General features: G+C 39.0%; 15 protein-coding genes across 24 annotated transcripts; 10 read left to right on the top strand and 5 right to left on the bottom strand.

Annotated features, from left to right (window-relative positions):
- The first annotated feature begins 26595 nt into the window (after positions 1-26595).
- On the top strand, positions 26596-33859 carry LOC121951302 (phosphatidylinositol 3-kinase regulatory subunit gamma-like). Its single transcript, XM_042497569.2, has 10 exons — positions 26596-26939; positions 28864-28975; positions 29070-29168; positions 29281-29461; positions 29590-29706; positions 29812-29954; positions 30057-30233; positions 30336-30410; positions 30507-30677; positions 30787-33859. The coding sequence occupies exons 1-10, from the start codon at positions 26885-26887 to the stop codon at positions 31058-31060; spliced, it is 1404 nt and encodes a 467-aa protein (XP_042353503.1). The 5' UTR covers positions 26596-26884; the 3' UTR covers positions 31061-33859.
- A 9478-nt stretch (positions 33860-43337) lies between these two features.
- ipp (intracisternal A particle-promoted polypeptide) lies at positions 43338-52058 on the top strand. Of its 3 annotated transcripts, XM_042497973.2 has the most exons (10): positions 43338-43468; positions 44796-45205; positions 45294-45505; positions 46104-46323; positions 46420-46575; positions 46685-46852; positions 46951-47088; positions 47659-47781; positions 49935-50155; positions 50233-52058. In XM_042497973.2, the coding sequence occupies exons 2-10, from the start codon at positions 44869-44871 to the stop codon at positions 50455-50457; spliced, it is 1800 nt and encodes a 599-aa protein (XP_042353907.1). In that variant the 5' UTR covers positions 43338-43468; positions 44796-44868; the 3' UTR covers positions 50458-52058. The 3 variants fall into 3 exon arrangements, with proteins under 3 accessions (XP_042353907.1, XP_042353908.2, XP_087941307.1); XM_042497974.2 differs by lacking the exon at positions 43338-43468 and having other exon boundaries at positions 43482-45205; positions 46429-46575; XM_088085181.1 differs by lacking the exon at positions 43338-43468 and having other exon boundaries at positions 43483-45205.
- A 1534-nt stretch (positions 52059-53592) lies between these two features.
- gpbp1l1 (GC-rich promoter binding protein 1-like 1) lies at positions 53593-70959 on the bottom strand. Of its 3 annotated transcripts, none has more exons than XM_042497268.2 (12): positions 70765-70959; positions 66513-67884; positions 65854-65968; positions 64046-64175; positions 59911-60239; positions 59388-59463; positions 58166-58362; positions 57460-57603; positions 56754-56909; positions 56361-56485; positions 55202-55304; positions 53593-54224 (listed from the first exon to the last, which is right to left on the bottom strand). In XM_042497268.2, the coding sequence occupies exons 3-12, from the start codon at positions 65911-65913 to the stop codon at positions 54054-54056; spliced, it is 1491 nt and encodes a 496-aa protein (XP_042353202.2). In that variant the 5' UTR covers positions 65914-65968; positions 66513-67884; positions 70765-70959; the 3' UTR covers positions 53593-54053. The 3 variants fall into 3 exon arrangements, with proteins under 3 accessions (XP_042353202.2, XP_042353200.2, XP_087941311.1); XM_042497266.2 differs by having other exon boundaries at positions 70704-70800; XM_088085185.1 differs by lacking the exon at positions 70765-70959 and adding an exon at positions 70507-70642.
- On the top strand, positions 68824-73072 carry LOC121951073 (transmembrane protein 69-like). Of its 2 annotated transcripts, XM_088085186.1 has the most exons (5): positions 68824-69050; positions 69528-69597; positions 69750-69777; positions 71438-71483; positions 72314-73072. In XM_088085186.1, the coding sequence occupies exons 4-5, from the start codon at positions 71445-71447 to the stop codon at positions 73019-73021; spliced, it is 747 nt and encodes a 248-aa protein (XP_087941312.1). In that variant the 5' UTR covers positions 68824-69050; positions 69528-69597; positions 69750-69777; positions 71438-71444; the 3' UTR covers positions 73022-73072. The 2 variants fall into 2 exon arrangements, with proteins under 2 accessions (XP_087941312.1, XP_042353203.2); XM_042497269.2 differs by lacking the exons at positions 68824-69050; positions 69528-69597; positions 69750-69777 and adding an exon at positions 71089-71269.
- Positions 73073-73332: 260 nt separating this feature from the next.
- Positions 73333-81358, bottom strand: LOC121951071 (nuclear autoantigenic sperm protein-like). Of its 2 annotated transcripts, XM_088085183.1 has the most exons (15): positions 81226-81358; positions 80982-81092; positions 79803-79883; positions 78558-78664; positions 78316-78359; positions 78024-78273; positions 77842-77930; positions 77674-77756; positions 77488-77561; positions 76369-76557; positions 76069-76241; positions 75202-75273; positions 74932-75024; positions 74694-74824; positions 73333-73515 (listed from the first exon to the last, which is right to left on the bottom strand). In XM_088085183.1, exons 2-15 carry the CDS (start codon positions 81080-81082, stop codon positions 73509-73511), a joined length of 1494 nt encoding a protein of 497 aa, XP_087941309.1. In that variant the 5' UTR covers positions 81083-81092; positions 81226-81358; the 3' UTR covers positions 73333-73508. The 2 variants fall into 2 exon arrangements, with proteins under 2 accessions (XP_087941309.1, XP_042353199.2); XM_042497265.2 differs by having other exon boundaries at positions 78024-78359; positions 81226-81356.
- A 5010-nt stretch (positions 81359-86368) lies between these two features.
- prdx1 (peroxiredoxin 1) lies at positions 86369-90966 on the top strand. The gene is made up of 6 exons (XM_042497990.2): positions 86369-86468; positions 87753-87865; positions 88060-88213; positions 88296-88418; positions 88623-88753; positions 90450-90966. Exons 2-6 carry the CDS (start codon positions 87760-87762, stop codon positions 90530-90532), a joined length of 597 nt encoding a protein of 198 aa, XP_042353924.2. The 5' UTR covers positions 86369-86468; positions 87753-87759; the 3' UTR covers positions 90533-90966.
- Positions 90967-92568: 1602 nt separating this feature from the next.
- zte38 (zebrafish testis-expressed 38) lies at positions 92569-96965 on the top strand. Its single transcript, XM_042497987.2, has 12 exons — positions 92569-92849; positions 93074-93218; positions 94227-94290; positions 94457-94493; positions 94590-94610; positions 94710-94736; positions 94847-94914; positions 94999-95147; positions 95240-95472; positions 96344-96392; positions 96471-96511; positions 96609-96965. The coding sequence occupies exons 1-12, from the start codon at positions 92799-92801 to the stop codon at positions 96654-96656; spliced, it is 933 nt and encodes a 310-aa protein (XP_042353921.2). The 5' UTR covers positions 92569-92798; the 3' UTR covers positions 96657-96965.
- aldh9a1b (aldehyde dehydrogenase 9 family, member A1b) lies at positions 96684-106147 on the bottom strand. 4 transcript variants are annotated; one of them, XM_042497983.2, is made up of 12 exons: positions 105917-106147; positions 104149-104364; positions 102725-102870; positions 101763-101892; positions 101007-101141; positions 100388-100584; positions 100013-100153; positions 99721-99909; positions 99548-99635; positions 99256-99397; positions 98817-98929; positions 96684-97493 (listed from the first exon to the last, which is right to left on the bottom strand). In XM_042497983.2, the coding sequence occupies exons 2-12, from the start codon at positions 104324-104326 to the stop codon at positions 97399-97401; spliced, it is 1554 nt and encodes a 517-aa protein (XP_042353917.1). In that variant the 5' UTR covers positions 104327-104364; positions 105917-106147; the 3' UTR covers positions 96684-97398. The 4 variants fall into 4 exon arrangements, with proteins under 4 accessions (XP_042353917.1, XP_042353918.1, XP_042353919.1 ...); XM_042497984.2 differs by lacking the exon at positions 105917-106147 and adding an exon at positions 104575-104711; XM_042497985.2 differs by lacking the exon at positions 105917-106147 and adding an exon at positions 104579-104687.
- uck2b (uridine-cytidine kinase 2b) lies at positions 104923-111551 on the top strand. The gene is made up of 7 exons (XM_042497988.2): positions 104923-105082; positions 107238-107397; positions 108136-108232; positions 108434-108576; positions 108711-108808; positions 109032-109080; positions 110029-111551. The coding sequence occupies exons 1-7, from the start codon at positions 104978-104980 to the stop codon at positions 110163-110165; spliced, it is 789 nt and encodes a 262-aa protein (XP_042353922.1). The 5' UTR covers positions 104923-104977; the 3' UTR covers positions 110166-111551.
- Positions 111552-112949: 1398 nt separating this feature from the next.
- On the top strand, positions 112950-117561 carry czib (CXXC motif containing zinc binding protein). Its single transcript, XM_042498187.2, has 8 exons — positions 112950-113046; positions 113139-113222; positions 114163-114219; positions 114318-114399; positions 114494-114525; positions 115297-115374; positions 116868-116933; positions 117257-117561. Exons 1-8 carry the CDS (start codon positions 113041-113043, stop codon positions 117332-117334), a joined length of 483 nt encoding a protein of 160 aa, XP_042354121.2. The 5' UTR covers positions 112950-113040; the 3' UTR covers positions 117335-117561.
- Positions 117562-118893: 1332 nt separating this feature from the next.
- scp2a (sterol carrier protein 2a) lies at positions 118894-141429 on the top strand. The gene is made up of 16 exons (XM_042497599.2): positions 118894-119053; positions 120404-120461; positions 120583-120654; positions 122068-122199; positions 122429-122493; positions 122715-122841; positions 123178-123241; positions 123345-123431; positions 123655-123805; positions 125192-125339; positions 126423-126530; positions 129561-129714; positions 131107-131203; positions 134342-134471; positions 138595-138674; positions 140906-141429. The coding sequence occupies exons 1-16, from the start codon at positions 119000-119002 to the stop codon at positions 140999-141001; spliced, it is 1623 nt and encodes a 540-aa protein (XP_042353533.1). The 5' UTR covers positions 118894-118999; the 3' UTR covers positions 141002-141429.
- Positions 141430-144016: 2587 nt separating this feature from the next.
- slc1a7a (solute carrier family 1 member 7a) lies at positions 144017-190505 on the bottom strand. Its single transcript, XM_042497804.2, has 11 exons — positions 189948-190505; positions 178610-178689; positions 161151-161366; positions 156687-156729; positions 154790-155021; positions 154393-154492; positions 152890-153123; positions 151354-151548; positions 148100-148234; positions 147729-147828; positions 144017-145722 (listed from the first exon to the last, which is right to left on the bottom strand). Exons 1-11 carry the CDS (start codon positions 190086-190088, stop codon positions 145456-145458), a joined length of 1743 nt encoding a protein of 580 aa, XP_042353738.1. The 5' UTR covers positions 190089-190505; the 3' UTR covers positions 144017-145455.
- A 20734-nt stretch (positions 190506-211239) lies between these two features.
- LOC121950928 (protein shisa-like-2B) lies at positions 211240-214099 on the top strand. Its single transcript, XM_042497060.2, has 3 exons — positions 211240-211551; positions 212845-212981; positions 213175-214099. Exons 1-3 carry the CDS (start codon positions 211370-211372, stop codon positions 213414-213416), a joined length of 561 nt encoding a protein of 186 aa, XP_042352994.2. The 5' UTR covers positions 211240-211369; the 3' UTR covers positions 213417-214099.
- A 7089-nt stretch (positions 214100-221188) lies between these two features.
- Positions 221189-226227, top strand: LOC121950957 (uncharacterized). Its single transcript, XM_042497100.2, has 3 exons — positions 221189-221322; positions 223655-223838; positions 224008-226227. Exons 1-3 carry the CDS (start codon positions 221212-221214, stop codon positions 224403-224405), a joined length of 693 nt encoding a protein of 230 aa, XP_042353034.2. The 5' UTR covers positions 221189-221211; the 3' UTR covers positions 224406-226227.
- tmem125b (transmembrane protein 125b) lies at positions 226157-228151 on the bottom strand. The gene is made up of 2 exons (XM_042497053.2): positions 227331-228151; positions 226157-227213 (listed from the first exon to the last, which is right to left on the bottom strand). Exon 2 carries the CDS (start codon positions 227176-227178, stop codon positions 226474-226476), a length of 705 nt encoding a protein of 234 aa, XP_042352987.1. The 5' UTR covers positions 227179-227213; positions 227331-228151; the 3' UTR covers positions 226157-226473.
- Between the last annotated feature and the right edge of the window lie 3497 nt (positions 228152-231648).

Genomic DNA, 231648 nt, shown 5'->3' with positions numbered 1-231648 from the left:
GAAGATATGCACAAACTAATTTTGGTGGAAAGGGGTGTATGTTTATTATAACTTTAACAATATACTGTAACATAAATCCTATGCTTGTGGAACCCATCCACCACACTTCCCTCTGCCCAACTCTGATTTTCTCACTCTTCTTTCTCCCCTACTTCAAACTAACCACAACATTTCCAACATGCACTGCGCAACTGTTTTTCCAGCTCATCATTGGAAAGAAATGGAAAATGATGAGACTTCCTCTGTTGCTGAAAAAGGTGGAAATGGACTAAAAGGGTGCTTAGCCACTGATCAAACTCCCATACTAGACGCCGTGGAAATTATAATGAGCTGGCTGTTGCTAATGTTGCCAGGCTACTCTAAATCAAATTGGATCAAACGTAACCCTAACTGGGAAATAATAATTAAGGGTGATTTTTTAACTGTTGTTCACTTGGTCATAAATATTTGGTGTCAAAGAGAAATACTTGAGATTTGAAACCAAGTTTTCAGGGGCTTGAAAGAGAGATTAAATTAAATGTCACAACATACTAATGGGTTGAGACACACATTTGAGTGATTCGGCCAAATAGGGCAAATAAATGGAGAAGAGGAACGGACCGACAGTCGAGCCTCAGGGTTGCCTACAGGATATGGAAACTGAGGATGAGCAAGAATTCCCAGTGGAACAGCAAAGTTTTGTATTAGATAAATATGAGGAAAAAACAGTCCAAAGAGAGACACTCGAGCTTTAGCTGATGGATCAAAATAATGTCTGCACAGTCAAAGGCTCCAGCTCAAACTAAGAACAAGAGGATGCCAGGAGAGGATCATTTGTCCAATTTTAGGAGGATGAATTTAGTTCTGATGGAAAACTGAAGACAGATGGGATTTTTTTTAAAAAAAAAGACGCAGTTGGACAAAACAACTTTCTCTAGCACCCTGCAAACAAGAGAGCAATATATATCAGCTGCACACAACTGCAAGATTGTTTCTATTGTTTGTCACACTGGAGGACGACAGCGTATCTACCACCGCAGAGTACACACTGTCAGCTGTAATCATGACACATGCTCACTGGAAGGAGGGACTTCACATTTTAGCCTGAAAGAAAGAGAAAGTAGAGCAGAGGACAAACTGTACTGAATATCACAACGCTCTTGTGTTAGTAGAAAAAATGATATGCTTTAGTGTAAGCATTGGTGTGATTATTCAGAGGCTTTAATGGCTGCGTACTGGACTATTGGAGCACTGTGACTCACCCTCACTGATAGGGAAAGGACAGATGAGGGAAGGCAGTTAGAGGATAGTGTTGTCGTGTGTGTGTGTTTGGGGTAGAGAGGTTTCTGCTGTGGAGGTCATGTAATTTTAAAAGATGAACATTCGGAGAAAAAAAGCCCACTGATGCGATGTGTTTTCTCTCCCTCTGCTGTCTTTTTACTATTCTATGTCAGTGAGGTGGGTGAAATGTCAGAATGTAATTGGATGCAGACACACAAACCCTGTAGGCAACTTTATACTGTTTAATGTACAGCGAGTGTACGGTTCAGTGCTCTAGAGCCAATTTTATCATGTCCCAAACTCGGAATCTAAGAGTATTTAGAAAACCGTAAACAGAGTGTGACACCTTCATCTCGTGTCATCACTTCTTTGGTTCACTATTTCTACTACTGCAGTTATTTGTAGCTGTTGTCAGGCGTCCTGGAGTAACTGTTAATAAGCTTACCTATCCTGGCGCAACACAACATGTGCTGCTCCCGTGTGCTTTCTTTAACCAGCTCCTTACATAAGATATCATCAAGGGGTCAGAGGTCACGACAAACTGGGATTAGCGAAGGAGAGCTGAGCAGAGCAAAACACATGGCCAGAGAGCTGTGAGCCGAGTGACAAATTACTGTTCGTGTTTGGGACTGCACTGTCAGATACACAGGGGTAAGTCAAAACTGTGAAAACATCACCGATATGTCTGAGAGAATAAACAATAAAATGCACTTTAAACGAGCACTGTGTAGAATTAAGTGGCATCTCAAACAAATCACCAGAATAAATGTTAACATTTTATGTTTCTGCAAACCACTGTTGTGGCAAATATGTGAATACTTTACATTTCAGTTTTTAAAAATGTTCTCACAGCGCTGTGGTTAACATGTGGTATGGTTTAAGCACAAAAAACACAACATGGCTGGAAATGTGCCGCAATGTCTTTAAAAAAAAAACCCTGCTTTTGCTGAAAAAAATGCATCATTAAATTTGTTGCTCACCTCTTATATTGCTTTGTCTTTGTTTTATTGATGCTTCTTGTTTTGCAATATCCCCTTGGTGTCTGTAACAATGCTTATTGTCCCTACTGTGGGACAAATAAAGGACTATCTTATTTTTAAAAAAACAAAACCCTATAAGGTTGCAAAAACCACATTTGGAAATTTGTAGATTTGTCGTGAAAAGATACATTGTTTTTATTGCCACAAACACGACTAGAACTGTGTTATTACAAAATACCCATATTTGTTGCAACAAACAGGGCTGCAAATTTGTCACTAACACACACCTGGTTAGGTTGCCAAAATCACAGCTAGAAACGTCCTGAAGTGTCGTTTAAAATAACACCCTGTTACTTCGCAGCAATCATGGCTCGAAAAGTGTCATTAAAAATACCTGATTTGTTTACTACAAACACAGCCGGAAATGCCCCAACATACCCTGTATTGCAGCACAAACACCATCTTTGTTGTCAGATGGTCTCAAAGAGTAGTCTCTTATCTGCTGCTTGGAAGCTGGTGTCAGGTCATCCACCAGCCTCTGCTCATGATGAGAAACGCAGGGTTATATACATGCTATCCCAACTATGTCACTTTCAACATGTTGTATGATACATATGAAATGTACAAATATAAATATATCTGTGGTTTGCAGAAAGTCACAATGCTAACATTTTATTCTGGTAACTGGGCTGAGCATCTAGTGGTGAGATTAAAACCAAACCCTGTCCAAGGGTGTTGGAAACCACGGTGGCCTCAGGTAACAAGAAATGCTGAAGACCCTCTCTATAGCGAGTGTTTGGTTTGTCTGCTCCGGGCTACTGTAGAAACATGGCAGTGCAACAAGATAACAACATAACAATTCTTAGTTTTAGGTGACTATACACAAATGAAAACATTAGTTGGCTGCATTATGCTCTACAAAATCTGTGTTAGAATCATATAGATTAAAATTCATAATAATAATAAAAACCATAGATGATATGATGGTTTTCACAGAGGCCAACCTACAGGAGTCAGTGACAGGACTACTATGATTTAATGTCCTTTCATTCTGTGTGGCCCAATACTGCCACCTACTGAAGGAAGCTGATGTAAGCTCCATTTTTCTTGCAGTCAATTAAGCTATCATCATTACATGTATGTGCTGTTTTTCTTGACATCTTTTTGCCTTTTTGCTGACACTTTTGTGCTAGTAAATATCCATATCATTACATCTCATTGGGTTACCCCCACTACAGGATGGTAGTGAAAGTTACTGTAAAGGGACGGTCACCCCAAAATCAAAAAATACACACTATTTGTCTTACTTGTGGTGTTTTTTTTATCAATCTAGATTGTTTTGGTAAGCGTCACTTTCAGAGATATAGACCGCAGAGATGTCTGCCTTCTCTCCAATATAAGAGAACTAGATGGCACTCAGCTTGAAGTGTTCAAAGCGCCAAAAAATACAGTGTGTTTCTGAATAAAAAAAGGATCTTATTGTTAAATAAAAAGGTCTTACTCTGAAGGGATCCTCACCCTAATGTTGTCAGACACCAACAGTAGAATTTTCAGCCAGTAATGTAGTATGTCAGTGGCACAAAACAAGTACTTTCAGTGAATGGACATTGAGGGCCAAACTGCCCTAAGTGGTTACACTGCAGCCTGTTTAACAGTTATAAAAGTCCATACATAACTTAGACAAATATAAGGCCCAGGTGGGAAAATACAGAAATTATTCATTAAGTGTCTTTGATCTTTTGTCTGTATTGATAAGAAAGAAAATATTCTAAACTCTGTTTACAATAAAGTATACAACAAGGTTTATGGTTGTCAGTCAGTGCCACAGACTGTATATAAAGATCTTTACATACAGTCTATGGTCTCTACAAACAGAATCATGCTCAGGTCAACTACACTGAAATACAACATACTATATATATTTTGTTTTATTTGTTTGGGGGTTTTTTTGCATGGAACTGGACATTTACATTGCTACATTTTTGTATCATAACACAAAGCAAAACCTTTACAGTGAACTAATAAACTATTACAATTCAACATTGTTCCTCATAAAGAATAACATGCTAGAGTAAAAGAGATATTTTGTTTGTCTGCTACTTTTGGACGTATGTTTGAGCTGAAAGCCAGATTTAAAGCCACAAAGCATTTCCTGTTACTGCAAAGACAGCTGAAGCCTTCCTGAACTCTCCGTGTACCTCCCAGCAGGAGGATCAGCTGAGGGATACGTTATAGTCAGACAGCGAGGATCCAATGATATTAGCAGTGGCTTTGTGAATACACTGTGAGGGTAACAAGGCCATGTCGAAAAGGGAAATGCAAGCAGAAATTCAATCAGTTCTACAAAGAAATCCTTTCACTTCACCTTTTATTGAGTAGCAAGAGACCGTTTTAATTCTATCATTCAGTATAGAAGTACTTCAAGTGAAAATCAGGACACTGAGTGTGCAAGAAAAATATCGTCAGACCAAAAGTGTGATTATCACAGAAGTTTCATGCATTCACTTGACTCCAATGAGATAATAGTCTTGTTTTTTTTTTTTACGAAATAATAATCTTGCTAATTCAGAAAACAAGAATTTCCGAGGTTATTGTCTCTTTAAATCAGTAAAAACACAGCAGTTTTTTCTCAAGTGATTGCATTATGCCACCATACTACATTACTATAAATTCACTTTTTATTTGCTCCTTAACTCTAGGTGGACATTTCAATACAGGTTCAAAACATGCTAACATTCTTTTGTAAACAACATATGAATACTGATGGCAGATAAAAAGATATTAAATAAAATTATTTTATGTCTATTATTTATAGACAAAGAGTTAAAAAAGAGCATTAAAAACAGACTTGAGATGCATGATTTGAAGGTCTGTCGAGGCTACAACACGATACCTATCAAAACATATCTATTGTGTTTAATTTTTTTTCACTGCTATATTTCTTACAATCAAACCCTAGATAAAATGTGAACAGCTGCCTTGTCCCACACAAGCAGCAACCTCCTGGGCTGAACAATGAAACTAACACCAAAGTGCCAAAATCTGCAGTTCTTTGAATGGCCACTTGAGGCTGGCTCCAGAAGCGAGTCAGTCCCCATAGACCCCCATATTAAAACGCCTAACTTTACAGCAGAAGTAAACATGTTTACAGCCTTTGGTCTCTATGGCTAATTTCCCTGTTCATGACAACTGCACAGGGATGAATGTTTATGTATCTCACCTGTTTACATTTTGATAAGGCTTTAAGTTGCACATATGAGACGGGCCGCTTGAGTGGCATGCATTTCTACCATTGATGCGTGAGATCCAACCCTCGCTCCTTAACAAAAAAAAAAACAAGATGAAGATTACCAAAATGCCAAAACTCGAGGCTTCAAAATGAGATTTGTTGCACCAATAGGTGACGTCACGGCAACTACGTCCATTATTTGTATAGTCTATGGTTCCACACTGTGCCAGCAACACAAAAATACAAAGTATGCGTGCCTTAATAAGAGAATTGAAGCAGATTATCATAAGCAATGCAAAAGTTACTTTCTCTCAAAACTACTACTTTTATATGCAATAATAGTAAAGTAATTTAATAATCTTTTAGTAACCAATTACTTATTTTCAGTAAATTGTACAACACTGGCTGTGACTGACCAAATTGAATATTTTGTGGAATATAAATCGGGGTAAAAACCAGATGATCCAAGTCTACTTTCATCTTTGAATCTCTTACCGGTTTTATTATCCTTTTTTTTCCCCCCAAGAAAAGGTGAATATAAACACAGTGGGTTTATAAAGTTAAATATACTGATGTCAATTTTGAGACTCATCTGAGTTCCAGTAATAATGTAACAACCTGTGCAAATGCACAGTAAGACAAACAAATAAGGAAAAATAACACAGACAACCTTAGTCCTCCTTATAAAAAAAATTGGTTTACCCGAACAAAATCTCTCTGTGCCGAAAAATCTTTCCCTCCAGCACCAGCTTTTTATGGAGCAGATAACAAAAAGGCATTAATGGAAGCTGTGCAGTGGTGTTATGACCGTCTCTTAAAGTCACAGACTCGTGGATGTCAGCTGAGACGGTCGGCAACAAAAACAACCACTGAAATACCACACACTACTTCAGTAAATTTCATAAAACATAATCCAAAAGATGCATTGGAAATCAATAGATTCAAATATGCGAATGGCGCACACTAAGAATGTCTCTGTTCATGGATCTTCGTTCTTGCATTCTGCCACAGGATGGCACCACAGCACTATCAACACACACACACACACACACACACACACACACACACACACACACACACACACAGTATCCAGTCACCTCACATTGGAATAATGATGAACATACATCACTTAAATCTGTTGTACATGTTCTTACCACTAATGAAAATTTCACTGAACATTATGTGATTAAAAAAACATAGTCAGCACAGTGATGCCATTCGATTCTAAAGACTGTGATTTTCACATTGAGATATAATGTATGATGTCAAATATCATGACAAACTTAAGATGCCACCAAAAGGTGTGCTGGCCTCACAGATGGCAGTGGTATTGTGGATCAGGAGGTGGCAGTGTTATACACCAGAGAATTAACCAATTGTCTCTGGGCAGAAAAGGCCGAACACTGAGAAATGTGGTGAGGATGAAAAAAAAAAAACAGAAGCAAAGAGGATGATGTAATCCTTTAAAGGGACATTCACAAAAAAATAATATGGGAACAACAGATGCAAGGCCACAGTTGGGATGAAATGAAGATGATATTTACAAATGTTTAAATGAGTGATTATTATTATAATACTTAGAAATGACCTGCACAATCCCTCAGACTCCAAAGTGACGTCTGCTTATTGCGTGTTTTGTCAGACCTGCCATTTTAAACATTAAATTTAGAATCAGGTGAAACAGAAAAACAGTAAATCCCCACATTTGAGAAGCTGGAACCAGCTAATGTTTGGCATTTTTGTTGGATAAATGACTTAAAGGGTAACTCATGTCTTAAAATAGTTGCTGATGGATTTAAAGTCTTTGACTTGTTGAGTAGTCAGAGTGTCTTAGAGTATAGAAAGAGTTATTTCACCCCTACAAAAATGTGGTGAAGGGTTTCTGTGTGTAGCAATGTTATTATAGTTTTGTATTTTTATTTTTATTTTGTTTTTTTCAATTTTTGTTTTCATTTCAGATTAGTTTCTGTTTCAGAGTGGGTTTTCTCCTTTCAGGTTAGTTTTTATTGTTAAAAATGATTCATTTTAGTTTTGTATTATGGTTTTGTTGCACCCCAGTTACCAGAGGAAAGATTTGGTACTGTACATTTCTGCAAACCACAAATATGTAACATTTGCATCTTGTGGTAAATCATATGAACATTTCTAATGTGATGCAGTACATGAGCTGACTTAAGGTGGAGGGGATGGAGGATGGTGTGATACCTTGGTAAAGCGTCGACCAAGCAACATTGTATTTTTATATTATATTATTGGTCTCAACTGGTGGAGACCAACAAACAACAAAACCTGTTGTTTCAAGTACAATTCATTGCTGCTTTTCTAGCAGTTTTTTAGTCTCACAAAATGTACATGTTTTTTAGGGACCCTCTACAGTTTGTTTGTTTTTTAAATTGCAGCTGGGACAGTGCCACAAGTACCACACTTTTTTCCGAGACATCACTGCAGTTCCACCAGAGATAATGCCCCAACAGTGGGTATTTTATGCTAAAACATGATCTTTTCTTACTCAGATACAACTACAGCTACATAATAACATGCAATGTAATGTATCTGTGGGTTGCAGAAATGTAAACTGTCAAAATGTATTCTGGGGATTGGGTTGCAGGTATTTGTCAGAGGCAAGATTTTAGTTCAGAATAAAAATACAAACACACTTTGTGACGGCTATTGACTCAGTCGCTATAAACGTATGCACCAGTGGCCCCTCATGCTTGTTGTGTTGACAAAATTGACCAAATTGACAAAGGACTAAAACTAAGGACATTTCCTGTATGTTGCATTTTAATTTACTTTGTTTTATATGAGCACAATATCATCTCAGTTATGTTTCTTTCTATTTTATTAGTGTTTTTTCTTGCTTTTTGTTTCAGATAACTAACATCATATTAACCTTGGTGTGTATATACTAAAGAAAGTAGCTTTGACTGCATTAATTTAGAACATGTAGCTGCCAGCGGGAGTGTGCTGCAGATGTTAAAAAAAAATAATTAAAGGGAACAGGTGAACTATTAATAAAAATTCTAACATTCAAAAGAAGAACAGATGGCCATGCTATATGTAAATGAGTTATGTGGCATCAGTCCTAAATTTAGTGGCTCACTGCTTTTACAGTTATTGTAGGGTAAAGCTAGATATAGAAGGACACATTAATGCTATGTAGTGTATGGCTTTCCAGTCAAACAAAACATTAAGTGAGTTTATTGGAGTCTATAGAGTGGTTACTAAAAATACATTTGAGTTATATGACAAAAACCTGTGAGCATATTTGGACACAAATATCTTGCATGAACATGTGGTGCAAAACTTTGGCTGGCAAACAAGATACCCTTAGGGAAAACAGTATTACATGATAAGTTATTACTTTTTACAAAATAATAATAATAATAATAATAAGGCAGCCTGTTTCACATAAAGAAAATTAAGGGTGTGGCACAAACGTCTGACTTTTTAAAATGGGTAAAACATTAAAATGTTTAACAGACTTTAATTATAGAGCCTCGGGTAGCCAGTTAATAACACATTTTATAAGGTGTTGTTTAGTATGTGTAAGATAAATATGCAAATATCATGTCTCTATGATTTCATGAACCTGATCAAATACATGAAGGCGAACATTTTGCACTACGTAAAAGCCAAGGCCTTGGATCTGCCTTGTTTGCATATGACCTCAGCTCCAACGCCTTAGGCTAAACAGAAACACCATCCATTATGAGGAGTGGTTAACCAGCTCTCTCCCAAATTACAGTGACTCTGGGCTCCCATTTTACTGATTTAGCGGTTGCGTGGTTCCCCATCTCATGTTACTGACTGTTATAGTGGGATGTACTCACGCAGGCTATCCTCCCCTTATAAAATGTCAGCGAAGCATTTGTTGGCCGTTTAACAGGCACCAAGTTAAACACAATTAAAGATCTGTGACAAGACATTGTTTGCTTATTCTGCAAAAGCGCATTTTCTCCTTTAAAATCATACTGGAGCTTAACTGTACTGATCTCAAACGACAAGTGTTGCGCTGTTGCTCCACAAATGCAGCCCCAGGCCTCTCGGCTGAGATTTAACCACATCCTCCAACAAATGCAGGAGGAACATTTTACCACCCTGACCAAGAGGCCGTTGCACAAGGTTTTCAAGAGAGCTGGAACATTTCCTGAGCATGTATGACTGCAACGACTAACACCGCCATCCAATCCCCATTTAAAGCTGCAAGCAACAGGTCATCGGTCTCGCTGCGGTATGACTGTGATTGGCAGCTGTGGAAAGGAATCCAGATAACACCCCTGGTTATATAGTTGACCCTGCTTTAAACCTACTAGCACACCTCCTGTCTTCACCCCACTCCCCCACACAATCCTGACAACATTTACCCAGCGCTTCCTCCACGCCAGCCTCCTCAGAGACATGTGCCCTTTTTAATACTGATCTTTGACCTCTCAGGCTAAAGATAAGTCAACCACTACTGCTGTGAGCTAACAACATTCACCCAATCCCAACACACCCCTTGCACCCACCATTTAGCCCTTACCCCTCTGTTTTGCACGTTAACGCCAAAGAGTAGGGCGTCCTGATTCTTGTCGGGATAGAGGGTGAAATGAGTGAAATGAGTGTTCTGACAAATCATGATCAAGATGGCAGCACAAGCAACAAAAAAAAGCCACAAATATATTTTCTTCCTCAATAGAGATTAAGATAAAAAAAAAGCGATAACTATCGTATTATCTTAGTTCAATGTCTTTTCAATGTATTATGTAATGCTGACCAGAAGCTTTGATGAACTTCCAAATCAGCATTTTAATGCTACCTTTATAAAGATATTATTGCTATTCATTCTCAAACCAGGACATTTGATGATAGTTTTGTCAATCTGACTCGATCTCACTTAAGGTCAGTCTCTAGCAGTCCAACACTACTGAGAGTGGGACAGCTTGACTACACAGGACATGCTTACATACAGATATGCTAGCAAGATGTCAAAAAAGTCAAGGGTCTGAAATAATTTCAAAATTTACGAAGATGACCCCCAAAAGCGGAGTGTCAGAGATGCCACTGGAAACTGGCAGAGCACAAATCTACAAGTTAGCAAATCACCTGAAAACTGTAAGTAACAGCTAAGCCATCTTGCAAAGTATTCTTTTATTCCAGCCATTATGGCTAATGTTACAGAGACCCGCGTGCTAAAAAAAAAAGCCGACTTGTGTCCTTGTCTTGCATTACCTCCCCTCTCCTGTTAAATCTTCAATTAATCACAGGTATGTTTCACTGAATCTCCAATGTCCAAAAACTAGAATCCAGGACATTCGTAGTATTATTGTCATTTTTTTCAAAAACATAGCAAAAGAAATCGCTGGCATTTTGATGTCGCTAAAGCTAACCAGCTATCAAGCTAGATGACGTTACATCATTATTGCCGATTTGTGCATGAGAGTTCCACATTTTGATATATTTTTCATGTTGCATTCCCCCACTTTGATGGCACACGACACCTGAAATTTCACCAAAGTCCAGCAGCAGAATCTTTTTACTGCTCCTTATATATCAGTGCAGACTGGCAGGACAGGAGCATGGGTTGCTAACATTAGCCTACAGAGCTACGTTATTTGCCAAATAATAAAGCAGTGCTCTGGCCTTGGCAAGAAAAAATGCCACAGCAGAAAGCCAGCATACGCAATGTCATCACGCCTGTTTTCGTTAAAGCCAGCATTGATGACTACCTATCAGAGCCTTGAGAGGTTGTCCCAATATATAGGGGTAGATTTCACCCACTACTCCATGTAACTTTGTTCAGATGGGCAAGGTGGCACACGAATACAGGGGACAGGAATAAAAATATGAAGTGGGATTCTCGTGACACTGTTTTGTTAGCGCACATGTAACTGCCTGAGGAAATCCGAATGTGTTTTCGCTTACTAAACAGTTTAGTTTCCCAGTAAAATAACATTAGGACTTGAAGAGAAATTCTTATGAAAGGAACAAGCTTATTCTGAAGTGTGAATGGCTGCAGCACTCTTTTCCTCTCTCACCCACCCTCCTGCCAGCACCAGTCAAGGGATTTTCCTTCCCACCATCTCCGGCTGGAACACTATTTCCGGATTGTGTCGTTCATTTACTTAGTTCGCAGAGCACTCGGGAATGAGAGGCCATGGAAAACTGAGTGTGGCAATGTGGCTAGAGCAGTAGGAAGGGAAAGACAGAGGAAGGGAGAGGTGTGTGTGTGTGTGTGTGTTGTGTGTGTGTGTGTGTGTGTGTGTGTGTGTGTGAGAGTGTGAGTGTGAGAGAGAGAGAGAGAGAGATGAGGAGAGTGCAAGACAGAGTTGGATCGTCAGAGACAAGCCCAAGCAACGGTCTTTTACCAAAATAGCACTGGCAAGAATCTCTGTGGGTAACATAAATTTGAACATGATGAGTGTAATCAAACTGCGAAGGGGTCAGACATGCGACATAAACTATCTTCATGACCATGTGATCTTGATGATTCCTTTGTCACAACTGTGTGTTTGCCTCCCTGTCTGCCTGCCGCTCTGTTTGTTTATCCTCCTGTCACTCCATCTCCCAGCACATCCTATTACACTACAACTACATCGCTGCAATTAAAGCCCAGGTATAGGCTGTAAGTGACCTGTTTACCTGCTGACATTTCCTGTGTTGATAAAAGCTAACCCTCTCTGACAGGCGTAATTGTCAAAGAAAGGTGGTCAAACAAGCTTAAGGGGCCTTTAACCTTCAAGAAGCGAGCTCTGTCCTCGTCACTTGACCACACGGGATTGAATGCATTTACTAAGCTCATCTTTGTCTCGACTCCAGGGGGCTTTACAGAGAGGGTAATAAGACCAAGTCGCATTTGAGCTAATAAACACATGGCAGCTATGTCAACATACTTGGCTAATATTGTGGGTGCTGAAAAAAAAGTTGCGTTCATGGAATTTTAAATTGCTAATGTGTTTGTTTAGCGTTTTCAAGTGATATGTTGGAAAGACAACCGGATCATTTTTCCCAGGGCTGAGAAACTACCACAGTTCCCACAGTTACTTTGGTTGTAGCTACCAATAGCCACAAGAGAAAACAAAAGTGCTATCCTTTCCCTGTTTGGTTCTACAATAGCTGACACACTTCCACCGTGCCATAAATGGAGCCTATATTTGGGGGATCGAAGTCGCTGGCAGACAGAATTGCATTGGCAAAGCGAGGCTTATAGCTAAATGCTGGTTAGATAGGGTCATTATTCTGTAGTCATTACATTGTGCAATCAACATTTACTTCATAATAAGTTAAAGCAATTTCACAATTTCATTCCACTTTAAAGGGCAAATCCACCAATTTTATACAAGAAGTTGAGTTAACTTGTTAAGGGATTACTTCTCAGCCTGTAAAAACAGATGTATCATGTCTTCTCTCACACATCACCATCATAGGGTCAAATTTGTCTTATGACCAAATACCTGCAGAATTAATAACATTCCCATCAGTACATTGCTTCAGTACTCAGCCCTGTTTTCATTTTTTTCCAGTGGCTACTCGCAGTATTGCTGCAAAAAATTTCCCTGGAGCCCTAAAAGCATTTTGTTACCATGCTACCATTATAAAAAAAAACATTAAATAACATTTAGATCGAACATCAAAACTGTTGACAGGACAGCTCAGTCTGCAAGGGTCAATTATGACTCTTTCTATTATGAATTTTTGATCCATGGAGGTTTTATATTTGTAAAACTTTCCTTGAGCTGAGAAAAACGATTTAAAAATGTGTGACATCATCAACAAAAATTTTAAGTCTATGAGCCAAGCGGGAACTTGTGGGTGAGGCCAGCAGGAAAAATGCTACTGTGCACAGTAGGGCACATATTATGTGAAAGTAAACACTGAAGCTAGAAAGTTTTTTCGCGTGCCATCTTTGGTTTGGTATCTAGGTATTATTATGAATATATCCTTATACCTGCTTTGCATCAGCATGTTAGCATTGTGAGCATGTTAGCATGCTGATGTTAGCTTTTAGCTCAAAGCCATATATTGCTGCGTTATGAGTTGTCTTAATTCAGATACTTCCGTCTGTACGCTTCAGAACGGTACACTGTGTAATGTGTACACTATGTACTTAGTTTTATAGTGCGTGAATTTTGGCAGGGTAGTGGCATCTTAAATAAAAGACCGCTGTTGTGCAGAACCTCCCTTGCCGCCATTTTTACAACTTTGATGGTCCCTCCCCTTCCTCCACGTGGCCAGATGGCAACCATTGAGGGTGAGAAGAAGCTTTACAACCTCAGCTTTTTTAACATTATGAGTGCACCATCCAGGTACTGTCATAATTGTCAGTGTGAATGCATTTAAAATAGCAAGTACAGTACAGAATTTGTCTCTTGTTGTGGCTCCCCCAGTTTTATGCGAGTGTGATATTATGAGTACCCTTTTCATAACTACTTTGTGGATCTATTCAAATCATTCACTCTATGGGGGAGCATGCTGTGCTCACGTGACTAAGTCTACACTGAGATGTCACCACAACATTCTGGTGTCCCACATGTGCACCGCAGACCGTTGTGGTGGGACATAAAATCACAAAGCAGGCTGTTAGAACGGGTGAGAAAATTGGACTTTCTTACCCGGCTTCCTCTAATTACTTGCATTAAAATGTGCCAGACTCTAATAAAAAAGAAATACAGCACCTCTCTTTTGATTTCTGCTGTGGTTCTCACCATTACAACAATCACATCCAAATGTTAAATTACAATCATCAAGATCATAGATTATATCAAGTGGTGAAAAGTAAATAAGTATGTTTACTCAAGTACAGCACTTAAGTACTATTCTGAAGAGCTTATATTTTACCTGCGTATTTCCATATTCTGCTACATTTTCATTCCAGTCCACTACATCTAAGAGGTAAATATTGTACTTTATACTCCACTACATTTATTTGATCATTCTAAATACTAGTTACATATTAAAAAATGACAAATTAAGTATGATGTGTTATGATAGGTTAAGATAAACTTTATTGATCTCTAGGAGAAATTCACAAGCTACCCAGCAGCATCTAATATTATGAGATATATTACAAGAAAACGGGCCATTCTGCATAATTAGTATTTTTACTAGATTAATTATATCTTAACTGTAATACTTTTGTACTTTTCTTTGTAAAAAGTTGGACTTTGGGTTTTGCTATTTATACTTAAGTAGAAGATCTGATCTTCAACCACTGACCTCTGACTTACATTATTCTATTTTTTTATGAACTGTCAGGTTGGTTGGTCTTTTGTTTGAATATATGAAGTTGTGGAGTTTAGTTATGTCATTTTCCAACCCCTTTTGAAGCAAGGGCTCATAACTTTTTTTTTTTAATTCATTAATCATCTCATTTTAAATATATTTTAAACATTTTCATTTCCTTTTTCAAAACTGTTTCACAAATTAGCTCCTTTGACTGTGATACATCTTTGTTTAGCATTTGTTCTCATCTTTTGTTTTTGTAAACATAGTTCACACTGCCTCACTCTAATGGCAGCTGAATACAGTCTGGATTGTGCAGTTTTAAAGTCTAACAAATCTCTACATTTGAGAACATGTGCATTTAGAAATAATTTTTTGGTTGATTAAATGTAGTGATAGAGTTAGTGTGTATAGTTGTGTAATGCATGTAGCTACACTGGTCCAAAAAATTAATGGCCATACTTCGTACTGAGGTTCTCTAACGATTTATCTGCTCTCCTCTTTGTTTCCTCACCGTCAGACACCTTCATACACCATGAAAACTACAACAAAAACAAAAGACATAAAATTCTAAAAAACCCACTTTCAATCTAGTGTCCATCATTAAGCAGTCCACTAGCACAATAGAAGTGTGCTGAAATAAAACAAAATGACCAAAAAAGCACCACCAATGTCCATGTAAGGCACATTAACATTATACATAAATATAAAATAAAGAACAATTACCATGTGGGCCTCTAGGATCATGTGTAGAATATTGTTACTCTCGTATGTCGTATGTTAATCGTCTGCAGCCATGTAGCTCTTACACACAATGCGACTGACCTATGACCTCACCACACGACATCACATTTCCCACAATGCCATCAACTACTCTCTGCACTTAGCAAGGACGTTACATTAAAGGCAATACATTTTTAAGCAACATTTTGAAAGTACCTTTGAGACACATTTTTATCATACCCTTTACTCTTTTTAACACCTTATTTTCACATTTTAATGAAATTTTACTGGCTTCATGAACTTAAACGGTAATGAATTTATAACTGAAACACACACACAAAAAAAACAAACACTTTAATAAAACTGTCTGTGAGACAGTTACAATTTTTAAACCATTTGTCTTTTTCTTCTTACATCCAGACTTATCTAACTGACATTATAAAATTGGTATGACCAGAGAAAACTGGAATGACCTGTTTTGGAAACACTATGAACTATAGACAAGACAGTAAATCTAAGTCAAATCTAACTTTAATTCTGCAGGAGAAGAAAGAAAACAAACCAAAAAAAAAAAGAAACAAAGAAGCCTTTAGCGTAATTTTCTTGGGTCACCATGACAATTTCAGCCTGTGCAGTCAGCAGTTTTACAGAGCAGTTGTCTCTCATATGGAGATTGACTGTGTGGTGAAAAGGCAAGTGAAGTGGAAAGATGACAGTAATTTGCGTAAAATGTTATGGCAACAACTGTAATCAGTATTTTGGAACACAAAGCATTGGTACGAGTTGTATTAATAAAGTAAATTAGTGGTGTGTGAAAGGGTTTATGTGCCGTAAATCATGTATTCGGCATTTGGGGTATGTATCAGAGTGACCCCTGATAATTTCTATCACATTTAGTTTGTTCTTTAATGTCAGAGAATCTTTTGTTCTTCTGACACGTTTTTCCAAACTCAGTGAACTATTTTGACTAGACCGAGGAGAGAAAAAAAGGATCACATAGTAGAATTTGATACAGTTTGATTCACCTACACAAGGGTATAAAAATTGAACATAATAGTTTCATAAAGTTAAAAACACTTACTTTAGTTTACATCTGATATATAAATACTTTATCTTTTCAAAAACAGTGTAATGCTATTAACACAGAATATTAGGGCACAAAGCTAAGTCAAACAGATGATGACATTCTTAACCTTACATCCCAATCTATGGCTTTAAAGCACCAAGGTAAATCCCAAAGCATGACGCAGAAAATGAGTTTACTTGCCCCCCCAGCTCAAGGTTGTCTCATTTGCACAGGTCATCGATGCTGCCATTGTCTGTGCAGGAGTTGTGTAATCCTAGATTCTTTTGTCCTATCCTCTTATTGTTATGGCTCCTGACCGAGTGCTTAACACATGCTGAAATAACTTCCTTAAGACCTATGTAAGCAAATACCACTTAAAGTATTTGTATGCCCCTACATGAGCGCATACACACGTGTGTGCAGGAGAATTGGGAAGGGGGCTACTTGCATGTGGGACAGGGGTGGTTTGTTTTGTCAGCAAAATGTCAATCTGTCTTTGCAAGGTTATCCCATATGATCTCCCTAAATACACAGGGCTTGGTTGTCCATCTGGTTGGCAGTTGAGAGCTCACACCACCCCCCCGCCCCCTCCATTTAACACCCACCACTGCAAGCCCAGGTCTGGAGGTCTTGCCTTTCTACCTCCCACTGAGAGGATATGAAAAGGCCGACAAAGCTTTCCATTCTCTTCTTTTACTGTCAGATTTTTGGATCAGTGTAATCCTCAAATGGCTGCAACACGTGTACAGCGGTTTGGTTGCTCCCTAACAACTAACTTGACAACGAAACAATGCAACGGTTTCTTACAAAAAAAAGGGCCACTCAGAAGAATTTTGCACGTCCAGAAGAGATCCGGACTCTCATACATGCGCACACACACTCACACAGCCAGGCAACCACCCAACATCCCCTAAAAAGTCCAAAAAGCTAGATCCGTCCCCAGTCCAAACTGCCTCGGGCTCCCCTAAGCTATTCAGCGTGTGCAAATGAAAGATGTGTCTTGGAACAGTGCGAGCCTCTAGGCAGAGCAGAAACTAGCCTCGATATACACAGCAGCCCTCTGGACAAGTTTGGCACCCACACCAGTGACTGTGGGCCAAAACTCATGTTGCGTGCTAACTCTCTCCCTCCCCCATCCCCTCATGCTATCCCGCTCTGCAATTATATGCTACGCTCCCACCCAAACATGCAAGAATAGGCCTTCTCAGTCAACAGACAAACCGAGTCATTCTGTCCTCAAACCATGACATCATGACCATTTGACTTCAGCGTGAAATTCAAGCTTAATTTAACTTTGTCAGGGAAAGAAAAAAAAAGTGGTGTGTGTTACACTGGCACAGCGCTGCACTGGTGTGAACAGTAACTTCATGCAATTCTGGGAAGGCACAGCTAATTTATTCTCAAGAACATCAAACTCATGAGGAATAAGTGACTCATGACAATCTCACACATTAAGTATTTCCTTTAAGAAATGGTTCGATTAGTAAGAGAATAGAGCAGGACAATATTGTCAAGTACAGCCAAATTTTGACTCTCTGTATCAGCACCAATGATATTTTGTGTATTGATGATTTTATATAACATTTAAGAAATTCTTTTTTTTTTTTTTTTTAAATCAGCAATTTGGGTATTAGGGAGAGTTGGGTAACAAACTTGCTACTTAAGGTTACCAAGCGAATCACTTCAAACCTACAGAGTACCAATTCACATTAAATTGATTGGTGCCAAATTTCGATATGTGAAAGTGCAGATGCATAAGAGCGGCAGGTTTAGAAAAGAGGAGGAACTACAGAGAAACACCTCAAATCTTCAATGCCAACCACGCAGCTCTGAGGCCAGAAACGGAGCTTCGTAAAGCTGCTGGGTTCAACTTCAGGCAGGAGATAGTGCCTAAAGGTGAGAAGTTGACCATGGACCTCCGCGGCCACTCCATGGGCTTCCAAATGAGGCAAAACGCTGCAGTGTCGATCTGCCCCAATAGTTTGGGCATCTGGTCTATTTTCTTTTCTATATTATTTTACTAATAGCTTCACTGCTATGAGCAGAATTATTCTTTAGTCTACTATGTTGTCCCTGCAGCTTGTTCAAAAATTACATTTTCGCTGTTATAGGAAAAGTTAGGGATTGACAAAAGGTACCACTGAGTACCAGTACCAAATTACAAGTATCACTTTCAGTTAATATCTAAACAGTTCCCAACCCAAATGCCACACAGAGGCACTTGCAGTCACTTAAAATTAAATGGATATATAATAGTAACAAAGTAAAAAACACCAAAATCCTGGGTGACATCTTGACTTGCATTCCAATATGGACATTATACCAACATATCTGCCAGCTTTAGCTCTGAATAATGTCAATGGCCTCCAGTTTCTGGAAGTTTCGTGAGGGTTAGATGCCTGAGAGGCATCTATCAAACTGCTGACAGCTATTGTGTGAAGCACACCTCATTTTCCAAATCTGCCTCGCAACAGAGTCCTCTCCTCTGTCCTTGCAGCCTCTGGGAGGGGTTCTTAATGGTGTGTGAGCGTTTGCTTGTGAGCGTGCACGTGCATGTATATATGACAGAGCCGAACCAATGACAGGCACCTCAGCCCAACCCAGCCCTCGCAACAAAGAGGGCTGGTGGGTTTCACTGCAGCCCCTCTCGCTCTCCCACACACTCATAAATAACCATACAGAGTCTCTGCTCTGGCCAGGGGGAGAAAAGGAGAGAAAAGAGCCATTTAGGCAGCTCCTCTCCTCTCATGCCTTCCAACTGACCTTTTCTAAGGGTCAATCAGTCCAACCACAACTCTGTACCGCGACCCCCCCCTCCCTCCCTTCTCTTCCTCTCTCTCCTTGCTGACACTAACCTGAATCATCCCAACATTGGTGCTGTGGAGAGAAGCCACTTAGTAGTCTTGGGTCATTGTAGAGGAGCATTTAAGACCTGGAAGGCATAAAGCCTCACAAGCTCTCAGTCCCCGAGCATGTGAGATGGCAGCTGGGGTTAAAGGTGAAGGTCACAATATGGGAGGAGGGGAATAAATCCTGTAGCATGGACGACAATGGCTGCAATCCCCACTGACAATGATGCCATTGTGGGCTGTGGGTTGCTTAGTGTGTCCTGGAGCTGTGCCTAATAGAGTTATAGTGCTGATGTGATGGCTGTGTAGACGAGGAGAGCAGTGTCCTTTTATATAAAGGGGGCAACTGCCGAGAAGCTTGAAAGAGTCCTCTGCTTCTCAATTTTGCTTTGCATGAAAGCCTGGGATTGTGTGTGTGCATATGTGTTTATGTGTGTGTGTGTGTGTGTGTGTGTGTGTGAGAGTGAGAGAGAGTGAGAGAGAGTGAGAGAGAGTGAGAGAGAGAGAGAGGGTTAGGTTACTAGCTTAACTTTACTGAGCTTCCAGCCATGAATCCTTAGCTCAGTGACACACATGACATCCTCTGTGCAAAGAGGACTCATAGATGAGTCACAGCTGAAGATACATGGCAGACCTGTGCAGGCTGGCAGACTGAATCAGAAATAATGCAGTTTTTGTTTTGAGAATGACTGCAAATTTCATAATTTATTTATGACTGGTCCTGGAGAGATACATCTGAATAATCTGTCATTTATCAAGCAAATTTACAGGTTCATATTATTACAATTTAAACATCACTCGGCTTTGGTCGGACAAAACAGGCAATGTGAGGATGCCTGGAAAACTGTGATAGGCATTTTTCAATATTTTTGACATTTAAAAGTAGAAAACATAATTTTCTGCCCCTAGGGGACTCTCAATCAAAACAATAACGAAAGACAGAGCAATGCCATAATTGCAGTCAGTTTCTCCCTGTTAGGATTCCCCTAGTGTTCAAAGTTCAGGAGGTTTTTTACCAGGAGTTCAGTGTCCTCAGAGGTCTCTTCTTCTCAACTGACTAAAAATACTGAATAAAGCACTTCCACGATGCAAATCGGTGTTTCTCCGAAGCTGTTTGGTTCATTGTAGAGGGGCTACTAGCCCAGCTCCTGCTAATGTCTGCTCACCTTTTTCTTCAACACCTAAAGATCCAGACATTTAGGAGGTTTTACCCAGGAGACAAATTAACTGCAGAGGTCTCCTCCAATGGAAAACAAACTATTCCTCTGATTTAAACCTGTTTAAACATTCAGTATTCCCTTTTACACTGTCCATTCAGGCAGAAATGACGCACCGTTATTCCGCCTTGCCATTTTGTATGAATGGCACAATCACTGGGGGTTAGAGTTGTCGTACCTTTAAGCCAGCATCGGAGGTAACAGCAGAACCAAAAGCATGCACGGGTGTGACAACATGGCATATGTGCAACATGCAACCCACTGCAGGGAGATTTAAACAGCAGGTAGCAGCTAACATAAAAAGAAGAACAGCAAATAAAAATGTCTGCCATCTAGGGAGACAATGAGGCCCACTCTGAGCAGAGAACAAGATAAACCACTATATTAAGTGACAGTAAATGATAGTTATTGTCATGTTATGCCTTTGTTATTGCTTATACAGCTGCCATTGCTGTTATATATTAAACTAAATGCTGATGTTACTGTGTCACACATCATGCTCGTCACGCCTCTTTTGCCACTGGAAAGCCCGCAATTATGGTTACCTATGCTGGTGTTATCTGGTTATATATATATATATTGTTTATTTTTTTAAAGTAGAAAAGTCACATATTATATCTTAAAAAAACGACCAACAGGTTATTCGACTATGAAAATAATCTTATGACCTGATTTGAACCATACCTAATGATGCAAGCCCAGAGAAACTGGCAGCATTGGATTTGTTCAACCAACACTCTTCACGGTCAGGCCTTGATTTGGTGTGCCACTTGCGCAGAGAGATCGGGAAGGCCTCCGGAGAGACCACTGATACCACAGGATCATCATCCTAGGCATAACTCAGACACTCAGCCGGTAAATGTTATGTAGTGGCATGCCATGAGTACCTCAGTTGTCACCTCTGTTAGTAAGATTAGGCTCTGGCAGAATGGAGTGACAGATGATGGGTGTATTTGGTATGACCACTGGGTGCTAATGCAGAGAACGGAGAGGGTCGGACTTGACAAACGGAGAGGCAGACAGACACCGGAGTGTTTGGAAAAATGGTATGTCAGTTTTGCTGATGTCTATAGTAACAGTAGCCTCAAATTTGACATCCACCAAACATTGGTTTTCTGTTTTTTGTTTTGTTTTTTTTTTTACCTCTTTTTGGCTTCTCTTTGACCTCCTTAAAAGAACAAGCTATGTTTCCCAGGGCCCAGCTATTTGAAGCTCATAGTTTTGGTCATCCAAAGTTTTTCTGTTCCAACTCAAGCCGTTCAGACACTGTCCCCACTTACATTTCCACAATGGCAGGGTCCTGGGGGCCAGACCATAGCCGCCCTACACTCTGCCCACAGTTGAGTTGCCTCTGGCAGGACTACTGCGTGCTTTGTGTGCTGGTTCTGGCGGCCGATCAGGGAAACCCCACAGTCTCTCCATGGTGAATGTCGAACGCCCTGCCAAGACCATTATGCATCCCTTCAATGGCCGTGAATAGCAGCACACTACAGTACAGAAGATTTGAGAGATGTGCAATTCACCCAGGGCGACAATGCAAGACCATGACACAGATACAGACACTGGTGAATTGAACTAATTCCTGACATGGTTTCTCCATGTTGTGTCTTTGAGTTGTTTTCTTTTTCCGACTACAAACAAAACAAATCCTGATAAAATATGTCCTACATTGCGCTGCACAGGAAATATGAAAACAGAATAATATTCCTTGACACAGTTAGTGAGTAGAGTCTAAACAAGCATTAGTCTAAAAAGCCAGGAGATTATTCCAGTGATTCTGGTTGTTGTGACTTAGTGTGGCTGAGTGAATGACAGCAGGAGGCCTATCATGTACACATTTAACACTCTTAAATATGGGGATAAAAGCTTTTTCCATAATTTCACCACAGAGTTCATGGACAACATGCTGTACCACACTGACCTAATAACTTCAAAGACTCAAAAAAACATTTCCCATGAATTCTTACAATTTCTTCCTGCTTTTCTGATCAGAAAAATGACCAAACAACATCTGTAACACCTACTCTTCTTAAAATGTACTGCCTATAATAGTCTATCTGTAGTCATTCAAAGTTGCTTGTCAGAGCAGTGTCAAAAATGTAAATCTAACAGAATTAGAGTTGAACTGTTATCTGCATTTAGCACAGAGGAACATCTGTCTATTAATTTAAAACTCATGCAGCGTTTCCCAGCACTCCCACAGTCCAGTGGCATATTGCGGTAGTGGATATCAAGATGAGTCACATCAGCCAGCAGGCAGCTGGCAGGCTTGCAGTATCAGCCTATCCCGTTAATCTTACGATTAGCCTTCACTGATCCCATCAGGACTGCCTGGATCTGGGGTGCAAAGCCTAAAGGTTTATCCTGCAAGTCAGCCCTTACTCACCCTGGTCACTACACGCACATGACACAAATGGGGCGCAGATACACAGCAACCCCCTAAATATTTCAGATCCCAATACAAATCATAGAGGCAACATATTGCAAACAAGAAGCCCAGAGACTGGAACTTGTCATGCCTGTGCCTCACTGACCCCCACTTACATGTCTGGAGCCCCAACGCTGTCATGTTTTAAGAGGATGCTGGTAGTGAAATGTGTCACGGAGGTCAGACCCAGAAGTTAAGGGGGCAAATTCTGTGCTCTCATGACACCGGGGCGGGGGGGCTGGGCAGCAGCCAAGTGACATGCTGTGACAGGCCTCAAGGCTTCTTAAAGTAGGAGCACATGGAAAGCACACAAGCAAACACTCATACTTTGCACCCACAAATGCACACAGACACACACCCACGCAATTACATACCTGTCAAATGGTGTATCTAATTTCTAAAAGAAACCTGCCAACATCCCACAGCTACCATTTTGGCAAGCTAAAAAGAATTTGCATATAACATGCAAATGATACATTCGTTTTTTTGTTTTACTTTTTTTTTTTTTTTAATGCTGATAACCTGTATTTGTCTGACATGCTTGCCCACACACAAGCATGTTTTTACGCAGGTCTGTGAGAACAACATGCAACATGGATGGATTACTGAACGGGCCTACCAGGCCCAGATGCCAAAAGTGTCCCTTGCCTTCACCTGCAAAATGCCATACAAATTAACATGTACCGAACAGGAAGAGACTCAAACGGACCAAAAAAGAAACAAAAACACGAGATGCAAAGAAAATGAAGAGACTAAAAATGGGCAAAACAACCACAAAGAGACTCAAAACAACTACACAGAGACAAAAAAACCCACAAGGAGATGTAAGTAGACTGCAAAGCAACACAAAATGACCAAAAAGACACAAAAATTCCTCAATAAGACAAAATTATTTCAGAGAGACCCAAAACAACCACAAGGAGATACAAAATGACTACAAAGACACACAATATAACTAAAACAGACACAAATTGCCTCAAAGAGACAACAACTACCACAAAGAGACAGAAAATGACCACAGAGCCATAAAAAGAGATGCAAAAAACCTGAAGAGAGACATGAAATAACTACAAAAATGGGCAGACAACCACAGAGACACAAAAAAAACAACAAAGATACAAAAAACAACCACAAGGAAACATAAAATGACTATAAAGCAACAAAAAATACACAAAATTACCTCAGTAAGATACAAAACTCAGACAGAAATGACTACAAAGAGACACAAAACAACCACAAGGAGGTACAAAATGAATAAAAAGAGAAGCACAACCACCACAGAGTCTTTGTGTCTTGCTTCTATGCAGGAGAGTTGGTGGGGCCCTTTGAAAATCTGTGCCCAGGGGTCCACTGTCTCATAATACGCCCGTAATCGAGTGGTGAAGTAATGAGTCCTAAAACACAGTCCGTTAGCCTCTTAGCACTCCCTGTTTCTTTGTCCAAAAGTCTATGGGTTTTTTGAATGGGATTTCAGTAAAATGCCTTAAATAAGGCCTATGGTTAACACAGGCTAAAGATATTTAGATGTTTTGTTCTGCAACATAAAATATGTCTGCTTTAACCCAATTTTTTTTTAATTTTTAAGGTTTTACTCGTCTTAAAAAAGGCGGTTGCTAACAAGTGGCTAAATGGGACTACAGTGTTTGTCAGGGACATTAGACGTCATCACAGCGGACACAGAAACTCATTTAACCAACTTTTCCGCCGTTACAGCTTTACAGACTCACACTCGAACTTGTACATTTATCTGTTTATAATATTTTTCGATTGTGTTTTTAACAGTGTTTGTAGTGATGACGTTTAATACATGTGACCACAATGTAGTTCGTGTATAGCCTAACAATAGCTTTTTGCTTCTGGTGATTTAATTTCCGCTTCAAAACACACAAAAGTGGTGTTCATCTGTGAAGATTATCATGCTGAACAAAACGAGTAAGTCTCATAAATTTGTGTCCATCCTAGAGCTTATTTTTGGTGACAACCGAAAATCCCATTCAAAAATCCCACAAGGTTTTTGACGAGGGAACCAGTGCGATGCTTACTTCCTGGTTGGCCTACAATAATACGTCATCCCTTCATCACTCTATATGATCCATCATGGCAGTTAGTTTAGGACGTTTCATGGGCACTGATTGGAAACAGGAAAGAATCGTCTTACTGATGGGAAAAAGGAATGCTGGAGGCAATTACCTCCCTGACTCTGTGTCCTCAGGTCAAAAGGGGACTGGCCATAAACGCCTGGACACCAACAGAGACAGACCTCTGACCATGCAGGCCTTGTTTCTCTCTCCCTGCAGCCACTAATGTCAGCTGGTGGAAGAGGCCTTGGTTGTTTAAATTTATAGCATGTCCTTCTGTGTCACGAACAAACAACAATGCATGTATTCATCCAACATGAACGCACAAGGAGAAAGTAATCCCGATACTTTCCAGCATATGATGGAAACAGCAGAATGTCTAATGATAAAAAATAATAATAATAATTCTTTCCCATTCTTTATTTTCAAGTCAATGATGTGTGCAGGTCTTAAGGAGAAACACCACCTAAATGAATTCAAATACGTTATTTAAAAGGACTAAGAAAGTTCAATCAATGTTTGCGAACATGAGCAACTCTCTCAAAGCCAGAAACCAGAGAGGTAAGTCAAGGACTTGTGATGTCATTAAGTATAAAGTCTGGAGCTGCTCCATAGGCATAAATGAGAGAAATTTACCCATTGTACCCATATACACTCCCCTGGGTGCACTCATATTTTCCAATTCACTGTCTGTGTAGCAGCTCCAGACTTTGTATCCTATGATATCACAAATTTGAGTTTTCCAGTTTTTGGATTTGGGAGAAAGTTGTTCGTATTTACCAGTACTTTTAGACTGTCCTAGACAATAGGAATCACACATATGAGTTTGCAAAACGGGTGTAGTTCTCCTCTAACACACCTGCTATTACCTATCGTGTCTTCAACAAGACGATGTCACAGCAACAATAATTATGTTCCATTTTTTGCCGCTGAACGTGTTTGACGAGCTCAACAAGAATATAATACACACTTGCCAAATAGGCAGGCAACTCTGTCACCTCTCAGACAAAAGGGTTTAAAGCCTGGATGCCAAACAGCTGAAGACACTTTAATTATCATAAAACCTATTGTATGATGTCATTCTATAGCAACCTATTCCCTCGCCAGAAAATTAGAGCAAGGCTAACCTGGCAGAAAATGCTTCAGTTCCTAGTTGTTTAAAGTGTTAAAACATATATAGGTTGGATTGTGTTCTTGTGAAATGATTCAAGCTAATAAACAAGGTTTTTCTTTTCCATTCATGCCCTGCGAGGCATTTTTCAGCTGTTACAGTGCAGCTGAGGAGAGCTGAATGAAACGGTCTGGAATGTACCATAGCAATACAGGGGTTTACTAATGTGGCATACACTAAGCATCTGTGAGCGGTGTTAAAAAATAAAACAATATTCTTCTGCAAAGCATACGTTTAAATACAAGTTTTTATTTCACTAATAGTTGCTTACTTGATTGGGGGTGATTTACTTGACAATGAATCCTGCAGGAAAAAATAACCCCCCCCTCCTGTAGCGGCAGGTTGGACCGTGCCAAGATGATGTTACGAACAGCCTTTTAAAGTCGCTCCACTTCCGAGGTGAAGTAAAGTAGAGCTCCGCCGCACAGAAAGGAGGCAAGGTCTGACAATCTGTGTGTCTAAAATTAATAAGCCTAGTTCGACAGGACATGTTGAGAACATACAGTCGGACTTTGGGATGTTTTATGGTCTCGGAAACGAAGGAATTTTCTTTTTGTCCACCTCTATGTAGGACGTGGCGACTGCACTGAAGTAAAATTGCCGCAAAAAACGTGCATTTTTCATTACTATTACGCGCAACAACAACAACACCAACCTGGACTACTCCTTTGAAACAGGAATGGTTTATCCTCCCGAAGGGTTATTCTACATCGAGATGGATCAAGCACCACCAGGTAAGTTAGGGTTAAAGGCAGCCATTGTTTGATCTGCGGGGGGTCAGTTTAATTCTGATTTCTCCTTTTGCTGCCATCATCCTTCATAATGTCTATAATAAAGCTGACATGCGACAAATGCCGTGCAGGTGTTGGTAAAAACGTTATAATGGTCAGGTCCTCGGTGCTGCGCTCCCCCAGTGGCATTGCCCAGGCATGCATAGCGCAATTCACTTGCCAATTACGTAATACCTTTCGGTGGACCAGGCGCAGTGGCTTTTCTTTTGTCCCAGCGCATATGACAAACTTGGACACAAATGCACGGCGGTTTTTGCATCTAAACCGCGGACTAAAAAGACGTTCAAAGGGCGTATGACAGTATAAAAGAATGCATTTTAAAGGGGATATAATTGAGGATGCGTTAATGAGCGCCGCATGAAACGACCGCTTTGTTCTCCTCTGCAGCCAGCCGTGCTTGATTTGTGTGCTAGCTCTGAAAGTAGGCTAGAGGCAAGCAGACTAGACAGCTCGTCTCATGACTTAACTCCGGCAACTCACAAACACTTCGTTTTTTATTTGCATTAGTCATTTGACCGCCGCGTTATTACATTGCCGTAACAGTGCCTAACACTTTTATTGCGGCCCTATTATTCTGCATAACTGCCAAGCTTATTAAATTTGACTTCAGCTAATTAAAATTGCACAATAATTTTAAACCCGCGTGCTCTAATTATTTTAACAGTATTATTATTAACTACAATTGGAAAAAAAATACGAGTTTCCTTAACGTGACACGCCATGAGAAAAATACATATGCTATTGTTCCTATAATGTGAGTGGTAATTCCTGTTTTTTGTCATTAAGACTTTTCACAGCGCAAAAACCATGCCATCGCGTGACAGATTTGATATATTTTTATTATCTAACGCTTAAATTACCTGCTTCTTGTCTGTACTGGTGTGCGCGTGTGGGTTTTGGAAGCCAGCAGAGTTTCTTGGCACGAGACAGAAAAAAAAGGAAGGTGTGCAGATTTAATTTTGCTGAGTTCAGGAGCCGCAGCTTTGCATTTTGTGCCTTGCCACTGTGCTGCTGCACCTGCCTTTTGTTTATTTTAAGGTCAGAAAAAGAGGAGAGCGGATGGTGGGAGAAAACCCACATTTTCTCCTCTCTGAGGGTGCTCTTGTATTCTCCCTAACTGCCTCATGAAAGGCACTTTTGTCCTGCAGTGAAATATATCGCCCTTCACCTCCTCTTGATGCGGTTTGCCCTCCTTTTTTTTTTTATTTTTTCAGGGGGAAAACGCTTAGTCCTTCAGCCAGACTCACGTATTTTATTCCTTTAAAGTTGACGGAAAACTTAAGAGGATCTGTAAGCGTGCAATCATTATAAAATGGGAGAGATGGTCCAAGAGGCTCAGAATTCTTGATTTATGGTTTATTTATTGCCTTTCATATGCGCCGGGACTGTGCCAGAGCCTGCTCTAAACTTTAGAAGTGACTTTTCAAAAGTTGCAGGCAGCTGAATGCCTGATAATTTCTGGTATAATAAAAGGAAACATATTTCATATTGGTTGACTGGCAGCGCTCAGAAGTGAAGACTTAACTGCCACATTTTCCTTTGACCACACTTGTTAATGATTTGGTGTGTTATATCTCTTGGAAACATGCCTGGGCTTGTCCCCAGATCTTGACAGGCTCCATCAAGCAAGGGTGTGACAGACTGTGTGTGTGTGTGTGTGTGTGTGTGTGTGGGGGGTGGGGGATTTCCTAAACACACACACATCCTTAACTGCAAGACTCATAATATTGCAGGAGTCATGTTCTCAGCACTTCACTTCACTTCACACAACAAATCAATGCGTTACAATTTCTGACAGATCTCTTTCTAGGAACTGTTATCCTGATCCTTTGCATGTCATTTTCTTATCTGTCTTCCTCTTCCATAGCTCTCCCTCCCAGGTCAACAAAGCCAGTGTCCTCCACAATGAACAACAACTGCCTTGCACCACCTACGTATATGCTACAGGACGCTGAATGGTACTGGGGGGACATAACCAGGTAAAACACAAAAAAACATCATTCATTCTCATCATGCGACTGTATAACATATCGGTATGTTAGATCCGGTAACGGTTAACTGATTTTCCCTCAGGGATGAGGTGAACGACAAACTCCGAGACACACCTGACGGCTCCTTTCTGGTACGTGACGCATCCACAAAGCTGCAAGGAGACTTTACGCTGACATTAAGGTAAGCAGAGGAAAAAGAGAATCTAATCAGAGCCGCAATGATGCAAATATCATCGTTTTTTTTTGGGTTTTTTTTTACTTAAATAATTGAATTTGCCATTTCACTTTCTCAGGAAAGACGGGCACAACAAGCTCATCAAGATTTACCACCGTGACGGGAAGTACGGGTTCTCGGACCCCCTCACATTCACTTCAGTGGTGGAGCTAATATGGCACTATCAGCACCATCCGTTGGTGGAATACAACGCCACACTGGACCTGATGCTCACACATCCTGTGTCCCGCTTCCAGCAGGTCAGTGAGCACCGTTATTTTATGTTTGGGGTTTAAAAAAAATGTCGGACAGAATGCAGATAACGCAATGTTTCTAAAACGCGATTTTTTTGTTAAATACGGAGGATTAAGATTGTCCTTTACTTCAGGTGAAAGAGGACAGTGTTGATGTCGCTGGAAGAAAGCTCAAAGAAGTTCACTGTCAGTATCAGGAGAAGTCGAAGGAGTTTGATCGTCTCTATGAAGCGTTCACAAAGACATCACAGGTAAAATTATTAAATAAACTCTAATTTTCTCTAATGTAAACAATGAAATTCATACTCATCAGTCTCTTGAGTATTTTCTTAGTGGATCTATTCTTTGTGACGCAGGAGATCCAGATGAAACGAACAGCAATTGAGGCCTTTAATGAGACGATGCTGATCTTCGAGGAGCAGTGTCGTGAGCAGGAGCGTTATGGAGAGGAGTTTGAAATGAACAATCAGTCCGAAGGAGTCGACAAAGACCTGGAGAGGTACTTAATTACATCATGGTCCAAAAAGATATCCCTAAATGCAGTTTAATTTTTGTAAAAAAGGTAAAATTGTACTGAATTGTATTCCTTTCCTTGTGTTAGCTTTCTGATAAATTATGAGAAGCTGAAGTGTCGTCTCGGGGAGATCTACGACAGCAAAATCCACCTGGAAGAAGACTTGAGAACGCAGGTGGAGGACTACAGAGAGACAGACAGGAAGATAAACAGCTTGCGGCCGGACCTCATCCAGCTACGCAATATCAGAGACCTGTACCTCAAGTACGTGTGTTGTCAGAATATTGTTTGTGGTATCTGTGGAAAAAAAAATCTGTAGGTGCTCTGTGAAGTGTGACTAAACTTTCTTTACACTTTACCTCGCAGCTGGCTTAATCACAAAGGCGTACGGCAGAAACGCATAAATGACTGGCTGGGGATACTGAGTGACAGCCTCGACGAGTAAGTTTCAACAAAGTCTTTCTGGAAACGACATTTAAGAATGTAACTTCTAAATAAGAGAGGATTGGTGTTACAGCACGACTTTTGTTTTTTTAGCACATATGTGTTAAAGGGTGATGAGAAGAATTTGCCACATCAGGATGAGACAAACTGGTTTGTTGGTGAACTGAGCCGGACGCAGGCCGAGGAGATGCTTCAAGGCAAAGCTCCTGGAACATTCCTGATCCGCGAGAGCAGCAAACAGGGATGCTACGCCTGCTCTGTTGTGTGAGTAAAACACTGTGGAGCAATACCTGCAGAACGGATTCATTTTTAGAGGAATATGGTGCAATTTCGTTTCACTAATTGATGTGATTTTCGTCTTAATTTATTCTAGTGTCAATGAAGAAGTGAAGCATTGTATGATCTACAGCACACCACACGGATACGGCTTTGCTGAGCCATATGACGCCCACTGCTCACTCAAAGACCTTGTCCTGCACTATCGCCTGCACTCCTTAGCGCAACACAATGACGCCCTGGATGTTCGGCTGTCGCATCCAGTACACGCCAAAGCCGCAGCCACGCCTTCTCAACACGCAGAGGAACACAAACTCTTACAGACTCCAAAACACACAGCGGGGCTCCCGCCAGCCGCTCCAGAAATGTAACCCAACGGAAAGAGACAAAAGGACATGTTTACTGTATCCTGCAAGAACGACTGCATCAAGGTGCATTGTGTAAAGTTTTGCACTACAGTGATTCCATCGGTATTTGTGAATGGGATTTCACAGATTGAAGCGGGACTGGAACTTGAATGTCAGCTTTTTTTTTTTTTTTTCAAAGAGACTGTTTAAGATTTTATTATTTTTTTGTACTTCATTTATTTCCGTTTGTTTAATGGACACCTTTTTGGTGGGGATGTTGACAACCAGAGAATTGCTCACTGGCATCATCAGATGCTGCACCTTTGTTTGGCTTCGACTTTTACAACCAGAGTTGATGTTATAAGCGATGTCCATTTCCCCAAGTTAAAATGTATTGCGTTCTGAAAATTTGACCAATAGTTTAGAAATGTATTTGGTTTCTATGGAGTTATTTTTGTGCCTCATTCATGAGTGTGTGATGGCACACTTTGAACACAATTTTTAAAATTTTTTTTGCAAGCACATAAATTATATTTAGTAGAGAAATTATTCATCATGCAAAGTAAATTTTAATTTGAGCTTGAAAAAAATCCTTTTGTCCTCAATAAATTCATTAACTATCCACATAATCACACAACAATAACCTTTTTACTCAGATTTCATATATGCCCTCTCAATGTATAAAATTAAATCAATCCAACATGGTTGTGTTGGGCAGAGGGTACAAAGTCTCATTTTATAAGAATGTTATGAGACTTTGTTTTTAATAACAAGTCCATTATGTCAGCTAGTGTTAAAAATATTAGAGTCAATTCAGGGCTCTACGCTTACAATGCCACGGCCGTAAAGTTGACAATCCCCAAGGAAGCCATTATGGATGTATATAGAGAACTGGATACAGCGTCCGAGGAAAGGCTCCGTTCATTCCCATGAAAGCTGCTCAGTGTCGCATATAGCCGAAACAGTTCGACTTCCAGGGTATAAAATACCTGCATCTTGCGCATCATGAAGTTAATAGTGTAAGCACACTAGAGAACTAAAGAGCTGAGCCGCTAACTTTAGGGTTAGCCCTCCAATAACGTGAATGGTGAAAAAATTATTTTATTGTGCGGCTCTTAAAGAGTTTCGAAAATGCAGTCAGACTGAATAAATCAAATTCTGATAGCACAAACAAGTAATTTTTATTTTTGAAAAAAAGTGTACCCAATGATTCACAGACACGTCTTTCATTATGTATGTCTGTGGGAAGAAGTCTTTTTGAGCCCAATGGCATCATGTGACCGACTCGGATATTGAAATTCAACCATCCACCTATGAAAATTGGCTTCAAATCTAACAAGACAGCTAGGCTGCAAGATAATTAAGTATATACTAACTAATTAAGGTTAATAAAACCAGGCATGTCATCAAAACTGTAATGACTACTTTTATGGGGCTGCGGAGCTGCTTATCATTGTTTGAGTGCTTCCCCACACTCCTAGTATTCCATAATACTACTAACAGTCAGATTGGCTCAATAGCCAATCAAAAAAATATGTATACCAGTTTTCAGATTGGCACCCTGTCAAGTTGAGTGCACAGACAAACCCTTGAGCGCAGAAAACAGAGATGTTGACAGTAAGAAAAAAAATTAAACTAGTTCAATCACAAAGAGCACTGACCGGTAAATGACTAAAACTGAGGTGCACTTTTGTGGATAACAGGAAAAATTATGGAACATTAAATAGATTTTTTTTTCACTCAAACTACATATATATTTGTTGCATGATATTAATTTCTCTAAAATTTATTTTTTATGTGATTGTAAAATAATTTTTCTTCTGTGCTCAAAATGTGCGTGCCATGCTTAGGAATGAAATGAAAGAAATACTTTGCTACTACTTAGTGCATTTGCGAGGGGGAAAATGGTGCTGTAAACAGGCTCTTTCCGTCATACTGGTTTGGTGGACCAAACCATTTTTTTGGGTAAATGCCACGTGTGAATATGTGAAAAGTCGTGGTGCATCTTGACAATTTGCCCCTTTCTTAACAGACATTCATATACAGTGGATAATTATGTAGCATTAACATCCTGTAGAATACCATTGTAAGAGCATACTCAATGTTATACCCATTGACCAAAGCACTTAATAGTGAGCAAAACCACATCCCTGTTACGTCCGGTAATTGCATTTGGGCAAGGGGAGGGCAATTTATGTACACCTGCTGATGTGCTGATCAAAACATAATCTGAAGTACTGTATGTTATATTCTGTTACTCAAAGAAGTATAAGCTTTTTGTATTCTATATATATTTTTTCTATAAACATGCCACAAGATGAAAGCTTGAAGAAAGTGCAATCCAACAGTATTTCTATTGTTGCAATGTATGACGATGATGATGGCGGTGAAGGTAATGCTGTTATGAGAGGTTGACATTTGCCACAAAAATGCACTCTCTTTGGTGGTGTCGGTATGATGTGGCCTCCGATGTTTGTGTGAACTGCCAGAGGTCCGGAAGTATCCTGCCTCCATTACTTGAACTGTGGCATTGCTCGAGCTATGAATGTTTTTCATGACATGCAGCCTACATAGCTTAAGAGGAAAGGAATCCATGTTGAACTTGGCACATTTTTCAAGTTTGAGGACAATAGATACTCTGTACAGAGAAACTGTAAAATGTATTTCTGAGGTTGGTTTATGGAAGGAGGGTGATTCAGCCTCTTATAAAAATATAACTCCTCTGGGGGATTGAGAAAACTCCTCGGGTGAAGCTAAGCAATGTGAGATCCTGACCTTTTTCTTGCTGAAAGACAATAAACTGATGAGGGTTTTGTCAACTTACGTAATTGTTTTTTTTTTTTTTTTTTTTTTACAGTCTGCTGTGGATACTGCGCAAGTAACGCACAGTCACTTTTATAATAATTTAAGGTACATTTTTTTATGACATTAATTTATGACGTTTTTAACCAGCTTTTTATAACAACAATGTGGCTAGTATGTAGCCATATTTTAGTGCACTATTTAGCTGTAATGTGAGAGTTTGTGAACAGTTTTATGTCACCATTTCCAGGATTGTAAAAAGGAGGCTGAGAAAACTGAGAACAAACTCTAAAACTAGGCAGTAATGATAAAATATAAACCAAGATTCTGTTATAGTATTGCCTACTTTTCACCTCAAATGTTTTTTAGAAACATATTTTATTGCACTGTGTAGCTGTATAAGATATTCTGAGAATGGGAAGTGGGTGCTGTACGGTTTCCTATATTGTGTAAAGGGAGGCTGAAAAAAAAAACCCAGATCATACTGTAAAATTAAGCAGCGTGGATCAGATATGAATCAGGATTTTGTAACTGAGTTGCCTGTTATGTTTTCAGAAACATATTTTAGCATACTGTTTAACTGTAATACGAGATCATTTGTTACCAGCAAGCTGCCAAATTGGTTTCAAACAGACAACTCGCATTGCATCACCCAGCACTGCAATTATTGGTCCAGTGCCAGAGCATTCTGGTAGTTGTATGTTTTCTACCTCTTGAACAAAAGTTTATGCCATAGCCCTTTTTATCTGTTTTCTGTGGTCACATAGCACCAGTTTCAAAAGTATTTGCATCTTTCTACCGCATAGCCCACTTTAGTGGAAAAGACAATCTTCCCAGCATTGAAATACTTCTTGAGATAACTAATTATCTAAAATTTACCGTTGGTCTCTCGTGGAGCCATTGTCGTGCGATGAGCTTATCCTTGGGTCAGCAGAGATAGGAGGCGGCGGGGGCACTGGAGGACACTCTGTGGACAGATGGAAGAGAAAGGAAGCGATAAGACAATGGCAGGATATGTGCAGGCCCTTTCCCTACTCAGCCTGGCCGCTGTTGAGTCACTAGAAAACAATCTATCAAACCTACTACACAGAATGTGCTGTATTGTTAAACACAGCTTTTCTGAAGCTCCCGTGAAAGGAATGCAGCTCAACTGTAAACATTTAGTACCAGCCAGCTCGAGAGATTTGTCTCTAATCGCGCAGTCAACACAATTATCTCTGAATATTTTTATTCTGGTCTTATTAACTTTATCACCACCTACAAAGAAACACCAGGATAAAGCCACAATGGTGATGATGACCGTGGGTGACATCACCGTTGGCTCTCCGTGACCAGAGTAACAGGTGGCCTATTTCAACCATCACATAAGGTCTGTGTTAGGTAGGGATTAATGAGGTGCAGAGGGCAGGGATGTACTGGTGGTGAACGTCAGTTCCAGGCCACGGATTACTCCCTCTTACCTGTGTCAGCACAGAGACCTGGTGAACAGGCAGGCATGCGTGCTCTGCTCGGATGGACCAGATGCAGGGGAGATAGATGGATAGATAGATAGATGGATAGGACAGACTGTACCAGCGCTGAGTCACACACAGGCTGCGTGAGTGTCCGAAAGACAGGGAAAGAGTGGGAAGAGAAGCTGTGTGGAGGAGACAGACCGGGAAAGAGGAGGGACAGGAAAGAGAGCATTTTTCCTTTGAACACTGATTTAACATCAACATTCTGCTGGTGAAAAAAAAAACTGACAATGATGAAGTTTTGTATTCATATGATGATTTTAAAGAGAGGTATAGTATTCCTATCTTCCAACATGAGCATACTGTACTAAATGCACTGCCAACTGGCATTATATACTTATCACGCTATAACTCAAATATATATATCACTAAAGCCTGCGTTGAGACATGGAGTACAGTATTTACACTTCTTTACAACTATTTGCTGTCCAACAAAATCAAAGAGTTGCTTTTTAAAATGTACACACATACTTTACAGTTAATTCTGTTATTTCTAGATACATTCCTAACATGAATGACAAATGTACCCTATGTAACAATATGGCAGAAACACTACATCACTTTTTTTTCCCAATGTGTAGGCTACATGTGACAACCTTCTGGACTGATTTTTGGTTGGATCTCCAAAGACATTTTGCAAAGAACATTTCAATCAAAGAATCTGATTTATTACTAAGATTCAAAAGTCCACATTTCTCCAAGAATTAAAAGTATATAATTAATTTGCTCATTATTTTAGCAAAATTTTATATGCCTAAAATATTTTTTTAAAAGAAACTGCACTCATATACAACATTCAAAAGACCAGTTTTATATATCGTAAAGCAATGTCTAACTAACATGTGTAATAGAAAATTAACTAAAATTGTTTCTATACATTTAATTAGTTATTTATAGTTTGTACCTACATGTCATAATTCATTTTTAAACGGTTTGTAGTGACAAGCGAATGTTTTGTTTTTAAAACTGTTCATAAAGTTGGCTTTTTGTTTAAGAGTGCATTTTTCTAACTCCTGCACATGATGGTCTGAAAAATAAGGCTGGAGAGGTCAAGTTAGGCCTTTGCTATATTTCCTTTGACCTGAAACACACTCCCACCTGGCTACACCCCAGAGGTATTTGCTTTCGCAGCATTTTAGCTCACACTGCCCGGTCCTATTTTCCTTAGCTCCCTGAATCTGAGTTTAATCTATGTAAAAACCCAGCCCCCACATCTTACATGCACACCACTTTTCTCCCTTTCTCTCTCTTTCCTTGTCGGTACACCTCCAGTCGCATAACTCGCTCGTTTAAATTCATAGTCATTTTGCTTTATAGTTCTCAATTTAAATAAGTCCCGGCTGGGGGGGGCACCAGGACGAATTACCTTTGGAGTCACGCCTAAAATACACACACCATCAACTCTCTCGCAGGCTCTCATAAAAAGAGGTTTTCGCTTTCAGTTTGGCCGCAGCCAATCGCGTCTCTCCTCCCCTCTGTCTCCGTCCGATTCCACAGTTTTCACGCTACCCGCTCAACCAATGGGAGGCCGAGAATGTGCCGCGAGCAGGCCAATCAGCGACCAGTTGCTATGTTGGAGGCAGAATCGATAAGAGAGGGATTTTTTTTCCCCTTTCTTTTTTACTAGCTCACATTATAGCTGGCTTATAGGCTGAAGGCAAGAGCTCCTGTTGCCTGCCAAGCAGCATGTAGGCTACGGGCTGAACCATTAAACATACCAGCTCCACATTTTCTTTGAAACATCTCTAATACCAACACAAATAAAACCTAAATAATTTGTCTGTACAGTGTGTATGAATGTTACTATTTATTAAAGAATTTAGGTTCCTTATTCAGTTGTTGAGGTCATGGAAAAGCTAGAAAATTGTTGTTGTTGCTTCCAAGCCTGGGGGAATTATGGTAAATGATGCATATCAAACAAGTTTCAGAACAAAAAACATTGTGAAAATGTGAACATCGGGCACTTTTTTGTTTCTAATATATTGGCTTTCCTTTTACAGAACAACTTAATTATAAACATGTCTGTAACTTACAGTAAGGGACTGTTCAGTATTTATGGGGGGGTGGTGCAAAACAGAGAGACATGTCAAATATTTTTTTAAGCATTGAGGAAAGATTTGTGTTGTTTACTTTAGATTAGGGGAGGGATATACAACTTGAAATTGTTGTGTGTGTGTGTTTTTTCTTTAAATATCATCTGAACCCCAAAACCTGCCAGTGGGTAGGAAATGTATTTTTCCAGAAAATGGTGAGAATCGCACCATTTTTCATTGCCAGAAACTGCAAAAACTGAAATTATCATTGCTTTTTGTTTTGGTAAGTCTTATTCTCATGCTGTTTGTTTATTACATTAGCTTCAATAACATTTGGTGTGAATATAAAAACATATGGTTAGGAGCTATCTATGGAGTAGGGAGAGATAACAATCAACAAAACAAACATAAAAAAATACAGATCATGCAACCACAGAGTCTCTTCTAAATAAATAAATAAAATAAAATAAAAATACTTATATATGTCAAAAATATATCAAATCAGTACAGCACCTAATCACCTTGGTAGTTTTGCTGGGGGGTTTTCCCACTGAGCACACTTTCAGTAACCTGTCTTGCCAATGATGTAACAGTAGTTTAGCAAAGATAAAGTTACTTTTTTCACCAAAAAAAGGACAAGCAGCAAGTTTCCTTTTTCCATAGCTCCTATAATAATATTAATCAAGCTGGCTAAAACAAAAGCAGTTAAGAAGATGTACAATTCCCTGCTAATTTGTCACATCACCTTGCACTAGTGCACTGGTTTGTTTATTGGCCATCTGGGTGACCTCTGGTGACTGACTGAGTGAGGGGCTCAGATCACTCTGGGATGAGAGGTGACACTGAGCCGGCTCGTATAAGGGGATAACATTATACTGCTTGCTGACAAACCATTCAGGAGAAATGCCAATCTAGATCCACAACTAAATACGATTTGCAGATACCAGCTTTGGCACGAATAGAAGACGATCCCAACTTCATGAAACAGGTAGAGCAGGACTCAACTCTAAAATAATAACTTGACTTTTTGGATGAAGGCTCACCAGTTTGCACAAACATATTACATTGTACTTCTGTTTCTCAAGGAGAAAAAAAAAACCTCACTAATGATTTCAGCTGTAATAAATGAAGGACCTCAGCGTCCCTCGAGCTCTCAGGACAATCTCATTGCGGGAGTTCAGCTCTCAAATAGATTAAAAAAAGAAGCAGCAGGCATACGGCCAGCAAACCAATGTGGCACAGGACTGACAGACAGCAGATGACGGAGAGGCTTTAGAGTTCAAATCAGAAACCAGCTTGGTCTGAAAACACTTGTATGTACATTGTAGGTGGCGAACACAGCCAAGATAAAAAAGGGTTACACAGTTCACAAGTCCTGTCAGGTGAGAAAAGACGCCTTGTCTGGCATTATTAGAACAAACATGTAGACAAGATAAAGTGTGCAACTATAAGAAGGAAATTCCACACAAAATAAAATCATACAACAGGGATTTTTACAGGTTAAGTTACGGGCAATATTATGGAAATAATATTAAAAACTCCACACACACCGCAGGGCACTGTTATTACTCATTTTGCGTTATCTGGTTCAACTTAAAGCCAATCATAAGCAAACGCTGAACTCTACCTACTCCCATAAGAGCCCTCAAGCTGTCGGTTTCATGATGTTTTTCTTTCCTGGTGAAAGCGACGTCTAGCCAGAAGTCAGACATACCCTGCACTTATAACAGAGCAGTAATTACAGTGACCGCTTTCCATAGGATGACCCTCACACTATTTACTTTTTCTCCCACTACATGGGAGATTCTGAGAAAGGGAAACATGCTGCTTCCCATTGCCACAATGGAGAGGCACGATGATTGGTGAAAATAATCATCATGACAAGCAAAAACATTGCCTATAGGAGAGGAAAAATTAGACTGGAGCCGTGCCTCACCCAAAAAATACTGTAACAGAAAAACTTTCAACCAAAGAAGTCTATGTCACTGCATTCAAATTCATCTTAGCACCTCACCTACTTATTAAAACCTGTTTTACAAGAGACACCTGCCCAGGCAGCAGGCTCAAGAACAAAAGGCAAAGAAAAGAAACACGTTCATATTACAAATGAAACACATAACGTCTGAACACCAGGGACGATTCATGGAAACTCAAGTCATTGAGGTTGATTTAAATCCTGGGTCTTCAATGGGGAGGGGGCGGGGGGCAGTTATTGCATGGGGTTTGCCAAATTTGTGTTTGATAACTGAATTTTAATCTAAGTTTATTATTATTATTATTATTTTTATTAAAATTAGTCTGAAAATAGACATTAACACAAATCCAACACATTGTTCGAAAAATAAATTGGTCCATTTGTTAAAAAAAAAAACAACACACACACAATGGGTTATCCTGAATCCTTGTGCAATCACATTAACCCTTTGAAACCTGGCCAAATAGGCTTGCTTTCTTTGAAAAACATTAGAGGAAGGCAGTGAGCAATGAAAGAAGACATGGCTAAAATATTAACAGGCATTTACTAAAAAAAATTAGTAAAAAATTAGTTTAAAAAGTAAAAATGAAAAATCAACAAACAATGACCTGGAAAAAATGCTTAAAATTACAATAATTCTGTAACATAATTTAAAATATGTAATTATGATAATTATGACCCCCCCCCCATATTTCTTTTTTTCCTAGATATTTTCCCCTAGTTTTAAAAAATTGGATTGATTTTTAACTTTTCAAGCAAGAGACTCGGACACACTGCCCACCTATGAAACAAGCAAAATGTATAAATATATAAATCTGCCAATAATTATTAGGCTTATTATATCAGCTTAGTATGCAAGTAAAGTCACCCTACATGTTATCGTTGTCCCAGTTTAATGTCCAACTCAGTTTCATACAATATATGTAGTAGGGGTGTCCCTACCCTGGCTCTCTTTCAGCTAAGGGGTTTGTGGCCTGAAAAATGTCAAAGACCACTGATTTAAAGGATTTCGCAGTGGCCTGTTCTCTGCCTCTGGTAATGAAATCAGCAGCTCCAAACAACTAAAAACAAATGTCTCTGATGGACACATTATCATGCTGGACGTGTAGAGAACATGTATGTCCCTCACTCACCCACTGATTGAAAGAAGGCTGTTGTCAAACTTCAATGAGACACCAAATGAGGCTCTTGAATTGCAAAACAGCGCAGATCACTTCATGACTGCTAAAAATACGTAACGTGATTAACACAACTCAGGCTTGTGAGGAGAGTGACGGTGCTCGCGTCACCATTGAAAGAAAAAAAAAACCAATTTCATTTGATGATGAAGGATTCATGCTCTCTCCAAATGCTCATATTTTTGGGTTCTGTGATAAACATGTTACCAAATCACGTTTGTTTGATCAGCATTTAAACGGGATGATTTTTAAAAAGATATCAGATTACTGGTTAAAACACTCAGTAGTTTTGTCCAGGAGGAGGATCAGCGTTTAAAGTTAGAAAGTAGAAAGTTGAAAACATGACAGAACATAAAATACATATTTTAATACTTGATGATGATTGATATATTAATTTGTCATAGATTGACATCGCTGATCATTTGGCTTACCAGTTATGCTTTTCATGTTCACAAACCTCACTGTGTTCTCACAGCATTTCAAGTCTGTAATTTTTTTTTATATTCTTACCATGATATGCTGCAAGGGGGGGAGACTGAAGTGACAGGAAGTGTGTCTGTTTTCTTCCAAGCTCTTTCAGTTCAGAAGGCCAGCTTTGCCTTATATTGGCTTACTAAGAGTCCATTTAAGCTGTATCCAATAAGCTAATTGTTCAGCAGAGATAATGGTCATGGTGGATGTCCTTTATGGAAACAGGACACACTTGAAATCATCCATACAGGGTAACAGGAAGGAAATACTAACTAAAAGTAAGTGCAAAACACGGCCAGGTTGGCAGAGGGCTCATTCCTATGTTCCCCCTTTTGTCTCTTGATATAAACTGAGGAAATTGGTAAGTGCTAGCTTTGCAGTTGAAATTGTTAAGGAACAAAGGGATGCGGAGGTTTCAAATGCAAAAGTTCAGCAAAAACTGGCAAAAAAATTGGTTCAGCCACTGAGGAGATATCACGTGTAAAGTCAAGAAAATTGTCTTGCCTGCAAATTTGAAGGCGTGGGTTCCATCAGTGGGCTATGCGCAGTTGAAGATAAGTGATTTCAACAAACTGACCCAGCAAAATATATGACCTGGGGAAAAAAACATTATTGAGAACATAAAACTTTCTGAGAGGAATCTATAAAGGGGAACACCTTCTAAATTAAGACTTCTAATATGTAATTTCTATGGCCTAGAGTAATTTAATCAGTACTTGATAATATGAGCTAGTCTCTGACAAAGCCAGAATCCACAGAAGTCTCAAACTTGTGATGTCATAGGGTATAAAGTCTGGAGCTGCTCTATAGAAAATGAATGGGAACCTGATTTTGTTGTCCCACAAAATGTTTGTTTTCTTTTTTTTTTTTTTTTTAAATTCAAAAACGAAATGAGCTTTATTTTGTTTTAGTGTTCTCAAGTGTGAAACTAAAAAAAACCCATACACCCAGAACATAGCCCTTTAAACACAGAGACTGCAGTGAAGAGCCACTACGACGACCCTTCTTTATGCCTCCTTTGAAATTCTACACAAAACATGACAATGGCGGCAGCATTATGCTCCAGCATGTGAATATAGAGCATGTGCCGGCATTGCGGAATCAAAAGAGGTATGACAGGCGTGACGTAACACAACAGCGTCAGCAGTGAGGCAGCATAATAGCTCAATATTCCTGCCTTGAACATGAAGCATAAAAGGGGATAACTTCATCTATAACTTCTTTTACCATTCACTGTCTTTTACCCTTTTCCCACCAAAATTTGTGTGTGCAGGCTGTTTTTTTTCTTTTTCAAAAATGGGTATACCCGCTAAAAATAGGCTATAGACTGCTTTTCCATTATCTGGAAAGCACAGCTGTATACATGGCTCTGCGGCAAACGACAGACCAGCAAACAGGGAAAGAGTACAGAGCAACGTGGAAAGAGGTCTGTGAAAACTTTACAGTGGTTCCTTCTCTTTATATGTATCTCTTACTAATTCAGTCGCTTTGTCAAACTAATATTAATAATATTTTTGGATGATCTTAAACAACAGGAATACAACATGTATTTTTTGAAAGTGAAGTTCCCCTTTAATGAGTCATATAAAGATGATATTGGGCTGGGGGACATAGGGCCCGCTGAAACATAGCTTATGCTCCTGTTGACACATATTCACCTTTGAGTTTTATGTAAGCTATATATCACCACATATTCTTTTTTAGCCCCACCGCTGGCAGTTATATTGTGGGTGACACATTGAAATAGCAGGAAATACAAGTCAAGTGACGGTTATGGGACTTTTTCCTGTAACTGTCACTGGCGCTTTTCACCTCAGCTCAGTGCACCACACAGGTCTAATGGGCCCACAGCAGTGCTAGAGTCCTGTATGTAATAACTGGTTTCCAACACAGTGTTTAAACCAATTTGATGTCAAGCTACTGATTAAAACAAACTGGACTGCCCGTTGTGACTGGGTAAGAGTAGGCTAGCTCGTAGGCTTGGTCAAGCCTCCAGTGGAGGATGGCTTCATCTAAAATTACCATTATGCTGGGGGCTGACATGCTAAGAATACTATGATAATTTACATGGTAGGTTTCTGTGGCTTGTTGTCAAGGACTTAAGTTTATCCCCTAGTTAAAGGGGGACACTGCCACCTGGTGTTGTAAATTATAACAAACCCAGTGAGAATTCATCGGTTAAATGACCAAAACTATGCAAAATTATACTAGAAAAACTATTGAAACAAACACAAAAATAAGACATACTTTCGTGTAATTTAAAGCTGTGTCGCCCGAGAGAGAAAACGACGGCCAATGGCGAAGAAATGATACAGATATCAGAAAATGGCACATTCTCAGGGATCGGCTAGCTGCGACTGGTGAGTCGACTGCCAGGCCAGAGCAATCGATCTAGAGAGCTGTGTTGACAGTCTGCAGGGTGACGGAAGTTGACAGCATCCCCATCAGTAAACTTATGAGTAAGTCGCTGTTTAAACAAGCTTAATTGACATTTTTAGCCATAGAAGTCCGTCGTTCTCTGAGAGTTTCCACTCTCTAAGCAGGGATTAGTCGAGCTGCAAAGTTGACTCATTTGATATTTTGCAGAGGATGATTGAATCCACAGTAGCGATCTGTCTGTTGGCTAGCATGCCCGGCTAACGGCGGTGGTGTGTGATTTTTTGCGTGCAAATATAGCAATAAAGTGATGGACGATAGCTTATCTATGACTGCATCAGTGTGTTTTACTGTGACATCATCCAGAAAATCCGTTTCTGTACGTTTATCGGTTATTACATCGCAGACGTTGCCACCGTTTTGTGTTGTTATACAATATTAAAGGGGAAAACACCTAAATTTAGAATTCCAGGGTTATTTCCATGCGAGAGTTCAATCACTATTTGTGATCATAAGCTACTCTCTATCTCACAAAGCCAGAAACCAGGGAAATCAGTCTCACACTCATGATTTCATTAAGTATGAAGCCTGACGCTTCTCCACAGACTATGAATGGAAGTCTGATTTTGTGGACCCACATACTGTTTGTTTTCTTCTTTTTTATACCCAAATGAGGTTTATAATATTGCAGTGTTTTCAGTTCTGAAACTAAATATATACACATATACTCAGAACATCCCGTTGGGTTCTCTCAGGGTCATTTAAATATCTTTCACGATTCATTGTCTATGGAACAACTCCAGACCTAATACGCTATGACATCACATTAGCACACTAGCTTTTGTTTTTGGGAGATCATAGTTCATTCCTGCTTCTACTGTCTTTACCCTTTGAAGCCTGGACATCAGTTTTATTGTGCTACTTTCAGATGGCTTTCACAGGCTGTTTGACCCTTTGAAACCTGAGCAAATTGGTTTGATTTCTTTTGAAGACAACTATTCCAGAAATTGCAAGAAAATTAGTAAAGGGTAACAAGAAAATTTCCTTAAACTTAAATAGGGAAAATGTCCAAAAAACTACATTTATGTTACTGAAAAAATGTATAATAAATTGTATAACATAAAGACATATACTTTTTAAGATCATTTTATTGTTAGTTTTTGTCTTTTTGCTTTATTTTCAGGTAATTTTCACTTGATTTTACCATTTTTAAATTTTTTTTTTTTTAGCCGTGTTTTGCTAAGTTGCTTCTTGCCTTCTCCCCATGATTTAGAAAATCAAACCAATTTGCTCAGGTTTGAAAGAGTTAAACTACGGAAACAACGTATGCATTTCAAAACCCGGTATAGTTAGTGTCAGTGACTTTCTGTGTATTTTGGTGTTGATGCCTTCAGCTCATGTGTCTTTCAGGTGTGTTATATCCTTACACTCACTAGGGAGGACGGTTTGTCCTCCATGTTCACACACTCCTGTCCGAGCTGCTATGTCCTCCACCTCCGTGTCAACATCAACTGGTTGTGGCGGTGGTGATGCTGCAGCTGCCATGCAGGCGTCCGAGCAGGCTCTGCTGGCCTCAGACCGCTATGCCAGACTCATCCTGGCCCAGATGAACAAGATGCGGCTCCGCACTGATTTCTGTGATGTGGGGCTGAAGGTCGGCAACCGGGTCTTCAGGGTCCACAGGCTGGTGCTTGCTGCTAGCAGCCCTTACTTCTCCGCTCTGTTCTCCGGCGGGATGAGGGAGGCAGATAAAGAGGAGGTGCAGATCCTTGGAGTGGAGACTGAAGTCTTCGAGGTGCTGCTGGAGTTCATATACACAGGTCCGCATTCATACTGATATTTCCACCATCGTGTTGAAGATCTGTGTATAATTTTGCACCATTTTCTTAATGTACCGTTTTCTATCAGGCGTGATCAGTGTGACAGTGGAGAACGTCCAGGAGCTGATGGTGGCAGCAGACATGCTGCAGCTCAACGAGGTAGTGTCTGTCTGTGGAGAGTTTCTCAAGGGCCACATGGACCCGTCCAACTGTGTGGGCATCTTTCAGTTCCTGGAGCAGATTGCCTGCATGGAGATGCTGGAGTTCACTGAGAACTACATCCATGTTCACTTTCTGGAGGTATGAAACAATAAGAGGCACTGCATGTCACTTCATCTCTCTGCCAATATGGTGTTAGTGTAAAGCTCTGTTTTGTGTTTACCTGGTAAAGTAAAGCTACATGTAGTGTTGTCAGAAATACTGATACATATCAATTCTGAATATTTCAAATGGTTTCAAAACTAATTCCAGCTGTGCTTTCTTGCTCTCACTGATGGTTCATGTTTACTGCAGTCATTCTGCTGTTTCCTTCTGCTAACCAAAAAAAGAGAAAAAGAAATGTCATTGTCATGTTACAGCCTTGTTATATTTATCTTTTTACCCCCCCAAAAAATTAAATGCTGTCAATATTGTTTTTTTTCCATTGAAAATTGTATTGAATATTGATAGTTTTCCAGGTATTGTATCAAAGCTGGAAATTCCAGTATCATGACAACACTACTGAGATGCACATTAAATGTGTTCCTATACTGTCCTTATTCAAAACAAGCCCAGTCAAACACCATCAGCATTTTATCAAAATGGTAGATTTATTTTGCGAAAAGCATTTCAACTTGCGCTGAATTTTCAAGTTTGATGCTTACAAGATTTCCTTTTTTCCCTTTTTTCCCTTTTTTAGGTGTGTGTCACTGATGAGTTCAGGGACCTGTCAAAGGATCAGCTGGTGAGGCTGCTCAGAAGTGAAGAATTGAGAATTGAGGATGAGTACCAGGTATTCACTGCAGCCATGGACTGGGTTCTCCAAGATGTGGCGAAGAGGAAAAAACATGTCGTAGAGGTGCTGGAGCCGGTCCGCTTCCCACTGCTTTCTCCACAGAGACTGTTTAAGTACATTGAAGGTGAGGAAACACCCCCCTTCCCTTTATATTTCACATACTTTGTAAAACATTGTAAACAACATCTTAAAATGTTTGCCATGTTAATGTTCATTAAAGGTATTTCAGACTTCAGCCTGCGGGTGGCACTGCAGACTCTACTGAAGGAATACACTGAAGTCACAAAGTCTCCCAAAGAAAATAAGATGTACAGTCAGCTACAACCAGCCAAGATGAGACCCAGAAGAAAAGCCAGGAAATACCTCTATGCCATAGGTTCTGCTTTAAGTCATCTTTTTGAACATAGAAAAATAACCTGATGTTTTAAATCTGAAATATCGGAAATGGCATTTAACCTTGGACCTTTGTTTTTAACTCGTGGCAGGAGGCTACACTCGGCTGCAGGGCGGCCGCTGGAGTGACAGCCGGGCATTGAGTTGTGTGGAGCGCTTCGACACCTTTAACCAGTACTGGACCACTGTGTCGTCCCTGCACCAGGCCCGCAGTGGCTTAGGGGTGGCGGTACTGGAGGGCATGATCTATGTGGTGGGAGGTGAGAGAGCTGAGGCTGTCTTGTTTTTGTGTTCAAGGCCCAAAACAAAAGAATCTCAATAACAATGAGTGTGACAAGGAACAATTCTTATCCACCAGGGGAGAAAGACTCGATGATTTTTGACTGCACTGAGAGATACGACCCAGTGACCAAGCAGTGGGCCGCTGTGGCGTCTCTGAACTTTCCGCGCTGTGGGGTTGGCGTCTGCCCCTGCCACGGAGCTCTGTATGCACTTGGTAATATCACAGTAGCACCATTTTTAACTAAAATACATGTAACACAAACAGGTGGTTCAGATATAAAGGGGCACAAATCATAGTGCTACTCAGCATGTGAAAACTGTAGTGTAATGTTAAAGGTTTTGTCTCTGGAGGAGCTTTGTTAAGTCTAAGAAAATGACTCAAGTGACATCATTAGTGAGCCTGTTTACAACCAGTATTTTTTTGTGATTAAATTTTTATTAATGTTTTAACTGAAAAAGAAGTGGAAGGGAACATTATATTATCCAAAAAGCATATAACAGTGGAGATAAATCAGCAGTACAACCAGTATAAACATGTTTCTTTGATTATCCAATTACAAGTGGACAGCTCTAAATCGGTCTCTTCACACCTAGCATTAGATTTCGCCTCCACATGCATCTCAAATGACCACTTTTGATCACTTCCCTGCTCTATATGAAAATAAGCACATACATAGTTTCCATAAATATCGAATATTTACTAAGTGCAGTTCAATAAATAATCAGCATCTTAAGAAATGCCACACAAAAACCATAAGCTGATGACTGTACTGTGCCTCTGTAGGTGGCTGGATTGGTTCTGAGATTGGGAAGACCATGGAGCGATATGACCCCGAGGAGAACAAGTGGGAGGTCATCGGCAGCATGGCAGTTCCTCGTTACTACTTTGGCTGCTGTGAGCTACAAGGTGTGTTCCTCCCCGTTTTTTGCACGCAATCTAGTGCATCTTGCAAGTTTAGTTTTGTTGTCAGTGTTCAGACACAATTTCACACACACTTTGAAATTCTTTTCTTCTCTGTTGACTTGGATACTTAGTGAAGTAGCTCTAAGCTAAATGCTGTTGTCAGGGATGTATAAATTACAGAGGGGACACACTTTTTTTAGAAGGCAGCATTGGAACCCTCCCCTTTTTACAGAAGGAAAACTCATATTTAAAAACAACAACAAAAACAGGAGAAATTGCACTCACTAGGTAATAAAAGAAGATTTGATCCATGAAAAAACAAGTTGTAGCAAATTTAAATTTCCCATTATAGTATGGATAAGTGTGTGTGATTCTGAAGGCACGGGAGTTGAAATGGTGTTTGTATCTTATAAATCGTTATATATTACAAAGAAAGTATGGAAATGTATGGAAATTAGAATAACTTGAAAAATTAGAAGAATTTCCTTTTTTTTTAAAGAGTGAGTGTCGACGAGAGAATTATAGCCGTGATGAAATACAGTATAACAGCACGACCTCGAGAGAAATGGCCTATTACTTTTATACAAGCATAGTTTATTAGTTAACAGTAATACAGGACAACAGATTATGGTTTGTTTGTTCATCCAATGATTTTTTTGGCTCCTCCGACACAAATACTTCCGCAACCACTGCAAGTGATAGCTGTTGCCTAGCAACACAAAACTTTTTCCTGCAAACTAGCATGTTACTTTGTGTTAGTAATGTCTACATGTTATGCGCATGGCAGCTGCTTAGTATCATGTTTAATTATCTGTGTTTCCAGTTAAATAAGTTGTGTGTCTCTCTTGACTTGCCGAAGCGAGTAGGAAGAATCCTTACCGTCTCATAACTGCAGTCTCTGCCGCCTCCAGCTGCCTCACTTCGCTGAAGAAACTCTGGCTCCCGTCGCCAGTGAAGACAGACGAGAGGTCAACCTTTAGAGTCCCTGCCGGGCAAACGACTGTCAAACATCCCGGCTTTAAAACGCTCCTCCTCTCCGCGCCACAAGTTCGTAGTAGCGCACAGTCTTATAGCACCAGGCGGGGTTAGCCAGCTAGCTATACTGAGGCAGCTAAGCTAAAAACAACAGCGCGGTAATGGCTCCATACCTCCACAGAAAAGCCTTCACAGCGGCTTGTTGAATAACTCCGCTGCCACCAATGTAACAAAGCGTCCCGGGTTCGCCTAACTGGATAACTAATAAAACAATAAACCGGAGGACGGTGTGACAGCTCCCAACAGCAACGGCTGCCTTTTTATTTTCAGTTGCCAAAACTTTCACACAGGTATGAGCGCTGAAAAGAGTGGAAGTTCCCCCCATTACCCATTTTCCCTGCTACCGGGCAGCTCCAGAGGGACACACAGTAGGCCTCCAAAACAGTCCGTTACACTACAGCCTGCAGTAAGGTTAGATAACTACCGACGGTTAATGTAGACCTAATTCACGATTTAGAACAGCCTTGAAGCGGAGTGATACACGAAGAGTTAAAAGTCCCAGCGCCGTTGTAGCCTACTTCATATCAGCGCTCGTGGAATGCCTCTGGACCAATCAAATTGCTTGGTCGGAACTAACTGCTGTATAAAAACTATTTTAGTGGACCTCCCAGTGTCAACTTTGTAATAGCAGACACATTTCAAATTTCTAGCTTTGTGGGGTTTAAAGTAGTTCAATTTTTATTTTTGATATATCTCTAAACGTGTAAAAGAGATGAAAAATGTTTCATTTTTGCATACTTTGTTAAATATTATCATTCATAGAAATACTCCACCTAACACATTTTACATTATTGCTACACCCTCATTGTTACTGGTCTTTCAAAAAGGTGTCTGTGCAAAATTTGTTTGTGACAATTTTGTATTTTTAAAGTGTTTTTGCTCAATTTTTTATACTGAACAAATAGTTTGATATTCCTTTTGGTTTTACACGTAGGGCAGATATAAGGGCACTATTAGTGCAAATTTGAACTTAATCCAATCGATTGGTGTAAAAAATTTTGCCCCTGGGGTGAATCAGTCTAGCGATCAATTTTTAAAATCACTTTGTGCTGTATATTTTGTTAAACACATCCATTTTCTGAAAACATATCAAAATTCTGCCCCTGGTTAACTCTTTCCAGGATTTATTTATGTAATTGGAGGAATCAGTGACGAAGGAATGGAGCTGCGTTCAGCCGAGGTGTATGACCCCATCTCCCGCCGATGGAGCGCCTTGCCAGTCATGGTCACACGTCGAGCCTATGTGGGCGTCGCCTGCCTCAATAACTGCATTTATGCAGTGGGTGGCTGGAATGAGGCACTGGGTGCACTGGAGACAGTGGAGAAGTACTGTCCAGAAGAGGTAAAGTGGGACAATTTAATATTTAATCAGTTTTCTGTGTGTCATAACTCCTTACCTCTGTACTTGTCTTTCTACAGGAGAAATGGGTTGAGGTGGCCTCTATGTCTACTGCTCGTGCAGGTGTGTCAGTGTCAGCAGTTAATGGGCTGCTGTACGCCGTCGGTGGCAGGGCCGCCAGCAGAGATTTCTCTGCCCCGGTGACAGTGGACTCTGTGGAAATCTATGACCCTCACCTGGACACCTGGACTGAAGTCGGAAACATGATCACCAGCCGCTGTGACGGCGGGCTGGCTGTGCTGTAATAGCCAAACTGTGAACGTCCATATCATCCCAACACTGCAAACGTTGAAGAAAAGCTGCACCTTAAGAAACACAAAATTGTTTCTGTCTCAAATAGGCTTTCACATGATCATACTCTATGTGTTACAGATGTGTATTTCTTTTTTATTTGTCCATAACATTTGACATTCATTGAACATTTGACAGTAGATCTGAAACTGGAAAACTGCCAAAACTGCTTACACTGTTACACGTCTCGTCGTCACTAAATGCTTTTACAAGAATATCCGTGGAAACACACTTGTGTTCCTCTCGTGTATTTGAAGACAAACGATCCTTGTGATAAGGATATTTTTCACAGCGGAGGGGGTCTTTTTTAAATGGACCAGAGTTTTTAGTCTCGAGTGTAAGTGTCCTTTGGGGTATACTGCGAACAGTTCTTGGATAAGATGTGAAAGCACTGTTTTTTAAATTAGTTTTCTCTTTATGTTTTTTAAAGGGACACTTCACTAAAAAATCAAAAATACAAACTCTTCCTGTTCATGCTGTACAGCTATTTAGATTGTTCTGGTTTGAGTTGCTGAGTGTTGGAGATATCGGCCGTAGAGATGTCTGCCTTTGCTCCAATACAATGTTTCTTTTCAGATATCGAGACGTGGTTACTCAAGATAATCCACAGACCATGTTGTGTTTAGTTTCATGTAGGAACGGATGTAGGAAAAGGATCTTTTTGCTTCCAGACTACATTTGCCTACAGTATCTCCGTGAAGGAGGAAGCATGCATCTACTGCTAGCACCACTGAGCGAGCTAATGTTACTGCTCAGACAAGAAGGACGCCATTAATGTTTACATCTCGTACTGTCATGAGCCTCTTGTGCATAAAAAGATGCACGCTTTGAGCACCACAAGCCAAGTGGCATCTGGTTCCATTATATTGGAGAGAAGGCAGACATCTTTACGGGTGATATCTCAAACACTCTGCAACTCACACCAAAACAATCAATAAATAGCACTACAGGTAAAAGGAAAAATAAGTATTTTGATTTGGGGGTGAATTGTCCCTTTAAAGAAATGTTTGGGGTGAGTGCATTGCTACTTAGAAGATTTATCAAACCACTTGAGGCTATTTAATAATGGAACCAAAGTTCCACGGTATGTGATTCCTGTAAATAAGTATAAACTTGAACAGCACACCAGTGCAGTTATCACTCAGTAAATCTCACTGGATTATTTTTGTATATACAATACTGTAAATATTCGTGCCTCATAGCCGCTATTACACTCAAATCCAAACAAATGAAAAGTGTTTTGTCATTTCACTCATCAGTGCCGCCTGACATGACCAGAATTTACATTTCAACTTCCTGATGTTGACATACACAACATAGTTTTTTGACAATGCACATATATAGAAATGTTGTTGGTTTTTTTTACCTTCTTTATGGTACGTTATCTTGTTTCATATTTGGATATTAAAGCTCATTACATCTGCAAGCTGAGTGGAGACATTGCACAGTAACAGTATTTCCTGTTATCATTTTGACATCAGCAGACTATTGTTTCAACAGTAATCTTTCATCTTTCATTGGTTGCTTTTCAGAATTAAATAAAATTCATAAAGGAGTTATGTGTGTGCAGGGTTTTAAGGGTTGGCTCAACTCCATCAAAGTCACAATAACACTAACTAACCGATTGAGGCAGCGTTAGACCAGCAGCTCCCATGCTCTGCAACATAAAATTACTGTTTTTGTCAATGGAGTCTAGTGGCTTTGAAGAGAGTGATTTAATGGCTTGAGTTCTCTGTCAGAATTTGCTGATAGCAAGGTACAGCAATGAAATTATTCTACATATAGCGTACAATTTAACTGGTAGATTTTTTTCCAGGCCTCCACAAATGCGCCTGACTTCGAAGCCAATTTGACATGTGACATCTGTAAATCAGTGTATACATTTTTTTGAGCATCACAATTCATGTAAAATGAACTATCTGGAATTTATCCACTCAATCCAATAACATTTCAAAGTCTAGAGGAGACAGACAGTTAAATCATTTTGTCAACATTCATGTTAGCATAGGGTTAAACCAGAAGTTTGCCTGTTTTACGGGTTCAACAATGCAGAATGTAATTTTACCCCCAGAAGTTGTACTTTATGGCTTCATTCACCACTTTTCAACTTTCTTAGGAATGAATGGGGACTTGCCTCTAACTCTGTATCGAGTTCTCTTAATACATCCATAATAATTTTTAGGAGGGCCTTTTTTTGGATGGCTAAACTACATTTTACTGCTGCCTCCCTCCACAGCAGTACATCACTTAGCTTCTGTGTCAGTACTCCTGCCTGCTTCTCCAAACTGGGGGCATGATAACCATCCTTTACTGTAGGTAATACACTGACTATGCACCTCATACAACCCCATTTAAAAAAAAAAAGGACTATCCCTTCACAGGGTTCCCACACATTATCATGGAAAAAAATTCTAAACTTTTCCATGACTTTTTAGGACCCAAAATGTTTTTTTCTTCCAAACTCGCCTGGCAGAATTCAAACATAATATAAGCTAGTTAGAGTACATGAAGGGAGAGACAGAGCATGGGGAGAAAATGAAAAAAAAAGTACATGATGGTAAACAAAACGTCACATATTAACGCATTTAGAGCTACATTATGTTGAAAGCTACAGAAATTAAATTTGCCGTCATGTTACATTAAGTGGAAGGTTATTCACGTAAGTTTACTATAATTTCATATAGATGAAAAAATTCCACTTTTCCAAAACTTTTCAATGATTTTTTTTTTTTTTTTTTACAAATTTCATGACCAGGCCTGGAAAATATTATTGTGAAATTCTATAATGTTACAGGTTTTCTATGACCATGGGAATCCTGCCCTTCAAAGCTACAATCCCTCTTTGAGTAGGTCAATATAGGCACCAATTATATTCAAAACAAGGAAAACGTTTAAGTGGGAAATGCTCCATTTGTTGCTCTTTTCAGGGAACTTTACATCTTTACAAAGTGCAGCATTTTAGTGATCAAACTCATTATGTTGTAAGAGTCAAGAGTTTCCCTACAGGGCTGTGTGGGAACAATGTGGGATTTTACAAGTGACCTACAAAAAGTGAACTCTGTGTGGACTCAAGCACCACAGTAGGCAGATTCATATTGAAACATATCAGCTTGTCAGGAACCAATTTTTATTAATATCATTAATAATGTGTCATCAGCATCATCAATGAAATGAGTTAGTCTGTTTAAAGCAGAATCAAGTGTGCATTCATTGCCCTTCTTTTCTTGATGAACACGTCAGTTCCACAAAGCGAGGAAGAAAAAGGAAGAGGGGGAGGGGGGAGGGGATGGGGGGATTCAAAGAGGGCTAGGACTGCAGTGAAGGAGGAAACGCAGGGAAAACGACGTCTGGCGGAGCAGGAATCTCCCCCTTCACTGGGATATGATTGGTTTTTCCCTTGTGCAAGAATGACAACAAAAAAATCAAAACAAAAGAAATTCAAAATGGTGCTCTAAAAACAAAGATGAGAGGAAGAGGGGGATTGCTTGCTGGGATGTTGTGTTGGCTGTTGTGTTGTTGTTGTTGGTTTTTTTTGTTCCGTAAAGCCACGTTAGGATTTGATGCAGTCGTCGTCATCAGAGGTCTGGCTGCTGCTACTGGTTTCGGACTCGGAGCCCTCCTCGACGTTCGCCTCCGCCACACTCCTCCAGGGGGTGAAGTGGAGGGTCACACCCCGCGCCCTCGGGAGAGCCCCATTCCTCTGCATGCCGTTCCTCTTCAGCTGGTCAAAGGACACAGACAATTAGTGTGTGTGTGTATTTATCACATATAATAAAGGACACCTCATGTGCTTTTCCTTGTTTTCTGCCACATAAATACAATGTCGGATGTTCATATTACATGTGGCCAAAGTTTCAAAAGTAATGTCTGTGAGCAAAAACCCTCAGGCTTAAGATCATTCTGAATACCGTTCCAAACTGTTCTTTCTTTACATGTGCAGCTGCTCCAGGCTCGCTACTGCAAGTGTTCATTCTGCTAATAATACAGGTGTTCCAGAAAGACATTTTGAGGAAAATTAAGTGTTTTTGAACACAAAGCCAAACTGCGTGACTATGAATATAAGTCCATTAGATTTAAGTCCTTGCCAAACAAGTTCACACATACTGGAGTTTTTTGTCGGGTGTCTGTAATGACTTTACAGCACAGGCTCCCCGGAAGTGATGTTTTTATGTCAACCACCCAAAGCAAAGTTGGGAAGAGATTAATTGATTTATGTTCAAATATGCTTTGATTTTGTTGTCTTTTTCTGTTTGGCACTAAATTTTGTTTTGTTTTTTCAACGCTCCATCTGTATGTGTGTGATTCTGATGATGTCTTCTGATACCATGTCTGTTGTCAGTTTAAAATCAAGATTTTTATGGAAAACAGAAGAAACTAGTCCTTCGGAGGAAGGATTAAATAAATAAATAATAAAAGCACCTCTAGCAGTGAATGAAACGCAGTAGGCTCACCTGCAGGCATAAATTATAAGCCTACCTCAACAGTGTTGAGGTAGGCTTATAATACGTCAAATTCTACCACTCTAATTTCCAGAAGGAAGGGGGGCGGTTCTGCACACCAACTTTATAACGTGAACTTGCTCTATTAGAAACCCCATATCAAAGTCTGATCCTGAATATGACCATAACAGGTTCCCTTTAAGTAGGGTTACAGACACAAGGCCCTTCAGTGACTCAAGACGTTTTTCTGATTGCTCACCTGTTCGGTTTTAGTCTGAAACTCTCTCAGCTCGTCCTCTGTCAGAGGCAGGAAGTTGTCATCATTTTCTGGGTACTCCTGCCAGCCCATGGCCTTCAGCAACCTAAGAAGGCACAGCCATTTTCTGCTTAGTTGATTGTTGTGTGAGAGAGAGAGAGAGAGAGAGACTGACAGACAGAGAGCGAGTGTGTGTACAAGGTCAGTGAGTGTTGTCCTAGTCTATCTCACACGATGTAGCCATACCTACTTCAGACGGAGTTATGTAAGATTTAGCCAAGGTTCACCTCCCTGCGTGTGAACAAGGACACAGCTGCTTCATCCTGACATTAAACCTCCAACAAACGGTGAGATTTTAGCATTCTAGTACGCTGTAAGTTTAGTGCAAGCTACACGGTGTGACATGGATCTTTTAAACTTGCATGTCTGCAGACATCAAGCTTGATTCATGCAGATTGTATGATGACAACGCCTACTGAACAGCAGGCTATCATGTACATCTATTCATGTCATCCATCTATGCCGCTGTAGTAGTAAGAGAAAACATACATGAAGCGAGCCTTCGCTATTGTGGCATTAATATGTGCCAAAAAAAGTCTGAAGAAGAGGAGGAGGATGTGGACGCGGTTGTGCCTGGGGAAAAGAGTCCAACCTGGCAAGCCAATTTTGCAACAAGAGCTCCAAGTAATTCTGAGCATCTATTAGCATTTAGCGCCAGCGTTGCGCTGATCAGTGCATCATTTCATGCCGCATTTCTGTTGGTTGGTTAGGAGACGGAGGTCGTAACAGCAGTCACAGTGAGACGGTCATCCCAAATTTCTGACTGTCAGATATTTTATCCCAGGCTTTCTTTGATCACAAGACTGTGACAACAGCCATTGTTGACCCTGTCTCACTGTGCGACACAGGACCACCGCTTAGAGCCACGACCAAAGATATTGCCATGTTTCTTTCATGTTGGTCATCTTTTATCTGGAACAGCCCAAAATCGCACAGTGTAAACTGGACTTTAGCAGCGCCCAAGGCGATTTAAAGAAAACAAATATTTTTTTCCCTAAGTGCAGAATTAGGATGGGTTCAGCCAGACTCGAGCGCTGGCACAGCACTAATGGAGCTGTGGAGATACAGTGGTTTTTCCTGTGCGAGGTGAGCAGTGTCCTACCTGTGCTCTGCCTCCAGGGAGCTGGACAGGTGTTCGGTGTCTGAGTCACTGAGGGAGTAGGACAGACCGTTCTCATGGCAGACTTCCTCACTGTAAGCTTTGGGCTCTGGGGTGCTGCTTTCACCCTGAGAATATTCACACAACAACACATTAATGAAAAAGGCAAAAATGTGTATTTCCTTTGGATGTTTTGCAACATTTAGTTGCTAAATTTAGCAATTTTTCAGACTTGAATGTACTAGCTGTTCTTTATGTGCAGACAAAACTTGTAATAAGTCTGTCGCACAAAAGCTCTCTTCAATGGAGCATTTTCGTTACTCTGTCATGACCTGTAACTACTATGCTGTTCTGTGTGATGCGGATTCTGAAAATGAAGCCAAACTGCTGCCCTACCTCCCCTGATGTTCCCGGACTGCTGCTCGTCGTCAGCTCTCCAGTGCCCTCGTCCTTCAGAGCTCGCAAGAACTCACTCTTGCGGTCCGGACCACGCCGCATCAGCTTCAGCCTCGACGGGGCAATGTCTATGGGAGGAGTCGTGCTGGAAGGGTGCTGCAGGTGTGACAGTGTGACAGGAAGAAAGACAGAGACCGGAAGAAGAAAAAAAAAGCAAGTTAACATAATTATTTTTTCCACTGAGACACCATTTATCAGCTTTAAAATTTATTTGGCAAGTAAAATTTATAAGAAGCAGAGCCAAATGTATGCCGTCTTAAAACATTTTGCACCAAAAATGTAGTTGCAGACATGCTGTTCAGTGTTTTTGAACATTACAGTTTATGATAACATTTTACAACCGAAGACAGAGCACATACACTGCTGCAAAGGAAAACTTCACGTGCATTTGTGAGTAAGCATCTCAGTCACAAACCACACTAACACATAATTACTATGGTTAGACAAAACCTGTGATTTACTCACACAGTCATGCACGCAGTCATAAGGACTGAGAGTTCAACACAGACTGTTACGCTGGAGTTTCACGTGTCCGCTCGCTCCGCAGTTTTACATGTCAGTAAGGAGTCTGAGTAGACTGCATCGTATTGGGGTTGGAAAATCCCTGAATGAAGTTATATATTTGTCTTTTTCCAACTGTCCTCACCTCTTTCGGGGTGTTGTGCTGTGGTGCACTGACTGGGGTGCTGGGTTTGGCTGCAGAGACGGGGCTGGTGAAGACTGAATCTCGGCCCGGCATGTGAAGGCCAGACTTAGTGATCTCTCTACCACCGGATTTCCACTGGGTGCTCTAAAAGAGAGTACATGTAGTGTGTGTTTGTCACAGACAGAAAGATGGCTTACATAACAGCATGGCTCCTGTGTAACTGGTACTGACATACAATGTGCAAAGCCTGGTATTTACTAAAAGGGAAACTTTATTATTTTTCAACCTGGACCCAATTTCCCCATATTTTTGTGCCTGGGTAACTAATGGAGCCAATTTTTAAAAATTGATTCCGTACTGAGCAGAAGGGCTACACCCGTGAGTTGAATTGTTACAAGACGACAACAATGAACTGCATAAAAGGTTAAGAAAAACGTTTTACATCTCTGTAGGGATCCTTTCTATTATGTTGTAAAATGCTTGTAATACAAATGTGAGCCAATCAGAGAAGGAAACAACCACTTTTAGTGGACATAAATAAACGGTGTGAAGACATTGCAGCCTCTTTTGTGGTCTCTTACTCAGTAATGGAACCAAAATTGTTGTTTCCATTAGTCACTAATACAGAAAAAAAATGGGAAAATAGGATCCAGGATGAAACGTTCTTAAGTTTTCCCTTAATGCAAATGTGCACAGTAAGTCGTACTTTGGTGGGGGCCACAGCAGGCTTTGGGACCAGGTTCTTGTAGACGCTGGAGCCTGCAATGGGAGCTTTGCTGCCGTTGGTGGGCAAGGCGCCAGCAGTGGCAAACCCCGCAGAGAAGGCTGTGCTGGGGTCCTCCTTGGAAACTTTCTTGATAACAAGCATCTTGGACACCATCTGTTTGCCACTCGGGGGGTTTTCTGGAACGTGATCAGTCATGCAATGTTACAATGCAGTTTTCATCCTGTCAAATTTTGACAACAAGTATCAGCTGATGTTCTATTATACCATGAATAAATAATTTCTAATGACAATGTAAATGAAAAAATATTGACACAAAAACTGCGGTGAAATTACGAAGTAGTTGGCTCTGATCTTACTTAGGGTGACCTAAGTAAGATCACAGGAGCCGCCTCTTTCTAACCAGATGCATCAGTGTTTAGTTTGAGATATTGTAAAGATATTGTTAAATTGAACAGCGCTGAGTTAGCTTAAAGTAAACATCTACTCCTTCTTAATGATGATTTATGATCTCTTATTACTCACAAACAGACACTAACTAATAAGGCAAACATTGAACATAATTCTGCATTAAGATCAGCTCAATGTTAAGTGAATAAACTTGATGTTTATTTATAGTTTTACTGAGTGAAACAGACATCAAATTTAATAGAAGACCTCATAATATCAGTATTATAAAGCAGTATTAACACAAATAACTTATGGCATAATTTCTATAGGATATGAAAAAAGTTTGAATGCCCCTTAAAGGCAGAGATTCGAGTCATCAATCAGAGACCCCTCAGTTGAGTGAGATACCTTCAAGTCGAGCAGTTGTTTTTTGTTTTTTTTTGTTTTTTTTTTCCTAGTAAACATGCTGTGCAGTGTGCTTCTGGGGGACGTTTTGGTCTCCAGATTTTGCTGCAGAGTGAACTGAACAAATTATGACTGAAACACTGACATAAATTAGACTCATTATAAAGCCTAAATTTTGACACAAGAAACAAGACGCAAACGACTAAAAAAGACTTTGAAACAAGACGCAAAAGACTAAAATGTGACTTTAAACCAACTTCTAAAGACTAAAAGTAAAACTGATCATTTTGTCAAAATCATCACTCTTACAAAGTTAAGGATTAGAACCTGTCAGACAGAACATTAAACCTTTTTGACTGTCTCTTGTTGATTCAAGAATTTAAATTCAATCTGGACCGTGAGCTCTTACCCCAAACTCCAGCATGGGGAGCCACTGCTCGCATCTGAGTCCCAGGCTTTCCAGTTGTTTCAGGGTTGAGAGAAGGCTGAAAAGACAAAACACCTGCATTAACTACTGAGCATTCAAATGTTTTATTACAAAGTTATGTCAGCATCTGAGAATCTGAGCATGTTGTTGCCGACAAGATTAAGCCTGATGAGTCAGCGACGGGAAAGTCTTGTGATGCATAATACTTGTGGAATTTGCAGTTTTTGTCACAGTGTAAGTATGGGGAGAAAATGTGAAATGGAAAGTGAAAATGTTTCTGACATAAGCTCTGATTATTTCAGGTAAGGTGCAGAGAGAACAATAACTGTTTTCCTAAAACTACAGTCTGTATTCACAGCGGACTTCACGCTGAGCCCTTTTTATGAAATGATCTAAAAAGCTTCATCACTGACTCAACGAATCTTTCAACAGAGCTTTGTCATTGAAGAACTGTGTTAAGGTCATCAGCACGCTTTAGAAAACCCAGTGAAGGTTATCTACTCACAAAGTCCTCTTCCACAAATTTCAGCTTGTCGTCCTTGCCGTCTTTGCGTTCCTCGTTGGGGAACTTGTCCTGGTACGAGGTGCCCTTGCGGGGATGAAAGTTGCCATTGCGCTGCCGGTGCCCCGCCTGCCTGTCCCTGTCGCCTCCTACCCGTTTGGGGTGGCGTCCCTGGTGGTGGTGGCCGTCCTGGGGACCCCGCGACGCTCCATGCCAGCTGGGTGTGTCCTTCCAACAGGAGCCCCCTGCCAGCCCACCATGCCCTCCTTTGGCCACCCCCGAGTCCACAGAGTCATGCCTCAGAAGCAGAGAAGGCTGCTGCCATCCGTCACCTTATGAGAGAGAACAGATGTACAAGAGTGATGTCATTATGCTTCAGTAAGCGCTGAGTACCAGCGACATGTGGCTTTGACAGACCAGTAAGGTTTATCTGAACAACTTAAGTCTTTTTTCAGTGCTGAACAGTGTTCACTAATTTAGAGCACAAACTAATGAAACCAAAACAGATCAATAATTCTGTTGTAAGAAAGTTTATTGAATGGCCTTCACCAGCAGAAGTGGTAAGCATTAAAACATCTGCTTCCCTGCTAGCTGGATGGGCAACTAGCAAAATGTCAGCTGAGACTCAGTGTTATTTCCAATATGAGAAACATTGGACAGGACAACATTTTTAGAATTGAGACTCTGAATCCACGCACAAGATATTTGTATTGTTCTGTGCATAACAAACTGAAAACACTAAGGCAGACAATGTTGACGATGTGGATACAGAAAATACTGGAAATCCTCATGAGTCAAATTCATAAAGAGGTCGATTCTGATGTTTTAAGTCCATCTGTTAATGTTTTTGGTTAAAAGGCAAAGTTAGTAAGGCTGAGTTTACACTACATGACTTCAGCCCTGAATTTTCCACTTGCTGAGAGATTTTGAAGGTTCCTGACAAATGCCCCAGATCTCAGCTCTCGAGCACTACACGTCAACAAAGACACGAGCTGAGAGGCTAACCGATGCATCACGGGCGCACTCCAGATTTCCAGAATGCTTCATATCTGAACTCCCACGAAATTTGTCACTGACTTACAGTCAATGAGAGCACAAGTAGAGGGTCGGGAACAGAGACAAAGACCGAGTGCTGCGGCATTTTCCATGGTGTGTGTGAATGTGTGTGTTTGAAATGAAAAGAGAGAAAGCGACAGAGAGAGGAGAAAAGAAGGTGACAGGTGGACTATTACACACAATGTTTCTGTGAGTTATTAGCCTAATAACTAACACTTCACCATTAACTTTCTACACACCGGCTGTTTGTGTCTGACTGGCACTTCACACAAAAAGCAAGTAGAGACACATAAAGCTGCCTTTCTGCTTTTGGAAGCTGAGAATCAAAAAAGAAAAGGCAAAGAAAAGTGAGGGTCAATGGTGAAAAATCCCCGAGACTGTAAGGACAACTCGGTGAAGAACCTGTCAAACACGAAGCTTAACTTACTCTAGATTACTGCTTGGACACGGGATTGAAATTTTGCCACTGAACCTGAATGCATGCTGATGTTACAGCTGATCATCATATCAAAACCATTCATCCAGAAAAACAACTCTATAGAAACAGAAACAAAACACACTGAATGGAAAAGTGAGATTTCACCAAAATACAGCAGCTTGGTGGATCTTCAGCATTCGTTTCACTCAGGAGGAGATGAGCAACAATGAACTGCCATTTTAAAACTGGAACCACATTAATGCAAGTCTACGTTCGCACACCGAACCACAGGCATCAGCAGAGCAATGCCGTCTACATGCAGAGTACAGAAACTGATCTGTACTTTTGATAAAATCAGATAATATCAAGAGAAAGGACAGATGGTGAGAATGAGTGTGAGTACAAGAGGCGATATGTCATGTAAAAGGAAGCCTCAAAGGGAGATAGGACTCCAACGCCACCTGTCTGCTGCCTGCAAGGCTGCTACAACACCACTGACTTCTGAGCAGGTGGCCTCAATTATGTCCTTTTCCACGACAGGGACCTCAATTATATCCTCTTTCAGCAGAGCTTTGCTGCTCGCCATCATCTTCAACTTTGCACACTGAAAGTCCAACACAATGACTTAACTAGAACTTGTCATGACTGATGAAATGTTTGAAACATAGCCAGCATTATCTCTATCAGGAAAGCTTGATAAAAAAATGGTTCTTCTCATAGATAAAAGTAGCGAGCTTTCAATTATAATCCAAATTCTACTTGTGTAACCATCACTCATAACAAGCTTCAACAAAAGCTCAGTGTTCAATTTCAGCATCTGTCTTTATAATGAATCACCTCAGGAGCTGGTTTGAGACTCATTCTAACCCAGGGGTGTCGTGGGCCACATACAGCCCAATTTGATCTCAAGTGGGCTGGACCAGTAAAACCCATTGCATAATAACCTATAAATAACAACACCTCCGAATCTTTCCCTTTCTGAAAACGTTCATCCATTTACACAACAGACGATGAAATGCCTTGGATGTCTTAATTTCAATCATTTGTATGTATTTCCATTCAGTCAGTCTGCTGTCTTTACATGAGTGTTTTTCCATACATTTCCACTGCTGTGGAGTAATGCTGGCATCATCATGCCAAATAAAAGTGGAAGCTTTTGAGGAGGCAGGTTAGGTTATCCCCTGCCTCACAAACAATTTATAAACTAGTGCCTTAGGAACTGACACAGATTATTTTGCTCTGAAGCTGCTGATTGATGATACTTTGCATAATGTTCATTATCTTTAAATATGACCACAATATGTATTTATTGTTTGGTCTGGGCGGAAAACCCCTGAAGCAGCATATTTCATGAAACACACCGTTTAGCTTGCTCCTGAAATCTGACACCTCTTTCATGATTCCTAACTGCATTTGATGCGAATGAGCGAACATTAGATTGTTTCAGTTATTCCCAATAAAGATGTCCTGACCTGCCTCATGCGTCAGCGAACACGCTAAGCTATGTGCTGCCTGCTTGAAAAACTGCTCACCTTGGCTCAGTTTTCTCAAATCTCTGTGCCTCCAACCTATATTCATAGCAAAAGCAGATCGATCCTCAGACTTGATCAGGGTTCAATAGGCTCCCTGAATGTTTCTGTCACTCATAGTATATCTGACAAAACATTCAGGCTCCATCCGCTATGGGGATCCGCAGTTTGCTCATCTGCTGTTTGTTAGTAAGACTTGTTACGCCGCATTCACAAGGGATGCCAAAGCGCCCCAATATGTTGTGTCCCGCAGCCACCCATCAGCGGTCATCTGGCTGTTCTCAGCGTATTTCTCTGCGCTGGTCTGCAGCAATTCTCCTTCTCTGCTCCTCTCTTATCACACAGAGAGCTCTGTCCCTGCTTGCCTGTGTGTCTCTGGCTGTGTAACCGTGTCTGTGAGTGCATGTGTGTGTGTATTTTGTGTGCTTTTCTGCCAGATTTGCTTGCAGAAATAATAGACCAGACGCCGAAACTATCGCTGCAGACTGTGAGCTTGCCACGGCGCTCGGGGGGCCGCAACGCATCCAGTGTGAACTGTCTGACTGCTTAAAATGGCCAGTGAAAGCAAGCGGCCTGAACGCCAGAGAAATTGGCGTGCTTTGCAACAGTTCCGCCTCAAGTGTGAACTAGGCGTTAGCCTTCACAAGTGCTTCATATCTGGTGCACAAAGTCATTCAGTGGGTCGGGTTGAACCCTTTGTCAGGCACATTCTAGCCCGCAGACCATATGTTTGAAACCCCTGTTCTTGCCAGGTGTTGAAAAGGTGTAAAAGCATTCTTTTCAAGATGAGCAGTCTGTGGTAATAATAACCATTCACTGTCTGATTTTCTCATCCGCAGTCTGTCTCCTCTGTCCTTACGATGACAGCAGCTGAATTTTGCCATTTCTTCTCTGGCTCAGTAAAGTAAAAAAAAAAAGAAAACAGCTCCAGCTACTTCTTCACTTATGATGTAATACAAGGTGCATCGAGCAGAGTCTCTGATCCCTGCTCAGTTCAACCACTGAATGATCTTTGTGAGTGACAGAACTAGTTAGTTAGTCTCTGAGGACGATTAAACCTCTGTCTAGTTCACAGTTAGCTCTGTAATAAAACAACAAGGTCAACAACAAGAGGGCATTTGTCCTGAACAGTTACCTGCTGGAGCGCGCAACGAGCCGTTGTTAAAGAAGCCATCAGAGGAGTTGTGGCGGCGGCGGCTTACAGCGGTTCTGCCGTCTCTGTGGTGGTGGGGCTCACCTTGTTTCTCAAGGTTGGCAGCAGGGGACTGGAGAACACAAAGGGGACAAGGTCAGTCAAAGTGGGGCTCTACATTGACATGGTGGACAATAAACCATGTGCAACTGACGACACAAAAGACCAGAAAACTACAGAAACAGAAATTACCATTTTTTAGGACATTTTTCCCTCTACTTTATCTTTGTCCTTGTGAAGAACTTAGATTGGCATAATCCTGAGTTCATCTCTTACTCCCTCAAAGAACTTAAATAACTCTAAGTGAAACTGTCAATGTAGGGATCTATTTTTAGGGGTAAAAATAGACATCATAGGAACTGAAAACAATCTTTGAATGCTTTATCATTAGAAATGTGTAGCTATGGAAGCCAATAAGATCTTAAAGTCATTGCACTGACACAGCTGTGTGTTTCATAATGCCAACTGCAAATGCTCTTATTCATCTGAATCATATCTTTGTCGTCAGCTGAGGTTCAAAGATCAAGTAAGACTGTTCTTCAGCCCATCCCTGCAAGCATCATCTCAAGGAATTTTTATCACTTCTACAGATGACAGACAGCACTTTGATGTACAGAAAACCTACGGCAGGAGAATAAACTGCAGCTCCAACCCTGGCATGCGTATCCAGACTAATCCCTGAAGACAAATGACATTGAGGTGAAGTCATGTGTCAGCAGGACAGTGACTGTGCACTTGTTTCTCTGTCTTGAGTCTTGATTTCACAGACAGGACACTTAGCTGGTCAATCTCCTCGCTCACAGATTACACTGAGATTCAGACACATTCACAGTCTCAAGTGGACAGTCAGACCAGTCAATACTTTCCCAAATGAAGGACACAATCAATCCAACCATTTCTCTCCATTTGCAATCCCGCCTCCCCAATTCTACTCTTAAGAGGCAATATTTCTGGCTTACTATTTTGTACAATATTCAATCTAAACTAAATGTGGCTGATACAGTTTGGTTCCAGACCCCTAAATTGCAGCCACGTCCCAATTTATGCCAGGCAGTAAAAATAACTCTGGTGTTGCCTCTGTGAATTGCGCTTTCTCCTGTCGGAGTCAATCTGAGCCTTTGTGAGTGAGAATAAGATTCAGGCAGTCTGAAACAACTTAAACACACTGTAGCTCAGCTGGTCAGTGCAGTCAACAGTCTTATCAATGTTCATGATTATTTAGTTAAATTAGTTAAACATTCTCATGAGAAACCACTAAAAACATGAGAAAAAACAAAGCTCGCTTACAAATGATATTCAGCAGCTCTTGCTTGTCTATTACCAAAAAAAATATTAAAATTAAATTAAATCTCAAAAGCTGTCCATTAAAAAAAAAAACATCCCCGTGTATGGTTAATTGTCATTTGATGTTATTAAAATTGTTTTTTTTCTTCCGTCATCAGTCTGTTTCATGAAGATACAAAACAAATAGGTGACCCTCTGCTGAACCATGTGCTGACTGCACTGTCAGTCCCTGAGGGTGACTCGTCGCTGACACACACACACACACACACACACACACACACACACACACACACACACACACACACACACACACAGGTGTACAGGCACACAATCACATCAGGTGCTAGAGCAATGTCACTGACAAGTTACAATTTCAAGCTCTGTCTGTTTTATTTCCCTTTTTTTCCCCCTGTAATCAACTGGCACATGCTCAAACACACACAGTGTACACACACATACACACACACCTTGGCAGGCTGGGGCGTGGAGAAGTTAAGCCAGGCAGGGACAAAGTCATGCTGCGCCATTTAGGTCCAGTGTTTCCGGTCAGTGGATCGAGGCATCAAACCTCATGGCCAGGATCTGACAAAAGAAACGTACAGCAGGAATGACATCTTTTTTTTTTTTTAAATCCAGATTTAGCTATTTCAAGCTCAGAAACACTAATCAGATTTTCTTACATCCCTCCATCTTTGATTTCATGTCATGTCTTTCAAGTGTTTGGTCTACCTGCAGTTATTTAGAAATTCGTAGTGTAAAGGTCTCCCTCAAGAGCCACAAAGAGTCTATTCTTAGCAGAAAACAACAAATCTCAAACTTGCTGCAGCTGTGCCTGTGAAGCTGATAACTGGATGACAGCCTGGATGGAAAATATTTTGTGCAGCATAATACAAGTATGATTTTGCAACGTGTGGATGTGATCGATTTGTATGGCTCGTCATGCTTAATTCTGCCTAACTTTCACATTTTTCTTGAAAACCATTATGTGTACAAGGTGGAAAATGAACGCTTGCTATGTACAAAATGTTGACTTGTAGGGGACCAAATGACAGCAGTTTATTTTAAAGCTATTTAGTGCATGCATGTTTACAGGAGCCAAGTCAGTGAGGTGAAACTTTATCATTACCCCAGAGTCTGTGGCTCTGAAGTCCTCTGCCTCCTCTCTCGGTCCGGCTGGGCTCGGTTCCTCAGGCCTGTTGGCACTGATCACAGAGTGTGTGCACTGACAGACGGGGAGTGGCGCACCGACAACCCCCTCTCCACCACCTCCAGGACAGCACAGCCCCTTGCCCCAGAGGCAGCTCCCTTCGTCCAGGGTGAAACACTTGGAGATGGGTCAAAAGGTCGCAGGAATGATCTGGAATGGCGATCCAGAGAACTGACCGAGCAGGAAGTAGATTTCAAAGTAGAAGCGCAGAGGGCTGTGACAGAGTCTCCTTTCTTGAACCAGATTCCCACACAGCTCCTGTGGAGGTCACGTCTCTGATGAATTCCGAATGCTACTGTTTCCAGTCCAGGTGATTTTTTTTCAAAGCAGATTGAATCCTTTACCAATTCATTTGAGCCATTTGCCCTTATTGACAACAGAAAGACTGATTGGACTTGATGCTGAATGGCAAAATGAATTGATTTGACGAGCGATGTGTCTGTGAAGATGAGCCAGGTTGTCTTATTGTTAATACAAGGAAGCAGTCTGTGAAAGATGTCTGCCCTCTAACATGGACAGCAGTTTGTTTAGCAGTTCCACTTTGACACCAGATGAGGGGAGACGGACAGGTGTTGTCCTGCCACACTGCGTGCCAGTATGTGTTTACGTCGACTCACCTTTTACCGAATCATTTTAAGATCTACTGAAACGCATGCAGAAAAGAAAAATGAGTTCAGAGACAGTCTTTTATTGGCAATGGAGGTCACTGCTCACCTCATTAAACTGATGAAAAAGACTGTCTGAGTTTGAAGAAAATAATGCGCAAAGGTTCAAAGTCACATGACAATGAAGGAAGTAAAACCCTATGTTACATTGCCGTCATTTTCAGTTTTGGTTAGTGAAATAGAGATGATGCTAGATGATGCATTCTAGTGCTGCTTTTGTCTTTGTGTGTTTTAATATCACATTTGTAAGGCGCCCATTTAATTATCTGCAGATTTCTGATTGAAGCAGATTTGGGGTGTAACTCTGATTTCATAGATATGCAAGCTCAGGAGATAAACAAAAAATCTTCCACAGAGTCAAAAGGTCCTCGTGTCATGTGATGCACAAGAGTCCATCAAGAGCAATCAAACTCATCTAAAAAGAAATCCTCAAGAAAGCTCAATCAACTTCTTTTTCTCAGTTGGAAAAAAAAGAAGATGAAAATAGCATGCATCCAAAATTTTGTGAATCCGGTCTTTCCTTCCGTTCTTTAATAAGTTTTTTGCTCAAACGTGAGGTTTCAGCACTGCAGTGTCTCGTTTTCTTGCTGAGGGTTCACTGGTATCTGCACAGGAACACACCGGACCTGCATTACACAAAAACAGCCTTCGTTTAGAAAACATATCTCAAAGTTCAGTCAGTGCACTTATCTTAACTAATAGAAATTAATACACAAGTCCTGGAAATAGAATCCTACATTATGACTTAATATCTAAAGTAATCATTCTGATTTTTTAAAACTGTTCAGTGTTCATTAAGCTACATCAATGGTAGACAACCTGCGACTCCTTAGCTCATCTCCAGTGGCTCAATGTCGCTTTGACAAAAAAAAACCAAACACACACAAAAAAAAAAAAAGGAAATCATAAACGTTTTCATCCATCGTTGTTGCGGGCCTTAGGTGATTTTTACATTTGACAATTGTATAAATGTGTAGCCTGTGCACTGAATAAAAAATGTTAATTCCTCAACTAAAATGTGCGTCATATACGTCTTTTCCCTTCATTTTTCCCGAGCCTCAATGGCAGTGGCTAGTCTTGATTCTCCTTGGCTAGCTAGCTTTAGCTTCCAAGTTTAAAGAAGGAAACATCTCAGAGAAAAACATAGAATAGTGCATGGTAAGACTTGTTTGCTATCACTGCCAACACTACAACATTTAAGTACCAAAGAATCATAAATGGACCACTGAAGAGTACATATCTTGTGGTAAAATGTGTTACCTTCAATATAACACTCAAAGGTATTGCATCTCCAGTGTGTGTGTTTGTGTGTGTGTTTGTTGTGTTTTACAGGATATTTTTTTAAATCCAGCTTAAGATGGTGGGATACTTTGCCTCCAAAGACTTAACAATTTTTGTGGAAAATTTTTGTTTTCATTCAGGTTTATCTGGTTCTCCGACAGTTCAGTCACAAAAGTCAGCACATTTGTTTGCGCCGTTGATAGGTTGGTTGCGCTTTTCACCCTAGAGTCAATTAACATAATTAGCTTCTCCATTGTCTCTAAAACAGATGGCTACACGCACACAAGTAAACACACCAACACCTGTGCAGCATTGTCTGGTTTCAGTTCTGACTGAATATTTCATTATCACTAATGCAACAAATCCTAAAAGGTATTTTAAGTTTCTATCCTTAGTTTTTCTATGTTAAAAAAGTGGTTGCCACTGATGGCAACTAAAGGCCAAGAATTGATTCCAGTTTCAACAAAAAGCAACCTGGCAACTCTACCTGGACTGTCGAGCCCTGCCAAAGGTAAGCAGCGCAATCACACACATCTTCTGGATGAATTTCACTGATATCAATTTCATTTCGGCCAGGCTGAGAAAACATGCTAACATTTCAGCATGATGGCTTTTATCAGAGCAGCTTTGGGTATTCAATGTTGGAACTATATGAACTTTGGTTTGGCAAAACAAACAAAATCTGGGAAGGCGCATCCTCTGAAAGAAGCCCTAACCTCCATTATGAATCAACATAATGTTAAGGCACTACAAACTACAACTTCCAATATAATCCTTAAGTTGAATCGACACCTGTCTGTAACAGATTTATTGCAAGAGTGTTGTATTAGATTTCGTTTGCCTTGTAAATGGCAACTAAGTAAACTGATTAATTAAGCAAAAATTAACATTTCCCTTGAGATCTCTATAGCTGTGTGCACATAACTAAACATTATGCAAGATGCTCCTGCTTTACTGAATAACTTGATCAATAAAATCTTCAAAACAGCTTCCAATGCAAGAGACAAGACCATGCTTTACAACAAACTGCTTTCGACACTTCAGATACATTATGAGAGGTATGAGAGAAAAAATCATGACTCAGTGATCTCAGAGGCATTTCATGCAGAAAGCTGGCTCTTTTATAAAATTGTGACGGCTTTGGTAAATGAAATATTTATAACTGTGTAAAAATAACTCGAACACTTTCTTCCTCGGTACTTCTCCCCAGACTGCTGCGCATCCAAACAGGCCTGACGGTGAGTGCATGAAACTGAGGTTTACAGTCGATCCTCCAGCCCTTGTTCAACCATGCGATATGATTACATCTCCATCACCTAAACAAAATTAACCCCTACATGCACAAACACGCTGTTACCATGTTACCAACGTATTCCCACTGAACTATTACGTAACAGCTCAACATCAATGAGTTTGCCACGGACCCGAGCTACTATGTGCAGCACAGACATTTAGCGCTGCTTCCCTGTGAAACAATACTCAAACGAATGACAGCAACGCAATACTTTTTTCGGAAAGTACCCAGAGTATTATTATTACACACTGTGTCAAACCCACATGTCCACAAACACTGCAGTAATTCACCACAAAGTAACGTAACATGCACGTTTCACCAAGCTAAATAGCTGAGTAATGTTATGGATTAAAGTGCATCGAAATAAATTAAGACGCAAGGCGATGTTTGCGTAACAGTCAATCACTAACTTAACAAGGTTATCAGATCTGCCCTAACTCTGCTGCTAGCTAACTCTGCTTAGTTAACTAGGGTTAACGTTAGCATTTGTTAGCTAGTAGCTGGCGTTAACCAGCCTGTTAAGTAACGTTAGCCAACGAATACTGCTAGGTAGTTGAAATGAAATGATGTTGTTAGGGGGCTTAGCAAAGTAAAAACGTATTCAATATGCTCACGGTGGCTGAAACAGTCTATTTAAACAGCTGTCACGTAAATACAATAGAGGTAAACAGACCTGGCTTCGTTGGAACAACACAGTTTCAAAATGGCTACCTTAGCAGCGGCAGCACACATTTATCAGCTTGCTAAGTGCTAGCGAGCTAACTTGCAGTGTTTCATGACGATACCGTGTACCTCCTCCGAAGCATCGTCGCTTCCGATACAGAATGATTAAAGTATACATAGAATATGGATACATGAACGAGATTGTACCTCTTTGCAATGGTAAACTCCGTAAGTAATACGCTATTGATGTTTGTTTGGGTTTTCTTACCACTGGCGCTGCCACTGAGGGATTCGAACAGCCTCAACGATGATGCGTTCAAGATCTGTCACGATTATGCAACTCAACGAGGTCCCGCAGTGTTTTTAAAGTCGGAAAAGCTTAAAAGTCCACTTATGTACATTATTTTACATTCAGAAAAAACAACGTGTCCACACATGACATTATGACATTATATTTTTCAAATATTTCTCAAATTATTGCTTGAACACGATGTAGATAGCGCGTATAGCGGGATATTACCATCTTGAACATAACTTAATGCCTCCCCCGCCACTGACAGCCAAACCAGTCGATATCAGAGCCAGTGTCATCATTCAGTTTGAGCACATTAGTAGACAGGCATTTAATCGAGCATCGATAAAATGGCAGCTTGCAAACGACCTTTAGTTTAGCCAGTAATCGCTAACTTTTATAACAACCACCTCCGTGTAATTGTGTCTGGAGTGGCCGTGGCAAACCATTTAATGACAAAAAATTAAAGGGTAACGTTTAGGTAACAGAAACTTCCGTGTGTTATTGGTTGTTACAGTATGATACCTCTGTATTGCATCAGGTTGATAGCTGCTAGCTGGCTAATAGCTAGCCTGTAGTACTTATATCATGGATAAAATATCCATATGAGCAGTGTTTTGTTACTAATTAATAACGTGCCTCGTTTCAGATTGAAAATGAGTAGATTTGCATCTGGAAGACGCATCATTTCTGGGGTAAGTCAGAATTTGACCATTGATCAATTCCATCTGCCTTATGAATATTGTATTTTATGAATAGAATATATCTTAATATTTCTTAGCATTTAGTATTTTGATTTGTGTGGTATGATCTTTATAATGTATATTCTATTTAGGAGCAGTGCCTCTATAACCAGCTGCCATTATATACACACACACACACACACACACACATATATATATATATATATATATTCCCAAATTTGGATCAATAAAGTCTGTCTGTCAATCTGTCTATCTAAATACAGAGATACTTCACATGCTGGCAGGATTTATAAATAAGAATACAGATATCTTACTAGAGAATGACTTATGAAGAGTCTAAAGTCATCTGTTAGAATAATACTTGACTAAAAGTCTTAAAGAGTCGGATATTTGATGTATCTAAGTATCAGACCTGTTTTTTTTTTTAATTATACTGAATGTAATTAAGTATTGAAAATAAAAGTAAATGCTGTTAATAAAAAGCAAGCGGTCAGAAATTTTGAATTATGTTTACTTCTTCGTAACATGTACACCACCTTAAGAATGAAGCCTACATTACACTTGAAGAAAAGCAAGGCTGTTTTTACAACATTAAGGATTTTACGAACAAAATCCAGTTTTTCCTTTCCTCCCGTTCCAACATTTGTCCAAAGTATACATTTTATTTAAGAAAAGTAGTGGATAAAAAGTAAAAGTTGACAGAAATAAAAAAAAACTCAAGTAATGAATAGATACTCCCAAAAAATACTTAAATAACAATTTATTATTAATTTGGTAATTACACCACTGTTACATACTCTTTAATGTTTATATATTCTCAGGTTCCAGTATGGAGATGTCTTCAGCAGATAACCAGAGCACCAAACTACACAACAAAAGCTCAGCCACTGTTTGGCCCTCAAACCTCCTCGGTGGTAATGCCATGTAGACTACCTCCTACCAACAGGTTGTTGAGTATCAGGCCTGTGAGCTGGTCTGCCTCACGCCTCTGCCACGGGAATTCACGAGGCACCACAGAGAGCAACAACAGCAAAGAGGGTTTCAGTTTGAGGGCCCTCACCCAGGCTCCCAAACCAGCTCTCTACCTCGGTGTCTCTGGGCTCATCCCGTTCGTGTCTGCCCCTCTCCTGATGGCTGCCACACAGTCCTTCTACCCTGAACTTGCGTATGCTCAAGTGGTCTACGGAGCCTCCATAGTCTCCTTCCTTGGAGGTGCCCGCTGGGGGTTTGCCATCCCTGCTGGAAGTCCTGCTCAGCCTGACTGGATGAACTTGGGCAACAGTGTGGTGCCTTCACTTCTGGCCTGGCTGGCACTGCTCTGCAGGGACAATATTACAGAGGGAGCCCTGGTAGTTATCATGGGACTGGGTCTCTCTCTGCACTATGACCTGACCCTGCTGCCTGGCTACCCCTCCTGGTTCAAAGCCATGCGCACCCTCCTCACTCTGGTCGCCACCTTCTCACTGGTGGCTACTTTGACAATTAAAAAATACTGCACAGAGAAGAAGATCAAAGAGATTCAGACCTGACTGATGAGGACAGTTTGTACTTTGAGCCACTTAATAAAAATGTAAAATTCAGTGCAGATGTGCAGACATCTTTCATTTTCTAGATATATCTTTTTCACAGCTGATATTCTGATTCATCATTTAAAGGAAAACTGACATAAGGAACATAAATATTGAATGAAAAAGTAGCATCTAGCTAACTAAATACTATACTACCTATATGAAGTTTTGGGCAGTTTCTCTGCAAATGACAAATTGTTTCTCTGTCTAACTAGTGTATCCTCACTGTTCAAATCAGCTACTGTGAGCAATTCATTCAGGATCAAACCAGATTTATCAACCAATACTTTATTGAACTTGATAGGTTACACATGTGAACAAACACAAACACAATAGGCACTGAAAAACACATATTTACAACCAGCAAACAAGTGCGGGGGCAGTAAGAGCTCGGCGTGTTGGTGAATCTCTGCAAGAGATGGAGGCAAAAACCTGGAGGAGTTCAGCTTCACTGACTGCAAGAGAAGAGGAGTTTGAGTTCGACTAAACAGCAGAAAACAAACATTATAAGCTGAAATGTATTCAGCTCTGAAATTTTGGTAATCTGCTTTTTTTATCACTTGTTCTGAGCTATAAAAGGGTTTTGGGCTGCAACTAAGAACTGCCAATAAAATGTCAGAAAATAGTGCAACATGCCCTGTGTAATTTCCCAGAGTCCAAGGTGACGTCTTTAAATGGGTCTGATTTAAACAGCCCAAATAATCCAAAGCTATTCAGTTTATCATCATGTATGACAAAAAGGCAACGAATTCTCACATTTAAAAAGCAAGAACCAGCAAATGGTTGACTTTTTGGCTTAAAATGTTTTACCCATACGATTATTTGTTGATTAATTAATTGTTATTTACGGCACTATTAACACGTCTGTCTGTCTGTCTGTCTGTCCAGCAGGAGAGATCCCTCTTCAGTCGCTCTTCCTGAGGTTTCTAACATTTTTTTTTTCCACCATTACAGAGTTTTTTTGGTGAGTTTTTCCATAGTCGATGTGAGGGTCTAAGGACAGAGGGATGTCATATACTTTAAGGCCCTCTGAGGCATACTGTGTTTTGTGATAATGGGCTTTACAAATAAAATGTATTAAATTGACACTAAAAATAATTCAGTGGACCAATGCCAAATTGAATGTGTGGTTCCAGGATAAAAAAAATCTTTGAAGTTGCAAACATAATTTTGATGAGTTGTACTGACATAATAATGTCGATAAATCCATCAACTAACTACTGCGTGCAATTTAAACTCAAATTTATGTGTAAATTGATTTAAAACTAAATTTTAAGTTGTAGGAAGGTAATGAAATCGCTTGATAACTGGACTTTTCTCCACCTTCATTCAAATATCTGGACACATTCAGACAGTTCAGACTGTGTTGGGGAGCTGCAGGCCAAACAACTGCAACACAAAGGACATTAAAACTTGTGTTTTACTATCAGTTATTAAGTAAGGGCTACTCAGAAATGCCTTTGATTGTAGATGAGCTTATTCCCTGAACTCAGTGTAGTGCCTTGTTGTCATACCTCAAACAGATGGATGCCAACCGTTGCGTTTATTGTTTTGCTGTTGAGCCACAGTTTGTTTTCAGAGTGGATAGTATTATGGCCTTGTTGATGACCTCAGCAAACACTGTCTCGCTTACCTCTTGACTTCCGTACTCTTAGCGTGTCCGTTAGTGTCTCCGTTGGCTTCGTGAACGCCGTTAGGTTGACCATCATTCTGCTTCACCTTCTTGACCACGCCCTCCTTCACCGGACTCTCCTCAGGCTTCCTCTGAGATACAGACGGGTTCATTTCAATGAGTCTAACTGCTGTGAAACTACAAATCTGTGCAGTTTATTTTCAGATTCCATTAAAACCCAAACATGTGGCTCCCTGACCTTCTTCCTGACGAGGTGGGAGATGTCAGAGACTGGAGCCGTGGACGCGTGTCCGTTGGTAGAGCTGACTCCGTTGGCTGATGTGCCGTTTATCTGGTTAGAGGACAAAACCACAGTCACGCATCAGGAATCAGCAAGAGAGAAAAAATAACACTGATCAAATCATTTCAGTGTAGGCCATACAACAAGTACGTAAACACACACACAGAGGTCCATCACCAGCAGGTTTTCTCAAATCATTGTAGTACTTCATGGTATTTAGAGTCACACCTTTGAGCTGCATGAGGAGTCTCCGTTCTGCGCCGTGGAGCCGGGAAATCCAGAGGAAGTGGAGCCTCCATCCTGACAGGTACATTGAATTAGGTTAGAATCAACTGTATACAGCTCTTCTTGTTGATTTACACATGCGACAAATCTCAAACAGGATGAAAAATGTATTAATAGAATACAAAATCATATGGGGATCATCTATAGAAGAAGGGACAGCAATTAAAAAGAGACAAATGAAAACGAAAAACGACTCATCTCTTCAAATGTAAATTCAATAACATTTCCTTCATTTCCCTTCTTTGGGCTGATGCGTGTTGATGCTAAAAGAGACAGTTCACCCCTAAATCAACACATTTTTCCTCTCACCTGTTGTCTTAATTATTAATCTAGATTGTTTTCGTGAGTTTGAAGAGTGTTGGAGATATCAGCCGCAGAGATGTGCGCTCTCTCTCCAGCATCATGGAACTAGATGGCACTTGGCTTGTGGTGCTTAAAGCATCAAACTTACATTTAAAAAAAAATGTGGCAAGCTTTAAAAAAAAAAAATGTTCTGTGCGATTTAAAAAAAAAAAAAAAAACTGTCCAAAAAAATACTGACGTGCAAATAAATTGCACTGAGGGAAAAAAAAAGCCCTGGTGTGTAAATCTGATGACAGCTCAAGTATTTTACACAAGAAATGATATCTTCAGCTCCCACTGTACAATTCTGTATATTTGACACATGTGAACACTACATCTATCAGTACTGATGTGTAAAATGATTATTATGAAAATATTAATGTACTTCTCACTAGTGAGTGATATGTAGGGACATCACAAACTATGCCTGTTTGTATTTTACCGTTAAACAATCCATCCCTAACTCACCAGTGCAGCCTTTGCCGTTTCCGCAGCAGCGTTCATCATTTTCAGACTTTCTGCGGCGTCCTCCACCTTTTCCTGGATGTCTGGCAGCAGAGCCTTCAGCTCCTCCATCTCCTTCCTCTCAGCTGGCAGAGCCTCCGGACCCTCGGCCTGGTCGATCAGCCCCTGCAGTTTGTCTGCAGGTCGCAGCGGGAATGTTAGCATCATACGAACAAACGCGGTTGACCTGATGCCACTTTGAAAACATGGCTGATAAAGAAATAAACATGTAAAACATAAAAGATGTTTTTTTTTCCTGCTCACCCAGCCTGCTCTTTATGACAGAGATGGAGCTCTTCAGCGCCTCGATGGCCTCGCTGTATTGGAGGTTTAAGCTGTAGGTCACACCAAGCTGGTAGTGAGTCTCAGCCAGCAGGCGGCTGTCTGAGTCCAGGTGCTTCACCTGCAGCTTCAGACACTCCTGGAAGTCCTCCAACGCCTGAGTGTAGTTTCCTAGAGGAGAGAGGCGACGATAGATGACGCGTTTCTCGACAAAGAAATAAACTCCAGTCTTTGAGGCATGTCTGTTTTGTTAAAAAAAAGTTAATGTACAGTCAGAAGAAAACCTGCAACATAAAGCGCCTATAAAATTTCAGAAAATAGTGACAATTCCCATCACACAAGGTGCTGCCTACAAAAACGTTTGTGTTTCCAACGATTATTGAAATTCATATTTAACACACAAAAGCAGCAAATCCTCACGTCATCATGTTGGAAACAGCAAATGTTAGCCATTTTGCTTCAACGCATTACTTTAATGATCAAAACTGTCAATCAACTAATCATTTTATCCTTAGAAAAACAAGTATATCCATCTCATACTGCCCACCCCACCCCCCCTCAGATCTGTACTATTATGGATGCTGGAAGGTGCCAAAATCAAATATAAAATATGACTTACATATATGACTTGACAAATAAATTAATATGCCATTAAATGTACCAACAACATTATAAATTTACCAATATGAAATTATTATTATATTTCTTCTGTATTTACCTTTGTATTAATTCCCATATTTATTACTTTCTCATTTAATTTCCTCTGGTATTTTTTCAATTTGTTTTCATTTTAAAATGTAATTATTAAATCATTATTTTAAATTTAATTTTGAATGTGTTAATTCATTTTATGGCTTTTTTTGTTATAATTTGAGGTTTTAGTTTTATACTTTAACATGAGGCTCAGGTGCTCACTTTATCTTCTAGGATTTCTTTTTGGTGTATTGCACGTTACCCTCGTGAAGCACCGTGACTTGTCTGTGAAAATCGCCATAGAAATAAATTTTACTTCTTGAGTCATTTATTTTTGATTTTGGCAGCTTCTGTCCTCTATATGTAGGGGTCACAAGAACAATAAAATGCAGAACTGAAGATCAGTACCTGATTCTGAGGAAACCTCTCCCAGTTTTAAGTGCGTCTGGGCAGCCATGAGTTGATCCTCTTTGGTCTCTTTCCTGGTTAAAAAAAACAAACAAAAATCATCAGTTAACAGTGACGCTGTGGCTCAGTGACCATCAAATCCAGATCTTCACAATCCGGGCTCAGTGCAGCGCCGGTGTTCATCACCTTCTGTAGATGACTTTAGCTACTTCCAGCATCTCCCAGGCCAGCTGCAGGTTCCCCACCTCCTCTTCATCATCATCACTGTCCTGAAACACACAGGAGTTTTAGGATCCAACACTTAAAATCACACCATCAGCCGAGTCATTCTGATGTGGCCGATTGGTCGAGTACCTTCTCAGCAGCTCCGTCTCCTTGTTCTTCTGCATCACACTCCATTTCTGCATCATCACCGTCCTCCCCCTCCTCCTCTTCCTCACCATCTGAAACACCAACGACATGTGTTCAGGTAAATTGTGCCGACAATCAAAAGTCCATTTGCAATGAAGGTCTGTAGCTCTAGAAGAGAAATTCACCTTCTGCTTCCTCTTCCTTATCTCCCGATTCTTTCTCGGCTTCTTTGTCATTTTCGGTCTTCTCTTCACTTTTATCAGATTTGCCTCCGTTTGCCACGCTGTGCTTTTGCTCCTCTTTCTCTGCAGCTTTCTGTGGCTCATCACCAGGTTTTTCTACGTCACCGTTCTTCTCTTTATCGTCGCTAGGCTTCTCTTTAACCTTCTCTGCGTCTTCACTTTTCTTCTCTGCGTCTTCACTTTTCTTCTCCGCGTCTTCACTTTTCTTCTCCGCGTCTTCACTTTTCTTCTCCGCCATGGCGTCATACACCTGAACCCTCAGCTCATCTCTGGTTTTCTCTGTTAAATTCGGAGAGGACAGTTAGGATGAGCAGTGTAAAAAGCTTCCTTTACTCTATATTTTAAAAGATAAAATCATCCAAACCAAAACAAATCAGGCCCTTAGTCCTCCAACCTTTAAGCTATGGATCCAGGATCATATTCACCATCTGACTCAAGTGTTTGTTTGTTTTTTTAAATGTTATGTTATTCTCTCACCATCAATGTTTTCTGTGCTGTCAACATTGGAGTCTTTGGGTTTTTCTTCATCCTCCTCCTCCTCTGGTACTCCCTCCAGAGCGTTACCCAGGACTGAGTTCTCCATCCTACAACAACAGTGTCTGTCAGCTCTGCATTTTCACAAGTTTGACCAAAATGACCAACACAGCCTAGCACAATCCTAAACTGGGCCACAGTGATACCAAAGCTCCAAAATCTTTTTTTTTAATCCTGTAAAGCGCACTATTTCAATACATTGTGTCAGAGACTGTGTCATATTAGGAATACCATGTGACTGATGTAAGCTTCAAACGTCAGAGTGTGTTTACATGCACATCATTTTCCATTTTTCCCTCATTCTAAAAAGGATATTATTTCTATTAAGGTGTGTCCATGGATAATAAAAATGAATATTCAGATAATATTGTTGTTTACATGCAGCCATGAAAATGGGATTTTCCTTCATTTTTCCAGCAGTGGCGGACCTGTTGTGCCATACACAAACAATCTTCTTGCAAAGGTTGGTGTTACGATATCCTTAAACCTGTTGAGATCCAAGTCTGTGTTATCCCTTTTGACCAGAATTTTTTTTACATATATTGTCATAATGTGAAATGATAATGGAATATTATTGTGTATGTTAATGTAGCCACTGGTGCTTCAGAGAGCGCATCACTTTGTTACTATGCTAATGAGAAAAAGTGAGAAATATGGTGACCTACATTAGAAAGACAACCGTAAGTATGAGGACATTCCTACCTGATACCAAGTAATGAGGTAATAAATTAATATGCTAATTTAATGAATGTCATTCTCCATTCCCTTCATACTACGATTCATATGAAATGTTACAGAAATACACAAGTTAAAACATGTGAGCCCACAGTGACACAGAGTCTAAACTTCACCAATAAAGTACATTCAAGATTTGTGTCAACAAAATACTTCAAATGCTTGCTGTTTGGATAATGCATTCAATATTTGATGTAACATGTTACACAATACAATCTACATTTGATGCAGCACAGCGTGTTTAACTTTTACTGCAAACATGAGACTGAAATGATTGAAATCAGAGATGCGTTGTGGTGCTTCAGCTTGCTGTGTGTTTTGCAGACCACCAGATGTCACTGCCCCAAAATTCATTTGCCCATCTCTACTATTCCTTTAGCAATTTAATAACTCCAGACAGACGGGTGGTGGTGGGTAAAAATCAGATCAGATGAATGTATGTTTTGAGTTTACCGTGCTAAATCCAGCAGCGCTTTGCCGCACCAGTAGAAAGCCTCTCCACACTCGTCTGCGGTGTCTCCATACTTTTTAGCTCTGAAATAAAAGAAAAATTAAATGGTAACGTCAGATTATAAGCAGTATGAAAGCACACCCGCAAACTACTCCTCTGTGGTCACTGCATGTGATGACTTTATGCTTTTATTTGTTATACGTGACAATTAGCTAAATAGTTTTGAATCTTTGGCCTGATTAAACACCATGTGAAGATTTCATCTTGGGCTGTGGGAAATTACACAGAGCAGGTTTCACTATTTTCAAGTAGTTTGTTGAAAAAAAAACAATCAAGTAAATAATGGTCAGATAAACTGATTGAAAATTATCTTTAGCTGCAGCCCTACTGCACATATGGAGGAAAATCAAACATCTTTTTGCTTAATACAGTATTTTTGGACTTAATCCTCTTAATATATATAAAGCTCTGATAAATTCTATGAGCATAATCAAAGAAGTGAAAGAGAAAAAAATTAGTATATATATAGTTTCCTTTAATGGACTAATTAATTTTAGTGTTATTTTTTTCACTCACAATAATCGTTTTTAGATTCCCTCATGTAGCCCTGAATTAAGTTTGTCTCCAGAGCTAAATGTTTGTAAACTCTTTGAAACCTGAGCAAACTGGCTTTATTTCTCTCAAAAACACCGGAAGAAGGCAATGAGCAACGAAAAAGAAATGACCCAAAAAAAAAGCAATAATAATAAGTAATTACTAAAAAGTATTATAAAATTACCTGAAAATAGATTTTAAAAATAGTATTTATTTTTTGAAAAAAATGAAGAAAAATAAAATAAGTGAAGAAAAAAAGTTCAAAAAGCAACAAGGAAAAGACCCAGAAAAGGTGCTTAATAAATATGAATAATTTTGTAACCATTGTAAATACGTCAGTCTGATCATCTTTTTCACCCCTAGACATTTTCCCCTGCCTTCAAATAATATTTTTGCTAAATCTACTTATTTCTTGCAATTTGTGGAACATCTTTTATTGCCTTTTTTTTCACATGACCATGAACACAAGAAAAGTGGTGTCGCACCAGGTTTTAAATGGTTAAAAGCGCGTTAGCTGTTGCCGTCTGATTTATTAACTTGACAGCATTTTGTGTTAAGCATTTTCTGTCGTGTGGTATTTGACTCACAGCATGCCGCAGGCCTCCTGCAGGGCGCTCACCGCCTCCACCGCCTTCCCCATCACCAGGTGCCTCTTGCCCGTGCCGATTAGCTTGTTGGCCTCCTCCATGTTCGCTAAACTGCACATAAAGAAAATTAATTATCAGCTCCACTTCATTAAGTTAAAAGCCAAACCCATGGACAGGTCAAATATTGTTAAATGTTAACTTCCTTTGTGGAAATAAAAGAGTCTAAGATTGACAACTCGCTTACCTGGACCGAGAAATGCCAAGTGAAAGGTTAAAATGTGTGCCTGCTGGAGTCCCTGCTGCTGCTGTTCAGACCGACTGCTCCGTTGTTTCAATTTGGCGCGAAATATCCCTGCCCTTTCCGGTTGATTTCCGGATTCATAAACCAGCGCGGGAGAATTCTTAAAGGCACGGAGCACACTACTACTACTACTACTACTACTACTACTACTACTACTACGACGACTACTACTACTACTGCTGCTGCTGCTACTACTACTACTACTACTGCTACTACTACTACCGGATAACTGCAAGTGCAGCTACTGCTACTACAACTTCTACTACAAGTAAGATAAGCAGTATTCAGATCTTTTACTTACGAAAAAGTAGCACTACTACACCGTAAAAAAACAAAACAAACTCCGTTATAGGTTAAAGTCAGACAACATCGTACTCAAGTAAAGGCACAAAAGTATTAGCATTAAAATATACATAAAGTATTAGTAGTTCATGTAGTCATTATGCAGAATGGACCATGCTATAGGATACTGCTGTGTAGTTAACCTATAATATAAAATCCAAATTTATTAGTTTGTTTATTTTTTCTATTTATGATATAAATCTACAAAATAAATAGTAATTGAAATTATCAAATAAATGTAGTGGAGTAAGAAGTAGCCTACAATATGTAAGTAGGGTGTATGCACCTAAAAACTGTTTTAACTGTATACTGTAACTGTTTACTTGACTAAATAGGGTGTTCAATATTAAATAAAGATGAAATTATGGTATAATAATTTAAATTAATAAAGACATAAATACACTATAAAGCAACAAAAAAGTGAAATAATAAATAAATGTTCGATAGCCCAGCCCATTATAATTAAAAATTCTGATTCTTTTCATGATAACAGAGTTTATTGCAGATTATTTCTACTTCACTCCAGCTGTTTGTTTGTTTTTTGTTTGTTTGTTTGTTTGTTTTGTCTCAATGTCTTTTTTTCAGAAGAAGAGAAGAAGGCATAGCCATATAAATGATAATTGCTATGGACCTGAAATAATCCCTGTTATTGTGAAAAAAGTGAGAATGGAATAACTTTTCATACCTATGCTAAGGTGTAGATGATGCATGACAACCACCTCTCCACCCGGCTGAGTCTTGGCAAAGTGCTGGAGTCATCAATAGTTAGTGTTTCACTTCCTATGTGCTAAAGTTGTAAAAATGTATAGTCTTGGTTACATTTCATAATCTCTGATTTATTCTTCAATTTATTTGATACTGAGCATTTGGGGTATCCACCTGAATATAGCAACTTTATCAAAGTATAAAATAGCTGATAAAAAGAAGTGGTGGCACTGTATATTTGTGTGTTTTCTGTGCACCCACAGATGAGTGTTGCTGTCATGTCCTGCTGTGAGGGACAGGGATTACCCAGGTTCCCTCTGTGCTTCTCCTGCTGCTTTCACTGGGTCGCTGCCTCATCGAGACAAGTCTGGACCTGGCATCCAATCAACCACACACTGAGACAATCCCACTCAACCCGTCTCACACTGTCTTCATAAAAGACAATGGCTATAATTTCCCAGTAAAATCAACCAACACAACACACTGCAGCTCGTTAAACTCGCATTTCTTGGACAATCAGTTTAAGTGGGAATACTCTCGGGGGATTTTTTTTAAGTAAATGCCAATTTTGCAGAAGATTGAAGGCTTTGTAAATTCTTTTTCATAGTTTGCCATAGTGTACGATCACCCTGCCTTGTAACACAATCACTTTTCATTAACTGGAAAGACATATACATATTTGTATCTTCAGTAGTTTGACATTTTGAGTCATTCATTTTTTGCTTTTTTGCAGAGAGTTAATTAACAAGATTGATACCACTCTTTGTTTGTCCCTTAAAGTGACCTCTCACCCCAAAATCAAAAACGCATATTTTTATTCTTATCTGTAGTGCTGTTACTTAATCTCGATTTTTTTTGGTGTGAGTTTATTGCCAAACGTTAACCCATAGCCATTATGCAGAAAAAAATGTCACATAGACCAATACAATGGCATTTTGTTGAGTGCTGCTCAAATGAGACTCTTTGAACAGATATAAGTTTTGCAATCAAAGAAAGAAATCAAACAAATCAATCCAATTTGATCAGGTTCCAAAGGGTTAATTTCATGTCATGGCAACGGGACAACATAAGTACATATCACTGTAAAAACATTTTGAATTGGCCCGAATTTTCTTTTCTTGTTAAAATTTGCAAAACACTGAAATAGCTGATATGCTGAAAGCTTCACAGAGCAGTGATGCACTACTTGCAGCACAGCACCATTAATCCATCCTCCATATGTGGGGTCTTAATACATATTGTTCGCCCTCACATTAATGCAGTTGAAGTATTACTCAAAGAGAACATGGAACTGCGTCAATTTACCAACATTACATCAAAAGCACCATTACTTTGCAGCACTTTTTCATCCATTTAAAAGAACTGTTCTGATCATTTGCTGAAAGTGAGCAGGATGATGGACACACGAGTACCCTTTAAACATCCTGTTGCTTTAGAACCAGCAGCGCAGCAGATGCACTAATTACGAGCACATTGTGAAACAGGAGATGAACACAGGGCAGCATTTGATTACTCGCCCACTGCGGTGCCTCTAACAGGAGGTTATTGTGTGTCCCCCTCTTATCTGGCCCTTGATGCGGTGCCCATGGCAACCGCATGCAAAGACATTGGTTGGTGACAGCAAAAAAAAAAGGAGGCATGGTGGAGAGGCTGTGTGAGCAGATAACAGCCTCTGTCTGTCTGGGTTATATAGACTCAGATGAACTAATATTCTCTGGTAAACAAGCAGGTTTTACTTATCTACAAGTGATGGCTTGAAAACATACAGGATATATTGAGCTTCATTTCCTGAAATTATTTGTCAGCATGTATTCATGGACAGAATGTGAGACTATGGGCCCCTGGGCACAGATATGCAAGTGGCCCCATTACTTCTCCTATATAGGCGCAAGACACAGACTATGTGCTGGTTTTGCATCTCTTTGTTGTCACTTTATGTCTCCTTGTGGGTGTTTTGAATCTTCTCGTAGATGTTTAGGTCCATTTAAGGTCATTTTGAGGTTGTATTCAAAGTTGTATTGAGATAATTTTGTCTTTGGTGCTTATTTGTGTAATTTTGTGTCGCTTTGTAGTCAGTGTGTTTCTCCTTGTGGTTGTTTTGCAGGCCACTCAATCTGTGCACATTAATCTGAGTGGCTTTCCGCAGGTGAAGGCCAGGAGGGGGCCTGTCTATGGTCACCAGGGTCCATTTGCCAAGCAGCCCATTCGGTGATTCGTCCATGCATGCATAGTTAGGAATTTTGGCATTAGAGTTACAATCAGCTAGTTTGACATAAAACTCCACGACAAAAAAACCCAGCAAAACAATACAATGTGACATACAGCATATGGCTCTATGAAACCAGCTTCAGTTCCCTCTCATTGTGTTTTCACTTCTTGGAGTGTAGTTATTTTCACACATCAGGCTTGTTGTACAGGATAGTATGCTTGGGTTTTGGTTAAACATCGAAAATATGTCTGGATTTTAGCAAATATTCCGTCCAACGAAAGAATTAGTACAGATAGTAAAGTAAAATAAGGGTTGTGTCACCCTCCTATGTTTTAAAAACAGCCCCCTGGAGTCATTAAAGAGGAGTGGTCCAGCCTTTATAACATAACTAACCACCCAGGATACTACCTCCCAGCCATTATGGTATGTCAACAGGAGTTATGTAATATTTGTAAAACTAGCATTTTATGATTGATTAGATTTTATGAATCACTTACAGACAGACACACCAAACAAAACAAAAAGTATTTTTTTGGTACTCAAAATATTCTTAAACATGCACAGTCTAAAGTTTAAATCTATAACAGACTCTCTTTACAGTGAAATGCCAATTTAAATTCCTTTTTCATGATAGAAACTGCTTCCAGTGCTGCATAGACAAAGGCTGCTGCTACTCAACCTCGTCATTAAGTAAATATAGCAGTGGTGAGGAGGAAATGAGAATAAAAAAATTCCTTTTGCAGCCTGCAGGAGAAGTACAAAATGTTGCAACAGTGCACCGCCCCGTGCAGTACGCCGCACTGAAAATAGCTTGGTAGTAAGTGACAAGGAAACATGCAGGAAGAAACTGGCTAGCACATGCAATAGTTTTTCTGAGTTTATAATAAAATAAAGAATATATTAAATGTCCAGTGATCTCTGTATATAATTAATGGAAATTAAGTGTGCTGAATTTGTCCTGGCTAAAAAACAAAAAAACAAAAAAACAAAAAAAAAAAACAAAACAAAGTGTGTACTGGTGCTCTTTTTTGACCTGATTTGGGAACTGCTGTTTGAATATTTTTGCATGGAAAATGAGTTTGTCCTGAAATGCACCCAATAATGACAGTTCCCTATTACAATGCAAACAAACACTTTAATGTGGGCATGTTTGTCTTCTTCTGAGGATCTCCAGTTGGCTACATGCACACACACACACACACACACACACACACACACACACACACACACACACACACACACACACACACACACACACACACACACACACACTGACGTCTTCAGTCTGTTTGAAACATAGCCGTTAATCCAGGCAAAAAAGACTAAATAAGAATTGGTGGTTGTGGGGGTGGGGTAGTGACTAAATATCTGATTGGGAAAGTTAATCAGTAAATGGTTGATAAGGCCTTAAGATGCTGCAACAGAGTCAAGGTTGTAGCTGCAGTGTGAATGTGGTGTTTTATGTCTGTTCATGATGACTATGTATTTGGCTCTGTCCTAAAAGAGGTTGAGTCATGTGATAAAACCTCCGTGACCCCTGCGGGTCTGGATGAGGGAACTTCAAACCATTAAACCTGCTCTTTTTGTTTCAGATTAATGTGTTATACACAACTGGCTGTAGAGCTACTCTACTGATTTAAGGTTGACCTGTACTAGTGATGATAATTGAAATAAGAGTGAAAAATATTTCCTTGAGGCTTCTTGTGATTTCACAAGAGCAGTAACCTTCCCCAGAAAAATCATGAGGAAAACTGCAAAGTCATGCTGTGTAGTGGGAGACTAGAGGGTTTGACTGGAAATGGGCTGTAATCACGTTCTGAAACGTCTTATCGCGAGAAGTGAGCCCTGGTATAAATTCCTCACTCGAGTCTGTCGCATCCAGCTCGTGCACTCTCGTCTCCCGTGCTAGTGTGGTGTGATCAAAGCCGAGGTATGTGTTATACAATACATTTAATTATGTCCTTTTAAATAATGTTTTGCTCTCCAATGTGTTTTTTTCTCTGTCTATGTGCAAAAATTACGAGTTTTTTTTGTTATGTAGCTTTGGCTGAATTCACATTCAACAAGTGTTTTTTCACAAAATGCTAATCTAATTCAGTCTAATAAAACGACACGGTTTTTTCAAAGTAAGTCAGATATCAGAAAAGCAAGGGAAAGGTTAATTTATATTATTTGATGGTTCGTTTTTGCTAACTGAAAAGTTTCCATTTGACAAGACAGTCATTCAGTTAACTCAAGTCTCCAGAGAAAATCTCGACATTTTTGGTGCTTAAGTAGATGCTAAATTATCTCAAGTGAAGTGCGTTTCCATAATGCACTTGGGTGGAATATTTTTAATCTTGTCCGTTACACTCAAAGGGCAAATATCTAAAAATACAACAGGAATATCAAGAAAATAAATAAACAAATGATATCGTTGAGAAATGGTCGTTGATGTCAGTACTATACATTAAATGCGGAAACTCCTGTGGATTTAAACAGAGGAGAAGTGGAAATGTTTCGTAGGTTTCGGTTTTTGTTCAAGCACCGAGTTAAAGTGTTTAAATAACAGTGGTCTGAGCTGAAGTTTGGGTGCAGAATGAGCCTTAATTAAACATTTACTGTATTATCAGATCTTCGGTTTTGAGTTTATTTAAATAAAAAAATTTCCTTCTCTGTTTTCCTAATAATTACTATGTTACAGTGTATTATACGCAGTATTACAGATTTTGCCACTTATTTGCATATAAGTATGGTTTCAAAAAACCTTTATTTATTTTCATAATTAGTCGATTATTTTTTTCTTTATTATGCTAGAAAATAGTTAGAATTTCCATCAAAATTTCCCTAAGTCCAAGGTGATGTCAACAGATATTTTGTCTAATCAAGAGTTTCAATTTACTATCATATAAGACAAAAAAGCAAATTTTACAGTGTTCACTAGCACTAAATTGGATGATTAAATTCAACACTGACATTCTCAACTATTTGATCATAGATTGATTTTTTCGTTGTTGTTGTTGCAAAAGTTGAAAACATTTTTTGGCACCAGCATTTCAAATATGAGGATTTGCTGCTCTTCTTTATGTTATATGATAGCTAGCACAATATGTTTGGATTATTGACTGATGGTCAGATAAAACCAATAACATCAGTATGTCACCATGGGCTCTTGAAATGTCTAATGTGCATTTTGTAATATAAAAACTGTTTAATTCTTCTGTGATCGTGTTAGACTGAAGATGGCTGCAGGCAAGGCACAAATTGGAAAGCTGGCCCCAGACTTCACAGCCAAGGCGGTGATGCCCGATGGACAGTTCCACGACCTGAAGCTGTCAGACTACAGAGGTAAACCATCCTCTGTTGAGTGGAGGACATGCTTTGATAACGCTCTCCTCTGGAGTGTGATTCACCGCTCCCACAATATATTGAATAGACATTAATTTACACTACTGAAGACTTGAATAAATCAGCCTGTAATTAAGCGCATTGTCGCATGACACATGCAGTAGCCTCATTTGTTTTCATTTTCTTTGATGCAGGGAAATATGTTGTCTTTTTCTTCTATCCATTGGACTTCACCTTTGTGTGTCCAACCGAGATCATTGCTTTCAGTGATGCTGCTGAGGACTTCAGGAAGATCGGCTGTGAGGTCATCGGCGCCTCTGTTGACTCCCACTTTTCTCACTTTGCATGGTAGTTACAAGCTTTGTATTTTACACAGAAATTGTGTGGACTGCAAACTCCTCAATTTACTTTGTGGCTTATGTGCTCAAAGGACCAACACACCACGAAAGCAGGGCGGTCTTGGTGCTATGAAGATCCCCCTGGTGTCTGACACACGGCGCACCATCTCCACAGATTATGGTGTCCTGAAGGAGGATGAAGGCATTGCCTACAGGTGGGTTTAACAATGTTAAGGTAGGCTGTTTCAGTATTCTTCAAATAAAAATTTGCTTCCCGAGTGAGATGGTACACTTTTCTTAACATATCATATAATGCACCACCTTAAAGATGTTTCAGGCAAGAAGAAAACTGACTTTACTGTTGGAATTTAAGTGCTCTTTTCTGAGATTAACAAACTTCCCCTTCTCTGTTTTTTTAGAGGTCTGTTCATCATTGATGACAAGGGCGTCCTGAGACAGATCACCATCAACGACCTCCCAGTTGGACGCTCTGTTGAGGAGACCATGCGTTTGGTCCAAGCCTTTCAGTTCACTGACAAGCACGGAGAAGGTGAGTTAACTTACTGCGAATATTTCTAATCTTAAAGGTATACTGTGCAGTAGGGATGTCAGACTCTGTTAATTTTGCTTTGGTAAGCCCGACACCCATTAACTGATAATTAACTGATTAACATTTAACAAAACAAGTGCAAAATGACATGAAATACAAGAGGTATCTACTTTTAGCCTGCCACTCCAATGACTCAATGAGCTTTAGCAAAGCGCTATCCATTTAGAGGTGGTGAATTTTAATGTTTTGTGATGTAAATATCTTGCCTTTTGCTTTATTTTCTGTTGGCTATGCTGAAAGACTGCTGGCTAGCTGTGTTTACATGTAGGAACATAGTACCCACTGCCCACCCTCCTGTCTCCATTAGCTAGTTAGCCTCGGCGCTACACACTACCCAGGGTTGGGTGGGTGCTAGCCAGCGGTGGCGCTCATTTAGCGATTGTCAGTTGGATAGGCTTGCTGTGGAACATGGTAGCCTTTTGTCTACACCCAGGTCACCTCGGCGGGCAAGCGGCTTCATTTTGAGCCGCATTACATTGTTCACCATGTTAGCACTGCTAGCCGTGCTGACATTGCTAACAGTGCTAACAGAGCTAACATTAATAACATGATAAACAATTCTAAAAGCGCTCATCATTACAGTGGTAACAGATGGTGTGCAGTGCGGTAAACTGAAGACCAGCCAATAAAATTAACCTATAGACCAACAAGCATAACCGATCAAAAATATTTTCAGCGGTTAACTGTTGACATTCCTACTTTGCAAGAGTTTGTCAGTTACTGTTGCTTTCACTTTCAAAATTGAAAGTAAAAGCAAATCCCAGAATCACTCTCGTGCTGTTTCCTTTGTTTACTGTAGTTGAGATTATTTAGCTTCCTCTTGGGTGTGTGCAGTTTACAGTCTGGTCCGTGGTCGCTACCTATTTAAAAGGTCCTGACCTCACCTACAAACAAAGAATGTCCTCAACGTAGAAAATAAGATAAAAATAAGAAAATACCAGCAGAAGGCAGCATCTTTGCAGATAAATACACTGCCATGTCTTATGTGTGTATGCATTGTTTTTTAGGAAAACCCTGCAAAATGCATCTTTAATTTAAGTTATGTATTTGACTTTTTCCTGTAGCGTATGGCTTTAGTGAATATAATTATTCAGTTTCTACAAGATTTCAAGATTACTTGAAATTTGATTTTCTGTGATATAATTGCTCTCACCTCTCTCTCCACGACCCACATTTGCTGATATTAGCAACTGACTTGTTCTTTTAACCATATTACATTATTTGAATCCAAAGTTGCCCGTTTGGATAGAATTTGCAACATGTCAGATGGGGAAGACCTTAAAGGTGATATGCAACATAACGTTTGATGCATTTCCCTGCTGTTAACCCAAAGACTACTATATGTTACGTTACGTTACGTTACGTTACGTTACGTTACGGTACGGTACGGTACGGTACGTTACGTTACGGTACGTTACGGTATGTTAGGTTACGGTACACTTTATTGTCCCTGCAGGGGAAATTTGTCTCGGACTCAGTGCTGCATAATGTCTCCACACTTACAACAAAAACAATTTTCACACCATGACATTAAAAACACAGCCAATATGATTCACTGTTTATGTGAATCATATTGGCACAAGTCTTAACTGTCTCGTCTATTGGGCCAGAACTCATTACAGGCTTATCTTTTCAGTCTGCCCAGCCGGCTGGAAACCAGGAAGTGACACCATCAAACCTGATGTCCAGAAGAGCAAAGACTTCTTCTCCAAGCAGTAATAAGCCCCGAGTCTGCAGCCTGCTGTAGGAGATTTCATTTAGAGATTACATTTACAGAGAACAATATTTAAGTGAGCCGCTGTGCCTGTGGAGGAGTGGTGTTTAGGAGACGGTTTTTGTAGTCAACATGTGTGTGTTATGTTGTCTGTAGAGTGAGTAGTGCACTTATGACCAAAGTATATACTTATATAATTATATTGTGGTAATGTATGCTATTTTCACTGTTGGACTGAGCTAAATGTCTGTTTGTTTTTACACATCATTCATGAGCATTGTTAGATTCAAAGGTCCATAGAAAGATTTTTACTGTAATGAAGCCACAAGCACCTCCCTTAATTATGTTCTATTACGTTTGACTTTTTTTACTGTAAGAAAAACTGATATGTAATCTGAATAAAGAATATAGTTTATAACATGTTTACTTCAAACATAAAGGGGAAGTCTGATCATTATACAGAAAATATTATTTAGTAGCAGTCATAATAGTCATATACATGTTGGATTTTTTTTTTTGTGTGCGTGTTCACGTGCAATATCTTAAGCACTTTCACAATGACACAGCAGTATATTGAGATGCTATAATTTCCTTATCACATCTGTGACCCCAGTGGACTTTTACAAGACATAGTCAAACATAAAAAGAAAGGTGGAAGATAGACACCAATCTAGCATACCTAAAATAAGAGGAAAGCTGAATTATGTCTATGTATAAAGCCATTAAGGAATGTGTGAAGTTAAAAGAAACGTGCTTCCTAACATATTATATTTAAGTTTACTAAATGTGCCTGCACACTGCCACAAAGAGCTGTTTTTTAACTTAATTTTTCTGATTAGCCCTCCTTTCATTAGGTGTCAGCTGAACAGTTTTAATTTACCTGTTACTTTTATTACCTTGACTTTATGTGACCTCTGCTCAGATACACCCAAAATTATAAGTGAGATAAGCCTCATAATCCAAAGTATATGAATATACACCTGTAAACTGGGCCTGTAATTTTATTCTATAACTTCACAGTAGGCTTTTTTGTCTTAGGATGAAAAGTAATAATCATATAAATCATGAATGTGTTCCATTTGTGGCCCTAAACCAAACAGGGTCATCATCAATACTATTAATTACACCTGTGTTTTTGCTGCTGTAACAATTAAACAAGGTACCTCTGGTTGGCAATGCCAGTCAGTTAACATTCTGTCAATGTATTTGATTTGAATTAACACCTTAACTATACAGTAATAGATAGCAACTACGTTTACTCAAGTACTGTACTTAAGTACAATTTTGAGGTACTTGCACTTAGTTTTAGTATTTCCACTTTCTGCTACATTATACTGCCACTCCACTACATTTCAGAGGTAAATATCGTATTTTACATTCATTTGACAACTTTAGTTACTTTATATATTCAGATTATTAATACAAAATCTATTATAATATAATAATAATATAAAATATAAAAACAAAATTATGTATTATTTATGGATCAAGATACACAACAATATACAAGCTCTGTAAAATTTCCCTCACATTCATCAGCAGCTGTACCTTGATCTAAGAATATCTGTAATCCAATAATAAAATGTATTATTCTAATGATATGCCAATCTGCACAATGAGTAATTTTGCTTTTTTTTGTACTTTAGGTACATTGTTATGTTAATGCTTTTGTACTTTTACTTAAGTAACATAATATTTATACTTTTATTTTTTCCTTACCATTTTCATATATACAGTTTAGCGGATTCCAAGTTTACAACTCATGACAAAGACTTTGCGGTATATTTCAAACTAAACAAAGAGAACAACTGGAAAGAAAATAAAACTATTAAAATAATAATAAATTGAGAAAAAGGGGATAATGTACACTTTTTATATAACACTTTTAATGCATATAGACATATATAGCATATAAAGATTAAATGTATTATTATTTGAATTTAAAATGTATTTCTTTTGTATAAACTATTAATTCTAATGTATTGAAATTGTATACAGTCTATGGTACTGTACTCTCTTTGTTGACATACTTTCGGCGGGAAGGTGAAGCTATAATCTCCTGTTGGAGTAATCTGAGTAATGTTAGAGATTGGGTAACTTTAGCTTAACCTTTAAGCTTTTTAAGACTTTATGGTGCACAGACACTGAGATAATTCAGTGAGTAATTGTGCCGCTACTATAATTTGGTTAATATTTGTGTGTACCGTTTTCATTAGCTTGATTAATTAATCGTTTGCATCTGCCATACTTCAGTAACGGAAAAGGGAGAAAATGGCGGCGAGGAAGATGTGCATCAGAAAGACCAAGGAAGAAACTGCTGAGGTTTGACCACACCGCATAGTAAACAATAAAAATATCATTTAAGTTGACCAGTTTACTCATATGTAAGGCGATAAAGCACCATTTTTTAAAAAGTCTGCCCTGAGGACACTTGACGTAGACAACTGCGCCATCGCGTGGCCTTCGGGTTATAAGACAAATTTACCTCCAGTTGTTTTCTCCTTTTTAATCAACGTGTTTATCTGTCTGAAATGTTTCTTTGTAAGTGGACAGGATTATTCCTGAGCGACTTGAAAACAGAGCAAGAGTCGCTTGTCTTTGTGAAGAGGATGATGGCAGTGGCAGTGTCCTCCATCACCTACCTCAGAGGGATCTTCCCAGAGGACGCCTACAGATCCAGATATCTGGAGGGTAACACGTGTGGCCATAAATAGCTCAGCATTTTGGGGAAATCAGGAAATTTAACGCGTGTACTTAGTAAGAATAGGCATTACATTATATAGCAGAACTTGTCTCGTCAGAAAAGGCAGTGTTTTAAATGTGTTTTATACATAGCAATAACAGTTGTATTGGAAACCCATTTTAAACAGGAAAAAAAATATCATTTTTGACCAAGATTGTCAGACTTATTGTAATCATGAGCCACATATAGGCCAGTGTGAACTCAAGTGGGCTGGACCAGTAAAACCATTGCAACACAACCTATAAATAACAATACCTCCCAATTTCCCCCCTTTCCCCAATGAAAGGGGGAAACGTTCATCAGTTTACATGGTAGATGATGAGATGTAAAAAATAAATGCAGTTTCAGCCGTATTTATCCACATTCAGTCAGGTTACCTCTCACTGTCGTTACATGTGTATATGTGTTTTTACATGTTTCCTCTCCTGTGTAGTAATGTAGGCTTCACAACATCAAACTAAAGTGAAAGCTATTTAGGAGGCAGATTAAGTTATCCCCTGACGTATAAACTGTTTATAAATCATGAAACTGGGGTTTTGATTCTTCCTTTCTTAATTTTTTTTACATTGATTTTGCCTTTTCTGATTTAATATATGGCAAAAATGCCTTTAGTTAAAATAAAAGTTATTTTCTACTTCTTATGTTGTGCACATATTCTTCATACTGAGGGCGACGTTGCCCCTGTGAAATGCATGCCTATGCTGACTCATGAAACCTGGCACCACTTCACAGATGCATCAGTATTGGGTGTGCAAAGTCAACAAGTGGGCCTGATTGGCCTCGCGAGTCTGGTTCTGGCCCCTGGCTGTATGTTTGACATGCCTGTTATAGACCTTTAGCATATGCAGAAAGTAGCAGACAACATATTAAAAAGACACAGCACTTAACAGGGTCATGGTTGTCATCATTGCTCTTTGTTATAAAATAATACATGCTGTTTTTGGCCTTTTCATCAGATTTGTGCATCAAAGTTTTGCGTGAAGACTGCAGCACCCCTGGTGCCAGCAAAGTTGTGAAATGGTAATTATAAAATTCCTGCCTTAATGTTTCCAGAATATACAGTGCTTTAGTCTGCCAGCCACAGCAGCTGGCTCCGCACCAGGAAGCCTGCAGTGACATTTAGTGGTTGGAGGTAATTTCCTGTCCTAATTAATGTTTTCACTCTGTTCAATTTGCGGTGTTGTAGGATGATGGGCTGCTTTGATGCATTAGAGAAGCACTATGTAAGTTAATTCATCCATGAATACTCTGAATTGGTGACGTTTCATCTGGTCTGCAACTGTAATTAATACTGTGGCTATCTGTACTGGTTTTAACAGCTGGAGATTGTATTCATTGGGGTAAGTAAATGAAGTCTGTAAAGCAACATTTTCAGTTGACACATTGCTTATGTTGAGAAAAAAAATCACAATAACTATGCACATCTCGCTGCAATTTAGGTGTACACCAATCCAGATGAACCCAATGTAAGTTCTCATAAAATGCTAAAAATATGTGTATAAAGACATGAACAAAAAAACAACACTGTTGGTTATTTTGTCAAATCTTAATTCCAGTTTCTTTTTCTCTTTTGCAGTGCATCATTGAGTCATACCAGTTCAAGTTCAAATACACTGAGAAGGGGCCAAAGATGGACATAATCAGGTTTGGATGGATTAAATCAATGCATTGATGATAAAGCCTCCACGTGTTTGAAGTGATGATGATATATCCTCTATGAAACCACAGCAACAAAGGTGTGGAGATGCAGGTGACAGTGGAGGACACCAAGAGAGCCTCGGTGCTGCTCATCAGGAAACTCTTCCTGCTGATGCAGAACCTGGACGCCCTCCCCAGCAACGTGTACCTCACCATGAAGCTCTACTATTACGATGACAGTAAGACGCATTGACGTCTCTGCCGAAGAAATTAATTCAGAATCTCGTGTGTTGCATAGTGAAAACATCTCCTCCTGCTCTCCTTTCTAAAGTCACCCCTGATGACTACCAGCCACCAGGTTTCCGGGAGGGTGAATGCGACAGCCTCTGGTTTGAGGGCATGGCAGTGCACTTCAAGGTAGGCGAGGTGCAGACGGCGTTCCACACCTTGAGAGTGCGCGTGTTGGCAGAACAAAGCCGACTGGAGAAGCTCCACGAGGGGAACCACCTGAAAGAGACCAAGCAGATTTCTCAGAGCAATCCTCCAGAAAGGGAAATGATGGAGGTGGGTCCAGAATGAGGATTATTAGAGGGACACGTGCTATATAGGGTACTTATCCATGATCAGTGTATTACATACGGTAGATGTCTGTTGGCACACCCCTACTTTGGAGAGGCGTTAGGAGGGCAGACACAGAAGCTAAGCAATATTTGCATGTATTATTACATGCTATCATAAATTACATGTATTCAGTTTTATGTTTATTACTATTGTTATTATTATTGTTCCTATGCATCTATTTCACATCTGTCCATCCTGGAGGAGGGATCCCTCCTCTGTCGCTCTTCCTGAGGTTTCTACCATTTTTCCCCCCATTATAGGGTTTTTTGGGAAGTTTTTCCTTAGTCGCAGTAAGGGGCCGAGGACAGAGGGATATCCTATGCTGTAAAGCCTTCAGGCAAATTGTGATTTGTGATAATGGGCTGTATACAATGAAATCGACTTGACATTGTACAGCTGTGCAGGGGGGCAGCAGCAAAGCATGTTTTAGCCACCTAACAAAGTGGAAATCTCTGTCTGACAGTCAGGTAAAGTGGTGAAATTTTCCGAAATGTAGTGCACACTTAGACTGATTTGATTATGTGGCTAAACTACGTTTTGCTGCTGCCCTGTCCACAGCAGTACATTGCTTAACTTCGGCCTCAGACTCCATCCTGCTTCTGCAAACTGGGGGCGCGCCAGCTGACATATATTGCATGTAATACACTGACTATGGATAAGTAGCACATACAACCGCACTTAAAAATCCAAACAATCCCTTTAAAATGTAAGTTTTTCAGTTTTACATGTCAGTTTGCTCATGTAACAAGGTTTTTTTTAGGTGGTGCAACAAGCTGTGAGCTTCTTATAATTGTCTGTAAACGTCTGGTTACAGGATCCTCATAAGACAACAAATGATGAAGAGGATCCACCCTCTGAAGACGGTAAGTCTATGTGCTGCTACGGTTACAAAACTGTAAAATGTATCAAAAGGTTTACACTTTTGACTTTTGTTTAAACAGAGTCTGCTCAGTTCAAGAAACCTACAAGACCCACAGCAAAGGTATAGTTTTACCGGAGGCATAATGTGTGCAGAAAATGACATATTTAAAAAAAAAAAAGCAAACTTGACAGGTAATTATCTTTTGTGTCTATCTTAGAGAACTGCAGCTTCCAAAAACCCGTTGAGGAAAAGAAGAAGAATTTAGCCACAACATTACACAACACAAAAGCTCTGTCAGCAATGTGAAGAAATGAAGCCTTTCTTCATTTTATTGCAAAGTTAAACATTGTTTAATCTTATGTTACAATTTATTACAAATGAAAATGTGTTGGACAGGTTCCTTTCATGATTATCTCCACCCAAAGGGCAACATGCTACCATCAGTTCTTATTTAAACACTGTACAAAAAGCCTATACGAGATGTACATTGTAAATGATTTAAATCTAAATTTTGTTCAAGGTGCTTGATTTCTTAGTATTTTGTGCACATAAAAATATATTGATGTGTACTGTTTAAGAAATAAAGCTAGTCTTGTAACATTTTTGTTCTTAAGTACAACTCTGTAAAATTGTTATTCTGCACATGGATTACAGAATACATGAAGCAATCAAACAAATCATGTATATCACAATATGTGAGTCATAGTGATGCTCTAAGTTTGGTAAACACTGACAACAATCTGATCCATTCAGCACAGATGACAATGATAATTCAAATGTGTTTCAGAATCAAATGTCACATTTCCTTGGCTATATGCCTCTGATTTAAATGAATTTACCTCAAATTCAGAGAGTATTGAAATGGCTCATTTTCAGGACTTATTGAAGAGTGTTCCTCCACACTTTAACATCTGATGACGTTTCCCTAAAGTGTTGTTCAGGTCCACAACATCTGTTTCAGTCTCTGGGTCACTGTTACAGCTCCACCTCCTCTTCATGAGCGTGTCCTAGAAGAGACTGTCCACGTCTCCCATCTCCACAAACACAGTCTTCAGCTGAGAGTAGTATTCAAGTGTCACCTGACCGTTTTCCCGCCCGATGCCTGGTGAACAGAAAGATTACAAGTTTGCTTCTGCTGACGTGACTGAGGAGTAGAGGTTTTTAAATGAGGAAGTACTCCCCACAATGATCAGATTAGTTAGTGATTTTGATTTTTTGTTGGTGTTGTATCAGAACAAAAAAAACAAATAATGCCCGGATAGTGCTTCAAGCAAATTGAAATGATTTTAATAAAAGTTGAAAATGGCCAGAGATGTTTGGCTCCTGCAGTCTGTGCTATGAAGCAGGATTTGGGGTGAGCAAGACAGCTAGGTGTTAACTCTGGTTTATCAGTAATAAGCTGGTTCACTTTTTAATCATGATAAATCACTGCAGCGAATTATGCTGAAGAGCTAACCTGCTCTGGAGCAAGCTAACTTTAGAGGATCGGCTCACAACAGCCCAACCACTGACTGATCGGATCACTAGAAGAAAAAATATTCCGACAAGGACAAAAGCCTGGCACAAAAGGTTAAAAGAGTTTATATTTATATAGATCATTAGAATCATTTTAATGAACCAGGCTTTCTATGTTCACTCTAGTTTCAAAGCAGAGCTTCTAGCAGAGAGATAATTTATGAAATTAAACATATGCTGTCGATTTTAGCTGCATTTTAATTGTGCAAAGTTTTTTTTTTTTTATCCCTAGAGTGATATCTGACAGTGTGCCTGATTTTACTCTCTGATTCCATCCCTGCAGCTCTGAATAACATGGGACACCTGAGTGAGGAGAGCTGGAAATACATTTCAGTCAGATAGACCTCATTGTTCTGCTTTTCCATGCAGAAACAGTCTGGCATCACTTTTAAGTGTTTTTATGGGACATATTCAGAGTAGTTTCCTCAACATTCAACTTATTGGAAACTGACTCTATACTTAAGCCATCTATAATAATACATACAGGTTATTTAGAGTTTTGGCCTACATTTAACATTGAAAACTATTTTTAGTGTTTCTACATCTTATTCTGTTGTAAGATTATCGGCAGTTATTTACATTTGAGTATGAAACTTTGCTGTCTCTAAAACAACATTCCTGTAGGTCATTAATATCTCATATCGTATCTCATCATATTAAATACTTGAGTTGGGGTTCTGACGATGTTGCTCATAATTAACATCGCTGCCTCTTTCAATTGAATACACCCATGGCTGATATTAAAACCCAGACTCGACTGAACTAGTTGATAACCATCTTTGTGCCGCCATTATCTAAATGGCCAAAGTTCAGGTTAATGAAGCCAGATAACCAAAAGACATCCTGGATATGTTGAATCTGCTTCATCGAACAGGCCGCTCTGCTCTGCATGCAAACAACAAATCTGTACCTGACATCTTGAACCCTCCGAAAGGCACCTCCACAGGAGTGATGTTGTAGTTGTTAATGAAACAGGAACCAGCCTTGAGGTTTTCAACAACACGATGGGCTCGCCTCACATCCCTACAGATACAAAAAAACATTTCCTCATTGAGTTATGGGTTAATTTAATAATATTAAAATGATTACATGTTGCCCCCAAATACATAAATGCTAATACCAGGTGCACATGCCTTTACTGACCTATCACTCAGAATCTGCTTTATTGCCAAGTAAGTTCATATAAATGAGACAAATACTATTAAAAAATAGTTTTTTTCCTTAAATTACTGGTTATTTTGCAGTTTTCACCTTATATCTTGATTCTACAAAAAGGTTTCAGACAGTCTAGGTTCAAAAATCACATTTCATAACCTGAGGTTGCCCTGGATGTCCCTCCACAAACCCACCTGGTGAAAACTCCTGCAGCCAGACCCATGGTAGTGTCGTTGGCTCTTAGCAGCACCTCCTCTTCTGTTTCAAAAGACAACACAGACATGACAGGACCGAAGATCTCCTCCTTCACACACGTCATCTCATCTGTGCAGTCACCTGTGCGAGGGGGAAAAAAAAGGACAAACCTCAAAGTCAGCTATTCAATATAAACAATATACAAACAGTTATAACAAACAATATAACAAACAGTTAAAAAAAAGCTGTGTATCATCCAAATGCACTTGGAAAAATGTACGGAAGTCTTACCCAATACACACGGAGTCATGTAGTATCCACCTTTGAGTTTGGGATCTGATGGGACAAAACGTTCGCCTCCACACAACACTGTAGCTCCCTGGAAACAGTACATTTTACATTTTAAATTACTGCACACAAGCCTGCTGTTGGTAGGCTGTTTTATTAAAAAAAAGATGAAGTACCTCTTTCTTTGCCTGATCAACAAAAGACAGGACTTTTTCCAGGTGTGGCTGGCTGACCAGTGCTCCCATTCGGGTGCTCTCCAGTAGTGGGTCTCCTATCTCGATCGCCTGTGTCCTCCTCACCACCTCCTCCACAAACTCGGGCAGAATATCCTTCTGAACAAACACCCTTGTACCGTTGCTGCAGACCTGTGATGCATTTAATCAAATGAAAAAGGATGCTTCCATGTGTAGACTAAACACAAGTTGTGTCAGCATATTAAGTACAACATAAGCAGAACACACTATCTACCTGGCCTTGGGACAGGAAGTTGGCCATGAGTGCTCCCCTCACAGCGTTCTCTAGATCGCTGTCCTGAAAGATGAGCAGAGGAGATTTCCCCCCAAGCTCCAGAGTCACAGGTTTCACCCCCTTGGATGCCATCTCCATAATCTGTGGGTCACAATCACGTGGAGGAATATCCGCTAATTATTCTGGCCACATCACAGATTAGAACAGAAAAAAAAAACGACCTAAACATACAGTATATCTCCAAATCCTATATACTTACAATTCTCAATCATCAGAGGTACATAGCTTAAGGTGTTTTATGACTAAGTGGAGTTTTTTATTTAATGACAAAACAAGTGTGAATTTTTTTAGTTTTGCTATGTAAATAACACTAACCTTCTTGCCTGTGGGCACGCTGCCAGTGAAGGACACTTTAGCGACGTCGGGATGGTGGCAGAGTAAGCTGCCGGTCTCCTGGCCGCCCTGCACCACATTAACCAGCCCGTCCGGAGCTCCAGCTTCGGCATAGATCTCTGCCAGCATGACCGCTGTCACAGGCGTCACCGGTGATGGCTTGAACACCATGGAGTTTCCTATTTTAGATGACAGACAAAAACACAGGTTGTATTACTCTTATAATCAACTACAAAGCACTCAGAGTCAAGTCTGCAAAGTCCTTTAAATTACATACATTTCTTTATCACATACACACTGTGATAAGACTACACAGCAGCTGTGATTTTGGGACAATACTTAAAGTGTGAAGGTCAGGGCTTACTAAATCAAAACATTGTGTGATTTGTGTCAAAAGACAACCCTCACAATCACTGAGATGTGACCGTTTAAACTTATTTTGTTGCTTTAGTGCCATCTATAGGTAACAGTATGTGAGTCAGCTCCACACACTCATGTAAGCATGGTCACTTCTGGCTCCAAAAAACAACACAGCGACAGCTAAAATGTTGCACTCAAGGCTTCAAAACGGGGCACTGAAAACTTAACAAGTCTCCCATACCACAGGCCAGGGCTGGGGCGGACTTCCACGCGGCTATCTGGAAAGGATAATTCCAGGCACCGATGCCGACACAAACTCCCAGAGGCTCTCTGCGGGTGTAAGCAAAGGACCCCCCGGGCAACTGGATATGCTGGCCTTGATTAAAGGAAAGCAGAAGTGTTTTATTTAAATAAAAATAAAAATTTAAATGTGGCATTTTAACAATTTTGGTTTAAAAAGTGCAAAAGCAAAATCTGAATAATGTATTGCATAAAGTCTTTTCTTCAACCAACACATGATAGCATACTTGCACTGTTTGAGGCAGATGATGTTAATTTGATCTATAATAAAGTCTATTAAATCATAATACTAATACTAATACTGCACCATGACATGGTTGACTTTCCCACTAAAGATTTGCTGTCTTGAAATTTAATTTTGTAATAGAGGGCTATTACATAACTTGTCATAGTTACGGACAAACACCCCCATCTTGGCTTTAAAAGAAAACAATGTGGGCAGAAAGGCATGCTTAAAAGTTGTTTAAACACATGTTTTGTAAAATTACACATGTATGCCTATTTGTTCCCATGGTTTTGACTCTCACAGACAATAACTTTCATTTCATTTTAAGCCTCTGTCTCACAGTTTATTCTTTCCCATCTGGCAACGCTATGCCTGTATCAAATGTTTTTAGTTGTTTTTTTTTTTTTTACCACCATCCACCAGATACTTTGAGGATGGGAAACTAATGAGCGAGAATTGTGTTTTACCAACCTGCCAGAGTGCTGGCCAGCCCTGCATAGTACTCTATACACAGTCTGGCAGAGTCCACGTCCAGACGAGCTTCTGTGATGGACTTCCCATTGTTTACCACCTCCATTTCAGCTATCTCCTCTCTCCTGCTCTGTGAATGAAAGCCAGGGGAAGTGTAAACATTTTATTAGTGTTACACAATATCTCAGATCCATCAGTGGATTGAAGAAACTGGACATACTTTTCATTAAGTACGGTGGATTTAAGTAGAGCCTATTGTGCTCTATTTATTTTATCATAAAAAGTCTGCTAATCACTTGGAAGAGATGTAAATAATAATTAATGCTTAATGCTGAAATCAAAAAACATATTTTTCCTCTTACGTATAGTGCTATATATCAAATTAGGCTGTTTTGGTATGAGTTGCAAAGTGCTGGAGATATTGGCCATAGAGATGTCTGCCCGCTCTACAATATAATGGAACTAGATTGCACTCCACTTGTAGAGCTCAAAGACGCCAAAAAATACATTTGAAAAACTTATCAGCATCGCCTAGGTTCCAGGAATCCTGATCCTGTTACTCAAGATAGTCCACAGACTGGTTGTGAGCAGTTTCGTGTAGGAACTATGTTTTCTTTCTACTGAACTACACCCACAAACCGTATCATCACCCAGAAGGAACAAAACCACCCATTTAAACATTCAGCCGAGTTGGTCTTTATACTACAAGTGTTGCTGGAGTTTTTACCTTTTCAAATGTTCAGCTTAGACAACAAAAATGTGCATTGTGAGAAACAGGTACAGTATCATGAAAAATGTCTATTTTTTAAATTTGTTTGCATTAAATGTGGACAGTTTATAGTGATTCCCACTCTACACAGCACTGTAATGCACAGTGTAAAAAGACCTCCATCAAATTAGAGCTACACTGAATGCAGTTAAGGAACCAGGAGTAGCACACAACTGAACAAAACAAAAAATACCTCAATGATATGGGCAGCTTCGATCATGATCCTTGCCCTCTCCATCCCAGACATTTTGCCCCAATGGCCAAAGGCCGACTTGGCTGCCTTCACAGCCTGATCGACCTCCACAGCACCACACGGCTCCAAATGGCACAAGACTCTTCCTTCAAAATAAAAAGGGGGAAGGTGACAACAGTTAAATACACAGGTTAAATATAAAATAAATTGTTACAGAATTTCTGTTAGGAAAGACAATATCATTTCACCTGTTCATTTAGCTTGTTCAAAGTGAGTCATCCTTAAAAAAAGAAGGAAATGAAGTCTAAGCCTAGAGGCTGCAGGCTGTACCACACTGACTGTAGCGTGGCATTTACACTCCATCTTTTCCAACGATGGGATTAGTGATAAGATGGGGAGCTTCATTCTGCCAGAAGAGTGGGCTGCACACAGAGTGTGGTGGAATGGTGCTCAAATGGAGAACTGGATTAAAACTAGGAATCAAGCCACACAGTGCCTTAAAAATATCATCATTTTGAGGACACAGCAGTGTTGAAATGTTGGTTTGCTTGCACGACTAAAGGCTACAAATCAGTCTGTCTGTTCCAGTCCTTTTATTTGCTGCCCTGAGATGCACCTGATTCAGCTGCATGCTGCTAAAAGATGCACTGATGCATTTTGTTCCACCTACCATCACACTGGTGAACAAGCTGTAGGAAGATACAATTGCACAAAATTGCACATTGCACAAGATCATTTTGGAGCCTGTATTTATGATTTACTCATTTGTCGTTTTAGGACGGTTCATGTAAGGTTTGGTTTTGTAGTTGAGTGTTTTTATGGGTATGTATTACATATTTAACATTTTGATAAGCACTGGGGCACTTTAATTGTTTTATCTTTTATCCTCTTTTCATGTTTTATCTTATATGTTTTCTGTCATGTCTGACAACTGTGTTAAAATGGATGCCTTGTACTTTAAACTGCAAACCAAATGTACCTACGAGTACAAATAAAGTAAGCTGAAACTGTTTCAACAAGTCTTTAAATCAACTAGACTAAAAAAGCTGCTCATCAAGGACGCTATAATAGCGTGTATGTTGTGGAATATCTTGTTTATAAGTTGCTCAGGGAGTATTTAACTGGTTTCACAATGGAGTGGCCTAAAGTGACTAAATGGATAGGCGTGCAGAGGAGTGTGTTGCTGCACGTGCAAGGTTGACTTTGCTTAGAGGAGTAGATGTCAAACGTAGAAAATGTAGAATGACAGCTAGAAAGTGTTCAAAAAGTCAAGATGACACTTAAAAATACACAATATTGTTTTCCTGGGCTAGAGATCACCAGACAGATATTTCACACAGCACGGACCAAAGTCCAACCAGGAGTGTCAATAATGTCATAAGACAAACAGTATTTATGTATATTGGTGGTATTGCGTGGCTTACCTGTTGCAGGTTCGTAAACATTTTCCATGTTGCCTTTTTCTTGGCTCCTCCATCTCTTTCCAGCCCAGAAGTTTAGCGGGGCCGTTATGTCCACCGAGCCGGAGGAGACGCACCGTACAGCCGCCGCGAGGGGAACAGCAGCGGGCCGCCGCAGGGAGGCTGCGAGCCTCGGGAGCATACTCAAAATGGCTCTGTTGCTCCAAGTTTAGCAGATAACTGTTAAAACACACGTGCACCAAGTTAAAACCAAGCAATACTGCCCCTTCATTAAAGCTAAACCGGCATTATAAAACTTCAAATTGAGTTAAACTCAACTGACGTGAGTCAACAGTTGGCTACAGAAAGTGTACAAAACTGATATACGCAGGCTACTTTTTCCTCAGGTTTGTATGTACCACCATAGTCAAGTGTCTTTGGCAAACTTACTTACAGACTTCTTCACACTTACAGCGTACTGTTTTAAGTTTATGAATCTCAATAACCTTTCATATTGTTCGGTTAATGTTACATTTTGCTCAGGCTTAACCAGGAGGCGGGGCACGTAACTTACGTACGACCGTTTCTGCGACAGCGTGACAAACGGAGCAGTCGATTGGTTCTTTTGCCTGTCAATCACTAACAAACTAACAAGAAAAATATATATGTTTACCAATTAATAATTGAATCGAAAACAAACTTCACTTGTATCGCAATCTGACTTAAAAAGACGCGTAAATGAATTTATATAAATGGATAAAATTGCGAGTGCATAAAATTAACGGTGGTGTTGTGGGCGGAGCTCCGCCTCAATGATCTTCCAGCACAGCAGCTTAGACAGCACACTGCAAGCATGGCCGGGGACAGTGAGACACATCTAAGGGACCGTGGCGAGAACACCAGCATTATTCGACAACCTTTTCTCATCGGTGTCTCCGGAGGCACTGCCAGCGGCAAGGTTGGCACCCTAGCTAGCTCATTTGACGGTTTTCGCGAATTGTCATGGTCTTTTTTTGTTAAATCACGGCAGAGGGTTAGTCGGGAGCCGGGTGCTCATTGACCGCGTGGCTTCAGCGACGCAACGTTGAGTTTTGATTGACAGCTATATTATCTGTTTAGCCGCCCGGCTCTTGTCTAACACCGGTATACTGGGCACGCTTGTCCACCGCGTGTTGTAGTGGATTTTGTGTCGGTTCTGCCACATTTTCTCTGTCGTACAGGATGGCAGGCGTTAGCACGACACGGCCACCTTTTAGACTACGTGGAGAGCATTGGTGTTAGCTTATAGCTACCTAGCTAAATTCCATCACATTCTAGCAAAGCCGGTTGTGCTAGACAATAGCTAGCGTTAGCTTGCCTCTAGCTCATCCGCACTGTGTTTGTAAACAATGTAAACTACATTTCGTACCGGTCTGGAAAATCTTTTATTTTAAATTTGCTTATTATAATAAGACAACCACCCGTCATGTAACGGTAAATGTATTTTTATTCTGACTGACCTGGGATAACCGCTGCCGTTAAATGACGTTAACCTAGATGTTTATGCAATGAATCACAACAGACGCGCCAGCGGGAAATGGCTCATAAGATTTAATCGCACCCACGTTTTTTCCTGTAAACAAAACGGCAATAGAATAAAGTGGATACATTTTTCCTCAAACGATGTAGTTTTGTAATGTAATAAACGGAGTTAATCTTGTCAGAAATCGATCTTGTTTTTAATAATACGCATGTTATATTATATATACAGATTTGCCTTTTACCGTGATTTACAGGGCGGCGCTAAACTCACCGGCTCTGAACTCCTTGTTCCAGTAAATACACATACGTGGATATTGTCGAAGACGTCATTAGATGTCGTTGTTATGAAGCGGGTGTAGCGTATTTTGCGACCTGCCAGTGGTGCCAAAAACCACACCTCGAGGCAACGGAAGACTGGAGCTGGTGACACCCACAGTCAGTCTAACAGCCTCCACAAGAAATATGAATATCTTGACTTTTAATGGCTGCAATTGGTTTGACTTGCCGTGTTGTCATATTACAGAATTAGATCTGAGGGCGAAGACTCGCCTCTCTTCCGCCTACTTTTCCTCAGTTTGCCCCTCCTCCCAACTTTGTCCTAGATATCCCAGCGGCTCAGAGCCAGTGTTTTGCTTCCTGAAAGCCCCTCACAGGGCACGGGACGAAGGGTTGTCTGTAGTGTTTTGACGCCGGACTAACGGTACACCAATCTTAATAAATCAGGTGACTGTATACCGATCGGATGATGCAATTTTCGCATCCTGCTTTGAAAGCAGCCAACAGCAGAGTGTGACAACAGTGCAGATTTTCGTATTTCCATCTGCCTCACCGATCACCTTTTCTTTGTCAACACAGATAATCTTTGTTTTATCAGTAATGAAAACAAACAGATTCAGTTGCTAAATTTCACCGTCGATTTACCAATCAGTCAGTATTTTAACCTGTGTTGGAGGGTAACTAGTTACATGCAACTATGTACAGTAGTTAGATTACAAATTAAATGTAATTTAAATAGAAAAAAACATATACTAAGAAATAATATGAGCTCTATTAAATGTCAGTGGGAATTAGATCTCTGATTGGTTCAAAGGTAGGTCCTCTAAAATTGCTGCCTTTGAGTGTGCTGACAAAACTTCCCAGCAATCGAATGGGGGCGTCCAAATTCATTGTACTACAATTTCATTGACACAAAAGCAGCAGAGCCTCGGGCAGCTGGAGAACGCCCAGTCAGCACTGGGTATGAGATTCATTTATTTGGGAAAGGTCATTGGGGACAAACGCGATGGGTCACTGGGCATTTCACCTTTGATTGTGTTAGCTGACCCCATGCAAGGTGGGAAATTACCCAACCACCTTATTTCAGGGTAGATGTGACTGGGTTTAACATGAAACTGTTAATGCTGTTCTGTGTAGACTGAACACTCATTTTTGGGGTGATGGTTATGGAAAAACTCTGCTTGTTGCTGCAGATTTTTTAAATTGTGCAGCTATGAACAATTTTAACCTCCACATGTGTGGACTGGTAATGCAAACTCACCCCATTTTCCCAACCAGTGACCCACTATTTGTCTTAATTGTGTCTGTTTCCACAGTCGTCAGTATGTGAGAAGATCATGGAGCTGCTGGGCCAGAACAAGATTGACCACCACCAGCGGCAGGTGGCGATCCTCAGCCAGGACAGCTTCTACAAGGTGCTAACTCCAGAGCAGAAGGCGAAGGCACTTAAGGGACAGTTCAACTTTGATCACCCAGGTATGCACACAATGAGTAGTTCGTCGGTGGCACAGTTAATGCCCAGTATGGTGTATATCGCCTCTGCTGGCCTGCAGCAGGCACATGTTTGCTATTCATGTCACACATTTCGGTCACCTCATTAAATATATTTCAACGATTTGAGGCCAGATTCTTGAGTGTAGTTTCACCGTGGGTGTGTAGCTTTGAATTTGAACTGGGTGAACGCGCTAGACTTAGACCACATTTTTATTGTATGGAAATGGATGCAGTAATATGTGGAATTAGTGACAGCTGAGGCTGCTTTAGTGAGCGCTACACTGATTTAAAACGAAAGCTTAAATGACAATACCCTGCAAATTTAAACAAGCAATTTGATGATGAAGGTAATATAGAATATTTAAACTAAGCCTGTGTTCAGCCACATGCTTCACTGCCACATTGATAACTGTCTCTAATGTGTTTTTGGCAGAGGCATTGACTCCATTTTTGGTGTCTGACTTTGCACCCTCATGCTCCTGCTTCCTTTCTCAGCCGATTTTAAATCCCCACGGTCAGCAGGCGTTTCTCAGAGGCAGCTGCTCTAAGACTCTGAGGCTGAACCCAACACCTGTTACACGAATGGGGCTCCTAGGTTACAAACGTGCGTTGTGGGGCACCACGTGTCCACGTGGACACACTATGCTAGTGCAACTGGGGCTGTGCAATATGACATCTCAGCAAGATCCCAACTGAGCATTTGTCCCTTCTTGTCCTCAGATGCCTTCGACAATGAGCTGGTATTGCAAACGCTCAGGGAGATCCTGCAGGGGAAGACGGTCCAGATCCCAGTTTACGACTTTGTCACTCATTCCAGGTGAGCTCCTCCGTCGTTGCACATCACAGATGCAGTTTGACCAGCACCTGTAATTGTGTTCCAGCAGAAAAACAGTGCTTGCTATAGAATTACAAGGCATGTTAAATCGGTTCCTGACTTGATTGAGCAGTCAAATTTGATTTGCATGTCTGAATTTAGCTGCTGACAGAGAGGAGGGAATCTCTCTGTGTGTTGTTCCAGGAAAGAGGAGTTTGTAACGGTGTATCCGGCTGATGTGGTCCTGTTCGAGGGCATCCTCATGTTCTACTCACAGGAAATCAGAGATCTGTTCCAGATGAAGCTTTTTGTTGACACAGATCCAGACACACGGCTCTCACGCCGAGGTGTGTAGCAAGAATTGGGTTACTACACAAAACAGATGTAATGGCTGTAGAGCAGTGCACCTCCTGACTTTTGACATTTTGTCAAGCGGCTTGCCTTTATATGGTCCACGTTTTTGTGTTTCTTTCTGTTTCAGTTCTAAGAGACATCAGTGAGCGTGGCAGAGAGCTGGAGCAGGTGCTGGCTCAATACATCACTTTTGTGAAACCAGCCTTTGAGGAGTTCTGTTTACCAGTAAGTGATGTTTCTATATAAACACGTGGCTGTAGATGTGCGTAGAGCCCGACTGATACACTGGTACGGCCAACATTATCACCCAGTTTTACTGAAACTATTGGTCCTCATGTTTCTTCAAAGTATCAGCCTGCCTCTACTGTACAGTAAACAATTGATCATCATAATTATTTCTTGTTTTGTCCGTAACTTGAGCATTGATCTTATCTTCATTTCTCCCTAGACAAAGAAGTATGCAGATGTGATTATTCCACGAGGAGCAGATAACCTTGGTATGGGCAAATATTCTACAGTATGCAGCAGACACTGCATGTCTTCCTCAGGCTGTGAATAGCTTCACAGATTTTACACATCAAAGTCTGGGAGCGCCATCACATGTGGAGAAAAATCGCTAAAATTCTAATATCTAAATAGCTTAATTAAAAATAATAAATACAGTTTAGGCACGATGAATCTGTAATTCAGCATCCAATTTATGTTGCCCATTTCTGGACAACTAAATATACACAAGTAAATACCTCGATACATGAAGAGATAGTAACAGTGATGCTAAAAATTATGTTGGAAAATTAAATTTTTTATATATATATATATATATATATATATATATATATATATATATATATATATATTAACATTAAAATAGAGATGTAATGGTGATACAAATACAAGTAAATATTAATTAATTATTTCATTAATTAGAAATAAATAAAAATACAACTGAGGTACTGTGATCAGTAGTTCACTGTCCAGTTTTTATTGCCCTTTAAAAAAATATACACAGGTAAATACCTTGATACATGGAAAGATGAGAAAGATTGTAATGGTGATAGTAGAAATAATGTAATAAAATGATAATAATAAAATACATCAAAATTGAAAATAAATTAAAAAAAATAATGTAAATAAAAAAGAAAAATATAAAAATTAATATTGAAATCACAAATAGAAGTATGACAAATTAGAGATGATAAAAGTAATACAAAGAAATCTTCAGTAAAAAATATGAATTAAAAAAAAACACATATATGTTCCAGGTTTTTACAAGAAGGAAGGTTGTGTGGAATTAAAGACAATGTCTTTGGTTCTGTAGATTTTGATATTCTTTTTTTTTTTTTTTTACCCCAAACGATGTGAGTGAGGCATTTTTTAGTATAATGGTTCATCTTTGGAGCACACTTTTAATTCCTCTAATCATCTCTCTTCCTTGTTTTCTGCAGTTGCCATCAACTTGATAGTACAGCACATCCAAGACATTCTGAACGGCGGACTAAGCAAGCGCCACAACGGCTGCACGAACGGCCACAGTACTCCACGTCAGCGGCGGACCTCCGAGTCCAGCAGCAGGCCTCATTGACCTCGTCACACCTCTCTTCACAGGCCGGAGAGGGGTGTGGGGGTTGCGCTGTAAATAATGCCTCTTGGCATCACTGTATTTAAGAGAAAGGAAAAAAAAAAGAGATGCAAAAAGAATTGAAATGCCTTTTATTATTATGACTACTCTTGTTATTAGTTACTTTTATCGTAATTGTTGAAGTTGGGATTTCGATTTATTTTTTTGTCAGGAGGGTAAAAGAGATGCTCTTGTTATTCTTGTGATGAGACCATGGGTTAAAACTGACCCCATGCATTTTCCTCCCAGATTGCATTTTGTTTTTTTTTTATGTATCCCCTGCTGCTCCATGAAAAATCATACCGCTAATGAATAAAAGAGGGGAACCCTTTTTTCCTTTTTTTTTTGTAATGTCTGATAAAACTTGAACCCCTAATGGCCGGGGGAGTCTGATAAATGTTTGGGTGGGTTCCCGACAACAAGGATGTGCATTAGAAGAAACCAGGATTGCACTCTGTGTTTGTACTGACAATCTTGGGAGTGTTTCCCGCCTTTTTTTCAGTGTTGAAGTTCCATCATTGTATTGTTTAGTGTAATGTGTTACACTATAGAGCTCTGTTTACTACAAAGAGTCCACCACACTGACTCTGTATAATGTCACCTGCAGCAGTAACACACTACATGATTTTTCAGTACAGATTATCAGGTGCAGAAAAATGCGGCATTTGACCAATGAAGCCAAAGGCTGCAAGGTTAAGCTGACTACTGTATTAAATACCCAGGTTAGTGTTGTAGGTGTTGTTACACTTTTGGGATGCATTTTCCCTCCAATCACAATACTGATGGTATAATGAGTATCCCAATCAGACCTCATTAATATAAAACACTCCTCTTGTGAATGAGTATGACTTAATTACCCATAAAATGGTTATTTAAAGTTGGATATATGATTCACTTATATTCCCCTTTATAGTTAGTTTATCTAGCATTCACGTGGCAGATTCAGCCCTGTTAACTAAGACAAAGATATGTCAGGTAAACTCTCAGGTTGGTGATAACAGTCTGGATTAAAATGCTAGAAAAAAGGTGTGATAAAGAGTGTTCAATGCCACAGCAATATTAGTTTTCCCAGGTATGTGGCCATTAACCACCAAGACCCACCACATTGCCTCTGCAAAGTTGCCTCAGGTTAACGTGTACAGTTAAATATCCGCAGTCGAAGCAGGTTTCCATTCTTTAACTTAAAGTTATAATGAATAAAAAACAAACAATTGCGTCGATTTTGTATTCCACGTGCTGTATTTGTTGTGTATAGTGCAATTGAATTACTGATTTGTACCATGAGATTTGTACTGTATGGCTGTTTAACTTTAATTTTCTTAGCTGTCAATAAACTGATGCAGCCGAGTGTTCCTGTCTGAAGAGTGTGGTTATTTGATTGTTTATTTAAATGCTTTGATAAATGTATTATCAGTGTATATGTGAACAAAGACGTGGCGAGCTTCTCCCTGCATTGCTGTTGCATTGTGCATTAAGAAGTAGGTCAGTCAGGTTGCTTTTTATTTTGTCCACGTGAGGGCGTAATTGTTATGAGTTATGCTCCCTTCATGGGCTGACGGATATATGAGCACTTCAATGTGTGTGATGCCCTGAATACTAATAATAACCAGGAAAAGTAACCGACACACTGTGTTTAGTTGTCAATGTCATGACATCACATACTATAAGTATGGGCGGATAATGAATCAATGGGCCCCTGGGCACAGATATGCAAAAGGCCCCACCAGTCCACAGGAGCGAGACAGAATTTGCAGTGGTTTTTGCCTATTATTTTTGATGTTGTTTTGCATCTATTTTTTAGTTGTTATGCATCTTGTCATGGTTTTGTGTTTGTTTTTTAAAAAAAAGTCTGAGATTGTATTTAGTTTTGATCTTTTTGAAGCTCATTTGCATCCTTTTTAGGGGTCATTTTGTGTTTCCTCCTGGTTGGTGTGTGTTATATATTTTGCAGAAGTCCTGGAGGGCCCCTAACAATTTGGCCCCCCAGGACTTCATCAATCCACCTCTGACTGTATGCGGTAAACTGATGCAGCCGAGTGTTCCTGTCTGAAGTGTGGTTATTTGTTTGTTTATTTAAATGCTTTGATACATGTATTATCAGTGTATATCACCAATACTGAGACTGTTGAATCTCAGATGCTGAGATCGCTACTGGTTATTACTTTGGTTTCCAAAAAAAAAAAAAAAAAGTGTTCTTGCTTGTGTTGTACGTCGCTTTGGATAAAAGCGTCTGCTAAATGAAATTGTAGAATTGTAGAAATTGTAAAATTACCAATATGTATTGCAAGCACAATGCATGTGAATCCATATACATTTTCAATCACATTATTACTAAAACATAGCTGTGTTGCTCAATTTTTAAAATAAAGCAGGTAGGGATGGGGTGAAAAAATGATACAGCACAGTATCACAATATTTTATGTAGCAATATTGTATCACCACACGACTTTATTATTATCATTATTAGCACTATTATTATTATTATATAAATGATTAATCTTACAAATATAAATTAAACTTAGGTTAGGGTAGTAGAACTTCAGAACCTATTGCTTTCTGCAATAAAACAGACCAAAGTGACTGAAACAGACTGAAAACTAATCAGATAAAAAAGTTTTTTTTCTCCAATCTGCAGTTGAAAAAATGTAATACGTCGAAAAACTGGGAATATTGTAAAACATTTAAAATCGCAGTAATATTGTATCATCACCTATGTATCATGTGGGCCTCTGTTGATTCGCACACCTAAAATCAGCTAAGTGCACCGAAAACGACAACTCTGACGTAGAAGTCATAATTCACGAGCGGTACCTGAAGGCGGCAGTGGGGCAGCTTCAAGATGGTGGTATGTGTCACTACTGCATGTTTCTGATGCAAATACTGAAGCAATTTTGTTAATTTTGGGGGGAATTTTAAACTCTTCTTTTGTCGTGACAGAAATTTGGGCTCCAGTTCAAAGCTACTCTGGAGAATGTCACCAATGTGAGGCCACTGGGAGAGGACTTCCGCTGGTTTCTGAAGGTAGGGTGGCTGTCGAGTTAGCATGCTAGTTGACTTTACTCATCATCTCATTCTCCTCTGTGTGGTCGATAATGATCATCGTGTGATCATGGAGGTGTCAGAGCGAACGTGCCCTCATTACGAGACAGCTAAATAAGGAAACACGTGCACACTGCAGGTGTCAATGGGTTGATACAACGTTAACGATCCCCCACACTGCCTGGGAAGTGTTAGGGACTGTACTTTACTTATCAGAGTAGGAGGTGACACACACACACACACACACACACACAGACAATTATGTATATATATATATAGACCATAAATGATCATATTTAACAGATTGTTTTATGATAAATGGTGTGATTTTGGAGAGTAATAAAGGAAGCATGCTTTTTCAGTTCAGAGTTATAGTCATACACCGATTTCAAGGTGTGTCATGGTATACATATTTTTGGATATCATACTGTGTAGATTTACTTGTCTTTGGCATTGGAAAAAATGCAACTGGATGGAGAATCTCACCTTTTATTTTTGGTAAAATGAGCCAAAATAAAGGTGAAATAAAATAAATAAAGGTGAATTCAATAGTTTTTCAGTGACTTCCACTTTAAAAAAAATGGTTTCAAGTAACCATTACAGTAATAAAATATTAGGTCAACAAAAAAACCTTTCTGTTTTCATTCATTTAAGGGTCATTGTAACTGATAATGATATTATTAATAATTCTAATAATAATAATTCTGTAACTGCTATTTTCTGAGATGGTTTTTGTACTGTGTAAATCTCATATTGTTGCAGCCCGAATATTGCAGCTGAATGTCCCTCTCCTAAGCCAAATCCAAAAACATAACTTCCCAAGTTCCCCAAAATAACAAACAGTTCTTTAGTCTCTCTAACTTTCTCACTTTCTTTCTAACTTTCTAAGCAATATTTTTGTTTCTTTTCCTTTCAAATGTAGCTGAAATGTGGAAACTGTGGGGAGGTCCCAGATAAATGGCAGTACGTAACTCTTGTGGTAAGGAGCAATTATATTTGTGACGACACAGTTTGGAAGACTTTGTAAACATTGTCACACACAGTATCCAACCAGCCTTTTTTTTAATGATTTCTCAGGAGAGTGTGCCATTAAAAGGAGGAAGAGGCAGTGCCAGCATGGTGCAGAAGTGCAAACTTTGCTCCAGGGAAAATTCAATTGGTACGAGCTAACATGCCAGGTGACTCGCATTGTCTTTCTCTGAGGTTAACAGTAATAACACTGTTTTTTGTTGTTGTTGTTGTTTTTTTTACAGATATCCTGGCAGACACAATCAAACCTTACAATGTAAGCAGCCATCTTGTACTTCTATTTTGAGTTTCTTCTGTTTTATGTTTATCTAAAAGATTTTCAGTGTCGTAGCTGAACATTTAACTGTTTTCGACTATGTGAAAAATTCTGCTAGATTTCACAGCGAGACACATAAATCAGATGCAAGCGAAAGCTACAGAAAAATGTTTAATTTTTCTGTCCTTTCCGTAACTCAGAATAACAATCTGAACCTGTTTGTCACAAAAAAAAGCACTTTTAAAAGACTTAAACAGACCGTTGGCATCTGCCCCAAATGGTTAAACTGCAGTCTATGATGCGGCTGCTGGCTGCAGCCCTCTCACTCAATGCTGAATCAATTTCAAAATCTGTTCTTCCCACAAGTCACTTAGACACAAATACATGAAAAAATAGCCACCAGCTGTTTCAAGTTGGTAAATACCAAAGTTATAGAATAGAAAGTGCTTCAGGGTCTTTTAGTTGTCAGTGTGAACAGGATTAATGATTACAGCAAACAAAAAACGTGTTTCAGTGTTAATATGGACACCTGACTTCTGTCTTAAGACAGGCTAGAAAAGTTGTGAACCTATCCTTTAATGTCTTTTTTGTGTGTCTCTTCAGATATGGACATAAAACACCTCCAAAATATCTTAGAAATCCCATTGACATTATGCATAAAATCTGTCGCATAGACTGACATAATGGCATTTTACTGAGTGCTGCTTTTTCCCAGCCTCTAACAATGTCTCTCTCTCTCTCTCTCTCTCTGTATGTTTTATTGGGTTAAAGGAAGAGGACAGCGAAAGCTTTAAGACGATGGTGCAGTTCGAGTGTCGAGGTCTAGAACCTATTGACTTCCAACCTCAAGTGAGACTCTTTAAACAGATATAAGTTTTGGAGTGTGTGTGGTGTATGTCCTTTTCTCAGCAAACACAGTGTCATATAGCCTCCTGAATAATCTCATTATATACATTATAGACAATTATACTGAAGTAACAAAATAAAATTCATCATTCATTTAATGATTTACACCTGTGCTTTTCCTACTGTGACATGTCCAAATGTCTTCAGTGAAATGTTTGAGTTTTCAATTTGACCCTTTCAGTGTTGACATGTGGCCTATTTTTTGGCGCCTGGAATTAAAGGGACAGTTCACCCGGAAATAAAAAAATACCTATTTTTCTGAGTTGCAGACCATTGAAGATATCAGCTGAAGAGGTGTCTGCCTTTTCTTCAGTGTAATGGAACTCAGCTTGTGGTGCTCAAAGCACCAAAAAATACATTTGATAAACTCAAAAGCAAAGTCTCTTTCCAGAAATCCTGATAATGACATTAATTACCATTAATGTTAACATCTCAAGCTGTTAAGAGCATGAGCTTCTTGTCCATGAGTAGATGCATGCATCCCTCTGTGTGGTGATGTGGTTGGCAGGTATGGTTCAGTCGAAAGAAAATAGTTCCTACATGAAACTGCTCACGACAAGGTCTGTGGATTATCTTAAGTAACTGGGATATGACTTATAGTAAAAATCTTATAACAGTCTTTATATATAAAGCAAAACAGAGTTACAAAGAGGTTCATAAGGCAACAAAATAAAAAAAAGTCAAAAAAGAAAACGCTGAAAATACTTTGGTATAATTCAGAAGTAAGTCAAACACAGTTCAAAGTAACATAAACTCAAGTCAAATAAGGAAAGAATCTCTGATAAAAGTGTGTTTTAAAAAGGAGCCGACTGACTCAGCCAACCTGATTTCCTTGGGCAGATTATTGCAGAGCCTCGGGGCCCTGACTGCAAACAGCGTGTCCCCTTTAGTTTTCAGCGGGACCCTTGAAACAGACAAAAGACCTCTGCCTGAGAATCTCAAAGTATGTACCGGTGTATTCGTTACTCAGAGGTCAGAGATACAGAAAGAGACATTGCTGTTAAGTTTTCAAATGTACTTTTTGTTGCTTTGAGCACCACAAGCTATATAGTTCCATTATATTGGAGAGTAAGGCAGACATCAATATTTCCAACGCTCGCCAGTTCACACCAACACAATCTAGATTGATCAATAACACTACAGGTAAGAGAGAAATATGTATTTTTGATTTTAGGGTGAACTGTCCCTTTAAGAATACTGACTCACTGGAATTGCTTATTGGTACACCTAAATGAGATGAAATCAAATATTGTAGTAAGATACCTCTTTACTTTTTGCTTTACTTTACTTTTTGTCAAGATTTTGCTGTGGAAAAAAAAATATGTTGCTCCCGAGTCAGACAGTTTATTTCAGTAAAAAATTAAATCAATGAATTTTCAGTGTTAAAATATCATGTTACTCTTCTCAATTTCCTCCATTTCCCTAACCCACTCCAGGCTGGCTTCGCTGCGCAGGGAGCAGAGTCGGGAACACCGTTTCCCGAAATTAACCTACTAGAAAAAGTAAGAGCAGTGGGAACAATGTGTTCCTCAGAGTGTGTCCGTTTTTTCGATTTTGTTTGTCGCACAAATGTGAACTTTTGACTTGAACAATATTTGACTTGAAACAGAAATTGCAACCTTTGATACTGCACCGTTTGATATCATCGACTTTGTGAATCCTATTAGTTCTTTAGTTTTGATTTCTCTCATTGCACCTCTGTTTCAGTCAGTGATTTCCTAGGTTTTCCCAAAAACGACTCTCAGTCATCCCAACAGTGTTTAAGAATGTGACAGCCTCTTTTAATGCTTGCAACTTGACAAACACTTGTTTCATAAAATTTCAGGACTGGACTGACTACGATGAGAAAGTCAGGGAGTCGGTGGGAATATATGAGGTCACACACCAGTTCATCAAGTGCTGACATCATCATGTGATGAGGCTCAGAGATGAGTGAGTGAACACTACAGCCAAACGTCCCCAGGCCTCTTTGCAGGCATTAAGGATGCTTCAGAAGCTGAGGTGGCGAGGTTTGGTTGACGATGAACATTAACAGGTGTGGACTATCACCACAAATTGTCCACACGCGTCTTGGAATAATCAACATGGTCAAGATTTTTTTCACTGCCTCAATAAATTGGATGGTGACAATTTGGAGTGAAGCTTTTTCTTTGCACATTTGAGCATCACTTTCAATGGTCTCTAGGCATGTAGAAGTAGCAGTAGTAGTAGTAGTAGTAGTAGTAGTAGTAGTAGTAGTAGTGATAGTAGTATAACAAAACCAACTAGTGAGACAAGCCCAGACCAACTCTCAGCTGCGGGTCACAAGAAACTGAAATCTCTTCATCCAAGCTGGACTGAGCAAAGATGTCTTGTTTGGCAAGTACTAAATGAGGAGTTTAATAAATATTTTGTTCCAAGAGATGGGGATGCAGATTGACCTGTCTTTATTCCCACCTCTGGGAGCAAACTACTCAGACTTCAGCCATTACTTTATATGTATGCATTTACAGATTTGTCTGCGCATTAACATATCTGATTATTATGCTTTGCCCTGGTTTTGTGAAATTTTGTGAAACCTGCTTACAATTTTGAGATAGAGAATAAGAATAAAGAATTTTCTTCCCTTTAGCTGAATACATTACGCTCCAATAGTTTTTAAACATACATTGAAACCATGTTGACAGTTGACAGTTCTTTAAAATATGAACAGAGTGTGAGCTCTGAATTAGCAAGACAGTTAGACAGTCTGAGTTAATGAGGGTTTAATCTGGTATATTCTTGTTTTCTAAATTATGAAAAAAGTGTTTCTTTTTTTGTTGTTGTTTTTTTTTGTTAAAGCCAAAAATAAAAAGGGCAGGTTTTTCTTTCCTGTGAAAATTTGAGGTAATCTTGTAAATTCAGAAAGAGAGGGCAATTATGTCAGAATTCTGTCATTATCACGTTTATTACAAAAACAGAGCAGAATTGTTTTTCATATGCATGTATTATGCTTCCATAGAAACATTATGCATGCATATCAGATTATAAGGAGACAAATTCTTTAATGTAATTGACTGATCATGATGAATAAAACAACAGATGAGTGGCTAAAATATTACTCCATATTTTAATTTACTGAGCTTCTCTAATTCACAGCAGCCATAAGTTATACAACAAATTGTTTAAAAATGCCAAAAAAAAAACCCGAAAAAAAAAAACAAAAACAAAGACTGGCTGGTAAATCATAAATGGAGACATCTCTTGCAGGGTAAGTTACTTCATCCTAGTTCAGTTTGTGGAAAATTAGAAAGATAGCATGCCACAGACGGTATTATTTGCACAAAGTTTATCCAAGCCGAAGCTGACAACAACGCAACAATAATAAAATTATTTAATACGATTTTAAAGAGAACATTTTTTTGTCTTTAGGGTTACTCTCTTCAGCATACCCACAGGAGGATGTTTTTTTCCTTACAGAGTGACGCATCTGCTGGCTCATAGACGATCTTTGTTCTGTAGTGAGTTGTCTGTCCTGTCAGTGCTGCTGTCCTCCAGTGTGTCTCTGTTTGTCTCTGTGTGTCTCTGTGTGGACTGAAGGGAAGCGACCATGGCACCTGCAAAGAAGAACAAGGTGTTTGTCATCGGTGTGGGCATGACAAAGGTAATATTATTTAATATTTTATTGTCTCAGCTCGCAAGACGACGTGAACGACATTATGTAAGACTCAAGGTTAGCATAGTTAGCTAACTCCAGATTGTATTGAACATGTTTCCTCTTAAAAAACTCTCTTTTGTTAAAGTTAGCCATTTGGCCACTGTGTGGAGAACTATAATACTTAAAAATGCGGACATTAATGGGGCTCATATTCTGTCAAAAATCCCTTAAGGTCTGTGTTACAACTCTATACGATGTAAACATTAGCTAGCTAAGTTAGCCCAAAGAAGGTAACATGGCATTAGTTTGTATTTTCAATTTATGTTGGTTTTCTTGGTCTGAGTTATATATTCGACCTCCTCGGGTCTGTATCTCATGCCTGAATTGTGAGTCCATAGTTCATGGCCAACAGAGTGACAATCTGTGCTAAGGGTCATCACTCCAGCAGGCTGTAACACCTGAGCTCTTTAGCTAGTTTACAGTCTGAACAAGTTTCAAGACAAGTCTTACGTTTGCACTAACAAATTGCAGGTGAAGCTATAATCCCATCACAATGACATTTTAAGTGGATTTAAGATTGTTCCATTTGCCTCTGTTGTTGTTTTGTTTTTGATAAACTAAAATGATGTGATTTTAGTGCGTGTAAATCGGGCTTCATGATTAGTGCTTAAAGTGGAATAATGCTGTCATTACCAGTTTGTTTATTTGTGTAACTGGAAGAGCCTGATGTCCCCCTCACACTGAATAGCAGACAGGCAATATGTCTCTCCTCTTTTCATGCCTAAATGAGGTTCATGTTTTAAAAGTCCTCCACATGTGCTGTCCACCCCAGAAAAAAAATCAACTGCATTAATACTTGTGGAAATTTCATCCTGTTCTTCCCCTGTTTTTTTCTTTCTATTTGATTATATTGGATTTAAATATTTTTGAGGTGTTATTAAAATATCTGTTCTGAGGAGTGTGTTGCCTAAAAGTCAGGAAATAGTTCTACAATGATATATGAAAAAGAAATAGCATCACATCTTCTCATTATGAGAGGGTGGAAGTAGAGAATGTTTGACTATTTTTTTATCCTGATCAAAATGATTCATCAACAGTCAACATAGTTTACTATTATTTTTTTGTCAGTTGACTATTCGTTTCAGCTCTTTTTGCAAGTCAAGTTCATTGGCGCTTGATTTGGGGAACTCTGTTATTTAGCTTTCATCTAATGTGATGGTAACAGTGACAATAAAGTTGAATGTTTATTAATGCAAAGAAAGTGTAATTATGTTCTTGAGAACTCAAAAAACAAATGTGGATGCTGATGTTGATTGACGCTCACCATCTGTCGCACTTTTCTGTATTTTGGTGCAGTTTGATAAGCCTGGAGCCCGAGGTGACTATGATTACCCTGACATGGCCAAGGAAGCAGGTGCATATCTTTAACAGAATATGGATGATGTTCGGTGACTCAAAGATACCATATCTGAATATCTGAATATCTGTCAAATGGATCTTGTTGCATAACACAAAGTGTCTATACTCTGTTTCAGGTGAAAAGGCTCTAACAGATGCAGGAGTCCCATATTCTGCCATTGAACAAGCCTGTGTAGGATATGTCTACGGTAAGATGTAGTTATTAAATGATAACTACAGTGTTTTTCAACCTGGATCCTATTTTCTCATGTTTTATTGTCTAATTAGAACAACAATTATTGAAACTGGTCCAGTATTGAGCAAGAACCACTGTAGCCAGCAGCTATGAAACAGGCTGCAATGTAACCACAAAGAAAATTTGCACTATCAATGTATTTCTGTTAAAAGTACTTGTTTTTGCCCCTGACAGGCTTAGATTTTCATTAAATGTGCCTGACAACATTATTGAAAGAACCCAACAGAGATAAACCTTTTTGTTTATATTTAAGATCATTTTTGTTAAACCAGAAACAACCCAGAAATCTCTTTAAACAAAACTATCAGATTCATTTATACAATCAGTAATTCTACTAAAACTACTCTAGATCTAGGTTTTTAGGCTTTTTAGTTTTTTATTTGACAGTTATAGCATTATAATTGAACCGGCAGTCGCTCTGGCAAGGACATGGCTTTTGTACACTGGGCGCCCGCTCTGCCAGGTGAGCTACTGGGCTCACCTGGCATAAATATGAATTCTATCATGTAAAACACACTTTATTCAAAGTCAACAGAAAATAAATAAAACTCCCAAAATCTCCTTTGTTTGTCCTTCCACTGTCCAACATTCACCAACTCTGGTTTGGTTAAAATAATTGATTCACCCAGTTAGATGTGAAAATATGCAGCCTCTATACAAGCTAAAATCACTGTTTATTTCAATGGAGTCTTGCTTAATTCTTAAAAATTCGATTCCAGCTCATGGTCCTTTGCTGCATGTCATCCCCTCTTTCTCTCCCTTTCATGCTGTCAATCTTCTGTCCTACCTAATAAAGGCAAAATGCCAAAACATAATTAAAAAAAAAAGAAATCGTACTTGGTCACAGAAAAGTCTATCTCTGTTTTCACACTTGATAATCTGAGCATGTCAGTGGCAAAATAAGCACTTTCAGTGGAGGTACATAAAACGTGTATATTCGTCGTTACATAGCGGCCTGTTTCACTGCTGCTGGCTGCTGCCCTCTCGCTCAATACTGAACCAGTTTCAAAATTGTTGTTCCCGTATGTCACAAAAAAAAGGGAAGAGGATCAAGGTTTGAAAAGTATCAAACCTACCTGTTTCTGATACAATGTGACTGTTTTCTACATTATTAGCCTTTTACATGTTGTCAACTCAAATAATGAATAGTGTCAACTCTATTTTCTTACATCATTACAATATATGCTCTCAAAACACTCCTGTAATTTTTGCACATACTATATACTCTAAAAGCTTGTATTTTTTTTTGTAATTTTAGTTATCTTAGTTAAAATGCATGAAGGAAAAGTCTCTCATATTGGAATTACCTGAGTAAAAAAGTAAAATAAATAAGGAATCACACCTTTTCCCTACCGTATCCCCTCAGGGGACTCCACATGTGGGCAGAGGGCCATTTACCACAGCCTGGGCCTGACTGGGATCCCCATTATCAACGTCAACAACAACTGCTCCACAGGCTCCACCGCTCTCTTCATGGCACGCCAGCTCATTCAGGGAGGTGAGTTGAGTGGGAGGCCTTGAAAGTGATTAAGCAACAAAATCTTTACTGTTAAAAATGAGACTGTAAAGAGCTCACCATGGTTCCAGTAGACTCCAAAAATGACACATTTTCACTTATGATAATGTATCTAGAAACTTCTTAAACAACTCCTGCAGATTGAATCCATCTGTTATCTAACTGAAGGTGTAAAAACCAATCTTTGCGCATTTCTCATATCTTGTTGCAGGTCTTGCTGATTGTGTGCTTGCCCTCGGGTTTGAGAGAATGGAGAAGGGCTCTTTATCTGCAAAGGTATGGAACTATATGACGTATGCTGTGTGTTGTTGTAATGGATGTAGAAGAAGTGGACAAAATAAAACTTAACATTATCTATGCTGGTCACCCACTGCGCAATCAGTTAGTTGTAGTTCCCCATACAACCCCACTGAAAGAAATCCAAACTATCCTTTTAACATGTCTTTTTTACTGGGTAAAAATAAGTAAAATGTTTGTAAAAAAATGTCTGTTTCTAGTTTATGGACAGGACTAACCCAATGGACAAACACATGGAGGTGATGATCAATCGCTACGGGATGGTGGCAGCTCCAGCAGCACCACAGATGTTCGGCAACGCTGGCAGGGAGCACATGGAGAAATATGGTACGTGCTGAATGTGTGTGTATTTATTTTATTTTATTTTATTTTATTTTATTTTATTTTATTTTATTTTATTTTATTTCATTTTATTTCATTTTATTTCATTTTATTTCATTTTATTTTATTGAGTTTGGACAGTGCACATTAATCAACATATCAGCAGTAAACATCACTGTAAATATGCTGGAATTAGTGCAATTGCGAAATTTCATCCTAAGGCAGATACAAAGTCAGCTTACATGGTCCACAATGGGTGGATGGTTGTATCTTGCATTGAGGCCATGATTTTATTATATCACACTCATTAAATTTTTGTGTCAATGTTTTGATCTTCTTCAGGCACAAAACCGGAACACTTTGCCAAAATTGCCTGGAAAAACCACAAGCATTCCACCAACAACCCGTAAGACAGTGTTAACTTAAAAAAAAAATATTGCTTCAAAATATACTTGAATTTATTTTAATTTAGGTCTGGTGTTTGAATCTGTGTGTCACTATTTATGCAGATATTCCCAGTTCCAGGATGAGTACAGTTTGGAGCAGGTGATGAACTCCAGGAAGGTTTTTGAATACCTCACTCTCCTGCAGTGTTGGTAAGAGCCTCCCTGATTTACAGTCTGTGTCATTTTCTAAAAATACAGTGGTCATCCTGTCTTGAGTGTAACTATGTCACGGCAGAGGCTATCAGGTAGCAGTTATTTCTTGTTGATCAAATTGCATAGAAATTGGTGGTAATTGCTACAGTTCCTAACACCACTGTGTCTATCTGTCCGTTTGTCCGTCCATCCGTCCCCCCGTCCCCGCCTCTCTCGTCAGCCCGACATCAGATGGTGCTGGAGCAGCAGTTTTGGCCAGCGAGGCCTTTGTCAGGAAACACCATCTGGAGAACCAGGCGGTGGAGATTGTGGCCCAAGAGATGGTGACTGACCTCGCCTCCACGTTTGAAGAAAACAGCTGCATTAAGATGGTAAGAAATTGACATCAGCAAAGTGTGTCTCTTTAAAATTCATTTATAGATCTATATAAAACAAAATATTGGAAGTTCAGTAATACTTTGCATTATAGGAGATGAGAAATGTACCTTCTTTACGATGCAGCCAAGAACAGAGATTTTTGATGGCTGAGCTAAAAGAAACTATTTTTGCTTGACAGCCCAGTCACCAGATAAAATGTTGGCATTGTACGTTTATGCAAACTACAAAAACGTTACATTTGCATGTATTATACGTATCATATCAATATTTCTAATGTGACGTATATGAGCTGACTTTTTCACTGGGAGGTGGAGGGGATGGTCGATGGTGTGACATCTAGGCGAGACGCCTGCCAATCTACAGATCACTGTTTGAGACCAACAAACAACAAAACCGGTTGTGATTTAGTAATTGTCATTGCTGTGTTTCCATTACTGTTTAGGCTCGAAAAGTGGGTGTATTCTCACGACCAATTACTGTTTATCCAGCCAGATAAGGCTACCAAAAGCTTCTATTTTTTACTGAGACATTGCTGCTTCTCATATCAGATTGTGCAACCACAACTGTGTATTTGAAGCCAAAGAATGGTCTTTTCCTAAACATAACCAAGATGCAATTCTTTTTATCACCAAGGAAAAAGAAGGCTTCATTTATGGCACTAAGGAAGTGCGTTTATTATTGGCAATTAAACAGGAGGAGGTGGATAGTGCTTTTGTTTTCCCTGGTAGCTGTTGGTACCTATCCCCAGTTACCAAAGAGTATCAACATGTGGCCTTTGCAGTTACTGTTCACAGTAGTGTTCCAATACATTTCTCTTTCTGTGGTACCATCTTAAATGTAATATAAATATTAGTAATCCCGTAATTTTTCATTCACATGACATAAATGAAGAACACTGCAGGCGTCTTTCTGTTACTTGCTTATCTCTGCCTTCTTGTCCAATTTGAAAGACTCCATTATTTACAGTAAGAGGAGAACATTAAATAATAGCATTTGGCAGCAGAGAAATATAATTAAATTGCATCAATTGCTTTCTGATGGCAATATTATTGAAGTTAATGAACCGAAAATGCCGTAAAAACTAAATGATGCTGACTTCTCTCAGTAAATACAGTCAATGAAAATACTTACATTTCTAAGGGCATCACAATGTGAACACACAATATTCCATTATGAAATGTAGAGCTCTCGATCAGGATAAAATGTTCAGTTTTGTCTTACAGTTCTCAGCTGTGGTATCACCCCTAGTGACAGTCTCAAATGTTTATTATATTTTTGTTCATGATTTATTGGAACTTGAAAGACTGAAGAATTCATGGTGATATATTCTCTTAACATAGTTCTATTTAATTTTTTTGATTTCTGTTTTGTCTGTTCAGGTGGGATATGACATGTCTCGAACGGCTGCCCAAAAGTGTTATGAAGCGGCAGGTCTGAAGCCGAGTGACGTCGATGTGGTCGAACTGCACGACTGCTTTTCAGCCAATGAGCTCATCACGTATGAGGCTCTGGGACTGTGTCCAGAGGGTGAGGCTGCAGCTCGTAAAACCCGACTTTATCCCCCAGCTATTTCAAAGGCTGGCTGTTTGAGGAGGAATAGATATGATTTCCACTGTGCTTTTTCCAATTTAATTCAAATTTCTACTTTAAGGAGAATACATAGACATGAAATTGGGTGAGGATTAGGAATGTCCATTTTTCCCTCCTATTGATATGAGTAATTTAATATTAAGTATCTGCTGATATTCAAATTACAGGGTTCATATAAGGTGCTTGAGCTGCTTGAAGTACGTGAATTTGACACTCAGAAATTTAAACTCTTGAATATCTTGAAGATCATACATTTTTTAAACTTGATCTGTGAAAGAGTACTTGAACATAATTGAGATGAGAACTGAATGATACGTTATATTAAATAATGTTTTAGGTATTTGTTTTAACCAAAGAAGCAAAGAACGCCATACAGGCATGACAGGACTGTTAATGTGGAAACTAAGAGTAATTTCTGGAAGAGGGGTTTGGAGCTAGTGAAAAATGGCACCTGTTTAAGGCCTGATAGAAAAATCTCATTTTGTTTGATCAGCTTTATTGACAAATCAAATGAGTGACTGCATAGAGAGTTGGAACCAAAAGACTGTTGACCTCAAGAACTTGCTGCTACACAGAAACACTCAACCGTACTTGGTGACTGACGGCTTCATCAGAAATAGATTACTTTTTTAACATAATAAAAATACATCAGACCAACTTTATAGTATATTTATGATTTTGTATTTATTTGTTATTGGATTCCCTTTTTCATACTCCTTTTTTTTGTTTGTAAAGCACATTTCAGAAACAAAGACAATTCAAAGGACTCAACACAAGCATAGATATACGAAACAAAACTGATTAAAAGGCAATTGTTCAAAGTTAAGTTAAAAGTAGTTTGCAAAGTTCAGGTCTTACTTGCGGACATGAAGCTGAATGATGAATGATGATTGTTTTAATTTATCATTTTGTAAATTATAAATCACATGTTTTAATAGATGACATGCCACTATATATAACCATACCATGCATAGCGTCCTGCAGATTTCACTCTCCTCCTCCTCCTCTCCACCTCAACAGGTAAAGCAGGTGAGCTGATTGACAGAGGGGACAACACATATGGAGGCAAGTTTGTGATCAACCCCAGTGGCGGTCTCATCTCTAAAGGACATCCTCTGGGCGCCACAGGTAAACTGAGCTGCTGACTCTTTTTTTTTTTTTACAATACTTTATTGAACTTTTTTCACATAAACATTGTCAACTATGGTCTTTAAATCACATATCTATCTATTTATGTATCTATCTATCTGTCTATCTATCATCTATATATGTATCTCTCTCAGTATATATAAATAACAGTAAATCACTAAATAGCATAACAATAATAATGATATAATTCAAAATTACATTAAAAAATATACAAAAAAACAAACAAACAAAATAAATTCATATTCCTACATGGATATGCACCATGAGGGGTCTCATGCACATGGTCGGCGATGTATTTTACAATCTGACAATGTACTCCAATTATTCAGAGCCGCTGACCTTTTGATGAAAGCCTCTTGTCATATACTGGAGGTCCATGCACACAATACATATAGTCCTGTAGACAGTGCCAAACAACTTCTACAGTGTCCACTAGGTGGCATGTGTCACATTGTGATGGCCACCTGGATTGTAACTGGGTGAGCCTGCATGTGAGAGGGCAGCAGGTTGTAGCTTTGGCAAACCTCCCCTGTAATCTCTCCACATATTAAACTCTTGAGGGACGAGGCTGAACGAACGGTGCAGCTGACTCACCCAGCCTCTGCAACAGAGAGCCAGTATTTTGTACTACACATACCATTTTTAACTCAAGATAATCCACCAACCTTGTTGTTGGCAGTTTCATGTAGGAACTGTTTTCTCTCTGATGAATAGCACCACAGGCAAGAGGAAAGTTATGTATATTTGATATTAGGTCGAACCGCCCCTTTAAGGAATACTTCAATACTTAAAATGTTGTTTTTTTTCCACACATCTCTATCTCTGTGAAAGGAGAATCAAAAAAGTCAAAATCAAAAAAAATCCAGTTGCCATGCATGGAACTGTACTATTGTGTCCTAAATAGTAATTTTTTTTGTGTGAAAATGTTTGGGAAGTACTGAGCATAAAAGATAAAAAATAGGATGGATAAAAGAGGCTTGGATTATTCTGCAGGAGTTATATTAGAGTTTGTAGATTGATTTTTTAAAAATATTTTTCTGTTGTTAAATGTGCTCCCTGCTTTCTTTAATTCACCTTTTTTTGGATGACTTTTTCAACATGGAGGCATGCAAGTAAAACAGAATTTTCATTACAAGTTTAAGGTAACATGCATAACACACAGATCATTAGATTTGTTACTTTCGGATTTAGATTTCACTTTGATTTATCATCTCTATTGTGTTTAGTTTTCTTTCTCTCTGTGTTTGTTTCCTCATTTCTCCCAATCTCAACCATCACTTTCTGTACCTCATTATTTTTTCATTCATGTCATCAGTCCTTCCTCTCCCTCTGGGTCACTCTCCTGTGCCCCAGTCAGCACTAAGCTGTCTGATCCATGGTGTTGCTCCTAATCTTGGTTGTTACCTCTCCCCTCAGGAACACTGTGAGCACAGACATTGATGGCTAATTCACTGACTCATGCAGGGACCCCATCACAGGGGGTAGTGTGAACAACTTCAGTAGGGTGTCGCATGACATCCAGGCACACTGAAACTACATTGATACGCAGCTTGGCATGTGTTGACTCAGCACGTGCCTTCACTCTTCAGAATTTAAAAGCCTGAAAAGGCTTTTGATCATCAAAAGAGTATTTGTAATCTTCTCTCTGAATTCTCTCGCCTACAGTTTTCCAATTGACATTTACACAAAATTGCACTGATATAAACAAGTCCTCATGGAAACGATTAATAAGAGTGCTGCAGAATGTGAAAGACACACCATGAAGAGGTCTTAACCCTTAAGTCCTTTAGCTTATTGGGATAATGAAGAAATACAAAAGCTCATTAAGCAGATGGGATGAAATACTTAGCTAGCACAGGAGCTGTCCCTGCCAAGATTAGGGAGTTGTCAGATTAGGAGTCAGCTTGTCACCCCTCTCAGTGATGATTTTGTGTTAACACTTGCAGAATGCCTCAGTGTCTTCACCTGGAGGCCGAGACATGTGATAGGATAGCAGCTGGGGCAGCAGCAAAACATATTTTAGCCACCTAAAAAAGAATCAGTACTAGCTTAAGTGTACACTGTATTTAGTATATCCACCACTCTGCCTTGCTGCAGACAGCCCTGTCGATGGCTTCAGTTCACCATCCATGCTCTCGTCAAAGCCAGACGCCTTTGATAAAAACAGTGATTTCAGCCGGCTGAACAAGGGAGCTGCTGGTTTACTGCTGCCTTGATTGAGGGGTAGAGGGATAGTTCATCTTTTTGACGCCGGCTTGGATGACACACTTACCCATAGTCAGTGTATCACCTATGGAGGATGTCAGTCAGCATGCCCCCAGTTTGGAGAAGGAGGCAGGAGTACTCTCACAGAAGCTAAGCAATGTACAGGTCAGCAACAAAATGTATTTTAGCCACTTACAAAAAGTCCCACCTAAAAAAAGTCAATATCATTTTTAATGGATGCTATATTGAGTATTTTCACTGCTTTACCTTGCTGCTTACAGCCCCTTCCAATGGGAACGCTGTTCACTGCTTCAGTTTCCCATCTTTGCTCTGTTCAAACCCATCAGACTCCATTGACAGAAACATTGGTTTTAGCTTTCTGAACACAGGAGCTGCTGGTCCACTGCTGCCTTAACCAGTTAGTTTGTGTTATTGTGTGACTGGTGAATCCGAACTAAAACTTTTAAACTCCAGAGTCACACAGTAACACAAACAAAATAACCGATTGAGGCGGTGGTATACCAGCAGCTCCTGTGTCCAGTAATGTTATAGGGATGGTTCAGAAGTAGCATGCCGCCACTTCTTTGACTATTGATAAGCGCCTCAGAGGCACGTAGTTTTTGTCTTTCTCACTTTATTCAACATAAAGGCCCTCTCTCTGTCATTTTGTGTGTGATGATACATTTTAGGCATTTACTGCTTCATCAGCCATAAATTATTAATGGCAATCTTTACCGCATCCCCCTCTACAAGTCCTGTCACTCTCACCCTCTTTTCTGTCTCTCCCTCCTCATGCTCCGTCAGGTCTGGCCCAGTGTGCAGAGCTCTGCTGGCAGCTCCGAGGGCAGGCTGGCAAGAGGCAGGTCCCCGGGGCAAAAGTGGCTCTGCAGCACAACATTGGCTTGGGAGGAGCTGTGGTCGTCAGCCTCTACAGGCTGGGATTCCCTCAGGAGGCCAGGTGAGGAAGTAGTTGCCAACGCTTTGTACATTTTTCAGTTACAGTGATGTTGACAGTCTGTCAATGTAGTGAGTCCCTGGCGCCCGCAGGGAAATTTGTATATACTGACAAATTGTAGGGTTAAAGTAGTGCTTGATGTTGGTTATTACAATGGTTATATTAATGTATGTTGTGTCTGATAATTGCACAAATGAAATCTCACATCTGACAACTTTATTCAGAAAACCATAAAAGGTATCTCTATAAACAGTCTATGTACAAAACACTATGTAAATGTTACATCATGAGTTGTAGTATAAAGCGCATCAAAATCTACCCAGTATTAAGTAAATCAAATGTGACATAATTACTTTAATTTTAAATTAGCTACCGTATAAATTTGACAAAACAACATTTTGAGAAATATGCTTATTCTCTTTCATTCTGAGAAGAGTTTTTACATTTTTCTTTCGCTCGTTAACATGATAAACAAAATGGGATCTCGTCTTGTACCAGATATATACACAGACAGCAGGAAAATGCGTCCGCCAGTGAAAATATTTTTTTTAATGCAGGGGGTCTCCCTGGACTGTAAATACAGCGTCCTTTCACAGCAGATGTTGCAGCCCAGGATTACAGGAATGTCTGTAGTAATAGTCTACATATTGTAAATCCAAATGGAATTGATGAGGGTGAAAATACAAAGTAATTGTCTACATGCTGTCCTTGAGGACATCGGAGCTGGCAGTTGGGTGTCAGATCTGTGCAGAGCACCGGAGCAAAAACACAGACACATCACTGACAATATAACATCCAAAACACAAGTTTCACTCTGTGGTTTCTGTGACATGAGAAATAATTTCAAAAGCACGTACAGTCATGCCACTGTTTCTATGATTTTAAGAGAGATTTTTTGTTCATAATTTAAAATGCTTTGATAAATAATACTGCGTTCTTCAGATGCATTGAGAGTGAGTTAATTGTGTTTTTTTCAGTTTTTAATATGTCAGGGATGCAGTATGTGTACCTACAGTATAGTAGCAGCATCACTACAGTCAGATATTTAATCTAGCATGTATTTTATAAGCGATCCAGTCTTGCAGGCTCAAAAGGCAGGCGATTTGCTGCAGACTAAAATGTCAGATGTATAAGGCACAATAGATCTGTTTATATATGCTGCAACCATTAAAGTTCTTCTTCATCTAATTCTTATTATTTGACCATGTGCTGTAGACGCAGAACATTGCTTTATTGAATGTTCCTATTCTGCAACATAACATCTAAACTGAAACTTGCGCAGCCTCACATACAGCATGTGTGAATCGGGGGAAATCTCAGACAGTGTATCTCCTTTTTTCACATCATGTTTACTTTGAATTAGATTTTTCCTGTGTTTTTTTCTTCCTTCCACAGTTCCCACATAGGTGCAGCTCCCACCAGCTCAGCCAGCAGTCTGGAGGGTTTCAAAGCTTACCCTGTCTTCAAAGAGATGGAAAAACGTCTACAGGAGGTAAATAAGCATCCTGTTACTATAAGTCCCTGTCACTCCTCAGTCTAGCTACCCTGTTTTTGATCATCTGGAATTAGCGCTTTTACATCCAATTAAATGTCTGGATGTTTTCTTGGTTACCTTTTCTTCTTTTATGTCTTTTGATTATTACATGTTACAAAAATGCAAACATAGGCCCATTTCAAGTGTTGTCACCAAGAAAAGTAAAAAAAGTTGGGAGTCTATCTGCTTTCCCTCTTACGTGCATTGATATGTGTATGGTCCTGAGACGCTCTATGTACAAAAGCAACATACATAATAAAAAGAAGACAGCAGTTTCAGGGCCATACAGCATACACACTTAAAAGCATAGTGATCCTGACCTTCATAGCCAGCAAGGGTACACTGTTGTGAACATTGTCCATTATTTTGTTAAGGTACAATATGTACTGCTATGATAAAGTAACAACAACAATGTAACCATGTAATCTAAAAAGTCTAATCCATGTAACTGGGTTTAGTGTAAACAGAAAACATGGTCGGCAGTGGTAATACATTGTGTGCGAGGCTTATGATTTTGCTTTGACGTATTAGAAGAATTCAGGACCAGTATGTGCGCTACTCTCACTGTTATTGTGGTGCCTTCGTGATTAATGTAGAAACAGTTATTGAAAGGTACGCACACTTTATCACAAAGAACATTAAGGTTACGCTAGACTATATTTATTTATGTTTGGATGCATGTAGTTTAAAGTGACAGTTCATCACAAATGAAAAAACATAATTTTTCCTCTTTTCTTTTTAAATCAGTATAGGCTGTTTTTGTTACCAATTAATATCAGATTTTTCTAATGTTTCATGAAATTATTTATCATTCTGCTCTCCTTATTATGAACGTCCGAACATCCACCACTAACATTTTAGTCTCATTTTTCTCTTCAAGGAAAATCTCTTTATCTTCTAAATCTTCAGAAATCTCTATATGGCCAATATCTATATAACACTCAGCAACTCATACCAATCTAGATGATACATAGCACTACAGGTAAGAAATAAAAAATATGTATTTTCGATTTAGATTTTTTTTTAACTGCGCCTTTAAGGATTTGTTGCATTTATAAACATGTATTTATTTTAACTTCCATAGACAGCCTCAAACCATTTGAGCCTGTGATTTGCTTTGATCATCAGTTTGACCTGCATGTGATGGTGGCTAGTGCTGCAATTGTTAATGCAGAGGAGAGACTCTTTACATTGGTGATGTGCAACAGGAGCTGTCAGCTGTAAAACGTGCTGTAGTGCTCCTGGAAGCCTCATTTTCCAGGATTATATTTGTGGAGTATATACTCTTACTAATTTGAATTCTAGTCACTCTTGAATGCTCACCTGGTGGATTACAAGAATCTGTGCTTCTGAACATCTGCAGGAAACTTGAGTTTGATTAGTGGTTTTAAGTGTTGGGCACATTTCTCAAGAGCAGACATGGTTTGTGTGACTGTGTGTGTGGGTTGTCTAGTCTCGCTGTTATTGTGGTGCCTTCGTGATTAATGTAGAAACAGTTATTGAAAGGTACGCACACTTTATCACAAAGAACATTAAGGTTACGCTAGACTATATTCATTTATGTTTGGATGCATGTAGTTTAAAGTGACAGTTCATCACAAATAAAAAAACATATTTTTTCCTCTTTTCTTTTTAAATCAGTATAGGCTGTTTTTGTTACCAATTAATATCAGATTTTTCTAATGTTTCATGAAATTATTTATCATTCTGCTCTCCTTATTATGAACGTCCGAACATCCACCACTAACATTTTAGTCTCATTTTTCTCTTCAAGGAAAATCTCTTTATCTTCTAAATCTTCAGAAATCTCTATATGTGTGTGTGGGTTGTCTGGAAATGTTCCTGATTTTCACCACTGAAAGGAGCTAAAATGTGGATGTTTTCTTAAAATTGGGAGATTGTGTCACCTTAATATTTTACAGATGGGTTTTGGCAGAGGCTTCCCTTTTTGTGTTTGCTTTTCAATCAGACACAAAAGGCACATGATCACTTTGTCCGAGGAAGCAAATACATACTGCCCCCTTCCTCCAGCATGCAATATCACAGAGAATAAATCTAAAGTTTGAAAAGGCATGTTCAGAATATTTTGTAACACAGTCAACATTTACCCTTTGAAACCTGAGCAGATTGGTTTGATTTCTTTCAGAAACATAGGGAAAAGGCAACAAGCAACTTAACAAGAAACTGCCCAGAAAGTAGCAAAAAATGAGTTAGAAAATCACCTGAAAATATGTGGAAAAAGAAGTACAAAACATAAACAGGATAATGACCTTAAAAGGTGCTGAAAATAGAAAAAAAAATATTTCTAATGTTTCTTCACTGTTTTTTCTGTAACACAATTTTAAATATAAAGGTATTATAATTATAAATATAGTTTTCAATACATTTTCCCCTATTTCTATTTAATAAATTTTGACTAGTCCTCCCCTCTTTTTAAAACTTCTTTGAGTTAATTTTCTTGTCACATTTTACTTTTTAAAATTTTTTTTTTAAATTATTATTTTATTATCATTATTTATTAAACTGAAGTGCACAGAGTGGGAAGTAGCCATTACTGACAAATCAAATTATAGTTTCTAGTTTTGGATTCTGACCTTAAATTTGGAGTGCGGGACTGGAATGTCTGTTACATTCAAGCCTTCACTAAACAAGCTGACACAATGCTGGTTAAGCCTATCACCGCCAGGGAAAGCTCTCTATATTTTATGTGCACCAGACTTGTGGTGTGGGAGCACTCAGTTTTACATCAACCAGCCTGAGCTAAAGCCAGCAGGAAGAGGGGAGAGATCATGGTGAAGGAGCAAGGATTGTGGCGGAATATACTTAGAAACATCCAAGAAAAGTTTCTTGAGTTTGCAAGATAAAAGAGAAACTTTGCATTTGGAAGAGGACTTCAAGTCAGAAAAAGACTCGAAACAAAGTGCTCCTGGAGGAAGGGGAGGTGCAGCAAGCTCACCTGCAGACAATTCCTCTCACTTTCAGAGGGGGGAGACTTAAAAGTCCACACTCCAGCTATAATTACAAACCCATATGTCTTTGATTCAAAATTTTTAAACCGTTATATGTCAGCTTAAAAGCCTTCTTGACTCCCTGCAGGAAGGAGAGCAGCTTGTCAAGAAAATTGGTGGAGTGTTTGCCTTTAAAGTGAAGGACGGTCCAGGTGGGAAAGAGGCAACTTGGGTCGTGGATGTGAAAAACGGCAAAGGTTCTATCACCAATGACCCAGGTAGGTATCTCAAAGAAGATGTTCAAACTCTGCTTTCAAGGATAAATAGCATTTTTTTTGGTATTTTAGTTGCAGCAGTGTCTTCCACTCCTTGGCCTTATTCTCCATCTCCTGGGTTTTATTTTCTGTTCAGTATGACGTCACTGACAGATAGGGCTGTATTCAGCTCAGAATTATGTCAGCTGAATCAGATTTGCTGGTTTCAAACGAGTAATTGATTAATTTGAGTCTCAACAAGGTTCGGTGGGATGTTCAGGGTGACAGGGATAATTCACATAATATGGTCAACAAGCCAAGTTAGCCGACTGAACTATTGCGTGCTAGCTCGATAATGACGGATCAGAAATGTGCAACAGCATTTTTTTTGGCACTAGATATCAAACAAAAGCCAGAGACTCTATTGTATTAAGTATCTGTAAACTGTCAATTCACCACTTCTAAGCAGAAGGCAAAAGAAAACGTTATCTCAGTGCCTGAGCAAAGCGAGAAGTGGAAAGCAAGAAAGGCTCACTCTAAAGCTACATCTGGGGACAGAAACATCCCAGATGTTCAGATATTCTGCACACTGACTGACCAAAAAAAAAAAAGACTACGCAACTTGAAGAATCTCAGTTGCCTGAGGGGCCTCTGACTGTGGATTTTAATCCTTGACTTTCAGGTGGCCTGAACCTACTGAAAGAGCTAAGGGATTCTCAGAAATGTTGCTTTTAGTACACAACATGAGCTTTCTGCGTTACATTCAACAACATTCTTGAACAAATTGCACTCCATGTGCTTTTCTCTTTCTTACAGAGAGCACGCACACCTCTGTGGATCACATCCCTTGCTTGTGATACCAATTGTGGAAGTAAAACATGATTCTAAGAAAAAACAGGCTTGAACAACTTTGTTTGTTTGGCTCTTTCCTTAAAGCTTAGAGGAGAAATTGGTTCGATCTTCAAATATTGATTTATCAATACGTGTTTCAATGCTAATATTCTGCAGTATCAATACACCGGTACCAGCTGCGTTTTCTCACTTTTTCTTATTGTTAATGATTATAACATTTATTCTGCTGTTTTCTGCAGCTTACCACGACAAGAAAAGTTGTTGTGTTATATGTCATGTTATAGCTGTGTTATATTTATCTTTTAAGAATTGTATTCCCTCAATGTCTGTTTTAACTCATATCAAAAATAGTATTAAATATCAGTATTTTTAAGATATTTTGTCAAAGTTACAAAACAGTATTGAGACAAAACTACCTGCAGATAAATCCTGGCTAAAATAGAGAAACCTTAAACCAGAATTTATTGATGGAGAAAGTGAGAAACTCTTCACCTTTTCTTGCAGTGTCGTCAGTTGACAGTATTAAGAAGTCTTGGCAATACAATTAAAAGGTTGAAGTATTATTGTTTTTTGTTCTCCGAATGATTGCGTTGGCTGTCTGGCTTGGTAATAGATAGTTGCAATTCTAGTTAATTATCATTTAAGAAGGAATTAAAGTAGTTGACATTTTAAACACATTTTCAGTTTCAATTTAAAGAGTGATGAAGCTGCTACAATGGAAATCAAAACATGGAACTAATTAAAAACTCACAAAAAAACTCACTAAGCCATTATTTCTGAGGTTACCGTTGCCTCTCCATCTGACTCATTGTTTGGGAAATAGAAAGAAACTTCCAGGGTTATCCTGAGGTGCCCTGTCAACATGCATCCTAGTTTATTTTACCTGTATGTCTAGGGCTGTCATAGGATTAATTTTTAAAATCAGGATTCGTTGCAGAATTTCAATAGTTAATTGTAATTAATCACATTTTTTAAATCATGTTTTCAATTCCATTATTTTACACTACAAAACAGTTATCAAGTCCATATTGACAATGAACGGCAAATCTTACCAGACTGTCTGAAATAGGAATCAAATGTCAGCGAAAAACGGCATTTTTTTGTCCAAAATGCAAAGAAATGTGGCACTTTCCTGTAATCGGAACACCTGTGAGGTAAACTGAAGGTTTAAATTGGACTGCTGTGAGAAACAAATCACGTTTCTCTTGTTAGTTCAAAGACTATTGTGCAATCAAAAATATGTCTGCACTTGACTGCATTGTTCTCCCTCCATCTTAAAGCAATACTTCACCCACAAAAGAACAATTTGTAAATCAATTAGTCATGCCTTGTTACCTTGAAGTTTTGAAGAAAACTTAATCTGGCATGCCTTCATGGAAAAAACGAATATATTAATTTATTGATTAATTGGGGACCACATTGAACAACAGTAAAACTATGTCACGGCATCTGGTCACAAACTGTCACACAACCTGTGCAGTATGATCCACGTCTCATTTATGCAGTCCTGCTGCATGTGCTTCCAGAACACATGCATTTTCATTAAAAAAAAAAACACATTTAGAATTGAAAAATGGCTTTGACGAGAGCATATATAAGCATATTTTTGTGAAAATGCATTTCTTTGGGAAATATTGAGCATACACCTGGTTATTTCTACTCACTGGTTGCATTTAAATACAGTACCTAAAATGTCACGTCTAAGGAATTATCTTCACATTAGCTGAAACTGGAAGTTTCTTAGTCCACTTGAACATTTTAAAAGTTTGTACTTGCAATCACGCATATAATTGCTTCTTTTTAAAAACAATTGTAAATATGTATAATGGGATTAATATGATTATTAATATGATTAAATTCATTTGAAAAGTCCTGTTACTGCCACTTGTGACCATAGCAGTGGGTGCTAGTTCAGAAAGAAGTTGCATAGTCTCACTTTGAAGGGGTTATTATTGAAAAGTTTACAAATAAAGTGTAATATATGTCAATGTGAAAATAATGTGACAATATAAAAGGGGTGGCTCATAGTGATAGACCTACAGACCATTATTACCTGAATCTGCAGCTTCCCTTAACAGGCCTTTACAGAGAGATTTAGTTCATTGTTTAGCTGCCTTGACTACAACATAAATGTACTAATTTTGTTCACTCATGTACCCGTTTTCCACCAAATCAGCTCTGGTTCTTGGACCTGTTCAATTCAGGATTCTTGGAACACTGATGCTTTTTAGCGAAACAGCGCGTTTTCACCTGTTTTGAGCGGAACAATTGTAATCACATCATCATTGGAGTGTGGTGCACAATTCACAACAGAAGTAAACAGTAGTAGCAAGATGACGCATTGTATTAGTATCTTACGAGATTTTGATCTGTTATTACAGATATTTATTTTTGAAAATCAAGCATGCACCGGCTCCTACTGATAAAAAGATGTGGAAGACTTTTACGTGCAAGACTTCGTCCTTTCTTTTCAACCTGCAGAATATAACCTGCCCACTAATGAGGTCACATTTCACACTGTGGTTCAAGAAAAACCTGCTATTTTTTGTTTTAGCCTTGAAAACATTTCTGATTGTCTGAACTAATTAATTTTTGGTGGAAATGGAGTTGTGTTGTTTTCTGCGGCAGTGGGAAGCTGTTTTCAGTGAAACTGTACTTTTCTGTAACTTTTCTGTTCGTACTGATTTTTTTTAAGCTTGTAATGTTCTCTTTTTGTTGAGACTGTGAAAGAGGCATTTATTTAACGCTTTGGAACTGTATGACTGGAAGGATTGTGCAGGTCAACAGGAATTTCACAAGACACACATCACACAGTTTCAGATTTTTATCAGTTTTTACCAGTTGAGGCCTCAGGTGTATTGACAATTTGTCATTGTGCCTGAGGCAGAACTCATGGTCATTTAATGACGATAGGAAAGATTTTATTTGGTTCAACAGGTGCATAGTGGCAGTGAGAAAGCCTTGCAGCACAGCAAGTCCACTTTTTGTTAAATGCTTTCTTAAATGTTGCTTACGTGAAAGAAACAGCATCATGCCTGTTTGCCCCGTACAACATGTTTTTGTACTAATGGAAAGTTTCATCCAAAGGCAAAATGTACTCTGAAGTATTTCTATTTAAAGCACCGTTATAATGGAGACTGACATTTGTTTTTGTAATCTTCTGAGCACATAGAGGATATTTTTTCCTTCACGAGTGCATAATGAACAGCAAATATGCCTCTGCTTCTTTGTGTGTGAATTTATAGTGCTGATGCATATGTTGCGGTAATCTGCTATAATTTTTTTTTTCTTTTAGGCAAAAAGGCCGACTGCACTTTTGCAACGAGTGACGAGGATCTTCTGGATCTGATGACAGGAAAACTGAACCCACAAACCGTAAGTCACTGTGCATTAAGCTAATTCATATGCACTCACATGATGATGGCACATTGTTTACAAAATGATCTGATAAATATGAATAATATAATAATATAGATATAGTCTGTAAGGGTGTAAAGGCATATAAAAGTCATGCTTCGGCTCATACCAGGGTTTAGGACTCATGGTTTGGTGTGAGTTTGGTGCATTGGAAAAAAAAACAATGCATAAGGATCTGTTTTTTTTTTTGTTTTTAGGGAATTAAGTGTTAGTTGACGGTAGTGCAAATGTCATAGACAGACATAATCCTCTTGCTGTGGACTGAGATAACATTTTACCACCTGGCAACTTTATTGAACTATTTTCATTGTAAAAAAAACAAGAACCAAAACTTTCCTTAAAGGCACAACTGGCTATAAAACTGAAAAGCATCTCTTATGATATTAAAAATACTAAAACACATAGTATAATAAATAAATAAAGAGTGTCTCAATTGGGGATGACCGATAATATCGATATTGGCTTTATAATGAAAAAGCAGAATTGGCCAACATACTGATTTCTTCCAAAATATCAAACCAATAAGTTTAAATTTTTTTTATTTTTATTTTTTTTACAAAGTGAACATGCACAAAACATCACCTCTAAGTTTAAGTATTTTTCTTATTTTGCACAGTGAATGAATATAAAATACACTGAAAAGCATTGTATATATATATTTTTTATCTCCACATGCTGACAGGCCATCAAAATGTTATCCCTTGGCTATTTTCAAATATTCAAAACACCTAAACATTTATCATCCAGGGCAATTAACACATCTGGAATTGGATGCAGCTGGATGAGTGTTAGCATGTTTGATGGTTTTTCATTCACATCCTCTACAACGGTTCAGCATCGCTGACACATTGTCCTCAACTTATAAACAACTCTCTGTCTGTTGCTGTTGGAGCTGAACAGGAACCTGGAAGTGGTGCAGCCAGCTCTGGTGCTTCATTTGTGCTCACCATAGTGTGTCTGACTTGCACACAGATCTGCTTATTGTGCTAACCTCAGCATATGTCGCTAACAGCATGCAGCTAGAAGCTTCTGGGGGACAACTTGTGCTTGTGAAATTTGATTCCACATTACATTCTTTAATGTCATAAGGTCCCATGGTGCTCCACCAGAAGGGGCTGGACTTTGCCTCTCTCTGCTTCTATGGTTTAAAGGTTGTGGACCAAACTGCACACAAAATAAAATCGTCCTCTTGGATCTTGTATGCTTTGATCTGGCTTGCTGTGTCATGGGAAGTCTAGAGGACGAAGTTATTCGTTATGACAATCATTTTCCACACTGGACAAATTGGTCAAATTGTGTTGCTTTCCCAAAAATTGTGTGGATCACATCCAGTCTGAGTTTGAATTTTCTGATGATGCCTGCAGCATGCATTCAGACCTATAAGAAGTCACACTCCAATTCACACAATGTATGGTTTAATCTCTCCCTGCCCTCCATCTGATTTTTTTTTACATCTTTACATCATAATAGTCACATTTGTAGATTGTTTGCAGATTGCAAACAAGGTTTTAGAAACGTGGAGAACCTCTGTATATGGCACACAGACCGAGGGGCAGTCTAGCTTACACTAAGATAACTCAAAGCCAGGGGCCTCTATAGTTAGAGGGCAGGAAATAACAGCTGGTGCTAACAGAATAAAAATGTGGAGCATTTTAAAAAAAGAAACAGTTGTAGTAGGTTTCCAAGTGGCACTTCGAGGCTCAAAGCTTTGGTCCTCAGGTGACAGTCCAAAACAATCAAGCAACGATAGCAAAACTAAGATTATTAAACAAGGGAGGAAGGGTAACGTGGAACAGGTGACACTAATCAGAGCAGGTCGGTAATCACACAGGCGGGCAGAGCGTGAAGAATCTGAAACAAGAGACAAAAGGTGAATACCAGAATAAAACAGGAATAACCAGAAAAAGATGTAAAAGATGTAAAAGATGTAACAGAGAGATAAGAGATAAAGCAGTCCTCAGTTAACACAATACATATTTTAGCAATTTATTTTAATGGCTCTCCTAAAAGCATGTTTCCAAAATGTCATTATATTTTGTGATTTTCAAAAAACAGTCAGGTTGTCTGTAGTTTTTTCTTTCAGTGTGTCATAGGTGCATCTGTCAGTCACAAATGTTTTTTAGTAAGTGCAGTTTGATTAAATTAAAAGTGGATTTTTGAATCTTTTCCCTCGTAACTCCTGTCCGCAGGCGTTCTTCAAAGGAAAACTGAAGATCACTGGGAACATGGGCATGGCCATGAAGCTGCAGAACCTCCAGATGACACCGGGCAAGGCCAAGCTGTGAGACTCTGAGCCAGTTCTTTGTCACACTTCACTGGAAAATGTGTTAGAAAACTATTAATTTTGCTAATCAACAAGCTCATGGAACACTTTTCATAAAGTGTTTGATATGCTGCTGCTTTGATATCAGAGCGCACTCACTTGCAGAGTACACACAGAATATTTTAACATCCCGTAATATGTTGTTTAATCTTGTTGACTCATCATCTTTAAGGTTGTCAGATGCTTTCTTGTGTGCAACATCAGTGCAATTTTCAAAAATACACAAACACTTAATGTGCCTCTAATTTCTGTCTAGGAAATTAAGCTTTTGGTTAAAAGCCAATTTTGGCATCAACCATTTTGATAGATCATTTTGTATAATATATACCTCTGTAAATGATAGCAATTATCTAATTTTTCAAAAAATAAATCCTTTACTGACCATGACAACATCTGAAGTCTTTTTTCTTAAATAAATCAATATTTAATATATATATAAATATTTAAATATTTATAATATATTTAATATTTGTGTTTGATTTTACATAAATGCAAAGTCCCAATCCACTCAAAAATGTGTTTTCCTTCTTTTAAAGTCCCCAAATATGTCTGACCTTGACTTCTTTGACTTGTATCTGTGGAAAGTTTGTGACTAATGAGGTGTTTTCACATTCTTCAGTTGAAATTCACCTTGTATTTACATGGAGAAGCTCCCTGATGTTTTTACAGTTTGTGAATAAGGGCATCATACTATTTTTTTTTTTTTTTGCACAAATCCTTCATGCAAATTAGATTTAAAAGAAAATACTTGTGCACATAACAGCAGTTACCCATACACCCACACACAATCTGGCCTGTAACACAGTTCTCCACAAGTTCTCACCAGATAGAATTCAAACAAAAGGATTTTAGTGTTTTTTGGTGTGGCTTTTTTCAGCCTTTGTGCCCTACTTCCCTCTTTCTCCATTTCCCCTCCATTTGTCTATTTATTTTCGAGTTGATCCCGACCTCTCCCGGTTGGCCTCCCCCCCTCCGCCCACCCCGTGCACCTTCTGCCAGATCCAGCCTGCATTCCTAATTGCTCCTATCCGGCCAACTCCCTTTAGCCCACTCCCATCCTGTCCCTCTGCCAGGTGGCCGGCTTGCCAAATGGTGATGCTCAGATGCTGCACAAGCTGCATGGCCGGCCTGCAGCGCTGACCATTAGCAGTGGGCTAATGGCTCTTTGGGAGATATATTAGAACAAGCGCAGTGCGAAGGGGTGGGATGAGGTGAAGCAGAGTGGTGTTAGCTGAGGATTTTCAAGCTCGGTTTGCCCAAAGTCAACTTCAGAAGCTCAGTCTGTGCTTGAGCAAATAACCTCAGCTCAAAGTTTCCCTAAAAATTTAAAGTATATTTTGAACTGCATCCGAATGAGACCCAACAATTCTACAGATTGCTGGCCTTTGGCATATACGTAGTAGATTTGTCGGTTCACATGTGTCGTGTGGTTTTACCTCCCACCTGTTTGCCAACACACCTGTGTTACATGAGTTTATTAGTTCCACCTGTGTCTGATCACCCTGATCTCCTCGTGTATTTCGCCCCTGTGCCCAGCTTTTCTTTTGTTGCTTTGTCTGTGTTAGTCGTCTGTGCTCTCTGCTGGATTCCCTTCCTGTGTTCCTTGATTACCAGTTTCATCCCGGTTAAGTTTTTGTGTTTTTCATTTTTACTTTGTTTTTACTTCACGTCAGTTTTGTCGCCTGCTTGGTTTTGTCTTTTGGGATTAATTCAGTGTCTCTAAAGCTCTTTTAGTGGAATGGTAGTACAGAATAGTCAGTCAGAATCTATAATCAGGGTTCCCACAGTCATGGAAAACCATGGAAAAGTCATGGAGTTTCACAATCTCATTTTCCAGCCCTGAAAAACTCATAGACTTAGTAAAATTACTGAAGTTTTTGGAAAAGGCATGGAAGCTTGATGTGTGTAATGAAATCAGTTGTTAAAGTAATCCTCCATGCATGTGACGTTTTGTCCATGTCATATGTTTTGAATGGTCATGGACATTTTATTATGGGTCTTTGAAAAATCATGGAATAGTTTTAAAATCTTGTCCATGAAAATGTGTGGGAACAGTGTTTAACAAATGAATATGCTTATTCTACATAAACTATATAAATGATAAACTATATAAGAACGATTTAATTAAATAAATATTTTTTGTTTGCTGTGGCAGCTGCAGCATAACACAATGAGCTTCCTCATTTTACCAACTTTTTCTTGAGTTATTTGCTTTAAAAATGTCACAATTTAACATGACAGAGTAAACTAATGGCTAACTTATCACTAACTTATGGCTCATCAATGGCAGATATACCAGATCAGGTAACTGAGCAAGAGTGTTTCACTGCTCGTGAATTCAGTTTTTATTTGTACGAGGAAGGTTTTGTTACCAAATATCAAACATCCAAAAATCACAAATTTTACTCAAGTGGAATTAATAAACTAAGCTGGTTTCCTGTTGCACCCCGTAGCTCCTTGTTATTTGACAGGATGTCTGTATCTAAATGTCATATAGCTGTCAAATGCAAATGAAAAAATCATTTTTGCAAAGACTTAGAGCTTAAATGATAGCATGATATATGGCGGTCACATCAATTACCAACATCTGTATTGATCCAGCTTTTCAGAAACATTAACAAAAGAAACTCATTATGTAACCATAACAACCTCACCAATGCTTTGTGCCCTGCTAATGTTTTTTTATAAGTCCATATGTTATTGAGCTATGGCTTTAATGTGAGAGTTAACATGCATCTGCCCCCTTCACAGCATTATTTTTTTTTACTCAATATGGGAGATTTTGAAGAACCATTTGTGCACTTGCACCTAATCCTTTATTGCACCTTCATGTCTTGTATGTCAAACCTCATATTCTCAGACCATTAAAAACTAGAAGGGCACTCACAGAGCGCACCGCAGACCTCTGCCAAGGCTAAATGTCCTCTCTGGCAATGTTAGTGAATTATAAGAAATGATTCAAGTGTCCTCCCCATGATTTATATTTGCTCCAAAATTTAATGGGTTTTTCCTTGGCCCATGGTTCGCCCTTTCACATTGTTTCATGAAATTATTATTTTTTTGCTCCAGTAGTGTTTTTTGTAACCCTGTTAACAAACAGACAAACAAACTGAAAGCATAACCTCCTTGGCGGAAGTAATAACTCCTAAATAGCATCCTATTTGTACATTTTTATATATATTTTTCGTGTCTTGACGTTTTCTTTTTTACAGAGTTGATACATTTTTATTCATTTTGGACTACGGTGAAGTGTTTCTTTTTACAGACACAGTGGCAGCTCTTGAAACATACTAACATGGCGGTAAAATCTACATTTTTTTTTTTAATTTTTGAAATACATACATGTATAGCATATATCACTTACATATGGACAAAAGTTGCAAGTATGACCCGTGATTGTCTACTTGTGTTGTTTTGTCTCAGCTGTTTCGGCGTATGTCGGTAGCGCTCTGGTCCCGCATGCTTCTCCTTTGGTCAATTAAGGCGAAGAGGAAATACAATGGGGTACATGGACAACTTGACATGAGTTCAACACAAGGGCAAACACTCTTCGTTTTATCGTGACGTCGTATTTTTGTCTTGATTCTGGTGCTAACCGTACAGTATTGCAGGTACGAGGCACAGTGCCCACTCAAACTCAGGACAACAAGGCAGTGAAGAGGAGTGTAGGGAGAGGTGTGGCATGAGAAAATTTGGGAAATAATCCCCCTTTTAAAACCCAAAACTGTAGCCATTTTTTCTGAATGTGAACCAAACTGTTGCATGTGTGGATCAGGTAACGGTTTCTTTTTAAAGCTCAGTTATCTTGTATTGTCTTTTTTTTGTTGTTGTGTGCGTTATTGAGTCTCGAAAACTTATAGAAAGAATGTTCCAAACAGGCAACTTTTTCAGTTTCATTACAGTGAGCAGAAAAAAAAAGAAATATACAAAAACCCAAACCAATATTATGATGAAAACATACCAAACCAGGTCATGATAAATAAAAACAGATATGATTGGATGTTTTCATGTTGTTCAGTCCACAGAGGTGTAGGTTCCTTTAGCTTTATCTAATATTAACTCCTGTATTCCTTTGAGAGAAGCGGATCTGGGAGAATGTCAGTGAAACCTCAAACAGGTTTGAAATGTCTGTCGGCTACAGCGGCACGCTTTCACTGCTGGTATCAAATAATACATCTTTGATAAATATGTACACACACAAACACACACAATCAATCTTGGGTCATTATTTAGGTTATGTAGAAAAAGAAAAATAGTCTATTTTTCCCCCCAGGATCATCTGTATTCATCCATTCCGGGCTGCTTTCTTTCTCGGAGGCAAAAGTGTGTGAACTTAGTCACCTCAATCTGAAATTTCCTCTCCTGCCGGTCCTGCAGCTGTGGACGTGCCAGTCCCTGTTGGCAGGGTGGCTGCTTTTATACATTAGTCTCCAGCCCGTTCATATCAATGGAACAGTGGTCCTTGTCTCTGTGCTCTCTCTTGTGGTGAGAGGAGTGAGCGTGTTTCCTTTTCTCCAGCGGCCGGATGCCTTCCTCCAGCTGCATCAGGCGAGCCACGTCTGGGGAGAGGTGGTCCTGCTTGCTGCCGGGCGGAGGCGGCTGGTAGCAGCCGTTCTTCTGGTTCTGATAGGTCATCATCTGCTGGATGCTGATCATGGGTTTAGTTTCACAGATTAGAGGCACCTGGTGGATGCAGTGATCAAGGAGGAGAAAAGGAAACAACATCATGAATTTTTGATCTGCAGCTATACACCGATCAGCCAAAACATTAATGCCACTGACAGTTGAAGTGAATAACACTGATAATGTTGTTCTAATGGGAAACCTTGGTTCCTGGCATTCGTGTGGATGCCACCTAACATGCTCCACCCACCTTAACACAGTTGCAACCAAGTATGGTAGCACACTTGGTTGCAACAACACTCCCTGATGGCAATGGCCCCACAGCAGGACAATGCAACATGCCACACTAAAAAGAACTGATCAGGAATGGCCCGAGGAACTTGACAAAGAGCTCAAGCCATTGACCTGGCCTCCAAAGTCCAAAGATCCCAATCTAATCAAGAATCCTTTGGATGTGCCAGCGCGACACCTTGCAACAGAACCTGCCACCAGTGCCCCAGTGCCAGACACCACAGGACACCTCCAGAGATCCTGTGTCCATGACGCAACAGATCAGAGGCCCCACTGTGGGTTGAACTTGGCTCTGACCTGTCGAAGACATGGACACAGGACTTGTTCGGTACTGGCATGTCCCACAAATGCTCGATGGGATTGGGATCTGGGGAATATGAAGGCCAAGATGACGCCTTGAGCTGTTTGTCACGTTCCTCAGGCCATTCCTGAGCAGTTTTTATGATGTGGCATAGTTCATTGTCTTGCTTGGGTGCCACTGCCATCAGGGAGCCGGTGTTTTGGGTGGATGGTGTGTATCAAGTGGCATCCACATGAATGCCAGGACCCAGAGTTTCCCAGCAGAACACTGCTAACAAGATAATTAGTGTTATTCACGTCACCTGTCAGTGGTTTTAATGTTTATAGGTGTGTCCCCATACAAAAAGCTTATAGTGACGTGTTTTGCAGAAAGGTAAATGCAAGGATCATAGCCTGCTGATATGTTGACAGAAGTGATGAAATGGCACAATACAACTTGACATATTATATATATATATATGAATGTCAGTGTTGATGGTAAATGTAGACGATTGAAGCAACAGATTCCTCAGTTTGTGCTGTATTGACAAAGGAAGCTGGTTTCACAGCTGCAAACTGTGGTTTATGCAACCAGCTGCATCATTTGACATGACAGTGATGTTTTTGGAGATGGGAAGAACCACAGGCTGGATTTCACCTCTAGGTTGCCAGGGGGCATGGCGGTGATGCTGCTAAAAAACAAAATCCTCTTCACTTTATTGCAAACTAGCTGTGTTTGCAACAGCGAAAACGGCATCCCAGAATATGAGTCCAACCACAACCACCAGGCTGAGAGGGTAAATGACAATTTAGTGAGTGTTTTAATCACCCTCGGCTATGTTTTGGCCAAGTAACAGCTTTGGGCATCAGAAACCCCCGTGCAATGCATCCTGACACCTGTAGGCACTGCCGAGACGCCTCCCAGATTAGGACTCAGCTTTCTTGGTTAATATGACACGCACTGAGGTATTTTTTGCTCAAATCGACCACATTAACCATCAACATTAACTGGACATCCAAATAAAAGGTTTCAAAATGACCCCCTTTTAACTATTCAGCCACAAGCCAGGAGCTGATTAGTCTAACTAAGCATAATGACTGGATGTAAGGAAAATAGCTGGCGTTTGAGAAATTGTGCAATTACATACAAAACCAATAGAAAGATGCTTTAAGATGCAAATTTCTGACACAAAGAAACAAAAATTTGCAACTGCTTCATATAGAGGCTGAAGGGAAATAACAAAAAGAACTGGAGGTCCTGGTGAGTATTAATATCAGTCAGAGGCCGAACAACACAAACACACACTCAAACACACAGTCTGTGCCTACTGAAATAATCATCTACATTATAACATTTACTGCATTATAAACTTTTCTGTGTCTTCCAAACTAAGATGAATATTTATATCAACAGGTCAACGGGTGTTTGAATCGAAATGAGCAAAGGTGTTTTTCACTGCTCGTGATTTCATTTGGTTTGCTTTGCAGCCTCTCACCTGCTCTCCTTCTTTGACGAAATCCTTTCTGCAAATATGAGCCATGATGCCTGTGGCCAGGGCGTCACCCATCACATTGACCATGGTCCTGAATCGATCCCTAGATGACACAATGATAAAAGTCATCCAGAGTGGTAATGAAAAAAAAGCATGCAATTGCAGAGTTTATAGAGTTAGGGGTCATGTGGTTCACTGAGATGATCATGTTTTGTAGAGGCTTATTGCTGTGCAATTGTGGCATATTTTAGTGATTGCAGCTACGCTCCACATAAGATGCTTTAGATTGAAATTTACTGGAAGACATTCAAATGTGACCAAATCTCTGATTGGTGTGGTATATTCAGCTGTTCATGATGGAAAGAGAAACTTACAAAGCCCAATCAACAGCAATGATGAGAGTGATGTCATCAGTGGGCAGGCCCACAGAAGTCAGCACGATCACCATGGTTACCAGTCCAGCCTGTGGGATCCCTGCTGCTCCGATACTGGCTGCAGTGGCTGTGATGCTGAGGAACAGAGAGAGTGCATTCATTTTTTATTACATACAGCAGCAAATATCACAGGTGTGTATGATATTTCTGAACTGAAGGAAAGTGAGGCTGTTTGCCTGTCAAGCTTTCTATTCTAGCAGGACACATAAAAAAGGGTGCCAAATTTACCACCTGACATTCTCCATAAATTGCTAAAAAATAGAAACTGCTGCTAGCTGAAAACAGAAAACATCCTTTCCCAAACTCTCACTCAACTTATGCAAGTCTTATTTATCCAGTGGTATGCTAAGTATTTCCCGATGAAACAGCCCTTTTAGACAGGGAACTGAAAGTAAAATAAAACTTATTGATGCTCTCTTCAAAGCTAGCTGACAAAAACAATGATTTTACCTCACTGAATGCAGGAGCTGCTGGTCTCCTAATGCCACAATCAGTTTGACTGTGTTATTGTGACTTTGCTGAATCCAAACTAACCCTTTAAAACACCAAAATCACACAATGACACAAACAAAATGATTGGGGTAGTAGTAGAACAAAAACTCTTGTTTTCAGTAAGGTAAAATTACTGTTTTTATCTGGCATTAGAAAGAGCATGAGCATAGATGAGTTTGACTTTCGGTTAAGTTTCCGGTCAAAAACCATACTGCACCAGTTGTGTGAGCTTGTAAACAGTTGCTTTGCTTTGGTTTCGAAGTAAAAGGCATTCCCTCTTTTACCCTAATAGACCTTTTTCACACATTTGAACTTGTCATAGTAGGAAAAGCACAGGTGTTACTAATAACACTAACGAGGGCTCAGCTCCAGTCAGCTGCTCCAGTGAGAGTGACAGTGAGCGAGCACGCAGCATAAAAAGATCCTGAAATCAAAGCAGCTAAAGAAATCCAGCCACTGTTAATGTCATCATTTACTCCTGTGTTGTTCCTGTTGTGCCACAGGAAAGACCTTTTCATCAAGAATTTTCTCCATTTTTGGATACTTTGTTCCCCATGAAGGCGTGCAACAAGGTTTTCTTCAACAACTCAGCATAACATGGGGTGAGTAAATTATACTGAAATGGTCATTTGGGGGAGTGAAGTCATTATTAATGTTAACAGCTGACTCACTTTGAAATGAAAACCCTGAAAATGTTTCTGACAACTTGTGGCCACACAAAGAAAGCACTTAGTTAAAACATGCCCCACACACCTTGAGAAGAAACACTCTAGTATGTTAGCCGAGTGTGCTGGCATGTTATGTTAGTGATGAGAACACTGTTTAACACTTTTTTTAAAAAACATTTTTTCTCTTGTATTTTTGGTTTTGTCAAGTCAAAAAAATTGACACCACCCTACAAACTGTTTAGATACAAGTGTCACTCTTATTACAGTCCCATGGACACTGTTTCAGCAAAGCTATTACAATTTTAAATTGAGTGAAGTATTTGAATACTTCTTCCACCACTGTGTAGGGAGAATGATTGAGCGGATATTTTGTCAGAGACACAAACTGACAGACCGTCCCTCTGAAGGGCTGAAAGGGGGGTTGGGGTTGGGTTAGCATGCAGATGGAGCAGCTTCATGGTCAGCAGCCAAACGGCACGGGAACAGGATGCAGAGAGGGAAAAATTATTATAATTCTGGCGTGACAAGGGAGATGAGTAATACAGGTCATATGGGTTTTACCGCCAAAGGGATTATGAGGGAATGGGCACAGACTGCAGCCGTGAGGAGAGGTCTGCTTAATGTTATTACAGTAGGACATGACATGAAATCAGAGGAGGGACAGGCCATTTTCTTCGACCAGGGTGGGCTTGTGTACCTGGGGTTAAGAGTTACAGCATGGTGGTGTTGGTGGAAAGGGGGCTGTTGGTTTTTTATCTGTCTGTCTGTATCCCCGGGGCTTCCAGACTGATTTAGCAGAAATCAGATCAGACTAAGAAGCTCATATGAAGCGTAATCTGTGTGACATTTACATATATGTGTATCTAGTAAATCCCATAATATTTGTTATTAATTCAGAATTAAAGTAAATGTGTGATGTTAGATTAATTCACGTTTCACTCAAAAAACAACCAAGTATGCCCGCACCATTTTTGACCCTGACGAAATTTTTTGGGGAGTTTTTTTTTCTCATTTGTAAAAGTGCTGATCAGATAATACATCTTTCTTAAAGAGCTCCTTTTGTGAATTATTTTAAAGGAATGAAAGTGGGATGGAAAGTGAGGCCAAAACCAAGAGGAAACTACCATTAACAAAAGATATCGGTATAGACAGGGTCTGGTACCCTCTAAATATTTCTTGAACTCGGAGTAAAAGGGCAAATTGTTTCCACATTTTGCTTTTGGGCTGACAAACAATAACACAGCATGGCTAAGGTTATTCTGCCACTCCAAAAACCAATCTTTAACAGACGATGTAAAAGTCATTATAACCAAAGTGTATTGTTGGTGTAATTGGGAAGATATTTTGCATTTTCTTTGTGTTTGCTTTTGTGTGAATTCATATAGATGTAAATAGCTTCAGAATGCTTAAGTAAATTATATTGTGTGAAAAAGATTATCAGATCAGATTATTTTACTTCCTACTAAATTGTGGTGATTTCTATTCTTCGTGCCCTGACAAGTGAGGATGAGTCAAAAAAGTCGGCTGGACAACATCAGTTAGATAACAATTAAGCTAAATAACAGTTCCTGGAATCTTTGCTGAGTTTGTTTCTGTATGGTTCTGTATGTATCTGTTTTATTCAGCTTCTCCAGTTTGACAATTTTACTGGTTGGATAATGGACTTATTCCTGCCATTTACTGCATGCTGACCTTCATCAAAAAGCCACGCTGAAGTCACAGATAATACACATGCTTGCCTAACAAAAACTGATATCTTCTGAAAATAGCACAGTTATCTGTCGTTACAGTGGCTCTTTAAGCTTTTTGCTTTTTTCCTACATTTTTAAGTCATCCAACAATTCTAATTAAATATGTTCAGAAAGTTTTAGCAGTTTACTCTCTAATGATTGATAAAGGATCCAGGAGGATTTCATTTGAGAGTACCAATATCCTTCTTTTTGTTTGTTCACCTGCTGACATATTATTATATGGAATTTTCCACCAAAGTCAGATTATATGAGCCAGTTTTGACCTAAATTTAACTGGCCTTACCTGATGGTGATGATCTGTCCAAAGTCAAGCTCATAATTATTCACTTGTGCGATGAAGATGGCTGCCACGGCCTCGTAGAGCGCGGTGCCGTCCATATTGATGGTGGCTCCGACAGGCAGCACGAAGCGGATGATTCGTCTGTCGATGTGGTTATTCTCCAGGAGGCACTTGAAGGTGATAGGCAGAGTGGCAGAGCTGCAGCAGAAAACAATAATTAATAACATGTAATGATACAAGCAGAGTAATCAACTGAACATTACCACACAATGCTGCTACTGTGTGATTACTAGATGAAACACATTTTAGAAATTTTCTCTGTGGGGAGGCCCTCTGGCCACCAAGTCAAAAAACACCTACAGTACTCTAAAACTGCCTTATTTTATTTATTTTTTATTCTTTATTTTTTCATTTTTCTCTGAGCTGACAATCAGAGCCTCAAGGTCTACTTCCAAGGTTGACTGCAATGCTCTTAAATTAAGCCCTGCTTTCGCCTAATCAGCGTTCTCATACAAAGCCTTCAAAGAGTGATCAAAGAGTGATTGTAGGATCCTAGACAATCTAAAAAATATCACAAATCATCATAGTTTTTCCTGTTATGTTAAAAAGTGGTTTTTCAGCAATCAGTCATGTCAGCACTCATCCTCAGCTGGGGGCATTGGAGGTTATATTAGTGCGTCTGAATGTTAGATGTTACCCTTATGGATACATGCACTGCCAATTTTGAAATCTTTAGTGTAGCTTATTGTTTATCTTGTTTTGCACTTTGTACTGTACACTGTGTACTTCAGGTATTTATTGTGTTCTGTCTGCACTTTAATATTGCAATATGTATTGTTCATTGTGCACTTACTACTTTACTTACTACTTTATATAGAGTAAGGATTCTGCGCTCGTAACTCGATCAGTTTAAACTCTATTTATTGTATATCATACCATATTTATTATTGTGCAGTTTGTGGTTACTTTTTACAGTGCAAAATATCTGCATTGGTCACTTAAATTGTGGCCATCGTGTGCAACCCCATGAGTTTTCCACCAGCATGAGAGGATGTAAAGAGGTATAAACACTTACAAGTAATGCTGTTCACCTCTTTAAAAAGGCTACAGGGTGTATTGTTTTTATATAGCCAGTCATGACATACAAGACCACCCTGAGGTTAAAAGGGTCGCACTGAAACCTCACAAACAAACATCCATTTCATTCGAGGAAAATTCTGTTATCCATTCTCTACACGCTAACAATGTAGTTTATACGTATGTTTATATACTGACATTGGCACTGCGTTGTGTTTTTTCCTTTATTTTTGTGAACCATAAAATTGAAGCTTATAATTGCTACAGAGCCTCAGGTGACCGTATGTTATACAAAGAAAAACAAGCAAAATGTGGTTAACTTGATTAAGTGTGTTTATGTTTGGCCATCAAGAAATTCAGAAAAACAAATTCACAGAGTCTCTCCATTTATAAATGAAAATGAATATAAATATACACAAGTTCAATGCTGTGTTTATTAAAATACAGATCTGCCAATTTTACCTGGAGGATGTGGCCAAGGAGATGAGCAGGGCCTGCAGAATACCTCTGATGTAAACGATGGGACTCTTCTTAGTGATGAAGAAGTACATGGCTGGGAGGATGAATAGCCCGTGTAGCACCAAGCCCATTACCACCGTAATGGCATAAAAACCCAATTTCTTCCCCATCGCTGAAGGGTCATCCATCTCCAGGATCTTACCGGCAACCAGAAACACAATCCCAAAGGGAAAATACCTGTTTGGAATGGAAGGAAGGCATGAGTGCATGTTCATGAAACATACAACATCAGTTTTTATTTAAAATGAGGACAACAAATGAAACAGATGTTTTGAGAAATTTTTGCTGTTTGTGGCAGTTCATGAAAAACATCAGCATTTTTGTTTTATTTTCTACTCCTTTAAATCTGTGATTTTCTTGTCTTGATGTTCTGATTAAATCAAACATGCTTAATATAATTGGAAGTATTGGCTAGTCTTGGCTCATGCAAATAGTAAAGTTCAATGATATAAACATTGTCAAAACCAATAGCTGCACTCTCCAGCACCAAACAAGAAGTAGCAAACAAGGTAGACATTAAACAATGGGGTGACTTCGGGAGGCACAAGAATGTGAATAAAGTCTCCATTCACTTGTCCTGCAGAAAAGAAGGAGAAAATGGTAGATTTGTGGGATAAACAAGGCTATGTGTTTAATTTGCTGTTAATCTGATCCACCAACCGGGATTTATTTTAGTGATAAATCTTAACTTTTGAAATGGTTTGCCTCTCATTCCCAAAGTCCTCTCCTGTTAAAATAGCTGAGGTAGCCAGCGGAGGCAGTGACTTGAAGCAACAAGATCTAAAATCTAACATTTGTACAACATTACAATTAATCTTTATGGATTATATTGATGGCGAAATGACAAGAATAGTGTTGACATATGACGTCTTTTATCTTGTGCTTCTAGAGTTGTGTTTTTGTGCACATGTAAGGGACCGCTAATATGTCATTATCCTTAAGGTTGGTTGATTGGTGCAATATTTTCCGCCAGAAGCAGGATGGGAAATAATCTCGAAAGGAATCTAGTCATAGTCTTGAAAGTAGCAACCCTGCAAGCTTCCTAGTCTTTACAAATCTTATACTGTGTGACTAAAAAGTCACCTTGTCTTTAGATGTGAGAGAGCATCAGACTTTAATCTTTTAAGAGACTTTCCAAAGTCCAAAGTTGTAGGCACTACGTGACAGAAAAGATACATTGCCTTTGTACTGTGAATATCTCACAAACAAAATTTCCTGGTCACCATTGGTATCTGTATCAAGTGAAACAGCATTCATCCTCTGGGGAACATGAAAGCCTTTTCTAAATTCATGGCCAACTCATTGACTAACACACCAACGTTGTCATCCATAGAGTCAAGCTAAATATGAGAAATTCCTTCCCGTTTCAGCTAATGTTTAGCAAAACTGCTCACTGCTTTCGGTTATTTATTTTGGTGCTGTTTACATCCAGTATAAGAATCTCACCAGATGACAATGGCAACAATCTTCAAAACGGCCTCATTCAAACTCTGGCAGAAGTTGACCAAAGCGCTTCCATTGGGTCCCATTCTTCCCAACATTATTCCTGGAGTGATAAAAAAAAAAACCCAAAACAAAACAAAATGACTGGTGATGTATTAATACACTGATGAATGCAGCAATCAAACACCTGCAATGATTCACTCAGAGGTTTAAATTGGTGCGTAGACTGTAGTGCAGTGTTTCTTTGTTCTCTGCCTTCCTCGTGGGAGCACAACACATGGTGAACTAAATTATGCAAAAATATACTCTTGATGCCAAGGCTGCAATTATGTAATTTATTTACATATTTGTTGTACATGTTAGTCAAAGCTTGAGTGCAGTATCCATGCCAACCACTTACCCATGGTAGCGGAAAAAATTACAATCCCCAGCACATTCATGCCCTCGCTGGTACCAGGTGAGGTTTTCATGATGACATCAGGTGGCGGCGTGAGATCCAGGGAGAAATTCTGGACGTCTGTGCCGTTGTCATCCTGGATACCGTAGATGTAGACCCTGCGTGTGGTGGTCTCATCCAGGAGCTGAGCCACTGTTGGTTTGGGGATGAGCTCAGGGACTCTCTGGGTTCGATACTTGAAACCAAAACAGAGTAAAGGCCCCAGCATCAGCACAGTAAACACCATACATAGATATTTAAAGCTACACATTCTTTAATGATAATGACACTTGCGTGGACTCCTATCAGAGGTGTTAAAATTTAATTAGAGGGTTCATAGTATAGCAGCGACATGACTAATTACAGTAGACAGTGTCATTTTGTGATCTCTGTTTCTATGGTGTTTTCTGATAAAAATCATAGCTCTTTTTTTATTTAGTTTTGTATATACAAAAAGAAATCTTTACTGTTTATCTGACTCAAAGAATTGCTTTGTGAAAGAGAAAATAAGAAATATTGCTGCCTCAACAACAGTGGGGATTAAAGTAAGAGTTTGCTATTTCAGTAAATGCACCTATTAGCTTTCTTTGCTGAAAGTTAGATGGAAAGATTTATACTACTTGTCTAAATATGAAGCTTAGCTTTACTTAGCATAAAGACTGGGAACAGGAAAACAGCTTGCCTGTGTTTATTTATACTTTTTTTTTTTTTTACAGATTAAATAAAAGATGCAGTGTGCATTTTTTATCTTTAGAGTTGTATTTTTTTGCTTTTGGAGAGAGCCAGCACCATTAGAGCCAGACTAGATGTTTCCTGTATTTGCTTTTATTCATAGACTTTAAAGATGGTAACATTTACACTTCTGTCCAGTGTACAGAAGCACAGTCTGCACGTAGTGATCTCTGCAGGTATTGTGTTTTCACTCATACACCCCCATTGAAAGCAGCAAAATTGACTGTGAGCACATTGATTGGTACACACATCTGTCAATCATGTCGTCAACCCCACTTTTTATAGCATCATATAACTAACTTGGACAAACATCAGGTAGTAAGAGCTACTGGAAATTCACTTAAATAGAGGGAGCGGGGTTTATGACCTATACTGTAACCAGCCAGATACCAGGCTTCATTTTTGGGGAGCCATCATGTCGTCCATCTTTCTTCGACAGTTTTTGCTTTAACAAACAATTGGTGCCATTTGTGTCACAGTTTGCTTTTTTATCAATTCTCTCCATTCTTAAAGCTGCTCTATTGCCATTTTTCTAACATCCACCAGGTGGCCTTGGACTTTCCCTCCTTTCCCCATCACCTTACTGCCCTTCCCATCTGCTCACCTGTTCTCACTTTTGTAATCAGCTCTGCCTGGCCTTCCCTGCATCGTCTCACCTGCATGTCATTCCCTCATTTGCCACTCTCACATATACAGGTCCACTTACTTTGTTCCTCTGTCAGTTCATCAACAGTTGCAATGTGGTCTCTTGTTAACTGTCTGCCTTCTAACTGTTGGCTTGTTTCCTGTCTGCTTGCAATCTAATTGCCAGAATGTTTTATTATTTGCTGAAAGTTAACGCATCTTTAAGTTTAAACAATGCCGTGGTTACATTAATTATATATAGGCACAAAAACACTTGATAGTAGTTAGGAAAAGATCATGTTTTGGCAGATAATACACAGTTTTGGTGGCACAATCATGACTGGAAATGCTGCCATTTGTGCTTTGTAGTGTTTGTTGTGAAATCCTCCTGCTGCCTCCTGAACTACGTGCATTTGGGTCCACTCCCTGTTGCTCCAAACACCAACCTTGATAGTTTGTGTTTTGAACTTTTTGGTTTGTCTTTGCGTTCAATATTTTGACATACCTGTTGAAACGTAGCTTGAACCAGGTTGGCTGGAAACATGTTGCTGAGGGAGAGAATGATGAGAAATATTGAAAAGTCTTTCACTGGATGGCAGATAATATTTTCTAAGTAAAATGTCACAGACAAGGTCACAACAGAAGAAGGTGGATAATTCATTGTAAACATGTTTTATTGCATATCTCTTTAAATTGATTTTGAATATACGTCATCATGAAACCACACAATACATACAATATGTTCATGGTCAGCAAGACTCTGCAAAACTTTGCAAAATAGCATCTTTGGAACTTGCAGGATCTACATCTCTTTTACCCTTGAAAATCCTCTTTACCATGTATTGAATCTCTTCATTATATCTCTGTCTTTTGTCTTTTGTCTTAATTCAATATGTACGTCAATGAGGGATGACACCTTTTACCTGGAGTCAGCTCATTAATGTTCCTCGTTAAAGCAACCACTGTTTGCAATGGTTTGTACTGTCAGTCAATATGTCTCTCTGCATTTATCTTGGCTGATGAAAACAACAATAACAATCTTTATTATTTTTCACTGAAAGCATCTTTGATTTTAGGAAGGAGATATACTCTAAAAATCCCACATTCCCAGTGAAATCTCATTCAAACAAGTGTATTGAGTAAGAGTACCTGCACCAGAGAGGACTCAGGTGCTCAGGTGACAAAGGAGGGAGTGAAACTGGAAGATGAGGGAGCAGGTGCAGCAGGGAGACATGGACTAAGGGAGTGTAAAAGGTAGAGATATCTTGAGTGGAAAGAAAATGAATGCCCTACAACCAGAGCTGTGATGAAACACATTTCCCAAAGAAAAGTGCCCAGGTTGGGGTTTTGCATGTTGCCTATATGGGTTTCCTGCAGGTTTCTTTCACAACCCAAATACATAGAAATCACCCTGATTATAGACTCTAAATTGCGGTGGTCTGTCTATGTGTCAGCCCTGTGACAGAGACCTGTCCCCCATCGCTCGTAAAATGTGAGTTATGGTTCATCCCCTCTGCGACCCTGCAAAGGATAATTGATGGATGGGCAGAGATACTGATAATCACCATCATTTCCTTTAAATCACTCAGTTCAATGATTTTTTTTGCTTTTGCTCAGGCCAGATGATTAAAGTGGGCTGTCATTTCAAGTACTGCAAGCGCACAGAAGGGTTAACAGTGCATTGCTACAGGAACTGTTCAGGCTTCTGGTGCTGTCACATGGCAGAGGAGAGGGCAAGGCCACCACCAGTGTACACTTATTATGCTGGAATGTTAATTTCAGGGGCAAAAATAGAATAAATTGAATGTCACACACATATCTCACGGATACCAATGTGACTGTGGTTCAAGGCAATACGCTGAAGTGTCCCTGAACAGGATATGAAACTCCAAATGTGTGAAAGGCACATTGTAAAGCTCTGGTATCCAGAAAAACAGCCCTTTCACCAAGATACAAATCTCAAGGGACTCTCAATAGATTGTATATGGTTTGCAGATTATTTACAGTCCAGGAAGCAAAGTGTGAACACTTTCTGTACTGTATAATGTGAAAAAAAATAAATGTTTTTTACAATGCAAACTAAGACCAATTTAACAATACAGGAAAACAAATAGTAATAAATCATAATTTTTATGACTGTAAAACACACTTCAGACGCTGACAAACGCAATCAAAAACTCACAAAAGCTGTCTTGGTTCATATTTTCACTGCAACAACAATCACTAACTCTGGTTTAATAAACCTGAAATTCACCCAGCTGGATAAGAAAATATACTCATCCTTTACATGCTGAATGTTTATTTAAAGAGAGTCTGGTGGGTTTGGCAATAGCGATTTTTGGGCTGTTTCTGGTTGAACCAAAATGATCTTACTCTTTAAAAAAACAGGTTAACAAAAAGGTCCATTAAGTTGTCAGACACTTAGAATAACAATCTGAGGCTGTCAGTGGCAAAACCAAACACTTTTGGTGGACGTATTAATGGTACACAAATACCCTAATTAGTTTACCGCCAAAATGAAAATCACAATTATTTTGATCAATACTGAGAACAAGATTATTTATCACAATTGTTAATTATTTTATGGGACAACATTTTAATTGCACTTTCACGTTAAAAAAAACAACAGAGCGATGCTTTCACTTCCATGTTGAGCTACATTCCTGCTCATGGACAAATCTTTCAATACAGTGTTTAGTTTGTGGTGCAGACTGCTGCCTTTTAACTGCAGGCCATTGAATATAGTAATTCATTATGTGACAATCTTTATGCACAGAATGTGTCTGTCTATCACAACAGAATCTGCGATGCATTAGCACTTGCTGCAAATCCAACATCAACACAGAGCTTGAATCACGATCAAAATTCAGACAGCACACTTCAGGCGCAGAGAGATTAAAAGGCATATTGTGTTTTGCAGCTCGTGCATACAACAGAGTGACTTAAAAGACATATGGCGAAGATATACTGGGACAATATGGTGCATGTCAGTGGACTACAGTGAGGTTTGTGCATGGATTTGACCACTTAGCCACTCAGCAGTGTATCCTGTGTCTGAGAAAGAGCAAAGCAGGCTAATGAAGCACTTGACCTCAGTGCCCTTAATACATCCAAGTGTGCACATATTCATGCATAGTGGGCTCATTGTGCATAATCATTGCACACACAAACATGCACATGAGTACAGACAGTTGGGCCCATTTGTGAGTGTACAGATATAGTATGCCTGCATGATAGATGAAGGCTGTAAAGAAGCTTTGCAGGATAAATCCAGAGCACAGCTGTGCTCTGTAAAACACACACACACACGCGCGCGCGCACTGAGAGCCCGTGAACGACAGAGATTCACCTCTGCCTCATGATGAGTACACAGTTGGATTTCATGGGCTTGGCCAGTTGATAACTCCCTCTTTTTGCATTCTGATTCAAAGTGACTCATTCAAAGACAATTTATACTCAGTTTGATTTGATTTTCTTATTAAATTTTCAAATATATCACAAACAAATTTAAAATCAACAGAGAATGAAAAGAAAATTAACTTTTAAATAGCAAACCTGAATTATTTTTAAATTTCGATCACACCATTTCTACTTTACTGTGCATTTGGGATAAAATAGCATCATAAATTTAAATATTCTGCCGTTGGAGTCACAGCTCAGCAGCTCTTTGCCTTACAGGTTGATGTCTTTATCCTACTGACCGACTGTCACACTGACACAGTGGCTCTCAGAGCCTCACCGTCATGTTTCTCACTGCACGGCTGACCCAGGTTCACCTCAAACACACCCACTCCAACCTTCAGCAGCTTAATTAGCTTAGCACAATAACCCACTGGCACACGAGGCTTCAGGCTTTGTGCTCTGACCTCTGCCACTTCTCCGACTTCAGTCCTCGTGAAACAACACGCAGAGCAAGACATTTACACATTGCAGGTGCTCTATTATAAAACAGCTTTAAGTGAACGTGCCACGCATGCAGCATCTGTAATGAGCATGATGACACATTGCTCTCCCTTACAGCTCTCCTCTAAGGACACAAGTCGAAGAATCTGTTTGCTCTCTCATTATTTTTTTCCCCTAAGTCTTGCTCTTATTTGTGCTGAAGTCAACAGCTGTTACTTTGTTTGCAAAATCACAAAATCCTAAGCAAGCACTTGAGCAACATTTAAATTCAATATGTTATGAAACAAGTCCATATTCTGATTGATTTTTCCTTGTCCTGTTGAAATGATTCCATATGGATTTATTGAAAATCCGACCAGACATTGTCTTTAAACTTTTCCATTCTATTTTTTACTTTTAACTTACTTTTTTACATGAACCTATATTGATTGTCTTAACAAATAGAAAAAATAAACATTTTTAATGTGCAACCTATACAAGGTAAGAAAAAAAGACAGAAAAAGTTAAGATAACATAAAAACAAAACAAAACAAAACAAAAGAAAAAACAGTTTGGGATTGCGTGTAGTGTAATAAGATTTGGGTCTGGAGAATGAACAAAACAAAGTATAGTTCAGCCCATACATACAGCCCAAGAACACATTGACCATTTATAATGCGTCAGAAATATGTCTAAAGATTCTGGGGAGGGCGTTTTTTTTTTTCTTTTTCCGAGCAAGGTTTGGTATGACCTTCAACAATTGTTGTTGAAAGTATAAACTTCATAAAGTTTAGATGCAGCTGCCTCCATAGAAAACGTTGAATCTTTCCATTCTGACGACTATCCATTGCCCCAAAACCCATGCATATTGATCCAAAAGTGTTTGAACATTCAGGTGGTTTTTTTTTGCACATCTTCAACACATAATAGATAAACAAAAAACTCTAAACAACAAAATGGTTCCCAGACCTTTTTACACCATGGCACCATTGATATTTTTAGATTGCTATTTTTAAACTTTCCCATAAGGGTGATGACAGTTTTCTCTGAGCTTACATTTCATTAGAGATTTGTGACAGAGTCTTACCGGATGAGATCCAGCAGAGCGTCAGCAGAGCTGGTCATCGGCTTCTTGCTGTCCTCAGAGTCCTCCTTCTGAGCAGCTCCGCCTGGGTGGATGATATACACCATGACAATGCCCACGACCACGGCAACAAAGGTGGTCCAGAGGTAGTAGGAGATTGTCATGATGCCCAGGCGGCTAGAGCACTTGGCGTCCAAGGCAGCCAGACCTGACATCAAACTGAAGCACAGAGAGGAGGTGCAGACACACAAAGTCAAAAACAGCAGAGACACAAAAGACAGACAGGAAGCTAGAAGTTATTGTAAAAATTGATAAGGACTTTAGGAAGTGAATTCTTTAAAAACTGAATTCAAACCTCCCTAGAAATGTTAGCTCATTGGCATGCTGTTGCAGATGTTCAGCTCATTAAGCCCACTTGCACTCAAAGCTTTTATGGAAAAAAGAAATAAGTGGCAGTAAATTGCACAATGAAAAGAATACTTCAACCCCAAATTGACAATTAGTGTATTATTTACTCATCTTGTTACGTTGAATTTGTGAAGGAAACCTTTTCTTGCATGCCTCTCCGATGAACAAAGAATTCAAAAACACAGGCAATGCATGACAAATTGACGTCCTAGGGGTCATAATAAAACTGTATCAAGACATCTGTTTTCAAATTCTCACACAACTATGTGTAATCCAAGTCTAATTTTTACAGTATGCTCCGTAATTCCCAAACAAACAGCCCTTTGTGATGTGGAATTGAAATGAAAGTGAAACTTATCTAAGCTCAAGACGCAAAAATTGTATTTCAGCTAGCTGAACAGTTGGTGGTCTACTGCTGCCTTGATCAGATAGTTAATGTTAATATGTGTTTTGGTGTTATAACAGGTTAGTTTGGATTCACCAAAGTTACACAATAACAAAAAGTAAGTGATCAAGTAGAGCTATGATCCGGCCCAACAAAAATCTTTCCAAGCCTGAACCACAGTAGCAGTTTTGGGTGTGAGCTCAGTTAAAACCCAGTTTTCCACTGTAAGAAAAAAAAAAAACCAAAAACAAAAGTAAAAATAAACTTAGGTATTATTGCTGTAAAAGACATTTGTGACCTGACCTCATATACAATAACTATGAGGCTTGCCCACTGGTCAGTGATAACATGACCTCCAGCTGGAAAAATCAGAAGGTCAAAATCATAATGTCAAGCTGAGGTGGACTGAAGGCACAGCAAAACATCACTCTTCTGGGAAATGGCAGAATAATGGTTTCAACTGGTGCACTGGTGCTGACTTTTTTGTTTAATTGGAGCTCTTTTGGAAACCAGAAACCAGATCTCATATGCAATATTTATTAAATAGAGACTGAGTAACATTTCTGGAGTCATGATGTGTTGATGGCAACACTGCCCATAAATTATTAATAACATTACAAAGGCTGCAAGGTCAGCATTAAAACAAGCAACAAACAAAACACCAGGACCTAATCTAAATCTGCCTGAAGCCTGATAAAATTTTGAGAAACTGCAGTCTGAACCTGGCCGGTTGAGTCAGGTCCAGTCAGGTTTGAGCAGAGAATCAAAGCTCTGTTGAGAAAGTGGTAGACCTGCAGTTTAGCGAGGTAAAGCTAGAAATAACAGTGCCATAAAAAGTGGTAGTTGTTAACTAAAGCAATGCTTTGGGGACTGTGCCCTTCAAACAGGGTATCGTGAGCCAAAAAATGATCTTTTCCATAACCAAGTGTTGTTTGTGCTATAAAGTTAACCACTGTGCTGTTGAAACATAAAGTTTCGATGTATCCACTAAATAATAATGTGCAATTGTTATGTATCCGCAGTTTGCAGAAACATGTAATGCCAACATCTTTTCAGGCCATTGGATTGACTCTTGTTAAGCTTATTGTCAAACCAGAAAAGTTGTTTAGTAATTGAAAGGTCGGTTGGTTTATGTCTTGCACTCGCAATCTATACGTCAAAGTGTCCTTGGGCAAGATACTATTTTAAACTATCTTTGTACTCATACACTATGAATTATTTTAGCTCCTGGTTTGTTGTGATTATATTTCTTATTCATGTTTTTTTATTACTAATGTGTATTTGATTGATCTTGTATGTTTTGTCTTGTTTGTGTGGACCCCAGGAAGAATAGTTGTTGCTACGGTAGCAACTAATGGGGATCCAATGTAAATAAATGCAGCTTGTTTTGCAAAGCTTTTTGAGTGGTCGCTTAGATTAGAAAAGCACCATGTAAATATGGTCCATTAACCATAAGATACTGCTCTCATACAAGGCAGAAGAAGAAAGCAGCAAAGCAAATGTATTTTTTCCCAAAATCTCTCTATTGTTAGCTCCTTTTCTACTACTCTTGAAATGTGAATCAAGCCATTCAGAGCTCTGCAGTCCTTTCTCTTATGTCACAGAAAGCCTCAACTGTATTCATAAACATTATGAACAGAGGAGAGTAATTTGCATTTAAATGGGATGCTCTGAGTAGTTGTGTTTAGGTTTTCATTGTTGCTACACTGATGTTGTGACATTCACTGTTAATTTTCAAAAAATGAATTAAAAAAAGCGCTCATTCAACGCTGTTTGTGTCTCAGCTGGTGTAAATGTGCAGCAGATGTAATTTGCGGGAAGATGTGTGGGATGATGTTGAAATAGAGGCGCAGCAGCAGGAGGGAGCCTGTCAAAGAGCAGAGAGAGAGATCGGAGAGTTCTTTACTCTGTCTCTTGAGCTGGGGTGACAAGATTTTATCCCTGTTCAAAGTGTAATCTGGTTTGACTTGGCAAGCGTTTGGATAGGGATGCTGAGTCTTTCCGTGCAGTCACTGCCTGTGCTGCACCTCACCCTTTTATCCTCCTTTTATCATCTCTGAAATGTATGATAGAGAGCCTCAGTCTCCTGTCTGTCACAGTCACATTGGGACTCATTCACTAATATCTACCACAGCTTTTTGTGGCCATGTGCACACAGACACTGAAAAGAAAAGAATTTGGTTAAGAAGGCCCAAACAAAAGTCTTAAAAGGTTGACTCAAAAAAAAAAAGGAAATCGTCAGAGGAGGTATTTTTCCAAGAAGTGAACGCCAACCGAGCGCTCATATTTTCTGTTAGTATTAGTTATACTATAACACAAAAAAATGATGCATTGGATGCTATTACTCTATTAATGAATGCTGAAAACTGAGAGGAGTGCATAATATATGAAGTAGAATTGTTTATTGTTTATTCATGATATATATATTCTAAATTGAAATATTGAAATCATTATTTAAATTTAAATCCTATAATATTATACAACTGTAGAATTTAAGAAATCATAATCAATCATTTTGAAAACATTCAGTGTGCTCTCGGGTGTGCATTGATTCTGTTCAAGAACAAATCTCAAATTAGAAGTTATTTTTGAATGTCAGAATCTCTGTGAATAGGTTTTAGGAAGATTTTTTTTCTTCCGAGCGATTGATGAATGAGGTCCCGTCTTTACATCATCAGAAAGTCTGAAATCAAAATTTTCAGACAGTCTGTGAAAATTTAAAAAGTTTTAAGAGATGCTTAAAAGTGAGGTCCCCAGGATGTGAAGGTGTGAATGTGTCTTAGCAAACCATCCATTTATCTTTCACAGAAAACACTGAAAGTATTTGATTTTTCCTCATATTTGACTACAAGTATGGGATTGGTTTCAACAGCAAGTGATTTTCAGTCGCAGGATTAAACGTTTTTACCACAGCCACAAAATATTTTCTTACAGCCACAAAAATGACACAACTGCTGACACACTTGCAAAAGATATAAAGCCACATGAGTTTTGGACTGGAGCCTGAGATCACAGCATGGCCTGGTGCCTGGTGCCTCTATAATAAAATGAGCGGCAACAAAGTCACTTTGCCAGCTAAAATGCATAGAAATAGACTGCTGTCCAAACAGTCACAGATTCATATTCTCACTTCATCCAAAAGCAAATTCTGAACTGGGCAATTTCCATAGACATATGCTTGAGAAGTAAAAGGCTAAAAGGCCTTAAAGAAGGCTAACTTTTGCAGGAATGTAGCCATTAAGTAGCAGTTTCATCATAATAGTAGCCTGAAACCCATCAAAGTGTGTAACATCAACATAAGAAGAGTAAAGTCATAAAGTCAGTGAACTGACTATGTAATGTCATGTAATCTCAGCTACATAATATTAAGTTTGCTAACATCAGCCAACATAAGATAATGGTCATACTAGACCAAAGCCTAGTCCATACAGGTGTTTGTGAAAACACAGTTTTTCCATTATTTGGGCTCAAAACCCCCATCCAAACAAGCACTGTAAAATCTCTGTCCAAATAAACACGCAAGAACACAACTGAAGTGCTGTCAATAGCACTCCAGACCAACCCTGACCCTTTGTGCGCTTTGTGCCTAACTCTGCCTCTGATTGACTTTCTCTGCCATTCTTACCATAGCCCTGACCTACCTCACTCCTCTTTCTTTAACCTAACCAACCCTATCAACGAAAGCAACAAGTAGCAGCTAGTAGGACGTGTCATGGCTTTGCTATCTCAAGGAGGTTAAAAAGAGGAACAGTCACTGCGCAATATTGCGATATATCATTGGGAGATGCGCAGTAAAAACTGATGTTAAGTTGCTGAAAGGCTCAATAGCTGGCACATTACCATAGAACATGAAGGATGATTGATGTGTTTCACAGAGGTGTCTGTTATTAATGAAAAGATCCTTAATAAAAGACCAAAAACGAATGTTTTCTATATGAAAACTTTGCATTGTATATCCGTTTGAGTATACCCAAAACGTTCTGTCAGGCTCAGTGCAACCAAGGAGGCTAAAAAAAAGTACACCTGAGGAGCACCTGAGCGGACATCATCCTTTTAATTCTCGTCAAAGAAAGTGTCCCAGCCTCCTTTGAATAGCCTTGCGCTATCCCAGAAAACACAAATTTGCTACCTGAAGCACTGACCATTCTGCATCCTCTGTTTCTCACTATAGTGGAAGAGTGACTGCACATTTATGGGTAAATATGTACAAAGTCCTGTTAGCAAGCTAAGCAGTATTTTGGTCACGTCCACCATTCAAAAAAAATGTCTAATTTGTGACACATCACAAAGGTGTCAGTAGTGCACACACTGATGTTACGTAACAAGACAGAAACAGCTTTACATTTTCAATTCAGTGACCTTAAACAAATTGAGTGGTGAAAGGTCAAAACTTATTTTAAAAAGTTACATTTCCAAATGTGTACATGTGCACTAGGCTCAAGTGAGTCAGTAGCAGGAATTCCTCTGAGAGTATTGAACTGACCAATAGTATGTTTGGGGATTATGAATTTAACTCTGAATTTGTAAAAGAATGAATGAGTTACTTCTTCTTTTATTCTTTCTACATATTTTTTTCTACACATAATTCTACATATGTTAGCTTTAAAAGACAGCAAGACATTTTGTGAAATATGCACAGCAGTATTTGCTTTCCTGCTGTGAGTTTGATGAGAAGATTGAAACCACTCCTGTGTGTGTGTGCTGAATATGAAGCTAGGAAGTTACTGTGCTTGTACAAACTGAGCTTTAAAGCATGTTTAGGAAGAAACAGAGCTGTTTCTCCCTGCTTCTATAAGTGCTAAGTGAAGCTGTCCTTCTCCCTCTGCCTTTGTACTCAGAGTGCAGACATGAGCGTGATCTCAACCCTCTCATTTCACTCTTTGTAAGAAGGTCATTGAGTTTATTTCCCAAAAGTGTTGAGCTTTTTCTTGAAGTGCAGCCACTCAACAGTGAAGCTGCTATGAAGAGCTGCTGGTAAAAGGCTGGAGGCACTCTGTGCAGCTCTTTGGCGTTACCGTGTTACCATTTATCTATTTCTGTGAATGTGAATGAAAATGTGAATTTGAATATGCCTGAGATAAATAGACATGAGCCCTTTTATATTAATTAAATTATACAACTAGCTGGATAAAATATTCTTTGTCATATAACCATGGCTTTAACAAAGTGATCTGCTCATGCATCCTCTGGGTTGTAAATCAATGAGTGATTCTTTATACCACAGGTATAACAGCTACGACAATGACTGCTTCAGCTTCTTCCACTAATAGAAGGAGCAAGGTATTGAACCAACTGAACCTCCTGCTGCTACAGACGTGAATATCTGCAGCTGACCCTAAACTAAGCTGAACAAAGGCACGCAGCAAAGTGCATCGGCTCCACTGCTTTGTGTTTCTTGTAGTAGCGTTTTTCTTTTTCACGTTGAATAAACCCTTTCAGAAAGATATTTTCTTACTTGTAATTCTGTAGGACTCATTGTAAGTTCAAACCAGCTCTTGATCCGTGTTTCAAACATCTCACCCTGGCATGCGTTTTTCTAAACCCTCGCTGAACTCAATCTCTGCTTTCCTCTGGGCACTCTGGGAAGATATTGTATTTCAGTGAACATTTTGACCAAAAACATCACTGCTCTTTGCATTGCAGACATCTTTTACTCAGACCTAAAAAGAATTAAGGTCCTTCTTGATGAAAGTATTTCTGTTGCTACCTTTTTAACGCACTCAGCTGAACATCTACCACTCTAGTTCTGTTTAAGACTACTTCCATGAATAACTGTAAAGTGTGATGGCCATTTAAACGCAATTAGCAGTAAACTGCTGCCAACAGAACATGGGGACATGAGACATTTTGAATGCATTAGTGTCCATTAACGGGGCCATTATGGGGTCAAAGAATACCTTAGGTTAGGATGTGATAACCATGATTTGAATTCCTGTCACAGGTACCACTGCAGCAAATGGACTGATGTACAAGTTAAAAATATTCCATCCCTGTGTTATTCCCATCTATTAAATAGAACAGCTTATGAAATTCTCAGCTAAAGGTCCACCTTTGTCTGTTTTTTGGGTAGAGCATTGTGATGTGACTGGAATTATAACAACAGAAAGATACACATTTTGTGTGTAAATACACCTTTTGGTATATTGGACAACAGGTGAAGCTGCAGCAGCAATAACTACGAGGCTCGGCCAGCGCTGGTCAGTGATTACATGAACTCCAGCAGGAAAAAATCAGAGTTTCAAAATCAGAATGTCAAGCTGAGGAGGACTGACAGCACAGCAAAACATCAATCTTCTGGGAAATGGCAGACAAACGGTTTTAACTGAATTGTATGTCCAGATGTTTACTTTTCTTTTTCCACTGCGGCTCTTTGGGAAACCAGAAAGTGCTTCCAGGAGATCAACAGGGGAAAAAATTAGAATTGCTATTCCAGGGATTTATCTCATGAACTCCTCCTCCTGCTCCTCTCCACTCCGTGCATTTAAATCTGCCAATAATATCACGGTCAAATGTCATATTTTCTCCTGTCTTATCTTGAGTCTTTCATGTGCTGTCTTGCGAGGTGGCAAAATGAAACTATGAAACTCATAAGAACTTCAGACTGAATGTGAATAGTAAGGCATGGAAAAATATGAAACATCTTTTGAAGCAACTCTAATTTAGTTGACGACTTCTTTATTCAAATGACAAAGTTCTTATCTCAAGCCAAAATATTCAGATTAGTTGCTGATTAACCAACAGATTATTTTGAACTTTTAAATTTGAACTCATTTCTTTGGCTAGAATCACAACCACTGGCTGATGAAAACACATCACGCACGCACGTTCTCGCGCACGCGCGTGCACACACACTCACGAAGCCTTATAAACTGACTCTCTCACAGAGAAAAACATCACATTTATAATGTGAACACAAACCTTCATTCAATCACACCTGCTGTTGGACATTTCCAGATGTGATTACTCTAATGTCTGATACAATGTGGATCAGCTTGTGCACAATCTCGGAAGCATCAGCTATCAGTCTGATGTTGATAAAGCCTCTGGAGGCAAGGCCCAGCATTTTGGGGTTTTGCGGTGTAGCCATCGAATATCCATCAGAAACTTTCTCTGGTATGAACAGATATCTATTTATGTAATAACACGGATCTTCCACATTGTGGGGCCCACAGAGCAGGCATACTTCTGGTTTAGCCCTCTGCTTACTTGACTGATGATAAAAAATTAATTAATTAATTAAATTAATTTTGCGGTGCTTGTGACTTTCCAAATTTTATAAGAAGGAATGAAACAAGTCATTTTGTGTGGGTTGTGGTGCTAAAAGAATGTATCCACTGATTGAGTGAGACACTTTGAGCAATCCCCTTTTATATACACATGTAATCTATGTGTAAATGTAAAAGATTGCAGCTTTAAAATTAAGTCACGTCTACCTTTAATTGACAGGTTACGACCTTAAAAGAAATGTAAAATGAAAGAGGCGTATCTTTCCTATCTCTTTAATTATCTTGGTATCCAGTAGTTTTTTCTTCGCGCCCCTTGGTGGCTCCCAACCCACCCAGTTGGAAACCAGTTGTAGAATAACTCAAGCATCAGAATAAATGCTGCATTGTGCATTTCTGTAGAAAAGAAAACAAGCATAGGGCAGTTTTTTAAGGCACAGCTCATGCCATGCCTCATGGATGTGTCACTTTTGTATGTTATTATACGTACGTTTCAACAACCCTGTAGTTTGTGTAGGTTACGTTTAGGAAAAAAAACACACTTGGTCATCATTGTGTTTTGACGCAAAGTGGTGCCAAAAAAATATCTGATTTGTTGGCGCAATCATGGCTGGAAATAGCACAACGTTTTGCTAAAAACACCCAGTTTTGGTGCCACAATCAAAGCTGGAAATGCTGTTGTATGTTGTTAAAATAAAACCGGTTTTATGTGTTGGTCTTGAACAGTAGTTTGCAGCTTGGCAGCTGTCTCACCTATATGTCACAGCATCCACCTCACAATGAGATACTCAGCTTGTGAACATGTAAGCAGAAACGTACATTTCGAACATTTTCTAGTGTTCAACATCAGTGCACTTCAGCCACTGCTTCTCGGCTTCTCACTGACAGTAAACTGAATAACTTAACACTTGATACTTAACAGACTGAGATCTCTGTCCTCTCTGATATCTGAGTCAAGGTGGGATTACAGTGTGCCTCTATCGTGAGGTTTCAGGCACACGTACAACAGATCTGCCACAAGACTTTTAGACCATATGGGGCTTACAGTCCTCCCTGCTGCACCTTCGCTGAGCAAGAGCATTACAGTAATCCTTCGTCCAGATGAAAAAAAGAAGGCCGAGGATCCTTGGAGGGGGTGGGGTGGGGGTGGGGGTTATCCATGACATCCATGACATGTGGTTGTGACACTGTGGCCTTTGTCTCAGCCGCTTGGATCATTATAGGCCACACTGCTGTTTTATTTCATGGTGGTTGATGTTTCAGGATTATTTCGTGACTCAAGTAGTCAACAGTTTTTAATTCAGCATACAGTAGGTACAGAGAAAAACTTTTCAATAGACTTGCCACAACATGGAATAAATAACAGGCTAAAGATAATAATATATTGACTCTGCTGTAACAGGTCCTTCCTTTGCCTTCAAGGCCTTTCCAAATCAATCCCTTGCCAATCCATGTATTAAAACAACCCTGAGAAGAGGTGTTGATAGACCAAGCCACACTGACCATTAATATGTTGGATTTGTCTGCAGAAAACAGCCTCGGGGGCTCTTTGGGGAAATCAGTTGCATGCCAGTATGTGTCATCTATCTCAGTGGCTCCCATCATTTTGAAGCTTGTCACCCTGCTGACATAGATGCTATACTTTTCACTGCAAGTCAATACAAGTTGAGTCTGGGAAAAGGGTGCAATGTGTTTTATATGTAGATCAGGGTCTGGTCAGCTTTATATGTGTTTTTAGTCATGTATTGATCCAGACTTGTGGAAGAGCAACATCGAGGTGAAGCCAAGAGAACTTCTTTTTTTCCGCCATTGCTTAGTGAAATATACTAAACAGTAAAACAGACAATTTAAGGAATTAATAAGCAATTGATTTAATGAGTTCTCAGATGAGTTTTGTGCTCTTGGTTAGGGTGACTGTGGTTTTATGGCCAACAGGGTCAGGGATCAGAGAAATCCTCAGTGCCCTGCTTGCTCTGCTGTGCTGCTGTGAGTTTGTCTGTCTCTCTGTGTGCTGAGATTAAGGAAACCAATTCTCTATAAACCTCTTGTTTTTCATACTCCACTGCCTGACATTACTGTCAGAGGCTAGGTTTCTACTTTACAGAAAAGGCAGAAAAAATAGTAGCATTATATAGAAAGTAACAAACCCAACAATCAATAAAAGAACTATGAAATTACACACAATAAATTTCTATATTTTCATGTTCCTAGAGGATGAAGTGTGCTGTGCTATTAAACAGCCTGCGTTCTGTATTTTATTTATTTATTTTTTTTATCAATCTCAATTCTTTATGTGCTGTAGATCCTATTTATACTTTTCGAACTGTTTAGATCAATATTCATCAATCAGGGACCATACAGCAGGGGGGCAGATGGGTCCCACAAGCCAGGGAGTCTGCCATTTGCTTCCCATTTCAATGTTATTTTTGCTTGACATTACCATGTGCCTCTTCATCCTAAACCTAACCATCTGTGACTGTGTTGCCTAAACACAAATGTGCGCCCCATCACACTACCATGTGCATTTGTTAACATCATAGAAGTGGCATCCAGGAGCGTAAACAACTGACGCAGAAGGACACCTAACTCGTATAATATATAGTCAAGTCCATTGACATAGCTGCAACATGTGACGAGTTGGGATCGCAATGTGTTGCCTAATTTAAACATTTCTCCGAGCTTCTCTATGTTGTTTACTCACTGCCTTCCGTTCACTCCTTTACGCCACTTCTTTTCAATAAAAAGTCAGCTCATGAGCTCAGTTCAGTTTCTAATAGTGGTGTAGATGTTGTTGACGAGGTATGAGTACTGCTAGGTAGATGGGTAGGTTACCGAAAATGAAGTTTGTTTACTCTCCTTTACATTCCAATAACTTTTTGGCTGATAGTAGGGTATAGACCTACTGCAAGTGGCCAGAAACAGAGTTGGATATACTCTGTATATATATATATATATATATATATATATATATATATACAGTCCACTAAACTACTGGTCGCTAAGGGGACAGTAATTTCATTTAGTTTATTTCAACATATTGTCATTGCTAGGTTGTCAAATACCAATTCTTTAGCACACCCTGTCGTGCCTTGCACAGGGCACCCTTTAGAGTATCTTTATGACACAAAGCTGAAATACATTATAACGTGATTAATGTTGTGAAACGGTCACAGTTAGGGTTAGACAACAAAACTACTTGGTAGTTTTAGAAAATACATCATGTTTGAGGTTAAAATTAGTAAATTTGTTAGTTAATAATATCTAATCTTACTTTAATATTTATTGGCGTACTGATTGATGACAGTGACCCATGACTGAACGTGGCCTAAATTATGTAACATTAGGTTAAAACAAAGTTGACCGTTAGTTTCACATGGGACACAAACTGCAGTCCCCTAGGTGAAAGTCCGGTTTTGTTTGACCCGTCCACCTCACCTCCCTCCACCCTGTGTTCTCTTTCAATTTTTTTTACTATGTTAATTGCTGTCAGTGTCTTGTACTACTGCCATAGATGGCTTTACATTTGTGTTAAAGTCTTTACACACAAAGTCTGTATTCTTTGTTTTTTAAATCATTACGCAAAGAAACCTTACACATGGAATCCAATGCGTTCTTGTTAAATTCACAACATAAGAAAAAATGATAAAACACAATTTCTCTCTTGCTTCTTTCCACAGGAGTTATCTCTCTGGCTGTTGCCACTCTATGCCTGCGTCTTGCATTTTGCACAGCAGCTACCTAAAGGGGCTAAGCTGTCCTGAACTGTCACCACAGTCACTCGCTCTCTCTCTGTGGTCCACATCCTCTATTACACCCCCCTTTGTCATTATCATCCACCTTAATGTTACTGTTTTTTTGCAGATGTAAATGTTTCACAGGTTACGCCACATTTTCTTTAGTAAACTCTCTAAAGGCATTTGATGGATGTAAAAAAACACAACCTACACCAAAAATTTTAATGATGGACGAAAGTTTCTGAGTCAATGTGCAAATGTGATTGGCACAGCATGAGGCTATATTGATTTTGAAATGTCTTAAAAAAACATTGACTAAAAATTCAGACTTGGTGTGCAAAGACCCTGAGCTGAAGGCCTAGCACATCTCATAAAGACACTGAAGGATGCGTATGACATAGATAAAAGATGTATTTGTACCACTGACTACTACCATGTTTATACTTCTACAGAAGAAGCTTCAATACAAGTGAATGATACAACATTGTAGCTAATAGGCCACAATAGCTTGCTTTATTTTGGCTGTCTGTTTCTTCAAAGGTCAGTACTGTCAAGATAACTTGATACACGTTACCACTGGTCAAAGATCACCCAAAATGAAGTTGACTCAAAAATGTTGGCATTGTAAGTGCTGATGTGACAAATTGTGCAATAACACAAAACAAAATACACGAAATGCTTAGATGTTTGATAAACTTACTTAGTTGTAATGTTGTAATGTTGTATAGATAATGAGAATCTAATGAGAATTGCTTTGTGTAATAACTAGTTTTTTAGACATTGTTCCTGAATGGCGTCATGGAGGGATGAAATAGCCTTACTTGAATTAATTTAAAAGGAACTCAGTTTCTCTTGTAGTACAACCAACAAAACATGTTAGGCTGCATCAGGCTTTAGAGATGTACACAGCATAATAACCTACACAACTGCAACATACCAATTCATCACTCCACTCCAATCCCACTCCAATCTGTTTCACACTGCTCATCTTCCATGCCAATTTGTTCTTCTTCACTATGTGTAAGTCAGCATTCAGTTTAAAGCCACACATGGAGAGACGAGTTATAACAAACTAAGGGTCAAGTAAACATGCAGATGTATACAGAGTGAACGGCACAGAGCTGTAACATTAGTTGTTCAAAATTTAATTCCCATTGTCCAGTGTGCTCCCTGTTATCATATCCCTAGTTTTCTTTTATTTAAACCTTCATGTCATCTCACATATGCCCTCTTGTGCAGTGGCAGCCCACCTGACTGGAGATTCGGTAAGCATTGGCACAACACTGTTATGGAAACCCATAGGTGTAGATATTTAGAACATGCATTTCCCCCTCTAATAAAAACATGAATGTAGAAGAGGACTTTCCATCAAAGCAGCAAGAGGATCTCACCTTACACCTCAGTGAATTCTCACTAGTCATGTTTAGGATTTTAAGCAAACTTTTGAAATGACACAAAAAAGTAATCCGATGTAGAAAGCTATGCAAAGCATAGTTTCATCAGACGTTGATGGTATAGGCTACACTTTACACAGTGCTGTAAAATCACACTGTAAACAGGGAAGAGAAAGGTTGCAAACCTAGAACAAAACAAGTTGTCTTGGCCATCTAACCAATGTAGAAAATAAAAATGAGAGAGGTCCTCTGAAATAGGTTTTCATTGTTCTTTCTTTTTTTCGTTTAGCTTCTATTGGCCATCTTTTAAAGCTGTCTGGAGACAAATAATCTGGGAAAATGTACATAGATGGCAACAGAGAAATAGCTGGTCAGCCGTGAGTTAAGTGTTTGCTACATTATAATTCTTTGAACAAAGGTGTTTTTTTTAATGCCAGCACATCAACTCTTTTTTTGACAAAAGCAAACATACATACATAAAAAAGTTTTGTCTGATTTAGCTGTTTCTGTACAACTTTTCAAATGCAACACTTCAAATAAAAAAGAAGTTGATGGAAACACAGGAACTGTCACAACGACAGCAGAACTGGTGTCTCTTCCCTATGTTACCCCCTCCTTTTTTGTACCTGATTTGTGTATGTGTGTGTGTGTGTGTGTGTGTGTATTTGTGAGTCTCATTCCTGCTCTGCCACTAACCTGGACCCAGCCTACCAACACACCTGCAAGCAATCAGCTCATCATCTCACCCAGCTCACACACCTCCACACACCTGGCGACAATCAGTGCATTAAGCCGCAGTATGTTAAGCCCAGCTTTCCTTCCACTCATCTTCACATCTTTGCTCCAGTTTCTGTGGCAGCTACCTTCCTTTATCCCCAGGAATCCCATTCACTCTTTCGCCTGACTGCTTGCTAAATAATTTTCTCTGATTCCTCTGGTTCCCCTGCGACTCATTCACCTTAGTCACCTCAAGCTTCAGTAATTCTTGCAATAAACCCATTTGGGTCAACTTGCGACATCTCCTACCCCTCACTATCAGATGACGAGCACTTCACATATGGTTGGATCAGCCATATGTTTGTGTGGCTGCTGTATATCATTAAACTCGTCTTCACCTCTGACCTTCAAATCTCAGTCAAAGCATTGGTAAACAAGAACTTCCAAAGGCTTTATCAAAATATGAATGCTTTCTTCAGCTAGAAATCACAACAAACCCAGAATGAACAAATTTTTCTCAGAAACTATTTTTTTTAGAATGTCATTTTAATTCCAATCCTCAAAATAAAAGAAGCATGGAACATAAGGAGGCAGTAAGTGGAGTTGCCATTGATTCTGCATGACGCGTTTATGGGATAATCTGGTTTCCGCTTTGGCTGGTGCGCAGATGGCGCTGGGAGGGGGGAAAAATGGGGACAGGCAGGCTATAGGGCGGATATTCACCCCTAGATAAGCCCTACTGTACCATGCACCAAGTCAACCAGCCAGCCTGTGCATCCCAATCTAGATACACTCGGCTGTCATCAGTTGGCAGAAGAGAGAGACTGAGAAGGAAAAGCAGGGTATCGACCGAGGCTGTTTGTTGCTAGATTGACATGAGTGTTTGCAGAAGGTTGCAAAGACATGCAGATATGCAACAAATCATCTCTGACTGGATGTGAGTGGATGGATGAACATTAATACAAACTCAACAGCAGTTAAGTAGCAAGCTGTGACTTCCACTTCCATTATCCCTTATTGCCTCCATTGAGTCACAGGCAGGCACCAGAACACTGAGTGTTTTGCAGACTCAACAGGAGCCCTGGCAGCCAGTTGAATCTTTGCCCTGATTGCTTTGACATTACCGTGTGCTGAAGCGGTGTGTTTAACTTGGCTGTGTTTGGCCCCCTGCCTGCATACACTGTCTCAGATTAGTTGTAATTAACGTCTCTTGCCCTCACGTGCCTCGTGTTTGGCAGGAAACATGCACTGAAGTGATCTCCTGCTCTGAATTTGTGAATTTGGGGGAGTGGACCATGATGAGCATGAATAAATGCAAAAACATGGACACTTACTGCCCTTTTCCTTGTGATTAAACAACATAGATTAAGACAGAAAGAGAAACATACAGTACAAGAGAAAGACACAGAGGCGCAGAGAGCGATAGAGGCAGAGAGAGACAGACAGAGAGAGATAGAGTGACGGTGGGAGGATTAACTTCTCATCCAGTCTTTGCTGTTGCGATTGTAAGTAGCTTATTGCACAAAGCACCCTGCATGTAACCGGTGTGTTTGCATGATTTGTTTTGGGAGTTTTTTTTTTGTGGTGAACATCACTGACCTCATGCAGGCAACTAAGAGCTTTGGGCCTAAAATAGTCAAACTGGAGAATCTGGCAGGCTGTGCGCTTCTAAGAATGCATCCAAAGCTAAAAAGGGGTAACAGGTTTACTTCCATATACACATTACCCTTTAATCCTTGATGTGGAAAAAGGTGCGGGAAAAAAATCTCATCTAAGTCATGCTTGTCATCTACAATAATCAAAATACAGCCATGCATAGGCAGGGAGCAATATCCTATAGACTATGCATGAAAAAAACACAACACTGCGGAGAAAATATGTTAAACTTATCAGATATGGAACTCTGGGAATTGTTTTATTACAGAGACAAAAGCTTGTGCTCAGAAACTCTTGCACTAATTGATATGGGATATTCCATGTGTGCATGTTCATGATTAAAATTTCCTCCAGGCTACTTTATCTACTTGAGGTCTGCTTCAATTCTTGGTTCTTTTAAATTGAGGCATAAAACTTTCCTGTTTACCACTGCCTCTCAATATGGAGCTATTCATTCTTATCTTACACTGCTGTGTAACTGCACTGTAAATCCTGTTTTATCCATTTCCAAGTTTGGCTTATGCGTATTGTCTACTCTTTTGAAATCCTATTTGTATTTTTTTGATAATAGCTTGTGTTTCTTTTATGTCTTGTCTTAATTCCCTTTTTTTCATGTCTTGTGTAAACTAACTGACTGAGGCAGCGCTAGACCAGCAGCTCCTGTGTTCAGTGAGGATAAATGACTGTTTTCGTCAATGGAGTATAGATTTGTTTCACTTTCAGTTCAGTTCCCTGTCTGAAAAGGCTGTCTGTTTGGGAAGTACTGAGCATATGACTGGATACATGAGAAATGAATGGACACGAATTGTGTGAGAGTTTGTAAAGGGATGTTTTGATATAGTTTTGCTGTTGTTAAAATTTAATGTGGCGACCTTTGATTTAAATTAACAGAGAATCATCTCCATTTTTGGATTCTTTCTTTACCAGAGGCATGCCAGAAAAATGAATCTTAATGAATTCAATGAGTAATTGATATACAGATGGTCAGCTGAGTAGTCCCGAAAGTTTTGATATCCCTTATCCTGTCACTGCAAATCCTTAGTGCAAAACACCTTCTGTCACCAGATGGTGAGTGACTTGTTTTTGTCATGAAGTGCCACAAACATTGTGCAACTGGTGTGTTGAAAAATATCTCTGAGGCAATAAAAACTCTGCAGTGCAACTGATTTACATCAATTTCAGGATATTTCTTGGACTATGGACCCGGATTTCTCAAATGACTACACTCTTCTATGCAGTGCAGTCAATAGCCGAGGTCAAACATTCATAATCAATTCTCTCTAAAGTCACTACAAAGTAAATTCAAACATGTCATTCTGATGCAGTTTCAAAATTCTAAGCTGAGCATTCAATATGCTGCAAGGCTTGTCCAATTTCACATCTCACCTAATCAAAAGAAAAGGTGAGTCATGTAGATTCAACAGCCCTGCTTTCTCAGATGGTACATTTTCAAAGTAACATCAATCACTGCTAGAGGCAAAGTGATTCTGCAGCATGTGGAAACCCCTCTTTATATGTAGACTATGTAGGTGCAGAGTGACTGCAATGACAATGATACTGACCCAGCAACTGCAAATATATTTCCTCTTTGCAATTCACTTCAATTTAATTTAATTTGGTTAAGTCCGTTTCAGCACAGAAAAATTCAATACGATACAACTCTAGAACATCGATGCAACTTGTGATAGGGATAAGAATATCTGCGCATATATATATATTGCATTTGATGTTGCTTCATTTATTTAGTTATTTTAATTAAAGTCTGACTTTTTCTTCTTCTTTCTCAAGCACATTCCTGCACTGAAAATCAGTATCCACCCAGATAATTGTGCAACTCTTGACTAAAGCTTGGCATGAAGCTCACATGGTGCACATGGTGCTTTCATGTGTATGTGTGAGGGGGGAGCTGTTATGATGTGTTGCTATGGAGCTGGGTTGCTCTTACCTGGATACGACAAGGGGCAAAATCAACATTTTCAACATTCTCATCAGCAGCTCTCCAGGAAACTGGAAGTACTTCACCTCCTGCAAGTGACAGAGAGAAACACAATGTTTGTAACATGGAGTTACATATAAAATACAAAATACAAAAAGTAGTTATTATTATTTCGCTCACTATGACAACCTGCAGTACTCCTGTTTGTGGTAACATAAGTATCGTACATGCACATTCCTGTGGAGTTTTTTCACTGCACTGTGTCACCACATAATTAGACCAAAGGATAAGATGGTTTGACTTTCTGACAAGGTGTATTTGCATTGTTGTTGCTGTTGTTATTTTTCTATTGGAAACTGACTCAAAAATAGTTTGTTTATGTAATGGAGTTCCACAAGGATCAATCCTTGGCATTCGTGTACTTATATATTATCAAATATTTAATGTAATTGTATTTGTGATATGTATTTGTTTGTATAACTTGATGGATATTTTCCTATTACCTCTGTAATTAAATGCACTGTAAAGCCACTACTGCCTCTAGCTCAGTGAGTATAGCATGCGCCCCATGTAGGCTGAGTCCTTAGCAGCGGCCCAGGTTCGATTCCGGCTTGTGGCCCTTTGCTGTGTGCCATCCCCGTTCTCTCTCCCTCTTTGCTGTCACTCTTTGACTGCACTATAATAAAGGCATGACAACAAATCTTAAAAAAGGTTTTACTGTTTACAAAAGTGAGTTGATTGGATTGATGCTAAAAGGAAGAGGCCAAAAAAGGCTAATCTTTATTTCTTTCAGTTATTTCACACTTTGCAAAATATTGACTTTTTTTTTGCAGAGGTTTAGATTAGAGATTTAAGTAATGTTTGAAGCTGGAGCCAGCAGCAACCTAGCTTAGCTTGGCACAAAGGCAGAAAACTTGGGGAAAAAAGCGAGCTTGGCTCTGTCCAAAAGTTAAACATCCACCAACTAAATGTATAAATTATATCTAGTTTGTTTAATCTGCAGAGTGGTTTCCAGGCTTTGTGCTAAAATAAGCTAACCCGCTGGCTTAATATTTTATGTATATACATTTACTGTAAATATTAAATATAATAGCAAATAAACCCCTTAGAAGCATATTTCTCAAAATGTCAAACTATTACTTTTAATCATCAGTGGAGTTTTAGGAACAATGCTGATAAAAAGAAAAGAGTGCAGTGGCTTGCAGTAGGCTTTACAATTGTCTTTTACAAACATAAATGGCCTAATTATTAAACACAGATCTGCTGAAAAGCAGCCACGATGTTTGGCCATGTGGCTTCCTGCTGATACAAAATCCCAAACTGCATTTATTTTTTATGCTTTGTTAACTGATCAAGCCTCCCAAAGGACTAATATGCCTTCATTTGTTCACCGCTTTTAAGAATTACTTTTCTTTTTCTATTGAAAATAATACCTGTTGCCTTTAAATAACTGAACAAAAGTGCTTTACGCATGATTGTTTGAGTGATTCAAAAGGGTCTCATTATTTGCAATCTGTGTGAAGTTTCAGCCTATTCAAATTAAGTAGATAATTTGATCTAACGACAACAACAACAACAAAGTTTTTCTTTGGTTAAAAACTCCCAGAGTTTTGCCAAAACAAAGTGTTTAAACACAAGACAGCCATGCTAGTGGCCCTGTGAGCTTGTACCATGGAGGTATAGAGAGATCTGGATACAATGTTGGAAACAGATCCCCATTTGTTCAAGTAACTTAATGGCACATTAAGCCAAAAGGGCTTCAATTTCTGTGGTATGAAATTACTTCCATATTGTGGGGCTCATGGAGCTAGCACTCTAGAGCCTTAGTTCGGCTATCTTCTGGTTTAGCCCTTGTTATCTTGAAAGGTGGTAAAATGATTTAATTGTGCAGCTTTCAGACTTTTAAATAAGACCTCTCAGACCGAATGGATGAAATTATATTGTAACAATTTATTTTGTGGGGTTCGAGGCCAGGCGCCAGGAAATACTCCAGACTTTGAAGCCATTTTTTGTAGTGGCCAAACAGTTGAAATTACAACTTCTGTGTCTGTCACGTGATGTCATTGAGCTGAGAGAGACGTTTTTCCATAGACTTACACTGTGAAGAAGACTTCGGTGCAACTCGGTGCATAAATTATTTTGAACATCACAACCCCTATATCTGATATCTAGAAAAGTAGCAAGATTGAACATTTTATCAATATTGAAGTCAGTAGAATGCTAAAGCAGAGGTGGCCAGTTCGGCTTGTGGAAGTCTGCAGTTTGTCTGATCTATGGGCCCCGTGATGCAGAAACTGTGCCGATCATTTAGGTAATATAACACGCAGTAGTTGAAAGTTTCTGGCTTCAAGAGCCTGCTTCAAAAACAGTATCCAGTTCTTTACATACATCTATAGTTGTGATGCTCAAAAAAAATGATGTAATTCCACTGTTTGACCACTACAAAAATTGGCTTCAATGCCTGGTGCCGTTCCTGGGGGCTCGGACTGTACTGAATACTTAAGCTTCTAAGACTTATATAACTGTATGAGTCCTCTGTTAGTTTTGTCACATCTGCTCTTTGCTGACCTGTGTTTGATCAAGAGGAAGTTGGGAATATGTATGTTGTACTGAAAAATAAAAATAAATCAAATGGCACTCTATGTCATAATAAGTACAGAGGGGGAATACAAACAAGCCTGTGTTCAAATCACATGCAAATGTTCTGCCAAGCCTACTACATCCTTAATATGTACTGCATACTACCTACTTAATGACTGAGTAGGTAAGCCATTACCAATAGACTTTTCAAACTGAAATATACTCGAGCAACATGACTGTATGACATGACTGACAGCTGGTGTGACCCAGCCAGCCTTTCTCACGTCTCTGGAAACATTGCAGCATATTTCCAAACAGGCATTATTTTGATAAAGTAAGAAATTCAGAAATTCTTGCTAATGTAGCATACATTGGCATTTTAAACACAAAACTGGCATACTATGCAGTATGAACCAACTACATACTCAATTCTATGCCAAACTTAGTATTTATTGTTGTATAATTGTACTACAAATGAAATGTTTCCTACTTTGACTTCTCCCCTTCATCATTAATGAACACAGTGTGAAGTATCACAATGGTGATCGAGCCGATGGCTCACTGATGCAGGCCCAGCATTTGTAGCATTTGTAGTATTACAAACAGTGGTGACATTCCCGAGAAAAATCACAAACAGTACACAGTCATTAATAATCCACTCTCTCTCTCTCTCTCTCTCTCACACACACGCACGCACGCACGCACGCACGCACACACACACACACACACACACACACACACACTATGGCAACACTTTCATTTTGCCAACTGCAGGCTAATAAAATGACCAGCCTAGTTTAAAGCCTTAGTTTGCAAACAAACACATTACAATTACTGCTTATTGACATAAGTGCTCCCAAAGAGAATGAAATGTCGGTCTTCAACCAAGTAACTTCAATTACTTGGTTATTTCATTTTGTTATATAAGTGCTGTCAAAATTAAGAGCACTGAGTTGCATGTGCATTCAGATTATATTCATGCATTGACAAAACTCTCACAAAAGCAGAGAGTAGTAGCTCAGTCTGGGACTTGGCTTGGGAATCAGAAGGTTTCCAGTTCAAGCCCCTCTAGGGACTAAGTATGGAGTGTGGACTGCCTGCTGGAGAGGTGCCAGAAAAGGAACCCCCAAACTGCTCTAGGGGTGCTGTATTATGGCTGAATGCACTATACCCCTCTAAAACCCGAAATGCATTTGTTTGTTGTTTGCAATATAGATACATGAAAAGTTGCATTACAACTGCCATTTGCCTTGTGGACTGTGTGAATTACACACAAAATAAATGAATGAATGAATGAATGAATAAATAAATAAATAAATAAATGAAAAGACCATGCATAGCTAGCTTTTGTTGTGTGTTTTACCGGTGGTGTCAGTTACAGCATATTGACATTCTGCTTGTATAAGAGTAATTGCTTTTTCAGGAAATCAAGAGTTCACCTTCGAGACAGTGGTTTCAGTTTATGTATACCATAGCTAAGACTTTCCTGAGATCGGAAATCGATTAAAGTTAACCTGATGAGAACTATCCATATTATAGTACGTTGCATTGACTGATCATTGCATCCTCATCTGTATTCACAAAGATGCTGCTGTATGAACTTGATAGTCTCTGAAGGCTGTGGGATTGTTATATTTCATCACGTTTCAGTTCCATGACACTTTGTTTTGGTGTGTGATACCCATGGTGATACACAGGTTTCAGTTTAAATATTGCATACTAAACAGCTGGACTTACATGAGAGTGGTAATTAATCGAGGTAAAAATAAAACATAATATAAAATGGTGGCAGCATTTAAGTAATGTGTCTGTGGTGCAGTTCTTTCATAGCCTAACATTAGCTTTTTGCTTCTTGAGATTGCTTTTACACTTAAAAATCCTAAAAGTGGTATTAACTTGTGGAGATGATCTTACTGAACTAACACAGAGCTTTTTTTCCTGCAAAAACCAAAATCCAATGGAAAAATCCCCATAGACTTTTTGTCTATGTGGCAACAGTTGCAGTATATGAAACCACCAAATTAACATAATCATTAACACAATGTCCACAATTGTCCCCTTGTTTCTTCCTTGTTTCCTGTCAGTTTACATACAAGCCCTTGGACATGGGCAGAAAAAGTCCAAATGAGTTCCCTTTGCAACAAGGTAAATAGTGTTGGAAAAGAAGGATGAATGGCATCCGAAAATATGAGGCTACAAGATAGAGATGATAATCAATACCTTTTTTTTCAACATTGTACCAAAAAACTACATGTAATGTGAAAGAGCGCTAGTGATTAAATTGTTTTACCTGATTTTACTCTGTAGTGTTTAGCTTTGAGTTTCTGGCCTGTAGCAGCTACCTGGTGAGGCATTTAGCAGCTAAAGAGCCAGATATTTTTCTCAGGGGTTGGTGGAGACCAAATACTGAGCTACAAGAGAGTGGATACTGGACCGCTGAGGGCCAAAAACATGAAGAATCCATATTATTAAAAAACTTGCCAAATGCGTAAAAGGCAACTTCTTGCTAACATGTTTGCAAAACAACTTTGAAGGAACAACAAACTATATAACCAAGCAGGTAATACTTATTAATGTTTTGTCTAAAATGAATGAAATGTGAAGTTATGCAGTTGATGCAAAGATTTGCAAAATTACCTTTTTTTATTTTATTTGTTTTTACAAAAGACACAAACAAAACAAAACAACGATGATGATGTTAAGTCATGAGAGGGAAAAGCCTGCAGAAGAACCAAACAAAGGTGCAAATGGAAAAAAATGAAATGTAAGTACGGCACATCTGTGCAGTGAGATGGAGCAATAAAAGCTTTTTGAGTCTGTTCTGAGGTGACAGAGCTTTTAGGCCAAATGGCTGAGTGAGCGCACATCTGTGTGTGTGGAGTGGGTACATTTATCTGCTTTGTGTTGCTGTATGTCAGTCAGTGAACATAGTATTCTGATAGGCACTTTCATAAAGAATGGACTGCAGCCACTAAAAGCTCCATGAATTGTGCATCACTTGCAACCTATCAACCGCATCTTAAGTTTGGTAATTATATTACAGCACCAACACACACACATAAAGTTTTGCAGCTGAGTGCAATTTGCCCTTTCTTTTGTGTGATTCAAATGATTCAAATTCAAAGTTTAGACACTACATTTGCGCCTATACAGGATAATGGGAGGCAGAAAAAGAAAACTAAAAGGGAACCCGTGAGCTACAGGTCCAGACTGAGGAGATGCAGAGGCATTCCTCTCAATTTCAGACACAGAATGTAAACGTATCTGAGAAAAAAACCTATTTGGGATTGAACTCACATCTGTCAGTGTTGCTGATGTTTTCAAACATGTGCCTACAGACTAACAAAGATGATGACATAATTACAATAAATTCTCTGAAGGAGCTTATAATTTCACAGTAATTGCATGTCGCTGTTATTGCAGATCTCTGTGATTTGGACTGTTTTCGCAATGAGGATTGTGTATGTAAAAACAAGACAATTTTGTGTCAAATGTATACATCACAATGATATGTACAAATAAGGAGATGCTATGTGGTTGGCAGTGCAGTTAGGGGTGCCTTTAACCCTTTATAAGGGATTTGAGACAGTTTCCTTCTATCTTATTTGTGCAGATTCAACAGCCATAAAAGGCACACAATCCTGTGGTGAAATTCTCTCCATAGTGTGTGTGTGTGTGTGTGTGTGTGTGTGTGTGTGTGTGTGTGTGTGTTTGCGTGTGTGTTTGGGGGGGGGGGGTTCTCTTGCATTCTCTTGCACTGGCATAAATTGCAAGTACGTACAGTGGCGCCCCCAGAAATTTTTCATCTGGGCGGCTGGATAGGGCTGCGGAAAATCTGATCTGATCTGAAAATGCACACTGATATGTTTTTTTCTTATTCTGTGGTTAATATTGCTAATTATCTGATGTGCATAAACTTATAAGGGTACTCATCAGACTTTGAGTTCTGCAACAATCCTGTTTTAATTTGTTATGTTTCTGTATCTGGTTGTCCCCTTAAAAAGACAAATATACAGCTTTAATTTTAAATACACTGTAGGGAACAAAACATTTACTGTGAACAAGCCTTCTCAAGTTTAGAAACTCTTGAACCCATTTTCATTCAGCTATCTCGAGATAAGAATTCAAAGGTACCCCTTTGCAAAGCACCATGCCAGTTGTTCCTTTCGCCAAAATTTTGAATAATTTGCAGCTATTTAGCCCCTTTTTTCAACAAGGTATACCGACATAGCCGGTATCAGTGAATGCTTTAAATTGTCTAGTTTCACCACCACTCCTACCTTTGTGCTGGCTTAGAAAAATGAGTGGGCCACAGTCTATTGAAGACAGTAATATCAGCCTCATTTACCTTTTGACATTTCTGTTTGCCCTCGCTTTAAATTAAAATAACCATTTAAATACAAATGCTTTCCTCAGAGCTCCACCATTAATTTTGTTCTTCAACTCTGTGAGCTGTTTAATTTTCTTCACTGTTGTTTTTCTTTATATTCAGCATGCCATGTTAATAATGTATGCCATTTATTTTGTTGTCTTATGACTCATATAAAGACTTTTTAATAAACGTGACCTGAAAGCTAGAAATTTCAAGTAAGAAATCCCTTTGTGGTTCTTTGTCAATATAACTACAAAAATATACGTCTTAAATCCCTTTAAAAAAAAAAAAGACATGACTCATTGATTATGTTGGCATCTATAGCAAGGCATAGAAAGAGAGACCAACACATTTCATTAATGCTTTGTATAAATGCAAGTATGCATAACATCATAATAAACATGTCCCCACCCCCATGCTCTAAACTCTGCTTTTCACCTTGTATTCATGGATGCAGTGTGAGCATGACTGTCCTCACCTTCACCCTGCCAGCTGCTGCACAGTTGACTCTAATCCACCACCACCCTTTTCATTCCACAGTAAACATTGAAAAACACAGTAAAAATTAGGAAACATTTTTCTACGGTGCGCAGTGCTTACTCATACAAATATTTATTCTGCTTTCTTCAAGGGACTGAATTTTCACCACGTGACTTGTAATAAAATCTAAAACAACAACAACAACAACAACAACAACACACGCACACAACAATTGGGAGCCACATGTTGTCGACATTCCTCATATTTCAAACTGAACATGAATTGCACACCTCCAGTTCGGGGTTGTTGAGAGGCACTCTCCAGGAAGCTAATAGGGTATTTTCTTTTTATCTGCTGAGAGTGTAAAAACTGTCTTTTGCAGGTTCAGCGTGGGCAAATTGTCTAGCTTGTTGACCACACTCCCAGCTTAATATGTTTGTGACAGAGAAGTGAGCATTGCCTCACCATGAAACTCTCCCCCACTTTTTTTTTTACCCGCCTAAAATTAAGTTAGATCTTAACTTTAATTCTTCATATACACTGTTTGGGGGGGGGTGTCTTTGTTTTTAAGTTATGTCGGACAACACTTTAGTTAAGACCAAATTATCTCAAGAACTATCGAGTGGATTGCCCTAAAATTTTGTTTTGTTATCCTCAAAGTTTCCTCTCTTTTAATCAGGAGGTCAACATCTTAATGCGCCCAATACTGTTCTTTATGTGATTAAATACCTGCAAAATGAGTGATGTTACAATTAGCCCCAGCTGTATTTTGTGTTCAGTGCTAATAACCTAACACTCTAAACTAAGATACCCAACATCGTTAACATTATACCTGCTAAACATCATCAAGTTTGCATTGTCATTTTGTGTAGCCTATGTTAGCATGCCGATGTTAGCATTTAAATTCAGCTTCCAGTGTGGCTGAGTACAGCCTCACAGAATAGCTTGCATGGCTTTGAACTGTAGTTTTATAACAATATAGGTCTATAGAGGACAGAAGGAAATATAGGCTACTTTGAAGAAAATATTGTTACGAATCAGGCCTGACTTACTGAAGTACCTTAGTGTGTCTCCTTATAATTTCCATTCATTCATCCTTTTTTTAAAGGAATAGTTTGGATCTTTTGTAGTGGGGTTGTCTGAGGTTCTAATCCATTATCACTTTATATACTAGATGTCTATTGGCATGCCCCCAGTTTGGAGAAGCAGACAGGAGAACCACCAAGGAAGCTATGAAATGTGCTGCTGTGGATAGGGGCAGCAACAAAACATATTTCAGCCACCTAAACAAATCAATGTCAATTTGAAAGCACATGCTGTTTTGAATATTTTTTCCTGCTTTACATTACTATCAGACAGAAATTTCCAAAAGGGAACTGAAGCCATTATATTTGCCCTTGAAAGTAGGACTCCATTAAAATTAAACATAAATGTAATATCACTGAACACTAGAGCTGCTGGTCTACGATCATTCATTCAGTGTTTTAAGGGGTTTGTTTGGATTTACTAATGTCACAGAACAACACATTCAAAATAACAAATAGAGTCAGTGGTAGACCAGCAGCTCCTGTGTTCAGCAAGCTAAAATTATTACTTGTCAGTGGAGTCTGGTAACTTTGATAAGAGCATAGATGGGGAACTGAAATACTAAAAAGACAGTGAACGCTTCAACTGATATTTGATTTTTTTAGGTGGCTAAAATATGTTTTGTTGCTGTATCCATTCCATCCACAGCAGTACATCTCTTAACTTCTGTATCAGCACTTGTGGCATTTAAAGCGGGGGGGGGGGGCTGACTGACATCCACTGTATGTAATGCGCCATAGATAAATACCCCATACAACCCCACATCAAAAGATCTTAGCTATTAAGACTACCATGAACAAATTCTCCATGTGGTGCACAATTCTGTTTCATGAAATTTCAGCAAGTAGACACACATTTGCTTGCAGTTCAAAATGTAGTTAATTTTCACAATGTATTCTGCTGCCGGTGTGTGCCTGCCCTTCATCAAATAGTGGGAGGGCAGGAAAATATGAAGTAACTTGAGGCATTACTAGCTCACTGTGATGAATTCAACCCAGTGGCTCCTGTAGCTTTTGTGACCCTGATGAGGTGTTTATATAGATAATACACTAATGTGGGTACATTCCCATGTACTTATTTCCACTTTGACTCAAAGAAAACTTGCATCTACATATGTTACCTGCAGCATGTAAAGCTAGATAAACAGATCTTGCCTTGTTTTATTTTTATTTTTTTAACTGCACTGGTACTGTGCTGTTAGCTTCATTAGCAATGGTCAGAGACTAAAATGTTTCACTTGTCTCAGTCTGAGTTCCATATAAAACAGACTGTGCACATGGATCATGGATGAGGACTCACATCTGCAGTTCCCCTGTGTCTTGCCAGAATTTTGTTTGACATCACAGGCATGCTCAAACATTAATGGAAACCCACACGGACCTTACATCATACATATGAAATCCAACATACATCCACTCCCTCTAACAAGACAAACATTTCATCATCTGATTTCCATTTCATTTCTCTGTTCTTTTCAAGTACCCTTAAAATAGAGGCTTCCCTTTCAAATGCAATGTTACACATGCGTTCTCTGCTTAGAATCTGTAACATATTTTCATGCCTTTTAAACCATGACTTCATTCATTCTCAAACACAACGTTCTTAGGGAAATAATCAAAGAGTCGCCTGCAGAAATATGATTTCTCCGCTCATCTGCAGCCTCCTAGCATTCTCTGAATTCTAACTATTTAATTCCACTTCCCGTTCAGTCGTGTGTGAATTATATAAGTGGACACAAATTGTTGACTTCATGTCTGTGTGAGTGATTGACAACTAATCTCCCCACCGGCAATCCCTTTCCATGGAGTTCATCTGAGAGGCTATAGGCAATCTGAGCGACTAATGAGATACTGTTTCACATTTTTAAAAGCAGAAAAAAAATATTCTCTTGCTCTTGGGGATGTCTGCGGCTATTACAATGTGCCTGCCGCAGCAATTGGCAATTGGCTTTCAGATGAGCCAATTTAATGCCATTCTAGGAGCCAGCTAACCTTTCTCATGAAGTGTTTTTTTCCCCTCTTCTCCCCTTTTAAAAAACACGCAACCCTAGAGGCTTCTTAACACTGTCTTTCGACGCTTTGCTCACGCTGCATTACCACTGTGAGCTATCTAAAGAAGCTCGTATTAGACACTAAGGTGGAACTGAACAACCACCAAGTCTTTTCCATCTGTCTGAAGCACAGTCTATTATTGATTACATCGTCCCGTCTTGTGCTTACATGATCCTGGTGGGGCTGATCATGGTGATGAAGCCTGTACTTTGGTGGACTTAAATGGGCTTAGATAGGCTAAGAGAGGCTGGTTTGTGATGATAAAGTGCAAATACTATTTATATGAAGTGAATTTGTGAGTGGTCGAGTGTGCGTGAATTCACCCCAATGTGGGGACTTGCAGTTTCTTCCATCTGGGGACAAAAAACAGTCCCCACATGGTTAATTTAGGGGTTAAGACTGGGTTTTAAGGTTAAAGTTGAATTCATGTCTAGGGTTAGGGTTGGGGTAAAGGTTAGGGTTTGATATATAGCGGTTGTGGCAAAGCCTCCGTGGAGTAACTGTTAAAACGGTGTCCTCACAAAGATAGTAGTACATGTTGGTGAGTGTGTAAAAATGTTGATGTGTAGCACATGGAGTTGAGGTAAAAAGGGAGATACAGGGAAAGGGGAAATGGGTAATCGTCTGTATTAGGTGATGTGGCCTGAATCCATCACAGCATTTAAGACACTCTTGAGTGGAGAGATAAGGCGGGCGAGCGGGTGGGGGTGGGCAGGTGGCTAGTGTGTGTGGGGGAACCAAGTGTCACAATCACCACCAGGCACTTTAACCAACTGACCTGCTCGGAGAGCTGCTTGCCTCTGAGGAAGAAGCCCAGCAGGCAGCCAATGACCACGGCCAGCACAGACAGGATGAGCAGTCCGTTCTGCTTGCAGACATTCTTCACCCGCCCCCACACTTCATCCAGGGCCACCGCCATCCTCCTCCACCGCCTCCTCCTCCTGCTTGTCCTGGTCCTGACTGCAACTTCCGAACCCCCCGCGGAGAAAACCACCAGAGCAAGCCCCCACCTTTTTTTAAGCACTTATTCAGCCATATAGAACCAAAACAGAGCCAACAGCTGCTGCCACCACTCCAGAAGAAATATTAGAGTGTGGACGCAGCAGGCTGGGCTTGATAGATAGATGCAGACTGTTGAGAAGAGAGTGGGAGTGGGAGAGAAATGAGAAAAAGTTTAAAGAAAGAAAAAAGTTTCAGTTAAGGGAGGGGGTTGAAAAGTAAAATTAAAGAGGTAGTCGTCCAAAAATAAAGCACTTCAGGAGATTCTGTGCTCCTCCTCCGAACTGCCTCCTTGATTATTCCATATGAGACTAAGAGCATCACACACTATCTCTGTCCATCTGTGTCTGTCTCTCTCTGTCAGTCACCTCCCTCTCTGTCTCTCCAACCCCCCTCCGACACAGTCCTCTTGGTGGCCAATAGGGGGCTCTACGACAGCTGGTGGTATTGTCATCAGGGTTAATACTACGATCCTATTAGGCTGCGCTGCACGACTCAGATCTAAGGCTGGATTAGAGAGCTCTCTGAACAATTGGACAGCGGATTGTTCCAGACCACAAAAAAGAAAAAAAAAAAGAGAAAAATTCGCCCAAGTGACATGAGGTAAATGACAGCACAAACCAAAAACAGGGACCTAAAATTATTGCTAGTTGCTGACCTGTTTTTATATTAATAGAGGTGCAGCACACATGGTTGAACATGATAGGGATGACACAACACAAATATAGGCACAGTTTATGTCCACAGCTGATTGCCCACTGATCATAATTCACCTTGTCAGGCACACACACACACACACACACACGCACACACACACACACACATTGAAGGTCATGAATATATATTAGAGCATGTATACACTGTTTGTATAGCAGTCCGTCACATACAGAATACAGAATGCCCCGGGCTGAGTGCACTGAGGTGATGTGGAGGTTAATACTAATATGAATTAATGTGATAACGCTGGCAGTTGTCTATATTTTATGTTAGTGTCAATCAAAAATGTTTGCATTAAATCTATAAGCAATTTCTTCACCACGCCTTCTTCATAGAGGGTGTCTTCAGTTTCTGCTTTCTCGGTTCCAAGCAAGTGATGTAAAAGTCACATCAACAAGTGTATTCAGACTGAGATCATATTACAAAAAAATAGACCTGTATATAAAGAAGAAACTAAAATGAAAGTGGCCCAAATCAGAAAATACTTGATTGTATGTGGTTTGTGCTGTTCAACAACAACAGAAAAAAACAGATCTGAACATATGTGCAAAAAAAAAAAAAAAAAAAAAGCAGATGTAAAAGCCTAATGTTACAATAATGGGGCCTTGAGCATTGATGGAAAGTGTGGTAGACAGGAGTGGTGCATTACTGAGAAAGTATCTACTGTCGCATTTCCTGAATGATATCATCCAAAGACCAAATACTAATGTCTGACGGAGACTAAAACGGGATTGAAGCAATATGGATGATTATAGTGAAGATGGGCTGTCAGCCTGTATTACACATGCTGCTGGCAACTATCAAGGTATCCTGAAGGTCAGCCTGCTACAATTGGTGTACAGTAGCAAACTCTCTGCCCCTGCATGTGTAAAGAAAAAAAATACTGTAACACTTGTAGAGGAGGTGGAGGCCAATATTAAATAAAAAGTGAGATGTGGATGAAGTCTCATGACCAGATCCACAACAAACAAACAAAAACAAGTTTTTTAAAAAATGTTTCACCAAGACTTGGATTGTGCCCCCAAAACTGGGTATTTTCAGCCAAAACATGATATTTTCCAAGCTATAACCGAGTGTTTTTGTGCCTAAAAATAACCACATGTTAACCACAGTGCTTCAACGTATACCCAATGTAATGATCTGCAAACATAATGTAATTTAATGTATCATGTTTTGCAGAAACATGGAATGCCAACCATTCTTTCAGGCAATTGGATTGCCCACAAAGAAGGTGATATTATACCTTTTTTCCCCCACTTAATTTCATTTCTAACAAAGTTAAATTTTTTTCTGTGTGCTTTTGTTTTTTGAGAAGCGTTATAACTTTTTGAGTATAATGAATTGAGTAATGAAAGTTTTCCAAAATTAATGAGCTTATTAGAGAATTATGGAAGCTATTCAGGGTACAAATTTATTGTCACAAAAACACAGATTTTGGAATGGAAAGTGGAATGAAAATTCTATAAAATATTTAGGTGTAAATATCACAAAAAGAATAGATAAGCTATATGATGCAAACTATATGAAAATAAATCAAGAAATAAGGAAAGATTTGGAGAGATGGTCACTTACTAGTTTGGATTTTAGCTCAAGGATAGAGATAATTAAGATAAATATTTTACCAAGGCTGTTGTATTTGTTTCAGTCACTTCCAGTGATGATCCCACAAAAACAATTTATAGAATGGTATAAGTGGATATCAAGGTTTATATGGGGAGGAAAGAAACCCAGGATTAGATACAAAACTCTGCAGCTCCCTAAAGATAAAGGAGGTGTGGCTTTACCAAGCCTTAAAGAATACTTTTACGCTGCACAGATCAGACCTTTAATATACTGGTGCAAGGACGGGTATAATGCAAGATGGAAAAATTTAGAAGTAGGGATAAAGGACATAGAAGTACGAAATTTAATAACACATAAAGGATTATTGAGCAAATTAAGTAATCATTTAGATCTAATAACTAAAACTACTATTGGAATATGGAACACAGTGGTTGAAAGATATAAGCTGGAAAAGGAGATGATTTTGAGTTGGTTCGCAGATGATTCAAGGTTTATACCCGGTATTCATGATAAAGGGTTTAAGAAATGGAGGAATAAAGGCATCACGGCAATATATATAATGACTGAACGGGGCAAGTTGCAGAGTTTTGAAAGATTAAAGGAAAAATTTGGATTAGATGAACACGAGCGATAAATAAGGGATTATTATGAAAAGGAGATAAAAACAGATACAACAAATGAAGTTATTGAGGTTTTTCAGAAAGCCTATGAGGGCAAAAAATGCAGAGTGATTTCAGCTCTATACAAAGGTTTGATGACATGTAGAAAGGTTTCCTCTTTGTATATCAAAGAAAAATGGGAAAAAGAGTTGAAGGAACAAATAACTGAAGAAGAATGGTTTGCTATTTGTAAAACGCAGTGCATGGCCACCAGCTCCAAGATCTGTAGAGAGTTCAACTGGAAAAATATGACTAGATTTTTTATTACTCCAAAAATTAGGAAGGAAATGTTATCTAACCAGCAGCCATGTTGGAGAGCATGTGGACACATGGATGTAGGTCACACACATATATTTTGGTCTTGCCAAAAGATAAAAGGATATTGGGAAATAATATGGCGAGGCCTTAAAAAAATAATTGGGTATGAGATACTCAAATGTATCGGCCCTGCGATAGTCTGGCAAGATATTTTATCTAGGAAATTTGACACAGGATATAGTACAAAAAGAGGACGAGTATCTACTTAAAATATTGTTATCGGCAAGCAAAAAGGCAATTACAAGACTATGGTATAAAGTGGACCCACCGACCGAGGAGCAGTGGCTGTGCATTGTGGAGGAGTTATTTGTTATGGAAAAACTGACACATAAATTGAGATTGCAGGAGAGGCAATTCAATGAAAAATGGGAAAAATGGACTGAATACAGAAGCCAGGAAGAGGACACCACCATTACCACTGGACAATAAGGACTTTGAGAAAACTATAAATGACTAATGAACTATTCAGGATACACCTTCTAACTGTAACTGTTCAAAGAAAATGTTAATAAAAAATAAGTTATAAAAAAAAGAACTTTTTGAGTAAAATTTTTTCCCGCTTATTTGTACTGATAGAATGTAATCTTTGGAATACGTAAACATCTATACTTAACACATTTGGATACACAAACTGCTCATGTTATACCCTGCACACAGAAAAAGCAGAAGCCACAAGTGTTCTTTCATTTATATTGTCGGTGGTGCCTCGTGTGCTTATTCAAATGATGGTTTTTGAGCGCTGTATTGATGCAAAAACACAAAAGAATTTGAAGAGTTATCCAAGAATTATTTGCTTTTGCAAGAGATGTATATTATCTTCCTGGTTTGGTGTGTGTTTATAGCGTATAGAGGTTTTGGAAAAAAATAGCCTTTAAAGTAAAAGATGGTGCCTTAGCAATCAAAAAGCTGTAATTGGAAACAAATGAGTACAAATAGCATGAAGAACTCTGACTGGTTAACTGATTGCGATGGACCCAAACAGCAGATGTCTACTATGTTATACATAACAAGCAAGCAATCAGCGGTTCATTTAGAATGAGAGCATCCCCGGGATTTCACACAGAAGGCACACATTGCAGTTTTTTGAGAAACATTGTTCACAGCATGTTCTGAGTTCAGCTGGCACCCCTACCCTTTCTCGCTTTATTAGCTTTCCTCAAACATACTTTGTGTAAACCCTCCAGTTTCCAGTCGGTTGGGTATGAATGGCAATCATCTCCCACTGAGACTAATTTTGAACTACATCTATAAAAATATAAATAATATAGTACTAGTGGAGTGCTAAATTGCCCTTAGGTGTGACTGTGAGTGTGTATGGTTGTTCGTCTATATGTGTCGGCCCTGCGATAGTCTGGCGAACTGTCCAGGGTGTACCCCGCCTTCCGCCCGATGACAGCTGGGATTGGCTCCAGCACCCCCCGCGACCCTTACGACGACAAGCGGTTACAGAAAATGACTGACTGACTGACTGACTAGTGGAGTGATATGGAGCAACCCAGGCAGTAGAGAGATGAACGTGCTGTGTTTAGATTAAAAGCCTGAAATCTGAATCTGAGAGCCCGAGTTACAATTTGTGACTGACTTCAATGAGAGTTTTACATTTAAAAAAAAAATGAACCTGTCATTACTATATGCAGCAGGCCACCACTATGAGGAGGACAGTTGGTCATTGTCACCTGGATTTTATGAATCCACAAGTCACTGTCGGACAGGAGCTTTTCTCTGTAAATTAAAAAAACAATCGAATAATCATGTTATTAAAATAGTAAGCCTCTGTGCTGTATGGTAAGGGCATAGTGCTCAAGAAATGTCATTAATTTACCCCAACAGCAAAAAGCCTCAATCACATTAATGACTAAATAAAAGCTTGTGCTCCTTTGTTATGCACAGCATGTTAAAAACGAACATAAAGTACTTAATGTACAGTGCATTCTGCTAACACAAATTGTATTATTCACAGTAAAGGCTTTGTGTCTTTATTCCATTCTAATGGAGGTCTGACTCTAAATTTAGTAATTGTTCAATCCCAGACTATCCCTGAACCAAAACAAATTAAAAAATGTATGCTGAAAACAAGATTTTAGACCACCATACCATTAGAATTTTAAAAAAATCTTTAAGAAATATCTCTTTGTATAGACTTGTTTTTCCAATGATGTTTAACATAATCATGGTGGTAGAGCCATTCAAAAAATAGAGAAATATTTGTATGTAGCCGTGGAATAAGATACCACGCAAGATGGAATTACTTCATGGTATCTTTAATGCTGTTGCTGTAAATACAAAATACCTACCCACTCTGCTCACATGCAGCATACATCCTTCCTGGGAAAGCTCTCTGTATTTTACAGAAAACTGAAGTTGTGGTGTCTATTTTTAAAATATTGTCAATAATAATTTTACTGATTTGGTCAGTATCAATATTTAGCCAGTTACGTTAATTAAACACCATTTCCTCATTATGTTAATTACCAACATGTTCTTATCCCAAGTCATCACATATTGCCACTTCCACATCTAAATATTATGCTCTAGATATCCTTTTTGTGTCTGCTATTGATGTTTCAGGAAGCTGCTACTGTGTTGTCAACACAAGTACATGGTGGGATGACACTGCACCTGGTTATGTTTGGGCAACAAAAGCACATGGTTACAAATGCCAGGATGTCAAGAAAAGCACATGTTGACATCTGTAGTTAGGATAAGGCAAAAAAGGCACAAGGTAAAAAATATCGCATTCAGACAAAAAAGTGAACTTGAAAGTCCGGGGTTTGTTGGATCCATCCATCTCTCCTCCCGCCCACTTTATAGGGATCTCTGTGCCTCTTATATCAGTTCGGTATCAGCAGGGTTTGACCTGATGCAGTTGAGCGGTGTATCATGTGCATGTGAAAGTTCCCATCTGGCTGTGGTCTAAACGTCTGAGAACTACCCTGCTGCGGTGCCATGTGGCCGTCTGGCAGTATATAATAATGAAAAACTGTTTTGTCTCACTTCTGCATTCTAAGCTGATGCTGAACGGCATACCATGCGGACCTGAATGGTGGCTTTTGGCATTGGGATTTTACACTGAAAGCACTGCAAAAGCAGCTGCATTTGACAGCCTTGGAATGAGAACAGGCTGGCATTACCAAACAGTATTACTTAACCTGCATGTCTATTTCTGTACATGTACACTCAGAGCAATTAAAAATGAAGTCATATTTCTTGTATACGTACACATACTTGGCCAACATTTCCTCCAATACATATAAATTTTCTGTTGCAAATTAGTTTGATAAAAAAGCAAGTTCTACCATACAGGGATATAAAACAGGAAGCAAAGGAATGGGAAGCATTTGGACAGATGCAAACAAGGACACAGGAGGTAAAGTATCTTGGAAAAAAAAAAGAAATAAGAAAGACAAAAGAGAGGGACCAGAAATGATAGGCTCAAAGTTAATTGATTTATGAAATTGTAAGGACAAGAATGAAAAAGTAGTCTTGCAATGCAAGCAACAAAAACAGCCCCATTGTGCATCCATTCTCAGACCTTCATCATCCTGATTACATCAACGTCCTGCACAATGCAAACAGCTTATTTCATTTCCATTAACAACAATGCCCCACGTGTCACACATGGGGAAAACCAGAGGCTTTCCTTTTACGTTAACATAACAAGCTTTCACATGATGGGTGATATTACTCTAATTGTAATCCCAGATGCCACATCTGTTGTGAGGCTGCAGTGTAATCCCTGACTGGGCTCCAGGATGTGCTGTCGTCTGCGGCTAAGGACGTGGACTCGGACACACACAGAATCCGCTGTGGTCTCAAATGCTAATCGCTAATGCCATTTTAGTGCCCTGCAGAAAATGTCATTTCAAAAAAGGCCACTTTTGTTGCAGATCTGTAAAAAGAGGCTATTCAGTATCTCTACATTCACCGCAGAGGAGAGTGAAGCTTCTACAGCTGACACGGTGCAGTTTTCACTGCAACATCTTTCATTAGCACAGGGACACAGAGATCTCACTCAAAAATCAAAATTCTGTGGTAGAGTTTGCAAAGCACAAATAGGCACAAAGAACAGGGGCGTGGATATAGATGTAGTGAAGTGTCATTTTGTCCTTTAGCTAGAGAACAGAATATCATTTAAGATTTTCATTCAGTTGCTCGTCTTATTCTTTGCCACAGTTATAGGGTTATGAGACATGCTTTGGAGATATGACGCACTCTCTCACACTCTGTCACAGACTGAGAAAAGGTTTTCAAGTGACCACACAAGGCAACCTTAGCATTGGAGAAAAAGTAGGTCTCTGACTTAATCCTAATGACATTTCATGAAAGGTTGTTTTAAATAAAGAATCAACGAAGCCACTGGCAGGAGTAAATAAGAAATTATTATTAGGGGCAAAAATATAATAAAGGCTGAAGGTCCACATAAAGAGGCAGGTTTGAGTGATGGAGTGGTCAAACAAACACAGGACTTTCCCCCAGGACACCAGTGTTCAGCACTGTATAAAACCAAGTGAACTTTGAGTTATCTTAAAGTACATTGATACCATGTTTGTTTTCCTAAACCTAGTGCACGTAATTTTGCCTTTAATGCATAACTTTACGTGAAGTCCATGTGATGACGCCATTCGTGGGTGCTGATTCGTTAGATATCATATGAATGTTTGTACGGGGACAAGTTCAGTGGCTGAATGCATTTTGTTTTTTACACAAACACATTACTTTTACTTTTACATTTCCAACACATAACGCTCAAAGAAATTATTAGGTCTATTGTTAGGTTAATTTCAGTGACTTCTGAAATTTCCATCCAAATGAATAAAGTAATTCTAACATAAACAAAAAATGACTAAAATATAAAAAAAACTGGAGTATTATGGGAATATGGTGAATTTATGTAACTGCTCATAGAAATTCTCCCTTATTTGCTTTAATAAAGTTTTTGCATCTGTCATAATAAATTCTACAAATTTTTTACTTTTAGAAAAAAGAAACAGTGATGATGTACTTAAAGTCCTGTTCTATTTGATCAATCCACCATCCTGACACACCTTAAAATTTGGACTTTTAGTCTTACTATTTCAACACTTTTAATTTAATGCTATATTGCCATATCCACACAGTCAATTACAATTTGGTTCAATGAGCTCCATGGACAGACAGAATAAGGATAAAGGCAAATACATAAACAAACAAATACATAAAATAAGTGAAATCCAAACCATTAGAAAGGATAAAATAATAAAAAGTCTCTGTAGACATGTTCCCAAACCAGACAGTTATGGCAAAGGTAAGGATGCTCTCCACTGCTGCTTGATATAAATGCAATAAACCTTTGCTGGACACCCAACACTTTTTTAGCTGTTTTAAAAAAGAAAAGTCTCTGGTGAGTTTTCTTTTAAAATAGTTCTGGTGTTTCCTTCCATCTCAAAGTGGACGAGATATTTACTCCACATTTAGTTCCTTGGTTTTAGGTTATTTGTGCCACACCAGTCCACCAGATATGAAATCTTATTTCTGTACATAGTTTTATCATTCCTGGTGATCAAACCTACAACAAACACTTGAACAATCTAACTGACTGACAATGGAAAACACAGTCATTCATGTACAGTGAGAACATGAGTGGGGACAGTACACACCTCTTTGGGGCCCCACGACTGATGGTTAAGCACTTCGCTAGTCTGTTGTTAAACACCACCTGCAAGTCCAGGACACACTGACACAATGATTTTTCAACTCCCATTTGAAGGAGCAGCGCAAAGGTCACCTGATTGCAGCTTTTCCCATAAATCAATATATATGCAAATTACTGCTTCTGAGTCACATGGATTAGATGTGAATTGTGTTGCATTACTCATTGCTGGTGTACATATGAATAATGCATGAGAACAGCCTGCATTAAAATATGTAAACTTGACAAAATAACAACAAAAAATAAATCAATTAATAAAAGTAATAATGTCTTTGAGTAAATAAATATGTATACCTGTATAGTATGTTCCATCCACATGTTTTCTGCCAGGTGTTAAAGGGAGTTGCTAACTTATTAAAGTGAAAGGATGCCTCTGGAGAAAGCATCTTTTATTTTTAGACCTGAATTATGTTACATGATATGTATTGTACTTTAGGTGGAGAAAGAGAAATGCAGAGGTCAATTGGAAAAGAAGTCTATGTAAAGTTTGTGTGAAACTGAAGACAACAACAGAGAATGCAGTTCAAGTAGCGATGCTGTGAGAGCAGAAAGCCCTCCTACTATGCAGCCATTTTACTCTGCACCTCTCTGATTTTCAGTTATGTTATCAGTTTTTCTGCTTTTCAATTAAGCTTTCAATTCATTTACAGACAATTTTATGGAGGTGCTATTTGAAATTTTTTTTGTTGGACTAATTTTTGATTTTAGTAGACAAGTAGAGCTCAGGGATGTAATCAAGTTGTAAACCCGGAGAAATCGCACTATTCAAGCAATGAACTTTTGTTTTGTTTTTGCATAACAAGCAAGACACAAACAAAATATAAATTAGAGTGAGAACAATAGCTGCACACAGCAGCCAGTGCTGGGATCTGCAGTGATTTATGGCCATTGTTGCTGCGCAGCACACGGTGAGCACAGGAATGGTCAGAGTACAGTGATGGAGGATGTTTACTCAAGGTTCTCTGCCGACTGACAGGGGAGGAGAGATGGAAGGGATGGGAAGGTTGAGGTGGGAGGGGCTGAGTGAAGACTCAGTGGTGAGGTCGTGTCACTGCTGTGATCTCCCTCGTGTCGACACGACACATGAATGAACAAGTGATGAGAGGGGTGGACCTCAGTGTGCAACGTGTGCACTGGATTTGAATTCTGCATTTGTGACTGTAATATGTGCATTTGTGTGTGTATGTGTGTTTGTGTGTGTGTGTGTGTGTGTGTGTGTGTGTGTGTGTGTGTTTGTGAAAGTGAGTGATGTTTACGGAGAAGTAGGTGTATGTTCTAACTGCTGCGTCCCTCCACAATCCCCCACCACTGTCAAATAATCCCTGTTCTTCTGCCAATTTTTCCCTGTTTCTGGATTGGACTGGCAGAGATAATCTGGGATTAGAGCGAGCAGTCAGGTCTGGTGTGTTCCTCATTCATTTAGATGTGGCAGATATGTTCAACATCCACAGGTCATCTGCTGCAGGCCGCAACATATTCCACTACATATCATCTCAGGGAAAATTTTTTAGCAGATTTGGGCACTTTGGGTACTAAACTGAGAGCAAGAATGAATGTGGTTGCCGCCTGTTGGGCTGAAGTGGAACAGCTGATTCCATCCTCATCAGCCGAAATGAATGTATTTCTGAAACACTGGCAGATACAGTATGTGATGATTTCTGAATGAGTTGATTATTTTTTTAAAGAGATACCTATTATTTGATGCCAATGACACTTCTACCTACAAAAAGTAAAGCATTAAATACATTATTATTATCACATAATCAATGTAATCATGAGCTAGGAGGCTGTGAACACCTGCAAATGCACAGCAGACTGCGAGGAACAAAGGAGGAAGTCAGGTGACATAGTACAAATAGTAACAAAACCCGTATAGGGAAATGGTTGAAGTGGCAGTTTGGTCAAACAAGCACAGTTCTTTGACCTAAAAGACCAGTACTCAGGACTATGTGAAGGCAAAAGTCAACGTTGGTCAAATTTCGAAACATTTTTGAGCCAAAATGACAATTAAGAAAATAAAATGTCTTTTTGTATCAATTTTTCTGTGCCTACTCCTTTGGAGGAAAAAACCTTTGTGATAAGATGTTGTTTTTTTTGACTGTTGTTGAGCATCTTGGCATCAATAACCTGCATTTTTTCCAGGGTCAGCACATGTGTCATCCTCTTCAGGCAAAACATCCCGATCATCAAGGTTAAGGGTCATTTTCATAGTTTTCAGATATTGTGTAGGATAAAGGCACACATTACTATTTCATCTATGTCCATAATGGCAGTACCCAATTCTATCTCAAGGATCTTTTCTTAAAGAGCGCAAACGCTGACATGTCACTTTGATACAAGCACAATGTTGTTGTTGGCCTGTGAAATTCCCAAGGTCCCATGGTGTGGTTTAAGCACTCAGGGTTACACATCTCCTATGATGTGAAACTTACTGTTCCCTGTTTAAGCCAAGACTCTGTTGTGGAGAGCATTGACATCATAAATGTGTCCAGAGCAGCCCACACTGACATTGATGAATTGCAGGTGTTCAGCCCACTCACCAGAAGGAAATGTTTGAATTGAACATTTCTGAAAACCAACAATCTATTACATTTGTATATTTGATCATATAAACGTTTCCAAAGAGACATAGTTCTGATTACATGTATATAAGCTGACTTTGTCATTGGGTGTTGGAGGGGATGGTGGATGGCATGTTATATTCTGTCAATTGATGACACAGAAGAGAAGAGGTGACTGAGCTGTATGATGGTTTCATTTGAATCCATATACCGTATCAAACTGCTTTTCTTCTGTGATGGATTTTCATCCACCTTGAGAATTTTTTAATATATCTTATCCTTTATGGCGTTATACCTATCTGAGATGCCTGCCAACCTGTTCATTAGGGGGACATCAGAGCTTTTCCAGAGGCAATTGCGCCACCAAACGTGGATGTTTTTAGCAACATATTGCAGCATTTCCAGTGCTTAATTTGTCACCACACTGGATTGTTCTTTAGCAACACATTGTAGCATTTAATGCAGCAATTACTACACAAAATCTAGATTTTTCTAGCAACATATTATGGTGCTTCCACTGGATGATTTTTTTAGTGAATCAGAGTGGCATTTCTAGTAACCATTCTGTGGGTATTTTAGGCCAAAACATGTTCTTTTCCTAACCATAAGTGATTTTTGTGCCTAAACATAATCAGACATTAACCACACCTTTGTTAAAACATAACATTTCAATATATCAGTTACATAATAACATTTTACAAATCAGTGGTTTGAATAAATGCACAATGCCAACATTTATTCTGGCAATTGGGTTGAGGTTTTCTTCCGTATTTGTGGTATGACACTGTTAAACTACTCCTGTTAAGATATTTTCTCTCATCCTACACCTGGGGGGAGCAGATACACTCTATGGACAAAAGTATTGTGCCACCTACACATTACACCTACAGGAGCTTTTATGACATCCCATTCTAAATCCATGGGCATTAATGTGGAGTTGGTGTCCCCTCAGCTTCCACTCCTCTGGGAAGGCTTTCTACAAGATTTTGGAGTGTGTCTGTAGGAATTTTTTTCCCATTCATTCAGATTTTATGCACCTGTGGTAATGGGACTGAATGAAATACCTGAATTCACTGATTAAGAGGTGTGGCCCAATACATTTGTCCATATAGTGTACTTCCATCAGCAACAAGTGGAAACCTGTGTTCTATAACACTGACTGCCATTCAAGTATGTTGCAAGCAGAGGCTTGAGGAGGCAATCTTAAACATCACTGCAGACTCTGTTTCATATTCTGTCTGTTGATGGCTCTGTCACATTGAAGAGGTGACAGTCAGATGTGAGCTGTATGATAGTTGAAATGGAATCCAAACCATATCAAATAGCTTTTCTCCTGCATTTTCATGCACCTTGAGAATCGTTTACCATATCCATTATCTACTCCAGCACATATTCAGAGGCTCTCTTTCAAAGCCCGAGTGTGAGATGGAACAAGTTGTCTGAAAATGATGGCACCATGTTTTCTTAGTTATTTGTTGCCCTTCTTAATTTGCAGAAAAAATGTATAAACATAGGGTAATAATGAGATAGGCTCCATTGTAGAAAATAATTCAAAACTGATTGACTCATGGAGAGAATATATTCCCCCGAATACTCCTGAATCATTCAATATTGCGTTTTTGTTGAATAAGCTAATACTATAGAATATACAGCAGAACAATGGGGACTACGCCTCTCATTTTTCTCTGTGACATTGTTATATTGTCAAGGACTGACAGAATAGTAACAGAATAGAAACCTTGATCGCGCTGACAGATCCATTCTTTATGACATCTAGTATCACCAAGTATGTGAAGTCACAATGCCCAACCAGGTCTCTTTTCCCAAACATAACCTAGGTAACTTACCTGCCCAAGCCTTACCTGCGTAACTTTGCTTCAGGTATGTAACATGATACCATTCTTGGAACACTAACTCCATACTTATCATACAATGTATGTAAAGATACTTTCCCATGTTAAGAACCAAGTCCAGACAATGAGAGACTATGCACTCTGACTTTCACATAGAGCCCCTTAACCTTTCGAACCTGAGCATATCAGCCTGACTTCTCTCAAAAAACATGGGAAGAAGGAAAAGAAGAAATAACCCCCAAATTAGGAAGAAATTAGTAAAAAGAAAATTATCTGAAAATTAGTAAAAACGATTTTTTATTATTATATTTTGTTGAATTGATTTTAGCAGCTTGTCTCTTTGAATCTCCAAAAATCCAATCAACAGTCAACCTTTTGGATATTTCAGATGTCTGTAGCTCTTCGACTACTATTGAAGCCTTTTTCTTCCATTTTCTAGGACCTTGGGATTTTTTTTTTCCATTGTTACAAAATCTTAACCTTTATTTCTTCATTTTAAGTGATCTACTCAGCCTTCCTTAAAGAGAGGATGAGGGATGAGGGATGTTTCCCCATCGATGTACAGAATAAGATCTATGCTAATAAGGAATTTGAGTGTACTTCTCCCTCTTTAAGATGATGACTGAAAATGTCATCTTTCAGTGCAGTCTCCTCACACTAGAGGATGTCCTCCTGTGCCTTGTTACAGTAAAGGGAGCCCCTAATCCTGGAGCCGAGTGGTCTCATTACATATCCATATGTGCATAAATTTACCTTTCCCTGTCCATTTAAAAGATGTATTTTATAACGTATGTCCCTTGGAGAGAAGAACTATATTCACTTCAATGCTTCAATGCTAATTTTTTTCTGTGTTTAACACTTTAAAATATGGGAAAATTGGCTTAATTTCTTTAAAAAAAAACAAGAGAAGAGGGTGACAAGCAGCTAAACAAGAAATTACCCAAAAATAAGAAGGAAATTAATAACAAGTTAAAAGAAAATTAATAAACTAAAAAAATAAACTTATTATCCCTTTTTTTCATTAGATCCAATAATCCCCCCCAGCTAATAGTCATATCATTTCCCTGACACGTTTTACAATTTCTTTTCTGCAGTTTGTGGGACATTTCTTGCCAAATTGCTCATTGTGATTTTTTCCCATGTTTTTAAAAGAAATCAAACAAATGTTCTTAGTTTTCAGAGATGTAAATGCTAGTGAAAGGCCTCTGAGTGCAGTACAAGAAAAACCATGACAATCCAGGTATTTAAGGGTTTAAAACAAGTTTAATTGCATTGAGAGTCACTTTACTCAGTCTGTTCTTTGTCATCAAAACAAAGACAGGACAGCTGGGTCTTGGCAACTGTGTGGTGTTGAGGTCTGAATGTATAGCCCAGAGCTTATACTCACAAACTCTCTCTTCAAAGTATTTTTTTCTCTCCACTCTGGACTCTCTAATGGAAGAAAAATGCCCCAAAACTAATCTTAAAAAGTATGAACAGAAGACATGTAATTTTGGATGAAGATATCCGTCAGCATTAGAGCTATTTGAGGGTGAAACTGAGTAAAAATGAATGACTGCCTCTCTGAGTAAGAGAAAAGATAAAGTTTAAACCAAATGGAGATTTTATGTCTGACCCAAGTCATTAAATCATTGGATGTCAATAAAAACTGGTCAGGTTTTGTTTTTTTTTCCCCCTGACATGGTCAAAACTGCTTATTTTTAGGCCAGGCAAAAGTTTTAGCATGTTGGCATGAAACAAACAAAATTAACATTCTAACAGACAGTAATAGCTTCTGGTCGTGGTTAATGCAGAAAGTCAAGTCAAGTCAAGTCAGTTTTATTAATAAAGCCCATTATCACAAATCACAATTTGTCTTAGAGGGCTTTACAGCATACAACATCCCTCTGTCCTTAGACCCTCACACTGACTAAGGAAAAACTACCCCTAAAAAAACGGGAGGAAAAAGTGGTATAAAACCTCAGGAAGAGCGTCTGAGGAAGGATCCCTCTTCCAGGATGGACAAATGTGAAATAGATGTCATAAAAAACAATTAAATTACAGTAGATTACAAAATGATATTTAGGAAAGAGAAAGAGAGGAGAGAAAGAAAGAGAGGGGAAAAGAGAGAGGGAGAGAAGGGGAGAGATGCACAGCAATAATAGTGGCAACAATATCAGAACACATAACAATAGTAATAGACATAGAGTTAATAAATTTAATTTATGACAGCATGTAATGTTACATGCAAATATTGTAAGTGGTGATAACAGTCACATGTGCACATTAATAGTAGAACCATGACATAAACTTTTACATCTTTTCTTTAAAAAAAAAACTATAAAATCAATCAAGTCTTTGTCTTTGTGTGCATCGAGTCAAAGACTCAAGTTTTTAGTTTCAGTTTGCATAAATAGTGAAAAAAAGATATACCCAGATGCTATTTATTAAAGCATCATAAACTTTTCTTTTCTTTCTTTAACACTGACATGCTATCACCTGCTAATGAGTTTTCAAACAGACACCAAAAGCAAGTATTTTTAAGCTGAAGGACAATCTTTTCCGAACCATATCAGACATATCAACATCACCCATATTAACTGCAGAATTGTTAAAATGTAAAGTTTCAGCGTATCCCTGAAAAACATACAAATGAAATGTATCTGTGGTTTGCAGAAAGGTACAAGTCTCAAGTTACTGTGGTAAAATTCAAGCAATTCAAGTCGAGTCACTGCTACAAGTCAAGCAATAAGACAAGTCAAGTCATCGCTCAAGTCAAACAAGATACAAGATAAGTCAAATCCAGATGATGGTCAAATGCTTTCTAGCTACTGTTCACACGCACAGACCCAAGGTGTAGTATTCCTTTCATATTTTGGCATTAACACACACACAGACACAGACGTACACTTTTTTCATTATAACGTGTGATACATTGCAACTTTATGTGTAAACAACGCTGTAGTTAATGTGCTGTTAAGTTTAGACACAAAAATGGTAATGGTTAGTAAGAAATCAACATTTGGCTTAAAATACCAAATTTTGGTGACACAATCCCTGCTGGAAACATAGAAAAAAGTTGCTTTAAAACAACCAGATTCATGATTTGCTGAAATGTACAATACTGACATTTTCTTCCAACGACTGAGCTGGGCTGGATAGTAGATATAGGAAATATTTCCACATTTTACAACTTGAGAATATTTGCATCATTTGGCAAAAAAGCCTAAAGCTGGTTGTCTCTGACTAACGTTAAAAATACAGTACATTGACCATATTGCAGATTTCCCATGAAATTTGTGCTTAATTACCTTGAATGATGGACTTTGGCTGACATATCTGTTTGATTTTGCAGCACTGTATAATTAAGTCCCAAGATGGATTGCCTGTGTCAGAGCTTTTAAACAAATCACGCCTCCTGGTTGTAATTACAACATGATGTGCGTGTCATTAAAAACTCAGAACCTGATCATTACAGTACCTCATATGACAGGAATACATCATTAAGCCAAGGCTGTAATGTTACAAATGGCTTTTGCATCATACGATTTTAGAATTATTTCAAATCACAAGAAATTGAGAGACATTTTACCACAATAGAAAGATGAACTTGTTAAACTTGAATAGGATATTAGGTGAAACTCAAAGATATTCCATATAGTGTTAAAACATGATTTTCTATAACCTTTGTCTCTTGCCTTCTCACCTGCTTTTGTTACACTAGCAGTCCCTTTAATGTTTGCTGTAGTTCAGAAATCTGCCATGTTCACGTTTTTAAGGGTTTACAGTATGAGCTAATACATTTTTCAGCCTAATCTTTGATTCATCGGTACTCATGATAAAATTGCAGCAGGAAACTCCATCTGAGATCGAAATCCCATGTGAAACTTCAAACCATTGCCACAAGGCTATTTTGTATATATATATATAAATGGCAGTGCATTGGATGGATGTTTAATTGGAGCCCAGTGGTGTGTCAACGTTCTTCCTTTTTTTTCTCCACTGCAGGAAATCATCATGATGGACTGTAACATAGAGTTTGATCATTTAAAATGTGTCTAACAAGGAGGAAGATGTCAATCATAGACCCACACTGTAAAGAGATGTATTGTAACCTGTGGATCTTCTATTGTTTTGTAACTTGTTAATGTATACTGTAAGTTTGTATGCTTCTGTTGTTTAACCCTTTGAACCTGAGCAAACTGGCTTGATTTCTGTCAAAAACATGGGAAGAAAGCAATGAGCAATGAAAGGAGAAATGTCCCAAAAATTAGTGAGAAATTAGTTAAAAAACAAACAAACAAAAAACAAAACAAGCAAGAAAATTACCTGATTTTTTTTAAAAAAAAATAGTAAAACAAAAATTTAAAATATAAAAATTACAATAATTCTGCAACCTAATTTTAAATATGAAAGCTATTGTTAGCTTTTTTCTTTTTCCTTTTCCCCTAACTTTAAAAAAATAATGGAACATTATTACCAAATTGCTCATTATCTTTTTTCCCCATGTTTTTGATCGAAATCACACAAAGGCTACAAGGCTGAAATACTTGTCAAAGGTGCCTGGACGCAGCACATGAAAAGTGATGTCGCTCCAGGTTTCAGTCAATTAATGTGTACTGAGATCAGGACGTTCTAGTAAAAGAGAGCTTTCTCTCAATAGCCTTTCCCTGTTTAAATAAAGGTTAATAAATGCATATGTAGAAAAAGGCTGAAGCTTCTAAGCCAAAATGATAAATTTAAAAAATCAATAGTTTTGCTTACTGTGCAAAGTGAGTGTTCCATGGCTCACACACAGGGGCGTAGCACAGGGGGTACCAAGATCTATGTTGGGGGGGCAAATGCGAAAAATTTTGGGGTTCTCAAAATGCATTTTCTGGGCACTAGGGACAACTGGGCACCAAAACCATTTGGACACTAGGGGTGTGTGAGCGCTTAGACAACTGGGCGCTAGGGACATGAGGGCAGCTGGACAACTGGGGAGGTGTTTAGGTGTCCACATGTCCCTAGTGCCCAGTTTTCCAGTTTGGGAAACACTGATTGCTCTAACTGCATATGTGCAAAATCACATAACAAAATACTCAAGAGTTTTTCAGAGACAGATCTAATCAAGTTAAGGGTCTGTGGACCACATTAGAGGTCCCTGATATTAAAAGGTTGACAATCACTGCTATTAATCACAATTAGAGAATGAATAACAGTGTAGAAGAACTTTGTTTTGATATATAATACTGACAACCGGAATTAATGTAATCATTTTATCAGTTTATTATTATTATTATCATTTAAGCAAATGAATAAAGGTGGCCAAAAATACAAAATACAAAAAGAATGACTCATTCACTAACATAACACCTTTTGACAGTAGAGTCATATTATGCCAGACATAAGGCCAAATACTACATTTTCTTTTTTTTTTTTTTTTTTAGAAATCCTCAATATAAAACACAAAGGGAATTGTTGAAAATAAAACAGAGAGAGAGAGACAGTGTGAGTGAGTGTGTGCGTGTCAGAATAAGACAGGATAAGCAGCAATAAAATTATAAGAGTATAAAAGTATAATTTTAGGTGCAGACACTTCAAAATAATAGTATTTTGCAATTTCCATGTGAGTCACAAAACACCCTTAGGAACTCATCCATATCCAAGGCCTTGGCCCTCTTGGACTCAACACTTAGAACCCCAAGATCACTCAGTCTTTCATCAGTCATGGTGGTGCGCATGTGATTTTTTTTCTCAATTTCATTGCAGAAAAGCTACGTTCACAAGAAGCTGTGCTGACAGGTAGGGCCATTGCAATTTTGCACAACCTGAACAGTTCAAAGAAGACCTCACTGTATGGCTCTAGGAATACTGTGAACTCCAGTAAACTGGTTAGAGTCTGCATCCCTCTTCCTCTCTAAGATGCACTTGGCTTGGTGTAGCTCATGACTAAGATCATCTAGGTTTGTGTTGTAAATTGTTCCAAACAAAAACAGAGGAGTCTGCTCTAAAAAGTTGGTGCTTTTGGGATTGAGTGCTTGAATCCCTTTTATGATATCACAATTCTTTTTGGAAAAAACGCGATTATGATGCGTACAGCCAAGCGCCTGCGTGCCGGCGGTACGCGCGCGGCGCATCAAGACTTTCAGATTTGACAACAATTTAAACGCACGTCCCGCATGATGATTGATGACGATCAGAGCCAATGGAAATGGGGGGGCACACGGGGGGGCCAATGAGATTACAGGGAGGGCGGGTGCCACCCTGTGCCCCCCCCAAGCCCCGCCCCTGCTCACACATAAGCAGTATGAATGCAGACAGCTGTGCCTGCATCAAAAAATGCTTTTAAATGTCATTAGTGTTAGAGAAAACACAGTCCTGGTACTGATATATTCTACCGATATACCTGCTTGCACTGTATCACAGGGAGGTTTGAGTCATATATATCGAATTAGTGCCGTTCTCTGTTTCCATTGTAAAGACATGCATGTGCACACTGCGTTCCTTGCACATGTACAAAAAAAATAACTACTGACATGACATGGTCCTACTCCTGTAATTACCACAGTGTAGTCAACAGCTCTAGATCACAACACCTCTTAGGAAATACAAAGAGTGAGAGGTGTACTGTATTTTCCATCGAGCTATTAGATCATAGTTGAATGTAACCTGCAGCACAGATATTATTTTTGTCCACCCACACTGCATTGGCTACTATAATAGAGTGACGCATTGCCTTCACTGAATGAAAATAAGTTCATATTTTAAATGTGTCCAAATACTGTATAATACTGTACTGTGTTTGTGAAAAGAAAAAAAAAACACACATCATTGAATTGGGCACAACATTTTTGCGAAGAAGACTGCCAGAATATACTAAGTAAGGAGATGGTGTAGACATGCTCCTTACCAATGGTAGACTCAGGGGGTCTGAGGGACAGCAGTGAATAAAATAGCCTAAAAAAGACACCAGTAGCACAAGCTTGCAAAAGGTTTTCTGGCATTCAGGGCAATTTTACCTATTTCATGTGTTAGTGCACTGCATCACATTTCCACCACCGAAAAGGCACCCTAGAAAGCAATTCATCTTGTTTTTTTTATTGAACAGGCACCCTCTAGAGAACTTTAGCATGTTTTCCTAATTGGATGGGCACCCTTGAGTGCACCTCCTCTCGTCTTCCCGATTGGAATGGCATCCTGGAGGGCATTTTGAAGTGTTTTCCCCATTGGTAGTACTCCCAAAGGACACTTTTTCTCTCTCTCTTTTTTCCGACTCATTCCTCTCATTTTTTCTGCTGGAAGGCCACCATAGAGGGCACTTAATTTCATATTTTCCACTGAAAGGTCAACCTAGAACAATACATCTTGCTCCCCCCACAACCAAAAGGCACCCTAGAGAAAACACTTAGCATATCTACTGAAGGGGCATCGAAGAGGGCACTTTTGATGCGTTTTTGTTGAACACCCACTCCCCCCTATGTTCACCAATACTCTGTTTAGCTTTGTGTCATTGTATTGTTTGTTAAGAATGTGGGTGTTTGCCGTGAGCCCTTCTTATGTTGCTATGTTTCTGTGAACAAAAGAGATGAAGCAAATTACTGTGGAATATATCTATATATGTCTGCAGGGATGGGGGAGAGAGAGAGAGAGAGAGAGAGAGAGAGAGAGAGAGAGAGAGAGCCTTACAGTTTTCTTCAGATTCAAAATGTTCCTCCTCCATCCCTCTGTCCACTCACAGGCAAGCACACACTGATGGAGAAACAGACTGGTTTAACAACACCTTCAACTGAGGACGCGGGGATCCTTTTCTTCTTCTTTTTCACTTGAATCAGCGGATAAAAAGTGTTTTTCCTCTCTTACATTCACCCTCCTGCTGCAGCATGAGCGCTGAGTGCAGCAGTTACTACAGCGCTGACGGAGTGTTTGAGGACGGCTTCTCCTGCCCCAAACCTGGCAGCGCTGCTGCTGCTGTCTACTGCTGCGGATTTAATGATGTCAAGTATTGCTGTGACGATCCCAACAGTTTTTTCCCATATGAGTATGGATACATGTGGTGGTTGAGGTATTGCAGTCATTATTTTCTTTACTTATTCCGTCACATATTTCGATCATGATCAGCTCATCACTGTGCGTACAGTTGTTTCTATCCAGAAACATGTGCAGCAGGAGCACCTGTTGTAAACCTTGACTAACGTGTTGCATAGATTATTTTATGACTCAGACGGACTTTTCAAAAGCGAATTAATCAATTGCTGAGGTTCTTTGTAACCTACGTTGCTACAGCTCAGCTCTTTGAGTTTTTAATTTTCATGCGCTTATGGTTTCTTATTCTTTTTCCATCCGTTTCTTTATTTTTCATGCACTGTGACCAAATGCTGTTAAAAATCAATGAGCCTGATGGGGGTGCTATAATTAAAGGTCCACTTTGAAAATTCATAATTCCAATGCCATAAGTCTGATACGCACGAAATTTGGTACAGACACATATCTGTGTAAACACAAACACAAACACATTTGCCTCAACAAACACTTAAGTCTGAATGACTAGATTTTACAACATTTTGATTTATTTGGAAATCAGTTTTGAAATACATTTTGACATCTCCTAAACTGCAGGTCTGATGAGAAACACATTTTCTGTGTATCATCATTGAAACAAGCTGATCAAAAGTTTCCAAAAGTTTGTTGATATGTCATTGTGTTTAGAAGATTTTGGCCAATGATCTTTAAAAGTGGTGTGTCTTAGCAATTAATAGTTCTAATTCCAAAACTAATGTGACAAAAAGTTGTCACAAAACTTGCAGGATTTGCCCACATAAGTTTTATTGTAAATGAATGAGCATCTGTCTGATTGTCATAAAATCTGACAGTTTTGTTTAATGCAGGGGTCAGAAACTGTCAAAGGACTTTATCCTTCACCCCTTTTAACTTTTAATGGTCTGTGTTGACCTGAATCTACTGCTTGTAACTATATTTAAATGTGGTCGTTTTTTTTTAAAAATTTGGTCACACATTTTCTATTTGAGAATCAATGAAGGTACATCTTGTCTTAAAAACAACTACACCATATATGCAAGTATGCATGTGTGTATGTATGTATGTATAGATAGATGGATAGATAGATAGTGGATTTTAAAAAAGATCTCACATTTTTCAAATACCTTGCCAATATGAATAGAGTATTTTCATTCATCTTTCTGTACTTCAATCCATTTTATATCATCTCATATCCTTTAATGAATTATTAAATATTCTGTATTGATCTTCCCCCTTTGGTATTCTCTTCTTCACATAACACTTCACACTGTCTCCTCTTTCTCCCTCTCTCTCCTCTCTTATCTCCTCCTCTCCTCAGTATTGGCGCTCTGGTTGGTCTATCGATTGCAGCAGTAGTCCTCCTTGCCTTCCTCATCACCGTATGTGTCCTTTGCTACCTCTTCATCGCCACCAAACCCAGTCGTCTTGACAACGGCCTACCCCTCAGAGCACCAGGTTAGTGTGTGTGTAGGCCTACCGTGGGAATAAAAAAAAAAAAAGCTTATTTTTTTATGTGATTTTCTTTAAAGTCCGCAATTCAGAGAAAATTGCTGCAATTTTCAGGTATATAATGACCCGTTTTTGTTTTGTGATTGGTTTAGATGCTCTGCGATTGTCAGCTTTGTGCAACTGTCTGTGTGTTTTTCAGAAGGAGATCCCAGTGAAGGATCCAGTCATGTGAGAGTGACATGTGTCTCAGGTCCGCAGGGATTCAGGAAACACTTCATGAGCAGGAAGCTGGACTGCGATAACCAGCCACCAGACCCTGAGCTCCTGTTCCAGAGGTGTTTCACAGCTACCGTCACCGGCATGAAAGCGGAAAATCCTTCGCAGACCTCGGAGAGACTTAAAAAATGGGACCAGCAGTCCAGAGATCAAGAGAGTCAGTGAATCTGGAGGTGGACTACGCTGCTAGGGGACGACTGGGACAATGGGAGGAACAGTTGCTGACTAATAATATTGTGGTGTGTATGGGAGTAAATATCAAGTAATACTAATGGAGAAAAAAGGGGAATTCAGACTGCTTTAGATTAAACTTAACCGTACACGATGAGCGCTCTCTGAAAAGCCTTCATTGAATTTCTTCACATACTACGTTTCTTTCCTCCTCCTCATGGCTGCATAAGTGTTTCAACAACTTGCAACAGTAATTGAGAGCATATGGACAGAAATGAATTATCCTCCATGTTCGTGAAAGATAATGTTTGTAAGTGGCCTCAAGAAAGCCAAAGACTCATTGAAAAAAAACATCTGTTCTGGTGACATAGACCAAGTGCTACAATCCAGGATGTACAGTTTAATGTGCATCTAGGAGAGATGGTGAAGATGTGACTTTTAGCAGGAAAAAGAACCTAACACATCAAGATAACAGCAGAGTCTTAACATCCTGGCTGTGGAATCTGACTGCAACCTTGCAAAGAAGGGTTACGTAGACCTTTTACTCAGGGACTGAAGGATTTAATGCGAAGATCTACAGCGTGATGACACCAGAAAAATTACAGCCATGTGGTTCTTCATTGTTAAAAAATGACTTATGTCTGAGTTTCCTACATACAGTCAAAGCTGGGTTCTTTTCATGACCAGTTTCATTCAGAGACACATGAAAAAGCTTATTTTTTTTGTATTCTTTTGACATTTTTGGCTTTTAATTAACAGCTGCCAGTGAAGAGGCAGACAGGTCATTAGCAGAGAGAGGGGTATGACAAAAGGCCCCAGCTGGGATCAAAATGGGAATGTTGCTTTTTTGTGGCATGTGCCATTAAAGGGACAGTTCAACCCAAAGTCAAAAACACATATTTTTTTTTCTGTAAACCTATAGTGCTATTTATTCATCTAGATAGTTCTGGTGCTGCTGAGTGTTGGCGATATCAGCCATAGAGATGTCTGTCTTCTCTCAAATGTAATGGAACTAGATGGCACTCAAGTTGTGGTGCACAAAATGCCAAAAAAATATATTTGAAAACACAACAGCAATGTCTCTTTCCTGAAAACATGAGCAGGTTACTCAGAATAATCCACAGAGATGTAAACATTAATGGCATCCCTTTGGCTAAGCTGTAGGGTTTGTTATTTGTGATTTAGGGGTGAACTGTTCCTTTAACTATTCCGTTGTCAGGACATCATGAATTGACCTTTTATAGACCATGGTTATACACTCAGTATATGCTCTTTATTAATGGGGCTCTCAGGATAATCCAAGTCGCAACAAGGATTCAGCTGAGAGAATAATGAACACATATGTGTGCACCTAGTCTTAACTGAATCAACAATACCAAAATTAGGAGGAGTTTGGGGTAGAGGAGTGAGTGGTGGCAGCAGCTGGCATGAACGTGATCAGCAGAGTCACAGTGATGGGTGCCGCATTATAATAGCTGACTCTACACCAGCAAGAATTGGATGTTAATTGTCAGCTAAAAGCAACACAAATGTAAATTAGCCTGTGATTGTGAAGCATCTAATACCAATCAGCCAATACAAGCGCAATCTCAGTGCTCTGCCTGAACTAACAATCAGTTGTTTGTGTTACTTAAACTAACCAAATATTAGACTGCATTTAGACCGACTTTAAACTGTGCATAAAATTCTTGAATTTCCCTCATTCATTTTTGATTATGCTGTGGGAGCAGAGTTGGGGGGAAATGCAGAGTTGTCTTGCTCAACTTTTCTAACCATGCAAGCACACATTATTTGTAGATTACTTCATAGATGTTTATTGTGATGAAAGACTATAATTTAAACGTGATCATTCCTGAGCCACAAAATCTTGTCTGAGAGTATTATATGCAGGGTTTAGGCCTTTGATAAGCCTTCAAATTCACACATCTGCTACCCAAACTAGACTTGAATGTATTTCACAGTTCACCTTAAAGGAATTCTTCACCCACAGACAGATCATTTGCTCCATTACATCAATTACTCATCCCAGGTTACCTTGAATTTGTGAGGGAAACTTTGTTTTTATAGCATGGATGGTGTACAAAATATCCACAAACACAGAAAATACTTGATGAAATGAAGTCACAGAAGTCTGCATTTAATAACAGCAAATGTTTGATATAGTTTGCTGTTGTTAAACACAGCCCCCTATACTTCAATTAATCAAGAAACGTCTCTGTTTTTGGATTCATTGTTCACTAGAGTTTTTTTTTTTTTTTTAAATTCAGTATAACACAGGGTAATCAATTATTATTGCTTTGGCTACAAAGCCCCCACCGATGCAGCCCCTTGCATTTTAACACATGGTTGTTTTTGGTTTCAACTCACACTATTGAGGTGGCAGATGAAGCTTAAATGAATCATTTTTGTAATAGGCATATTGGGAAATGAAAGGTTATAGTTGAAACTGTAGAAAAACAGATGATCTGCTTATCTCTCTCTGAGGTTAGTTATTCAGTTTGCTAAGTGTTACAAAGAGCCTTAATTTTTGGCAAGCTTTCTTTGTAGCCACTGCTCCATAGTAGCACTATGGATGCTACCAGCCTACCCCTGCATACTAGTACAGTTTGCAAATTATTATAAAGATGAAATGAAACACAAAGCTGTCTGACCACTATGCCACTCAACTAAGGACATTTCTTAAAGTCTCTTTTATTCAGTAATTCCAAACTAAACAACTTAAAGGATACACTAATATTTTAAAATCTGTCTGTCATGTACTGTACCGTTTGACTACAGACTTAGAAAAATGTCCTCAAAAACTATCCTCATATTTGAATGGACAGTTCCCCTAAAAATCTGTTTATCAGTCTAGATGTGTTAGTTGCAAAGGGTTGAAGATATCAGCCAAAGAGATGTCTACCTCTCCCCAGTATAAAGGAACTTGATGGTAATCAGCTTGTGGTGCTCAAAACACCAATAAATAAATAAATAAATAAATAAAAATAAATAAATACATACATTTGAAAAACTCAACAACAATGTCTCTTTCCAGAAATCATGAATTGGTTACTCAAAATAATCCACAGACCTTGTTGTGAGCACTTTCATACAGGAACTTTTTTTGTTTGACCAAACTATACCCACCAACTATTTTCTTTCTGACCTACACCCAACAACCACATCAATGTACAGAATGAAGTGTGCATCTACTCATGGATAAAAGGCTAGCACTCACAACAGCACGAGGAGATGTAAACATTAACGGTGTCCTTCTCAGCTCAGCTGAAATGCTGTACATACTACAAGCAATAATGCAACAGCCTGGCCAACTACAATACCATGGAGTCACTGCTGAAGTGTTGCCTGAGTGCTCAACGTTATGTTTTCACAGGCTTGTGTGTGTCTGCTGCAAGCCACAAGGTTTCATATGGTCATTTTAACATGACATTCCACCACCCCATTGCATCCCCATGTGCACCACAATACACATAAAGCTCCCATACTGTCTGCTAATTAAGTCAAGTAACACAGTACCACAGCTCAAGCCAAAAGCATGCAGTTCAACTTCACACCTGTCCACAGCAACAAGTGTTGGGTATCAGTTTGTAGGTTAATGTCAGTGGCTTCCTCTGAAAATGTCTTGTAGACTTTTGCTGTGTCGCTTGCAGCGTGAAATATTACATTCGCTAGCTAAGTGGTGTTCGGTGAGGTAGCAGTAGATGCACACTTCCTCCTGCACAGTGATATGGCTGCCAGAATTAATGCAGTATAAAGATGGCTTCTACTGCTCAAAACAAGGTCTGTGATTATCTTGAGTACTCAGATCATGATTTCTGGAAAGAGACATTGCTGTTGTTTTTCAAATCCATATTTTTTCCACTGTGAACATCACAAGTCTAGTTCCATTATATTGGAGAGAAGGCAGACATCTGATATCTCCAACACTCTGCAAGTCACACCAAAACTTTGTATCGCACTACACAGCTTTGAGGAAAAATATGTATTTTTGATTTGGGGGCAAACTGTCCCTGTAAGTGAGGAGATAACTGTAAATGATTTTCTTATCTGTCTCATTAAATGCACATTAAATCAAGATCATTATTTTGCATCCAGATATGCCTCATAACATAGGACAGTCTTGTAATGCATAACTTGTAATGTCATTAAATGTTACCTGCCATTTAGCCTTTGTCTAAAGAGTTCTGATGTCTTTACAGTGTTACTGCATATGAAAAAGCATACATAACAAAGCTTTATCACACAATGCTCTGTATCTACTGGATAGCTGTTTCATTCACAAAACTTCAAAGTGCCCTTGTTTTTGTAGCTAAAAATGGTAGCTTAAGTATTTCTAAACTCATGCAAAATGTTATGTCTTGTATTTGTGAATAAATTTCGCTTGTGTAATTGTTATACGGACACTGACCTCAGTTTTAAATGTCATGAGTAGTGTTCTTCTGTCAACAGTCCGTTTTTTCTTTGTTAAAATGAGCTGGAAAAAATTAACTCTCAAGCAAACTACAAAGAATCTCATTTGGCAGTTGGTTCCTAAAAATGTCAGTATCACAAAAAGCTGGTCAAATGCTTGGAGAAATGAAGTTTCTTTTGTACTCATGCACATTATGATGATAAATTCAATTTATCATTCGGAAATTTCAACGCAAATGATTGCACAGCAATGGACTGTAGCACGTATACACGTGCTAATGAATGTAAGAGAAGAACAAACGCTGAGGGTCTCCTTTATTTACATTATGGCATCTCCGCATTTGATGGCAATGTTTTTTCATTCCGTGAATATAAATTGTGGTTTACTGGCAAAGCTTTTGAAATAGAATCAATAAAATCTGATTATTATGCAGAGTGATGCTGCCCTTTTACTGACAGGCTGCCATGTGATGAAAACGCAACTAACAAGTTACAGCTCATATAATCTACAATGTGAAACACTGGCATGGTAATAGGATTTTTATGCACTTAGACTGAGATTTATGGCATGAGCAAAATATTATCAGTATGGAAAATGCCAGTGGCTATTACTATAAATCCTCAAAATAAGATAATCATGTACTCTACTTCTTTAATCTACTTCTTTGTGTATAATCAACTGAAAATAAAAAAATGTTGTGTTTTCGTTACCTTAATAAACTGTTTATAGGAAGCAGGTTCTTGTTTACGGAGATCACCATTTTGCACCACTATGTCAGTAGCCCAAACCAAACACTGGCCCCAGTTGGGCAACTTGAACTTTCACATTTTTCACATCGGCCACCATAGTTAGTAGCCCCTCCATAATGACAGCATTGTGAACATTGATTTTTTAATGTGAAATTGCTTTATTCTATATTTTTACTCAGTTCAAATCATGCAGTTTGTTTGCTTTAAAGAGGAAGAGACATCTGTGGATAATGGCTAGATGTTAAGTTATCAGAGATAAAAAGATGAGCACACATTAGCAGGTGCTGGGCTAACAGCCTGTTTGCTATGTGCCAAACAATGTCAGTCAGATAAACACTGATTTGTAATGTGAAACCGCTTTAGTCAGTGTTTTAAGCAGTTTTTTTTTTTCACCTGGTCCATTTATTTCGGTGAGGAAGAGACCTCTGCCAATAATTCAGCTCCTACTAAACACCAATTATTTAATTAACAATGAACACTGAAGGAATTCAAACCCGATGAAGTTTGAGCTGGTTGCAATCTGTAATCCTTCCCACTAGTTGCCCCTAAATCTCACACAACGTTTCTTTAAAGATTATTTCTCCATTAGATAAGCAAATATTACTGGCAAAATTTTTAAAGGACTTCATCTCATCCATCTAACCTATAGCACCAATGGGCTAGCTAATCTGAGCAACTGCAATGAGCACGAGCCTCTCATTCATAAGTAGATGCACTTGGCAACTCATAACAAAACAATCCAGACTGATAAACAACACTACAGGTGAGAGAAAATGTATGTTTGATTTGGGGGTGAATTGTTCCTAAAGTCTAACTACTCACATTTGGTTCCTGAACTTTCTCTGCAGAGACACAGAGCCTTAAAGCAAACAGGAACATTTCCTAAAAAAAATAATTTGGTAAGAACATTCAGTAAAAGGAATGATTGTGATGACAAAAGTGATTTAATCATTGTCATAAGTATTCATCAATCTTGTAGGCCTCATTTTTCTTGATTTTCTTGGGTGAGATAAAGGATTGAAGACAGACACATGACATGATTTCTCCAGTGCTTCCTTCTTTAATGTTCAAGTAAACAGCAGTTTTATTGGCTCCAAATACATTTTTCCCAATCCCAGGTTTGACAATGAGCATATTGAGAAAATATATAATGGATGGATCTTCTTTCTAAATCTAACTGCACATTCATCTGTGCTCTGAGTGAGAGCTGTATTTTTGGAATGGAGAATAACTTGTAAAACTTCTATTAGCATCTATTATGCTTCAAGGGTTTGCAAGGATTGAGCTGTGCCTTACAAAACTGTCCTTTGTCTTTTTTTGGAATAGTAGTCCGGAAAAAGTATAGTGCAGCACAGGAGGACTTGCAAATAGAAAACAAATAAGATATTAAGACTAGAGTGTGGATGCTTCTATTTGATTCATTTCGGGGCTGTACAGACAGTGAAAAAAATAAGCAACTTTATCAGTCTATGTTGGACTTCTCTTGCGCAAAACGAGGCGTGCATTATTACTCTACAGATGCACTTAGTCAGTCATCCAGGACTTAATGGAACACACATGAAGCCAATTGTTGGATGACGTGTCACCTCAGCGAGACCTTGCCAAGCTGCAGACTGTTTGTACTGTTTGAGACCAATACACAGCAAAAACAGTCAGGATTTTGTTTGATTTGCATTTAGATTTCCAGCTGCTTTTTAGAGACCCATTGCTGGTTTTCCAGCAGGGATAGTGGCATGAAAAGTTGTTGTTGTTTTTTTACAGAGACATTGAACAGACACATTGCATGCATACATATATACATGTAAGTATAAAAGCTGGTATTTTGAGGGGGGTCGGAAGGCTCACTGAAGGCACTTCACTGTTAAAACAATGAGTCCCAGCGATCCTTTCAGAAGCAAGGCACTATTTTTGGTGATGAAATTGCGGTTTGTGTAACAGGGCTCTGTGATGGGAGTCATGAGTCAGATAATTCTTACACTTGAAGTTCATATTACTTCCTCCCATGGGTGGAGGGATAATTATGTGCATCACTAATATATCAAACTAAGGCAACATGGAGTCATTTCAGTGCTTTTCAGCCTGCCCTCCTCTCAGCACCACTTACAGACATCTGATTTAGTGGGAGATGGATCAAGAAAGAAAAAAACGTTTTATGAAAGAAAAATCCACTTGAGTGATGTAAGGTCAAGTGTTTTCACTCACTTATCTTCCATAAATACCCCAAACAAATTTCAAATTAACCCAAATGCCCCATATGTACATAGAGGATGTAGACTGAGCTTTTCTTCCAATCACGTCTCGTGTGATTACAGTGACACTATCTGGCCTCAGAGCACAAATGCAAGTATTGTGACAATCTACCCAAATGCCCTCTTTGCTTTTGTTGCTAGATTTCCAATTACCTCTAATGATTGACCTCTATTTTGAAAGAGCTAATTGTGTAAATAGGAAACAGTAGGATATTACTCACAATAAATATACAAAATAAAATTAAAAAACCCCACGGACTGACTGGAATAGTGAATGTAAAAAGAATTAGGAGTACAAATTGTTGGCAAACCTCCTAAAGTTACTCATTAACATCTCTGTCTTGAGGGCATGGTGCAGAGACGTGGTATTATGGTATGTCATGCAACCTTTGCCCAGCAAGTCTCTTTATTTTTCAGAAGGAGCTGAAGACGAAGACAAAAACAGCAGTTTAAAATCAGGTCTACCTACTCTGTCAGTTATCTTCTGTCAGGTAAGTAATTTTAGATTTGTGTTTGTATTGTTGTTGACTGTATAAACTGACAGCAGAGTTACTATGTGTGCCTCAGTGATGTTGGTATTTGGGCCTGTTGTTGTAATTTGTGATTGAGACAGTTTGCTATCTACCTGAGTACTGCTGTCATAAAAATCTTTAACCTGAAACACTGTAAACACTGTAATTCTGCTCCATGGATCAACGATTATCATCTAAATAACATATGTGTGCTTATGCTAAATGTTTCATGTTAATAAATAAGCAGTTCAGGACTATAATTATTGACATTGCTCAAGACCATGCTGGTCAACTCACTGCCATCATGTGACAGTTTCCGTGTGAAAAAGGGGACTATTTAATCATAAAGTTTTGTTCAGGTAAAATGGTTTGTTAGAAAAGTATTTTCCGGTACCGAGAGAGGGGTTAATTGGCTGGTTGAAGGCAACTATCAGCTCATGGCTTTTAGGGGGGAAAAAAACCTAAGTTATGATTCCTGAAACAAAGGGTTGCAATCATTAATAATAATGTTGACAATCATGGTGTATCATTGTATGCAGATGGTACAAGAAATCTTTGAAATCAAATGTGTTGAATGGTGTAAATGGAGTCAAACCTTATGAAATGAAATATGAAAAAAGAAAAGACAAGGACAATAAAGAGGAAATTGCATCTGCATCTCACAACGTTATAAATGTCCAATCAAAACTGATTGGGCTTTGAGCATTCAGATAATGTTAACCTTCTAAACCCCAAAAGCTAATCGATAGTCCAGAGTTGGGATTAATTCATTGGTTTGCAAACACAAGTGTGAGTCAAGTCTTTGCACTCAAGTCCCAAGTCCTAAATTTGATGTTTCAAGTCCTAACAGACAGAGTCATAACACACTCTTCACCAGATGCAATGGCATTTTTAATAACAGAGTGATAACAGATCAAATTTACAAAAAAATGTGAATGCCTTTCAAAATTTGAACTTATTGGTCAAAAGAAGTTTGTTGAAAGTTATTGTATCTCTGTTTTTTTGTTGCACATTTTGCATTCTGCAGTTTATTTTTGTAGACTACTGTGTGGTTTTTGTATGCAAACAAAAGTATCTTTGGTATCATTTTTCCAACTTGAAAAGTTAGTTTGTTGGGGTTATTTCCTGCTGGAAATTAGTTAATGTTCATTGATTTAGAATATATAGGACAATGAATTATTCTGTGGCACACTTTTTAATAACAACAAAGGAATCAAGTATTCCTAGTCAAAAGGCTTAAGTTCAAGTTATGAGTCACTGGTGCTAAAGTCTAAGTAAAGTTGCAAGTCTTTTTTGATTTTGTTAAATTTAGTCTGAATTCATCAAATCTGTGACTCAAGTCTGACTCGGGTCCAAGTCATGTGACTCAAGTCCACACCTCTGAAAGTCACAAGACGCAGGTTAAACATTTAATGGCCATGAAATATGAAACAAAGGATGTCATCCTCACTGCAGGTGTCACGATGTTTTATCAGTCATACATCAAAATAAGGATTCGCATCTTTTAGAATCTGTCTCAAAGCAGTACGGACAATCCCATATGTACACTGAAAGAGTTTTGGAGATTGATCCTCCTCTCCATAGCTGCAAAAAGATCCCCTCCAAATGCAAATAAAAGGGGGTGTCCTTCAAAGTTATGATCCTTTGTGTTTCCCTACACTGCATTTCCTAGCCAAGGGGTGGTCAAGTCAAGTCACTTGTCTTTATAAAGTCCATTGTCACAAATCACAATTTCCCTCAAGGGGTCTTACAGTGCACGACATCCCTCTGTCCTTAGACCCTCACAGCAACTGAGGCAAAACCCTTTAACAAGGGGTAAAGGTAGAAACCTCAGGAAGAACAATTGAGGAGGGATCCCTCCCCCATGACAGACAGACGTGCAATAGATTTTGTACAAAAAAGTGTGCAATAAAGAATTTTGTAACACAAAATTTTGTTTATTTATTTCATATATATATATATATGAAGGTGTGGTAAAAACCTTTATTGGCTCATACAAAAAACACATCCAAACCACCTCAAAAAGATAAATACAAAATCAAGTACATATTCTAAATATTAGTGTTAAAAAATATAAATAAAGTAAATGTAGAAGTGTAGTTTGAGAAATTTCATACCCACCACAACATAATGCATTGTGAAGATGTCTTGTCCATTTCATATGTTTCTGTGAGACTGTGTTGGTATATCAAATATGCTATAATATAAAATTAAGAGACACATATTGTGTATAAAACCTCCTTCCTCCCTCCTCCACCTCTCATGATGATGATCCTCAGTAGGTGTAATCACTTGATGATTTGATTTCCAGGTCCTCCCTCAGGACGCAGAGATGGGCCAGTGGAGCTGCAGCCTCTTTGTGGTGTTTTTCCTTTGTGGAGCTTTTATCAGAGAAACACTGCAGGCTACTTTATCTGATGTTGGGGTACACAAAGGCGCTCAGAGACATCTCCTGATGGAAGATGAAAATCATAGCAACGCAAGTGAAATTCACAGTAGGTCACAAACTCTGTTGGGTAATTTCCCATCATCTAACTATTTACAACCAGGTGTGTTTGAGGAACTTTGAACTCTGTAACACTTCTGTTCCAGGAAACACTTTGAATGTGCTGGTGTTGACCTCTTTATAACTTATGCAATAAAATTTTTCTGCTGTGTTCCTAGGGGCAGTCGATTCAGGTGACGAGAGCCCAAAGTCGGTGGAGTGGTCCTATATGGCAGCAGGTCTGGGCACAGTCCTCACCATCTCACTCCTCATCGTGATGACTGTCAAGTTTCGCCTCTTCCATCGCTTCTTGGCCAGCTACAGACACTCCCTGCTCCAAGAGACTGACGGTGTCAGCCAGTATGGCCAGGACGAACTGCCCTTCCCTCACAGCGTGTCAGGCAGAATTGGAGTGGGTGGAGGGACTCGCAGAGGGCTGGATGATGACGATGATGGCTTCATTGAGGATAACTACATCCAGACCAGTGAGAGGGACAGGGCAGAGAGAGAGGGAGAGGAGGATGTGGAGGAAGGGATAGAAGACAGTGATGATGATCTTGAGTTCACTATAGGGTGATCAGATAAAGGGGGACTGCAACTATGATAAAATGACACTATAGTGAATATTTTGATTGACAGCTGACAGTGAAGCAGTGATTCTGAACCTTTCAGGTTTGTTACCTCTTAAAATGAATTATTGTCTACTTGCAATCTATTACTCCTTGAATGTGTCTGTAAACTTAAAAAGCCTCATATTGTTTTATTTAAAGCTATAGTTTATCTCCGAAATGAAAAATACATAATTTTCCTCTTATCTGTAGGTTTTTTTGTTAATGTAAATTATTTTGATGTGAGTAGCCAAGTGTTGGATGTATTGGCTGTAAAAATGGCTGCTTTCTCTTAATTTAATGGAATTAGATGCTACTCAGCTTGCAGTGCTCGAAGGGCCAAAAAATGCATTTGAAAAACTAAACAATAATGTCTCTTTCCAGAAATCATGCCCCAGTTACTCAAGATATTCCTCAGACCTTGTTGTGAGCAGTTTCATGCAGGAACTATTTTCTTTCTATCAAATATCACCCCCCAACCATTACCACCTCTCCGAAGGGACTGTGCATCGAACCATGGATGAGAGTCTCATGCTTGTGACAGCTCAGTTATGCTAGATGGGCCAGCAGTAGATGCATACTTTCTCCACATTATCTTAAGTAATCGGGTCATGTTTTTTTAGTGAGAAACATTGCTGGTGAGTTTTTCAAATCGATTTTTTTCTTTTTTCTTTGTTTTTAGGGTGTTTTAAGCAACACGAGCCGAGTGCCATCTAGTTCCATTATATTTGAGAGACAACGGACATCTCTGCAGCTGATATCTCCAACACTCAACAACTCACACTAAAATAATGTAGATTAATTAATAGACCTATAGATAAGAGGAAATATATGATGTTGGTGTGAACTGTCCCTTTAAATAATGGTCATGTCGGAATAGGTAAAAAAAAGTGTCAATATCCTTAAAAAAAGACAAAGTTAAAATAAAAGTTGGAAAAAGAACACTTTATTCTTTTCCAATTAATAATTTAGCAAACTCTGGAATTGTTTTGGGACTTGGAGGGGTCCTGATCCATAGTTTGGATACTGCCAAAAGTACACAATAAACTTCAGGAAAGTGAATAAGTCATATTTGCTTCTAAACACCTGAAGATGCAATAATGATTTGACTTGTGTCCAAAATGATTATATGTTGAAATGAAAATGTCTAAGCAGAAGTGAATAGAAACTTTGTTACTGCATGTTAGGCAGGAGAGAGGATTCAGTGATAGAAGATGTGGAGATTATCTGCATACTAAATTATATATCCAAAAACTTATATGGACTTATATGGATTGAGAACTGAAATTTCTATATACAGTATATACCATTTTCACCAATAAATGCCCCTAAATCTTTGCATACAGAGTTTTCTGACAGAGAATAAATTATAGAATATATTATATTCCCCTTACATCTGAATTTTTTTTTTTTTTTTAAAGAATTTTATTTGTGTGTATATCTGAATGTTAGTTATGGGGAGCTGCTGTTCATACCCTACTAATCACAAATGTGAAAGTACCTGTCAAGTACGTCAAGTATTCATTTTCAAGTTAAGTTTTTGGCTGATGATATCTTGGCTGTGAATCGACACCAAAGATATCAAACATCATTATACTTCATCACTGTTGTGGTCCAAATCTACAGAAAGTTACAGATTTCAGCTCAAAAGTGTTTGCGCGTGTGGGCGGCAGGAACCCAAATGTATTCATGTAAGATAGAAAAAAAGTATTTCAATGCATTTGTATACAGTTTGACATCATTTTATTGGAAATGTACTTGATGAATAAATTCCTTATAATTCAAATGTCATTCATTCTTTCATTCACTTTGCTAGCCTCAGTCTTTGAGTCAGTGGAAAACAGACTCAATACAGAGTGAATACAGAGAACATTGTGATGTTTTGAATACTGACTGAGGTCAAGACTACGGCTGATGCTCTGCAAATTCATCTTTTCTTTTCCTTTTTGTGCATCTGCAAGGCAAATGTAGTCAAAATTTTTCTTTTCACAGACTCTTTGATGCTTTTCTCGAAGCGATTTCTCCCATTTGGTCCTTTCAGATCAGGCTGGTCCTGCTGGAGGATGTCTCTCTCCTGGCCTGGCTCATCTGTCCCCCTGAGACACTGAACACCCTGACAGCTCGACCCCCCAGCCTCCTCGCTCTGCTCATTCTCATCATCATCCTCCTCCTCTGCTCTCTTCTTCTTTTAAGGTAGATGAGCACGCCATAACCCGCTACAGCCAGAGCCATGCCCGCCCCGGCAGCCATCAGCACCAGACTAGACACCAACATCTCCTTTCTGTCATGACCTTGGCTGCCAATTGTGGCCACACAGAGAAGCACAGTCCCACAGAGCATCACTGCCAGCCCCACAGCTAAGATAAGCGCCGGGTCAGCCCTCCCGCCGCTCTTCAGCTGGTCGATCCGACGCCAGCTGCGCACGCAGTTCATGTCCTGGATGGCAGAGCTGAGGAGCTGCTTGAGAAGAACAGCCAGGGCTAAGAGGCACAGAGTAGTGCCCACCCCGAGGCGCCACTCACCGGACAGGCTGGTTGTGGTGGAGAGGAGGCCCACGCCTCCGAGGCCCAGCCCCACTATAAGGGCAACAGAGGTACAGTAGCACAACAGGGAGCGGCGTGGCTCCCTGAACCACCACAGCTCCACTTGATCCTCCAGGACACGGTGCTGCAGCAGGGTGGGGTCCAGGTAGAGACCTGGGGGGTGGCGGATGGTATGGTGAGGCTGGTAGAAGGTCTGCATGGTGATGGTCACAGCTCACCCAGCCCAAAAACAGACTAAGAGAGTGCAGAAAAAGATTTTATCTGCTACTTTCCAATACACCACAACCACATTATCAGCAGAAACACCCTGTGCTTCATCTTAGCATTTATGAAAAAAAAAAAAATACTCACTTGGTGTCAGATGAGTGTCATGTCCTGCTGTTCATCCATCTGCATCCCATCACACAACTTTAGTCAAAGCATTACAAAAGCTAGCACAGAAGATCCTAAAGCTGTTTGGTCTCGTTGCTTCATTCTGTAGACGAGGTGGTGTGTCATGCAGAAAAAAAATCCAGCTTCAAGGAACTTTTTCCAATGGTGAGGTGGTAAACTAATTTGCTCAAACTGCTCTCAAGGATGAAACTCTTCTTGGTGTAGAGGGCAGGGTGATCCTGACTTTACGCTGGGGGCAGAAAAACAGCGAGCACTCCAGTGAGGCAGGGACATTCACTGTGTAATACTCACTGAAAGGACAGAAGTGATGATGATGTTGACATCCTGGCTCAGTGGAGTTTGCGTAGCCTGTCCACATGGCTGCTCATGATCACCACAGTGACTCTACTAGCGTCACAGATTGATAATTTGTGCCCTGCTTACATTCTCCTCCCCAGTGCCAGGCAGAACAGACGACCTCGCCGACCCCGTTCTCCCCTCATCACACGGGAACACCATCTTGCCTGGTTAAGTGGAGACGGGTCACAATAGCAGTGTGTTGGATCATGGTTTGGACAGAGATTGGCGACATTGTCCCCCTTTCCCCGACACAGACAATGGGGCTGACGGGTGAACACAATGACTGTGCTGCAGGAGGCAGGCTGTGGAGTGTGTGAGCCATGGAGGGGTGCTGCGTTGCTGTTGTGGAAGGCTGAGTGATGTCAGTGTGTACTGATAATGGTGTTTCTGTGATCCCGAGGATGGCGTCATTCACACACACTATGCTGAGCCTCTTAGATAAGCCACAGTGAATGGTGCCTCTCCTCAATGAGATGCTCACTGACACGGGCTGGCTGATCTGTGTCCCCCAATAACACCTGCTATTGCTGAAAATATCGCTTCAAAACATTTTGCATTGACTTTAACCCTTTGAAACCTGAGCAAATTGGCTTAATTTCTTTAAAAAACATAAGTAGGCAGCAATGAGGAATAAAAGAAGAAGTGACCCAAAAGTTAGCAAGAAATTAGTAAAAAAAATATAGGAAAATTTTCTGAAAATTTGTAAAAATAATTAAATAAAAATGAATAAATTAAATAAAAATAAAATAGGCAAACAAGACTTATTATGTATTATGATAATTATAAATATTGCTTTGCCCTGGCTTTTTCTTTTTACACTAGACATTTTTCCCTAGCTTTTAAAAAAAATATTTTCTAAATCTATTAATTTCTTGCAATTTGTGGAACATTTCTTACCAAGTTGCTCATTGCCTTTCCTCGCCATGTTTTAGAAGAAATCTAACCAATTTTTTCCGGGTTCAAAGGGTTAGATACTTAGGCATCTAAAAGCAACACAAGAAAAGTAATTCCTCTTCAGGTTTCAGGGGGTAAAAAGTTTAGTTTGATATTTTGGGTAATGCCCTTTTTTTTTTTTGCTTTGTGGTGTCAATTTAGATGAGAACATTGTTGGCCTAACAAACTGATATCAGTACGTTACAAAAGTATTCACCCCCCTTGGCATTTTATTTTATTTTGTTACATTACAACCTGTATTTTAAATGGATTTTTACTTGGATTTTTGTTTTTATTTATTTATTTTGTAATGGATCTACAAAAAAATCATAAAAATATTCTAAATGAAATAAATTTAAAAAATAAAAATCTAAAAAATAATAATAAAAGTGGTTAGTGGAATTGTATTCACCTCCTAGCCTCTAAATAAGACCTGGTGCGACCCATTACCTTTAAGACTTTAATTAGTTAAATAATGTCCACCTGTGTGCACTTCAAGAGTCACATGGTCTTTAGAAGAGGCACAGAGTCTGCAGCACCACAACGCAAGGTTTTCCACCAGGCAAGTGGTTCCATAAAGACCCAGGAGCTTTCCACACAGGTCAGAGACAATGTTTTGGAGAAGTATAGATCAGGATTAAGATTATAAAAAATGTCTGAAACTTTGAAAATCCACTGAGCTCTATGAAATTAATAATTACATAATGTTAAAAATATGGCACCACAACAAACCTGGCAAGAGAGGGCTGCCCACTGAAACTCACAGACCAGACAAGAAGGATATTACACAGAGAGACAACAAAGGGACCAAAGATAACCCTGAAGGAGCTCTCCACAGCAGAGACTGGACTATCTGTTGATAGAACCACAGAGTCCACTGTGCCGGGCTTTATGAAGAGTTGCCAGAAAATAAAAGCCATTTCTTGAAGAAAGTAATGAAACACTTTTGGGATTCACCAAAAGGCACGTGGGGGATTCTCCAAAACAAATGGAAGAAGGTGCTTTAGCCAAATGAGACTAAAATTGAACTTTCTGGCCACTCCTCCATTAAGCCTGAACCGGTAGAGAATTCAACTTCAAGTACTTTTGTCTACAGATTTGTTTTTTGAGCTAAGTGAAATGAATCATTGAGCTTATTACAAAAAAGGAAAAGGTAGTTTTTTGGTTTTTTTTGCAATAACTTCACTTCACTGTTTAGCACTCCACTAAGAATCCTATTGTTGAAGCACAACCTCTTTATATGAACTGTAATGAATAATCTTTACTGTTACTGAACAAGTGTGTCATTTTCAGCTGTGGAGTTCCTCTCAATTGTGACTGAAAGTACCTCTTAGCTCAGCTGTGATATTATTAGTTATTTTCCTCAAAAACCACACCTGTCCTGTAACATTATTACAAGCACTTGCATATATATATATATATATATATATAGCTCTGTACTTAACAGAATGGAACAGTGCAAAGTATGAGCAGAATGAACTAAGTACTGAACTTATAGCAGTCAAATCCAGTGCCATAACATCACAAAGGTGATGTGATCACTTTCTGATTAGCTCAAAATGCACTTTCGCCCCCCAGTGGATGATATCACTAAGTGCAGGATACAGCCTTAAAATTACAACAGATGATTCAACCACAAGGTGGCAACAGAAAAAACAAACAAAAAAAACAAAAAAACCATGTTACTCTGTGGCCATCAAACCACTTTAATCAAGATATGAGGCATGTCAGATAATTATGATAATTGCTTACTACTTATAGTTACTAAACTTTCTTGCAGCCTTTGCTGCACCATCAAGTAGACACAGTTGCTAGGTAACTCTAGCAGTGCTTCTAGTCTTGTTTTTACCATGCTACAAAATGTATTAATGATACATGCATACTTATACATACATACATAAATCTATTTGTGACGAATGCTGCCCTCATTATAATATGTTAAAGCAATCAGCCCAGCAATCAAGAAAAATGCAACAGTATCTGAAAAAAATGATTGTGATACATTATCATGTATTTGGCATCTTTCTGAACAGCTGGTAAATGTTTGTTTATCTGTTTGTCTGTTTGTTAGCCTTGTGGATGCCTGTTGCATTCTGGGAGAAACTCCAGAATGGCTCTGATGAAACTGGATGTAAAAAATGGATGGACAAATGGATGCACAGATGTGCGAGTAAATTACATATCATAAATTCCTTGGTGTGAAATTTTATCACTGTGCTTTTTATTGATTACTTACCAAAGGCGGCTACAATTCTAGCATGACATGTATAGAGAGCAGTCTGTATGTGTTTGGACAGGGACTTGTTTTTGTATTTGCTGTCATTGTACTGTAATTCCCAAATATTTTGACTACTTATTTAAAAGGAGCTAGGATTCCTACAAATCTCTAATGTCTATAAAGCAGCAAATGGCCACTTGCCTCAATAGGTTTTGGGTTTAGTTGCATGTTATGAAGCATCCAGAGCTCTCAGGCCACCTGGAACAGGTTTACTTGTGTTAGGAAGCTTGTAGTTTTTATCCCGTCTACCTGTGAAAAAGGTTTTCTGAATATCTGAGTTATGCTGAAACTGTCAGCTCATTTAAATCAGGGCTTAACGTTTTTTTTTTTTAATTTTACTGTGGCTTTCCAAAGAATTGGATACATGACTTGTTTTTAATTTGCAACTATTTATTTGCTTGCTTTTGCATCTTGCTTTTATTGTCGTCAAAATACAATTTCTGTCCAATCTTTTTTCTTTTCAGCTTTAATGCGTTCTCAATGTCTTATGTTTAATGCATTTCTGTGCCGCTGTAAAGCACTTTGTGCCTTGTGTCTGAATAGTGCTGAATAAAAACACTTTTCTTGCGTTATAGTGCACCCTAAAACCTCCTTACAGATGGACGTTTTTAACTGTAAAAATGTAAATGTCCTTTCTGTAAGACAAGGGAATACATTTTGGGCAAAACAATTTTGACTCTATGTTGGTATCTATAATTTATTCATTTATTTACTTTTTATTTTGCA

Source organism: Plectropomus leopardus, chromosome 12, assembly GCF_026936395.1.
Source record: "Plectropomus leopardus strain MGB_pleo_1.0 chromosome 12, ASM2693639v1, whole genome shotgun sequence".
Lineage (NCBI taxonomy): Eukaryota > Metazoa > Chordata > Actinopteri > Perciformes > Serranidae > Plectropomus > Plectropomus leopardus.
Note: the sequence above shows the minus strand (reverse complement) of the source record. Positions and strands in the feature narration are given on the sequence as shown.

Coding starts and splice junctions, on each gene's coding strand:
- aldh9a1b (XM_042497983.2), bottom strand. CDS start 104,326: ATGCTCCCGAGGCTCGCAGCCTCCCTGCGGCGGCCCGCTGCTGTTCCC. Junction 102,871..104,148: donor TGTTTACGAACCTGCAACAG/GTAAGCCACGCA, acceptor TTTATTTTGAAG/GAAGAGTCTTGTGCCATTTG. Junction 99,398..99,547: donor CATGACTCCGTGTGTATTGG/GTAAGACTTCCG, acceptor CCCCTCGCACAG/GTGACTGCACAGATGAGATG.
- scp2a (XM_042497599.2), top strand. CDS start 119,000: ATGGCACCTGCAAAGAAGAACAAGGTGTTTGTCATCGGTGTGGGCATG. Junction 120,655..122,067: donor CTGTGTAGGATATGTCTACG/GTAAGATGTAGT, acceptor GTATCCCCTCAG/GGGACTCCACATGTGGGCAG. Junction 122,494..122,714: donor AGGGCTCTTTATCTGCAAAG/GTATGGAACTAT, acceptor GTCTGTTTCTAG/TTTATGGACAGGACTAACCC.
- tmem125b (XM_042497053.2), bottom strand. CDS start 227,178: ATGCAGACCTTCTACCAGCCTCACCATACCATCCGCCACCCCCCAGGT.
- uck2b (XM_042497988.2), top strand. CDS start 104,978: ATGGCCGGGGACAGTGAGACACATCTAAGGGACCGTGGCGAGAACACC. Junction 107,398..108,135: donor GTTCAACTTTGATCACCCAG/GTATGCACACAA, acceptor TCTTGTCCTCAG/ATGCCTTCGACAATGAGCTG. Junction 109,081..110,028: donor ACGAGGAGCAGATAACCTTG/GTATGGGCAAAT, acceptor TGTTTTCTGCAG/TTGCCATCAACTTGATAGTA.
- LOC121951071 (XM_042497265.2), bottom strand. CDS start 81,082: ATGGAGGAGGCCAACAAGCTAATCGGCACGGGCAAGAGGCACCTGGTG. Junction 77,931..78,023: donor TAAGGAAGAGGAAGCAGAAG/GTGAATTTCTCT, acceptor TTGGTGTTTCAG/ATGGTGAGGAAGAGGAGGAG. Junction 77,562..77,673: donor GCTAAAGTCATCTACAGAAG/GTGATGAACACC, acceptor TTTTTTAACCAG/GAAAGAGACCAAAGAGGATC.
- ipp (XM_088085181.1), top strand. CDS start 44,770: ATGCCTTCAGCTCATGTGTCTTTCAGGTGTGTTATATCCTTACACTCA. Junction 45,206..45,293: donor GCTGGAGTTCATATACACAG/GTCCGCATTCAT, acceptor GTTTTCTATCAG/GCGTGATCAGTGTGACAGTG. Junction 46,324..46,419: donor ACTGTTTAAGTACATTGAAG/GTGAGGAAACAC, acceptor TGTTCATTAAAG/GTATTTCAGACTTCAGCCTG.
- gpbp1l1 (XM_042497268.2), bottom strand. CDS start 65,913: ATGGCGCAGCATGACTTTGTCCCTGCCTGGCTTAACTTCTCCACGCCC. Junction 58,363..59,387: donor TCCCCATGCTGGAGTTTGGG/GTAAGAGCTCAC, acceptor ATCACGTTCCAG/AAAACCCCCCGAGTGGCAAA. Junction 55,305..56,360: donor TCCCTGGAGGCAGAGCACAG/GTAGGACACTGC, acceptor GTGCCTTCTTAG/GTTGCTGAAGGCCATGGGCT.
- LOC121950928 (XM_042497060.2), top strand. CDS start 211,370: ATGAGCGCTGAGTGCAGCAGTTACTACAGCGCTGACGGAGTGTTTGAG. Junction 211,552..212,844: donor GGATACATGTGGTGGTTGAG/GTATTGCAGTCA, acceptor TCCTCTCCTCAG/TATTGGCGCTCTGGTTGGTC. Junction 212,982..213,174: donor CCTACCCCTCAGAGCACCAG/GTTAGTGTGTGT, acceptor TGTGTTTTTCAG/AAGGAGATCCCAGTGAAGGA.
- czib (XM_042498187.2), top strand. Junction 114,526..115,296: donor ACACAATCAAACCTTACAAT/GTAAGCAGCCAT, acceptor ATTGGGTTAAAG/GAAGAGGACAGCGAAAGCTT. Junction 115,375..116,867: donor CTATTGACTTCCAACCTCAA/GTGAGACTCTTT, acceptor AACCCACTCCAG/GCTGGCTTCGCTGCGCAGGG.
- prdx1 (XM_042497990.2), top strand. CDS start 87,760: ATGGCTGCAGGCAAGGCACAAATTGGAAAGCTGGCCCCAGACTTCACA. Junction 88,214..88,295: donor CACTTTTCTCACTTTGCATG/GTAGTTACAAGC, acceptor ATGTGCTCAAAG/GACCAACACACCACGAAAGC. Junction 88,754..90,449: donor CACTGACAAGCACGGAGAAG/GTGAGTTAACTT, acceptor TTATCTTTTCAG/TCTGCCCAGCCGGCTGGAAA.
- LOC121951073 (XM_088085186.1), top strand. CDS start 71,445: ATGAGTAGATTTGCATCTGGAAGACGCATCATTTCTGGG. Junction 71,484..72,313: donor GAAGACGCATCATTTCTGGG/GTAAGTCAGAAT, acceptor ATATATTCTCAG/GTTCCAGTATGGAGATGTCT.
- zte38 (XM_042497987.2), top strand. CDS start 92,799: ATGGCGGCGAGGAAGATGTGCATCAGAAAGACCAAGGAAGAAACTGCT. Junction 94,291..94,456: donor GCCAGCAAAGTTGTGAAATG/GTAATTATAAAA, acceptor GCGGTGTTGTAG/GATGATGGGCTGCTTTGATG. Junction 94,494..94,589: donor ATGCATTAGAGAAGCACTAT/GTAAGTTAATTC, acceptor TGGTTTTAACAG/CTGGAGATTGTATTCATTGG.
- LOC121951302 (XM_042497569.2), top strand. CDS start 26,885: ATGGTTTATCCTCCCGAAGGGTTATTCTACATCGAGATGGATCAAGCA. Junction 26,940..28,863: donor GATGGATCAAGCACCACCAG/GTAAGTTAGGGT, acceptor CCTCTTCCATAG/CTCTCCCTCCCAGGTCAACA. Junction 29,955..30,056: donor GTCGACAAAGACCTGGAGAG/GTACTTAATTAC, acceptor TCCTTGTGTTAG/CTTTCTGATAAATTATGAGA.
- slc1a7a (XM_042497804.2), bottom strand. CDS start 190,088: ATGGCGGTGGCCCTGGATGAAGTGTGGGGGCGGGTGAAGAATGTCTGC. Junction 155,022..156,686: donor TTCAAGCTACGTTTCAACAG/GTATGTCAAAAT, acceptor TTTGGTTTCAAG/TATCGAACCCAGAGAGTCCC. Junction 145,723..147,728: donor TCGTCAAAGAAGGAGAGCAG/GTGAGAGGCTGC, acceptor TGCATCCACCAG/GTGCCTCTAATCTGTGAAAC.
- LOC121950957 (XM_042497100.2), top strand. CDS start 221,212: ATGCAACCTTTGCCCAGCAAGTCTCTTTATTTTTCAGAAGGAGCTGAA. Junction 221,323..223,654: donor TGTCAGTTATCTTCTGTCAG/GTAAGTAATTTT, acceptor TTTGATTTCCAG/GTCCTCCCTCAGGACGCAGA. Junction 223,839..224,007: donor CAACGCAAGTGAAATTCACA/GTAGGTCACAAA, acceptor CTGTGTTCCTAG/GGGCAGTCGATTCAGGTGAC.